Here is a 237,554-nt window from a genome sequence, read left to right as displayed (position 1 = left end):
GTTGGCACCCACACACCCGCAGGAGCCGCGACCCGGTGGAGGAGTGTGGTGGAGAGGTCGCTGGAGTCCCTGCTGGAAGCCTTGTTATTCTAGCCGCATAATGAGGTCCTGATGGCAGGAGGGCCTGCTGACAGGAGGTGCCCGGGGCTATTGACCCTGCACCCTGTTTGACTGCCTGAAGCTTCCTTCCTTGGCCCCCAGGGCAGGTGGTGCAGACACTGGGCCCCTCTGGCCTCAGCCAGCCCCAGCCCCAGCCCCAGCCCCAGCCCCAGCAGTTGGGGAGAGAAGCAGGAGCAGAAGCCATAGAGGGACATTGGTGGATGTGCAGGGAGACTCCCAGGATCCTCAACACAGCCAGGCGACAGGGGGTGGGAGAGAGGCTCAGTCCATGTCCCCCTCACCCCTGTGCTGCCCAGTCTTCTGACCTCAAGGCACTTTCTTTGTTATGAGTTGGTGCAAACTGAGGAAGAGTAGGGTGCGGCTTGTATCTTGGACCCTAATAACCCGACCCCCCCCCCCTCCGGTCTGTTTTTGATTCAGTCCGCTCCTTGGCCCAGACTTATGACCTTTGCAGCGCGAGGCAGCATTATCCATCACCCAGGTGGCCGCTGGCAGGAGTAGAGGGCTTTGGGGGCCCCCACAGGGTCTCTGTTGTTCCCGACTCCCTCTCCTGAGAACAGCTCTTTGCCAGCCGGCCAGGGCTAAACCAGCGGGCAAGTACTGGGGGTCGGGGCATGACCATGGGGCTCAGTCACGATACTGGGCCTTGTGTCCCCAGCCCTGGCACCCCAGCACCCGTCCTTCCAGCTCCGCACAGCCGGCCCTCCCGCTCCTTCTGCCCTCCCTCTCTCGGGCCCTTTGCTTAATTTCCTATTAACTGCTGATAAATCCAATTAAACCGCCGTTCTAATTAGGGACAGCTGCCGGCTCTGCGAGGCGGGGAAGGGGGGTGCCCCCCGAGTGTATGGGGGGGGGAGAACAGCCGCTCTCTCTGTCTCAGTACCCCCACACCAGCATCGCCGCCCAATGAGCCAGTAAATTGGTTTTGCTTCAGCATTGTGGGGGGCCCCACTCGAGGATCTCGGGGGCTCTGGTTTTGAGTCCCTCAGACTGCTTGATGAAGAGATAGGACCCAAGCCCTAGTTGTTGCCCATTTGTGGGAGGCAGATCCTGCCGAGGAGGGATGAAGGCAAAAGGCTTGATTTGTATGTGGGGGTGGGAGGCCTGTGGTCTGCTGCTCTTCCAGCCCAAGCAAGATTAAAGGGGTGCTACCTGAGTCTTCCTTTATGACCCCGCGCCCCCCAAGGAATCCAGTACAGTCAAGAGCAAAGGAACAGGAGACAGAACCCGGCTCTGCAATGAGTCCTCTTGTGTGTTTCCCTACCCCCACCGCACCTCAGCCTTCTGGAAGGAAGGGGGGCACGCCCGTCCCAGCCCTCCTTTTCCCCAGCCCAGCTGAGCCTCTGTCCTCCCCCCACCCTTTCCGCCAGCAGCAGATGGTGCCTGGGCTCCCGCTGCCAACCTTGCTAGGCGGTGCCAACCTCAGGCCTGGCAGACAGCGGGCAGGAGAAGAGGATCTCCTGGCTGGCCACGCTGACCCTCCCCCCATCCGCCATCAAGCTCAAGACCCTCCGCTGACTCCACGCCAGCGACCACCCCAGGCTGCCTCTCACTGGTCCACTCCCAGGTCCCTACACTCCTCCTTCAGCTCCCTTCCCTACACCTTCCCGCTCCCTGCCACCTGCCACCCTGACCAAGGCCGGTATATTTGCATGTCTACATATGCAAATGAAAACATTTGCATACGGCGCGCCGCAGGGGGGTTCTCCGCGCGAGCCCTTTAGCTGTCTGCCCAGCGCCCTCTCACTTGGTACCTGTCAGGGCTGGGGCGGAGCCGCGCGGGAGGGGTTAAGCCCCCGGGCCTTGCTCGCTGGGTTCCCGGAGGACTTGAGGAAGTGTTGCCATGGAGACGGCACGCACCCCACTCCCTCCCAGACCCAGGGTCTCCGGCTCCTTGTCTCTGGTTCTCTCCTCTCCCCACCATCTCGGCCCCCGTCCCTCGCTCTCCAACCGAGATCTTGCACCGCCCCCTGGCGGCCCAGCTCGGCACTGAGCCAGGTTTCGAAATGTAAGGCGCTGTCCGCAGCTAAATCGCCAAAAGCTTGGGGGACCTACCCTGCAACCAGATCCTGTTCCTAGCCCTAGCGGCGCGGGGGCGGGGACCCCGCCCGGCTCTTTTCTTCACTGACTACAGAGGCTTCCCCTAGCGGACGCACTGTCTCCCCACCTCCCACCGGCTTCAGCCCCGGTGGGTTTCAGGTTACCCGATGGTAGCAAAATATGACTGTTGGGGAGGATTTTCTACCACTTCGTAGGCCCTCTCCTCCCTCCTCGGGCCCTAAGTTAAAGAACAAACTTTTCTAACTTTTGTCAAAACTTTAATAAATTCACAACATTCAACAGTTCGCCTCCCACCCACCCCCGCAACCCAGGGCGCCTCCTAGTGGAAACGCAATTTTTTCCAGCTCTCAAGGGCTGTTCTAGGCACCAGTATCCGATGGCATAGCCCAGGGAGGAGGGCGGGAACCAGTCCCTTCCCAGGAGCCCCGTCTCGCTCTGGCGGGCCTTCCCGCTCCTCCCTGACTCAGCAGTAGAGTTGCTTCCACTCCATTTCCTCTCCACCTTCCACTGGGCCTGCCCGCACCCGGCCCGAGTCTCTCCCGCCAGCAGGCGCCGGCCTGCACACCTAAATCTCCTCCAGGAAGTCGGTGGGGAACAGCCCCACCTTGCGGCCAGTGTAGACCTTGACGTAGCCGCCAGCTTCATCTCCTTTCTGCACCACGATCTAGGATTAAAGGATTAGGGAGGAGAGAAATCAAGGGAAAACAGTTGTAGAGGAGAAGCAGGGGAGCCCGGAGTTACGGAGGCCTTTCCTAGTGTCATTAATGGAGTGTGCAGAGGAGCCTCCGGCCGGGGGTTGGGTTGGGGCACCAGAGCTACCTGGTCTTTTTTTTTTTTTTAACCTGATCCTTCTTGAGGGTGATCTGTCCTATTTCTCGATTCCCCACGAAGGATCTTGTTACCCGGTGCACACGTTCTCCAGCCCGGACCCGAATGATGAAGTTTGGAGGGAAAAATCCGACTTTCTCCCCTATTTTCCCCTAGAGAAGATGGTAGGGAGAATCAGCCTTTTAAACTCAACCCATGTCCCACCCTACCCTCAGTCATTTCTCTTACCCGCCACCACTCCTCATTGGAGTCATCAATGACCGTGATCTTCTCTCCAGGCCTGGCAGGGAAAGGGAGGGGCCTCTGAGATTTAGAGGCCTTCCTATCCAGTCCCTTGGCTGTACCCACGTCCAGCCTCAATAAGCTCCAAGCCCTGAGTATCCCCTTCCCCTCTTTCCTTTCCCAGAGGGAGCTGGGCTCCCAGTCTACCCCCACCCCAATCTTAAGGCCTCTCACGGGAAATCCAGGTCGTCCTTCTCCAGGGCTTTGAACCGATAGAGAGCCACAAAGTAATGAGACTGCTGGAAGCCAGGCTGCTTGTGCTGGGGGTGAAAGGGGGTGATGAGTCTCAGGGCTCCTCTGTCCCACATTGAGGGGCAGGAGACCAAGGCAGGAGCATTCTCCAGACACACTCCATTCTGACTCTCCCAGGCCCCTGAACTAAGAGGAATGTATTAGTTGTGTGTGTGTAAAGTGGTGGAGAAGGCTGGTTAAGGGTAATGGGAACCCGCGGCGCAGTCTGCGCTCTTGCTGTGAGGTAGAGAGTGGTGTCCGACTGGGTTGGGAAAAGGACTGGGCTCCATGCAGGGAGAAAGGAGTCTCACTTTGTCATCAGGTGTCTTCTTTTCAGCCTTCTTATCCCCTTCAGGGTTTCCTGGGATGAGAAACACCAGCAAATTGTCTCTGGTTCCTGGAGGGTAGCCCTCATCCTCTTACCCTTCTGTTATGGGGCCTCCTTTCTCTCCAAACCTGGCGTACCCTTTACTGACCTTTCCTGCTGCCATTGCTGAGCCCGACCGCCTCCATCTCTGGATGGAGGTGGGAGTCACTCACCATTCTGGGCTTTGCCTCCCTCTGGTCTGGCCGAGTCGGGCTCCTCTTCCATCATGGCTGCTAGAGGCTGGAGGGTGCACCAGAGTTAGGAAGATGCTGTCTGGGGAACCCATGCTTGCACTGGCTGTCCAGTCAGGACAGAGGCTAATAGGATGGCAGGGTTGGAAGGAGCCTTGGAGAAAATATCTATTCAATCACCTGCCTAATGCAGAGACTTTCTCTAAAACATCCTGGCAGGTGGGCCACCCACATTGTGCTTGAATGTAGCTAATGACAGAGAACTCACCACCTTTCAAAATAAGCCCATGCAATTTATTTATAGGATGTTTCCCCATATTAAACCTATGCCAGTCTCCCTGTAACTATTAGTCATTGGCCTGATTTGCCTTCTGGAGGAATATAGAACCAATATAGTCCCTTTAAAGATCTGAGGACATGTCAGCACATGTCCTTCCTGCCTTTTTTCTCTCTAATTATTTTCAGACCCTTCAAATCATTCCCCAAGATCCCAGTTCTATGTCCTTTACTATAATGTCTGTCCTTAAAAATACTTCAGTGTATAAGAGAAAAATGGGCAGCACAGCTTTTACAATTCCCTTAAGAAAACAGTACCTGAATGTGCTAGCCTTTCTGCAAGCAGCCAAATCACAGTGTTAGTGCCTTACAGTTATAGCTCCCTCCATAGAAATCCCTAATTTGCACCCAACTTCCATATCAACTACTTTGAAGCCAGATTTCTAGTTCTGTTTTTGTGCAGTTGATTTGTTGTTGTTGTTGTTGTGTGTGTGTGTGTTTTGTTTTTTGGGTTTTTTTTTCTTTTTGATTCAAGAACAGATATATACATTTTTCCTTACAAAATTTCAAATGATTAGTGCTGGGCCTTTTTCTAGTCTATAAGATTTCTGAATATATTATTTAGTATATGTTTTTCCTTCTATGTTTCCCACAAACTTGATGGGTACACCATTTATATCTTCATTTGCACCAGTGAGAAAAATGTTCATAGGTGAGGACCAAAGACAAAATCATGTTATGAGCCATCAGAAATCTTCCTGTAGGTATACACTTCCTAAAGCAGTGGTTCTCAACCTTCTGGCCCTTTAAATACAGTTCCTCATGTTGTGACCCAACCATAAAATTATTTTCGTTGCTACTTCATAACTCTAATGTTACTACTGTTATGAATTTTAATGTAAATATCTGATATGCAGGATGGTCTTAGGTGACCCCTGTGAAAGGGTCATTCGACAGCCAAAGGGGTTGCGACCCACAGGTTGAGAACCACTGTCCTAAAGGACCAGGGTCCTTTGGGTACTGTCATTCAGTCAATTTTAGGATTCCATCTAACCGTAACCGTTATCTACATTAGTCCATCCTGGTTGTCCAGAAAGATATGAGGATATGCTAACAAACCCCTTGCTGAACTGAATGCATCTATGGCATTATGACTCTAGTAATCTATCCTATATAATAAAAGGGTAATATGCAAACTGACCCTAACAGCAGAAAGACTGGGAATGACTGGTCACTATGACACACACTGACCACCGGGGGCCAGATGCTCAATGCAGGAGCTGCCCCCTGGTGGTCAGTGCACTTCCACAGTGGGAGCGCCACCCAGCTGACCGATGGGCACCAGATGCCGGGCTCATGGCTGGCAAGTGCAGCTGGTGTGAGCCTGTCCCGCCTCCACAGCAGCGCTGAATGGTGGCAGGCGCAGCAGGGCAGGGATGAGTGGGAGCAGCACCTGGCCCGGGCTCAGGCTCCTACTCAGCCACCTGCCACTTCGTGCACTACTACATCCCTCAGGGGATGTCAAAACCTGCAGTCCGACATCCCCCCAGGGGTCCCGGATTGCGAGAAGGCGCAGCACAGGCTGAGGGACACCAGCAGTGTACAAATCCATGCACCGGGCCTCTAGTTCTATTATAAAAGGAAATGAAGCTACTTTTGGCCACTAGCTTTGTGCCTCAGTTACCTCATCTGTAGAATAAATGGGTCAGACCAGACGATCTTCATGGACCCTTGTATGACTCTAGAATTACCGGACAAATTCTGTTCCCTGAATCCAAAAGCACAGCTCTTGCCTCTATTGTCTAGCAATGCCAGGGGTCCGGGGTCTAGCCTTCAGTTGGTTATAGTGACTAATCTGACAGTTTCACAAGGGAGTTCCTGGAGAAAATGCATGCTATGGCAGGAGTTCTTAACCTGAGGCCCTCTAAAATTGCATGCAAAAATCTGTCTGTTGGGTTATGTGCAATTTTAGGGGAAAGGGATCCCTAGCTCTTTTCAGCTTTCCAGAGAGGAGATATGGGGTCTCTGGAAGGGAGGTATGGTGCTCACATTTTTCTTATCTGCCTGTCCTTTCTTCCGTTCTTTGTTTGCCATGATCACCCCAGTGCGCAGTGTTTCAAACACAGGGTCATTACGATTTGCAGCAGCTGGTGGGAATGGGAGAAGAAAGAAGACATTACTGGGGAGGCAGGGAAAGACTTGGAGGAAAGAGAGGCTTCCTAAGTAAGGGAGAGGTGGGATTGAATGGACACGTGTGTGTGTGTGTGTGTGTGTGTGTGTGTGTGTGTGTGTGTAGGATCAGGGAAGTTGTCATCTGGGCATACCTGGATCATCAATCTACAAAGAGCTCTAAAAACATCACTGGAAATGTAATGTAATGGAGAAAAATATTTACCAGCACTCCTTCCAGGCAGAGCATTCATTATATGATGTTGGAAAGTCCACTTTACTAAGTTGCTTGGGCGTCGGGGAATGCTCGGAATTCCCATTCTCCTTCTTAGGAGAGTGGTCCTTTAACTGCTGGCTTTTTTTGTCCCACTGAGTGGCATGTGCAAGCAGGGGTGCTTGTACCAGCGGACCCTTCTTTTTACACCCACAGTCCTCACAGAATTTAGCTTCACCTCAACATAAATGTTAAGGGTTGCTAAACTATGAATCTGCCCAGGATGTCCATAGCTCTGGGTCTGGCCTTAAGTGTGGCATTCTTCTGTAACAAGGATGAGTACAGTCGAGAATCCTCGTTCACTTAGAAATGGTTTTGCATATGCAGAGCACAGATTTTGATGAAGATTCCATCTTGGCTCTGCCTCTTGCTAGCTGTGTGGAGACCTCGCTAAATCTTATCTCCCTCAGCTATCAAATAGGGGAATATCGACTCTGCATCCAAGGTGGCTAAACTATGAGGTTGAGAGTGAACCATGGGATGGAGAAGCTTTCTGTTTCGGAATTTGGTTTCTAAATCTAGAGGTGTGCTGGAACCATCTCTAAACTTGCCCACTCCCTCCGGTTCCATGTGAGTCACTTACAGACACTAGCGTACTGCTGGTTGCTGTAGAGTGGGGAGCTGTAGGCCCGATGAAAACCAGGGGGCTGTAGGGTAGGATGGAAAGCATCAGAAAGAGCAAGGCAGGACCCAGAACCCCATCTCTCTCATGAGTGCTCACCCCTTTTTGAAGTAAGAGATGGGCTGAGAAAGAAAAAGCAGGGATATGGAGGGGGTGACCTGAGGAGAGACTGGCAGGGGTGAAGCTGGCAACATGTCCCCTCTCTATTTTCTTGCTCCCGAAGCCTACTCACAATCTTGCCGAAGCATCTCTGCATCTCCACGTAGGACTGACAGTGTTCGTGGATGTTGGTTTTGCAGTTCTTACAGCGAAGCCCAAATTTGTTGTTGACTTGGGAGAGGGGAGAACATTTGGGTGAGGTTCCTGCTTCCCTTTCCCTTTGTACCACTGCTGCTACTATAGCGCTTAGGTTCCTTTTCTGTATGGGACTCCACACCCTCAGTCTCTAACAGTTATTTCCTTAAAGCCAAATCTTGACACAGCCTGTCTGCTACACCCTAAACCCTTTCCCAGTCCCCTGCCTTCAACATCACACGCTTTCTCCTTCCCTTCATGACTCACGCACAATCATCCGGGCACAGACATCACAGAACTTGGGCTTCTTGAAGAAATGATCTTTGAATTTGTGGGGCTTATCATTGACAAGCTTAGGAGGTTCTGGGGGTGGCTCCTCCTCCTCCTCCTCTTCTTCCTCCTCTTCCTCATAGATGTAGTAGATGGGCCCACCCCCAGCTCCCACTGCCTCCCCATTAGCCTGGGGCTCTGGGGGAAGCTCCATCTCCTTTGTCCCAGCAGACTCCTTCCTGAATAACTGCTTCAGCCGCTGTAGCTGAGGGGAAGGGAGGAGGGAATGAAGGAAACCCAATGTTAAAAGAATTGTCATGCTCTCTAGACTAGGTAAAGCTGAAGCTCACTAGACATTTATCTAGCTTGGGGCAAGGGGCACACCCCAGGATTAGGGGGTATTAGGGCTGCAGATGCTGGCAGGCATTCTAACAATAGAGGAGTCGCATACACGTGAGATCAATTCAAGCACCTTTCTTCAAATGCTGCAATGGCTTCCCAGGTTCCCCACACCCAGTGGTCAGAGGCCCTGACTCACCCCACTTTGCCGAGTCTCTGCTGGGGAGGGTTTAGGGGACTCCAGCACCTTCTTTTCTGTCATCCTGCAAGAGGTTGGACCCCACTATGACATCTAATTCCTGACTGCCATTCTCCCTCCCTTATTTCTGTCCCTTTATAGTAGGGTGGTCCTTGAAGGGGAGGCTTTGGGAGAAATTTGGTTAGAGATCTTTTCACAGAGCTTATGAATAGGAAGATTCCATGGAGGTCCAGAGAAAAGCCCAACAGACTGAAGAACTTCCCCACTAGTTCCTCAAACCAAAACCCATCCGTCCATTCTGAGGTGCAACCCCCAAATTTGTAGCCCCAATACAGTCAGTACTCAAGACTGCCTGGTTTAGGTATTTGTTTTCCTGGGAATCTATGGGCAGTAGAGATATGACACACATCTTCCCAGATCTCCTTTTATCAGGAGATTGATGTGTGGAGGGATGGGCTGGGGCATTTGTTCTCCCTACTTCTTTCTTGAGCCCTGGGGGCCTAGTGCCTAGTTCCCAGCTTGCCTCAGGCCTCAGCTATTTTAAGTTTTCAGAGTAATATGAGCCTTTCCTTCTCTACTACTCCCTTCCCTTGACCCCACTCCAATCCTAGCTCATTATCCTGAAGTAGAATAATTTCACTCTTAAAACCTAAACGACTCCTAGACAAGAGAAATGAAGAAGCTGAATAGACTATGGATTGGGGAGGTTGGGGAGAGCAGTCCTGGAAATGGAAAGAGGATGAAGAGGCAACTCACGTTTGGGACTCCCTGTCAGTTCAGTCTGTGGAGGGAAGAGGAGCCCCTGCGGCCTTGGCGGTAGCACTGGAGGAAGACTGGTCCTCTTTCTGGGGGCCAAGCCCCCCCCAGTATCCTCTGAACTCACACCAGCCACCCAGACGGTATTTGTAGACCTAGCGTCTTGCCTTGGTGTCAGAGCTGGAATGACAGGGCTGGAGTGAAGTGGACAGCTGAGTGACACAGCTGACAAAGAGAAATTGGATACGGGGAGGCCTGGACCCTAACTCCTCCCACCTCCCAGAGCTGCTGTTCCCTAGTTTCTCATCTGTGGTGTGCAGGTCAGTACTGGGTAAATTCAGGAGGGGACAGTGTTCATGCTGTATACTCATTTGGGTGATTCTAGATGACTGCAGGTAAAGATTGATTATGAACAGCTTTTCAATCCCCTTTCTCTGAGGTCCAAACATCTCCCCAATTCTACCCTCCCTGGACCTGCTTTAGGAATTAGGCCTTCTACTTCCCAGCCATTCTTTTTGTTGCCATGTGTCTTTATACCATCAAGTATAGCTTTAAACTCAAACCTTTAGAACGGAAAATTTGAATTTTCAGAGTTGTCCTATCGGCCAGACTACATTGCTTTCTTCTCTGTGGGAAGTTGGAGGGGTACCTTCCTGCCATCTTGTCAGGGAGTGAAGAACATGTGTATAGCTGTTCTCTCCAGCTGTCCCCAGAGGCATCTTCCCCCCTATTCTTCTAAAATCTTGTCCTCAGGGTGAAGGGACTTCTATTTTAAAAAGCCAGGCTGGGGGACTCTCGGGGAGTGAGGGTCTAATGATCAGGTACAGATGGCCTCAACAATGGACAGAAGGCAATAATAGCTGCCACCCAGGGGTTTTTATCCCTGCAAGTAATAGCCCCAGAGAACTCCAAACTCTTGGAGGTGGTAGGATGCCATTTTGATTCCTGATTGCGATTCCATCTCCCTCCTTGGATGCCCCAGGGTATGAACTGATGGGTCAGTGAGTTATCAGGCATTCTTATCTCAGGCACGCAGCCTTCTCCTGCCCTGTGTGACACAGCTGAAAAAGGAGATACCGCCATCTCAGAGGAGAGCAATTTGAAGGTGACAGTATAGTGCCATTTTATCCTTTGTATCTGTACAAGTAAAGGGTTATGTTGAAGGTTGGGTTAGACAAGCTTCGGAGGAGCCTAGCTAGAGACACTGATACCCAGACCCAAGAGATTGCCAGGGCAATGTTCTTCGTCATTTCCATTTTTTTCCTCCTTTAATGGGTGGGTGAGATTGAAAAGGGGCTGCTGGATGTTCTGGGTATATGGGCTCTTTAATGACTCTGGTCTGACAGGTTGAACAACAGACTAGCTCTGAGAAGCCTCAGAGGAAAAGCTCCACCTTGCAGGCAGGTGACTTGGCTCTTCACCTTTCTTCAGCTGCATAGCAGGGATGGCTGAGCACACCTGGTGTCTTGGTACTGCAAGTTTAACTGATGTAACTTTTATTGTAAGAAACATCTACTTCTGTTCCTGCCAGGAAGAACCCAATCGACTGGGTTTAGGATTAAAGAAAGGCCCAAGCCTTCCATCCCTGAAGTTTTCAGCAGATTGGATGGACAGGTAAGAAGCCAGCATTCAACCCAGTTCTGGACCCCACATACCCCTCTGCAGCTCAGCCTCAGGGAACCTAAATGAGCGTCACAGAATTAACAGTGGAAGGAACCTCGGAGGCCACACAGCCAGTCAAGTCTCTCAGGCTCCTGATATGGACTCAGAGCTGCAGAGCTGAGAAGTGCTACCCCTGATGAACCACAGGTAGTGGCAGAGTTGGGAGAGCTCAGAACCAAGGTCCCAGTAGAGACTCAGCCACTTATCAGAATTATGTGTGAGGAGGAGGCTGGGACACAGGGAATAGTGTTAAGAATATATGTGTTCATATGCTAGAAAGGCCATCCAAACCCACATCAAATCACTCCCACTCTGTGCGGCTGTACCTACCCAGGACCTTCAACCGCTACCCACACCAGGGCAACAAAAGAGAAACAGGGACTGACGTCCAATTGACAGATTTTTTTTTTTATATTTAAAAACAAAATCAACCTTCCCCCAAGTAACCCCCCAAACAAACAAAAAATCAGATTAAATAAAATTTACAGTGAATATACCTAGCAAACATCTGTATGTGCAATTAAATACTGTGTCTGTTACTGCGGCACAAACCTCAAACAAACAATATACAAGTGTTTTGGGGGGGTAGGAGGAGGCCCAAGTTTTAACTTTGTAGGGCTTGGGGTGACAAGATGGGGAAAGTGAGAAGAAAGGGAAATCAATTTCATTTTTCTTAATTCTTTCCATATAAATATATTCATAAAGACCAAAAGTGAAAAGGGAGCTTGGGATGGTAAGGAAATTAGGAGAAGAGGGGAGTATAGAACCCTCCCAATTCTACCTGACCAAAAAATATGAAAGAAATTCATTTCATGGTGGGAGAAGAGATAAAAAATGATAGAAGAGGTTGGGAAAGGAGGGGGTAGCAGAGGGAGGCCAACCAGGGAAAGAGGGGGCCCACGGAGGGAGTGAAGAGACCAGCGCCAGTGTGTCTGTCTGTTTCTACCTTCATCCCTACTGTCTTAGGCTCCAGTTCAGTGTCTGTTGCCTTCCTTTCTCCCTCTGTCCATGGTCTGCCAGGGAGTTATCCACCTTGCCCCCACCCCTGCTGTGCGAGTCCCTTCCCCTCATATTTACTGGGAGCTGGCTCGCTCCAGGATCCTCAGGTCATAGTTCTTTTTGGCCACTCGAAGTTTGAAGCGACTCACGGAGTTGTTGAGGCGAAGGGAGGCATTTTGGGCAGCCAGGGGGCTGGGAAACACAGCCACGATGGTGTACAAGGCAGCAAGGTCTGCATGGCGACCATTCTCAGCAGTCCCACTACTGTCCCCCCCGCCCCCAGCAGGCAGCCCCTGAGCATCCTTGAGCCACTGGATCTTGGCGCCGGACATGGCGAGCTGAGTGAAGAGTTTGTCCGCCTCCGTACGAGTGATGCCCTCAGGAAGATCTGTCACCTCCAGCACCCGCCCCAGGACTGGAAAGAGAGGAAAGAGGACATTGGAAGAGGGTTAGAATAGGAAGGACTGAACAGTGACCCAGCAGAGAAGTATTCAGTTGACCAAGTCTACATACAATGTCCTCAAAAGCCTGGCCTTTCCCACTTAGTTAGCCCTTTCCTCCTTCTCCAGTCAACCCAATTCCCCACCATCTTGACGCTGATCAAGGCAACTAGAAGAAACTAGGAAACTTCCTCTTCAGCCCAGAGATGTAGGCAAGAAGAGACTGTTCTCTCATGGAGCTGTTACTGTGAAGGAAGTATGACTTCTGCTGATGTTCTTTCACGAAGTGAAAGCCTGACCTGAAATATGTTCCACAGATCCCTTCCCAGAGGCTCGCCCAAATAGAGTCTCTATTATCACCCAGGGAAGTCAGTTTCCCCTCCTTTCCTTTTTGGCAAACTGCTCCAAATAGGGGAAATCCCGAGAGATCTGTATACCTAGTATGGAAGGCCTGCAGGAGGAGAGTCACTCCCCCATATTCTCTTGTCAATCTTCTCTTCAATTGGGTATAGGACACCAAAGGTAGACATCCTAGATTAAAGTCAGGACCACTCCCAGAAGACTCTCAGTTAATAATAGGCCCAACAACCCCCAGCACTGTGTTATTCCCAATTTTTTGGGAATCATTTTCCCAGGATCTGGAATAGTTTGGTAAGGAGAACAAAAATACTTCACTTCTCTAGCTTCTCCTTGTTCTTAGTACAAAGGGCTTCTATTTCCACTCTCCTCCCTAAGCTGGCTTTTCCCAGCCATCATGGGCTGATAATGTAGGCCTGGAGGGGTGAGCACGGTCTCTTGGGGATTCAGCATCCTGTCACTCACCGACATCTGTCATCCCCAGGTCAGTGGAGGCAGATTTGAGTGCTTGTCTCTTACTCCGGTTTCCATGCTTCAATCCACTCTGTCCCTTCAACATGGAAAGATAATGCTCATCCTGGGTCGATAACATTGATTGCCTTGCATCCCAATGTCTGTCTGAGAGATTAAGGAGCAGCACCCAAACCTGAGGACCCCATCCCACCAGGCAGTCAGATTGGCCAGCAAGTGGCCACTGAGAAACAAAGAGACCCCTCCTCCTGACACTGGAGTGGGGTGGGAAGAATGGGTGCTGGAGTGGGCCCCTCCTACTCTGTCCACTCTCCCTGTTTTGTCTCCCTTGTCTACCCTGCTGTTGAGGTGGATGGCTCAGAGATAGGAGCCTGGATGAGACGGGGTGTCTGATGGTCCGAAGGCTGATGGGGGACACGCTCACCTGGTGCACTGTGTAAGTCGACTGGCCATGGAGCAAAGGAGGGCAGATGGACAGATTGTACTGTAATGGCTGGCCCAAGAGGGAGTAGCGCCCATCACCTAGGAAGGAAGAGCAGATAGTTTTCTGGGAGTTTGAATTTTATGGTATGATTTTTATAAGATTTCAGGGGGCTTTGGAGATAGATACTGTTTCTACTTTTTCTATTATAGGAGTGCCCATATGACTGATTTAAGAGTTGTCTCTCTCCTAAATCGCTTGGGTCTCAGCTGTATCTCAGACAAATGGGGCTATTAGGTTCCAACATCCTTCAAGGGTTTTGTCTACTGTAGACAGAAGGTCCTGGAGGAAACCTACAGACCCTTATGAATGTGTTTCATTTATTTTTTTTAAAAATATATTTTTATTGATTTCAGAGAGGAAGGGAGAGGGAGAGAGAAATAGAAACATCAATGATAAGAGAAATCATTGAATGACTGCCTCCTGCACATATCCCCCCCCCCCCCTTACTGGGGATTGAGCCCCCAACCCAGACATGTGCCCTTAACTGGAATTGAACCTGCAACCCTTCAGTCTGCAGGCTGACACTTTATTCACTGAGCCAAACCAGCCAGGGCATGTTTTTCATTTCTTATATAGATTCTCCCCACCCCTTATCCAGGCATAAATTTTCTGTCTCATGTCAGCATACAGTGTAGCAGGCAAGAGTACAGACTTGGAGCCAGACTGCCTAGGTTCATATCCTGGCTCTGTTACTGAAAATGGAATGTTGGGTATGTTTTCCCCTCATTAGTGTTGTTGGGAAGGTTAAATGAATATAAGAAATGTAAAGCACTTACAGCAATGCATGATACATACTAAGCACTATTAGTGTTAGCTATTATTGTTGGTAAATATATTTTAGAGCACTTTAAAGTTTTTAAACTACATTTTCATCTTATTTTTATACTGTTTGTGACAACCAAGGCAGAAAGCAGATAAGATTATTCCCATCATATTTGTGATTAAGGCTATTGTATGGATTAGAAAACTGAGGTCTGGTTCCAAGTTTAAGTAACATGTTCAACATCACAAAGCTACTTATTTAAATATGAAGCCAAGTCTTTCAACTCAAACCCAGCATTCCCTCTTCTAAAACTATGCTGTGTCTGACACAGCCCATACTCCCAGGCCTCAGACTCAGTATTGAGGGGTTGAACGCTTTCGTTCATTAGAAAGTTCAGTGAGCCCTGGCTAGTGTCGCTCAGTTAGTTGAGTGTCATCCAATGCACCAAGAGGTCGCAGGTTTGATTCTGGTCCAAGGGCACATGCCTGGATTGTGGGCTCGATCCCCAGTGGGAGACTTGCAGGAGGCAGCCGATCCATGATTCTCTCTCATCATGGATGTTTCTATCTCTCTCTCCCTCTTCCTTCCTTTCTGAAATCAATAAAAATATATTAAAAAAATAAAATAAAGAGGGGCAAGTGTCCTTGGTCTATACAGGGATGTTAAAATAAGAGTTGGCTCTCCCTGGCCGGGTGGCTTGGTTAGTTGGGGTGTCGTCTTGTACACCAAATGGTTGTGGTTTTGACCCCTGTCGGGGTACATGCAGGAGGCAGCCAAGTGATGTTTCTCTCTTACATTGATGTTGCTTGCTCTCTCTCTCTGTCCCCCCACCCCGCCCCCCTAATCAATACATATATCCTTTGGTGAGGATTAAAAACAAAACAAAAAAAAGAGTTGGCTCCCAGAATTGGATGACCAGCCACACTGGCTCCCTGCCTGTTGCTACCCTCTCAATCTCTCCACTTGGGAATGGGATGTGAAGGCGAAATCTGACAGCAGTCAGCCCTAATCTGACCCCTTACCCTGTGCTGGACCCCCGGGCCGGGGGAACTGTGTAAGGACGGGAAGGGGACTGAGTCCTGTGCAGACACTGCTGAGGCTGGTGACAGGAGAGGGTGCTGGAGACTGGGTAGGAGATGTGACGGGGCTGCTATTCATTTGTGTGTTGGCCTGTGGGAGAAAAGAGCACACATCACATAAACACTAAACATTACTCTCTGGATGTTATTTCTATGGCTTGGCTTAAATTCACTTGCCTCAGGAAACTTCTCTTGTTGAACTCTGCCAAAGTCAGCCTGCTCTTTCAAACTGCCCCCTTAGTCCCTAATTAGTATGTATTATTTTAGTATCTACTTTTTGAAATACCATTTTAAGTATCCTCTTAGCATTTTCAAGTCTGTGTCTCATCTGCCATCTTAGATCCTAGGTGCTTTGAAATAAGATGCTCTCCTCTATGTCTTGTGATTTTCCTCAAAAAGAGGCTGCTCAGTCAATGACAAAGATTACTCTCTGAGAAGAATCTGGTCACCTCCTTGCCAGGACTCACCTGTGGGCTACTGTCAGGGTTGTAGAGGTCTCCAGGTTTCTGCCCCCGCTGGTCCATGCTGTAGTATTTACAGTGACTCCACTGGACCATGGATGGGTTCTGGGGAGACTGGGGTCCATTAGGGACATTCAGCTGCATGACCACCACACCTGGTCCAGAAGGTGACACTCCTGAGTGGAGGAAGAAATCAATTGGTTCTGAATTCAAATTATATTTTGGCCTATCAGCCTACTGTGAGCGGGGAAGCTAGTAAACAAATCCACCAACTCTCTTCACGGTCACTTAAACTGTGTCCTGCCAGGAATCTGAGATAGCTGCTGATTTGGTTTCTGACTCCTTCTCCCTAAACCAGTGGAAATTTGAGTGGAAGGGACATAAGTCCCAGATGCCAATGCTTTCCTGGTCTTTACCTGGTGAGGGGCAGAAAACTGCACTATTCTGTCAAGGTTGGGTATTACCAAATGCCTGAGTTAGATTGCTCAAACGTCTGGGCACAGTACAGGTCCCAGTCTGGCACTTGGGCCAGAACTGTAGGCACGTGCAGGCTTTTCTGGTAATAGCTGTAGATAAGCCAGCAATCTCTGGTTGTTCTGGAGAAGATGAATGCACTTAGCTTTACTAAGCCAGACCCAAAAGGTACTTTTGGGGCAAGGGTGGGATGAGTTGGAAACATTTCAAGCAGCGATGTATGTCATATTCAGGAAATGGCAAACAATTCAAGGTGCTGAGGCACATGGGCTATGTAGGGAAGTAGTAGGAGATGAGATACGTTTATTTATTCAGCAAACATTTATTGAACATTTACTATGTACCTATGTTCCTATGCTTGGCACGGGGTGTATAGCAAACAAAATGGGTTCCTGATCCTAGTGGTTAGAGCACTGGCCTGCAGACTGAAGCATTCCAGGTTCTATTCTAGTCAAGGGCATGTACCTTGTTGCAGGCTTGATCCTCAGCCCTGGTCAGGGCATGTGGGAAGCAACCAATTGATGTGTCTGTCTCACATGGATGCTTCTCTCTCTGTCTTTCCCTCTCCCTTCTACTCTCTCCAAAAATCAATGGAAAAAATATCCTCAGGTGAGGAGTAACAACAACAACAAAACAAGCAAACAAAAAACTGGTTCCTGCTCTCATGGAATGGACATATTAGGGAGTCAGACAGTTAAGAGTTTAAAGCACATTCTGGTGAGGGTCTTTATCCTGTAGGGGCTGGGCACAGAACCTGTGCTTCCAAGAGCTAACTCAAGTGGCTGAATGTAAGATGGCTAAAGGGAGGGAGACACTAGTGGCAGGAAGACTAGTTAGGAACCTCTGCAAACCAAATGAGGAGGTTTGGAATCAGGCAGTGACAGCAGGAATGGAGTGGGAGGGTCAGATCCTCTCTGAAGGGGTTTCACTGACAGGTTCAGGTGACTGACTGGATATGATCTTGAGGTTTTAGCACAGGCAACCATGGATAGCCTAACCTTCTCACAGGCTGAGGGGAAGAAAGGGCTCAATGAGGAGGAACATTAAGTCCTGAATCTTCATGGTGAAAAGCGGGGTAAGGGGTCAAGGAGCAATTTGCTAGATAGTCCCTGCTGGGAGGGACGGCAAAGAGCTCTGCTTCCCCAGGGGGAACTGTCCAGTGTGCGGGTTTGCTCTTGACCTCACAGGATGTATTTCTGTAGAAGACAGGCTAAGTCCATGTGTATGTGGTGGTAGAGAAATGGGACTGGGGCTTGCTCGCTCAAAAACCTGCTGCAATGCTGCAGTTGTCATGGCTCGGTGCTCTGGGGCTGCCACTGCCATCGCCATCACATTGCTTCCTGTGATGGGAAATGTTGCAGCCTCTGCCCTGGGCACCAGTCCTGCTGGGAAGTAAGTGTGATTGCTTTTCTCAGGTAGCACCAGTCAAAGGAAAGGAAAAGAAACAGCAGGAGGCCTGAGAGCAGTTCAGGAGACACAGCATCTGTTGTATCCTATTCCCCAGTCAATTTGTGCCCCCTGCCCAGGGTTCATCTAATCAAAGAGCACAAATACTGAGAGGGACAGGCTGGCACCTCCCATCTCTTGCCAAGTGGGACAGGGTCATCAGCACGGCTTGTAGAACCACAGGAAAATTTCACAGCTGTGGAATGTCAGACATTTAAGAACTCCTCCCGCCCTGGCCAGTTTGGCTCAGTGGAGCGTCGGCCTGCGGACTGAAGGGTCCCAGGTTCGATTCCGGTCAGGGGCATGTACCTTGGTTGCGGGCACATCCCCAGTGGGAGGTGTGTAGGAGGAAGCTGATCGATGTTTCTCTCTCATCGATGTTTCTAACTCTCTATCCCTCTCCCTTTCTCTCTGTAAAAAATCAGTAAAATATATTAAAAAAAAAATTAAAAAAAAAAAAAAAAGAACTCCTCCCTTACTCTAGTTGCTTTGGGCATTTTATTTCCCTGTCCTAAGAGCCCCACCTGCTCCAACAACTTCTACCAACAAAATTGCAATTGACCTTATTCAAACATCTCATTGCTACCTGAGGGGGCCAAGGTAAAAATAATAAAATCTACGGCTTTTCTGGAAGGCAGTTCATAATCTGAGCCTAATGCCCTGGGTCAGGAAAGAATGGAGGATGTGTGAGAGTGTAGGATGTGAGCATACACAAGGTGGTGAAAGCTCTTTCTAATTGCAACATGTAGCCATAGGAGCTATTAGGTGGTTCAATGGGAGTGGAAAAGAGAACAAAGTCCTGGTATTATTTTCTCTGATTCCCAACAAAAACACAGCTAGGGTGATCAGTCACAGCTTCAGCCCTCCCCACAGTGAGTCTTTCCCCTCCTTCCCTGCTGGCCTGCAGCATTGTTCCTTCACTCAGCCGAGGACACAGAGCACTACTTGGCTGATGAGCTGATTTTTATGCTTCTTTTTCTCAAGCCCAAAGCAAGTGGCATCCGTTAGCAGCTGAACTGTCGCTACTTTCTTAATGGACATGGTGATAACCCCCCCTCTCCCCGGCCCCCCGCCAAAAAAAAAAACCCCACCTCACGGCCCAGTGACAGCACTTCTATATAATCAGATTGGAGGAAGAAGCCAGTGTTGGAGTGGGAAGGGGGAGAAGGGCGTTGAATAAGGAAATCAATTTCAGCTTGAAAGCTCTGAAAGCAGAGGGGACGTGTGAATGGCTCTTTAAGTGGCATCATTAAACCTGGGCAGAAAGGTCGATTGGGCAGAGCAAACCACATAAATACAAACAGATGACATTTATGTCTGGCAGAATTGGTTTTTGTTTAGTTGGTTTTTTTGAAATCACTGAGGTAGAAGACTGATAAGGCTTCTTCCTTACCATCAGGAATCAAATCTATGGACAGGAATGGTGAGAGAAATAAAATCCATAGCATCTTTCCAAAATTACAGAATAGAATACAATAGTATCTGGTCTTTTTTCCTTTTTTGGTGGGGGAGAGGGATTTCTTCAGGGAGTGAGAGAGAAAACAGTCTCAGCCTTGGTAAACCCTCAGCCACAAAACGAGCCAGTGAGTATGTGGGAGGCTATGTCTGTATGTGCCTCGCCTGGCCACGCTGCTGTGTCACTGTGAGTGGGAGTCTGGGTACCGGTCTCACTGCCATTTTATGTCTGTGTGCATCTTCCCCAGACCAGCATCTCTGCAGAAACCTTAAGAGACTTGCAAGCCATCATTTTAGTGGAAAGAAAGTTGTTTCCTGGGGTTATAGTTATGTCTAAGATCATAGTGGAGGAATTAAGATCCAGGCCTGGGGGTAAGTTGGGCAACTACAAAAATGTATTAATAAACCAGAACAGTTGTTCCAGGAACAGTCAACCCTAATCCCTGCCTTTATTTTTGGAAAAGTGACCATGTTGCTTCATGGGAGAAGGGCGGGTAACTGTCCTCTGAAGGTGACATAGAGCCCTTGTGGGCTATGCAGGTCTTCTATCTTCCCAGTAAAGGGTAAAATGGAAAGGAAGACAGAAGAGGTACTTTTATTCCACTTCCTCTTAGATTTTTATGAGCAGGGATTGAAGACTTTTAAAATCAGTGGTATTGTGAATATGGTCTCTTAGATGTGGGTGGAACAGAGGGTCCTATCATCTAGGAAAATCCAGAAGCCTAGGATCAAGCAGGGAAGAAAAGAATTATAACAGAATATTCTGAAGAAGCAAGGGAACTAGACGATAAAGTGGGTTTCCTCCATTTCTATTGATTAGGGAAGAGCCTGATCACCTTCTTCCAATCCCAGCCCAGATCTCTAAGTGCTGCCAACTTTCAGAATAGCTGTTTCAGTTTATTTAGCCTAGCATCAGGTCCAGAGGAGGTAATGAAAAATTCTTTCACCTGGTTTATTTCATATTCAAAGACCTTATATTTGAAGATGAACAGATATATAATCATAGAGACCCAATAGATATACTGATATACCAGCAAGGATAGTATATCCATATGCACACATTTACTTTTAACAAATAAGAGAGAAAATGCCCTGTGGTATCAAGCACCACCAAAGGCTACAGTGGTTCTTGGAGCTGGTTTCTACAGTTTCCATACCCTGATGGGAATGTCAAGGTCAAGTGCCCCTGGTGATGCTAGGAGAAACAGCTAGAGAGACCAATCCTATATAATAAAAACCTAATATGCTAAGTGTCTGGTCATCCATTCACCCAATCAAAGCATAATATGCTAATAACTAGAGGCCTGGTGCACAAAAATTTGTGCACTCGGGGGGTGGGGGGGGGAGAGGGGTCCCTCAGCCCGGCCTGTGACCTCTCGCAGTCTGGGACCCTTCGGGAGATAACGACCTGCTGGCTTAGGCCTTCTCCCGGGTGGCAGAGGGCAGGCCCAATCCCTAGGTGCAGCCCCTGGTTGGGCTCAGAGCAGGGCTGATTGGGGAGTTGGGGCGCCGCCCCCTGTCCTGCACAGAGCAGGGCGGATCGGGAGGCTGTGATGCCACCGTCAGACACGCTCAGGGTAGGGCCGATTGGGGGGTTGGGGCACCGCCCCCGTCACACTCAAGGCAGGGTTGATGGGGAGGTTGCGGCGCCACCCCGTCATGCACAGAGCAGGGCCAATCAGGGGGTTGGGGCGCTGCCCCGTCACTCACAGAGCAGGGCCCATCAGGGGGGTTGGGGCTCCGTACCCTGTTACGCACAGAGCAGGGTCGATCAGGGGGTTGGGGATCTCCCCCCTGTCATGCACAGAGCAGGGCCGATCAGGGGGTTGAGGAGCTCCCCCCTGTCATGTACAGAGCAGGGTTGATCAGGGGGTTGGGGAGTTCCCCCTGTCACGCACAGAGCAGGGCCGGTCAGGGGGTTGAGGAGCTCCCCTCTGTCATGCACAGAGCAGGGTCGATCAGGGGGTTGGGGAGCTCCCCCCTGTCACGCACAGAGCAGGGCCCATCAGGGAGTTGGGGAGCTCCCCCCTGTCACGCACAGAGCAGGGCCCATCAGGGGGTTGAGGAGCTCCCCCCTGTCACTCACAGAGTAGGGCCAATAGGGGGAGTTGAGGCACTGCCCCATGTCACACACAGAGCAGGGCGGATCAGGGGGTTGGGGCGCTGCACTCTGTCACACTCAGGGCAGGGCCGATCAGGGGGTTGGGGCGCTGACCCTGTCACACACAGAGCAGGGCCGATCAGGGGGTTGGGGCACCACAGCCTGTCACACACAGAGCCGCAGGGCAATCAGGGGGTTGGGGAGCTCTCCCCTATCAGGCATAGAGCAGGGCGGATAGGGAAGTTGTGGCCCCGCCCCCTGTCACACACAGAGCCGCAGGGCAATCAGGGGGTTTGGGTGCTGCCCCCTGTCACGCTGATCCCAGTGCCGGGAGGCCTCGCGGCTCTGCTGATCCCAGTGCTGGGAGGCATATTACCCTTTTACTATATAGGATAGAGGCCTGGTGCACGGGTGGGGGCCGGCTGGTTTGCCCTGAAGGATGTCCTGGATCAGGGTGCCTGGGGTGCCTGGCCAGCCTGGATGAGGGGATGATGGCTGTTTGCAGCTGGTCACACACCCTTCAGGGTGGGGGTCCCCACTGGGGTGCCTGGCCAGTCTGGGTGAGGGGCTGAGAGCTGTTTTCAGGCTGGCGGGTGACTGAAGCTCCCAACCGCTCCTTTTTTTCTTTTGTTTTTATTCTGGGCCAGCTTTAGCTCTGAGGCTTGGCTCCAGCTCTTAGGCCTCCACTGCTGAAAGCAGGTATCTGGTTTGTTTGGGTTCTATAATTGAAACACTGTTTCAACTCCAGCTCTGAGATCCCAGCTGGCTGAAAGCAGGTTTCTGGGGTTTTGTTTAGCTTCTATATTTGTAACAATGTTTCAGACTGCAAGCTCAGAGGCCGGCAGCGGCAGGCGGGGAACGCTGGAGTCCTCCGTCACTGAAGCAAGCAAGCCTCATGTTCGCTTCAAGCTGCCTGGCTGCCGGCCGCCATCTTGGCTGGCAGTTAATTTGCATATTGCCCTGATTAGCCAATGGGAAGGGTAGCGGATGTACGGCTAATTACCATGTTTCTCTTTTATTAGATAGGATATGCTAAGGCCGCTCAACAGCTCGCTATGATGTGCATTGACCACCAGGGGGCAGACGCTCAGACCGGTAGGTTAGCTTGCTGCTGGGGTCCAGCCCATCGGAACTGAGAGAGACGGGTCAGACACATCCTGGAGCCCTCCTGCAGTCCCTCCCCAGCTTGGCCAACCTCCCGCGTCTCTCCCCGGCCCCAATTGTGCACCCGTGGGGTCCCTCAGCCTGGCCTACACCCTCTTGCAATCCAGGACACCTCGGGGGATGTCAGAGAACCAGTTTCAGCCCAATCCTGCTGGCCAGGCCAAGGGACCCCACTGGTGCACAAATTTGTGCACTAGGCCTCTAGTAATATAATAAAAGGTAAAGGCTGTTGAATTTAAAATCTCTCAGCCTGTGAGAGATCCATGTTTGGTCTGGAAAAAGTCATTGCTCCTTGAAGGTAACAACTGATTCTGTCCATGAACAAAATTAATTCTGGAATCCACTCTCCAGAACCTAACATGAGTATAAAATATGTTATGTGAAAAATAGTACATTTCTAAATGGAGAAATTGGCAAAAATACCTCCCTCTCCCCAGCAGAGGGCACTCTGATATTCCCACAATAGAAGTACATTAAGACCTCCTGCCTTCCAGAACCCCTTAAGTTTCTTTAACTGCAGTGTAAAACTATGTTAGGGTGCAATGAAAGGGAAAGAAACAAGGGCAGCTGCACTTAGTGTACTGGGGGAGTTCTTGGCAAAGGCAGACAGTGAAAGGCTGCATGACACAAGCCTGTTCACCTGGGAGAATACAGAAGCCTGTTGAAAATGTGTTATTGAGAATGCAGCATAGGATGTAGAAATTCAAAAGACCAAAGTTCAAGTTCTAGGACTGTGACTTTAGGCAAGTCATTTATCCTTTCAGGCTTAAATTTCCCCTTCATGAAGTTGTAGTAAGAATTAAAATGATAAAATGTATGCGATCACATACAAAAAACTGCTAAACAAATCTAAGATACGACTTAAAAAGCATTTTATCAGCCTTGCTCACACTCCCAAGAGGGGGGAAAAAAAGCTGTCATAGGAAGAATTCGTGTAGGAGACAGAGGTAAGCACTTCATGTCTCAAATGCATGTGGTAAATGTAATGGTGAATTCAGAAAAAGGAAAATAAAACAAAATACGAAGGAAAGAAATAATGAACCCAATCAGACTTGTGGCTGCCCAGGGATGGGGCAACCAACCTCACCTTTCTTGAGAGGTCAACTTCAGCACCCCTGGAAAACACCAGCCAGGATTTTGGCCTTTCTTCCTGATGGGGTCACACCATCCCTGAACTCTCTCTACCCTTCCCAGATCTAGAGCAGCATTTGCTCTTGCCAGTGCCCAAGACCACTCCCCCTGCCTGCCTCCCTCCGGCTTCCCAGCCCCGGCAATTTTTATTATCTTACCGGAGAACTGCTGTGGCATCTGTGGTGGGCTGCAGGGAGAGGGAGACTGAGGCATCTGGTACTGCTCAGAGCCAGGAGGCTGCAGAAATCCCACAGAAGGGCTGGGGAAACAGAGAAGAGAGGAGTGGTAAAGAGGTGGAGGGAGGAACACAGCTCATGGCAAACAGCTGCTGCTGCCCGGGCCTCCCCTATGGGAAGCAGAGGCAGCTCCAAGCCATTTCCAAACCAATTTGCCATGCAATTTCTAAAATCACTAATCAGTTCAAAGTTAATTATATATATTTGTACTTGATCATCTTTCAATTAGGAAGCTGCTAATCAGTACTACAGATGGAATGTCAGTGACACATGCTCTTCCTAACAGTGTGGAAACACCAGATACATACATGTGCATACATGCATACAACACAAATACACGCACACTCTGATAAACATATAGACATACAGACAAAGAGAGTGCCAGAGACAGATATACACTGCAAGAGAGAGATGGGTAAGAAAGAACTATGGAGATGTATGATTTAGGATATTTACACAATGGCAAACACAGATAGTCACCTGAAGACAAATAGGGAAAAACCCCCATGAAGCCCAAGACAACAGGAGACATACATATAAAAAGACATAAATAAATATATACACACTGAGAGAGACACACAGAGATACCTGCAAGTAGGCCCAGACTTGAGTTCTAGTTCCAGCTCTGCTTTTAACTAGTTGTATGACTTTGGGTAAGTTCTTTAATATCCCTAGCTAGAACTTCTTCATTTATTAAAAAAAGGGAGAGCCCAGCTGGTGTGTGTCATAGGTTGAGTATTGACCTATGAACTGGAAGGTCGAAGTTAGATTCCCGGTCAGGGCACAGGCTGCGGACTTGGTCCCCAGAATGGGGTGTGCAGGAGGCAGCCGATCGATGATTATCTCATCATTGATATTTCTGTCTCTCTCTCCCTCTCCCTTCCTCTCTGAAATCAGTAAAACAGTATTTTTAAAAAAGGGAGAAAAATAAAACAAGGGACGTGGACTAGATATTTCTAAGGTACTTTCTACCTCTAAAATTATATCAGCTATGGTCTATCCTAAGATACATATAAATAGACCATGTGAGATTCATCCATGGGTATAAAGAGGTATACAGAAAATTTTATTTATTTATTTTTTCTCTAAATTGCTTCTTCTTTTCTTTTTTTTATATTTTATTGATTTTTTACAGAGAGGAAGGGCGAGAGATAGAGAGTCAGAAACATCGATGAGAGAGAAACATCGATCAGCCGCTTCCTGCACATCCCCCACTGGGGATGTGCCCACAACCCAGGTACATGCCCTTGACCGGAATCGAACCTGGGACCTTTCAGTCCGCAGGCCGACGCTCTATCCACTGAGCCAAACCGGTTTCGGCTAAATTGCTTCTTTTAATGATGAGCAATCTCTATCCCATAGTTCTGAATCTCACTGATTAGGAAAATAAAAAATGGGAAATCATAAAGCCTCAGTCTCTGAAGCAGGAATTTTTTCTGCTAATGAGCTCTTATGGATATACCAAATCAATGAGGACAAAAGGAGAATGAACTCACTCATATTCTACTAGCTTTAGGGCACTACTGGGATCTCTACCCCTGCCTTTCTTTCTTAGGTCAGTGAAAACAAAAGCATGGCGCAACATTGCCGATGGTCTATGGGAGATGTGTCTGGATTTTCGGGGATCCTTACCTCGTACCGTTCTGCTGAGCTGCAGGGATCATGCTGTAGTACACTGGCACCCCTCCCGCCGGGAGACCCCCTTGCACAGATTGGCTTGCAGGGACCAGCATGGGTTGCTGGAAAGGCGGCTGGACCACATTTTGCGAGTCATTACCCACTGGGACCTGAGTGGAGATGAGAAGAGAATGACCACTCGGACTCCCAAAGAGTTCATCCAAGAACAGACTAAGGCACTCTAACTTCCTCTCTAGCTCTCAGAGACTCCTCCTATTCTCATCTGCCTAAAGGAAATGCTCACAGAGCTACATCTATTTCCCTCTTCTCCAAATACCACTCTTGAGCATCTGATGTAGAGAAAGGAGCCTGCTTCCCTTTAGAGCCTACTTTTCTGGGCATATACTCATTTGCATGGCTGTATAAAGACCAAACGATTTAAATAAAGACTCTCCTCAGATTCTCTGGGCTTTTTCTCAGAGGGAAAAAACCTAAAAATTTAAGGGCGAAGTGAACAGTATTTTCTGTTAGAGATGTCAGACTGGGTGACATAGGAGGCTGTCCTCCTTTCCCTCATCCTGAGGACTGGGTGATCGTTCCCAATGCAAAATGCACCCACTTGGTAAGAAGGCAGTGGAGTATACTGAACCACCAGGCCTTGCATCTGGCCCCCCATGCCACTCCTCTGGTTGCTGAGCAGGCCCTGGTTCTGTGGTTGCTGGACCCCTATCATGCCTTGGTAAGCCGCCTGCTGCTGGTTAGGCATCATGGGCTGTAAACCTGGGGATGGGCAAGGAAGAGAAGACATTAGCATGGTCTCAACAATGTTTAGGAGGTCACACTCTATCAAGCAATTTCTCTTCACCTGTCTATTTTGCCTTTCCTTTTTCTGGAGATCCTGGGTACCTCTTCAGGAATCTAATCATTCCTGCCTTTTTTTTAAAAAAACAGGGACGGTAATTCTCTTCCCCAGTCTCCGCCCTTCCCCTATTCACTGTCTTCTTACACTAGCAGTTCCCCTTACCAGGCTGTTGGGATGGCTGAGGCAACTGTTGACCACGTTGGGGGCTGTAGGCCACCGGGTGAGAGAGAGGTCGATATTGCTGGTTGGAGTTAGGGTACTGTCCAGGGGGATAGTAAGAAACCTGGATCTATGGTGAGAGGAAAGAGATGTGTGAGAAGGTCCCCAAACTATTAATTGCATCAGGGTTGATGGCCAAAAATCTGTAAATGGAGATATTTTGGGTCTGCAATTGCAGCATTGGTATACAAATTTGAAAAATAACAGGAAGGACTTGTGTCACATAGAAAGAAACCTTCTAACTAGAAAGACAACTAGTGGGAAATGTAGGTGAGGAACAGGTATCCCCTCTGGTCTGTCTAAATCAGAGGAAGAGGGAAAGATTATAATACTGGACACACGGAATTAGTGATTTAAGCTGGGAACCAGAGCCACTCACTTGCTGAGGAGGCTGCATATAGCCCTGGGGTGGCAGGACTTGCTGAGTAGGTGTTGCATGGCTAGAGGTGGAATAGTTGGAAGCGGGTAGGGGCTGTCCTGTGGAAGCCATGATGAAGCTAGTCTGCTGAGGGTGCTGGGAGATAAGTGGGGGCTGGAACAGAGCTGCGGATGGGTCAGCTGCTTCAGTAGAACCTTGGCGGTTAAGGCTCATCTGTCCAAAGGGGTTGCTGAGGTCATCTGCCTGTTGAAAAAGTAGTGGAGACTCAAGGACTGAGGTGGCATCAAGCCCCATGTTCTCGGCTTCAACACAGACACACAGACAGAAATAGCAACCCTACTACAGCCTGCCTTACCTACTCCAAATGTGAGACACTCCTGCCTCTGTGCCCGGGAGGCCAGCCTCCTTACCACATATGAGGCAACAATGGCCACTCTGATTATGATTTTTATTAGAATTTGTCCTGGGAAGATGGGAGCAATGACACAACTTCTATATATAGAAAAACAGGACAAACTAGTGGGTTAAAAAAAAAAAAGACTATAAGCCTTTCCATTTCCTGTCTTCCTCCTGCCTCTAACTACACAAAGTACCCTATGTTGCCAAAAATCCTGTTTTTATAATAAAGGACCCAGATAACACCTTGAATGGATTATGGGTGGCTCGGTTCATGTGGCTCCCCAGCTCTGCCTATGCAGCAGAAAGACTGATGGACTCCCACTCCTGCTGCTTATCTCCTTACTCCCTCTCAAGGTCATTTCCACCTTTGTTCTCTGATACTTGCCTAGAGTTCTCCTTCCCTTCAGAAACCACTTCTAATTCTCACCTCTGAAAGGAGGCCAGGGTGAGTAGCTGAGCTGGAGGGTGAGACTGACTGGCTAGTCTGTAATTGCCTTCTCTCTCAGCTCTCTTCTCTAAGCAGCAAGAGTGATGGTGTTCCATCTCTCACTTATACGGTGATAGGTTAGTTTGTTAGCTTCCTCGTCCTTTCTGCTCCCTGGACAGTAATTGACACACACACAAACACATACACACGCAGAGGAGTTCTTTTGCAAAAAGAACCAAAAACCAAAATAACTAGGTAATGCTTTCCTGTGATTTCACTCAATTTTCAGGGATCTGATCTTCAAGTTAGCTGTTTAACTACCTTAATGGGCAGAAACAGATGACAAGAGTACTGGATTGCTGATTATTTTGAGGTCCATATTCTAGGACTTTTCAGAATGGAAATAGAGGTGGGAGACAAGAAGGGATTCTAGTGAAAAAGCAGACAGGTGTGATTAACACGAAATAAAAAGAAGCCAGTCCTCCTATATCATTAAAGAAGTTATCAACTATGAGGCAAATCAGATCTTCAAAGGATTTGTAGTCAAGGTACAAACTAAACAGCAAGTGTTATGCATTAGAAAAGGCTACTTTTTATGTAAAATAACACGGTAACAGAAGGGAACATTTTAAGTTTTTACCAGTGGAACCAGAGAAGTCTGCAATTGTGTTTTTATTTTTAAAGGAAAAGATGAGGAGCCCAGGTTAGATCAACATCTGGTTGCGTTTCCCTTCCTATAACTCACGGGAACTCAGTGTTCCTCTCTCTTACATTTAAGCATCGTTTGATGGCTAAATTACTGTGATGTGGTCACTAGAGTGGAGTATACTTCAGCCTATACTGGCCCCACAAGAAGAAACACCTTTAAACATGGCCCTCCAAAAAGCACAACTGCTTTGCAAGGTTGTCACAGACTGACCCAGACATACCCAGAGAGATAGGCCACACAAGGACAAGACAAAAAGGGGTAATGAAATTTATACCATGTTGTACTGCTGGGGTGGAGAGACTGGCAGAAGGACTTGGGGACAGGAGCCTGGAGAGAACTGAACAGGCTGCGGAGAGGGCTGCAGAGCTGGGACAGGCTGTGGACCAGCAGAGAGGCATGTGGAAAAGGGAAGAGAAAAGGGAGGCACAGGGAAAGGCAGCAGGGCAGAGATGGGGAGGAAAAGGGAAGGAACAATGTTAATCATAAAAGAAATTTCACATGAATAGCAAGGCTGCTGAGCAGTATGAATACCAAGCCCAGGATAGCAATCTCTCCTATCAGGACAGACTCGCTGCATACCCCATCCCATTAGCCACTCAGAACTTTGCAGCTGTTGTGACCAATTTTAGAACTCTCAGAGCTGGGGTCTGCTGTCTGATTCCAAACATAGCTTTTCCCAAAACATTTTTTTCTGAACATATGATTCCTGGGGAACATAATTATAAACCCTCCTCAAATGTCCATTTGAAAAGAGATCCCCTGGCCTGGCCAGCGTGACTCAGTAGTTAAGTACTGACCTATGAACCAGGAGGTCATGGTTCGATTCCGGTCAGGACACATGCCTGGATTGTGGGCTTGATCCCCAGTAAGGGGTGTAAAGAAGGCAGCCCATCCATGATTCTCTCTCATCATTAATGTTTCTATCTCTTTCTCCTTCTCCCTTCCTCTCTCTGAAATCAATAAAAAACATTAAAAAAAGAAATAAAACAAAATGGATTCCTGTTTCTGTAGGAAGCGTCATCTAAGGTCTGACTGAGCTCTCCCGGTCACACTCCTAATTTCACAGCACAGCTCTCCTAGAGGAAGTGCTCATTCACAAGGATCATCTCCCTCCCGAGGGCAGAGAAGGAAAAACAGTCAGTTCACGCCTGGTTCTGGCTACTTCCTCCTGCTCCAAGATTGTTCTGTGAAACTCCAGGCTGTGAGGGCAGTATGAAAGATGTCCCCATAAGCAAACAGGGAGGGATTTAGGAATAAAATATAAATAGCCTTAGTTTTAACTTTTGTTCCTTCAGTCCCTTCATTAGCCTTAAGCAGGAGGATTTGGTGTATTCTAAACCAACGAATAAGGAGTTATTTTTTCTCTCTTCTTCCTTTCCAGCCATTTCAACCCCTCATCAGTTCTCCAGCCATGGCCCCTGGTGGTGGTAGGAGGGGTGGGAGAAAGGGGAGAGGCTAGGAAGAGAGAGGGAAATAACTTTTACATTCATTGTCTCATTTATATATTTTATCTCATTACAGCTTCACAATAAGCTTATAAGGAGATATGATAACTTGTACCTACAGTTAAGATAGTAAGGTTCAGAGAAAGTAAATCACACATCCAGGATCACACAGCTAATCTGCAGAGCTTGGATGGGAACCTAGTTCTACCTGACATATATTCTTCCTCTCCACTCTAATATAGGGAGGGTGGGAAAGAAGCTGAACAGAATTACACAAACATCTTTTAGTTTGTATAATTCTCCTTCCTCCTTTCAAATTTAGAGTAACAAGAGGTGTGGGGGACCCAAGATATCAATATCCTCTCCTGCCACTTACCTCTGGAGAGACCCTTTCTCATAGAGGGGACTAACTTCCAGAAGCAGAGTCCAGGAATTAGAAGACCCCATGATGGAGAACACTCCTGACATGTGGATTAAGTAAATGTAAGTCATCTTGGTTAGGAAAAAGTTACAGAGACTTCACTGTGTGACCTGGGGGAGATGCTGCCATAGCCTTGAAAATAAACTCTCAGCTCTCCCAGCATACTTATTTTCTGTAAGCCAGTGGCATTCCAAATATAACTGCTGGCCAAGCTTCTCAGCATGAGCTATCTGTGCTGGTAGCTTTTAAACCCATTTTCTATTATCCTAATCCTCTTCTTTCTCTTAAAGGAAGGCCTAATGTGCTTTACCCGTGGTCGGCAAACCGCGGCTCTTGAGCCACATGCGGCTCTTTGGCCCCTTGAGTGTGGCTCTTCCACAAAATACCACGTGCGGGCGCGCACGTACAGTGCGATTGAAACTTCGTGGCCCATGCGCAGAAGTTGGTATTTTGTGGAACAGCCGGTATTTTGTGGAAGAGCCACACTCAAGGGGCCAAAGAGCCGCATGTGGCTCAAGAGCCGCGGTTTGCCGACCACTGCTTTAGACCTTATATCCTCCAGAGGGAGAAAGGGTGACCATAGGGAAAGTGAAGTGGTAAAAGAAGGCTGCCTGATTTCCTCACATTTTTGAGTTTTAAGTAAAAAGTGAAGAGAGAAGAAATGCTCCTCTCTTAGGACTCTCCTGAGAAGGGCAGTGGTAAAGGTAGGCATCTCAGTGCTATTTAAAAAAATTTATTTTTATTGATTTCAGAGAGGAAGGGAAGAGGGAGAGAGAGAGAGCAACATCAATGATGACAGAGAATCATTGATCAGCTGCCTCCTGCACACCCCACACTGGGGATCCAGCCTGCAACCCACAGGCATGTGCCCTGACCGGAATCGAACCGTGACCTTCTGCTTCATAGGTCTATGCTCAACTACTGAGTCATGCTAGCCAGGCTGTGCTATTTTTAAGTTATACCACCACTACCTCAGCTACAGTTTTCTTCTTAGAGAGTCTCACACTCCAGAGTTAGGAAACTTCCTAAAAACCATGAGGAAGCCAAAGACTGGCCCTGAGGGATGTGACAGTCACCTACTGGCAAATTCTAGACTAAACCATTGGTTCTTAGATGCCTGAATGGGCCCCTGGAGAGAGGTTTGGAGGGCTCCTTTTTAAGAGGCCCATTCCACTTTAAGTAAATTGGGCAAAAGGTAGCCTCTGGCCCTTTAATTCTCAGCCTCACTCCTTGATTTCACATGCACTACTGATATATGATATGGAGGCCTGCTCTGACAGCAGAGGCCTGCCAAGAAGGGAAAGAGCACAGTTTAGCCAGCGGTGTCTCCAAGCCTGGGACAAATGTCTCTTGCTACAGAGCTAAAGGTAACTGTATTTTCTCAGTTTCTCTTCCAAAGGAAACTCTTTAGAATAAGCACAGTGGTAAGTGTGTATGGTCACTTCCTTCATCCCTGCTCTGTTATGTACCTTTTGAGAAACTGAACAGTAAGTATTTTGGGGCTCAGCAACTTGAGTTTGGAGAGCCACCAGTACTGAGAGACAGGGACAAACAGAAAAGAAAGAAAAAGGCAGTAAGGAGAAGAAGAAAAGGATAAAGAGAGGAGAAAAAGTGGCGAGGAAGAAAAAAGGAACTACATATGGGGGTGGAGGTGTATAAAAATATTAGCAGCTACCACAAATGCTTCAGGGACACCAAAACTTAACCAGGCTAAGAATTTTTGATTTGGAGTTTGTGATCACGGTTAATCTCAGGAATACATTTCTGAGGGAGCAGAGATCTCTATACCAAATAATGCTCCCTGGTTCCCAATCTACAGGCCTAACTTAGCATCATACTCCCTGCAGGTCAGTCAATACCAACAGCTGACCCACTGACCCTCATGATGCAGAGGCAGAGACAAAATCTGACTGAGTAAAATTTGGGATTCAGAGCCAGTCACTTGGAAATTATTTAAAACTAGAAGCCCGGTGCATAAAAATTTGTGCACTAGGGGAGGGGGGGGTCCCTCAGCCCAACCTGTGCCCTCTCACAGTCTGGGACCCCTTGGGAGATAACCACCTGCTGGCTTAGGCCCGCTCCCCTGGTGGCAGATGGCACGCCCAATCCCACGGTGTCTGCCCCGTCTGCCCTGGTCGCACACGGCAGGCCCGGATCCTGTGCTGGGGCAGGCCAGTGGCTTGGGATCTCGCTGCCGCCCGCCCCGCCGGGCCAGGATCTCGCGCTGGGGTGGCTAGCAGCTGGGGATCGTGCTGCCGCCAGCCCCAGGCAGAGCGGCACTGTGGGATCTGCCTGCAGTATGCAAATTAGCCGCCATCTTCGTTGGCGGTTAATTTGCATATCGTGCTGATTAGCCAATGGGAGGCGTAGCGAAGGTATGGTCAATTACCATGTTTGTCTATTATTAGATTTTTTTCAGTCCAAAATGGTTATTCTCTTTACCTTTCTATTTCTGTTCTATTCTTGCTGTCTGTTTCTAGCTATGGATAGAAGGAGGAGGCAGATGGAAAACTAAGAGGGGGAAAAAAGTGAGCAAGACTATATTAAAATCCACACATTTTAGAAAACAAACAAACAAAACCCCCAAAAAACTGGGCTCCTAAAAAAGTGAAACATACATACACAGAAGATAGCCAGAGAGAGGAGCACAGAGTTTACCCACTTATAGGTCTGAGTTAAGACACAGAGCCCAGCCTGCGGGGCTCAGTGGTTGAGCATCTACTTATAAACCAGGAGGGTCTTGGCTCAATTCCCAGTCAGGGGAATATGCCTGGGTTGAGGGCTTGATCCCCAATGTGGGGCATGCAGGAGGCAGCTGATCAATGATTCTCTCTCATCACTGATATTTTTTTCTCTCTCTCTCCCTTCCTCTCTGAAATCAATTATATATATATGAGATTTAATGAGGTACACGGTGTTAGAAGAAAGTAAGTCAGGATTATAGAGAAACTGATTTAGGGACTAATATGAAGGACTAGAATGATCTGCATGAGGGTTACATTAAAACACAAAGCAGGGTTTCCTAGATCTTCACTGTTCTTTATGAAGTTTCATTTCACAGTATTTGAATGGGTAGTACTGGGCCATTCTGGGGTCTTTCCACTCTAGTTTCCTGGGGTATGAGTGCTTGGAATTTGTTTCTTGTACCTATGGAAGAGATATATTTTAGGTCAAGCGGGACTAACTAAACAGGGAGACAAGGGGGCCTGTAATAAGAATTTTAATTACAGCATAACAGAGTTCAGACATGGGATTCCTGACTACCAGTGAACACTTCGGGATAAAGCATGGGCTCTAATCAGGAAGAGCTCAGAGCAGCTCTCTTCAGGTTATTAAGGAGACTTTTAAACCTAGAATATTGAGATTCCATTTAGAATAAGTTTTAACTCTTATGCTGACAGCTTGGATAGTCCCCATAGAAGTAAAACTTCACTCACACCCTCGTTGGTACCAACATCTACCCATCCAGCAACAGAAGGAGGAAGAGGAGCTCTTTTATGGCATGGAAAACAGAAAATATTGGGGGGGAGGGGGTTTGCTTTATGATATAGGTATTGCAGGGGTCTTGAGTGTTATTTCCTTTTCCCCTAACACCAACACATAAATATATGTTTATGGGTCAATAGTCACATGAGTACATTCAGTCAGACTATGGTGGGAGCTATGGTCCTTTTAAACTCCATATATAAATATAGTGAGCAAAATGACCTTGTTAATTATACAGGATATACTGAGAGATGGGGTATAGCAGAAATGTGGAATGGGGTAAGAGATCCCACTGACAATTTTCAGGGGGAAGAGGAAGAAATATGTAAAGCAAAAATCTCCCAGACTGACACTACGAAGAGCAGTTTGGCCAAAACTTCATCCTTACTCTTCTCTTCCGAAAAATAACAAATGAGAAATGGGGGAGAGAGTGGCATGTTTCCAAAAACAGATCTTTCCTACCACTCACAGCACAAGAGACATGACTGTCCTTCCAGAGCTTGCTTGAATCTGAGCAAAGGGGGATCTGGCACTGAGCAGTGACTCACCTGTGAGATCATGTGATTATTCAAGGGTGGCTGTTGCTGAGACGTGGGTGGAAGAGCAGGAAGTTGCTGCTGCTGCTGCTGCTGTTGTTGCTGGGCAGTACAAGGGAGAAGGCTCCGGACAGACTGGGATGAGGTGACCTGGTTGCACACTTCTGGGGCACCTAGAGCCATACCTAAGGCAAAGAGGAGACCCACCAAGAGCTATAAGTGCAAGTCATGAACATACCACCCCTGGAGGGCCCAGCTGCAGGGCCCTAGTCTTTCTTTGCTGTTTCTCCTCACTCTCCTGTCCATTTCCCCATCTGTCTTGGGAAGATACACATATTAGCACGGATGCATTAGCTATCCTGATGATGGGAGTCCTCATCTTAGCACGTTTCTGTTCCCTAGGGACAGTAACCACCTTGACTGTCAATGTTTGGTTTTAGAATTGAACAAAATGTGAAGCTAAGTCACCTCCCCCGAAGTGCCTAGAATCTGTCCATCATGATTAGATATTTGAAAACATAAATGTTTATTTCCTGGGAAGGTACAGATTCCTAGTCCTTTAAGAGACTTGTTTTCTCTTTGATTTCTTCTCAACTTTCAGCATCTCACAAAAGTTGCTGAGAAGGCAGCCTTGCCTCTCCAAGCACATGCCTGTGTACACAAATACTCACAACCTTCATCTATTTTCCCCATTTTCAGGCTCTCCAAGTCATGCATGCATTCACACAAAATACTTTTAATGAATATCTACTATGTGTCAGGCATTGTATAATGAACTGAGTACACTAAAACAAAGAGAACACAGTCTTTGCCCTTAAGCAGCACAGGATCTCCTGACAAAAGATGAACACCCACACAATGATTATAATCTCATAAGGATAAGGATTGCATCACTGATACAAACATAATTGTACGAAAGCAAAGATGAGGAAGCAATAACTCCTGGAAGGGTTAAAGGGAAGGGTTTAAAGAGGTAGTGGCAGGAGAGATAGTTTTGAAGGATGAATAGAAGGTTTATAAGACTGAGAGGAGACAAAGCTAATGTCATATTCAAGAAATTGTTGGAGGGTCAGAGAAAGATAGATATCTTGAAATGAGATTGAGATGGCAAACTAGAGCCAGGAAGTTATGCTATAATAAGTAATTTAGATTTCACTATGCAGGGAATGGAAAAACATGAATGTTTTTAAGAGCGGAGTGATTTGATTAGATCTATGTTACAGATTGGTAAATTGCCTATAAAAAGGGCTGAGGATGGAAAACCAACTTGAGGGCTAGTGTCATAATTAAATAAGAGAAGATAAAGGCCTGTATAAAGGCAGAGGCAGTGGAACTAGAAAGGAGGTATCAGAGAAGGGCAGCAGAGACCCAAGAGTCAGAGGCAAAAATCTTTACCACTATTGACATCTTCTGAGGATAAGAGCTACAGAACTTCTGGGATGAGAATCAGGTAATTCTTCATAGGCAGGAGGATGGTGGGACAGAGTTCCATTGGGCATAAAGAGCTAAATATTCCTCTGCTAAGAGTGCAACAGGAATAGATGGAGAAGGATTCACAGCAGATGAGAAGAGCTAAAGCGTGGCTACAGGGCTGGCAGGTGGAACTCATGCTCCTTTTCTCAGTGACAAGCTCCAGGGAAGCAGCCACAGAAGTACCTCTCTAAGTCCTAGCCTATTGGCTGCCACCAATGAATTATAAATAGCTAAATTCTCTGCTCTACAGACCCTCCTTATAATCTCAGAGGCCACAGAATGAAAGCAGCTACCTTCTCATCTCAGTATGTGACCTGAACCTGGGCTTATAGGGATGTCCCACCTCAGTCAGAAATCAGATCAAATAATCCAATCCAGTCAGTTTTTTTCAATTAGAAAAAGTCTGAAAGAAAATCAGAGAAAGTACTCAAAAGGACAATGAATTAATTCAAGAAATCAAAGTTCCCCTCCTCTGGCTGTGTTAGGTTTCCAGGACACAATATTGGGACAAGTGTTTTATTAAAAGTAAGTATCAGGGCTGGGGAGAGGTCAATGGGGAAAAAAGGAGACATATATACTTTAAACAATAAAGAATTTAAATTAAAAAAAAAGTATCAGTGTGATTTTTTGCAAACGACAAGCAAAAAATTATAGCATGACACAGGTGAGAAGCTGTAGTACCTGGCCTGGAGATCCTTCCTGCACTGCCAGCTTTACTGTTCCCAATGCTGTCACCCCGGGTGAGGATAGAGATTCCGCTGAAACTGCTGGCTTTGGTGACAGGGGGCCGCATGCTTCGAACAGAGCCATCAGAGTCCGTGCTGCTCCAAGGCCGTGGCTCCAGGGATTTGAGTTCGCTGTCTGTGCTGCTCTGGCGGCTGCTCGAGGTGCGGCTTAGCCCCTCACGGTTCCCCCTGTAGAGACCACAGTGGTCAGAGCACCCTCCACCTACCACTTCTGCAGAAGGGCTAGGAGAGAGTTCATTTCTATTCTTTCAATAACAAAGAGGGGGTGAGGTTGTGAAGAGGATGGACACTGACTTCTTGTTAGTTGGCTGGCCCACCAAGAGTTGATGAGAGCAGACAGAACAATACCCAGTATATTAACAAAGAGCGTGGGGGCACATCTGGAAGACAGCGCACTGGCAACTCAATACAACAGACCAGAGGTGGGTGGGAACCACACACATGATGCTGAGATTGGCTGTGGTCTCTTCCCCCAGCTCCCCACTGCGGGACCCCAGACATGCAGGAAATAGTGGGGAGCAGAGGGGTACCATCTCTTTCTGGGAGTTCTTAAAACAAAAGGACTCCTAGAAGTTATCAGTGCTAGAAGGCAGGAGTAGCCAATGACATGGATAGATCCCACAACAGGTCTTCCACATAATGTGTCTAAGACAGCAGAGGTGTTTCTTTCTTTTTTTTGTTAATCCTCACCCAAGGATATTTTTTCCATTGATTTTTAGAGAGAGTGGAAGGGAAGGAAAAAGACAGAAACATTGATGTGAGAGAGACACATTGATTGGTTGCCTGCTGCATATGCCCAATGAGGGCCGGGGATTGAGCCTACAACCGAGGTAAATGCCCTTGGCCATTATTAAACCCAGGACCATTCAGTTCGTGGGCTGATGCTCTGTCCACTGAGCAGACTGGCTAGGGCATTTTAAAAAATATATATTTTTAAAATTGATTTCAGAGAGGAAAGGAGAGGGAGAGGTAGAAACATCAATGATGAGAGAGAATCATTGATCACTGCCTCCTTCACGCCCCCCACTGGGGATCAAGCTTGCAATACGGGCATGTGCCCTGACCAGAAATCAAACCGTGACCTCCTGGTTCTTAGGTGGATGTTCAACCACTGAGCCACGCTGGCTGGGCAGAGGTGTTTCTTATGACCACTGTTTCTGGGGTGGGAAGAGTACAGTGGACTAAAGGGGCACTCTGGAAAACTCAGTCTGATAGTCTGGAATTGACCTAACCTGTTTTGTGGAAGTTCTGTGTTAGCATCGGGGAACAATTGGTTCCAGGGTCTCTAAGGACTGAAGTCTTTGGCATGATCAAGCAAATATGCTCTTGGGACCCAGGACGGCAAGCAGCAGAGGATGGACTGTGCCTAGTTGCCTCCATGTAAATAACCCTGCTGCCCTAGGCAAGGTGCAAAGCTATGGAGAAAAGGGATTCATCCTCTCTTATTTTGCTCTAGAAATATCAGGGTTATCCTGATGATATATGCTTGTGTCTATGAAGTGCTATACTCAAGATAGATAGGGTTGGATTGAAAGACCTAAGTCTTGTTGAGCTCTTACCACTTCTTAATCAATAAGCAACCAAGAACGAGGGGTTTTCCTTTCACATCTCCTATTCCCAACAACTGATAATCTAAGGAAATCAAATGACAACAATTACAAAGATTTTGGTATGTATACTGGGGAGCAATTGAGCAAAACTCATAGTAGCTTTAGCTCCATCCTTTTCACCATCATTCTACCTAAGGTAAATAGAAAACCCCCTCCCAATCTCCTTAGTTTCAAAGACACCAGGCTCACAGTTATTCTACTATAGAAAGGTATTTTTCTTTCTCCATTACTTTTTAGAGAGAATGGAAGGGAGGGGGAGAAGCAGAGAAACATTGATGTGAGAGAAACACATCGATTGGTTGCCTCCCACATGTGCCACGACCAGGGCTGGGGGTTGAGCTTGCAACCAAGATACATGCCCTGACAGGAATCTAACCGGAGACCCTTCAGTCTGAGGGCCAATACATTAACTACTGAGGAAACCGGCTAGGATGAAAGGCATTTTTCTTAAGGGGGTAATATTAAAGACAATACCTTTCTTTATAGACTACCTGTTCCAAAGGAACTATAGAGAAAATGGGAAAAATATTTGCCTGAGTCACTAGTTTAGCTGTTTAGCTAAGCCAGTCATGGTGGGCTAATAACACACTGGCACAGCTGGTTAGCGACATACTAATTCTTCTCTGAATTCCAAGTAATTTATAAAGACCTCAAAACTACTCTCTATATCGTTAGAATAGAGGGCTAGAAAATATTCCTGGTTCTCCAAAACTTTATCCCTTTTTCTTGGGGATGTCAAAGTAGAATGGGAAACAAGAAAGACATATAAATCAGGGAATCTCCAGACCTCAAGTGAGAGCCAATAGCTCCATCTCGATGAACAAAGGCAAGTGTACTGAGAGGACTCAATAAAGATGTGTGTGCTTTCTGGGGTAATGGGATACAGCAGTAGCAATGGATGAGGCTGCTTATTAGACATCAGAGCTTAAATTTTGCAAAAATCTTAATGGCCTTTTATACCTAAATCAAACACAGTACTTTCTATTAGAAAAATTCTGCCACTTACTTTTTCTACCAAAGGACAGTGAATGAGTCAACTTTAAACCAAACACCCTGGGAAGCTTGAGCCGAAGTGGCAGCACTTCTGTACTCATCCAGTTTCCTCTCCCAAGATAGTGATGGCCAAGTTCTCAAAATGTGGCTCGTCTGATCATCTTCTGACTAACCTGAGAGTTAAATGACCTAAGTTGAGTCTTGGTCAGGAAAGAGATCAGTTTTCCTTCCCTACGACTACACCCAACATCTAGTCAAGTCTTTCCACTTTACTAAAAATAACAGTGAGGGAAAACTACCAAACTTAATTCTGAGCATTGGATTGGACTGTGTGTTAGAGAGAAGGGTGAAGAACAGAAAAAATTCACACTTCATACTCCTGTAAAATCAGAGCTGACTTAGTTTTTATAAGTAGATTCCGTGCCGTGAAAAGTCCAGTTTATTGTGTCTGGGAAGTGGGAAGAGAAGTTTGTGGAAGAGGTGGCAAAAATATCAGTAACCCTCATTGTGGCTTATTTATCAGTGCAATAGAATCTTTCAAAGGATTGGGAAGCTGCCATAGTTATTGCCAATTGTGGATGAGGAAATCTGGTATATCAGTATTTATTTCACAAACTTGGGAATAAAGGTATAAAGCAGTTAGAGAAGATCAGCTTCTAATCATTAGAGTTCTGAACTAGTACTCAAATAGAGAATGAAGTACCCCCTTAAGAGTTCATGGAGCTGCATTTAAATGACCTAGATTTTTAATCAAAATTCAGTATGGAAAGCAGCATCATAAAAGAGGTCTGGATAGGAGAAGGCTGCACCTGCTAACTAGATCCTTCAAGCTATCCTATATAATAAAAGGCTAATATGCAAATTGTCCCCTTGAGAGTTCGACCGGGAGTTCGCTATGAAGTGCGCTGACAACAAGGGGGTGGCGTGGAACATGGCAGGTGACCAGCAGCAGCAGCAGGGCGCTGAGGGAGCGAGGGAAGGAGGAGGCGGGGAACCTGATCAGCCCCGATTGCCAGCCAGGCCTAGGGACCCGACCCATGCACAATTTTGTGCACCGGGCCTCTAGTTATCTGCATAGTTTGATACAGTTTGATGCTTCGCAGCACTAATAAGGGCATCTTTCTTAGCAGTAAGTCTGAATTAGGGCTCTGAATGGAACAATACTCAGATAGGAAGGAGTGATGCTTATAGAGAGCTGGTGTGGTATGATAAAAAGTACACTGGACAAAGAGTCAGTTCCAGTTTTGCCACTAGTAGCCATGAAAACGTGGGTTGGTCACTTAAATGTTTCTGCTTTTGTTTTCTTTCATGTAAACCAGTTTATCAAATCAGGACAGTGAGAGAACTGAATCAGCTAGTGTACTCTAGCAACTGTCAAGCACTGTGCACAAAGTCACACATAGAAGTTAGTTTAAAACTCCTGTTTATTATAGGTATTCTGGCATGAATTCTGACTGAAGTGTACAATATGGAACAGGAACTTATTTTTTAAAAAGGGGGATTCTATCTCAACCACCACCACAAATGCAGAGCCCTTTCTACCTGGGGCTTTCCTATGGACATAAGGGTGGGATAGTCTACGAAAAAAAGTTCAAAGATATGGAAAGGAAGATAAATCCTTCATCCCAAGAATGGAAAATCTCTCTATCCCAACCTTCAGATGGCTTAACTAACTTTAGAAAGGAAAACACGGAAGGGACAACTGAAGTACTGGGGATGAGAGCTCTAACTAATCTGAGTTAGTGAGGTCCTATCAAGCTTAGGATTCAAAAAGACAGAAGCCCTTTGGAAAGGATTAGACATGAATCCTGGTATTAAATATTGTGCTCTATAGTTTTTCTACAGTAAATGGGAAGAATATATTTAAAATGAGTTGGTGCCAGGATAGGGTCCTAAAGTAGCTCTTCTCTCATCATCACCTTTAGTAATCTTCTGAGGTGGAACGGAGAGACTGAAATAAAAGGGAGGTTCTCATGATTGCTTTGTGGAAAATGGAGAATATTAGATACTGGAGAAGTTAGTACAGTAGCTTTCGCCAACAATTAAGAGCAAGTCATGAACAATCACATAAAGGACATGCTCTAAAGACCTCCTAAGGCAGACAGTCCTTTCTGAGGTTCTTCTTGGGCCTCAGAAGGGGGTCATCTTACCCATTACACATTGTTCCAAAGAGAGAACTACCAAGACAGAGGTGTTTGTATGTATATGTGTTAGTACTATTCTTTCTTAAAGATACAAAACATTCCCTATGCTGGGTCAGGGATAAGCTCTTCATATCTTTTCACAGATTCAGAAAGGTAGCTTAAAAGACATCCATTCTTTTACCTTAATATGTTGAACTCCTCCAAAAAAATGCCCAATTCCAGCAAATTTCTGGGAAGAAACAGTACCTATCCCATATAACTATTTGGTCCCCTTCACCACCTATCCAGGACTTAAACTGAAATCAGCAAAAATAAAAATAAAGTCATTGAGCAAAAGCCATGTTTTTTTAGTTTTTTTAATGGGGACAAATATCCAATGTTGCAAAAACCACAAACTGAATTATTCCACAAGCAGCCATGCATGGAGCAAACTCACTCCGCTGAAAAGATTACAGCAAAACAAAATAAAGCAAAACAAACAAACAAATAAAAACAAAAACAAGGAAAGATATAGATTACACAGAAGTACCTAAAAATCTGCCTTCTCTTGTGAGAGCTAGAAGAAAAGGCTTCTTTGGAGAGTCTGTTGGTTAACATCAAAGAAAAGCATCATTACAGGATTATATTAACCTCACTGGAAAGCTCAATGAGAAGCAGAGAACATGCTAAGTGGTACTAACCTGATGTCATTTAGATATCCGTTCTGGCCAGTCTAGGTGAGGGGGAGAAAACGGAAAATAACTTATAAGAAAACAGCATGGCATAACCGAAAAGGGTGTCCATGATGCTATGAATACCCAAGGTCCTCAAACCAAGCTCACCCCCCAACAGGGAGAGAGGGAGCAGGGACAGGATGACCCACACCCACGCACCCAATCTGACTTCTCACCTTTAATGGGAAAGAGCATTGAGCATTTTTAGCCTTCCCAGAGTGTTTAAAAAGAGAGGTTGATAAAGGTAGGAGTATGGAAAGGAGGAAGAGGAAAGTATTAACCTAACTATTATTTCCTTTTTAAGCTCTAAATTTATTCTCTTTAGAGGTAAAGTGAGCATAATAATTGGTGTGCTTGTCCTAAAGAATGTGTTCAAAGAAAGGAAAAAGGGAGACAAGAGAAAGAAATTTCATTTTTTGGAAATCATCCTCAATGATTATTCCATTTCTGTCCTCTACACTGGCCAAAATGAAAGACATTCTGACCTGAGACCCAATGAGAGTAAGAATTGGGGAAGCAGGTACTTTTTAGAGCCTAGAAAAATGAGAAAATTAAAAGCCTGAAACATTCCTTTGGGGATATTTCCTGAGAAAGCCATTGAGCTGAGTGAAGTAAGCTTTCTAGTGGACTCCCAACCCTTAGAAAAAGGTACCAAGAGTATTGAGCAGAGCGGGCTCCACGCAGAGCAGAGCCTATATGGGGCAGTTTTCCCAATCACAGCTCAGGCTCCAGAGAAGGCTGCAGCATCAGCATTTCCATCCAAATACCCTTCGTGCCACTTCTCTTTTTTTTTTGGCCTGCCTTTTCCTCAACTCCACTCTTAATCATCTCCCTTTGACTGGCCAGGTTCCTCTCCACACGGGAATCTTTGGAATATGGTGGACTTTGGCCATTTTTCTTTGTCTACACCTTCTGAGATTCCTGATGCCTCTACCTACAGGAAGATGTAGGAAGTGCTGAAATGAAAGTGATAAATCCGCAAGGTAGGTAGACATATTCTAGTGTTGTTCATATGGAATATGTAGGTAGACATATTCCAGTGTTGTTCATAATTAGCCCCAATACCCTATTAAAAGTTGCTTGTACTTTCAGAATAGCTGTGGCGTTGCTAATATACTGGCATGGTGGGACAGTCATTTTCCATGTGTCAGTGAAGCAGAGGTATACATCACAGTTTGCTATGCTATGATGTCACTGGTACTTCTTAATCTAAAGAGCTCAGAGCAGAGCAAACTACTGAGAGGTGGTTTACTTTAGGGTTTAAGAGTATGGACTCGAGCGTGGCCACCTGAATTAAAACACCAGCTTTTACTGACTAGTGGTGTGATCTTAGGTTACTTAACCTCTCTCTGCCTCAGTCCCACATTTATAAAATGAGGAAAATAATATAACCTAGTATGAGGATTAAATAATTTATGCGGAGTGCTAAGAGAGTGTCTGAAAGATAGTAAACACTATGTAAATGTTTGCTATTATCATTCACCAACCTGCTCTGTCACAATTAGGGTCACCACCAGCCACAGCCATGTACAAATGATCTCTTTTCATTCCACCCAATTGGTTTGCAGGTAAAGGTTACAGCATCCTCTTTGAGGATTACCCAATTATCCTTATTGGTAAGAAGGTAAGAAGATTCCTTCTTTTTGGACCTTGGGCCAGAAGGTTTGTCCTATATCTGTCCCCAGTAAAGAGGATCCTTCGAACACGTGGGTCTCCTTAGACAATGGAACAAGTTCATAGAGGAGTTCAGTTTTCTTGAAGTTGGAGACAGTATTTTTCTGAGCTATGTGATGATGGAAAGATGTGTGTGTGTGTGTATTCTTCTTGGCGGAGGGGAGAGTGGGGAAATGGGAGGAGAGTAGTGTCCATCTAAGTATATTGCTTATAACTGGCTATGTTTTGACAATGAAGGGAGGCTGGTTTTCCTCTTTTGTTTGCTAATTTGAATGTAAGATGGTGCTGCTTTCTGGATCCTACGTTTTCTGGAGATTTGTTCCCCTCTTGCCTATCTACGGCCTTTCCTGAATTTCTGCTATATTTCTCTTCAGTCTGGTAGGCAAAGGTCACCAGAAACAGGACTATCAAGTATATTTGATTTGGCTCACAACTCTTAAGAATAAAGTTGCCTAAAATGACTCATTCTGGCTTTTGGCCCAAATAGCCAGTCCTATTCTAAGAAGCAAGTTAAGAAATATAGGAAGAAAGAAACTTTCTGTTCAGGTAGAGGCTGGAGGGACTAGTGAGTGGTACCTTCTGTGAATATGGAATGTGGAGCTCAGAGAATAGATGCCAGATCTGTGCTCTAACAATCACCAACATATCCTAAAAATGAGGCTGGCCAAACAAGATAAAATGTATAGGCTGTGTGGACACTAAGTCTTCCACTTAGAAGCAAAGATGCCTAAAATGGATAGTGGAAGTGAGAGAGGGTAAGTGGGAGGAGGGTTTGACAGGCAAGATTCAGAGCCCTTCCATAAGCCCTGACAAAACCATTTCTATTTTCAGTCTAATCATACCCACCAAATTCAGCCACTCCATTTGTTCTCTTTGTATGCCATACAGCAGAATGTATTAAAAAATAATATAAATAAAACTCTGCAGCTTCCTAACAAGCCACATTTAATTTTAGAGATCAAATCTGGGGCTGGCTGATTTTGGTTAAAAAACAACAACAACAACAACACATTTATGGAGGGTTCATTCCATTCACAGTTCCAAAGATTAAGAGCTAAAAGCTATGGGCTGACATCTCTCAGAAGCTACACTTACCTCTCGGGCAAATATTCTCTCTCGGACCCTTTGATATTCCTCCTCTCTCTCTTCTATTGACTTGCTCCTCCTTCCATCCTGCAATGGAACTCTGATCTAGATCGATGAGCAGAATTAAGCTAGTTAAGTTCTCCTCGTACTGCAAGCTCACTGCACACCAGCAAGGAAGAGAAACCGGGAGAGTTTATAGTTGCCATCAAAAAAAAAAAAAAAAAGAAAAAAAAGGGGGGAAAAAAAAGCACTAAAATTTCCACTGGGTACATCTGACCATGCAGTTTGGGAGATCAGGTTTTCTGGATGGTTGGGGCCTCTCCATCTCCCCACCCCCACCCCCAGAGTATCAAGAACAACAACTATTTATGAGGATTGGGTTGCTTCCTTATAGTATTCAGGTACTCTCCAATCAGTAAGGATCAAGAGAACAGCTGAGGGAATAAACAACATTGCTCTGAAGGGAAAGCAAGGGATAGGAGGAAGCTAGAGAGGGAGAAGAAACATGCATTTAGCAGAGCTGAATGTAGAAGAGTTTTACAGATCTAGCATCTGATATTATCCCTTCTTTAGTCACTAATGAATGCCATGTCCTAAAGATCCAAGTTGCACACAGCTCGGCAAAGAGGGCTTTGGAAACAAAATCCCAAAGGTAAAGCTAAACTCAATGCTTAAGAATTTTTTTCTCATCTTAACTATAACTCCTGGAGGGAGGGAGAGAAAAATTACAGAAATAGAGAAGAAAGAGAACAGAGCAACACAATGAGGTAAAGAGAAAGAAAGGGTGAAGAGAACAGAAAGAAGGATGGACAGAGAAAGGAACAGACAAGATAAGGTGGGAGGAGGGGAGAGAGAGCGACAGGAAGGGAAAAGAAGAAAATGGTGGATAGGGAACCTTATATCCTCTGAGAAATGTAGTGAGGTGACTAGAGGGATGGCTGAGCAGATCACTACCTCTGGCTGTCTACCACCCAACTCTCCAACTCTGTCTTTTCCTCTCTTGGCCTCTGAGTTATGAGCACTATCTTGGGGAGGGTGTTATAGAGTGTCCTTTCCCATGCTGCTCTTGAAGGCAAGGAGCTCTGAGGGAGGTAACCCATCAAATGAATGTCATCAGGTTATAAGATTCTGACCTTCAATTCAGAGGCTTTAGAAACTTTAGATGAAACAACCAAGAAGACTGCTGCTCTAGGTTGACTTTCCCCATCTTCACCAATCTCCAGAGATAGGCATACCTTCAGGAGTATCAACTTTTGACTAGATTTAGTTCTCACTAATCTTAACAACTTAAATTCTACTACGTCTTTTTACAAATCCCATTCCAAGAAGACACAGGACTTTATGGCGCTATATTGTTCAGCCTCTAGTACTAGTAAACCAGTGGCAGAGTAGAAAGTACATAATGGGCTTTGAGGTCAGGCAACATCTCAGCTCTGTCACCGCCGAGTAATGTCACTTCAGGCAAATAACATCTCTTAGCCTCAGTTTTCTTACATTTAAAGTGGGGCTAATAACCCCCATCTATACTGGGGTGTGGAGATTAAAAGATAATGTATATGTGTTAGGAACAGAATCTAGTTCAGGAAAAACACCCAACAGAATAGCAATTACAGTGTTTATTATTAGTATCACAGACAGAAAGTGCACAGAGCCTAACCTATTGTGAATCAAGCCTGAAGCTGAGAGATAAAATAGGCACAAATTCCACTCATGTGCCTTGAGGCCTGAATAATTCCTGATCCACAGAAAAAAGGTTTTAGGAAAATGGAGAGAAGGGCATCAGGATGGAAAGGCTCTTTCTTATTTTTTAAAATGTTTGTCTTTTTGTATATTTCATTGTTTTCAGTCAGACCCAGCATGTTTGTCCACAACAGATAATGGTACTTTTCTCAAAAAGACTCCCTCAAATACTCAAGTAACAAGCAGGAAAGTCCTGGTCTCAAGACGATACAATATAATACGGAAACTAATTTTGACTCTAGAGGTAAGATACTACTATAGTTATCATTAATTAGTGAGGCTCAAATTGGCACTATCCAACCATGCTCTTCAAACCTTAATCCTGGTTCTCCACCTAACCTCCTTTGGAGGCCAAGCAGAAATAGGCTGATCTAAACTTTACATGTGGCTTGAAAATAACCCCCAAATAATCACTTGCTATCTAAAGGGTGAGCTCAAAGTCAGAGGAGAAGCCAGGCCCATAAAGGAACGGATGGGGTAGACTGTTCACTTCTCATTCCTATAGGAGTGGATCAAAAAGGGGATATTGTCTGAGGTTCCCAACATCAAAAGCCAAATTAACTCACTCACCTTGGTGGAAGGACTTGGGAAAAGAATTTGCAGAAAAGGAACAGAAACACCTTTAAATGTGGGTAAATCAGATCACAAGTTTGCCAGTTCAAGGCTAGCCCTGAACTAGGATAAGAGTGGAAGTGGGATAAAGTAGCTTTGAGTGGTTCCCAAAGAAATCCCTAACTATTAAAGAAAAAAAGAATGAAGTCATCAACTGAATCAAGGCAGAAGTAGGGAGGGACTTGCTTTGTCCCTAAATGATGTGGAATTAGAAGTCAGTGGCAGAACCAGGGAGTTCCAGGCCAAATAAGAAAACCCAGCAAACCTCAGCACCATGTCTCTCTGGGCTAAAGGGTAGCATTCAGCACAACAAGTGTAGTCAACCCTCAAAATTAAGCCAAAGCCAACTCAGTATAGCTCAATACATTTTTCCATATTTCAAGTTTTCTCCATCCCACAAAAATTCTTCTGCCCTCCCAGTTTCTCTTACTGCACTCTCTCTCTACACCCACCCCTTTCCATTCTTTACCTGGTTATCATCTCGGTCCATACTGGCATCATCTCTCTTGAGAATGAATCTCTGTTGAAATTCTGTATTTTTCTCATCCTTTATATGTTCTGAGAACCTCTGTTCAGGGCTGCGATTGGGAGAAAAATGTGGAAGGAAGGAAGGAAAAAGCCCTTTTGTTAGGAAGCAGACCTCCTAGTACAGGTCTCTTAAATTCCACACTCCCATTCAGGGGATTTCTGGAGTCAGGCATTCAAAAAGTCACATAAGGTGCAGTGAAATCCTCAGGGTCTGTTCTTTATACATCTACAACTTGTCTTCCTCCAAAGTTGTATCTGTCCTATCAGCAAAGGTGAAGAGAGGCCAGGGGCCAGTCTTCACAAAACATCAGTGCCGTCTAGAGAATCTATATCCAACACCTCACAGGAGTGAGGAAAGAGGAGGAATTGATGATATAGCCTCCCACCCCCACATCCACTTCCTTCCCCCGAAAGACATCTTGATCCTATAACCTTCCTCTTCAACCCCAGAGGCTATCCCAGGAAAGTCTTCCCAATCTGTGGTTTCTTCCCTTACATTCTTGTGTTACTGGTTTTGTTGATAATGACAGCTTTTCCAGTTTGATCAACATTGTGGTCCATCCCAAAATAGGCAGCTACCCGGTGTAATAGCATCCGGTGATATGAGGTCATCTGAGGGAACTTCTTGAACTGGTTACTGAAGGGAAAACCGGGGGGATAAATAACAGCCACTTGTAATTTTTCGGGGGGATAAATAACAGCCACTTGTAATTTTCCTTAAAAGTATCTAAAATGGGGTATTTCTTAGGAGAAACAGACATATTATAAGAAAGATATTTATTCAATGGGAACCAAAAAGGTTCTCTCAGCTTCTTTAGCAATAGTCTTTTATAGACCCACTACACACATTAAGACTACTCCTTAAGTCCTAGGTCTCATCTACCTGGATAGTCTACAAGGAAAAAAGGGAGAAATTTAAGAATAATAAAATATGGAACAAGGGCTAGCTGCTGAAAATATATATATTTTTTCAACTAAAGTTTATGCAATAACTTAAACACCTCACTTGGTTCTCACACATATACTTTTTAATACATACTGATTACTACCCGCCCCCCCCGCCCCCAACTCCTTTTGGTTTCCAGTGAATAATTACATCAAAATTTAGACTTTAAGGGAAAGATGAAAGAGGGAGATCCTAAAATTGTACCTAAATTTCTTTTGGTGCCCCTCCCACCTCTAAATTTGTATTTCATTCAAATAACTTACTTGTTGTCATTAATAAATTCCAGAATCTCCTGTTCTAATTTTAGCAGCATCATTCTGTCCCTGTTTAGAAAAGATTAAAACAAAACAAAAGCAGCCTCCCATAGGTATTCAAAGCAAGGATTGAGAACACAACCTGCTCATTATAAAAGCTGAAGGGACAAAGAGATCCAAACCCCAATAGTGGACCAAAATGCAATGGCTACTGAACCTCACTGACTTTTCTTATGTTACTTTAAAAAAGGAAAATAATTAACAGAGTATGGAATCTCAGAGGGAAGGCAGGGGAGGGTAGGTGGGTGGGTGGGAGGTAATCAACCAAAGATCATGTATGCATATATGCATAACACATGGACACAGACAATAGGGTGCTGAAGGTTTGGGGGGCGGGGAGTGGGCAGAGGCGGGCTGGAGAGGGTCAATAGGGGATAAAAGGGGACATATGTAATACTTTCAACAATAAAGAATTATAAAAGAAAGAAAAGAAAAACAACTGCGTATGCATTTTGCAGATCCTGCTAACCATGTACACTTTGTTATCCTTATCAGAAACCTAATTCTGTTGGCAGTCATATTCATATAAACACATACTTTACATTTAATCACCTAATTATTATTCTACATCCTATATGATTTTATAGCATTTTAAAACTATTATGGTTTAGCTTATGTACAATTACTATTTTTTTCTGTGTTTTTTAATTGTACTCCCAAGCCTTCATATTTCTTTGTCTCTGCATTCTTCTTCCACAGAATTTTTCTCAACTCTTCTGAAAGGAGAAACCTCAATATGAGGATATTCTGAAACCCTCACAGAAAGTAAAACTACATTGAAGAGAAATGGTGGCAGGGGGATGGGTATCCTGAGATTCTAATGGAAAAATCGGAGAAGCTACCTGGCCTTTGGGTATCCTTCTGGCTGCTGGCCCCTTTGCCCCATTCATCAAATCATGCTATTACCTTGGGTTCTTTTTCAGTGTGTTTACAAGAAATTCATGTAGGTCTATTCCAGTGGAGTCCGTATATTCTTGGCTGGAGTCTAAAACCACCGCAACAAAATAAATTTAAAATAAATGAAATTGCCTTGCATAACATCTAATCCCAAGCAGAAGCCTACAACCTGATCAGGAGAGATGAGAGCAGGAAAGTAGAATCAAATGTTAGGGGTTTTAGCTTAAAAACCAGAATGACTTTGATTTGCCAGCCCCCCCAGATTCCTCATGACAATTATAGAAGGTAGAATATAAGTCATAGTTTTGCATCAGGATTATAGTGAAAAGCCACCTTACCATCAGTATTTACTGAATGCCCTCACCAAAACAAAGCTGTTTTTATTCTACTTAAGGAAAATAAGGTCCAGGTAAGGGCAATCAAGGCTGAATTTTGCATAATCTCAGCAAATATGCTCAAATGTTGATTATTTATATGATTTTTTTTATAACATTTTAATTCCATGGTTGCTTTTTTCCTCTCAACTATCATTTTATGGGACCATGTCTTTTTTCTATCAGCCCAAGAGTTTAAAGCCAAAGAGAACTTAATAATAATATGCAAATCTGCACTGCTAAAAATAGTTACTTTAATCATCCCAAAATATGAAAGGTATCTGGAGGAGCTGCAACCAGCGATGATCCATGTCACTGTTTATTCCAAAGCAAAAATAAAATCAGAATTGACTACGTCTTCCTATGGGTAGCACCAATGTTAATGGAGCAGCTCTCTGTGGTATGACATGAGCCCCTAAGACAGGGTTGGATAAAGCAGCAAAGAAAGTAACTTTGTTAGGTACCTTCTCAAGCAACCATGAAGTCCATAGGACACAATGAACTGTTGGGTCAGTTAGGCCAGCAGATGCCAGACTTCAAGATGGAAGAAAGGGCACTGAAGAGCCAGGCCCTAGAACAGATTAAGAAAGAGGGAAAGTCCTCACCTCTAGATAGCATCTTCCTTGGAACCTTTTCTTTGTTTTTGTCCTTGTCTTCCTTTTCAGAGACATCCTTTGTGGACTTTTCTTCCTCTTTGTCAGAGGGGCAGCTGATGTGCAATTGAATTATATCCTTGGACAAGAGTAAAGAGAAATATAGTCAAAGGGAAATGGATTTTAATTCTCCTGTAACCCCATTAAATCTCAGAGAAGATAAATCTTGGGGTGGTAGCATTCTCTTATAGAAGAGGGTATTTTATTAATTAAATTGTTTTAGCTTTTGTTTTAAAAAAAGGATAAAGGCCAAACCTTTTCTACAATCACAGCCTTATATTATATAGGCAGCTCAAGTTACACTGGCAGTTCTTGGTATAAGAATTAGATGGAAATGGTTCTAACCACCAGAGGGAAGGGGTGTGGGTGGGAAAATAATATCCAGCCCTGGGATCAGCTTGTCTGCATCATCGTGGGTGGTCCAGGTGTGAAGATCTATACTTCATGATCTCACCCAGGCCATGCTTTACTATAACGGCTTGTATCGAAGCTTCTGATTTCCAAGCCTAATGTTGATGTGGTTGCTATACTAGTTTACAAAACAACTGCCAAACTCAAAAGCTACACTTACTCTTATAAAGGACCTACCTGGGTTTCTAGTGACCCATCAGCAAATGGGGCAGAAGACTCCTCACACACTGCCAGACTGCGTACCAACTTGAGCTTGGAATTAGACTGAGAAAAAACAAATAACATATATATTCCCTTGGCAGACATTCAGAAAGCTTTTGGCTGAATGATGGACATCCTCTTTGGCTCTGTTGCTGCTTCTATTAAATAAGGTTTTTTAAAAAACAGATCCTACTTGCCAGTTCCTGATTCACTTGAAAGATAATTCTCCCCACCCCCAAAGAAAGATAATTCTCCTGCTTATAACAGTAGACATATAAAAACAAAAAGGCTACTTTAGACAGATAGGAAAACCACTTCACTTGGCCCTCCCATTTCCACCCCCTTCTCTCTTCAGCCCAGTGCTCCAATTTCAGACTCATAAGTTTACTGAGAATACACAACAGTAGACCTTAGTAGAAAGACCCCAGATTTAAGAACCAGAAGCCCTAGCTTTAACTCTTGTTTTTTTGCATATGGACTACAAGAACTTGAACTAATTACTTGACCTCTCTGGGTCTCCGTTTTTCAATAAAACTGTGATAAAAATACTTAAAGAGCTGTTGTGAGAATTAGATGACATAAAGTATATAAACATACGTATCATAAATAGTGCCTAGTGTACAGTAGACAGAAATGCTAAATGACTCTAAACCTTAGGTGGTAATGATGGAAAGAAGTGTCTAAGAAAAGAATAAGGAGAAAGGTAGAAAACCATTCTAACAATTGGGAATTAATGTGATAAAAAGTGAATCCATTCGGTTTATTTCTACTGGTGGGAGAATCCCAAAAAGGTCTGAAATTCATTTTGCAAATCACTGCTCTCCTAGGGATCTTCAAAGTCAAAAACTACAGAGCAGCGGTTCTCAGCCTGTGGGTCGCGACCCCTTTGGGGGTCAAACGACCCTTTCACAGGGGTCGCCTAAGACCATCGGAAAACACATATATAATTACATATTGTTTTTGTGATTAATCACTATGCTTTAATTATGTTTAATTTTAACAATTAAATTGGGGGTCACCACAACATGAGGAACTATATTAAAGGGTTGCAGCGTTAGGAAGGTTGAGAACCACTGCCATAGAGTGACTTATAAGAAATTTACCTATACACATTTACTGAGTTCTTACAATACAATCGAGGTTTACCATGAATACAAAAGTACAAAACTTGGTATATGTATTCTATGTAGCGCAGTATAGTGAAAAATATTTGCAAGTCTGTCCTGGACCATTTGGCTAAGTTAGAGCGCCAGCCCAAGCACCGAAGTGTCACAGGTTTGATTCCTGATCAAGGGCACATACTTGGATTGCATGTTGGATATCCCTCCTGGTGGGGTCGTCAATGGGAGGCAACCAATCAATGTGTCTCTTTCACATCAATGTCTCTCTCTCTCCTCCTCCTTTTTCACTCTCTCTTAAAAAAACAAACAAACAAAAAAACTCAATGAAAAAATATCCTCGGGTGAGGATTAACAAAAACAAAACAAATAAAAAACTTGTAAGTCTGAAGAACTGATTTCAAGCCTAGTTCTGCCACTTACTAATAAATGTCCTTTGTCAAACACACTCAGTCGCTATAAGCCCAAGTTTCCTCAACTGTAAAATGAAGATAATAACTATCTTACTTAACTCAAAAAGTTCAGGAAGGCCCTAGGTCAGTGGTCAGCAAACTCATTAGTCAACAGAGCCAAATATCAACAGTACAACGATTGAAATTTTTTTTGAGAGCCAAATTTTTTAAACTTAAACTATGTAGGTAGGTACATTGTTATTAACTTAATTAGGGTACTCCTAAGCTGGCCTTTGCTAAAAACGTCCTCAATCTGATTGAGGTACGTTTGCTGAGGTCAACCCCTTCCAACTCTCCCGTCCACACTCATCTTGTATACTTGTTTCGTCTATCTCCTTTCCGAAAACTGACTTCTGCGCATGGGCCACGAAGTTTCAATCGCACTGTACATGCGCACCCGCACGAGGTATTTTGTGGAAGAGCCACACTCAAGGGGCCAAAGAGCTGCATGTGGCTCGCGAGCTGCAGTTTGCCGACCGACCACTGCCCTAGGTGGTTTGGCTCAGCGGATAGAGCAGCCTGCGGACTGAAGGGTCCCAGGTTCGATTTCAGTCAGGGGCACATGCTTGGGTTGCAGGCTCGATCCCAGGTGGGGGGCATGCAGGAGGCAGTCAAACGGTGGTTCTCTCTCATCATTGATGCTTCTATCTCTATCTATCTCCCTCTCCCTTCCTCTCTGAAATCAATAAATATATATTAAAAAAAAAAAGAAAAAAGTTCAGGAAGAAGTGACATTGCAGTGAACACCCTCTGATAGAACTTTAATGTCAAGAACATCACTGTGGATTAGGCCATATAAAGCAAGACGCAGATTTATCATATATAGTGGCCTTCTTTAAACCCAAGCAACAAAATGGCTGGGCCACTCTCAAATTCTGCCATTATTTTTCTGGGGGAAAAGGATGGATACCCTTAATTATTACTTCTGGTGATAATTCTTCCCACTGCAAGAAAAGTTTAACATTTTACAGTTTTCCAACTAAAATTAATATGCTAGCACATACTAATAATATACAGTCCTTCCTGGTAACACTACTTAAAATAATCTGTGATGTGCTAATTTTATCATACAATGATTAAAAACTAAGTCTTCCTCCTTGTCCAACCTAAAAAGTAAAATATATATTTTAAAAAAGGGCTATATTTTTAGGATGTTCAAAATCTTGAATCATTTCTACCAATGGGGCATGATTAATCTAAAAAAAAAATTCATAAAGAAAAAAATGTTGCGGGAAAAAAGTAGGACTCATATAGCAGCTATTCTCAGAGAAGCCAGAGCTGAGTAGAGAAACTAGCATTACAGTAGAACTAGGACCAATTTGCTCAGGCTTTTGTGGGTATCCCACAGTTAACAGAAATACATGTGGCTGAACCAGAGATAATGGAGAAAAATATAGCCAGATCTTACAATAGGATATGTATGCATGCATGTCTCTCTGTGTGTACATGTGTATGTATATTCACAATTAGGCAGAAACCTTCGCCTATGTATAATGCAAATAAATGAGATATTAGTGATAAGTTTATTTGTAAAATGTATTACTAATAACACCAGGAAAGAAATTATAGAGAAAAGGTGCTCACCTTGGCTCTTTTCCTGGCATGACCATGGTTGGATGTCCGCCTCTGTTAGAAGGGGATTAGAAAATATTAAAGGTGGGGAAAATCAACACAAGTTAAAAGCAATACAAGTTTACAAAGAGAAAGCACTAACTGCAAAACTGTTACATAGCCAAATTATGATGAGACCCACTTGGTGTGGTTATTCCCCTATGCTATAACTCTAGCAACCATGACACAGAAGCCACTACAGGCCACTTACAGAAAAATCACCATTCACCATGCAGACAAAAAGTAGGAAGATATTGACTGGTTGGCCTATTCCACAGATTGATAAAAATTACTTTTGGGTAAACCACAGAACACTCTTGTTTATGATACTTGTGGACATGAAATATGACACCTAACCATCACTTATAATAATATCTTTATAGGACAATCCATTCAGAGTTCCAATCTGAAATATCCAAATCACCTATCTGTATTGCTGCAGAAATGGAATAAAGATCTTGTCAACCATCTTCCTCCGACAATTGTCCCAGTTCTAAGCTCCTGGTGGTGGCTCTTATTATAGACTGCCTGGGTCAGGAATACAAGATGGGACAGGATAAAAAGTAGGGAGAATGAAAGATATGGATAAGACCTCCGGAGCAAAGGGAGGATAAGGAGAATGGGTAAGGAGTAGGGTAGAAGATGAAGGATGAGGGCCTGAGGTTGGAGGAGGGAAGAAAAAACTAATTAATTGATGAAGTTTCTGAACAGCTGAAAAGTCAAAATGCGGCTTTTGGAAAGAGGCTGGGTAGGGTTATGTACGGGATGAGGTACGTAGGGCTTCTGAGATGATTAGAATGGAACTCACTGGCACTGGAGTAGAAGAGAACTGAGGCAGGTGGGTTGGGGAGGGAAAACAAGACAGAGTCAGAGTACCAGCACACTCCTGGGTAGGTGAGGATTTCCTTTTCTTCGTTGTCTTCTCTAGTTACTGAACAAGACAACTACAATGCAAAATGGAGAACCGGAAGAGTGAATGGAAAGAGTAAGAAATGACAATGATGGTGGATCTGGTCAGTGGCAAGATCTTACAGTAAGGGAAGAGTAAGAGTCCAGGAATATGAAATAGTATTTTGTCATTATTTTTTCAGATAGGTAATAACACAAACATTCAAGAGGTATTAATGGGGGCATCTGTCCTCCAGCTACCTGGTTCTCTCAATTAATACTGAATTTCTTATAATCTTTCCAGAGATCTTTTATGCATATAAGCTTATCGTACATGTGTATACACACAAGTTTATTTGTTTTTAAACCAAATAGAAGTAGGTTGTACACATTTCTCTGAACCTTGCTTTTAAACTATTTTTTTTTTCATGGATATCATTTTATAGAAGATCTACTGTCTTTATTAATGGCTACATGGTATTCCATTGTATGGCTGTTTTATAACTTATTTTACCAATCCCTTAAATTGCACCATTTTGGAAGTTTCTGAATGTTTGTTAGTATAAACAATGTTTCAATGACCATACACTGAGTATACCTAAAAATAAAGTATATTTTTATCCACTTAAAAATTTTATACGGTAAAGTATTACCAATTGCCTTTCAATGAGGTTTTATCAATTTATAACCCTACAGCAATGTATGTATAAATCTGCTTATTTTCCAGAATGGATAGTTTTCATTCAATAGTCAAATATATATTAAAAGCATAATATATCTACTAGACACCATGCTAACTACTAGAGGATACAGAGATAAAAGACACAAACCTTGTCAAAAAGGAACTCATAATCCTGTTGAAGAAGACAAATAGACAATTACAATATAGTACATTAAGTATATTATAGAGGTTCTTGTGGAGTGCTACAGGAACACACAGCATAAGTGTCAAAGTCAGACCTTAGCAATATTGAGTGCCTGTAAGGAACTGTGTTGGGCCTTAGAGATACAATGATAAGCCCAAACTGACCTAATCCTGGGCCTCAGAGTTCTGTGGAGAAGATAGACATTAATTGAAGAATTATACAATATAGATCTGCAATAGGTGAGTAAGGTTGTCAAGGAAGGCTTCTGGGAGAAAGACACATTTGGATTGAGTTTTGAAGGATAAATGGATATTAGACAGATGTTGGCAGAGGGGATTTAGGGGCTGGAGGAGACCAGGGAAAGAATACAAAGGAGGGCATTCTAGGCAGAGAAAGCTTGTACAAAAGCATGTTTTCCCAAAACTTTTCAGTCTCTATTTATAACAAGGTCAAGGATTCCTATCACATAGGCTGAAGCATAGGACGCCAGAGGTGGATGATTGGCAGGTAAGGGACTAGGTCACAATATGTAAGGCTGACAAATCTGGGACTTAGCCTAGGGCAATAAGACACACAGAAAGTTTGAGGAGAATTAACACAATCAGATCTTTATTTCACAACCATCTTTCTAAAGCAGTATGGTAAATGAATCAGAAGGAATTACAATTTTAAAGGCAGAAAGTCCAGCTAGGAGGCCATAACCAGTTGGTTAACTGAAGGACCCATCTAAGTTCAATATATGTTAAAAGTCAGAGTCTGCCCATTCTAAACTGAATCTCAGAACCTGCCTTTTATAGCACTGTTTCCATGCAAAAGATGTTTTGAGCTCCAATTGCTGACTCCAAGAATATGTTTCACACAGTATAAGTAATCAAAGTCCCCTTCCCCCAAACTTTTCACCTCCAGTGCATAACAGGCGCTCCCTTGACAGCATCAGTAAGATTCTTGGGGAGACTTCTAGAGTGTGAGTCAGGGGGAAGGTAGGGAAAAGAATAGCACCTTTAGTGTTGTTGAAGGGGTACATGATCTTTTGGGAAATGGTAGAGGGGAGAGGGCTTCCAAAGGGTGGCCAAAAAGACTGGAGACTTTGTAGAAGGAGCAGGGGCTCCAGTAGATGGCAGCAGCAGCTCCACCTGCTCTAAGGAGCTGCAAAGGAGTCAGAGGGGAAACAGGTTCCCTTCTCCCTGTCCAACTATTTGTATATCTATGTGAAGACATTTTTAAACCAAGTGAGTGTCCATAAGGCATATAAAACCTATACACATCCTTTCTTTTCTACCTGTCTTAAAGAAATACATAAAATAGGAGTTCAGAACACAGCTTAAAATAATCTCCTGAGAACAGAGTAACTTGGACCCAAAAGTTCATTTAATTATCATCTTCCAAGTACCATGACAGTGCATAATTAAACATTCTTCATATATCTTCCCTAGCGAATTAAAATTCATTATTGGTACCAGTGGAGGCTAGAAGTATAGATGAAACAGTGGCAGACTGTCTCCACAAACTCTGGAAGGATAGGCAAGGAATGACAACTCACATGCAAGATAATGGAAGGAAAAGCAGCCAGGACAGAGATCTGGCAAACTGTTAAGAGGAAAGACAGAAAAGCAGGCAGCTAGAGAACATAATATTTCAAAGAGCTGTCTGATTTTAATTCATCTCTTTATGTTATTGCTGTTTTAATCTTTAAAGAAGACAAGGCCTAGGTGTATTGGGTTGTCAAGGGAAATTATGCTTTAAGTTTCCAGACTCTCCAAAATGTTGGTGCTACTGCTTTTTAAACTAATTTACTAGAGTTAACAGTCTATTTCCTAAGCATATAATAAATACTAGTTTCACTGCTGGGCATGAAGGAAAGGTTATATGTAATTTGGGCTAGGATAACAGAGGAAACCAGCAGTGACCACGGAAGTAGAGAAGGACTGGAACAAGTAAGCTAGATGAGACTCAGAGTCTGGGATGCCTGGGTACAGAGGAGCCCTGAAGGAAGCTCAGCTGACCATCACCTACCGCTATCATGTCTGCACTGTCATATGAATCTGGATGAAGAACATTGCAACCAAAGAGTGAAATTCCTCCCACTTACATTTTCCAAGTAGCAAGTTCAGAGACTATTTCTGAACCAGAAAATGCTGACTGCTTTAACACAATCAGGATATGAATTTAACACTGTGTAAAACCAGGCAGCCCCAGTTTTAAGAGTTTCTTGTATGAGCCATATTATGACTTGTTAAATATGTGTTTGTATACAGTTTATTTTTATTTTATTATTTTTTAAAATATATTTTATTGATTTTTTACAGAGAGGAAGGGAGAATGAGAGGGATAGAGAGTTAGAAACATCGATGAGAGAGAAACATCGATTTAGCTGCTTCCTGCACACTCCCTACTGGGGGTGTGCCCGCAACCAAGGTACATGCCCTTAACCGGAATCGAACCTGGGACCCTTCAGTCCTTCAGTCCACAGGCCGACGCTCTATCCACTGAGCCAAACCGGTCAGGGCTACAGTTTATTTTTTGATAGTTAAAAAATATCAAAATATAGCAAGAAGCAGTGTAACTCAGATCTAAATGGGTTAGGGCTTTCACTCTTGTCTTCTTTCAACTTCATTATGGAATCTATGGCAAAAAGGGAGGGAGATATTTCTTGAGAGCTGAAGTTGGGTTTTTAGGGAGAATCAAGTGTTCTTATAAGTGACTGGCTTCCTATAGATCCCCCAACGCCACCTATAAAGACCCTTCTATTCAGGTATAAAGAGTGTGCATAGCCAAAGCCGGTTTGGCTCAGCGGATAGAGCGTCGGCCTGCGGACTGAAAGGTCCCAGGTTCGATTCCGGTCAAGGGCATGTACCTGGGTTGCAGGCACTTCCCCAGTGGGGGATGTGCAGGAGGCAGCTGATCGATGTTTCTCTCTCATCGATGTTTCTAACTCTCTATCTCTCTCCCTTCCTCTCTGTAAAAAATCAATAAAATATATTAAAAAAAAAAAAAAAGAGTGTGCATATATGCACTTCTAATCCTTACCTGTGTCTCCTGACGCAAACTGGTATCTTCACTCTCTTTCTCAATTTCTTCTTTACTTGGAGTCTTAGATATAAACTTGTTTTTGCTTACAGATTCTTCTACCAGTTTTTTTTCTGATTCTTTCATTATTTCCAGGGTCTCTTGAGTAGTGTTACTATTAGACATCTTCTTCAATAGAATACAGTAGGCTCTATGGACTCCTAAAGAAACATCAAATGCATTAAATAAGAGGTGTGTATTCATACTTAACACATCACACAAGACTTGTATTGCACATACAAGTCTTCAGTGGCTTCCCTATAACCCAGAAAAAGGCCCTCTGACAAACACTATCTTTGGATCTGTTTATTTTCCTCTTTTGGTTGTTGTTTTGTTAATCCTCGCCTGAGTATATTTTTCCATTGATTTTTAGAGAGAATAGAAGGGAGAGGGAGAGACAGAGAGAAACATCGATGTGAAAGAGACACATCAATTGGTTACTTCCTGCAAGCACCCTGACTAGGGCCAGGGAACCTGCAACCAAGGTACATGCCCTTGACTGGAATCGAACCCAGGACCCTTCAGTCCGCAGGCCGACACTCTATCCAATGAGCCAAACCGGCTAGGGCTGTTTATTTTCCTTTTTAAAAAAGCTTTATTGAGGTAAAACTTTATACAATAAACTGCATATAGTTAAAATGTACAGTTTAATGAGTTACAATGATTTCACATGCATATATTTGTGAAACCATCACCACAACCAAAATAATAAGCACATTTATCATCCCAAACTTTGCCCCTTCTCTTTGGTAAATCCCTCCTCCCTTCCCTGCCTTTCCCAGCCAACCACTGATCTGCTGGCACTACACATTCGTCTCCATTTTCTAGAATTTTAGTCATAATTATCTGGATTCTTTTACTCAGCACAATTATTTTGAGAGTCACCAGGATTTGGTTCTAAAGTAATGTAGTATGACTCCTCTTGGCACCTATTTCCCTCCCTTGTTCCCTACAGCAATCTGCACACATTTTTAGCTTGAGCACTTCAAAGAGTTAACTCACTAGACTCTCCAGAAAGAAAAATCTATAATAATAAAAGCATAATATGCTAATTAGACCGGATGACCTTCCGGACGGAGGGAAGCCCAGGCTCCTGGGTGCCTGCCGGCGGCCAGAGAGAAGCTGGTGCCAACAGCCGGGAGAAGGAAGGCCTACTCTTTTTTAAAAAGTTTAATTTAATTTAATTTTATTGTTTAAAGTATTACGAACAGTAGTATATATGTCTCCTTTTTTTCCCCATTGACCTTCCCCCGGCCTCCCCTACTCCCCAGCACATGCCCCCCCCCCCCGCCCCCCAGTGTCTTGTGTCCATTGGAGGAAGGCCTACTCTTGTATGAATTTCGTGCATAGGGCCTCTAGTATATTATAAAGCTCCATTCACTAACAGAGAGGACCGATCTCCTTTCCTAAGGGAGAAATTCCACAGCTATCACAAACCACAACATTGTTACCAACTTCAAGCCTCTCCCCCATCAAAAAGCAGCAAAATAAAAAAATGGTTATAGAATCTTAATTTTTTCCTTTACCTTAAGCAAGCTGAAAAAGCAAAAAGAGTACTCTAGTTATATGTCCTTCAGAAAGACTGGGTCTCTCCCCGGAGGAAGGGAGAATCTTTTCTTTGCTATTCACTATTTTTATTCAGTCATTCTACTGCATTCCACGGATACAGAGTATCTGTAGTGCAGGGGTGGCCGGCTCTTTATCACTTACTATTGCTACCTGGGAAGTCCTGTAATGAAGTCAACACACTTTTCCAAGTATACATTTAAAAATATATTTTATTGATTTTTTACAGAGAGGAAGGAAAAGGGATAGAGAGTAAGACATTGATGAGAGAGAAACATCGATCAGCTGTCTCCTGCACACTCCCTACTGGGGATGTGCCTGCAACCAAGGTACATGCCCTTGACCGGAATTGAACCTGGGACCCTTGAATCCACAGGCCAACGCTCTATCCACTGAGCCAAACCGGCTAGGGCCCAAGTATACATTTAGAAACAGAAGTTAATGCTCTACACAGATTCATGTCCTCAATCACTGAAGTCAAACATGCTTAGCTCTAACAATGGTTTGCAGAGGTTTCTCCTTACATGGTTAATGACTGTATTTTAATCCTGAATACTTTCCCTCCTTTAAAAATAGACTGAAAACTCTCCCAAATGTCATGTCTATTCCATGTAGCCCTAGAAATGAGCTAAACAATCAGCAATGCTTTAAAAAAACCTTTCACACTAGACATTTTTTCATTTTTCAAATCAGTTTAACGGCTAAGACCCAAAGACTAAGACTCTTAAGAAGCACAGGTAAGTTCATCCTGGCATAAGATAGTCTGCAAGATCATTGCTTTGTTTACCTTGTGGCGGCTCTTGAGCAGCTGTCTAGAAACTTAGTTTGCATAGTGCTAGATAAATTCCCTTTAAAAGGCCAGAAAGTCATTCATACAATCATAGTCATACATCTGAATTTAAAGATGAGAAGTGTGGGAAGAAACTGACTACAAAAGAAAATGGCCGATGTTCTATTTTTTAATTAATTGACTCAGTACCTAGAGACTTCTATAAAAAGAGTTATAACCTACACAGCTTTATGGATCATTGGTTGTACATAAGAACTGCATATACACATATATTTATCCACCTCCCCTCTCCATGAGTAAATCAAGCCTCCATTCTCTTCAGTTTGAAATATAGTAAAACTTGGTGCATGCCCTCTCCATATCCCTTAGCTTGAAAACATCAATTATGATCAGAATCAGAAAAGTTCTTAGATATCACCTCATGCAATCTCCCCTCATGCCCCCAAAGAAGAGCTCCTGGAAAACTCCTGGGACAGATAATTTCACTAATTCTTAAACAGTTTTAACTGTTATATACTGTAGTTGCACCCTACCACAGACTACAAACTGCTTCAATCTTTATTCTAAATCTGCCTTAGGATCACACAAAATTAAGTTTACTTCTTTTTCACATGATAGACCAACATTTTTCTTTTTTAGGCTTAAATAGCCTCACACAGATTTCTCTGTCAAAAAGAGAAGTTGAGGGGTGGGGAGGTGGTGGAATTGGATGAAAGTGGTCAAAAGGTACAAATTTCCAGTTATAAGATAAAGAAATACTAGGTATTTAATGTATAGCATAATGACTATAGTTAACATTGTGTATGGTATATTTGAAAAGACTTAAGAGACTAAGTAGATCTTAAAAAAGTTTTCACTATAAGGAGAAAAACATTTTTTGGTAACTATATGAGGAGATGGATGTTAACTAAATGTATTGTGGTAATCATTTCACAATATATATATGTCAAGTCATTATGTGGTACACCTTAAACTTACACAGAGCTGTATGTCAATTAAATCGCAATAAAACTGGAGAGGGGGGTATAATATGGAAAAATACAAAGCAGCTGGTTGTTTCTTTTTCCAGGATGGTCCTCAATTATCAAATAGGTATATTTCTTCAAATCAGTGACAACTTTGCCACTCCTGTTCACACATGGGTCAGAAAAGGCTCAACTATCTGACTACCTTCACGATGTCCCAGCACTGTTGCTCAGCCAAAGCACTAAGGAAAAAAACCCAATCAAACAAAAAATGATTTTTCTAACAGTCATACTGGAATAGGGTCACATATTCTAACTCAAATTTTAAGAAGCCACATTGTTTCCAGGTTTCCTTCATTCATTGAGAAACAGAAAAACTTGCACTTTAGATACTTTAAGACATCCATAAAACAGACAGTGATTAATGAGTCTATTTTTAATAATTTTGAGAGTCCTTTCAACTGAGGTCACTGGCCTCTTGAAGAGCTGTGTAAAACAAAGTAATTCGTACTCTGAGGAAAAATAAAGCAGCAGAAGAAAAGGTACAGTAGCACATTATACTGGCTAACTACTTAAATCTCCTCTTTCTTCTACACTCAATCTATCCCAGACTTTCTTCTGGTGTCTGCCTTCCTCTAAGGACACATGATCAGGGAAGATGATCACATTTCTGAGACCTAGGAGGAAGATTTTAATTAGCTGGGCCAATTGTGGTAATTCCTTTTCCTTTTTCCTGTTTTGGGAAGGGATAAATGACTCATCAACACTAAGACATGAGAGGATTTTGTTGGGTGGGTGCCTTCAAAGAACAGCTTCCTACTGTATTATTATTATTTTTTTTAAAAAAGGTCACTATAAAAAAAAGGTAGTTATCTTCTGCTGAAGGTTGTCTTATACGCAGATGATGCCTGGACTGTGGCAGCATCCTACCAACACATGGAAGATGGTAGAGCAGAGAGAATAAGTCTGGATCCTTGATGCTGTGGTGCAGAACAGACATTGAATTAGTCAATCTGGACCCTGCCTACCCCCCCAGCTCTGTACTTCTTGATGTGTGAGGTCACAAATCCTCTTATCATTTAAGCTATTTTGAGTTGAGTTTACTGTTCCTTGTAGCTAAAAGCACCCGAGATAGTCAGAAAGGGTATGTTAAGCCCTGGCTGGTGTGGCTTGATTGACTGGCATGTCCTCCTGTACACTGAAAAGGTTTTGGGTCCAATTCCCACTCAGGGCACATATCTAAGTTGTGGGTTTGATCCCCAGTTGGGGTGCATATGAGAGGTAACCAATTGATACTTTTCTGTCATATCAATGTTTCTCTCTCTAAAAAAATGAATAAACATCTCCAGGTGAGGATTAAAAAAAGAGGGAGGAGGGAGTATCTGGACCAGACAGAGAAACCTAGCTCCACACATAGAAATGACTGACAGGGACAGAGATAATAATAATCAGCTAAAAATTTTGGAATGTTTACAGGCACTATTCTAAGGTGCTTTATGTATCTCATTTAATCTTACAACAATCCTATGAGATAAATATTATTATCATCACTATTTTACAGATAAATAAACTGAGTCACAGAGAAGTTAAATAATTTGCTAAGTGGCATACAACTGGTACACGGAACAAGTAGAACTCAAAGTCAGGAAATACAGCTCTAGTGCTTGCTTTCTTAACCTTTAGGCTATACTGCTTCTAACTAAGGCCAGGCAAGAAAATGAAAAGTCTATCAAAGATACAAAGGAGCCCTATCTGGTTTGGCTCAGTGGATAGGCCTGCGGACTGAAGGGTTTGGGTTTCATTTCGGTCAAGGGCACATGCCTGGGTTGCAGGCTTGATCCCCAGTAGGGGGCGTGCAGGAGGCAGCTGGTCAATGATTCTCTCTCATCATTGATGTTTCTATCTCTCTCTCCCTCTCACTTCCTCTCTAAAATCAATAAAAATATATTTTTTAAAAAGATACAAAGGCCTCTTTTCAGGTATGAACCATCCACAAACTAGGGATATCCAAAGGAGTATCTAGAGAAACCAAGATGGCGACATAGGTTAACGCGGGAGATTGCTGCCTCGAACAACCAATCAAAAATACAGCTAAAAGACGGAACGGACATCATCCAGAACCACAGGAAGGCTGGCTGAGTGGAAATTCTACAACTAGGAGGAAAGAGAATATCATACCCAGACTCAGAGGAGGCGCAGTGCTGAAGTGAAATACTAAGGTGCGGAGTGCGCGCGGAGCGGGCTGGCGGCGGAGGGCGCGGTTGTTGTTTTCAATTGGGAGGGAGTTTCAGACTCTGAGCTCCAGATCCGGGCGAGTCTCTAGGGACCCAGACTCAAACAGGAGAAGCGGGACTGTCTAGCTTCGGTCGGAACTCGAAGGCAGCTTTCTCTCCGAGGTTTGCAGCGGTTGCTGGGACTCTGTGAGGCAGAGACCCTAGGGATGGAACTGAGAGCAGCCATAACTGCTCGCTCCGGCCCGCCCTGTAGATCCCTGGGGACCCGCCCCGCCCAAGCCCTGCTCAGAGCCATTTGCCGGATAGCCTCAGGCAAACACTAGATTAGCACCGCCCTAGAGATCCAGCACAGAAGCTCTCCCACTGCAGACACAGCTGACTCTCATAGCCAGTTAGCCTGGAGGTCAAATCACCCCTGGTATTGCCAACAACAATCAAGGCTTAACTACAACAAGACTGTGCACAAAGACCACTAGGGGGTGCACCAAGAAAAGATAAAAAAATGCGGAGACAAAGAAACAGGATGCAAATGTCAGAAATGGAAGATATAGAGCTCAAAACCACACTTTTAAGGTCTCTCAAGAACTGTCTAGAAGCTGCCGATAAATTTAGTAAGGCCCTCGAAAAGACTGGTGGGACCGCCGATAAATGTAGTGAGATCCTCAAGAAATCTAATGAGACCCTCGATGTTGTGATAAAGAACCAACTAGAAATTAAGCATACACTGACTGAAATAAAGAATATTATACAGACTCCCAACAGCAGACCAGAGGAGCGCAAGAATCAAGTCAAAGATTCGAAATGCGAAGAAGCAAAAAACACCCAACTGGAAAAGCAAAATGAAAAAAGAATCCGAAAATACGAAGATAGTGTAAGGAGCCTCTGGGACAGCTTCAAGCGTACCAACATCAGAATTATAGGGGTGCCAGAAGAAGAGAGAGAGCAAGATATTGAAAACCTATTTGAAGAAATAATGACAGAAAACTTCCCCTACCTGGTGAAAGAAATAGACTTACAGGTCCAGGAAGCGCAGAGAACCTCAAACAAAAGGAATCCAAAGAGGACCACACCAAGACACATCATAATTAAAATGCCAAGAGCAAAAGACAAAGAGAGAATCTTAAAAGCAGCAAGAGAAAGAAACCCAGTTACCTACAAGGGAATACCCATACGACTGTCAGCTGATTTCTCAACAGAAACTTTGCAGGCCAGAAGGGAGTGGCAAGAAATATTCAAAGTGATGAATACCAAGAACCTACAACCAAGATTACTTTATCCAGCAAAGCTATCATTCAGAACTGAAGGTCAGATAAAGAGCTTCACAGATAAGGAAAAGCTAAAGGAGTTCATCACCACCAAACCAGTATTCTATGAAATGCTGAAAGGTATCCTTTAAGAAGAGGAAGAAGAAGAAAAAGGTAAAGATAAAAATTATGAACAACAAACATGCATCTATCAACAAGTGAATCTAAGAATCAAGTGAACAAATAATCTGGTGATCATAATAGAATCAGGGACATAGAAAGGGAATAGACTGGCTATACTTGGGGGGGGTAGGGGTGGGAGATGCGGGAAGAGACTGGACAAAAATTGTGCACCTATGGATGAGGACAGTGGGTGGGGAGTGAGGGCGGAGGGTGGGGCGGGAACTGGGAGGAGGGGAGTTATGGGGGGAAAAAGAGGAACAAATGTAATAATCTGAACAATAAAGATTTAATTAAAAAAAAATAAAAAGACACAAAGGAATCATGGAATCTCATAATTGCAAGGTGACTGAGCTCCCTCCTCCTGCATCCATAGTCCTCCACAGTTAGGTTCCTGAATCATCAGAAACTCTGAAAAATGGTTGCGCTGACCCTACTTGTATATACCTCTAGTGAAGGGAAAGTCTTTACCTTTAGATACAAACCTGTGTGTGTGTGTGTGTGTGTGTGTATTATAAAGGCAAAACTCATCTTCCTAATCTCACTTCCATGTCAGCCTCTTACAGAGGCAACTTTATCTTCATTTTCTAAACATTCCCAGCTTCTTAAATCAGGTCTTCATATCACATGGTCTTGAGTCTCCCCACCATTTTACTTGTAGGGTTAAGAGGCTGTCCTCAAGCTAACAAAGGCAAATAATGAGGGGTCAGAATGTTACTATTCTAGAGTCAAGATTCATCAGAAGATACACTGAGCTCAAAACAGAATTTCTTGAGCTCTTTCATCCTCCAAAATAACCTTTAACTATAGTCACTTCCAGTCCTATAAACCTATGCAGAAGGCTCTCCTTACTTTTAAGGCATAAGGATTCCTGGAAACAAATTTTTCTGGGCCAAACAAAGGCAAAAGATGCAGCTCAGGGACAAGACAATTAATTCACCTAAAAATAAAAAAGCTTTAAAAATAAAAAGTGAGACTAAAGCCAGTAGAAAAGGTTTAAAAGGCAGAGAAGTAATTTTCACTCTTCATGCTTTAGTATAGAGAGGAAACTGAGGCTTGGAAGGTTTTTTGGTGGGAGAAGAAAGGAACTATTTCATATGCAACTTGACCAGAACAAAGCAAAGACATTAAATTCCCAGGAGAGCCGAGATTTGTGCTTCCCTACAACCTATTTGTGCACATTGTACATTTCATCCAGGCAAACAGCACAATTTTAAGGCAGAATGTCTCCTGAGGACACTGAGTGGGCTCAAAGCTACACAGAGAGGGCTGTCAGAAGTGGGGGGCAAGGAGAGGGAGTGAGGAAATAAGATGATACAGGGGATGATGACTGGGAGCCAAGATTTAGCAATTTTCAGAGAGAATACTGCATATTCCCCATAAATTTTTTGACTGCCACGGTAAGTACCTGCCAGAGCACAGTGATATTATATATCCTTCCATCAACTCTATAAACAACTTTCTAGGCATTGGGCCAAAAAGAATACATTATATAGGGACACTGAGAAACAGAAGGGCAGTTTCATTTTCTTTCTTTCAATCCATGGCCAAATAGAATGCAAGCACAAAGACAGTATATAGAGGCTAAAAATGCTGACATACTCTATAGCAAAATACCTGTAAACTTTCCAGTCCTTTACTAATTTGTATATCAAGACTAAATTACTCCTGCCCAGTGGTGTGGCTCAATGGTTGCACTTCAACTCATGAACCAGGAGGTCACGGTAGATTTCAGTCAGGGCACATGCCCAGGTTATGGGGGTGTGCAGGAGGTAGCCAAAAGGTGATTCTCTCTCATCACTGATGTTGTCATCTCTCTCCCTCTCCCTTTCTTTCTCTGAAATCAATTAAAAATAATATTTTTAAAAAGAGTAAATTACTCCAAATTGATACCCATATTTTATTTTTATTTTTTAAATATATTTTATTGATTTTTTACAGAGAGGAAGGGAGAGGGATAGAAAGTTAGAAACATTGATGAGAACACACTCAGGGGGCAGACTCAGTGAGCACCAAAGCCCCATTGAAGCAAGTCTTGCTCTGGAGGGGTGTCTCCAGCACAGTTCTCCCCCTGCAGACACAGCTGATTCTCACAGCCAATTGGCCTGGAGGTCAATCACTCCCAGTGTTACCGACAACAATCAAGGCTTAACTACAACAAGACTGTGCACAAACAGTCTTGGGGGGAAAAAGACCACAAGGGGGTACACCAAGAGTGTCCACCTCCAGTAATTGGGGAGGCTGAACCACGGGGCCCTATAGGACACCTAGCACAGAAAACCACTCTATCAACACAGGAAAGCATAAAAAACGCAGAAACAAAGAAACAGGACACAAATGACAGAAATGGAGGAAAGCAAACTACTGGATATAGAGTTCAAAACCACACTTTTAAGGTTTTTCAAGAATTTTCTAGAAGCCACTGATAAATTTAGTAAGACCCTCAAAAAGACTGGTGAGACCGCCGATAAATGTAGTGAGATCCTCAAGAAATCTAGTCAGACCCTCGAGGTTATGATAAAGGACCAACTGGAAATTAAGCATACACTGACTGAAATAAAGAATATTATACAGACTCCCAACAGCAGACTAGAGGATCACAAGAATCAAGTCAACGATTTGAAATATGAAGAAACAAAAAACACCTAACCAGAATAGCAAAATGAAAAAAGAATCCAAAAATACGAAGATAGTGTAAGGAACCTCTGGGACAGCTTCAAGCATACCAACATCCGAATTATAGGGGTGCCAGAAGAAGAGAGAGAGCAAGATATTGAAAACCTATTTGAAGAAATAATGACAGAAAACTTCCCCTACCTGGTGAAAGAAATAGACTTACAAGTCCAGGATGCACAGAGAACCCCAAACAAAAGGAATCCAAAGAGGACCACACCAAGACACATCATAATTAAAATGCCAAGAGCAAAAGACAAAGAGAGAATCTTAAAAGCAGCAAGAGAAAGAAACCCAGTTACCTACAAGGGAATACCCATATGACTGTCAGCTGATTTCTCAACAGAAACTTTGCAGGCCAGAAGGGAGTGGCAAGAAATATTCAAAGTGATGAATGCCAAGAACCTACAACCAAGATTACTTTATCCAGCAAAGCGATCATTCAGAATTGAAGGTCAGATAAAGAGCTTCACAAATAAGAAAAAGCTAAAGAGTTCATCACCACCAAAGCAGTATTATATGAAATGCTGAAAGGTATCCTTTAAGAAGAGGAAGAAGAAGAAAAAGGTAAAGATACAAATTATGAACAACAAATACACATCTATCAACAAGTGAATCTAAAAATCAAGTGAATAAATTATCTGATGAACAGAATGAACTGGTGATTGTAACAGAATCAGGGGCATAGAAAGGGAATGGACTGACTGTTTTTGGCGGGGAAAGGGGTGTGGGGAATGCGGGAATAGACTGGACAAAAATCATGCACCTATGGATGAGGACAGTGGGTGGGGAGTGAGGGTGAAGGGTGGGGTGGGAACTCGGTGGAGGGGAGTTATGGGGGGGAAAAAGAGGAACAAATGTAATAATCTGAACAATAAAGATTTAATTAAAAAAAAAAGAAGAGTATATAGATGCAGGCTATGTGCTGAAAATTAGAACAACATCCCTCATGTATCTTTTATATTAATAAAAGAAGTTGATATCATGTTAAAAAAAACAAAAAAAGAAACATTGATGAGAGAGAAACATAGATCAGCTGCCTCCTGCACACTCCCTACTGGGATGTGCCTGCAACCAAGGTACATGCCCTTGACCAGAATTGAACCTGGGACCCTTGAGTCTGCAGGCTGACGCTCTATCCACTGAGCCAAACCGGTTAGGGCGATACCCATATTTTAAAAATTGTTCAAAATCTAGGGGCTCAAGAGAATGACTACATCAACTGTGGCATATTCAATATAGAATACTACTCAGCAATAAAAAAAGAATTAACTTTTGTGTTTGCCTTCCTCTGAGGACCCAGGATCAGAGAAGGTGACCCAATCCCTGAGCCCAGGAGATGGATCTTAATTAGCTAGACAAATGATGGTAAATGTTCCTTTTTGTTACAGGCTTGGGAAGGAACAAATGATCAAATCATCATCAGTGAGACATGAGGGGACTTTGCTGGGTATATACTGACATACACAAAAACATGACTGATCTCAAAACTATTATCCTATCTAATAAAAGAGAAACATGGTAATTAGCGTACAACCACTACCCTTCCCATTGGCTAATCAGGGTAATATGCAAATTAACTGCCAGCAAAGATGGCGGCAGGCAGCCAGGCAGCTTAAAGCGAACATGAGGCTTGCTTGCTTCAGTGACGGAGGACTCCAATGTTCCCCGCCTGCCGCTGCCAGCCTCTGAGCTGCAACTCTAAGCAACTATGTTACAAATATAGAAGCTAAACAAAACCCCAGAAACCTGCTTTAGTCCGTCGGGCTTCAGCCAGCAGGATCGCAACATTGTTTCAAATACAGAAGGTAAACAAAGGCCAGAAACCTGCTTTCAGCAGCAGAGGTCTAAGAGCTGGAGCCAAGCCTCAAAGCTAAAGCTGGACCAGAATAAAAAAAAAAAGAAAAAAAGGAGTGGTTGGGAGCTTCAGTCACCCGCCAGCCTGAAAACAGCCCTCAGCCCCTCACCCAGACTGGCCAAGCACCCCAGTGGGGAACCCCACCCTGAAGGGTGTGTGACCAGCTGCAAACAGCCATCATTCCTTCACCCAGGCTGGCCAGGCACCCAGTGGGGACCCCCACCCTGAAGGGTGTGTGACCAGCTGCAAACAGCCATCATCCCCTCACCCAGACTGGCCAGGCACCCCAGTGGGGACCCTCACCCTGATCCAGGACACCCTTCTGGGCAAACCAGCCGGCCCCACCCATGCACCAGGCCTCTATCCTATATAGTAAAAGGGTAATACACCTCCCAGCACCAGGATCAGCGGAGCCGAGAGGCCTCCCGGCACTGGGATCAGTGTGACAGGGGGCAGCACCCAAACCCCCTGATCGCCCTGCGGCTCTGTGTGTGACGGGGCGGGGCCACAACCTCCCTATCCGCCCTGCTCTGTTCGTGACAGGGGAAGGCGCCCCAACCCCCTGATCAGCCCTGCTCTGTGCCTGATGGGGGGAGCTCCCCAACCCCCTGATCGCCCTGCGGCTCTGTGTGTGACAGGGTGCGGTGCCCCAACCCCCTGATCGGCCCTGCTCTGTGTGTGACAGGGGGCAGCGCCCCAACCCCCTGATCAGCCCTGCTCTGTGTGTGACAGGGTAGAGCCTTAACCTCCCCATCGGCCCTGCCCTGAGTGTGAGAGTGGCAGTGCCCCAACCCCCTGATCGGCCCTGCTCTGTGGGTGATAGAGGGCGGCGCCCCAACCCCCACTCCACGGGCCCTGCTCTGTGTGTGATGGGGTAGAGCCATAACCTCCCCATTGGCCCTGCCCTGAGTGTGACAGTGGCGGCGCCCCAACCCCCTGATCGGCCCTGCTCTGTGGGTGATAGAGGGCAGCGCCCCAACCCCCTGATTGGCCCTGCTCTGTGTGTGACAGGGGGCGGTGCCCCAACTCCCCTATCGGCCCTACTCTGTGAGTGACAGGGGGGAGCTCCTCAACCCCCTGATCGGCCCTGCTCTGTGCGTGACAGGGGGAAGCGCCCCAACCCCCCTGATGGGCCCTGCTCTGTGCGTGACAGGGGGCAGCGCCCCAACCCCCTGATTGGCCCTGCTCTGTGTGTGACAGGGGGTGGCGCCGCAACCGCCCCATCGACCCTGCCTTGAGTGTGACAGGGGGCAGCGCCCCAACCCCCTGATGGGCCCTGCTCTGTGTGTGACAGGGGGTGGCGCCGCAACCTCCCCATCAACCCTGCCTTGAGTGTGACAGGGGGCGGTGCCCCAACCCCCCAATCGGCCCTACCCTGAGCGTGCCTGAGGGTGGCATCGCAACCTCCTGATCCGCCCTGCTCTGTGCATGACAGGGGGCGGTGCCCCAACTCCCCAATCGGCCCTGCTCTGAGCCCGACCAGGGGCTGCACCTAGGGATTGGGCCTGCCCTCTGCCACCTGGGAGCAGGCCTAAGCCAGCAGGGCGTTATCTCCCGAGGGGTCCCAGACTGCGAGAGGGCACAGGCCGGGCTGAGGGACGCCCCCTCCCCCCCGAGTGCACAAATTTTTGTGCACCGGGCCTCTAGTGTTAAATAAAAGAAAGAGGATCTCCCTCCAAAAAATACATACAACATAAGCCCGTTTATATGAAATTCAAGAACAGGCAAAACTAGCTTATAATGATTTATACCAGAAAGTGGTTGATTCGGGTTTGGGGAATAAAATATTGATTGTAAAGAGACATAAGGAATCCTTCAGGATTGCTGGAAATATCTATCTTGTTTGGCGTAGTAGTTACATGTAGTAAATATACTACAATTGTCAAAACTTAACCGAATGCTTAAGATTGTTATTTAAACACACACACACACACACACACACACACACACACACACACACACACACCACACGGGGAATTGCCCTTAGGGCATTTTTTCCCAGTTGGGGGAAAAAACATCCATAACGTTAAAATACCAGGTTAAAAACGAAACTGTAGGTGCTTATGCATGGCAAGCTTATTCTTATACTCTTTGATATTAGAGTTAGGAGTTTAAAAAAAGGGCACTAATGTTTTTTAGCAAGATTATAAATCTGGGTCTTTATGCACTTCAACTCATATCCCCCATGTGTAGTTATATAACTTTCCCAAGGTCACACCACTACTAAGACAACAGAATTCTGGTACTGATTCTAAAGTTTACATTCTTTCTATGACATTGGTTAATACGATTATATAGGTTTCAAATGTACACTTCTGATACCTGATCTGTATATTGCATTGTGTGCCCATTACCCAAAGTCAAATTATCTTCCGTCACCATATATTTGACCTGATTACCCTTTACTACCCTCCAACTCCCTTCCCTCTGCTAACCACCGTACTGTTGTCTATGTCTATGACTTTTTGTTTGTTTGTTTTTCTTGTTTACTGGTATTCATTTGTTCTATCAGTTTTATATCCCACATATGAATGAAATCATATGGTTCTTAATTTTTTCTGTCTGCCTTATTTTGCTTAGCATGATATGCTCAAGATCCATCCATTTTGTCCCAAATGGCAGTATTTTTTCTTTCCTCTCCTCCTCTCCTCCTCTCCTCTCTCCTCTCCTCCTCTCCTCCTCCTCCTCTCCTCCTCTCTCCTCCTCTCCTCCCCCTCTCTCCTCTCCTCCTCTCCTCCTACTCCTCTCCCTCTCCTCCTCTCCTCCTCTCTCCTCCTCTCTCCTCTTTCCTTTCCTTTCCTTTCCTCCTTTCCTTTCCTTCCTTTCCTTTACTTTCCTTTCCTTTCCTTTCCTTTCCTTTCCTTTCCTTTCCTTTCCTTTCCTTTCTTTTCTTTTCTTTTCTTTCCTTTTCTTTTCTTTTCTTATAGTATCCCATTGTACATATGTACATCTTTATCCAATCATCTATCAAAGGACACTTTGGTTGTTTCCATGTTCTGGCCACCGTGAATAATGCTACATGAACACAATGGTGCATATATCTTTGCAAATAAATGTTTTCAAATATTTCAGATAGATAACCCAGAAGAGGGGTTGCTGGGTCATATGGTAACTCTATTCTTAATTTTTCCTCCATATTGTCTTCCATAGTGGCTGTACCAGTTTACATCCCCACCAGCAGTAAATAAAGGTTCCTTTTTCTCTATAACCTCTCCAACACTTGTTATTACTTGTCTTGTTGATAACAGCCATTCTAACAGGTATGAGGTGGTATCTCATTGATTATTGTTTCTAACATTATTTAATCCTCACAAAACTCTTCATTTGGGCTTTTTCTTTCCTTTTTTTTTTTCAGATAAAGACCCCAAAGCTTTGGATGAATTAAACAACTTTTCCAATACAAGAAGGGCAAGGGCAGTATTCCACCTGCTGTGTCTGATCCCAAAGCCAAAGTTTTAGGTGTCCCAAAATGGACATTCAGGAGCACTCTGTGGTGTGAAATGTGGGATGGAAGGCCTTTCTTTAGAGAGTGAGTATCAATAGGGGACATATTTGGAGGTTTAAAAATTAGGTTTGTAAACTCTTCCATCTTTCCACTCAATCTTTATGACTAAATTTTTTACAGTTTATATAGAGTATCTTTTTTTTTTAAAATATATTTTTATTGATTTTTTTTTACAGAGTGGAAGGGAGAGAGATAGAGAGTTAGAAACATCGATGAGAGAGAAACATCGATCAGCTGCCTCCTGCGCATCTCCTACTGGGGATGTGCCAGCAACCCTGGTACATGCCCTTGACCGGAATCGAACCTGGGACCTTTCAGTCCGCAGGCCGACGCTCTATCCACTGAGCCAAACCGGTTTCGGCTATATAGAGTATCTTATTTGATCTTCTCAAGGTGTAAAATATTATCTCCATTTTATAAATGAAATACTAACATTCAGAAATATTAGGTGAATTGTTCAAGGCCATACAGTATATATAAAAAGCCAAAATTCAAACTCAGGTCTTCTTGATTCCAAATTCCATGTTCTTCCCACCACAATGCTCGAAGTACAAAAAACAAAACAGTGTAACTGCATGCCTGAAGAGATAACTGGCTTACTAGCTCTTGGGAGAAGGACAGGAAAGAAGGCCCTATTGAGCTATAAATGAGATATATGGGATCTTCTCTTCAAAGACAGAAAGTATAATATGGAGGAATAAAGTTTAAAGTACTTATGGAACATGTAAAGCTATAATTAAGTAATATTCACCAAGTAGAAGTCAACTATCATAGGTTTTACTAGTACCAACCCAATAAAATAATAACAATTGTGCCACTTTTCTAAATCAGGGAAGCATGAGAAAAATCATTCTGTTCAAAAGAATTCACTGGTGTGGTAAGGAAGGCCATAGGAGTTGGCTGATGCAGAGAAATTCCTTAGAAAAGTAAAGAGAGAAACAAGATTAAAATGATCTAGACATGGCTCGGCCGGTATGGTTCAGTTGGCTGGAGCGTCATCCCATGCACCAAAGGGTCTCGGGTTCTATTATTGGCTAGGACACATATCCAGGTTGTGGGTTCGATCTCTGGTCTGGGCGCATACTGGAGGCAACCGAATGATGTTTCCCTCTTGCATCAATGTTTCTCTCTCTCTCAAAAGAAAAATGTTGTAGACATGTACCCTCTTTCTTTGCTCAATATCTGTCATGGCTATATCTGTTCTGAAATGAGAACTACTGGTGATTAGCTCAATCAATTGAAGTGTTAGTTTCTATTGGCTTCTCTACATTCTTGGCCCAAAATGCCTATTTTACTTCCTTGAGTGAAACAGAACAAATCAAATTTCCTCTTTTTTAAACAAAGAGCAGCAGTGAGGCTTTTCCCTGTGCTGCTTCCATTTCCTTTAACTTTATCATAGTAATGCCACTATGTAGAAAACATCACAGACTCTTTTTAGAGAGAGTGGAAGTGAGGGAGAAGAGAGAAAAACATTGATGTGAGAGAGACACATCGATTGGTTGGAGCCTGGGATCCAACCTGCAACCCAGAGACATGCCCTTGACCAGGAATTGAACCTGTGACCCTTTGGTTTATAAGCCACCACTCTAATCGCTAAGCCATGCCAGCCAGGGCAACATCACAGAATTTTAGGAATGGAAAGCATCTTAAAAGTTCACACTGTCTTTTCCCATGCCCTGGCAAAATTGCTTCCAACTCAACCCAGACAAGACATTCTGGAAAGAAAGAAAGAAAAAATCACAATTTACTTACTGTTAATCGCATGTCAGGATGCCTTCTATTGCTAACTTAAATGCCATGCAGCTAAGTCTATATTGCCCTACTGTGATGACTTTAGAGGTCAATGCCACCTGAGACTGACCTGAGAGGTCAATGCCATTGAGGAGGAATATAGGGGGCAACCTGGGGGAGGGGGGGTAGCAATCTGAATCTGTGCCAGTGATCGGTGTCCTAGAGCACATTCGCATCAGCCTATAATTAAGTCACTGCCCTTCCTTAGGCCTGGGTGCTCCCAGTTTGCAGGGGCCCCAGGCCGGGAATTTGGCAGCTTGGCTGAAAGAGGGGGTTGCTGGCACCACCCAGGCCAGGCATTTAGATACAATCTAACTTCCCCATTCTAACCGACTCAGGAGAGGCTGTGAAAGCCTGCCACAAAAGCTGAGTAGTTGGGAAACAAATATATTTAGGAATATATAGGGGATGATCTCATTGTATTAGCTGTTTAGGCTTTGGATCTTCGAATCCCCTGGGCCAGCAGCGCTGCTTTAAATAAAGGGTCTTTCCTGAATCTCTGGGTACTCGTGTATTTTCTGGTTGCCTGGTAAATTCTGCAATACCATCACCTGTCAGGTGAAGAGGACACCTAAGCCAACAATTTAGTATTAAAAGAATCTTTCAAAACCTAAAATTGAATGTGAGACTGGCCAGAGAAATGAGATAGGAATAATCTAATTTCACATGAAGAAATTGGAAATCTTTAGGATCATTATTCCAGTCTGTGCTACTTGTTATGGCAGCCATAAGACACTAATACAAGTAGTACTATGAAGTATCTTTAAAGGAAGTGGACAGACTTTCTTTACTTATCCTTAATTCATGCTGGCTTGATTGTAGAAGTTAAGGCTGGTGCTTCAGCAGCCTTCTGGGACTGTGAGATGATACTGGATTGAAAACTACAGACAGGCAACAGATGAAGAAACCTGGGTCCTTGACTAGACCAGCCTTTGACTGGACTAACTACCTCTGAATTTTCTGAATGTGAGAGAAAAATAAACTTCTTCCTGTTTAAGATACTATTTAGGTTTTGCTGTACATATATATTAAAAGCATACACGTATACTCTAATAATAATGATAAAAGTAATAATAATCATTCTTCAATTACTATAAGCAAGGAATCCTGCAGCATCACCCTGGAGTTTATATGTACTTATGAGGAAAGAGGTAAAATAAGGAAAATTAGCATTTTTATGGAGGATATAAGATCATTACCCTAGGGCTCTAATGCTACCTCTGCTGCAAGGAAAAGGCTGAGCATCATTACTGGGTGAGTTAGGGGCAGCAATCATCAAAATAAAGAACATTCAGAACAAAAATAGATACAGAGGCAGAGCTGCCTCGAACAGATTGTCAAACTACAGCAGGAAGGCCGGGGAGGGTGGGAGGGCAGGAGAGGGGTGGGTAAGAGATCAACCAAAGGACTTGTATGCATGCATATAAGCATAACCAATGGACATAAGACATTGGGGGGTAGGGGAGGCCAGGGGATTGTCAAGGGCGGGGGGAAAAAAAGGAGACATATGTAATACTCTTTGTAATACTTTAAGCAATAAAATAAATAAATAAATAAAGAACATTCAATCTCCAGAGTATAAGAAGTAGCAAGCATGCCCTAGCTGGTTTGGCTCAGCGGACAGAGCGTCAGCCTGCAGACTGAAGGGTCCCAGGTTCAATTCCGGTCAAGGGCAAATGCCCGGGTTGTGGGCTTGATCCCCAGTGTGGGGCGTGCAAGAGTCAGCCGATCAATGATTCTCTCTCATCATTGATGCTTCTATCTCACTTTCCTCCCGTTCTTTCTGAGATCAATAAAAATGTATTTTATTTTATTTTTTTTAATATATTTTATTGATTTTTTACAGAGAGGAAGGGAGAGAGATAGAGAGCTAGAAACAATGATGAGAGAGAAACATCGATCAGCTGCCTCCTGCACAACCCCCACTGGGGATGTGCCTGCAACCCAGGTACATGCCCTTGACCGAAATCGAACCTGGGACCCTTGAGTCCGCAGGCCAACGCTCTATCCATTGAGCCAAACCGGTTAGGGCTACAAATGTATTTTTAAAAAAATCACTCTATTGTATGTGCAGAACTACATTTTATAAGTAGATATTATCATGTAAACTGAGTATCTAAATGATTAGGTAGCAAATCCTATTGATTCTAATTTCAAAATATATCCAAAATTTAATGACTTCCTACACTTTCACTGCTACCACCCTGGTCCAAGCTGCCAACTTTCTTGGCTGAATGATTGAAATAGCCTATCTGGTATCCTGCTTCCACTCTTGATACCCCACAGTATTTCCTAAACATAGTAGCCAGAGTAATTGTTTAAAAACATTTTCAGACCATATTATGCCTTCCCTCAACAAGCTCCAATGGCTCAGAGCAAAATCCCAAGTCCTTAAAATGACCTACAAGACCTTACAATGACCACTAGTTTTCCCTCAGACCCCATCTCTTACTACCTCCTACCTCCCCTCCGCCCCAACACACACTTATGCAGTTCATCACACAGGCTCCTCCCTGTATCCTAAACACACTTTAGGGTGATTGCTTTTTACTGTTCCTTCCTTATGCTTGAAATGATTTCTCAGATAACAACATGGCTTGCTTACTCAGTTTCCTCAGATCTGTATTCAAATGCCATCTCAATGAGCCTTTCTCTGGTCACAATAAGTAAAATTACAAAACCTCAAATACTTCCTATCCTACTTCCTTAGGCCTCCCCACAGTTAATCAGATGCTAAACAGACTATTTGCTTCTCTTTTCTTAATAGATGAATCTGAAGTTTGTTTATTTGTCTGTTTTTCTGTGAGACAGAAGGCGATGGCATAATGAAAAGCTGACTCATAAAGACTCCAATAGCTCAAAAGAGGGGAACAAACTTATGGACCTCTTGAGTCTCTTTCAATCAAGAGACTTTATTTACAGATTTAACTTAAATCTGTAAATAGCCATTAAATCTGTAAATAGCCAAGCCTGGGAACATTGAAGGGGAAGAGAACAAGACCCACCATAATTTCTCAAGTATCCCTAATCTATACTAATAGTCTATACTAATAAAAGGGTAATATCTTTAATTAGACTGGACATCTTCTGGACAACCTTCTGGACGTCCTTCTGACAAAGCCATGGTGGTGGGGCCAAGGCAGAGGGGGTTAGGGGTGATCAGGCCAGCAGGGGAGAGCAGTTAGGGGGGTCAGGCCGGCAGGGGAAAGCAGTTAGGGGGATCAGGCCAGCAGGCAGGTGAGCGGTTAGGAGCCAGCAGTCCCGGATTGTGAGAGGGATGTCCAAATTGGAAAGAGTGCAGGCCGGGATGAGGGCTGCCCCCCCCCATACACGAATTTCGTGCACTTGGCCTCTAGTGTAAAACATAAGAAGAGAAACATAATACTCTTGACTTCTTTAGTTTACAAGATATAGAGGGGAATTTTTTTTTTTTTTTTGTATGAGTGAACCATTCCCAGTCTCTAAAGCAATAAGATACATGCTATGATCATAGGCACAGACCTATGTCAAAAAGAAGAACAAGCTAGGGAAGTGACGATGGAAAACATGGAAGCTACTCCCAGCTAATCCAACTCCAGACCCTGGTATATAAATGTATCATCAAAAGGATCTACCATACTGGAGTGGAAGAGGAAGAAGGAAAAACAAATTAAGAAAAAGCTGCCAACTCCTGACTCAGCTTTAGAGCTACCAAAATAAGCAAGGAGGCTTCAGATATAAAGATAAATCTCTTCTGGTCTAGAAGGCCAGAATCTGACTTAGACTTGGCATAAGTCCAACTGACTGCAGCAGCAGCAGCTTGATTCACAAATAGGTGATAGACATTTCCTATCACATCTTCTCCCAAATAAATCATATTAAGAAGATAATGGATCATTACAGTGTTTATAGTAAATGGCAAATTCTGAAAGAAAAGAGAACACCATCATATACCATTCTTGAAACTTTATTTCACTGCTCTATATACAATTATGGAATTAATATCATATATCACTGAGTAAATAATTCTGCAAGATTAAATGATGATGTGTTTATGTTCTATTGTTCTATCTGCTCATTGGCCACCAGGACAGCCAATCTGATCCAGGACTCCATGGCAACAGGCTTTATCACTAAGAGCTATAAGCTGAGATTCTCCTTACTTTTTTTTTTTTTTTTAATAAAGCATTTTCCACAGAAACTGTTGCAAATACTGTCAAAGAATAGTCTCTACAGACAAATAAGAAATACTGCCATTTTGATATACTAAAAATGAATAGTGGGGGGAAAGTCAATAGCAATGACAATGAATCTATACAAATAACAAGGGATCTTTGAAACTCTGGAGATATTGCCTTTTTAAATTTCAGTAGAGAAATTCAGAAATCCTTGAACTGTGAAAAACCAACACCAGCACAAACTGAGGGATTAATATAAAGGGAGTGCTGCTTAGCTAAAATCACAGTATTGAAGCTTCCCATGCTATAATACACAGAGAGCTAAAAGTTTTAATTTAAGACTGCTAAACTTTGTAAGTTTTCCTAACTTTTTAAAAAATATATTTTATTGATTTTTTACAGAGAGGAAGGGAGAGGGATAGAGAGTTAGAAACATCGATGAGAGAGAAACATCGATCAGCTGCCTCCTGCACACCTCCCATTGGGGACGTGCCCGCAACCAAGGTGCTGGGGTCCAACCCCAGCAGGTCCAGGGGTCCCCAAAGGTGTGGACGGAGTCGGCGAAGAAGGAACGACACAGAGGCAGCGTTCAGTTGATCAGCAGCCTAGCCAGGATCTCTAGCCAAGTTCTGGTCAGGATCTCTAGCAAAGTTCTGGTTAGGATCTCCAGCCAGGTTCTGTCTCCATGTTCCCTCGCTAGGTTCTGTCTCTAGGTTCTGTCCAGGTTCTCCAGCCAGGTTCAGTCACCAGGTTCTAGTCAGGTTCTCTTGCCATGTTCTATCCAGGTTCTGTCTCTAGGTTCTTCAGCCAGGTTCTCTCGCTAGGTTCTGTCTCTAGGTTCTGTGGCCAGTTTCTGTCCAGGATCTTTTGCCATGTTCTCTCCAGCGAAGTTCTTCTGTCTCTAGGTTCTGTGTAGGTTCTGTGTCTAGGTTCTGTGTCCTGTTGTCTTGTTATATCTGTATTTATACCAGTTGATTCTAATCCTATCAATCTCTATTCCAAAGGTTAGGGCGTTTCTTATCTCCATTCCAGGGAGTAAAGATTATGTAGCTTAAGCATGATTGTTCGTAGTTAAAGTGATTAATTACCCGCCTGGCACTTAGTTAAGGGGTTTTATTCCCTCTCTAACTTCAGGGGAAAATCCCTACCTGGGGAAACAACCTTTCTCAGAGAGGTGACCTTGGTTAAAACATATAGTGCCAAGAAGGTGAGCAAACATATTAAGAACAGTATGCCATATATGCCAGGTCCCTTGAAACAGCAAGGATGGACTGGCTCCTGACACCAAGGCACATGCCCTTGACTGGAATCAAACCTGGGAACTTTCAGTCCGCAGGCCAATGCTCTATCCACTGAGCCAAACCAGTCAGGGCTCTCTTCTTTCTTTCTTTCTTTCTTTCTTTCTTTCTTTCTTTCTTTCTTTCTTTCTTTCTTTCTTTCTTTTTCTTTTTTCTAATTATATCTTTATTGTTCAGATTATTACATTTGTTCCTCTTTTTTCCCCCCATAACTCCCCTCTACCCAGTTCCCACCCCACCCTCCTCCCTCACTCCCCATCCACTGTCCTCATCCACAGGTGCACGATTTTTGTCCAGTCTCTTCCCGCATCCCCCTCACCACTCCCCCCCCGCCCCCAAGAATAGCCAGTCTATTCCCTTTCTATGCCCCTGATTCTATTATAATCACCAATTCATTCTGGTCATCAGATTATTCACTTGATTTTCAGGTTCACTTGCTGATAGATGTGTATTTGTTGTTCATAATTTGTATCTTTACCTTTTTCTTCTTCTTCCTCTTCTTAAAGGATACCTTTCAGCATTTCATATAATACTGCTTTGGCGGTGATGAACTCCTTTAGCTTTTTCTTATCTGTGAAGCTCTTTATCTGACCTTCAATTCTGAATGATAGCTTTGCTGGATAAAGTAATCTTGATTGTAGGTTCTTGCTATTCATCACTTTGAATATTTCTTGCCACTCTCTTCTGGCCTGCATGGTTTCTGTTGAGAAATCAGCTGACAGTCGTATGGGTATTCCCTTGTAGGTAACTGGGTTTCTTTCTCTTGCTGCTTTTAAGATTCTCTCTTTGTCTTTTGCTCTTGGCATTTTAATCATGATGTGTCTTGGTGTTGTCCTCTTTGGATTCCTTTTGTTTGGGGTTCTCTGTGCATCCTGGACTTGTAAGTCTATTTCTTTCACCAGGTAGGGGAAGTTTTCTGTCATTATTTCTTCAAATAGGATTTCAATATCTTGCTCTCTCTCTTCTTCTGGCACCCCTATAATTCGGATGTTGGTATGCTTGAAGCTGTCCCAGAGGTTCCTTACACTATCTTCGTATTTTTGGATTCTTTTTTCATTTTGCTTTTCTGGTTAGGTGTTTTTTGCTTCTTCATATTTCAAATGGTTGACTTGATTCTTGCGATCCTCTAGTCTGCTGTTGGGAGTCTGTATAATATTCTTTATTTCAGTCAGTGTATGCTTAATTTCTAGTTGGTCCTTTATCAGGACCTCGAGGGTCTCATTAGATTTCTTGTAGATCTCACTAAATTTATCGGCAGTTTCTAGAAAATTCTTGAAAAACCTTAAAAGTGTGGTTTTGAACTCTATATCCAGTAGTTTGCTCTCCTCCGTTTCTGTCAGTTGTGTCCTTTTTCTTTGTCTACGCTTTTATGCTTCCCTGTGTTGATAACGTGGTTTTCTGTGCTGAGTGTCCTCTAGGGCCCAGTGGTTCAGCCTTCCCAATTACCTGAGGAGGACACTCTTGGTACACCCCCTTGTGGGCTTTGTGCACAGTCTTGTTGTCGTTAAGCCTTGATTGTTGTAGTTATCACTGGGAGGAATTGACCTCCAGGCCAATTGGCTGTGAGAATCAGCTGTGTCTGCAGTGGGAGAACTTCTGTGCTGGAGAAACCCCTCTGGGGCAAGACTTGCTTCAATTGGGCTTTGGTGCTCACTGAGTCTGACCCGAGTGTGTCCTTTATGTTTCCACGGAGCTGCAAACTGGATGGTCCCACTCTGACCTCTGGGTTTCCTGGCTCCTGGATCTCTAGGGAGGTGCTAATCTAGCCTTTGCCTGAGGCTATCCAGCAAAAGCTTCCCTGCAGGGCTTGGGTGGGGCGGGTTCCTCGGGATCAACAGGGCGGGGCTAGCAGTTATGGCTGCTCTCAGTCTTGCCCTCAGAGGCTCTGCTTCTCAGTGTCCCGGTAATCGCTGCAAGCCCCTCAGAGAGAAAGCTACCCTCGAGTTCCGACCGATGCCAGACAGTCCTGCTTCTCCCATATGAGTCTGGGTCCCTAGAGACTCGCCCAGAACTGGAGCTCAGAGCCTGAGACTCCCTCCCGATCAAAAACGACAACCACGCCCTCAGCCACCAGCCGGCTCCGCATGCACCTCTGCACCTTAGTATTTTACTTCCGTACTGCGCCTCCTCTGAGTCTCGGTATGCTTTTCTCTTTCCTTCTAGTTGTAGAATTTCCACTCAGCCAGCCTTCCTGTGGTTCTGGATGATGTCCGTTCCGTCTTTTAGTTGTATTTTTGAAGTGGTTGTTCGAGGCAGCAAACTCCGGTGTTTACCTATGCCGCCATCTTGGTTTTCCCTCTTTTCTTTCTTTTTAAAAAAAATATATTTTATTGATTTTTTACAGAGAGGGAGAGGGATAGAGAGTTAGAAACATCGATGAGAGAGAAACATTAATCAGCTGCCTCCTGCACACCTCCTACTGGGGATGTGCCCGCAACCAAGGTACATGCCCTTGACCGGAATCGAACCGGGGACCTTTCAGTCCGCAGGCCGACGCTCTATCCACTGAGCCAAACCAGTCAGGGTGCTTTTTTCTTTATTAAAAATATATTTTTATTGATTTCAGTGAGAAAAGGAGAGGAAGAGAGAGATAGAAACATCAATGATGAGAGAATCATTGGTCACCTGCCTCCTGTAAGGCCCCTACTGGGGATTAAGCCCAGAACCCGGGCATGTGCCCTTGACGAGAATTCAATCTGGGACCCTTCAGTCCATGGACCAATGCTCTCTCCACTAAGCCAAACCAGATAGGGCTCCCTAACTTTGTTTTAAATATTAAAATTAGCATTAAAACAGGTATCTGGCTTTTATACTCCATATTCTCAAATCACAATCAGCTCATACAGTCCTGGGAATTCTATGTCTATCCTCTTCTCTATCCTCTCCTCCCAACCCCGCCCCACCATACTTAGAGAAACCATGTCCAAATGAGGAAATGATACATTTGCTTTTCACATACCATATGCACCAATTCGTTCTCCCTCAGCTACAGACCTCCTTGAAGAAAAGAGGAAACAGATAATTACAAACTAGATGAGGAGACTACACAAAAAAACCTGACCATTCTCCCCAATGGTGCTCATTAACAGTATAAAATCCACCTGACTTATAAAGTATTCCGCTTTCCTAGCATGCTTTTCACAATAATTGATGTAATATATCTGGATGCAACAAGCAACTTTGATCCCTACCTTCTAGTCTATGGTGGTAAGTGAATGCTGAGAAGCAGAATCTGATGTAAGGATTAAAAGTAGCTTGGAAACTATGTATTTTCATCTGGTTTATACTGTTGTGTTTTGTTTTAATCATTTTTAGGTATACAGTTCAGTGACACCAAGTACATTCACATTATTGTGCATTACAGAAAATGGTCTCAGATAGGAAGGACTATAGTGGCCCCAGCTGGATCAGTTGGTTGGAGAATTGTCTGGATACACCAAGGTTGTGGGTTCAATCCCCAGTCAGGGCACATACATGCAACCAATGAGTACATAAATAAGTGAAACAACAAATCAATGTTTCTCTCTCTCTCTCTCTCTCTCTCTCTCTCTCTCTCTCTCTCAATTCAATAAATAAAAATTTAAAGAGACTATAGTAATTTTTTCTATGACTATGTACTACATCATGTACTTATTATACAAGACACATTAAGAATTATAGTGAACTAGAGGCCCAGTGCATGAAATTCAATGCAGGTGTCCCTCAGCCCAGCCTGCACCCTCTCCAATCTGGGACCCCTTGGGGGATGTCCGACTGCCAGTTTAGGCCCGATCCCCAGGGCATCCCTCTCACAATCCAGAACTTCTGGCTCCCAACCGCTTGCCTGCCTGGCTTCCTGATTGCCCCTAACTGATTCTGCCTGCCAGCCTGATCACACCCTAACCACTCCCCTGCTAGCCTGACTGACTCCTAACTGTTCCCCTGCCAGCCTGATCACCCCTAACTACCCTCCCCTGCAGGCCTGGTTGCCCCCAACTGCCCTCCCTTGCTAGCCCAGTCACCCCTAACTGCCCTCCCCTGTCGGCCATCTTGTGGCAGCCATCTTGTGATGACCTGGGGGCGGCCATCTTATGCAAGGGCATGATGGTCAATTTGCATATTACCTCTTTATTATATAGGATATGAATAAAGAGTCAATGTTAAGAATATCTGACACTACTGCCCAGTAAAAACAGCTATCACATGTATATTTTCGGCATGTTTTTCACATGCTGAATATAGTTTCTTACATGCACATCTCTGTTTCCAAACACAACTAAAATAGATGGAAGTCTATATCTTTTGTCAGCACTCGGTTCCAGAGGACCCAATCTATAAGGGCAGACAAACATGAGAACCAATAGACAAAGTACCAGAAATACCTAGAACAGTGAAAAAAACTTTTTCCATTACAGTGTTTCAAATTTTCCAAGAATTCTTAAGGAGACAACCCAAAAAGGAGGGTAAAAACAACTTGTAATGGGAGCCATAAATTATATCAAAGCTAAAAAACAAAGTCATTGCAAAGGAGATCACTACTAGGCCTCTCTCTACATCAGTTTCCTCTATACCTTCATAAAGGAAAAACAAAACAGTTCACTCTAGTCCTTTTTCTTTTTTAAAAAGATCCTGTTGCCAGTATTGTATGCATAGAAGGACAGCATATTTATTGATCTCAAGACAAGAAGCTGAATGAATAGGATATTTTCTCAGTGATATAACTTCCCAATATAGAAAGCGTCAGGCTCTGGTCACAGGAGGCTATCTTCCTCAAATAACTAACAGCAGCAGCAGCAGCTACCACTTATTGAGCATTTACTGTGTTCTAAATACCATGCTCAGGGGTTTATATAAATCATCATATATATTTTCACCATAACACATTCTGAAAATTTATTTTCAGATACTAACAGTAAGGATTTACATTTTTTTAACTCTTTTTTTTATGGTTAGAAAAGTACTATAGGCTTCTTTATACTTATAGAAAATATACACAAATAAAAGAAAAATCATCCATAATCTGTAACTCAGAAATAACTGCTATTAATATTAGCAATGCTTTGAAATATATTTTTCTAAACTTTGTTTCCTTATTAGTATGAAATTTGTTTGTATCCATATTGGATATGCTTCCACATCCAATAATTTTAATGTCCTTTATATTATATAGAATACGAGAGGCCCAGTACACAACATTTATGCACTGGGGGGTACAAGGGGCCCTCAGCCTCACCTGCGCCCTCTCGCAGTCTGGGACCCATCGGGGGATGTCTGCCTAAGCCGGCAGGCGGACATCCCCCAGGGGTCCTTAGCGTTGCCTCGGAGGCAGGAGAGGCTCCCGCCACTGCTGCTGCACTTGCCAGCCGTGAGCCTGGTTTCTGGCTGAGCGGCACTCCCCCTGTGGGTGCGCACTGACCACCAGGGGCAGCTCCTGCATTGAGCCTTCTGGTGGTCAGTGCACATCATAGTGACCGGTCATTCCACCATTCGGTCGATTTGCATATTAGGGTTTTATTATATAGGATTTTTATACAATGCTTTTTACTACTACTAAAATTGTGACCATTTCTCCATTATTACTTTTTTTTAAAAAATATATTTTTATTGATTTTTTACAGAGAGGAAGAGAGAGAGATAGAGAGTTAGAAACATCGATGAGAGAGAAACATCGATCAGCTGCCTCCTGCACATCTCCCACTGGGGATGTGCCCGCAACCAAGGTACATGCCCTTGACCGGAATCGAACCTGGGACCCTTCAGTCCGCAGGCCGACGCTCTATCCACTGAGCCAAACCGGTTTCGGCGCCATTATTACTTTTTAACAAGTTCATTTTAGCCCTGGCTATGTGGCTTAGTGGTTCAAGCATCAGCCCACACACCAAAGGGTCTTGGGTTCAATTCCTGGTCAAGGGCATATACCTCGGTTGCAGGCTTGATCCTCGCCTGCAGGAGACAAACAAAAATTAATTTAATTGCCCTAGCCTGTTTGGCTCACTGGATAGAGCGTCGGCCTGTGGACTGAAGGACTGAAGGGTCCCAGGTTCGATTCCGGTTAAGGGCATGTACCTTGGTTGTGGGCACATCCCCAGTAAGGAGTGTGCAGGAAGCAGCTGAATCGATGTTTCTCTCTCATCGATGTTTCTAACTCTCTATCCCTCTCCTTTCCGCTCTGTAAAAAATCAATAAAATATATTTTAAAAAAGATAATTTAACTATTTCCCTATTATTGAATATTTGAAAATGTTAATATTTATAATAAAATAATACTGTGATGAGTTTCTTTGTATCTAGATCTTCATTTACATTTCTCATCAACTCCCTAGGATGTTAATACATTCAGGAGTTAATACATTTTGGAAATAAAAAAATTCCCCCTTAATTCACTTCAGTTAACAGAAGCAAGGGCAGTCACACTAGATATCTAATTATAGTGTTTCTTACCTACTCCCCCAGCAACATACTGGAGTGGCCAGATTATTATGATCACCTGACATTTGTAGGCAAATTAGCTATAATTTCACGCTAAAGTTGCTAGAGGGCTAGACCATTATAAATAGGGAAGCAGGTTGTTTACCACGACAGAAGTGACTTTTTTTCTGAAGATTTGGGTAAACAACGCAATTTAACAGCCTTTGAATGTGGGATACACACACACACACACACACACACACACTGAGTGGCCAGATGATTATGACCACCCCATCAGTACTTCGTTGGGCCACCTTTTGCCTTCAATACTGCAGTGATTATTCTTGGCATTGACTCCACGAGATGTTGAAAGGTGATGTGAGGAATCTGACACCATGCCTGATGAATAGCACTGTCCAGTTCTGTGAGATTTGATGGTTGTGGAACCAGCTGCCTGATGGCTCTTTAACTTCGTCCCACAAATGCTCAATTGGATTGAGATCTGGTGATTGTGGGGGCCACCTAAGCAAGGTAAAGTCTCCCTCATGTTAATGAAACCACTCCTGCACAATAGGAGCACCATGGCATGGTGCATTGTCTTGTTGGAAGAAGCCATCTCGATTGGGATACGCCAACAACATGATAGGATGAACTTGATCAGCAACGATACTTAGGTATGTTGTGCTATTCAGACGTTGTTCCACATGAATTAAAGGGCCCAAATCATTCCAGGAAAACATGCCCCAAACCATAACACTGCCCCCACCAGCTTGAAGGGTTGTACTCATGTATGTGGGGTGCATGCTTTCATGCTGTTTCCGCCAAATTCTCACTCTGCCATCTGCATGATGCAACTGGAAACGTGATTCATTGGACCACATGACTTTTTTCCAATGCTTGACTGTCTAATCCTTGTGTTCCTGTGCGAATTGGAGACGTTTTATCTTGGTAACTGCAGACAGCAAAGGTGTTCGAACAGGCCTTCGGTTTCCATATCCCATACGACGTAGTGTACAGTTAATTTGCCTACAAATGCCAGGTGGTCATAATAATCTGGCCACTCAGTGTATGATGTCCACTTAGCATATCCCATGGCATTGCCTGGACTTTAAGGATATTCACCCAGACAAGTGCTCCTTACTTTTTATTTTTTTGCAGCTCATGCCCCTTTTTAGTAATATTGACTTTCCCCACATATCCCACTAGAGAAGATATGTACCTCATGCTCCTTAAGCCTTACTGGCCTAAGAAAATTAATAGGGAGGAAAGGAGAAAAAGTTATACAGGTAGATATTCTTTTTGCAATTAATGTTAGACACCTTAATAGCTCTTGTCAGTGTACCTTGGTAGTTTAGAGAGCAATCCAAAAGGTGAAGCTTCAAAAACCACACAAGAAGAACACTCTCTAAGTCTTCAATAAGAAATTAAAAAGAAGGTAAAAGGTCCTAGCCAATTTGGCTCAGTGGACAGTGTCAGCCTACGGACTGAAGGGTCCCAGGTTCGATCTCAGTCGGCACGTACCTTGGTTGCAGGCAACCAATTGATGTGTCTCTTTCACATCGGTATTTCTCTCTCTCTGTCTCTTCTTCTCCTCCCACTCTGTCTAAAAATCAATGAAAAAAAATATCCTCGGGTGAGGATTAACAGTAACAAAAAAAGAAGGTAAAAGGGCATGGAGATACTGGCCATTTTAGTATTTGTGATTTGACATTTGGTCCATTTAAGATCCTAGATTTTTTTAAAGCTACAATTTAAAGACGTTTTGAACCCAGCCAGCACAGCTCAGTGGTTAGATGTCAACCTATGAACCAAGAGATCACGGTCCAGGCACATGCACGGGTTGTGGGTTTGATCCCCAATGTGGGACGTGCAGGAGGCAGCCGATCGATGATTCTTCTCATCATTGATGTTTCTCTCTCTCTCTCTCCCTTCCTCTCTGACAATAAAAATATTTTTTTAGAAAAGTTTTTTAGACAAGGTATTTCATATAAATCTTATGCTTTCACAAACATATGGAGGAAGACCACATCAATTTACCCACTCACAAGATACTAAAGATACTAAGTTTCAGAGGTAGACATTAAAGATAAGTATCCTAAGATTTTAAAGTAGATCAGAATCAGTGGTAGAAAATAAACAAAACAAAAAATTAAAAAACAACTAACCATCATCTACAGAAGTCAAAAGCTCAAAGAAAGAAAAAAAGCTGTTAATCTGAGGGAACATGTTTGCAATTTAGCCTATAAGCATCAAATTAGAAAAGATACTTCCTAAAAGGATCAACAGTGTCAAATTTAAGTTTAAATATTTAGATTATATTTATATTCATTTTAGAAGCTCAATATCCTACATGGCTTGAAAATCTCTCCTGGCTTCCTCGAAAATTACAGATGATCTGAAGACATAAATAGCATTAACCTGTTTAATTTCTAAATATCAGTAATAATGGCTAATGCTAAGTGAGCCTTTCAGATTATCAGGAACTATGTTAAAGGCTTTACATGTATTAATTCTTTTAATCTTCAAAACAACCCAGTAGGTGGATGCTATTATCTTCATTTCATATTTTACATATGAAGAAATGGAGGGGTTAAGTAATGTGTCTAAGGTCACAGAACCAGCAATTGGACAAGCTGGGAATTGAACTCAGGCAGCCTAAATCAGAGTCCAAGTACTTAGCTATACTTTTCAAAGAAAGAAGCTTCTAACAGGCTATATAGCAGTGGGAGCGGGTAGGTTAGAAGAGAACATTAGAGAGAAGTACATATAGTAGCTTTTAGGCACAGAAATAGTCATTATCAATTTCACCAAAAAGATCTTCCAACGTAAGTCACATTTTTAATTATCCCAATCAGGGTGATGCTAAATACCTTTTGCAAAAGCACTTCTGAATCTTTTTCTTCTCCTTAAAAAAAAAAAAGGTGGGAAAAAAGAAGGATAAAAAGAAAATAAAATCTTTTCCTTGACCTTTTCAAAACCTTGATGGCTAGAAAATAAAGATAAAAAAAGAAGGTATTTTCATTTGAAATAAAGAGACTTAAATAATACAAGTGCTGCCTTAGCCGGTTTGGCTCAGTGGATAGAGCATCAGCCTATGAACTGAAAGGTCCCAGGTTCAATTCCGGTCAAGGGCACATGCCCGGGTTTGTGGGCTCCATCCCCAATGGGGGACTTGCAGGAGGCAGCCGATCCATGATTCTCTCTCATTATGGATGTTTCTATCTCTCTCTCACTCTTCCTTCCTCTATGAAATCAATAAAAATATGTTTTTTAAAAATAATAATAATTGCTAATGACTGAAACATTTAAGAAAGACTTTAGGTCTACTCCACCCATTCCAAAAAGAAAGGAAAACCAAGTTAACAAAACCCTCTTCTTTTAATTTCACAGCAGTTTTCTTCCCCCTCAAAGGCTGGCTATTCCAGTCCTCGCTGCAGACAGGGAACTGCTCCCAGTGACGTCAGAGCAGTCTCCCAGCAACGATTAATGAGGGTTGTCCACCACAGGGGTTTCCTGAAAAGCTAGCAAGAAATTATCCACATATTTGCTGCAATATTGAGATGCAAGATGCAGTGGAATTTCTCTTAACCCTTATAGCTCCAGTCTCTGGCAAGTTTCTAAATAGGTTATCCTGGAATGCTCTTGTTTTACCTTAGGATTATCACCACTTCCACTCCCTTCTCTCCAAATAAAATTAGAATTTTGTTAGTTTGAAATATTTATGACTATAATACATATTCATATAATTGAATGATCATAAAAATAGGACTGCACAAAGTAAGCTGAAAAGCAGACATTACTCTTTTCACTTCACATATATTACTTAGAATAATGGAAGCACAAAACAGAAAAGAGTATCAGGATAGAAAATAAAACAGTAAGTTCTTAAAGGTACTGTTCCACATATGCTATCCAAACACATCCACAGAAAGGAAACCTTAAATTTTCCTAGGCTCTAAGTCTTCTGAATTTTTCACACTGACCTTTGCAGGCAGCCCTCCAGAGATCAGTGGTATTAAAATGGAGTTGCATAAAAAGGAGCAGGAAGCCCAAGCACTTAATCTAAAAAAAAGAGAAGTTAGGTTCATACCTAAGAGTATATCTAACAATTTCTTCCTAAAGCTTTGCTTTAGCTCTAGACATTCAAAATGAGACTTTTACTCTAACAACAGTAAGCAAGAAATTTTATATAACCACCTATTTTTGAGGTCTGCTTAAACAGTGTACAAGCTGCAGGCTCAGGACCAGTGCAAATAAGATAGAAAAATTCCAAATTCCAAAACTCAACCTAGAATTATTCATGGATGATAGGTTCCAGAAACCTGCTTATGAGCCCTTTTCAAAATTTCATATTTAGAAAAAACAATTAGGCAAAATTCATTAGCAGTAGGATACATAGGGTTAATTAAGGCACGCTGCTTCAGCAATCCTGACTTTGACCCCAGCCTATTAGAAAAGGAAATAAACAAAATAGCATCCTTATCATTAACAACATATCATTTTGCTCTCAGTTCTGTTCAATCCACCCAGTTATCATCAAGGCATAGAACGCACCAGTTCTGATGGATTTTTCTTCTTCTTTCTCTGTCCCCTCCCGCTCAGAAGAAAAAGACTGCAAACAAATTCACTACGTCACTGGAGGTAGAGGGAATCCCATCTCCGCACTCTTTAGAAACCAAGGCCAGCAAACAAAAACAAGCCAATTATGAGAGACAAACAAGTAATCCCAATTAAGAAGCAGTAAACCCCCAGGGAAATTCTTATGACAACCTCAACAAGTCAAAGGCATGTTTTAGTAACAACACTGAAAAAATTCCTCCTAAGATGTTCATAATAATAATAAATAAAAAGCTTCCTAAAAACAGTAAAGGCAACATTGTTCTTCTTATCACATACAAAGACTAAGAGACAGTTACATAAAGACATAGGACAGAGAGACATATTCACCAGCTGGGTGTGGATAGCTGTGGAATGACACAGTGAAGGATATTTATAGGGGATTCCCTGCTTCCTGCAATGTGCGTCAACAGCATCACCACAGAGAACAGAAATCACCACTATTTTCATAAGCTAAATCTGAATGAAGCATCGTTTGAAATAGCCATGGAAGAGGTAAAATCTGAATATAGAAAAAGTTCCAGCAAGCCTAATTTTAAAAATATTTTAAATAAAAAAACCCGAAAATGCTCCAAGACCCCCATAAAACTTAACACTTGAACAATCTCTCATTTCTCTAGTGTGTATTATATAGTTAAATTGACCAAGATACAAAAGATATCTTTCTAGCTTCTCACCTGTCCAGTCTGTGGAGTTCAAGGGCTTTTATATAAAGAAATAAAAATTATCCAAAACTCACCCCAGATGGATCTGCACTTAAACCAACAGCGAGCTCACATTATTAATGGAGATCTCATTGTAAGAATCAGTTCTGCCGGAATTTTGCTGGAAGAAATTCCTTCTGGGAAACCTGTGCCTCTTACTCCACTCACAGTCCCCTCTTGCACCCTTCACCCTTGAATGAAATGCTGCGTCTTCAGCAAGCTAATTGCTCTGACAAGCAGCTCTGAATCAGTCCATGGCCCAGCTGTTCAGAGGGATGTCACCTAGAGCTCTGCCAACAGTCCACTCGTGTGCGCGTGCGTGCGCGCGCACACGCAGACACACACACACACACATACACACACATACACGCGCACACACAGACTGTAAGAGCACCCCCTTCCACCTCCTCTTCTCGCTCTCATTCAAGCAGTTCAGTGACATGCCTGCCTCCACACTGCTCTGAGGATGGCTTTTTAAAGACACAGCAGCAGCTCTTTTCTGCTGCATATATTGAGATGACAAAATAGAGTCTTATTAGAGAAGAACAATGAGTTGGAGATATGTATTGAATTAAAAGTTCACTTTAAAAATTATGTTGCCTTTTCTCATCTGCAAAATAATTGAGGCCAGAGAAATGGTCTTTGCCTAAAAGCTACAGAGCTGGACTTTAGAAACTAAGACCAAACCTAGTTATAGAGAATTTTTTTTCCAGAAAGCTATATTTAGTAAAATCATTCTTCATTTTGGGGAAGAAGGTAGGCAACATCGGATACTAGTAGCCATCTGTTCCTTCTCCTGTATCTGTCCCCAAAAGGAGAGGGAGAAGACTTTGGCCATAAAATGGGGGAATGAGGAAGTTGTGAAGGCACCTTACTGATAGAACTGATACAAAAGGATGAGAACTCAGTATAAGGATGGGGATAAGGATAAATAGATTAAAGTAAAGTAAGTGGTACAAAGGACACCAAGGAAGAATAGTAATAGTTCTTGAAAGTATGTATGGCTCTGAGACAGAAGACTTAGAAGTGACCTTAGGCCCTAATTTATAAGAACCTAAGAAAAAGTAATAATGATCTATTGCTACAGCAAGTATGGACATTGTAGGTGGTGCAAGGTCTGCAACAGCACAAAATAACATATAGGAAAAGTCTAGTCATCCTGAGAAAAACAACAAAAACTGCCACAAAGACAACTAGTCATTCATTCAACCACATATTTCTTTTTTTTTTTTTAAAGTAGATTTATACTTTATTTATTTATTTTTAATATATTTTTTATTGATTAAGATATTACATATGTGTCCTTGTCCCCACGTTACCCTCTACCCCCCACCCCCCCCCCACCCCCGCTCATGCCCTCACCCCCCCGTTGTCCATGTCCATTGATTAGGCCTATATGCTTGCATATAAGTCCTTTGGTTGATCTTTCCCCCTTACCCCCACCCTCCCCTACCTTCCCTCCAAGTCCCGACAGTCCAATCAATGCCTCTCCGTCTCTGGATCAGTCCTTGTTCATCAGCTTATGTTGTTCATTATATTCCACAAATGAGTGAGATCATGTGGTATTTATCCGCTCTCCAGTTCCATCCATGCTGTGGCAAATGGTAAGAGTTCCCTTTTCTTCTTCCTCTTCTTAAAGAATACCTTTCAGCATTTCATATAATGCTGGTTTGGTGGTGATGAACTCCTTTAGCTTTTTCTTATCCGTGAAGCTCTTTATCTGACCTTCTATTCTGAATGATAGCTTTGCTGGATAAAGTAATCTTGGTTGCAGGTTCTTGCTATTCATCACTTTGAATATTTCTTGCCACTCTCTTCTGGCCTGCATGGTTTCTGTTGAGAAATCAGCTGACAGTCGTATGGGTACTCCCTTGTAGGTAACTGACTGTCTTTCTCTTGCTGCTTTTAAGATTCTCTCTTTATCTTTTGCTCTTGGCATTTTAATTATGATGTGTCTTGGTGTGGTCCTCCTTGGATTCCTTTTGTTTGGGGTTCTCTGCGCTTCCTGGACTTGTAAGTCCATTTCTTTCACCAGGTAGGGGAAGTTTTCTGTCATTATTTCTTCAAAAAGGTTTTCAATATCTTGCCCTCTCTCTCCTTCTGGTACCCCTATAATTCTGATGTTGGTACGCTTGAAGTTGTCCCAGAGGTTCCTTACACTATCTTCATATTTTTGGAATCTCTTTTCTTTTTTCTTTTTCGGTTGGGTATTTTTTGTTTCTTTGTATTTCAAATCTTTGACTTGATTCTTGGGATCCTCTTGTCTGCTGCTGGATCTCTGTAAATTATTCTTTATTTCAGTCAGTGTATGCTTAATTTCTAGTTGGTCCTTTTTCATGTCCTCCATGGTCTCACTATACTTATTGAGGGATTCATTAAATTTATCGGCGGTTTCCATAAAATTCTTGAAAAACCTTATAAACGTGGCCTTGAACTCTATATCCAATCGTTTGCTTTCCTCCATTTCTGCCATTTGTGACCTGTTTCTTTGTCTCCGCATTTTGGCAGCTTCCCTGTGTTGATAGAGTGGCCCTGTGCGCCAGGTGTCCTGTAGGGCCCAGTAGCTCAGCCTCCCCAGTTACCTGGGGTGGACACTCTTGGTGCACTCTTGGTGCCTTGGTTGTTGTAGAATCACTGGGAGGAATTGACCTCCAGGCCAATTGGCTGTGAGAATCAGCTGTGTCTAAAGTGGGAGAACTTCTGTGCTGAAGACACCCTTCTGGGGCAAGACTTGCTTCAGTGGGTCTTTGGTGCTCACTGAGTCTGCTCCCTGAGTGTGTCCCTTATGGATCTGAGGGGTTGCAGTCTGGATGGACCCCCTCTGACCACTGGGTACAGTGGCTCCTGGATCTAAGGAGGTGCTAATTCAGCCTCTGCCTGAGGCCACACAGCAGGAGCCACGAAGAGGCTCAGCTGTGAATCAATGCAAGCCGCTGCGGGGCCTTGGGCCTTCTCTTGGAAGTTCAGGGTCTGCCTGGTTCGGCTGCAATTAGGTACATTCACATGCAAAAGCCTCTGCCGCAGCCTGGCGGGGTCTCAGGGAGTCAAAGGGCGGAGAAGCAGCTATGGCCGATTCTCCGCCCGGAGTCGCGCGTCTCAGTGTCCCGGTAACGGCTGCAAGCACCTCTGAGGGAAAGCCACCCTCAAGTTCGCCCGCTGCCGGACAGACCAGCCTCTCCCCGTATGAGACCTGGGTCCCCAGAGACTTCCCGGAACCGGAGTTCAGAGCAGTCAGGAGCCTGTGATTCAAAAAGACAGCCGCGTCCTCAGGTGCTACCCCCTTTCCCCGCGCGCGCGCGCGCAAGCCGCCGTACCTCTGCACTTCACCTCCGCAGCTCCTCTGGCTCTCAGCGTGCTTTTCTTTCCTTCTAGTTGTAGAATTTACACTCAGCCAGCCTTTCTGTTGTTCTGGATGATGTTTGCTCAGTCCTTTGCGGTAATTTTCGATTGTTGTGTGAGGCGACAATTTCCCGGTGTTTACCTATGCCGCCATCTTAGTTGCTTCCAACCACATATTTCTTGTGTGCTTGTGTGCATACTATGGGCCAGACACTATGATATACTCTAGGATTATGAGATAGATTCATTAAGGGTCATACAGAAGAAGAAGAAAAAAAAGAGGATTCTGTTTTTTCTCTGAATGATATGAGAGCCACTAGGGGGTTAGAAGGTGGATCCTGAAGGGCCAAACAGACCACTGAACGGAATCTGGCTTTTATACTAGCAAGATGAGATACCATTGGGAGTCTTAAAGCAAAGAAATGCCATGTTTTTTTTGTGTGTGTTTTTTTTAAAAAATATTTTATTGATTTTTTACAGAGAGGAAGGGAGAGGGATAGAGAGTTAGAAACATCGATGAGAGAGAAATATCTATCAGCTGCCTCCTGCACACCCCCCCCTACTGGGGATGTGCCTGCAACTGAGGTACATGCCTTTGACTGGAATCGAACCTAGGACCCATCAGTCTGCAGGCTGATGCTCTATCCACTGAGCCAAACCAGCCAGGGCCATGTTTGTTTGTGTTTTTTTTTAATGTATATTTCTTGTTTGCCTCCAAATTTTTGAGAAATTACTAGTGTACACAGAATTTGCAAAAACAGTATAATAGCCATCTAGATTCACATACAGATCTAGTATATACTAGTATGTATGCAAAAATTTACACATTTTTCCCCCCAGAACTATCTGAGATGTTCTCATAATGACCTTTCATACCTAAAATAATTCCATGTGTATCTCTTAACAAAAAGGTTACTCTGAACTATGAGAATAACCACTGGCCACTTCTCAGGTGAGTTAATAAATAACATACATGCAAAGCAGATCTAAATATCACTGCAAAAACTCAGAAAACTGAAATGGCTTTGGAATTACCACTGACTGAAGGCTGGATAGAACTTTCAAGCTGAACCCAATTAGGTCAAATGTCTGCTAAAATAAAAGTCAACATTCATTACAGCATTTAAACAAAACCCAGACCCTTGGAATATAATATTCAAATTTTCCAGGACATAATCCAAAATTACTTGGCATACAAAGAACCAAGAAAATCTCAATTTGCATAGGAAAAGAGATTAACAGAAACAATACTGAGATGACACAGATGTAGAAACTATCTTACAGCTATTATAGTAGCTATAAGAAAAATGCTCCAAAAATTAGGAAAAACACTCCTGAAACTATGAAAAGACAGACTGCCTCAGAAAAAAAAAATTGAGGATATAAAAAAAAGAAACATACAACTGTCAGCTGATTTCTCAACAGATATTTTGCAGGCCAGAAAGGAGTGGCAAGAAATACTCAAAGTAATGAACAGCAAGGACCTACAACCAAGATTACTCTGCCCAGCAAAGCTATCATTTAGAATTAAAGGTAAGATAAAGAGCTTCACAGACAAGAAAAAGCTAAAGGAGTTCATCACCACGAAACCAGTAGTACATGAAATGTTGAAGAATATTCTTTAAGAAGAGGAGGAGGAAGAAGAAAAAAAGATAAAAAATATGAACAAAAAAATGGCAATAACTACATATCAACAACTGAGTCTAAAAATAAACAAACAAGAAATCTAATGAACAAAATAAACTGATTAATAAAATAGAATCAGAGGCATGGAAACATGGAACAGACTGACAAATTTCAGAGGGAAGAGATGGGGTGATGGGATGGGAAGAGATTAACCAAAAATCTTTTATGCATATATGCATTACCTATGGACACAGACAATAGGGGAGTGAAGACCTGGGGGGGAGGGGTAAGGGGGAGGGAACCAGGTGGAAGGCGGCAAGGGGGAAAAATAAGGGGACATCTGTAATACTCTCAACAATAAAGATATTTTTAAAAAAATTAAAGACAGAAACTGTCCAAATAAATTAGTAACACTTCAAATATAATGACATAGGGAGGTTAAAAGCAAATACAATAAACTGTTCTGTATGGTACTTTAACAGTGGCTACATTATACATTTTTTTAAAACCTACAGAATTGTACAACACAAAGAGTAAAACCTAACATAAATTAGGGACTTTAGCTAATAATAACTGCATATCAATATTGGTTCATCAATTGTAACACATGTACTACACATGCAAAATATTAATAATAGGGCAAAATGTGTGTGTACTGGGGGAGGGTGGTATATGGAAATTCTGTACTTTCTGCTTCATTTTTTTTGTAAACTTTTGAAACTGTTTACAAAATAAAGTTGACTAATTTAAATTTAGAAAGATACATCATACAAACACTAATTTAAAAAGAAGTGGAAGGGTATATTAATATTAGACAAAGCAGATTTCAGAGCAAAGGAATTACCAGGGACAAAGAAGAACACTACATAATGGTAAAAGGAACAATTCACCAAGAAGACAATTTTAAAAGCCTATGTACCTAATAACAATTTCAAAATACACAAAGCAATAACTGAGAACTGAAAGGAAAAACAGACAAATGCATAATTACAGCTGGATATTTCTGCTTGGCTGGCATGGCTCAGTGGTTGAATGTAGACCTATGAACCAGAAGGTCACAGTTTGATTCCAGGTCAGGGCATATTCCCCAGGTTGCAGGCTCAACCCACATTGTGGGGCATGCAGGAGGCAGTTAGTCAATGATTCTCACATTGATGTTTCTATCTCTCCCTCTCCCTTTCTCTCTGAAATCAATAAAAAAAATTTTAAAAACAGTTGGATATTTCAACACCCCTCTTTCAGGGATATACTCATTAGACCAAAAATTAGGAAGGAGGCAATATCATCAAACTACAGGATTTAATTGACATTTTTAGAACACTCCTACAAAAAACAGAATACATATTCTTTCCAAATGTTCATGGAACATTCACTAAGATAGACTATATATGCTGAGTCATAAAACAACATTGACAAATAAAAGAAATGAAATCATACATAGTATATTCTCTGACCATAAGAAATTAAACTAGAAATCAGTAACAAAAATAGAACAGAAAAATATCTAAACACTTGAAAACTAAAAACACCCTTCTAAAAAGCCCATGAGTCAAAGAGATAATCTCAAAGGAAAATACTTTAAACTGAACAAGGACATAAATATAACAAATTATAATTTGTGGGATGCAAACTAAAAGTACTTAGAGGGAAAAATATATGTAGCACTAAATGCTTATATTAGAAAAGTAACATCGTGTACTAAATATCTGTATCCTTCCAAAATTCATATGTTGAAGCCCTAACCCAGTATAGCTTTATTTGGAACAGGCCTCTAAGGTACTAATTAAGGTTAAATGAGGTCACACCTATGGAGCCCTTATAAGATTAGTGCCCTTATAAGAAGAGAAACCAAAGAACTTGTGCTTTCTCTCCGTGGGCACACATAAGAGGAGGTCATAATGAATACACAGCCACAGGGCAGCTGCCTACAATCCAAACGAAGAGGCCTCAGAATGAAACCTACATTGCTGGCACCTTGATCTTGGACTTCCCAGCCGCCAAACTGTGAGAAATAATTTTGTGTTTGTGCTATTTTATTATGGTAGCGCAAGCTAACCAATATAAGCAGAAAGATCTCTTATAATCTAACTTTCTACCTTAAGAAACTAATAGAAGGAAAAATAAACTCAAAATAATCAGAATGAAGACAATAAAGAGCAGAAATCAATGAAATTGAAGACAGAAAAAACCAATGACACTAAAAGCTAATTTTTTAAAAAGATCGATGAAAATGACAAATTTCTATCAAGAACGACAAAGAGAGAAAACACATAACAGAAATGAAAACCAATCACTACAGATCCTGCAGACATTAAAAAGATAATAAAGGAGTATTACCCACAATTCTAAACACATAAATTCAACTACAGTGGGGCCTTGACTTACGAGTTTAATTCGAGACCGAGCTCGTTAAGGAGTTCGTTAACTCAAATTACTCTATCAACTCAATGCAAAAAATCGGCTGAGAGATAGCTGGTATCTCAAAAAACTCGTAAGTCAAGGCCCCACTGTACTTAGTTGAAATAGACAACTTACTTAAAAACCATAAATTTTCAAGGCACCCTAGATGAATTAGATAACTTGAATAATCTTGTAACTATTAAAGAAATCTATAGGCCTAGATATTTTCTCTGGTACATTTAGCACACACAGAAGAAATAGTACCAATTCTATATAATTTCTTTAGAAAATGAAAGAAATTTTATCTCTATCTCCTCCCTTCCTCTCTGAAATCAATACTTTCCAATTCATGTTAAGAGGCCAACATTATTCTGATACTCAAACCAGGCAAAGATATTGTAAAAAAAACTACAAATATCCTCACAAACAAAGATGCTAAATGTCTCAAAAAATTTTAGCAGATCAAATCTAGTGATACATAAAAAAAGAAAAATACATTACAACCAAGAGAATTTTATTCCTAAGAATCAAAGCTGGTTCAGTTTTACACAAGCTATCAATGTAATCCACCATACTGAGTCTAAAGAAGAAAAAAACACATGACCATTTCAAATGCTGCAGAGAAAGCATTTAACAAAATTCAAGATTCACTTATAATAAAAACTCAACAAACTAGGAATAGAAGAAAACTTCCTCAGTCTGATAAAACAAACCTACAGACTGATACCTTCCTCCTAAGATCAGAAACAAGTGAAGGTTGTCCACTGTCACATTATGTTTCAACATCATAATAAAAGTCCCAGCCAATACAATAAGCCAAGAAAAAGAAATAAAAGACATACATATTTGCAAGGAAGAAATAAAAACTGCTTCTCTTCACAAACATAACTGTGTACATATAAAAAACCAAGGGATCCACACACCAAACAAAACCTCTAGAAACAGTTTAGTAAGATCATAGAACATAAAGTAAGCACTGCCAAAAAAAAATCAAATTTCCATATACTAGCAATGAATAAATGAAAACCAAAAATTAAAAAACAATACCACTTATGACTCATAATTAAATTATAAGTCAAAATTAAATACGTCAGTACAGACTTAACAAAATATGTACAAGATCTGTATACTAAAAGCTACAAAACACTGAAGAAAGAAACCAAAGACCTAAATAAATAGGGAAACATACTGTTTTCATGGACTGGAAAACTCAACATAGTAAAGATGTCAGTTCTCCCTAATTGATCTATAGATTTAGTATAAATCCGTTCAAAATCCCAGAATTTTTTAATAGACAGACAAAATAATTCTAATATTTATATGGAAAGGCAAAAAAGTAAAATAGCCAAAATAATTTTGAAAGATAAAGTTATAGGAGTCACAGTACCCAATTTTAAGACCTACTATAAAGTTATAGTATTCAAGGTAGTATAGAATTGAAGGGCAAGGACACAGGTCAACAAAATAGAAAAAGAGAGTACAGAAATAGACCCATACAAATATACAACTGATTTCTTATAATGGTACAAAGGCAATTTAATAGAGGAGAAAGGACAGTCTTTTTAATAAACAGTATCAAAATCACTGGGCATCCAAAGGGAAAAATAAATGAATATCAATCAAAACCTTAAAACTTACACAAAAGTTAATTCAAAATGGATTGATGATCTGTTGTAAAACTAAAAAATGTTTAGAAGAAAATAAAGGAGTAAATTTTTGTGACCTGGATTCTTAAGATACCAAAGACCAATCCATAAAAGAAAAAAAATGACAAATTAGATTTTATCAAGATTAAAAACTTTGTTCTCAAAAGACACTGCTAAGATAAAAAGACAAGCTACCAGCCCTAGCCGGTTTGGCTTAGTAGATAGAGCGTTGGCCTGCAGACTAAAGGGTCCCGGGTTCAATTCTAGTCAAGAGCATGTAACTTGGTCGTAGGCTCCTCCCCGGCCCTGGCCCTGGTCAGGGCACGTGCAGGAGGCAACCAATCGATATATTTCTCTCACATCGACGTTTTTCTCTGTCTTTCCCTCTCTCTTCCACTCTCTCTAAAATCAATGGAAAAATATCCCCAGGTGAGGATAAAAAAAAGACAAGCAACCAGATGGAATATATGTAACTTACATATCTAACAAATGACTAGTATCCAGAATATATAAAGAATTCTCAAAACTCAATGATAAGAAAATAACACAATTTAAAAATGAGCAAAAGATTTAAATATAAATACTGATAATCCTAGTGACGATGGAGCAACTGGAATTCTCATAACACTGGAACTCTTATACATTGGTATATCCACACTCTGGATAAATTTGGCCCCCCTTCCCTGGCTGCTGGCTGCCAGCCAGGGCCTTCCTTCGTTTCATGCCATGCCTTGGTGGTCAGCGCACATCATAGGGAGCAATCAAACTCCCAGCCTCCTGGTCTAACTCCGAGGGGACACTTTGCATATCAGCCTTTTATATATATAGAATAGAGGCCCAGTGCACGAAATTCGTGCATGGGTAGGTTCCCTAGACCTGGCTGGTGTTCAGGGCCAATCGGGCCCTCTGGCTGCTAGCCGTGGCCATCCTCCCCCTAACTGCCAGCTGCCGGCTGCCAGCCAGGGCCTTCCTTCCCCCAGCTGCCAGCTGGGGCCTTCCTTCATTCCATGTTGCCCCCTGGTGGTCAGTGCACGTCATAGCAAGTGGTTGAACTCCCGAGGAGACAATCTGCATATTAGGATATAAAGCAACAAAAAATAATCTGGTTCTCAGGTGTGTGACTACAGGTGATATATATTTTTTAAATATATTTTTATTGATTTCAGAGAGGGGGGGGGAGAGAGAGAGAGAGAGAGAGAGAGAGAGAGAGAGAAATATCATCGATTGGCTGCCTCCTGCATGCCCCCTACTGGGGAACCAAGCCCACAACCCAGGCATGTGCCCTTGACCAGAATCGAACCTGGGACCTTTCTGTCCACAGGCTGATGCTCTATCCACTGAGCCAAACCGGCTAGGGCTACAGGCGGTATTTATTGTCTTCTCTATGTAGTTTTACTAACATGCATTTTCTAAAATACTTTTAATAACCATGGATTGCTTCTGTAATAAGATATTTTAAAAATACTCATTCTTGTACTGAACTACATTAGTTAATAGGTAACAATGATGAGGAAATTAATTGGGAATTTTTAGGTCCTTCCATGCTTATTATATGAAGGCTTAAATGTGAGCTTTACAACAAAACAAAATCTTCAAAATTGAACTTAGGCCCTGGACGGTTTCTATCTCTTTCTCTCTCCCTTCCTCTCTGAGGTCAACAAAAATATATTTTAAAAAATTTAAATTTAGGGTTAACTAAGAAACTTAGTTATTCACTCAGAGAACTAGCATGTGTTCAGGTCCTCATATTGTGAACGAAGCAAATCAGTAAGTTTTAAAATGGGCAGTATTTTGATCCCAGTAAAAATCCTCTAGTTTTTCTAGATTGAATCACAAAAAATGTTCAACCACAGCATCCCCAAATAAACACTAAGGAACTCTCTGGTTCCCACAATTTGTTTAACTAAAACATGTTAAAATGTATGGATCCAGAGTTATCCTATATAATAAAGCGGTAATATGCAAATTGACCCTCACTCCATCATGTCGTCACAAGATGGCTGTGCCCACAGCAGAGGCAGGGTTCCTGTAACACAAGATGGCTGGCCCACAGCGTAGGCGGGGTTCCCATAACGAGCCGTAATGAGCAATCAGCAGGGACCTAAGGCTGCATGGCGCCGGGCCAGGGCCGGGGACCTGAGGCTGCGTCCTCCCCCAGCCATGCCCCCCCGCCTGACAGGACTTGACAGGGGACCCCAGGCCATGCCCCCCACACTGGTGTTGGGCTAGGGTACCTGAGGCTGCACCCGCGGCCAAGCAGGGCTTGACAAGGGACCTCAGGCCGTGACCCCACCCGGCAGGGCTTGAAGGGGGACCTCAGGCCATGCCCCCCATCCCAGGCCAGGGGACTGAGGCTGCGCCCCCCACCCCAGAGCTGGGCCGGGGTACCTGAGGCTACACCCCTCTCCCAGCCTGGCTGGGGTACCTGAGGCTGCACCCCTCTCCCAGCCGGGCCGGGGTACCTGAGGCTGCACCCTTCTCCCAGCAGGGCTTGATGGGGGACCTGAGGCTGCGCCCCCCACCCAGCGGGGCTTGATGGGGGACCTGAGGCTGTGCCTTCTGCCCGGTGGGGCTTGACGAGGGTGGGGCCAGCTGGATCTGGATCTTGCCCAATGGGGGTGGGGCCAGCCAGGTCTGGGTATCGCACGATTTCAAGGTGCATGCAGGTGGGGACTTGACTCTGGGTCCCGCAGCATGCCCCAGTCTCTGACAGGAATAAGATTTTCATATACATTTTACTAATTTTCTTTCATCTCTGACACTTCTATTATAGAGAAAGGGCAAATAGCAATATTAAAATATTTCCTCTAATTAATTCCCTTTTAATGTGCATGAATTTTGTGCACCGGGCTACTAGTGCTATTATAAAAAAAAGACACATTGTAAACAATTGAGGAAAACTGAATGAACATGATCTGGCTATTGAATGACACTAAGTAGTATTGTTAGTTTTGTGAGCTATGAGTGACATGGTAGTTATTTTAAAAAGTCCTTATTAGTTACAGATGCATCCTGAATTGTTTACAGGTGAAATGATATATGTGAATTTGCTTTAAAATATTCCAACTTCAGTAACAACAACAAAAAATTTGTATATGTGGATTGTGTTGAAACTGGATATTGGATTTGTGGTGATTTGCTAGATTATTCCCTATTGCAGCAATTTTCAATCTTTTCTATTTCATGGCACACAAAAACTAATTACTAAAATGTATTTTTTTGCTAATGTGACCAAAAATAGGTATAATTTTAATTCATTCACACCGGATGGTTACTATTGTGTTGCCTGTTGTCATTTTTTATTTGACAATCTAAGGGAAAAGAGATCCTGCATATCAGATATTTACATTACGATTCATAACAGTAGCAACATTACAGTTATGAAGTAGCAACGAAACTAATTTTATGGTTGGGTCACAACATGAGGAACTGTATTTAAAGGGCCTACTGTGGCTTAGTTGGTTGCCCCTGACTAATAGTTAAGTATTGCATATTTTAAAAACAGTGCGCCGCCCTGGCTACTGTGGCTTAGTTGGTTGAGCATCCTCCCGTCACCAGTTTGATTCTGGTCAAGGCACATATACAGGTTGGTTGTGGGTTCAATCCCTGGTCAATGGTGAGGCATAGCTCTCTCTCCCCCTCCCTCCCTTCCTTTCTCTCTCAGATCAATAAATAAAAATCGTGTACCATGGCACAGTGGTTGAAAATTGTGTTCTATTGTATTTATGCTTAAATCCTCCATAAGAAAAACTTTGAAAAGAAAGTTACCAAGAGGGGAGAGTGAGGGTTTAGATAAGTTTCTAAGACTTTTCCATATCTGGATGGCAAATAAAACTATACCAAATGTCCAAAGAACAAAAATAAATAAAAAGAGATGCAGAACAGGAAGCTACTGATGCTGGTGCTGGTAAAATGTGCTTATGTAATAAGATGTACTCTGAATCAAGTCATGATTAAGACTCAAAAAACCAACAATGTTCATTCATATCAGACATAAAAGGAAGCAATAAGTAAGGTCTGTGAAAGGTGTATTGAGTGAGTATGTACGATTTCTATAGCACACAGCAGATAAAGAATTCATAAGGTATCAGTAGTTCATTTTAGCAAGACTTTCTACTTCTTTTCACTGAAAAATTTTCCTCGAGGTAAAACACAGGACTAACAGTGACTACTGTCAGGCTTTCTACTCAATAATTATGTAACTGGCAAACTAGTCTACCTCTTTGAATCTCATCTATAAAATGGGGATAAATGTACCTGCCTGGCAAGATATTATAGAAATTAGAAACAAATCACTTACAGTACCTGGCACAAAGTATACAATTTAGTAAGTTGCAGCTAGTATTATTATTACTGGGCTTAACAGGGAAGAACATCCATTAGAGTCAATTTTTGAGTGGGAGGGCTTAGACCAGCGGTTCTCAACCTGTGGGTCACGACCCCTTTGGCGGTCGAACGACCCTTTCACAGGGATCGCCTAAGACCATCCTGCATATCAGATATTTACATTACGATTCATAACAGTAGCAACATTACAGTTATGAAGTAGCAACGAAACTAATTTTATGGTTGGGTCACAACATGAGGAACTGTATTTAAAGGGCCTACTGTGGCTTAGTTGGTTGAGCATCCTCCTGTCACCGGTTTGATTCTGGTCAGGGCACATATACAGGTTGGTTGTGGGTTCAGAACCACTGGTTGAGGACCACTGGCTTAGACAAAAGCAGTAACATACACACGAGGTGTAAGAAGTAGGAAGAAAGACATACTAGCCTAAATTTAGCAATGTGACTGTGTAGGACCCAGAAAATTTAAGGACTAACCATTATTAAAAAGAGCTCAAGGTGAGCCCTGGTTGGGGTTGCTCAGTGGTTAGAATGTTGGTCCGTGAGCTCACATGTTCAATTTCCAGCCATGCTAAGAATTGTGTGGTGGTATCTTGGGGTTTTAATGTGCATTTCCCTATGATTGATAATTACCACCCTTTTATGTTTACTTGCCAACTCCATATCTTCTTTAGCAAAGTGTCTTGTCCACTTTAAAATTAGGTTGTCTTCTTATTTTGGAATTATGAGAGTTCTTCATATATCCCACAGTTTCTTAAACTTATATTTTCTACCAATTTATGACTTGTCTTTTCATTTTTCTCTACAGTGTTTTTAAAAGAGAAATACTATTTTGATGTAATCAAAATATTCATTTTTTAAAATATTTTTTGTGTTTAGCTAATGAAATCTTTGGCTTATCTATGATGACAATGATATTCTCAGATGTTTTCTTGTAGAAATTAATAATTTTAGCCCTTTACCTATAAGTCTATGATCAATTTTGGTAATTTTTTGATGGTGTAAAGTTGGAATTTTTGTTGTTTTTTTGAAGAACAGAATTTGCTACCCAACTTATGCACTTTGGCATAAGGTTTATTTTGAACAGAAGGAAACTGAGAAGCAGAAAAACTCTCTGCCCTCCCTGTATTTGCCAAAGAGAAGGATATAAATTTACAAAGGTATTCTCCTCCCCTTTTTTAAAAAACTTTTAAAATATATATATATCTTTACTGATTTCAGAGAGGAAGGGAGAGGGAGAGAGAGATAAAAACATCAATGATGAGAGGGAATCATTGACTGGCCGCCTCCTGCACATCCCTTAATGATGATTGAGCCTGTAACCCTGGCATGTGCCCTTTACCAGAATTGAACCCAGGACCCTTCAGTCCGCAGGCCGACACTCTCTATCCACTTGGCCAAACCAGCTAAGCGAAGCATGTCAAACTCACAGCCTGCGGGCCACATGCGGCCCACCGCGAGTATTTTTGCAGCTCAGTCAATATATCGGTATGTAAGAAACATTTTAATAAAAATTTCATAACTTCATTTTTAAAATATCCTGTTATACATAATTATTAATAACGAACTACAACATTCACTAATGACTGATTACTATAACCGTGTTACATTCATTTCCCTTACGCGCCTTACCCGCAGGTGCACCACTTCTCTCCAGTAATACTAGCAGCGAATATTTTAGCAGCCAATTGCCACGTCATTAGTCTTGGATTGACTTGTTTGGTGTGCACACCAGGAAATATTTTGATTTCGGAGAACAAGAAAAATAGATTTGCGTTACGCTTATTAATTTGTGCAGTTATTCAGTGTCTGGTAAGTTAATGTTCAAGAAAAAATATTAACTTTTATTAAAATGTTTTGTTATTTTATGTTAACGATTACTCATTTATTTCAACCCTTTGTATTAAGCATGTCTCTATCAAAATAAACCTACATTTCTATAAAAATTTAAGCTTTTGTTTTTTGCAGCCCACATAAACTTAAACTTTGCTTATTTGGCCCGTGTTAGCCTTTGAGTTTGACATGCTTGGGCTAAGCTATTCTCCTCCCTTTTTTGACAGGAAGAATAAAAGTTAATCACAGAGACAACCTTATCAGCCTAGAGATGGTAACAAACTTTACTAACTAGCCTTTATCTATCATTAGTTTGACATATATTTGCCTTCCTACAATTGGCCGCCCTAGACACTCCAAGTCATTTTCTTTGTCTTATCACTTGTCTTAAATTTTATTGTTCCTTCGTTAAGATGCTAGCTATATAAACCTAAGTTCTAACCAAACTTTTGAGTTACTCAACCATGAGTTTCTCCCATGTATATATGTGATACACATGTTAATAAATTAATTTATCTCTTGTTAATCTGTCTTTTGTTAGAGAGACAGGTGAGAACCTGGAGGAGTAAAGGGAAAAAATATTTTCCTCCTTTACAATGGTTATCTAATTTATTAAGGGCCATTTATTAAAAAGTTTTCCTTTCCTTCACTGAAATGCCTTGGCAATGGTCAAAAATCAATTGACCGTACACTTGTGGATCTATTTCTGGACTTGTATTGTCTTCCATTGATATATGTTTATTTGTACACCAATACCACACCATCTTAATTACTAAATATTTATAAGTCTTGAAATCAGGTAGTATACCAGGTGTACTGGTTAATAATGCGGATTGTTTTTCATTAGATGGAGTTACATATATGTTGATATATATATACTAGAGGCCCGGTGCACAAAAATTTGTGCACTCAGGGGGAAGGGGGGGGTCCCTCAGCCCGGCCTGTGCCCTCTCGCAGTCTGGGACCCCTCAGGAGATGACCACCTGCTGGCTTAGGCCCACTCCCCGGGGGATTGGGCCTAAGATGGCAATCAGACATCCCTCTTGCAGTCCGGCAGCCCTCGGGGGATGTCCACTTGCCAGCGGGGAGCAGGCCTAAACTGCAGTCGGACATCCTTAGCGTTGCTGAGGAGGCAGGAGAGGCTCCCACCACTACCGCTGTACTGGCAGCCATCAGCCTGGCTTGTGGCTGAGCAGAGCTCCTCCCATGTGAGAGCGCCCTGACCACCAGAGGGCAGCTCCTGCATTGAGTGTCTGCACCCTGGTAGTCAGTGTGTGTCACAGTGACCAGTCATTCGCAGTCCTTCTGCTGTTAGGGTCAGTTTGCATATTACCCTGTTACTATATAGGATAGAGGCCTGGTGCACGGGTGGGGGCTGGCTGGTTTGCCCTGAAGGGTGTTCTGGATCAGGGTGGGGGTCCCGCTTGGGTGCCTGGCCAGCCTGGATGAGGGGCTGATGGCTGTTTGCAGCTGGTCACACCCTCTTCAGGGTGGGGGGTCCCCACTGGGGTACCTGGCCAGTCTGGGTGAGGGGCTGAGGGCCGTTTTCAGGCTGGCCTGCAACTGAAGTTCCCAGCCTCTCATTTTTCTTTTTTTTTTATTCTGAGATTTATTTACCTTCTATAATTGAAACTCTGTTGCCTTGACTGGTGCTCCCAGCTCTGAGGCCGCCGCTGGCTGAAAGCAGGTATCTGGGGTTTGTTTAGCTTCTATAATTGAAACATTGTTGCTTTTGGAGCTCAGAGCTGGGCTGCGGCAGGTGGGGAACCTTGGCTTCCTCCATCACTGGAGCAAGCAAGCCTCATGTTCGCTTCAGCTGCGTGGCTGCCGGCCGCCATCTTTGTTGGCAGTTAATTTGCATATCTCATTGATTAGCCAATGGGAAGCGTAGTGGAGGTACGGTTAATTACCCTTTTGTCTTTTATTAGATAGGATTTTTGTTGATAGTATTACAGATTTACAGATGTCTCCCATTCCCCCCTCAACTTTACCCTCCTTGTCCCAGACCCTACCCACCTCGGGTCTTCAACATCCTATTGCCCGTGTCCATGGGTTATGCATATCTATGTATATAAAAGGCTAATATGCAAAGTGTCCCCTCAGAGTTTGACCGAGAGACCAGGAGTTTGACTACTTGCTATGACATGTGCTAACCACCAGGGGGTGGGGCACAACAAAGGAAGACCCAGCAACCAGGGAAAGAAGGCCAGGGCTGGCAGCTGGCAGCCAGAATATGGAGGCCCCAGATGGCAGCTGGAAGGCCCAGATCGGCCCTGATAGCCGGCCACGCCTAGGGACCCTACCCATGCACGAATTTCGTGAACCAGGCCTCTAGTAAATATATAAGTTCTTTGGTTTATCTCTTCTTGTTCCCCTATCCCTACATCAAGGTATGTCAGTCTGTTCCATGCCTCCATGCTTCGGGTCTTATTTTGGTCAATTCATTTTGTTCATTAGATTCCACAAATAAGTGAGATCATGTGATATTTGTCTTTCTCCGATTGGCTTATTTTACTTAGCATAATATTTTCCAGGTCCATCCATGTTGTCCTAAAGAGTAAGAGATTCCTCTTTTTTATAGCTGTATAGTATTCCATTGTATAAATGTCCCACAGCTTTTTTACACATTCATCTATATTGATGAGCACTTCCAAATCTTAGCTATTATAAATAACGCTGCTATGAACATGGGTATGCATATATTCTTTCTGACTGGTATTTCAGCATTTTTAAGATATATTCCCACAAGTGGATGAGCTGACAGTTTAACGGGAGCTCCCTCGTAGGTAACTACTTTTCTCCTGCTGCTCTTAACACATTGCGTACCGCTCAGGAGTTTTCTCGTGTTTCGTGCGCCATCTGTTAAGGACCACTCATGAGTTTTCTCGTGTTTCGCGCGCCATCTGTTAAGGACCGCTCACGAGTGTTCTCATTTTTTCACGCACCATCTGTTATGGACCTTAGATGTCAATACACTGTCTTGTCCACTGTGGGGCGTGGTTAGTGTTCTGGCCAGGTTCAAGCCTCGGAGTAATGAAAGGACATGGTCCTCTCACTGCCACGTGCAAGTCCCAGCTGGAGGGCAGGGCCCTCCCAGCACAATCATAGCCAACGGCTGTGGTTGTAAGCTTGAACCTATGGTCCGAACACGTAGCCCCACGTGCCTTGTGATAGAGTTTAGGTACATGTAGTTGAGTAGGGTTGAAACTCATGAGAATGCTGTAAACAACGTGATCACGCCCCTACTTTGCCTCGTGGCATCTGCTATAAAATAAAGACACGGCTTGTGGGCGCTGGCGTTGTCTCCTCTTCAGGGAGCAGTGTCCCACCGAGACCCAGCTATTATTCTCTTGTCTGTCTTTCCTTAATCCTTTCACCCCCGCCCCCACCCAGAGACACCCTTGGCCGTGCTGGCTCGGCACAGTCCACATCGAATGAAGCGATCTCATTGGTGGAAACCATGCAAGTCAATCTACGAAAAACTATATAATTGCACGAACCCATAAAGCATTGCAGTTACATTGTATTTTGGTCATTCGAATAGTCTTCGTCTTCAAGTTCCTGGCGCTTTTAGAAATGCCCTCTCTCAGAAAAAGGAAGGAAACCAACGAAACTGATACACTTCTGGAAGTATTTAACGATAATTTATCAGATATTCCTAGTGAGATCGAAGATGCGGATGACTGTTTTGACGATTCCGGAGACGATTCTACTGATTCTATTGACAGTGAAATTATTAGACCTGTAAGGAAGCGCAAGGTGGTGGTGCTTTCAAGTGATTCCGACACTGACGAAGCTACTGGTAATTGTTGGTCTGAAATTGACACACCACCACGCTTACAAATGTTTGAAGGTCATGCTGGGGTCACTACATTTCCGCCTCAGTGTGACTCTGTACCCTCTGTGACCAATCTCTTTTTTGGTGATGAATTGTTTGAGATGTTGTGCAAAGAGCTGTCCAACTATCACGATCAAACCGCAATTAAACGCAAAACACCATCTAGAGCACTAAAGTGGTCTCCAGTTACACAGAAGGACATCAAGAAATTCCTTGGCCTAATTATTCTGATGGGTCAAACAAGAAAAGATAGCTTGAAAGACTATTGGTCAACAGATCCTTTGATATGTACCCCTATATTTCCACAGACAATGAGTCGCCATAGATTTGAGCAAATATGGACATTCTGGCATTTCAATGATAACGCCAAAATGGACAGTCGCTCGAGGAGACTTTTCAAGATCCAACCTGTGCTGGATTATTTCCTGCATAAATTTCGAACAATATACAAACCAAAGCAACAGTTGTCTCTGGATGAGGGAATGATTCCATGGAGAGGAAGTTTCAAATTTCGCACATACAACCCAGCAAAAATAACAAAATACGGTTTACTTGTTCGGATGGTGTGCGAGAGTGACACCGGCTATATCTGCAATATGGAGATATACACTGCTGAAGGAAGGAAATTGCAAGAAACTGTTCTTTCAGTCCTTGGACCCTATCTTGGTATACGGCACCATATTTACCAGGATAATTATTACAGTGCTACACCTACTGCTGAATTGCTGCTACAGAACAAAACTAGAGTCTGTGGGACTATTAGGGAGAATAGAGGTTTACCGCCAAATTTGGAAATGAAAACATCAAGAATGAAGAAAGGTGACATAATATTTTCCAGAAAAGGCGATATTCTTCTCCTAGCATGGGTTGTCTGAATGATATCAACGATCCATGACACTTTTCTGTCTCGACAACAGGAAAAAAAAAATAGAAAAACGGGAGAGAATACTGTAAAACCTACCTGCATCAAGGAATACAATGCCCACATGAAAGGCGTGGACCGTGCGGATAAATTCCTTTCGTGTTGTTCCATTCTAAGGAAAACGATGAAATGGACCAAAAAAGTAGTGCTGTACCTTATAAACTGTGGACTTTTCAATTCATTTAGAGTGTACAACATCCTCAATCCACAAGCAAAAATGAAGTATAAACAGTTTCTGCTATCGGTGGCGAGAGACTGGATAACGGATGACAATAATGAAGGCTCTCCGGAACCACAGACGAGTCTGTCCAGCCCATCCCCTGGGGGTGCAAGGAGAGCACCTCGTAAAGATCCACCCAAAAGGTTGTCAGGTGATATGAAGCAGCATGAACCTATGTGTATTCCAGCAAGTGGAAAGAAAATATTTCCTACAAGAGCCTGCAGAGTTTGTGCCGCCCATGGAAAAAGGAGCGAATCTAGATACTTATGTAAGTTTTGTTTGGTCCCTCTTCACAGAGGAAAATGTTTTATGCAGTACCATACGTTAAAAAAGTACTAGGAACTTTAATTGTTTAATTGTTTTTGTAAATAAAAATGTTATAATTATTGAAAAACAACACCTAAAGTGCATTATGATCTGTAGTTATGATGATTTAAATAACGTGCAGTTTGCCCAAAAACGTCCAGGCCCTGGCATATGTCTTAGAGATTTCTATGCAGTACGCAATGTGTTAAGATGATCTTTGTTATTTATTTTTCCATTGATTTTTAAATAGAGTGGAAGGGAGGGGGAGAGACAGAGAGAGAGAAACATCAATGTGAGAGAGACATATTGACTGGTTGCCTGCCCCCATGTGACTGAGCCTATAACCTAGGTATGTGCCCTTGACCAGAATCAAACCCGGAATCCTTCAGTCTGCAGACCATCACTCTATCCACTGAACCAAACCTGCTAGGGTGATTCTCTTTGTTTTTAAACTTTGGCACTTTAATTATGATGTGGGCCCTAACCGGTTGGCTCAGTAGATAGAGCATCGGCCTGCGGACTGAAGGGTCCCAGGTTCGATTCTGGTCAAGGGCATGTACCTTGGTTACGGGCACATCCCCAGTAGGAGGTGTGCAGAAGGCAGTTGATCCATGGATGTTTCTCTCATCAATATTTCTAACTCTGTATCCCTCTCCCTTCTTCTCTGTAAAAAAAATCAATAAAATATATATTTTTTAAAAATTATGATGTGGGCCTCTTCGGGTTCATTGTTTGGGACTTTGAGTCCAGACTGGTATATCAATTTCCTTCACCAGGTTAGGAAAATTTTCCGTCATTATTTTTTCACATGAGTTTTCAATTCCTTGTTCTCTCTCGTCTCCTTTTTGCACCCCCATAATGCGAATGTTGGCATGCTTAAAGTTGTCCCAGGGGCTCCTTATAATAGCCTCAATTTTTTAAATTCTTTTGTTGCTGTTGTTTGGATTAGTGTTTTCTAATTCCTTATCCTCTAAATCCATTGATTTGTTCCTCTGCTTCTACTCTACTGTTGATTCCCTATACTGTATTCTTCATTTCAGTTTGTGTATTCTTCATTTCTGACTTGCTCTTTTTTTATGTTTTCTATCTCCATTTTTGTTTCCCATCTCTTTGTTGAAGTTCTCACTAAATTCATCTACTCTTTCTCTAAGTTCACTGAGCATCCTTATAAGCAATGTTTTGAACTCTGCATCTGGTAAACTGCTTGTCTTCATTTTGTTAGTTATTTTTCTGGATTTTTCTTCTTTCATTTGGGACCTGTTTCTTTGTCTCCTGATTTTGACTGCCTCCCTGTGTTTGTTTCTATGTATTAGGTAGAGCTGTTACTTCTCCTGGTCTTGGTAGAGTGGCCTCATGTAGGTGTCCTTTAGGGCCCAGTGGCACTCAAGCTAGGCACTCCAGGTGTGCCCCCTGCCCCATTTGGGCCATGTACATCCACCTGTTATAATTGAGTCTTGATTGCTGTTGACACATCAATGGGAGGGATTTACCCCCCAGGCCAAATGGCTGTGAGGACTGGCCACCACCAACATGGAGGATTTATTGTGCAGCAGCTGACTCCATGGAACAGGACTTGATTCAATGGGGCATTAGTGCCTGCTGAGTCTGCACCTTGAGTGTGTCACTCATGGAAGTGATTAGGTAATGCTTTAATGTGATCTGAAGCTGTCCACCAGGTGCACTGGCTCTGGGGCCTCCTGGGAGATGCAGGCCAAGTTCAGCCACTGCTTGTGCCCTGCTCAGGCCGACCTGGCATGAGCTACAGGGATCTGCAAATCACTGCTACTTGTGTTGGGCTTGAACATTGCTGGAGAGAGGCCAAGCTGTGAACCAGGCCAGGCCTGGGGCCACTTAGCAAGAGGTATGTGGACACACTGAGGCCAGATTCGGCTTAAGAGATTTTAGAAAAGTCTGAAGCATGAGCCACGACAGGCCATTTGTATGGGAAAGCCACGAGAAACAGCTTCGGTGGACCTTAAAGTTGGGTGAGACAGCATCTTATGACCAGAGCAGGCCAAAGAGTGTTACCCAGGTTGATGAAGACTCAGATATGGCACTCTCCTGCTGGCTCTGTTGGGGCAGGGCTCAGAAAAGGAACAACGAAAAGTAGACCACCAACTTACACCATATACAAAAATAAACTCAAAATGGATAAAGGACTTAAACATAAGACAGAAAACCATAAAAATCTTAGAGGAATCCACAGGGAGCAAAATCTCAGACATATGCCAAAGCAATATCTTCACTGATATAACTCCTAGGGCAGTGATGGCGAACCTATGACACGTGTGTCAGAAGTGACACGTGAACTCATTATTTTGGTTGATTTTTCTTTGTTAAATGGCATTTAAATATATAAAATAAATACCAAAAATATAAGTCTTTGTTTTACTATGGTTGCAAATATCAAAAAACTTCTATATGTGACACGGCAACAGAGTTAAGTTAGGGTTTTTCAAAATGCTGACACGCCGAGCTCAAAAGGTTCACCATCACTGTCCTAGGGCAACAGAAACTAAAGAGAAAATAAACAAATGGGACTACATCAAAATAAAAAGCTTCTGCACAACAAAAGAAACCATCAACAAAACAACAAGAAAGTCCACTGCATGGGAGAACATATTTGCCAATGTTATCTCGGATAAGGGTTTAATCTCCAACATTTATAGGGAACTCATACAACTTAACAAAAGGAAGATAAGAAATCCAATAAAAAAATGGGCAACAGATCTAAATAGACACTTTTCGAAAGAGGACATAAGGAAGGCCAAGAGACATATGAAAACATGCTCAAAGTCACTAATCATCTGAGAGATGCAAATCAAAACAACCACGAGGAACCATCTCACACCTGCCAGAATGGCTATCATCAACAAATTAACAAACGACAAGTGCTGGCAAGGATGCAGAGAAAAAGGAACCCTCATGCACTGCTGGTGGGAATACAGACTGGTGCAGCCACTGTGGAGAACAGTATGGAGTTTCCTCAAAAAACTAAAAATGGAACTCCCATTTGACCCAGTAATCCCACTTCTAGGAATATATCTCAAGAAACTAGAAATACCAATCAGAAAGGATATATGCACCCCTATGTTCATAGCAGCACAATTTATAGTATCTAAGATTTGGAAACAGCCTAAGTGCCCATCAGCAGATGAGTGGATTAAAAAACTGTGGTACATCTACACACAATGGAATACTACACTGCTGTAAAAAGGAAGGATCTCCTACCATCTGCAACAGCATGGATGGAGCTGGAGAGCATTATGCTAAGCAAAATACGTCAGTTAGAGAAAGATAAATATCACACGATCTCACTCATTTATGGATTATAATGAACAACATAAACTGATGAACAAAAACAGATCCAGAGACTGAGAAGTATTGATCAGCTGCTCAAACCTCAGAAGGAAGGTAGGGGAGGGTGGAGGTAGGGGAAGAGATCAACCAAAGGATTTGTATGCATGCATATAAGCCTAGCCAATGGACACAGATACCAGGGGGTGAGGGCATGAGGGGGGGGGGGCGGGACGCAATGGGGGGACAAGGACACATATGTAATACCTTAATCCAGTGACGGCGAACCTATGACACGCGTGTCAAAGGTGACACGTGAACTCATTTTTTTGGTTGATTTTTCTTTGTTAAATGGCATTTAAATATATAAAATAAATATAAAAAATATAAATCTTTGTTTTACTATGGTTGCAAATATCAAAAATTTCTATATGTGACACGGCACCAGAGTTAAGTTAGGGTTTTTCAAAATGCTGACACGCCGAGCTCAAAAGGTTCGCCATCACTGCCTTAATCAATAAAAAAAAAAGAAAGAAAAGGAACGGCCTATGCAAGCACTTCTGTCTGGGATGAAGCTGCCCTTCCAGCCCTCATCCCAATGCCAGACAATTCAGTTCCTCCTTGTATGTCCCTCATGCCTATCAAACTATTGCCCCAGCACTGGAGCTCAGAGCAAGCATATCCAAGTAAGATCATGCATGAGATCTTTAAGAGGAATGCCTGGAACTCTGGCAGCCCTCCATTTCATTCAGCCACTATCCCTGCTGGTTTCTCCAGCTAGAGTTATGAGGTCTCTTCCTGGCACTGGAACTCTGGGCTTGGGGTGAGGTGCTGGCACCCCTTACTCCTCAGGGAAGACCTCTGCAGCTGAGATATCCCTCACAATTTTTAACCACCATACATGGGTATGGGTTCAGCCTGTTCCAAGTCTCTCCCTGTCCTACCAGTCTTGACATGGCTTCTTCATATCCTTATTTTTGGATTTTTGGACTTCTGTTTAGCTAGATTTAAGGCAGTTCTGAATGATAGTTTTTTCTGTAATTTAACTGTAATTTTGATCTGGTTGTAGGGGGATGTGAGTACCACATTTACATACTCTGCCATTTCTCCTATATATTTTTTAAAGGCTTTATTTCATCTTCATTATTTTTATTGTGATAAAATTCATATACCATACAATTTACCCATTTAAAGCACATAATTTGTCCTAGCCGGTTTGGCTCAGAGCATAGAGCTTCAGCATGCAGACTAAAGGGTCCCAGGTTCAATTCTGGTCAAGGGCACATGCCTGGATTATGGGCTTGATCCTCAGTAGGGGGCATGCAGGAGGCAGCCGATCAATGAATCTTTCTCATCTTGATGTGTCTCTCTCTCTCTCCCTTCTCCTTCCTCTCTGAAAGCAATAAAAATATATTTTTAAAAAATAATAAATAAAGCACATAATTTAATGGCTTTTAGTATATTCAGAGTTGCTCTTCCATCAGCTAAATCAACTTTAGATAATTTTTCATGTCACCCCAAAAAGAAACCCTATACCCATTAGCAATAACCCCATTTTCTCCCAATCCTCAGCCCTAAGCAAACATGACCCTACACATTTGCCCATTCTGCATATTTTCCTCTTCAATTTTGAAAGGTACTTTCACTGCATTTACAGTTTTAGGTTTATAGGGGTTTTTTTTTCATTTAGGACTTTCCTCTGTACATATATGCCCCTGGTGTCCCTTTGTATATCCAAATTGCCTCATCTTATAAGGACACACTTAGACTGGATTTGGGTCCACCCTAACAGCCTAATTTTACCTTAATCGACTCTTTAAAGGCTTTTTTAAAAAAATATATATTTTATTGATTTTTTAAAGAGAGGAAGGGAGAGTGATAGAGAGTTAGAAACATCGATGAGAGAGAAACATCGATCAGCCGCCTCCTGCACATCTCCCACTGGGGATGTGCCCGCAACCCAGGTACATGCCCTTGACCGGAATCGAACCTAGGACACTTCAGTCCGCAGGCTGACGCACTATCCACTGAGCCAAACCGGTTTCGGCGACTCTTTAAAGGCTTTTTCTTCAAATATAGTCACATTATGAGATACTGGGGCTTAGCCTCAATATACAAATTTTGGGGGACATAACTCAGCCTATATAAAACACCTCTGTATATAATGTGTGTGTATGTGTTGCTTGTCTGCTTTGAATATTTTCTTTTCACTAGTTTGAAACAACTTGAGATGTGCCTTGCCCAGATGGCTTGACTCAGTGGTTGAGCATCGACCTATGAACCAGGAGGACATGATTCAATTCCTGGTCAGGGCACATGTCCAGGTTGTAGGCTCAATCCCCAATGTGGGACATGCAGGAGACAGCCAATTAATTATTTTCTCTCATCACTGTTTCTCTCTCTCCCTCTCCCTTCCTCTCTGAAATCAATAAAAATATAGTTAAAAAAAAAAAGATGTGCCTTGGTATAGCTCTCTTTACGATTTTTCTGTTTTGGGTTCTCATGAATTCAAGCACCTCAAATACCTCATAAAAAGCTATACCAAAGCTATATAATCAAACTGTTTGAAAATCAAAGATGAAGAGAAAATCTTCAGTAAACTTTTCAATCTGTGAGTTTATAGTTTTCATTAAGTTTAGAGAACATGCTATCATTACTTCATCAAGTATTTTTCTATCGCCAGCCCCACATTCCTGAGACTCCAATTATACATGTTTTTAAAAATATATGTTTTTATTGATTTGAGAGAGAGAGAGAGGAAGGGAGAGGGAGAGAGACAGAAACATCAATATGAGAAACATCGATCCGCTGACTCTTACGCTAAGGAGAGAGGCCTCAAAATTAAAACAGTGACCTTTTGATGCATGGGAGGATACTCAACCAATTGAGCCATACCGGCCAGGGCTACATGGTATTCTTAGACTGCCTGATGTTCCACTGCTCATTCATCATTCATTTATCACCATTTAATTATACTTTTTATTGTTTCTTGTGTTTTATTTTGGATGTTTCTATTGCTACCTTCAAGTTAATTAATTTTTTTCTTCAGTAATGCCTATCTACTGTTAATCCTACCATCTTTTTCATTTCAGTTATAATTTTCATTTTTAGAAGTTTTTCTCCTCAATATACACTGTATTCTTTGCTTTTTTGTATACCTGATCATTTGTGATTGGATGTCAAATGTTGTAAATTTTGTATTATTTGCTGGAGTTTTTAAATTTTTTCTTTAATTTTGAACTTTGTTTTAGGAATTAGTGACTTGGAAACAACTTAATCCTTGTAAGGCTTGCTTTTACGCTTTGTTAGGTAAATCCTTTAGACCAGGGCTAATTTGACACCATTATTGAAGCAATACCCTTCTAAGGACTCAACAATGCCCCAGGTGAGAGGGTATTTCTATTCTAGCTAGTGGAAACACAACATATGTATGGTCCTGTATAACAGGCACTGTTTTATCTAATGCTTTCTAGTGGTCCTTTTCTGGCCTTGGGTTAATTTTGTCACTAATCATGAACTGATTATCACTCAGCTAAAGAATCTAAGGCACTAAAGTCCAACACAACTTTCTGTGATGATGGAATTGTGGCTGTTGAGCATTGGAAATGTGGTTAGGGCAATTCAGAAAACAAATTTTTATTTAAATATCTACATATGTTTAGCAGCTACTGTACTAGACAGTGCAAGTTTAGTGGAAACCTTTCTCTCTCTGTGCAAAACTTCTCTCAAATACTCTACCCACAAATTCTAGCTGCTTTAACTTTCTGAACTTTTACCTCTGTCTCACCTCAATAGACTGCCAGCTCTATTTGGGTATCCCTTCTCATCCTAGGTGCTACAGCCTAAAAAACGTTCTTCAGGCCAAAAGGTAGAGCCATCATAGGGCTCAACTTCTTTATTTTACTTCTCTCAGGTATCCCTGTTCTATGCTACCCCTTATCCAATGTCTAAAACAGCTTTTAAAATATACTTTGTCCCGTTACTTAAGGGAGGAGCATAAATCAACTTGTTACTCAACCATGACTAGAACTTAACCTCCCTTCCATTGAGTTTTTAACATTCAATTATTATATACTAGGGGCCCAGTGCACAAATTCATGCACCCTGAAAGGAACTGTGGGCCACACTGCAGTGGGCACAGGGATGGGTCTTTGCCCATCCTCTGCACCCCCGCCAGGCCCCTCCCACCATGGCCACCAGTCCTGTCCGCGTGCTCCCGCTGCTGCCCTCGTGCTGACAGCGCCAGCCCTGCTCACACCTGCTAACAGCGCAGAGCGATTGGGGCCGGCACTGGCTGCAGGTGCAAGTGGAGCCAGCGCTGGCAGCAGGTGCGAGTGGGGCCGTTACCAGGCGGGTGCGAGAGGCAGCTGCCGCCCCGATCACCCCTCAGGAACAGGGGGAGGTGGAGAAGCCCTGAGGGGCAATCGGGACCGGCAGCTACCACTGATGGCACCAAGATATTGGGGCTGGCGCTGGGCACTGGCAGTGGGTGCAAGTGGGGCCAGCGCCGGCAGCAGGTGCGAGAGCCGGGCAGGACCACGGCACACGAGAGCAAAGAATTTTCAGTAACTACCAGAGGCTCGCTCCAATGACAGCGACCTGCACCACACCTTGGTCTGGTGCCCCCACTCACCTGCTCCACCATCCCACCGCAGCCGCAGCCGACGCTCGCCATGTTCCATGCTCTGCTGCTTGCTGCCAACGCCCACCATGTTCCGTGTGCCCCCCCACCCCAGTTGTTCAGTTCTGCTGTTTGGTCTATTTGCATATTAGGGTTTTATATATATAGATTTTTATTTATAAAATATTTTCCTGAAAGAGAACCAAGATGGCGGCATAGGTTAACGCCGGAGTTTGCTGCTCTGAACAACTACTTCAAAAGTGAAACCAAAAAACGGAAGGGACAGCACCCAGAACCACAGGAACGCTGGCTGAGTGGAAGTCCTACAACTAGGAGGAAAGAGAAACGCATACGGACACTCAGAGGAGGCGCAGTGCTGAAGTCAAATTCTGAGGTACGGAGTGCGCGGAGCGGGCTGGCGGCGGAGGGCGTGGTTGGCGTATTCAATCGGGAGGGAGTCGCAGACTCTGAGCTCCAGATCCGGGCGAGTCTTTAGGGACCCAGACTCAAACGGGAGAAGCGGGACTGTCTGGCTTCGGTCAGAGCGAGTGCAGCTTTCTCTCTGAGCTTTGCAGCGGGTGCTGGGACTCAGAGAGGCAGAGCCCCTGGGGACAGGACTGAGAGCCGCCATAACTGCTCTCTCCGGCCCACCCTGTTGATCCTGTGCGACCCGCCCCGCCCAAGCCCTGCACACAGGCATTTGTCGGATAGCCTCAGGCAAACGCCAGATTAGCACCTCCCTAGAGGACAGAAGTTCTCTCACTGCTGACACAGCTGATTCTCATAGCCACTTGGCCTGGAGGTCAAACCCTCCCTGGAATTAGCTACAACAATCAAGATTTAACTATAAGACTGCGAACAAAGACCACTAGGGGGTGCACCAAGGAAGCATAACAAAATGCGGAGACAAAGAAACAGGACAAAATTGTCAATGGAAGATATAGAGTTCAGAACCACACTTTTAAGGTCTCTCAAGAACTGTTTAGAAGCCGCCGATAAACTTAATGAGATCTACAAGAAAACTAATAAGACCCTCGATCTTATATTGGGGAACCAACTAGAAATTAAGCATACACGGACTGAAATAACGAATATTATCCAGACTCCCGACAGCAGACCAGAGGAGCGCAAGAATCAAGTCAATGATTTGAAATGCGAGGAAGCAAAAAACACCCAACCGGAAAAGCAAAATGAAAAAAGAATCCAAAAATGCGAGGATAGTGTAAGGAGCCTCTGGGACAGCTTCAAGCGTACCAACATCAGAATTATAGGGGTGCCAGAAGATGAGAGAGAGCAAGATATTGAAAACCTATTTGAAGAAATAATGACAGAAAACTTCCCCCACCTGGTGAAAGAAATGGACTTACAGGTCCAAGAAGCGCGGAGAACCCCAAACAAAAGGAATCCAAAGAGGACCACACCAAGACACATCATAATTAAAATGTCAAGAGCAAAAGATAAAGAGAGAATCTTAAAAACAGCAAGAGAAAGAAACTCAGTTACCTACAAGGGAATACCCATACGACTGTCAGCTGATTTCTCAACAGAAACTTTGCAGGCCAGAAGGGAGTGGCAAGAAATATTCAAAGTGATGAATACCAAGAACCTACAACCAAGATTACTTTATCCAGCAAAGCTATCATTCAGAATTGAAGGTCAGATAAAGAGCTTCACAGATAAGGAAAAGCTAAAGGAGTTCATCACCACCAAACCAGGATTATATGAAATGCTAAAAGGTATCCTTTAAGAAGAGGAAGAGGAAGAAAAAGGTAAAGATACAAATTATGAACAACAAATATGCATCTATCAACAAGTGAATCTAAGAATCAAGTGAATAAATAATCTGATGAACAGAATGAACTGTTGATTATAATAGAATCTGGGACATAGAAAGGGAATGGACTGACTATTCCTGGGGGGGAAAGGGGTGTGGGAGATGCGGGAAGAGACTGGACAAAAATCGTGCACCTATGGATGAGGACAGTGGGTGGGGAGTGAGGGCGGAGGGTGGGGCGGGAACTGGGAGGAGGGGAGTTATGGGGGAAAAAAAAGGAGGAACAAATGTAATAATCTGAACAATAAAGATTTAATTAAAAAAATATATATATATTTTCCTTATTTTACAACCCAACCGGTCTTGCTTTATTCTCGTTTCTTATTCATAGTTTTTATTCACTCTATTTCATTAAATATACTTATTTTATATTCTACATCAAATAATTTCAGTATCTGAAGTTTCTGTGAGTCTGGATCAATTGTTTCTGCTGAGGCTTGTTCACAGTGACTTGTTTACTTGTGACATTATTATTATTAGCTCATAATTATTGGCAATCTATTTTTGGGAATTCCTTGAAGCTATGTTTAAGGTATGTTACACCATGGATGACATGAGTTGGCTTCTCTCAGGGGCCTGGTAACTCTATCAACTTGGATCTACTTTTTTATTAAATTTAATTTATATACATTTAACTTTATGACCAAAAAATAAATTTGCATGGTTCAAAAAAATTTAAACTCATTCCCTTTGCATTTCTTCTGGTTAGGCCTGGGAATTAAATTAGCAGAGTGCATAATAAGAAGAATGTAACCTTGCCCAAAGAGAGGTCCTGGTCTTTACCTCAGCTCCCTGAAAATAATCCTTAATTACTGAAATGTCCTACATATTAAGAGTCTTTTGTTTACTGGGTGTTTTCAGTTAGGCCAGATAGTCTAATAATGTGATTTAAGGTGGAGACTTTGGGTCACAGAATCAGCTTGACCTCAGGATGGACTGGAGACTGAGGTCAGCTTACACAGGAAGTCAATCATATCTATGTAATAGAGTCCCAACAAAAACTCTGAACACCAAGGTTCGAGTGAGTTTATTCAGTTGGTAATATTCCATGTGTGTTGTCAAATATCACCGCCAGGAAGAGTTAACACTGTCCATGGTTCCACTGAGAGGATAACTGGAAGCCAGCATTTGGAACCCTTCTGAATTCTGCCCTGTGTGTCTCTTCTATTGGCTGATTTTAATTAGCATCCTTTTGCTGAAAAACCATATTTTGAGTGTAACAGCTTTCAGTGAGTTCTATACATCCTTCTAGCAAATCATTGAATCGAAGGGTGGTCTTGGGGACCCTTGAACTCTGCAATTGGTGCCAGAGTGAAGGTGAACTTGGGGAACTGTTCCCTAACTTTGCAAACAGTCAGCAGCATTGGGACTGAAGATTCACCTGGCATAGCTGGAGTGAGGCTAAGAAGACAACAAGGGATTGATTTCATACAGAAGGATTAGGCAAATAAGAATCCTCAGGTAGCTTTCCTCCATCCTAGCCTTCACTCAGAAAGCCCCTATCCCCAACCCTTACCCCTACACCCCAGCACCTTAACACCATCAAATGATCTAAAAAGGGTCAAGGAAATGAAACATAATTCTAATTCTTAAAAGGTCAGGGACCCTAGTTCTGAATTAAGATCTCTAAGGTAAACGCAACTCCATGAAAAGTGCCAGGGGTTAGTGGTGGTTTGGAAATGAGCTTAACAGCCCTGCAGATAATATACAATTCTGGTTCTGAATGTCACCTAAAAGACTGTCACAACAGACTAATGTGAACTCAAATTTATTAAGGATGAAAAACTACACCATCAGACTTTTGCTCAAGTGAGCCATTTTCCTGGCGTGCCAGTAATAAAAATGCTCTAACTTTGTTATGCAGACAAAACTTGGCTATTTTAGAAACCAAGGATGTCATTTTGGACTTTTCAATTTGCAATCTGTATTATTTTAGTCTACAAACTATAATTCAAAATAAAAGTGTAAAGTCATCATATTCTTACTATTCTAAAAGATACAAAATTGAGAATCTCCAATATTTACGATCCCTCTTTCCCTACATCGATACCCTATAATCCAATGAGTCTGCCCTGTTGTAAGGCAGGTGCTGCCTACCATGTGCTGAGAGCAGTAGGAATAGTTCATAAGATTTCACAGGAAACAAGATACTTGCTCTTGCCCTTTCAATTAAAATCTGGAATTTTAAAAAAATAGGTGAAATTAAAACCAACAGAAATCCAAAACAATGAGAAAAACAAGTCCATTCACCTCTGACTTCCCCTAAGTTTCCTAAAGAACATACTTTTGCAATGGATTTTTCCAAGCGTTATGGAAATGTATTGACAAAGAGAGAGTCAAGAGAACTTGGAGGAAAGCAAAAGCACAAGGGAAACATAGTAAATTAAGTTTAGTTTAACCTGGCTGATGTAGTCCAAAGAATTGAGTTTAATGAAATGTCAGGAGAACAGTTAGTGCATGGGGCTATCCTAAGGTCCTGCTAAAAAATGTAGCATTTGCCCTGGCTTGTTTGGCTCAGTGGATAGAGCATCAGCCTGTGGACTGAAGGGTCCCAGGTTCAATTCTGGCCAAGGGCACATGTCTGGGTTTTGGGCTCGATCCCCAGCGGGGGGTGTGCAGAAGGCAGTCAATCAATGATTCTCTCTCATCGTTGATGTTACTATCTCTCTCCCTCTCCATTCTTGAAATCAATAAAAATATATATTTTTTAAAATGTAGGATTTATGCAACTGAGAGCCACTATTCACAGAGGAATTAAAAATAATAATAATAATAATAATAATAATAATAATAATAATTGGAATCACTGAGCAATGAGATACCAGTTTCTCAGCCAATGGCATGGACCAAAAGCAGCAATAGAATGCCAAAAGCCTTGCTCTGGTACAAAACATAAAGTATTTCATCATTACTTCAAGAATGGAAACCAAATCTATACCACTTAAAAAAAAAAAAAAAAAGGTACGGGCAAATTCAGAGCTGGCCAACGGGGCAGGGGTACAAACAATTTTTCTCCTTCTCCAGTGCCTGAATGATTGACAGGTATTCCCTTTCCACTTACAGTGATATGCAAAGGAAAGTATTTTTAAAAATAAAGAATACGAAAGTAATAGTGTACTCATACATCACAGAGAAAAAAAGCAGCAACATCAAGAAAGAGAAAAATATTTTCATGAAAGACAGGATGCATGAGAAAACATAGATGAAGAAAAAAGAGAAACACCAGTTCTTATGTATCAGAAAACAGAAAAGAAATATCATTCAAAATAATTGTCTCACTTAGGTTTTGCCATCCTCCAAGCCTGTTAAAAGGTGAGAAAACAGGTAATCAGAATACTTCCAAACAAATCCTCCACAACCCATACCCCAAGACCAGAGAATTTAAACATGCTCCCAAATAGTCATATTTATAACTAAATAAATCTAAATTCAATGCTATGCTTTTCATAGGGATTCCTCCTTCATCGCTCCTATAATTAAAACAACTGTAAAAAACATTAAATAACTGTCATCAAAAAAATCAACCTAGAATAATCTCTACTTCTGAGCAGTTTAAGGGAAGAACATAGCATAACTTCTATCTTTGTCACTGCTGCCAAAACAAAATCATAATCTAAAAGCCTGAATGATCTTACAGTATATCAGAGGTTGTGGCCTGTTCCCACACTGCCTTGCAGCCTTCCTAGGATGGGCCAGTGGGATTTAACATGAACCAAATCTGTCAACCAAGCTGAAGACAGACACATGGGTTCTAATGAGCAGTGGTGGAAAAACATACTGCTCCATTCGGCTCCAAACAATGATAAATAATTCAAGAAAAGAACTACCACAATACAGAGCACAGCAGTCGGATTTAAAAATAGACCATAGGCTACAGAGCCTAGGTGAGAAAACCAGGAGTCAGAGAAAATGAATTTGTGTCAACAAATTCCCAAGCCCTTTGCTGGGAATACAGGATGCGGCTGTAACTGTCACTCAAAACAGATGCCAGAATTCTAATGCACTTTTTCAAAAACCAAATATTTTTCAGGGACGTGGCAAATATGGTAACAAGAGAGCTAATAAACATTAGTGCTATTTGGCAACAGTAGTTATAGAAAGGAAATCCAATACGGAAGACATGTTTTTAAGAAAAATTAGAAGAGGAGCTCCAGTGGCGCAATCGGTTAGCGCGCGGTACTTATAAGAAAAATTAGAAGGGGGGTAAAATTCTACTTTACATACCACCAAGTTCTAGGTCCAACATCAATTTGGGTTTTTACTTACTAATTATCCTCTAGTATTGCGGGTACGTACACTCACTACAAGATTTTTCTATTAAATTTTCCACCTCTAACAGATCTGATCATGCAACACATATAAACACAAGATTCTCTCCTGTTAACAAAAAGGGTAGCCTGAAAGCGGGACAGAAGCTATGATTGTTCTTATCAGGATTAAATTAAACTCCAAGTCTAACAGGACTGATGAATTTATAATTAGATGAGGACAGTCCAAGATCATATGTGCATGTGGACGTGCAGGTTTCAACTGACTCAAGAATGCTTCAAGTATGGGGTCTGATGAGTAGCATGGTTAACAGTCAATCTTGAGTTTGGTGTCCTGAGGATTATAAGAATGACCAGAACCCAAATGTATTCTACAACCTCAACAATGTATATGATGAAGAAATACCACTCTACGTCAAAACTGCATTTCCCGCCCTGGCAGGGTTGCTCAGTGGTTAGAGCGCTGGCCCTTGGACCGAAGGCTCAAGGGTTCGATTCCCAGTTAAGGGCACCTACCTTTGTTGCAGGTTCAATCCCTGGTCCCGATCAGGGCGTGGGCTGGAAGGAAACTAATGGATGTGTCTCTCTCACATCAGTGTTTCTCTTCCTCTCTCTCCCTCCCCCACCCCTTCCACTTTCTCAAAAAAATCAATGGAAAAAAATATCCTCACTCCTCTGGCGAGGATTTAAAAAAAATACTGCATTTCCCCATAGCCATCAAAATATACACCACTCTCTCTTCATAAGTTTGAGATCAATTCCAGACAATTGAAAATTTTAGAACCTTATAATGATGCCTAATCTACCTATAATGTACGATACAAATAAAAAAGAAACCATAATCTGGTCCTTTCATATATTGCTTTACTCTAACTAGGCAAAACAAACACATATTTAAGAAATTCTTGTTCAGTATAAACTACAGACAAATACATAATAGACCCAAATGCTTCTGCCTCACCTACCGTTAGAAGAAAAAATGACACCCAGCCTGTGTAGCTCAATGGTTGAGCGTCAACCTATGAATCAGGAGGTCACAGTTTGATGCCCATCAGGGCACATGCCCGGGTTGCGGGCTTGATCCCCAGTGGGGGATGTGTAGGGGACAGCCGATCAATGATTCTCTCTCATCATTGATATTTCTCTCTCTCACTCTCCCTTCTTCTCTGAAATAAAATTTAAAAAAAGAAAAATTGACTATGTCTCCTCATACTGTGCCACTTAAACTACACAAAGATCAGAATGCACTTAAAATAAGGGGAAGTTTCTTTCTTTAATTCTTAAATTCTCTAGATTCTAAGAGCAAACGCTAAGTAGTATTTTCAAAGGAGAAAAGACTGGCTCATTTAAAACCTGGTCCATATAAGCACTTCTCCAGGCATGACATAACAAAGCTGAACCCGCTGTTTCCATCCCTGTTCTACTCACCAGACAGTAAGCCAACACTCCCCTTCTCTGTAAATTCAGGCTCTCTTACTATTAACAACAGACAGTCTGGTGAGATGGACCTGGGTTAGAGTCCTGGCATTAGTACCACACTTGGTTGTGGTAAAGAACCATTTTCTGGGTCTCACACTTTAGACAGATCCACTCTGACCCCCTTCTAACTTACCTACCCCCTCAAGGCAAGATGTTCATGGGACCAAGAGGAAAAACCTACCTAAAGCCCCTGACTCTACCACCTCCAACTATACGCTGGATCCCAGAATTCCCTGCCCATACAGTTTCAAGCCCACTTTCAGTGGATCTCTTCTTAAACTCTGTCTTCTCATAGACCAGTGATGGCGAACCTATGACACGCGTGTCAGAGGTGACATGCGAACTCATTTTTTTGGTTGATTTTTCTCTGTTAAATGGGATTTAAATATATAAAATAAATATCAAAAACATAAATCTTTGTTTTACTATGGTTGCAAATATCAAAAAATTTCTATATGTGACACGACACCAGAGTTAAGTTAGGGTTTTTCAAAATGCTGACACACCAAGCTCAAAAGGTTCACCATCACTGCCATAGACAATACCCACTATTACACATATTCCATGGTCTGAATGGTGAACAAGGGACAGATGAGCGGTATAGAGGGAGACTAGATTTAGTGGGTCTTATGCACTATCCCACACTGTCTCAGAAGTTTGAAGAGTCCAAGAATTCTGGCCTCTAGGCCCATTATGAAAATATTAGAGGCCCAGTACACAAAAATTTGTGCACTCGGGGGAGGAGGGGGTCCCTCAGCCCAGCCTGTGCCCTCTCACAAACTGGGACCCCCCTCGGGGGATGCCCACCTTCTGGCTTAGGCCCGCTCCCTGGGGAATTGGGCCTAACTGGCAGTCAGACATCCCTCTGGCAGCCTGGGAGCCCTTGGGGATGTCCACTTGCCAGTGGGGAGCAGGTCTAAGCTGCAGTCGGACATCCTTAGCGCTGCTGAGGAGGCGGGAGAGGCTCCCACCACCACCGCTGTACTGGCAGCTGTCAGCCTGGCTTGTGGCTGAGCAGAGCTCCCCATGTGGGAGTGCACTGACCACCAGGGGGCAGCTCCTGTATTGAGCGTCTGCCCCCTGGTGGTCAGTGTGTGTATAGTGACCAGTCATTCCCAGTTGTTCTGCTGTTAGGGTCAATTTGCATATTACCCTTTTATTATATAGGATAGAGGCCTGGTGCATGGGTGGGGCCAGCTGGTTTGCCCTGAAGGGTGTCCCTGATCAGGGTAGGGGTCCCCACTGGAGTGCCTGGCCAGCCTGGGTGAGAGGCTGATGGCTGTTTGCAGGCTGGCCACAGCCTCTTCAGAGTGGGGGTCCCCGCTGGGGTGCCTGGCCAGCCTGGGTGAGAGGCTGATGGCTGTTTGCAGGCTGGCCACAGCCTCTTCAGAGTGGGGGTCCCCGCTGGGGTGCCTGGCCAGCCTGGGTGAGGGGCTGATGGCTGTTTGCAGGCTGGCCACAGCCCCCAGCCACCCAAGTTCCCAGTGGAGGCTGGCTGGAAGCAGGTATCTTCGATTTATTTATCTTCTATAATTGAAACTTTGTTGCCTTGAGCGGAGCCCACAGCTGGCCAGAGCAGGCTGGAAACTTGGCTTCCTCCATCGCAGGGGCAACCAAGCCTCCTGCTTGCTCCAGCTCCGTGGCTGCCGGCCGCCATCTTGGTTGGGTTAAGTTGCATATAGTCGCTCTGATTGGCTGGTGGGTGTGGCTTGAGTGTAGGGGAGGTATTGTCAATTTGCATATTTCTCTTTTATTAGATAAGATACCTGTCAAGGTAGGAGGGGAAAAGTTTTTCCAAGTTTTTTAAAATACTGATTTATAACTTAAATATTTAGACATACGGAATATGTGCATCCATTCAGGCTCTTGCCTGGGAACTTAAAATTATTAGGAGCAGGCCTACCTAACCCTATCACATATCAGCTGTGTGATCTTAGATTAGTAACTACCTCTGTAAGTCTCACTTTACTGATCTATAAAATAAGCTAGCTAAAACCTCCTTAATACAATTAAATATTTTCCAAAATAATTCTGCAGGGTGCCTGATGCACAGCAAATATGTGACCAACTAAAACTATTATTATTGGCTCTGCCATCACTCCTCTCCCAAAAAAGGGACCATAAGGGCAAAAAAGCAGAGCCAATTTCAGAGAAACCAGAACCCAGCCATCTGTGGGTCTCATTTTAGGGATTTCTGTCATTGACTACATGGAGGACTACTGGTATTATTTTTCTTACAACCATTTCTCCCATGAAAATCTAAGCTCTATTTTTTATAACTTACAAAAAAAGACAAATGTTACCTAAATTTATTGTGGTAATCATTTTGCAATACGTGGTACACCTTAAACTTATACAGAGTTACATGTCAATTATCTATAATAATAAAAGGGTAATATGCTAACTAGACCAGGTGTCTTCCAGACGTCATTCCTGATGTCCTTCTTGAAGAAGCCAGGGCTGGAGGGAAGCCAGCCCGGGTCCCAGGTGCCTGCGGGCTGCTGGAGGAGGGAAGCAGCCCGGGTCCTGGGAGCCGGAGGGAAGCTGGTGCTGGCAGCTGGGGGATGGAAGGCCTACTCTTGCACAAATTTTCGTGCATCAGGCCTCTGGTAACTAATAATAAGAAGACAAATATAAATAAATCATACAAAAAAATAAATAATAATACAAGAATAAACTCACCCTAGCAGTTTGGCTAAGTGGATAGAGCACTGACCTGTGGACTGAAGGGTCCTAGATTCAATTCCAATCAAGGGCATGTACCTCAGTTGCAGTCTCCTCCCAGGCCCTGGCCAGAGCGTGTGAAGGAGGCAACAATGTGTTTCTCTTACATCGATATTTCTCTCTGTCTTTTCCTCTCTCTCCCACTCTCTCTAAAAATCAATGGAAAAACATCCTCGGGTGAGGATAAAAAAATAATTGATATATATAAAAGAGCCTCATATGCAAATTGTCACCGCAGGAGTTCGACTGGAAGACCAGGAGTTCGACCGCTCACTATGATGTGTGCTTACCACCAGGGGGTGGCACGGAACAAAGGAAGGCTCTGGCCGGCAACAGGAAGGCCCCAATCGGCTCTGATCACCAGCCAGGCCTAGGGACCCTACCCGTGCATGAATTTCATGCACCAGGCCTCTAGTATCTCAATAAAACTGGAAAAAATTTAAGCTCTTAGAAAAGCAGGAATTTTTCCGTTCTCTTCACTGCTACAGCCCTCATTCTGTTACTGGCATAATGAATAAGTATTTGTTAATAAACTATTAACTACAAAAAGTAAGTATAGAGTTGTTATCTGATACCCCAACACCAGTATAATATGAAAACAAGCCTGGCATAACCAGAAAATGCATTATTTATACATGATTACTTCACTTAGCTGCTTCCTCTAATTTCAGAACAGTTTCCTTAAAATGAAATTAATGAAAACATTAGAGTATATCTTTAACATGAGGACATTCCTGCTTTCTTCAACTTCACTTCGTCACCCACTTGCACAGGGATAATAATAATATTCAGTAATTTCATACATAATCCTACCAGAGGGAAAAATTCAATTAACTAAATTGTCCTAAAGCTCTTGTTTTAAGTGCCAAATATGTGCCAAATATGATGGGATGCAGTAAAAAGAAATCTAAAACATTAGGTTAGGAAAAGGCACTTTCCTACATGTCTCTCATGCTTTTATGCCTAAGCCCTTGTCTTGTATAGGTCAATCCTATCAACTCCTAAGAACTCAAAGCAAGTCTACAAACTATATCCGGCATCCCATCATCCTCTCAAAAACATATTTTGGTTTTCAAATTCCAATTTTTAAAATTTCTTTAGCATATTTATCTCTCTGACGAATGAATGCTCACTTCCAAACTAAAAGTTACAATATTACGGCAGAAGTAGGAAATTTGGAATCAAATCTATTCTAAAACAAATTGAAACAACCTTTACAACATTAGCTCAGGTATAGAGAACAATGGCTGGAAAAAAAAAATACTCAGCAGCACATCCTACATAACTGAGAATTAAGTTTGTCAACAAGGGGGACATGTTGCAGACAAGCTTTTTATGTCATATAAATCCCCAAACTAGGGGATTTAAGGTCCTGGGTACTTATTTTAAAGTTTATTTTAATAAAATTGCATCCTCTATATTGGTCTGATTCTGAAACACATCTACAACAAAAGGCATCATCTTAAAGAAAAACTATTCTTGACCTCAGATACTATATATTAACAAAAGATAAGTATGATATTCCTGGGCACTGGAAAAACAAATCCCAGTAGCCTTAAATTCCATGACTGGACTTACATAGATTAATATAACTCCTCCTTGAACAAAATTCAAAGCCTTCTTAAAAAAAAAAAAAAAAAAGACACAAAAGCCAACAAGCTCCAATACATCCTATTCTAGACCAAAAGTACAAAGCTATAAATGTCTAGAAATGTCAAAAGGTATATAATTACTGAAGCTAATTAGCATTCTCAAAATTAACATCCACTGCAATGCTCAAGGGACTGTAGAGGTAAAAAGGAGGTATGGGCAGACAAATCCCACCAGAAAGGTAAAGTTCAGATGTATTTCTCTAATAAATAAAGGCAACAGGATTCTAAGTTAACCAATATAACTTGTTGGGAGAAGAAAAATGATTATCGATCTCCCAAATCTCAACTATTTGTTGCCGTTATCACTGGAATGTGGAAAATAAATGAGCTGAAAACTAGGAATTGTGATAATCTAATCTAATAAAAGACAAACATGCAAATTGACCATACCTTCGCTATGCCTTAAGCCATGCCCACCAGCCAATCAGAGCAACTATATGCAAATTAACCCAACCAAGATGGCGACCAGCAGCCACAGAGCTGAAATGAGCAGGAGGCTTGGTTGCTCAAGTGATGGAGGAAGCCAAGCTTCCCGGCTGGCTCTGAGCTCCACTGAAGGCAACAAAGTTTCAATTATAGAAGGTAAATAAACCTCAGATATCTGCTTTCAGCTGGCTGTGGCCACGGAGCTGGAGCAAGCAGGAGCCGGCTCTGAGCTCCACTCAAAGCAACAAAGTTTCAATTATAGAAGATAAATAAACCCCAGATACCTGCTTTCAGCCGGCTGTGGCCACGGAGCTGGAGCAAGCAGGAGCCACCTCTGAGCACCACTGAAGGCAACAAAGTTACAATTATAGAAGGTAAATAAATCCCAGAATAAAAAAGAAAAAAGAAAAAACGAAGAGGCTGGGAGCTTCTGTCGCCAGGGGGCTTGGCCAGCCTGAAAACGGCCCTCAGCCCCTCACCCAGACTGGCCAGGCACCCCAGTGGGGATCCCCCACCCTGAAGGGGGTGTGACCAGCTGCAAACAGCTATAAGCCCCTCACCCAGGCTGGCCAGGCACCCCAGTGGGGACCCCCACCCTGAAGAGGGTGTGTGACCAGCCTACAAACACTCATCAGCCCTTCACCCAGGCTGGCCAGGCACCCAAGCGGGACCCCCACCCTTATACGGGATACCCTTCGGGGCAAACCAGCCGGCCCCCACCCGTGCACCAGGCCTCTATCCTATATAGTAACAGGGTAATATGCAAATTGACCCTAACAGCAGAACAACTGGGAATGACTGGTCACTATGACACACACTGACCACCAGGGGGCAGACGCTCAATGCAGGAGCTGTCCCCTGGTGGTCAGTGCGCTCCCACACGGGGAGCTCTGCTCAGCCACAAGCCAGGCTGACGGCTGCCAGTACAGCGGTGGTGGTGGGAGCCTTTCCCGCCTCCTCAGCAGCGCTAAGGATGTCCGACTGCAGCTTAGGCCTGCTCCCCGCTGGCAAGTGGACATCTCCTGAGGGCTCCCGGGCTGCCAGAGTGATGTCTGACTGCCAGTTAGGCCCAATTCCCCAGGGAGCGGGCCTAAGCCAGCAGGTGGTCATCCCCCAAGGGGCCCCAGACTGTGAGATGGCTCAGGCCAGGCTGAGGGACCCCCCTGAGTGCACAAATTTTTGTGTACCAGGCCTCTAGTGATTTTATAATAAAGACAACATGAAAGATCCTTTCATTTATACTAAAATATGTTGTTTTATAAAGAAAACATATTTTGGGGGGGGGGGAGAGGTTGGAGGCTAATAGGGGGGATGAGGACACATTTGTAATACCTTAACTAATAATAAAAAAAGAAAAAGAAAAAAGAAAACATATTTTAAAAACAATAAATTCAACTTTTAAAAATCAACACTACATCATCTTTTTCTGTAAGATCACCACACCAGAGCTGTTCATATGATTTTAGCTAATCCTAACTTACCTTTATCCTAGCAAAGGATATAACTATGGGATGCTGCGTAAGAAAATCAGTATTCTGTACAGTACAGATTTTAGATATTTGATGTCCAGCTTTGTTACTCATAAGCTGTGTGATTTTGGACAAGTTACTTAATCTCTTGGTGCCTGCTTGCATAGAATGAACAGAATAAGTAGGCCCAGAGTGACATTAGGTTTTAAGGTCCTCAATATGCATTTTCCTCTTAGAGACAAATATTCTGGGATGCAATCTAATAATTGTGTGCCAGAGGCATGAGAAATTATCTCTCTGAACCTACCAGGAACATCAATGGTGCAGGAGACAAACAAATAAATTATAATGTATAATATAGATAGAGTTGCTCACAGGGTAAATGGGAATAGAGGGAGCAGGCATCTAAATAATACCAGAAAAAAGGCTTCTAGAAGGAGGGATGATTATGGATGGACCAATAGCAGTTAGCCAAATAGAGAAGTGAAGAAAAAGACCTAGATTCCATACTTATCAGCTGGAGGATTTGAGGAAAGTTACCTAATTTCTCTAAACCTCAGTTTCCTCATCTATAAAATGTAATAATAAGATTACTTCTCTGGAAAGCTGTTTTAAGATTAAATGAGGTAACATGTAAAGTGCTTAGAACAGTGCCAAGAACATAGTGTGAATCCAAAAACATAATAATACCAGAGGCCTGGTGCATGGATTTGTGTAAATTGAAAGGAAATTAATTAGAAGGTGGCTGGTGGGGCGGGACTGGGCGAGATGGGCCAGACACGCCCTGGAGCCAACCTCCATGGTCCCTCCCTGGCAGGCCGCACCTGGGGTGGAGCCAGGGCTCAAAGGGCATCTGTGGAGTGAGCAGGGTCCCTCCAGCAGGTGGGGTCCCTTGGCCTGGCCTGTGGGGACTGGGACGAACCCGGCAGTCCAACATCCCCCGAGGGGTACCAGAGTACGAGAGGACACTCTGCAAAGCTGCTGTAGCTTGATAGCTCCTGAATTGAGTGTCTGCCCCGTGGTGGTCAGTGTGCATCATAGCTACTGGCCAGTCGGCCGGTCAGCCAGTTGCTTAGGCTTTTATATATATAAACCAGAGGCCCAGTGTGCAAAAATTTGAGCACTCGGGGGGGAGGGGGGTTCCCCAGCCCGGCCTGTGCCCTCTCGCAGTCTGGGACCCCTCAGGAGATGACCACCTGCTGGCTTAGGCCCGCTCCCTGGGGAATTGGGCCTAAGATGGCAATCAGACATCCCTCTGGCAGCCCGGCAGCCCTCGGAGGATGTCCACTTGCCAGCGGGGAGCAGGCCTAAACTGTAGTTGGACATCCTTAGTGCTGCAGAGGAGGCGGGAGAGGCTCCCACCACCACCGCTGTACTGGCAGCCATCAGCCTGGCTTGTGGCTGAGCAGACCTCCTCCCATATGAGAGCACCCTGACCACCAGAGGGCAGCTCCTGCATTGAGCATCTGCCCCCTGGTGGTCAGTGTGTGTCACAGTGACCAGTCATTCGCAGTCCTTCTGCTGTTAGGGTCAGTTTGCATATTACCCTGTTACTATATAGGATAGAGGCCTGGTGCACGGGTGGGGGCCGGCTGGTTTGCCGTGAAGGTTGTCCCAGATCAGGGTGGGGGTCCCGCTTGGGTGCCTCGCCAGTCTGGATGAGGGGCTGAGGGCCATTTTCAGGCTGGCAGGCAAATAAAGCTCCCAGCCTCTCCTTTTTTTCTGTTTTTTTGTTTTGTTTTGTTTTATTTTTTTATTCTGGGATTTATTTACCTTCTATAGCTGTCACTGGAGCTGAGAGCTAGCTCCAGTTCTGAGGCCCGGCTCCAGCTCTGAGGTTGCGGCTGGCTGAAAGCAGGTATCTGGGTTTGTTTAGCTTCTATAATTGCAACATTGTTTCTTAGAGTGCAGCTCAGAGGCCAGCAGCGGCAGGCGGGGAACGTTGGCTTCCTCCATCACTGGAGCAAGCAAGCCTCCTGTTCACTTCAGCTGCCTGGCTGCTGGCCGCCATCTTGGTTGGCATTTAATTTGCATATCGCCCTGATTAGCCAATGGGAAGGGTAGCAAAGTTACAGTTAATTATCATGTTTGTCTATTATTAATAGGATTACTAATACAGATGTATGGGTCACCATGATGCTTTCTCACAACTGTAAGTATTGCATAAAGAAAGCTATAGTACAGGGGTCCTCAAACTATGGCCCGCGGGCCACATGCAAATACAAATATTGTATTTGTTCCCATTTTGTTTTTTTACTTCAAAATAAGATATGTGCAGTGTGCATAGGAATTTGTTCATAGTTTTTTTTTAAACTATAGTCCGGCCCCCCAATGGTCTGAGGGACAGTGAACTGGCCCCCTGTTTAAAAAGTCTGAGGACCCCTGCTATAGTATAAGGCTCACAAAAAGTGGCCTGAGAAGAAGCTATAGGTTAGTGGAAAAAAGATCATATAACATCTTGTGTACTAACTAAAGCTATAAAAACCTTGTAAAGAATTTTCAGAAAGGAGTTACTTTATCATCTTTATATTTTAGAAAGATTATTACTTTTGCAACAATGTGGATGGCTTAGAAAGAAGATAAAATAGAGACAGAGACATCAGCTAGGAAAAAGATGAGATAAGCATTTTAGCTGTAGATTGAGGGGACTCTGACCAGAGAGACATTAAGATGGTATAACCAGGGGGCATAGGGTCGCATGCTAATCTGCCCAGCCCCCTCCTGAGCACCCTCACCCACCTGCTGCCACCGCTACTTCCTGTCTGTCATTTATACTTAAAAAAAAAAGGTATAAGCATTAAGAATTAGTGACATATAAGATGTATGTAATGATTGGAAGAGGAGAAGAATAAGAGAAAACCTAGGTGAGTTGATAGAAAAGAAGCTCTCAAAGTATGGCCTGGGACTCCTGGGAATTTCTAAGACTTTTTCATGGGATCTGCAAGGCCAAATTCATTTTTATAATAATGCTAAGATCTTGTTGTTCCTTTTCACTCTCATGCTTTCACAGGTATACAATAGTATTTTCCAGAAGGTATCTGACATGTAATATCATAATTAATTGAATAAAAAGGCAGATATGAGATTTTATCTGTGATTTACTAACCCTAACATTAATACAGATTTGTAAAAATAAAAAATAATGATACGTATCTCACTAAGTTTGTTGTTGGTGTTTTGGAAAAAAATTTTCATTAAAAATTTGCTTTTATGTTAACATGTAATAAATTTATTATCATTTTCAAATGAATGAATATTTTTAAATGTCCCAGTTTTAATTTCTAATATATTAATATTGATAGGTATAATGCATATAAACAAAATAAAAACTCTTTTGAAGGCCTCAATAATTTTTAAAATATAAAGTATTTAGATTCTGATACCAAAAAGTTTGACAACTAGGGTGAATATTTCCACTACTGAGATAGGAATACTGAAGAAGAAATGAGTTGGGAAAGAAAGATGATTGAGTTCTGTTTAAAAACATGGCAAGCCGGGACAGCATGGCTCAGTGGTTCAGCATTAACCCACTTTGTGGGCTTGATCCCCAGTGGGGGGAGTGCAGGAGGCAGCTCATCAGTGATTCTCATCATTGATGTTTCTATCTCTCTCTCCCTCTCCCTTCTTCTCTGAACTGAATAAAAATGTTTTTTAAAAAAATAAAAATAAATGAAAAAAAATGTGGCAAATGTGATATGCCCACAGGCTGGCAAAGTCAGTGTCCAAAAGGCAGTTATACCAGTGATACTGGATATCTAGTCCACCAAACTGTGGTAGAAATTGAAACCTTGGATTTTAAAGGAAGAATATAGGGCAGCGGTTCTCAACCTGTGGGTTGCGACCCCTTTGGGGGTCGAACAACCCTTTCACAGGGGTCGCCTAAGCCCATCGGAAAACACATATATAATTACATATTGTTTTTGTAATTAATCACTATGCTTTAATTATGTTCAATTTGTAACAATGAAAATACATCCTGCATATCAGATATTTACATGACGATTCATAACAGTAGCAAAATTACAGTTGTGAAGTAGCAACGAAAATAATTTTATGGTTGGGGGTCACCACAACATGAGGAACTGTATTAAAGGGTCGCGGCATTAGGAAGGCTGAGAACCACTGGTGTAGGGCAAGAACAGTGACATGTTAACAGCAGAAAAGGCTAGAAAGGTGAGCAGAGGCCACAGGGAGGAAGGGAGGGAGGGAGGGAGGAAGGAAGGAAGGCTCCTGGATGAAATATACAAAGACTGAAGCAGTAACTCAATGGAGAGGCATTCATTCATCCTACAAATACCGAGTAACCACTCTGTGCAAGGCATCTCAATAGCCACTGGGAAAAACAGCAGACTAATATACCAAGCTATGCCTTTTGATCATGAGCAAAAACAACAAACTGGGAATAGAAATAAAACTTTTCTGATAAGACTGGCACAAGCAGAGGCAGCTCTGTATTCCAAAGATGGCTTTAGCAGATCTCAGAGTTCAAAGTCACCTAATTATTGAAATGTGTCCTAATTCTACAAAATAACTACAAAGAAATGTTTTCTTCAAGTGTTTGATAGCTACATGGTCCTATAACAATGCTGTCTCTCTCTGAGTTTTTACACAGATAAGTGCAAATTTGAAATGCAGAGATAAATCTTGAAGAAATCCTAATCTATATAATACCAGTAAATCATCATAAACTCTGACATAAGCTCCAAAACTAATAATAAAGGTGAAAGAAGAATTACCTAGTTAGTGTACTGAGGCTGGACAGACTGCTTTAACTGGTCAACTGTACCAATTTAAATATGATTTTATAAATATTATCATTCTTTCAAGAAAAGGACTATAAAAAGTAGAGAAAAGGCATATTGAAAACACCTAGAACCTACCATTATATCCAAAGAGAACTATGAACAAGAAAAGGTATATTAACACACACAAGCTGTCACTAAAATCTTTTCACACCATCATTTTGTGCTACAGTAACCGACCTATTTCTAGTTCTAAGCCTGTATCTGATTGATTTGCAAACTGCTGGGCTTCACAGATACTGAACAACACCAGAAGTATCTTTTTGCCTGTTATATTTAGCCTCCATGGCCCCCCCTTCTTTTAAGGACTTGAGATGGGAAGGAATTATTAGACAGAAGTTAATAACAACGATGTTCTTAATATTACTGAAAACTTTGGGAGAGGGATACTATTTCTGACTAATATGCAGTAACAGGGATCATATTTACCTTCCTGGAACAAATAACTAAAAACACACACACAAAAAACAAAAAACCCACAGAACTCTCGAAATTCAACAGTAAAGAAACAATCTAATTAGAAAATTAGCAAAAGACATGAATTGACATGTTCAAAATCATTAGCCATTAGTGAAATGCAATTAAAACCGCAATAACTTCTCACTACATATCTATCATAATGGCTAAAATAAAACATACTGACAATACCAAATATTGGCAAGGATGCAGAAAAACTGGATCACTCATACATATATGTATAGCTGGTGGGAATGTATAATGGTATAGCCACTCTAGAAGACAGTTTGGCGGTTTCTTACGAAATGAAACATGCAATTACCATAATACCCAGCAATTGGTCATTTATCCCAGACAAATAAAAATGTATGTCTACAAAAAACCTGAATAGGAATGTTCATCGTAGCTTTATTCATAATAGCCAAAGACTGGAATCAACATAGAAGTCCTTCAACAGGTGAATGCTTAATCAAACTTGGGGCAGCCATACCATGGAATATTACTCAGCAATAAAATGGTACAAACTACTAATACATGCAATAACTTGGATGAATCGCAAAGAAATTATGCTGAGTGAGAAAAAAAATGTCAATTTCAAAGGGTTATATACTAGCCCTAGTCGATTTGGCTCAGTGGATAGAACATCAGCCTGCAGACTGAAGGGTGTTGGGTTCGATTCCAGTCAAGGGCAGGTACCTTGGTTGCAGGCTCCCAGCCCTGGTCGGGGGGCATGCGGAAGCAATCAATCCATGTGTCTCTCTTACATCAGTGTTTCTCTCTGTCTCTCCCACTCCCTTCTACTCTCTCTAAAAATCAATGGAAAAAATATCCTCAAGTGAGGATTTTTAAAAAAAAAGGGTAGCATACTATATGATTCCATTTAAGTAATATTTTGAAATGACAATATTACAGAAATGAAGAACAAATTAATGGTTGCCAGGGTTACAGGTTTATAAAAGGGTGGAGGAAGGTGTGATTATTAAAGAGCAACCAGAACTGTACTATATCTTGATGATGGTTGTGGATACACAAATTCACACATGATAAAATTCCATAGAACTACAAACACATACAAAAGTACATGTAAAACTGGTCGAATCTTAATAAACTAGTAGATTGTACCATAACAATTTCCTGGTTTTGATATGGTACTATAGTTGTACAGGCTGTTCTATTGGGAGAAGCTGGGTGGAGGCACATGGAACAATGCTGTACATTTTTCTTGCAACTTCCTGTAAATTAGACTTATTTTACAATGAAAGGTATATTTCACAATGAAAATAAATGCTGAGCCCTATCTGGTTTGGCTCAGTGGATAGAGCATCGGCCTGCGGACTGAAGGGTCCCAGGTTCGATTCCGGTCAAGGGCATGTACCTAGGCTGTGGGCACATCCCCAGTAGGGGGTATGCAGGAGACAGCTGATTGATGTTTCTCTCTCATCAATGTTTCTAGCTCTCTATCCCTCTCCCTTCCTCTCTATAAAAAAATCAATAAAATATACTTTTAAAAAAAGAAAAGAAATGCTGAGAAATTAGTTATAAATTAATAAAGAAAGACATTTAAAAAATTAAAACTATATTCCATATGTACAAAAATCTAAAGAAAAAAGTAAGCATGTTAGGTAGAAGTAAAAAAAAATCTCTAAAATATTAAAGATAAAAATACAGTAAGACTAACAGCAGATTAGAAATTTCAACAGAACAAATCAGGGGGAAAAAATCTTTAGGTGACAGCAATAGAAACTAACCAAAATAAAACACAGAAAGAAAAAACCCACATTAAAAATGAACAAAGCATCAGTGAATTGTGAAATAAATTCAAATTGCCTAATATATGTGTTAGTGGTATTTCCAAAAGCAAGAGGGAAAAAAACTTTTAAATCCTATGTAATAAAAGCCTAATATGCTGTGTCCAGTCGGCCAGTCGGCCATTCAACCAACGTGTAATACGCTAATGATATGCTAAGGCCACTCAACTGCTCGTTATGACGTGCACTGACCACCAGGGGGCAGTCGACCAGTCGAACAGTTGCTATGATGTGCACTGACCACCAGGGGACAGATGCTCCGACCAGTAGGTTAGCTTGCTGCGGGGGTCCAGCTGATCGGGACTGAGCGAGACAGGCCGGACATGCCCTGGAGCCCTCCTGTGGTTCCGCCCCAGCTGGCCAACCTCCCGTGTCCCTCCCCGGCCCCAATCATGCACCGGTGGGGTCCCTCAGCCTGGCCTGTGACCTCTCGCAATCCGGGCTAAGGGACCCCCCCCCAAGTGCATGAATTTCATGCACCAGGCCTCTAAACATTTTCAAATTGGAATAAAACTATAAATACACAAATCCAAGAAGCTCAAAGAACCAAATTAAGACACTCATTACCAAACTGCCTAAACCCAGTAATATAGAGTAAATTTTTTTCTTTATTATTTTTTCCCATCACCATTTCCTCCCTATACCCTTCTCTACATCTATCCATTCCCTTTCCCATCAGCATAACCACACTATTGTCCATGCCAATGAGTTCTTTCTCTTTTTATTTTCTTTATTGCTCAATACCTCCACCCTGCTACACAGCACCCCTCCCCCGACCGCTAAGAGCTGTCAGTCTGCTCTCTATCTATAAGTTTCTCTCTATTTTGATTATTAGTTCATTTTGTTCATTAGATTCCACATATAGTGAAATCCTATGGTACTTGTCTTTCCAGAGTAAATACAAAAGCCACCAGAGAAAAAGGACATATTACAATATAGAGCAGTAATGGCGAACCTATGACATGCGTGTCAGAGGTGACATGCGAACTCATTTTTTTGGTTGATTTTTCTTTGTTAAATAGCATTTAAATATATAAAATAAATATCAAAAATATAAATCTTTGTTTTACTATGGTTGCAAATATCAAAAAATTTCTATATGTGACACGGCACCAGAGTTAAGTTAGGGTTTTTCAAAATGCTGACACGCTGAGCTCAAAAGGTTCGCCATCACTGATATAGAGGAACCAAGATGAAGATGACAACAGAATTCTCACTGAAAACTACTCAAGTCAAAAAAACAATGGAGTAATATCTTAAAGGACTGAATGAAAAACTATCAACCAAGAATTCTATACTCAGAAAATATCTTTCAAAAATGAAGGCAAAATAAAGACTTTTTCAGACATATGAAAGCTAAAAGAATTCATCACCAGCAGACATCTACTAGTCCTTCAAGCTTAATCAATATGATAACAAATAGGAATAAGGATCTATACAAACAAATGATGAACACCAGAAATGATAACAATGTGGGTAATTAAAAACTTTTTTGCTCGCCGAAGCCGGTTTGGCTCAGTGGATAGAGCGTCGGCCTGCGGACTGAAAGGTCCCAGGTTCGATTCCGGTCAAGGGCATGTACCTGGGTTGCGGGCATATCCCCAGTGGGAGATGTGCAGGAGGCAGCTGATCAATGTTTCTCTCTCATCGATGTTTCTAACTCTCTATCTCTCTCCCTTCCTCTCTGTAAAAAATCAATAAAATATATTTTTTAAAAAAAAACAAAAAACTTTTTTGCTCAATATTTAAATACATTATTTAAAATTATCAACTATTCAAAGCAAGAATAATTTGAAATATATTGTACAATTTATATATACAAGTAAAATGTATGATCAGATCAGGGTAAGGATCAGGAAGGAAGAAGCAGAAATATATTATTGTAAAGTCGTTACACTACCCATGAAGTAATACACTATCTTGAAATATAATGTATGACCTATTATAGGAAAAATGGCAATCAATAGAAATTTACTTAGAAATCCCAGACATTGGACTTACTACTTTAAATGACCCATCTTAAATAAGATTAAAAAAGGAAAGGAAACCATGACTAAAGAATTAAAGGAAAAGTATCAGAACAATGTCTCACCAAAAAAAGAATATTGATAGAAATTATAAAAAGGAACCAAAATGAAATTTGGAGTTGGAAAAATAATAAGAGAGCCTGGCCAGCATGGCTCAGTGGTTGAGCATCAACCTATGAACTAGGAAGTCAGGGTTCAATTCCTGATCAGGGCACATGCCCAGGTTGTGGGCTTGATCCCCAGTAGGGGAGGTGCAGGAGGCACCTGATCAATGACTCTCTCTCATCATTGATATTTCTATTTCTCATTCCCTCTTCCTTCCTCTCTGAAATCAATAAAAAAAATTTAAAAAATAATAACAAGAGAAATTAAAAACATCAGTAGAGGGGTTTGACACAAGATCTGAGCAGGTAGAAGAAAGAATCAACACACTTGAAGCTAGGTCAATTAAGATTATTCAGTCTGAGGAACAAAAAGAAAAAATAATTTTAAAAAAATGATTAAAGCCCTGACCAGTTTGGCTCAATGGATAGAGTGTTGGCCTGCGGACTCAAGGGTCCCGGGTTCAATTCCAGTCAAGGCATGTACCTTGGTTGCAGGCACATCCCCAGTGGGGGATATGCAGGAGGCAGCTGATCGATGTTTCTCACTCATTGATGTTTCTAATTCTCTATCCCTCTCCCTTCCTCTCTGTAAAAAATCAATAAAATATATTAAAAAAAAAAAAAAAGATTAAAGCCCCAGAGACCTGTGGGGCACCATCAGCATATCAACAAATTCACAACGGGAGTCCCATGAGAGAAGAGAAAAGGGAAGAAATAATATTTACTAAAATAATGGCCAAAATTTTCTCAAATTTAATTAAAAACACTGACTCTACAAATTCAAGAAGATCCCTATAAACCATGGAGGCCAGAAGGCAGAGGGAACATATATTCAAAGTGCTAAAAGAAAAAGATTATTGCCCTGCCTGGTTTGGCTCAGTGGACAGAGTGTCAGCCTGCTGACCAAAGGGTCCCAGTTTCGATTCCAGTTGCAGGCTCCTCTCCAGCCCCAGCCCTGGTCAGAGCAAGTGCAGGACAACCAATCAATATGTTTCTATCACATCAATATTTCTCTCCGTCTGTCCCTCTCTCTAAAATCAATGAAAAAAGTATCCTTGGTGAGGATTAAAAACAATCCTATATAATAAAAGGCTAATATGCAAATAGACTGAACGGCAGAACAAACGGTCGCTATGACGTGTGCCGACAACCAGGGGGCGCATGCAGAATATGGCGGGCGTTGGCCGCAGCGGGGTGGTGGAGCAGGTGAGCAAGGGTGCCAGCCCAAGGCAGAGCACCAATCACTGTCATCAGGGTGAGCCTCTGGTGGTTACTGAAAATTCTTTGTTCCCGTGCACCACGGTTCCGCCAGGCACTCGCACCTGCTGCCAGCGCTGGCCAGCCCCGCTCGCACCCACAACCAGCACCAGAGCCATGGCTCACATCCACTGCCAGTGCCCGGCACCGGTCCCAATCACTCGGCGCCATCAGCAGGTGCGAGCGGTGCTGCCGGCCCTGATTGCCCCTGAGGGCTTCTCCACCTCCCCCTGCTCCTGAGGGGCGGTCGGAGCAGCAGCCGCCACTCGCACCCACTGATGGCGCTGTCCCCACTTGCACTGCTGCTAGCGCTGGCCACAATCACTCTGCACCGTCAGCAGGTGCGAACAGAGCCAGCGCCACCATCAGCGTGTGGGAGCGGTGGCAGCAGAAACAGGGCTGCCAGCAGACAGGGGACCAGGGGACACGGTGGGAGGGGCCGGGCAGGGGCACGGAAGATGGGTCGAGACCCGTCCCTGTGCCTACTGCAGCCTTGCGGCCCACAGTTCCTTTCAAGGTGCATGAATTCGTGCACTGGGCCCCTAGTAATAAATGGAAGGAAGGAAGGAAGGAAGGAAGGAAGGAAGGAAGAAAGGAAAGGAAAGGAAGGAGGAGGAGGGAGGGAGGGAGGGAGGGAGGGAGGGAGGGAGGGAGGGAGGGAGGGACTGTCAACCAAGAATTCTATATCCAGTAAAAGCATCCTTTAAAAATGAAGGAGCCCTGGCCAGGTGGCTCAGTTGGTTGGAGCATTGTCCCATGCACCAGAGAAAAAGACTTGGGTTCAATTCTCTATCTCAACCCAGAGCACATGGCTGGGTTCCCAGTTTGATCCCTGATTGGGGCACATAGGGGAGGCAACCAATTGATGTTTCTCTCTCACATTAATGTTTCTCTCTCTCCAAAATTCAATAAGAAAGCAATATATCCTCAAGTGAGGATTAAAAAAATAAAAAACTTAACAATTAGCCAAAACCGGTTTGGCTCAGTGGATAGAGCATCGGCCTGCGGACTGAAAGGTCCCAGGTTCGATTCCGGTCAAGGGCATGTACCTGGGTTGCGGGCACATCCCCAGTGGGAGATGTGCAGGAGGCAGCTGATCGATGTTTCTCTCTCATCGATGTTTCTAACTCTCTATCTCTCTCCCTTCCTCTCTGTAAAAAATCAATAAAATATATTTAAAAAAAAAAACTTAACAATTAATTTAAAAATAGAAAAATTAAGACATTCCCACATAAAAAATGAGAAAACTTACTGTTAGCAGACCTAAATCATAAGAAATACTATGAGAATCACTCAGACTAAAGTAAAATGACACTATACAGTAACTCAAATACAAACAAAGAAATAAAAGAGTAATGGTAAAGGTAACTACATAGGTAAATGTAAAAGACAGTATATATGTATTTTTTGTTTGTAACTCTATTTTTCCATCTGATTTAAAAGACAATTGCATAAAGCTACAATTATAAATCTGTGTTGATGGGCACACAATGTACAAAGATTCAAATTGTATGATAATAATAGCACAAAAGAGGGGAGAGGGAACAGAGTTATACAAGCACAAAGTTTTGTATATTATTATAATTGTTATGTAGACTATTGTAATTGAGTTGGTATTAACTGAACTACATTGTTATAAATTAAGATGGTAATTGTAATCCCCAGGGCAATCACTAAGAAAATAACTCAACCTCATAAAGGGAATCTACAAAACCCCATAAATAAAATCATACTTAACAGTGAAAGACTGAGTACAAGCTTAGTAACAAGACAAGGATGCACAGTTTTGCCACTGCTATTCAACATTGCACTGGGGGTACTGGCTAGAGCATGAGGCAATAAAGAGAAAGAAAAAAATCCAGATTCAAAAAGAAGTGAAAATATCTCCATTTGCAGACATGATCTTGTATCTAGAAAATCCTAAGGAACCTACTAAAAACTAATAAATAAGTTCAGCAAGGTTGAAAGATATAAGATCAATGTACAAAAATTGAACAAAATACTAAGTTAAGAAAAAACCCCATTTACAACTGTAACAAAAATAATAAAACACTTAGGTATAAATTTAACAAAAGAAGTGTAAGGTGTATGGTTAAAAAAAAGTGTAAGACTTGTATATTGAAAAATTATAAACTACTACTGACAGAAATTAAAGATCTAAATAAGGGGAAGATATCCCATATTCATAGATTGGAAGACTTACTATTACTAAGATGGTAACACTCCCAAAACTGATTTACAGATTCAATGCAATTCCTATCGAAATCCTAGATGACACCTGACCTGTGTGGTACAGTGGTTGAGATTCGACCCATGAACCAGGAATTCACAGATTGATTCCCAATCAGGACACATGCCTGGGTTGCTGGCTCAATCCCCAATAGGGGACATGCAGGAGGCAGCCAATCAATGATTCTCTCTCGTCATTGATGTTTCTCTCTTCTTCTCCCTTTCTCTCTCTGAAATTAATAAAAACATTTTTTAAAAAATCCTAGATGACTTGCCCTGGCCGGTTTGGCTCGGTGGATAGACCGTCGGCCTGCGGACTGAAGGGTCCCAGGTTCGATTCCAGTCAAGGGCATGTACCTTGGTTGCGGGCACATCCCCAGTGGGGGCGGTGCAGGAGGCAGCTGATTGATGTTTCTCTCTCATCGATGTTTCTAACTCTCTATTCCCTCTCCCTTCTTCTCTGTAAAAAATCAATAAAAATATATATTTTTTAAAAATCCTAGATGACTATTTTGCAGAAAAATTGACAGAATAATCTAAAATTCACATGGAATGCAAGAGACCTAGAATAAATGACATAATGATGAGAAAGAAAAACAAAATTGGAGGACTCACATTTCCCGATTTCAACTTACTGTATACTCAAAGCTACAGTAATCAAAACAGTGTTGTAGTGGAACAGAAGTGAAAACCCCAAAATACACCCTTATATTTATGGTCAACTAATTTTCAACAAGGGTGCCAAGACAATCAAATAGGCCAAGAACAGCGTTTTCAACAAATGGTACTAGGACAAGTGGATATCTACACTTAAAAGAATAAAGTTCAAACCATACCTCACACCATACACAAAAATTAACTCCAAGAGCTAAAACTATAAAACTCTTAAAAGAAAACTTTGAAATAAATCTCTGTGACCTTGGGTTAGGCAAAATCTTAAAAGCATAAACAACAAAAGGAAAAATAGAAAAGTACCAATACTTAGAAATAACACACCCACTAGGATGGCTAGAACAAAAAGACAGACAATAAGATGTTTGATGAGGATAAACAAATTGGAACCCTCATACAATGGTAGTGGTAATGTAAAATAGCACAACCACTTTGGAAGCAGTTTGACAGTTCCTCAAAAGGTTAAACATAGTGTTACCATATGATCCAGCAATTACACTCCTAGGATATACACCTAAGAGAAATGAAAACATGTCTACACAAAAACCTGTACATAAATGTTCATAGTAGCATCATTCATAGTGCCCAAAAAGTGGAAACAATCCTGATGTCCACCAACTGATGAATGGATAAATAAGATGTAACATACCACACAATGGACTATTATTCACCATAGAAAGGATAAAAGTATTGATACACAATACAATTTGGAAACATTATGCTAAATGAAAAAAGTCAGACACAAAAAGTCACATATTGTCTTATTTCTTTTATATTTTATATCCATACTAAGCAAATCCATAGAGACAGAAAGCATATTTGAGGTTATAAGGGGAGGTAGAAATAGGGAGTGGTTACTTAATGGATATGGAATAGTTTATGAAATAATCAAAGAGTTTTAAAACTAGAGAGATAGTGGTGCACAACATTGTAAATTTATTAGTATCACTGAATTGTAGAGTTTGAAATTGTCAATTGTATGTTATATGAATTTTACCTCAAAAAATTAACGAGGAAAAAATATATGCCCATACAAAAATTTGTACACAAATATTCATAGCATAGCTTTATTTGTAGTTGCTGAAAACAACCCAAATGTACATCAACAAGTGAATGGATAAACAAACTGTTACAGCTATACAACAGATTCCTACTCAGCAATAAAAAGGAATGAACTACCGACACATGCAATAGCATACATAAATCTCAAAATAATTATGCTTAGTGGGGAAAAAAAGTCAAACCAGAAATAAATAAATGTGAGAGCATACACTTTACAATTCCATTTATATAAAATTCTAGACAATGGAAATTATTCTATAGTAACAGACAGTTGATCAGTAGTGGCCTAGAGAGCACAGAGGTTGAGGGACCGACTACAAATGGGAATAAGGAAACCTGTGGGGCTGATGAATATGTTCATTATCTTGACTCTGGTTTTAGTTTCATGGGTGAACACTTATGTCAAAATTTTTAAATTGTACATTTTTAATATATATAGTTTACTATATGTCAATTATAGATCAATCAAGCTTTTAAAAAAAAGATGGAGGAAAAATAGGGCAATGTACTCATGCTGGCCACTCAATACCTGATAAGGTAGTAGTAATAAAAGCAGTTTGCTCTATCTTGTTGTACAGATAACACTTGGCAAAATTAAACTTGGACCAAAGTAGCAGATAAATCTGAATTTTCTTAAACCTAAAAATACTTTCATTAATCTATATTATAATTTCAATCTTCTTTTTTGACTGATCTTCAGTCAGTAGTGCTAGAACCCTCCCAGTTCTGGCAAGTAATACAATTAATGTGATCTTTAAATAAGCATTTAGATACACCAAGAAAGCTCTTATGAGAAACTCTAATAAGGTTCTTCAAAGCTAAAAATATCTGTAAACAGTATCTCCAGTGTGACGAAATCAACAAAAGACTCCTACTATCTACATGAATCACCACTTAAGAATTCCCCAGTTATAGATATTTTACCTTCTGTAGATATTTGTTCAAATAAATTTAAACTATTTTAAAACATTTTATCTACTTTCTAAAAAGTTAGAAAAGCCTTACGGTTAAAACCCTAAACTGAATTCTGCTTTACCAAAAAGTATGTCCATTGTTTTAAAGACAATAAAAAAGTATGATGTATTTCACTAGTGGGAAAAATTATAGAAATAGAGGTGAAGTTCAATCAATCATAACTACTTTACATTCATAATATTTATGCCAGCCAGGTGAGGAATGACGTTATCTAACCCAAGCTACCATTGTCCTTCACTTCAACTACAGCAATAGCCTTTTTATGTTTTAATTCAGCTGAACTCAATCTTGATATAGCCCCTAAGTCTTAATTTCTTCATCTATTAAATGGGTACAATAACACTTCCAATCTCATGAAGATGTGTGAGGATTAAATAACAATACAGGTATAGCATTTAGTTTGTTGCCTGGTACATAAAAAGTACCTGCTACCTATTATTACCTGAATAAATGTTCAGCCTCCATGAGTCCAGCACTGGAATGGCATCACATATAAGAAACAAGTCTAACCTCAAAAAAAAAAAAAAAAAAAAAAAAGTAAGTTAAAAGCAATTTAAATCTTAATATGTTGAGACTCTCAAAGAAAATAAAAAAGATCCATTTCAAAATCCACAGCAGCTTCTTAATATCTTCTTTCCCAATTCCTTTTGCTCACAATGTTTCTCTTAACCCTTTGAGTGCCAACCAATATCCTAGGAACTATGCTAAAATTGCCAAGGCATTTTTGCTGATTTTACAGCAGTTTAGGAAAAAAATTATGAATCACAAGTAAATGAAGTTACATATTCAAAAACTTAAAGAAACCTTTACTACATTGACATATTTAGCAATATCATCATCACTAATAAAAGCAGACTTAGAACTGGACGCCATTTCAAAGCTTTGATAGCGCTCCCGGCACTTTTGGTGAAAGACAGGAGGAGCGCGATCGCGCTCCCCAGCACTCAAGAGGTTAACCCTAATGCCTGCCCTGAACCCTTTATATCCACCCTTCCGCTCAATTCACTGCTTATTTGGCTCTTTCCCCTCTGTTGATCCCCTTCTCATAAGCAATTCTCAACTTTCTAATATAAATCAATCATACAGTCTTATTCCTTGAAATTCTTCAGCTGTTTTTTTACCCATTATCTTTTTACAAGTTCAGAAACTGGGCTAACAGATCTGGAATCTCTTTTAGTAGATGAGAAGCAAAAGTAGAGAGGCCAGAGACAGATTTTTCTTCTGTGAGTACAGTAAAACCTCGATATAATGGGCTAATTTGGGGGAGGGGGTGTCCATTAAAGCTGAAAGTCCATTATGTAATACTAGTGTCCCGGTGCACATATTCATGCACGCTGAAAGGAAATTAATTAGAAGAAATATTTTAATATTGTTATTCGTCCTTTCTCTATAGTAAGACTGTCAACCAAATTCATAATCAACAATGACAGATCGAAACACATGCGTGCAATTGGCACCAGTGAGAGCTTTATATGTATCACGCATGCGCGAGTCAACTTAGCCTTTTATATATATAGAATAAACTTGCTTAATTAGACCCGATTTCTGATTTAGCTAAACTTTTTCCAGCTCAATGAAGCACCTCAACTTCTCTTTCAGGTAATTGTCAGCAACACAGCAGTAAACATCAACACGAAGCAGATTATTATTGTAGATCACATAGGGAGAACAAAGGGTAAAATATTTAACTGTAGCAGAGTTTGACTATATTCTGAGCATTGAGAAAACCTGAAGTCATTTTCAAGCTCCACCATTTCTTACTTCTTTTCAGTCAGGTCAAGTTTCTAAACTTTCTAAATCTCTGTTTTCCAGCTAATGAAAAGAAAATAGAATTCTACCAAGTCTCCTATCTACCTCTTCCAGGACTTCTGTGAGGATCAAATGAGATGAGGCATGTGAAAACACTTCACATACATTTGGTTAAACTGTAAAATGTTTGCACCTGGCTATAAAGCACATCAGGTTCCTGGGCTGAAAAAACTCCAAGAAGCTAGTCACTAGGGCAGTGATGGCGAACCTTTTGAACTTGGCGTGTCAGCGTTTTGAAAAACCCTAACTTAACTCTGGTGCCGTGTCACATATAGAAATTTTTTGATATTTGCAACCATAGTAAAACAAAGACATATTTTTGATATTTATTTTATATATTTAAATGCCATTTAACAAAGAAAAATCAACCAAAAAAATGAGTTCGCATGTCACCTCTGACACACGTGTCATAGGTTCGCCATCACTGCACTAGGGAGAGGAAGCCGGGCATTGCTATGTGACATCATTATCCAGTGCCCACAGAGACCGTTTCTGGGCTGGGCTGGGGGCCACATTTTGCACCACTGGGTCTTGGCAGTGTTGGCTGTGATTTGGTGGGGTGTTGCTCCAGGATGGTGGGGGGTGGGGGGGGCCTGTGTCCCACTTGGGTGAAGCAGAGTGTTGGTTTGTCAGCGCCAGGCCCATGGTGCCATTTATTTTTAAATGGCCAGTTTACATCATGGCAGCTCCTGCATTGAGCATCTGCCCCCTGGTGGTCAGTGCACAACATAGTTAACAGTTGGAAGGATGGACACTTACCCTTTTATATATATACTAGAGGCTTGGTGCACAAAAATTTGTGCACTCGGTGGTAAGGGGGGTCCCCCAGCCCGGCCTGTGCCCTCTCGCAGTCTGGGACCCCTCAGGGGATGACCACCTACTGGCTTAGGCCCGCTCCCTGGGGGATTGGGCCTAAGGTGGCAATCAGACATCCCTCTGGCAGCCCGGCAGCCCTCAGGGGATGTCCACTTGCCAGCGGGGAGCAGGCCTGAACTGCAGTCGGACATCCTTAGCACTGCTGAGGAGGCAGGAGAGGCTCCCACCACCACCGCTGTACTGGCAGCCATCAGCCTGGCTTGTGGCTGAGCAGACCTCCTCCCATGTGAGAGCGCCCTGACCATCAGAGGGTAGCTCCTGCATTGAGCGTCTGCCCCCTGGTGGTCAGTGTGTGTCATAGTGACCATTCGCAGTCCTTCTGCTGTTAGGGTCAATTTGCATATTACCCTGTTACTACTATATAGGATAGAGGCCTGGTGCACGGGTGGGGGCCGGCTGGTTTGCCGTGAAGGTTGTCCCGGATCAGGGTGGGAATCCCGCTTGGGTGCCTGGCCAGCCTGGATGAGGGGATGATGGCTGTTTGCAGCTGGTCACACCCCCTTCAGGGTGGGGGTCCCCACTGGGGTGCCTGGCCAGTCTGGATGAGGGGCTGAGGGCTGTTTTCAGGCTGGCAGGTGACTGAAGCTCCCAACCTCTCCTTTTTTTCTTTTCTTTTTTTATTCTGGGATTTATTTACCTCCTATGGCTGTCACTGGAGCTGAGAGCCAGCTTTAGCTCTGAGGCTCGGCTCCAGCTCTGAGACCTTGGCTGCTGAAAGCAGGTATCTGGGTTTGTTTGGCTTCTATAATTGAAACACTGTTGCATCTCCAGCTCTGAGGCCCGGCTGGCTGAAAGCAGGTTTCTGGGGTTTGTTTAGCTTCTATAATTGCAACATTGCTTCTTAGAGTGCAGCTCAGAGGCTGGCAGCAGCAGGCAGGGAACGTTGGCTTCCTCCATCACTGGAGCAAGCAAGCCTCCTGTTCACTTCAGCTGCCTGGCTGCCAGCCGCCATCTTGGTTGGCAGTTAATTTACATATCGCTCTGATTAGCCAATGGGAAGCGTGTCGGAGGTACAGTTAATTACCATGTTTGTCTATTATTAGATAGGATACAGACTAGAGGGCCAGTGCACGGATTCGTGCACCAGTGGAGTCCCTTGGCCTGGCCTGTGGGGATTGGGCCAAAAGAGTCCCGGATTGTGAGAGGGCGCAGGCCAGGCCGAAGGACCCCATGGTCCTCTAGTATGCATGTAAGATCTTTGGTTAATCTCTTCCCACCCTCCCCCGTTCCCTTTCCCTCTGAGATTTATCAGTCTGTTCCATGTTTCCATGCCTGTGGTTTGGTGGTCTGCCTTCTGGTGGTCAGTGCGCAACACAGCTAATGGTTGGTCAGTCACTTAGGCTTTTATATATATAGACTAGAGGCCCGATGCACAAAATTCGTGCAAGAGTAGGCCCTCGCAGCTGTGGTGGCTGCCTTGGCCCTCGCAGCCGCAGCTTCATCCAGAAGGTCATTTGGAAGGTTGTCCAGACAGTTGTTCTGCCGTTCGGCCAATCAGTCGATTTGCATATTATGCTTTTTATTATAACTAGTAGCCCGATGCACAAAATTCATGCACAGAGAGGTGCCCCTCAGCCCGGCCTGCACCCTCTCCAATCTGGGACCCCTCGGGGGATGTCCAACTGCCGGTTTAGGCCTGATCCCACAGGCAGTTGGACATCCCTCTCACAATCTGGGACCGCTGGCTCCTAACTGCTCACCGGCCTGCCTTCCTTCCTGATCACCCCTAACCACTCTGCCTGCTGGCCTGTTCACCCCCAACTGCCCCCCCGCCAGCCTGCTCGCCCCCAACTGCCCCCCCAACCAGCCTGCTGACCCCAAACTGCCCCCCCACCGGCCTGCTCGCCCCCAATTGCCCTTCCCTCCTGGCCTGATCACTCCTAACCGCCTCTGCCTCGGCCCCGCCACCATGGCTTTGTCCAGAAGGACGTCCGGAAGGTCTCCCAGTCTAATTAGCATATTACCCTTTTATTAGTATAGATAGGTTTTCCTAATGTGTAGTTAAAAAAATTACAAATTAGTTTACCTGTTTTTACTTATGTAGATGTTTGTGTAATTAAAATTAAATATTTATGAAAAGTTTAATATCACAGAAAAGTTTTCTATATGTATTATAGTAATTTTAAATTTATACTGAATAGGTCTAGGAAATGCTTGCAGTCACCAGATGCACTGCTGGGGCATGGCTTAGTTCACATGGCCAGCATGTGTTAAAACTGCTGCAGAGCCCAGCTGATTAACTCAGTGGTTGAACATTGATCTATGAACCAGGAGGTCACGGTTCGATTACCGGTCAGGGCACATGTCAGGGTTGCAGGCTCAATCCTAAGTAGAGGGCATGCAGAAGACAGCCGATCAGTGAATCTCTCATCATTGATGTTTCTATCTCTCTCTCCCTTCCTCTCTAAAATCAATAAAAATATATATTAAAAAAACAAAACTGCTGCAGAAAGTTATGGCAATGACAACAGAACCAATTACCTCATGCCATACAGTGTGATCACGTACTAATCATTTGCCAAGCATTGTTTATGAGCGGTGACTCTTGTATTTAAATATGTAGACTATAGTTATAGATATGTAATATTTATTTATGTCAGCAATATTACTACAGTGTTTTTTCCACCATATGGCCCATTCACTAAAATTTGTTAAAAATAACAGTGAATAACAAAAAAATAACCTCTTAATTTAATTATAAGCAAATCTTGGTTAAAAGTGTTTTAAAATTAATAGGGTATTAATTTTCACATATGACATGACTGGAAATTTATTGTAAATCCCAAGTCTACTAAATTGAGGTCCAAAAAACTCGGGGATTTACTGTATAAATAATTATTGTAAACACATAATTTAATATCTCCTCACCCCAACTGCAATATTTATTAGTATTATTGCTATTACAGGACTGAGGGTTAGCTGCTGTTTAATCCTCTTTTAAAACCCTGAATGCTGGAACCACTACTAGAACCCTTAATATGCCCAAGACAGTCTGTGTTCTTGGAAGTCCACAAAATGCCTAAGCCCTACTGTGTTCTATGCTGAAGTGAGGAGTATTCTTAACTCACCATTTTGTTTCACAATACTGTTCCATAATCACATCACCAACAGCTGTCTTCCCAATACCATACTAAGATTTATATGAAAACGCTCTTCTAGTTTCTTTACAGCCCCTGAACCTCAGGGTTTGGGCATTACAAAAGTATGGTAGTTTGGTTAGGGTTGGGAGACATGGCCAAAGGCTACTGCCCTTCCCTTTTCACCAACCTTGTGTCTGAAACACTGCCTTGCTTGGTGAATTTTTCCCCAGAACATGCCTTCTTTTCCCCAATGCAAAGAAATTACTAGTTGCCTTTCTCCATAGGCCCTCAAACCATGCCCAGACTGATTTTTAAGTGGGCATAGCAGGTATACACTTAGAGCCACACCAAGAGCTCACTCCCCAACTCTGAGTCAGAGAGTCCAGAGCAACATAATTCAAAGCACTCACTAGTACTCACTGTTGTAATGGTTTTCTTACCCTATTTGTAGTCTTACCAAATTAAAAGTGGAATACTTTCTGATAAAAGTTCAATTCCTTTCTGCTGTCCATCCTCCATAATCCCCACACAGTTTGCAGGGTGTTTTGTTTTGTTTAATAAAATGCAATAGCTTCTTAACTAATCTCTCTACTTCCACTCTGGGCACTTTTATCTGTTCTCTCCAAAGAAGCATGAGTGATCTTTTTAAAATGTAAATCAGGCCGATTAGGGCATCACCTTGATGCACCAAGGTTGCAGGTTCCAGCCCTGGTGAAGGCACATACAAGAAGCAACCAATGAATGCATAAATAAGTGGAGCAACAAATCAATGTTTCTCTCTCTTTCACATGCACACACACACACAAATCAATCAATAAAAAAAAAATTGCTAATTAAAGAAAAAGTAAATGTAAATCAGATCATTTAGCTTTCTTGCTCAACCAGCTTCCTCCTACCAATGGCTTTCCATCATCCCAAGCAAGGTCTGAAGTACTACAAAATGTGGCCCCTGCCTATGCTTGAACATACCTGATCACATACGTCCCACAAGGCTTTTGTATTTGTTGTTCCTCTGTCCAAAATATGCCTCTCCCATCAAGGAAATGCTGGATCTGCCTCCCCTCAAGTACTAGTACATATGTCCCTACAAAGTGGTCTTCTCTGACCACACAATCTTGAAGTCTCCCCTCTCCTTTACGCTCAATCACCTCACCACATCTATTTTCTTCATAGCACTTATTACACTGTAATTATTTATTTTTTATTTATTTGAAAATAGTTTATCTTCTCAAACAAGAATTCAAACTCTTTCAGGGCAGGAATCTTGTGTGTTTTGTTCATCTGCACCGCCAATGTCAAAGAGTGGCTGACACACAAGAAGCACTGAAAGTTTTCTAATTGTTTGAGTCATTTACAAAGGTAAGTTATGCCTTTAAAAACCTAACTTGGGCCCTAGCCAATTTGGCTCAGTGGATAGAGGGCTGGCCGGAGGAATGAAGGATCCCGGTCGATTCTGGTCAAGGGCATGTACCTCAGTTGCAGGCTTAATCCCAGGCCCTGGTTGGGGTGCATGCGGAATGCAACCAATTGATGGGTCTCTCACATCGATGTTTCTCTCTCTCTCTGTCTCTCTCTGCCCCTTCCACTCTCTCTAAAAATCAATGGAAAAATGTCCTCGGGTGAGGATTAACAAAAATAATAATAATTAAAAATAAATAAAACAAGTTTTAGATTTTTAAAGGTTTTTACAAACTTATTTGTACAGCCAATAACATGGCCAAGCTGTCAAAACTCTGTGTTCTCTTCTTCATTCTAACAATCTTCCTTGTATTCTCAGAAATGTCCCTTTTTTTCCTCGGAAGATAAAATTTTAACTCTGAAAATAAGATGGCAATTGTACCTGGCAACACTGTTCTCTGGGTCTGTGGGGCCCAAATCCAATGTTCTCAGGCAGTAGCAATTCCCAACGATCTGGCTACCAGCATTGATTGCATTGCATACTGCCTCACAGCCCAGAATAATTAGACTAAACTGACCCAAACTGCAAATGCTTGTGAAAAAATCAGGGATGATAAGAGTTCTATGAAGAACTCCAAATGCCTTAAAGATAATTTCAAAGGAATACAAAGAATCAGTTCAGTTATCTAATGGTGCATTCTATAAAGCCTTAATAACGACCCTATAACCAGAAAAACCCATACGTTGTCCTAGCCTCCTAATCAGCTGCATTTAGCAGCCAACATCCATCTTTTGCAATAAAATGCCACCTCTGAGTTCTTATTTCTATCAAATTATCACTGGTTTGGTTGAAGCATCATCCCAAACACCAAAAGATTGCGGGTTTGATTTCTAGTCAGGGCACACACCGAGGTGGCAGGTTTGACCCCAGATTGGAGGCAACTGATCAATGTTTCTCTCTCACATAGATATTTCTCTCTCCTTCCCCTCTTCCTCTCTCTGAGCATATCCTCAGGTGACAATTTTTTAAAAATTATCACTGGTTTACGCAACAGATAAATCAGAAAGCACAGGTAACGAATTTACTTGTCTGAGACCCAAGACAATTAAACCTACTAGGAGAAACAGAATAGCCTCTAGTAAACTGGAGACAAATTTTGAAGATCCTGCCCAGCTGACATGGCTCAGTGGTTGAGTGTGGAACTATGAACTGGGAGGTCAGGGCACATGCCCCGGTTGCAGGCTTAATCCCCAGCCCAGTAAAGCGTGTGCAGGAGGCAGCCAATCAATGATTCTCTCTCATCATTAATGTTTCTATCTCTACCTCCTTCTCCCATCCTCTCTGAAATCAATATAAATATATTTATTTTAAAAAGAAGAGAGATCCTAACAAATCTAACACTTGGGCACACCAAAATGGCTGTAATCTGAAAGAACAGCCACATGTCACTTCCAATGGTGCTCCTAAATTGAAAGTGACCTTCACTCTCCAAAATAAATAATGTTGAAAGGCAGCTGAATCTTAAACAATGACTCTGACTTTGCTCTAAAATAAGGGCTATGACAGCCACCTTAATGAGAGGACCAATAAACTCAGGGCAAGAGGCTTATTGTGCTGACATTGTCACCTTGTCTAGGACTTCAGCTGATTCATCCTGATGGGCTGACAGGTCAGTGACATCTGCACCCTGCCCAAGATTCTTGTTTATTTCACATATATAAAAAACGCTGTCAATTCAAAATAACTGCTATGAGTCTTTTCCTTCCCTGACTTCATTGAGCACCTGGGGGGAAAACGTAGTCATTTCAGGTCCATATTAGTAACTCTGGGTGACTACCAAGGCACAGAGGGGCTAGGAATAAGATCCATAAAAGGACCACAATGTTTGCTCTTGGCAATTAGCAATTTTATTTTTATTAAAAAGGAGTTAAACGAAAAGATCAAAATCACTTGAGGGAGAAAATCTCTTCAGCATTAACAGATGTTTGGCTCATTATAGTAATTTGGAAAATAGTTGCCAAGTCAGAACCTGAAAATATCTGGTCCTTTGCTACACCAAGTAATCATAGAAGACATCCTTTAACCAAGTAAGCTTTGTTCTAACATGAACCTCCAAGAAGAAAGACAAGACAAATAAAAAAAAGGAAGGGAGGGAGAGAGGTTGGGAAGGAAGGGAGCGAAAGAAAAGGGGAAGAGGACAAAGAAGAACAATGCCCACTGTCATAAACATGGCAACAAATTATTTGCAGTAATTCCAATCAAGAAGTGGAATTCATTTCCCCACCTCTTAAATCTGAGCAAAAAAAAACAAAAAAAAAATCTGAGCTGCCCTTGTGATTTGCTTTGTTCAATAGGATGCAGCATGAACGGCACTATGCAATTTCTGAACCTAGGCCTTCAGAGAACTTCCACTCTCACACTCTTGAAACCTAGCTACCAGGCAAGGATGCCAAGAGAGTCTGCAGGAGAGGCCATAGCACCCTGGATAACAGCTCTAGCCCAATGCTAGATGATGCTAGAGTGAGGCTATCCCACTACAAACCAGCTCCTAGCCAATTTGCCAACTAACCATAGAATGAGTGAGCCCAGCAGATACCATATGGAAGAGAGGCAAGCTGTGCCAGATGAGCCCTGCCCAAATTGCCAGCCCAGGTAATCATAAGCAAATATAGCAGACCCCTGCCCCACCCCGCCATACACAGTTTCACTTTCCACAGTTTCGGTCACTCACGGCCAACCATGGTCCCAAAATATTAAATGGAGGAATCCAAAAATAAACAATATATAAGTTTTAAATTGTGCACCATTCTGAGTAGTGTAGTGAAACCTTGCACTGTCCAACTCCATGCCCCCCAAAAACATAAATCATCCCTTTGTCCAGTATATCCATGCTGTATGTACTACCCACCCTCACTTAGTAGCCATTAATTATCAAATTAATGGTTGAGGCATCCAAGTACTTGTGTTCAAGTAACACTTATTTTGCTTAATAATGGCCCCAAAGTGCAAGAGTAGTGATGCTGGCAATTAGGATATGCCAAAGAGAAGTTGTAAAGTGCTTCCTTTAAGTAAAATGGTGAGTAAAATAAAATATTTCGAGACACGGAGACTATAGTCACATAATTTTTATTACAGTACATTGTTCCATTTTATTTTTAGTTATTGTGTTAATCTCTTAATTTGCCTAATTTACAAATTAAACTTTATCCTAGATATGTACAGAATGGGTAAAAGTATATTTACAGTTGTGAGTGTGCAAAACACAGTTTATTATTGTACTATAGGCCTGGTGCACAAAATTAGTGCACTTGGGGGCAGGAGTCCCTCAGCCCAGCCTGCACCCTCTTGCAGTCTGGGAGCCCTCGGGGGATATCCGACTGATGACTTAGGCCCGCTCCCCACAGGGAGCGGGCCTAAGTGGGCAGGCAAATATCCTTAGCACTGCTGCGGAGGTGAGAGAGGCTCCCGCCACCGCTGCTGCGCTTGCCAGCCATGAGCTTGGCTTCTGACTGAGAGGTGCTCCCCCTGTGGGAGCACACTGACCACCAGGGGACAGCTCCTGTGTTGAGCATCTGCCCCCTGGAGGTCAGTGTGCATCATAGCGACCGGTCATTCCACAGTTTGGTTGATTTGCATATTAGCCTTTTATTATATAGGATTATTATTTATTATTTATTATTTTCCATATGAACTATAAATGTACTTTTGCCCCACCCTGTATAGGAAAAAATAGTATATACAGAGGTCCATATGGTCCGAGGTTTCAGGCTTTCATTGGGGATCCTGGAACATATCTTCTCCCCCCATCCCCGCCACTTACCCCACCCCTGTGGATATAGCACCCCATGGATAAGGGTGAACTACTGTAAATAGGTGTTTTAAATCACTAAGATTTAAAGTGGTTTGGTCCATAGAAATAGATAACAGAAACACCCACAATCAGCTGAGACTAATTCAAAATATTAATGGGTCACTCAAAATCAGCATGCGCATTCCCATCATGTAAACAAACTGGAATCCAAAGAACACAATACAGGACCACCCTCCACTGATAAGACATATCATTGGATCCCAGTTGAATGCTCAGATTCATCAATTTGTCCCTGCATCTATCCCACATGTAAATACCTGGAGAAGATATGTACAAAGGACTCATGTAAAATATACAAGGAATTTCTATAAGTCAATAAGGAAAAGACAAAAAACCCAAAAGTTTAACAGGCACTTCACAAAAGTGGATAGTCAAAGGCCAATATGCATATGAAAAGATATTCCACATCAATGGTCTTCAGAGAAATGCAAATTAAAGCCATAGGAAGACATCACTACACTCCTAACAGACTAGCTAAAATTAAAAGGACTGACAATACTAAATGTAGTCAAAGATATAGCACAACCAGAACTCTCATACACTGTAGGCAAGAGAATAAATTCACACAACTGCTTTGAAAAACTAGTAAAATATACATTTATTCCATGAACTATCCCACTCCTGGGTATATAACCAACAGTAGTTAGTGCTTATGTCTATGAAGACATGTACAAAAATGTTCACAGCAGTATTATTCATAACAGTCCAAAACTGACAAACAACTCAACAGAACATTTATGGTACAGTCACACAATGGAATATAGTCATGATAAAGAACAAACCTCTGCAATATGCAACTACATTCATGTATCTCAAAGACAATGTTGAGTGAAAAAGACATAAAAAGTCTATATTACACTAGAGGCCTGATGCACAAAATTCATGCAAGGGGCTCGGTCCTCGCATCCCTGGCTTCGGACGTCCGGAAGGTCGTTTGGCCTTCCGGGCTAATTAGCATGTTTTTATTACTATGGATGATTCCATTAATCTGAAATTCAAAAACAGATAAAACTAATCTATGGTAATAGAAATCAGGATTCTTAATACCTTTGGAAGCCCTTTTTGCAAAAGAGATTCTAGAGTATTTTTGGGTTTAGGTTTACGTCCAGAGAAAACTGCCTAGACAAGAGTATATCTGGTGACAGCTTGGAACTGACATGATGGATGTAGCTGGTTGTGCTTCTGCCCATTCAGCCAACCAATAGATCCTGCCCAGCTTAGTTCTACTTTAGGAAAGACGTGCTCTAACCCTTGTTAGAGCTGGCCCTCTGTAGTTCCATCACCAAGTCAGAGCCTTAGTTTAGGACCTCATTATTTTCTACTGGCCTCCTTACCACAAAATACAGTGTGATAAGGGTGATCTTTGAAAAATACAAATATGATGGCATCACCCACCCATATCCATACCATACATGTATGTGTGTGTGTGTACATTCCCCCTTAAAATCCTTCAAGAACTCCCCACTGCCCTAGGGTAAATTCTGCACTTCTTAGCAGGGTACTTAAGTTCCTTTACGATCTGGACCCTGACCTTTTTTCTCTTTCCGTATACCCTGAGTTCCATAACAAATTGTTTGTAGTTGACCTAGAAAGCTAGGCTTTTTCTCAACTCAGTATCTCTGGATTTATAACACATCCTCTACCTAGAACAGCAGTTCTAGTATGGTCTTAGGAGGCCTAAAAGGTCAAACTATTTTCATAATAAACTAAGATGTTATCTGTCCTTTTCATCATGATGACAAAAGCAATGTCCGTCTGACTTCTAGTGCCTTAGCATAAATCAAGGCAGGAGCATCACCACCCCACACCTGCAGTATAAAAAGAAAAGGTAAATTTTACTTATGAGTGCTCTTGATAAAGCAGTAAAAATTAATAATTTTACTATATTTCCGACTTTGAGTCTTTTTTAATATTCTAGGTGACAAAATGAAAAGTATAGAGAATTCTGCAGCATATCAAAATATAATTGTCTTGAGAAAAAGCAACTGAACTGCAAGCTGAACTATCTGCTTTTTTCATGAAATACTATTATTTTTTCAGTGAACAACTGACAGGCAAACTATGGTATATGGCAATATTTTTCACAAAAATAAATAAAGTGAACCTATTACTTCAAAAAAAACATATACTATTTGTTGCCAGAGATAAAATTCAAGCTTTTAAGCTAAAATCAGAATTTTGAAAATGTGTATCTGCTGTGAGCTTGGCAACTTCTCAATACTCTAAGACTTTCCTGATGAAACAGTGGTGATAATGAATGCAATTTTTTTTTTAATATTTTATTGATTTTTTACAGAGAGGAAGGGAGAGAGATAGAGAGTTAGAGACATCGATGAGAGAGAAACATCGATCAGCTGCCTCCTGCACACCTCCCACTGGGGATGTGCCCGCAACCCAGGTACATGCCCTTGACCGGAATCGAACCCGGGACCCTTCAGTCCACAGGCCGATGCTCCATCCACTGAGCCAAACCGGTTTTGGCATGAATGCAATTTTTAAAAAACTATATAATCAACGATGTAAAATATTTGCGAATTCTGCATAACTCAGTGAACCAAAATTTTCCAACTGACCAATTCATGATGTTTCAAAATCATACATTGGTTAAAGATTTATTTAATGTATAAGCTAGACATAAATTATAATGTCAGCAAACACAAAATTTCATTCACATGGTTTCAGATTAAACATTGTAACTAACCTTTGAGAAACTACTACTTGTTGAGTTTGGGTATCGTATTAAAGAATATCCATTATTACCCAAAGAAATATTAAAATACTATTTTCCAAACTACATATCTCTGAGGCTGGATTTTCTTCATCTACTTTAACCAAAATGGCATACTGAAACAGACTGAATGAAAATGCAGATGTGAGCCCGGCTAATGTGGCTCAGTGGTTGAGCATCGACCCATAAACCAGGAGGTCACCAGTGTGATTACAAGGCAATGCACATGCCCAGATTGCAGGCTGGGATCCCCAGTAGGGGGTGTGCAGGAAGAGATCGATCAATGTTTCTATCTCTCATCCCTCTTCCCTTCCCCCTCTCTAAAAATCAATAAAAACATATTTTTTAAAAAAAATTCAAATTGATCATTTTGTATATATCCACCATTACTAAATCTTCCCTCTCAAATCTTGAATCAATTGCTGGTAGAAATGTAAACTGTATATATTTTTGGAATGCATTTTACAGCATCTAAAAAGCTTATAAAAATATACACCTTTAGAAATTTATCTTAATAATTCTTATTCCAAATATGCAAAATGATATATGTACAAAGTTATTCATCCAGCACTGTTTATAACTGCAAAAAGACTGGGAGAAAAATCAAAATGCTCTTTAATTATAGTAATAAAATAAACAATACATATATATTCTATAATACTTTGTAGGCATAAACAAGAATAAGGAAATAACTATACTTTTAAGTTATATTGCTAAGGGTAGAACAAAACAGAACCATTTTTGTAAAAAGGGAGAAAAAGAACATATACATTTACATGTATATGTATATTTTATGCTTATAGTACATAGGATGCACAAAAACTGATAATATTAGTTGCCTTAGGAAAGAGGAACTGACTGGTTGGGTTATAGGAGCAAGAAGAAAATTTCGCCCTGTTTTTTTCTATCCTTAGCATTCTGAACCATGTAAATGTAATACCAACTCAAAAAATAAATCTAAAAAATATATAATAATCTCTATTTTACATAACTTCTCATCTTATTTTCTCTAACCTCAAAAAAGATGCCAAATTTTTAAGTGCCTGATTTAAGATAAATCAGGTATCTATAACTGATATAAGAATAAAAGATACCCACTATGAAATCTTTGAATTAACTATATTAAGTGGTTAACTAGTGATTCTGGGGTAGGATCAGGATCTTCACATTTTACCTTATATTCTTTTGAATTACTTGTAATCCTATTTTTAAAATATATTTTTACTTATTTCAGAGAGGGAGGGAGAGGGGGAGAGAGAGAAACATCAATGATGAGAGAGAATCATTGATTGGCTGCCTCCTGCACACCGTACACTGGGGATTGAGCCCGCAACCTGGGCATGTGCCCTGAAAGGGAATCAAACTGTGACTTTCTGGTTCATATGTCGACCCTCAACTATTGAGCAATGCTGACGTTGCATGAATTATTTATATTTCTTATAATAAACACAGATTACCTTCATAATTTAAAAAATGCAAACCTTTATAAGGCTGAAAATTTTTAATTAAAAAATCCATTGTCCTGACTTTTATTTGGAAATATTGATATGAATTTGTGATATACTTTTTTTTAAAAAAGCCACCTTATTTCCTAGCCTGGTTCACTGAAAATGGCAAAAAACAATCACCAACCCACTAAGTGAATGAGTACTCTTGTACCCAAACTGTGGTCTCTAAACATCATTTCCCCAAAAAGGAACTAGGATTTGGGGGGCAATGGCTGATACAAATGCTCAGGAATGGAAATGTAACCTGTGATCTCAGAACATCATGTTAGCTAGAAAACAAAGAAGCTATCAAAGAGTAACAGAATCACAGCAAAAGGACATCGGAGGTTCCTATTTGCCAAGATGAGACAGTGAGACATCAATGAGGATAAAATTAAAATTGGTTGAAACACATAAATATGCTTAAATTGGAGAGTCCATAATGACAGTTAAAATGAAACTTATCAGTCACCTTTGCAAGATGTTAGTTAACAAACTCATTATTTTGAAAATGGCATTTGTCTTGCCTTTTCTGCACAAGTTGTATCTCAGAGTAAGCAAATAGATAATGAGGGGAAGTATCTATATATATAAAGAGCCAGGGTCATAACGACCGAAGGCTCAACCGAACGCCAGGCTGCATGCGCAGCAGGCAAGCAGGCTGAACTGCTGACCTCTGGGGGAGAGAGAGAGAGGCGGGGCTGATCAGCAGCAACTGTGGCTGCTGGCAAGGCCCAGAGAGAGAAGCTTCTCTCTCCGCCTTGCCAGCAACCAAGCCTCTCTCTCTCCCAGAGGTCAGCAGTTGAGCCCACTCCCCAGCAGCCTGGGGCGGCTGCTGATCAGCCCCACCTCTGTGATCAGGCCAGGAGATAGGCCCGGAGACGCTGAATGGCACAGAAACTGACCAATCAGAACCAAATCTGGGAAAATTGCAAGGAGCCAATGGCTGACTAGGAGGCGGAGCTTCTGATGCATAGAAACCGACCAATCAGGACCAAATCTGGGTGAACTGCGAGGAGCCAATGGCTGCCTAGAAGGCAGAGCTTTTGACGCTGACTGGCATAGAAACCAACCTATCAGAACCTACTTTGGGTGAATTGCAAAGGCAGAACCTAAGTTGGGGGCTGAGGAGGGGTTTTAAGGGTAACAGCTGTTTGGTGTAAAGTGTAAGAAAGCAATTCCATTTTTTAATGACCAGTTTGGCAGTATAGTGCATATGGCTATCAGTCCAGATATATAGGGATTATGTGTTTTTGTCTGCCAACAGCATCTCCTCCTGCTGAAAAAGGCTGTTCGCACCCATTTAAGCAATTCTATCCTATATAATCTATCTATACTAATAAAAGGGTAATATGCTAATTACACAGGGTTGACCAGCCATCTTCCAGATGTCCGACTTCCTTCCAGACAAAGCCACGGTGGTGGGGGCCGAGGCAGTGGCAGTTAGGGGCGATCAGGCCGGCAGGGGAGGGCAGTTGGGGGCGAGATCCAGCCGGCAGGGGGTTAGGGGTAATCAGGCTGGCAGGGGAGGGCAGTTAGGGGCAAGATCAGGCCAGCAGAGAGGTTAGGGGCAATCAGGCAGCCAAGGGGGCAATGTAGGGGCAATCAGGCCAACAGGCAGAGAGGTTAGGGGCAATCAGGCAGGCAGGCAGGCGAGTAGTTAGGAGCCAGTCATCCCGGATTGCGAGAGGGATGTCTGACCAGCAGCTGGACATCCCCTGAGGGGTCCCAGATTGGAGAGGGTGCAGGCCGGGCTGAGGAACCCTCCCCCTCAGCTCCCGTGCACAAATTTCGTTCACTAGGCCTCTAGTATCTTTATAAAAGTATTTTAGCTAACATAAATTAAGACATGATAGAATTTGAATATCACTATTTTTTAACCCTTAACGAAGTTCAATGAATGGGTATAGACAATGATCATCAATGGCTTCTGACATCATAAAAAAGAGACTAATAGATGTCATACATTTCCCTCCTAATAGAAATATACTATAAAGTATTCTAGCCAAAATACTGAATCTGAATCTGATCAAGTCTCTAGATGTAACTGCCAATTTGAAGGAAACACAGAGAACAGAGAAACATGTTAAATGACATTACTATGATGTTGATCTCGCCCCCAACTGCCCTCCCCTGCCGGCCTGATCGCCCCTAACTGGCACTGCCTCAGCCCCCACCAAATCCATCTGTGGTAAACTCTACAGAACAAATGACCTAGTTTCTTCAACAAATAAACTGCAAAGAAAAAAAGAGGAAAAATCTTTTAGATTAAGAGATTTTAGGCCTGGCTAGTGCCATTCAGTGATTGAGCATCAACCTATGAAACAAGAGGTCACAGTTTGATTCCTGGTCGGGGCACATGCCCAAGTTGTAGGCTCAATCCCCAGTGTACAGAAGGCAGCCAATCAATGATTCTCTCTCATCATTGATGTTTCTATCTCTCCCTCTTCGTTTCTCTCTAAAATCAATAAAAAAATATATTTTTTTTTAAAGAGAGATTTTAAAGGTGTACTGACCAACTATAAGCTATAAACTATTTGGATCCTATTATAAATATATAGGCTGTTTAAAAAATGACAATACAATCAAGGAAATATGACTACCGGAAGTGTAATACTAAGTAATTATTGTTAAGTATTTTAGATGTGTAAATGGTGTTGGTATTTTTTTAAATATATTTTTATTTATTTCAGAGAGGAAGGGAGAGGGAGAGAGACAGAAACATCAATAATAGCAGAAAATCATTGACTGGCTACCTCCTGCACGACCCCTACTGGGGGTCAAGCCTGCAACACGGCATGTGCCCTTGACTGGAATTGAATCTGGGACCCTTCAGTCCATAGACCAACGCTCTATCCACTGAACCAAATCAGCTAGCACTAGTATTGGTTTTTTCAAGTCCTTACTTTTATAGACATATACTGAAATATTTATGGATTAAATAATACATCCCAGATTGGCTCCAAAATAATCAGGAAGGGGGTGGGTAATAGGAGCATAAATGAAACAAGATTAGTCATAAGCTAATAGCTATATGTGGAAGCTCACTTTACTATTCTCAATGCTTTAGAATGTTTAAATTTTCTACAATAAAAGCCCAGTTCAATTCCTACCTCTTCCTTACCTTTCTGTATTAATTTCTCTCTCTTCTTTTCCTCATTTGTTTGTACTACACAATTAGACGCAACTCAATCCTATTGCATCCTGTTTATATCACAGAATCTAATACATTATTATCTACTGTTGTTTTGATCATTAAATGTTCATGATTTATCTCCACAGCTAGCCTGTATGGTCCTTAAAACACAAAAATATTTTGATCCCACAGCCCTAGCATGATACTAAGCCTTCTAATGGTCCCAAGAACCTTATCTGACAATGAAGTTGTCTCTGAAAATCCCTGAGACCTATGTGGAAAATACAATATTCTTCCCTGTGACCCCAAGTGCTACTTTATGCTAAAATTGAGTTTTTATTCTAGTAAAAGCATATAATATCGTCTTCTTCAAATTTTGCAGGGGTACCTTTTGTGACATCAAAAAGCTAAGTCTCCAGCAAGTTAAGGCAAGCTAATAATAAGCCAAGTCTTCTCAGAGTTCAAATGGGTATATTTATACTTTTTCACAGAAAAAGAATTCTATATTACTAGGTTTAAATAGAAATTTTGTTAGCTAAATGATTGATTAAATACACTGAAGTTACTTAATAAAAATTTCAGCTATAACATAAAAAGAGATTACCCAAAGAAACAGTCATAAAGCCTAGGAAAAAAAGAACTCTCCACCTAATTAGAAACCAATCAAGAGTGCTGGAGAGAGCCCTGGCCCATGTTGTTCAATGGTTAGAGTGTCAATCTGTGCACCCAAGGATTGCGGGTTTGATTCCCTGTCAAGGGCACATACCTGGGTTGCAGGTTCAATCCCCAGCCCTGGTTGGAGCTCATTTGGGAGGCAACCAATCGATGTGAGAACTCTCTCTTTCTCTCTCCCCATAACACCTCCCTCTCTTCAAGACCAGGCCCCAGGCCAATGTGGCACAGCAAATGGCTATGTACTAGAAGGCAAGGAACTGGAGTTCTAGCTGAGGAAAACCAAGGCCAGGAAAGGCAAATAAATCCCCTTCCCTCCTATCTTAGCTCATGTAATAAAGGTGTTTATTGTTTATACACACACACACACACACACACACACACACATATACATATATATACACACACATATATATATTCTACACTAGTCTGAATTTATACACTTGCAAAACAATTCGTTGTCATAAAATTCACCCACAAGTACACAAGTGTAATGCTCACCGATATCTAGCTCAGATGCATTACCTCATCCATCCAAGTGAAGTATAAGAACTATACCTATCAAGCAAAATTTGAGGAGACAGTGAGGAAAATAGTAGACAGCCTCCAGCAATACACATAGGGAGGAAAAACTTATCCCTTTCATACCCAAAGCCTAGGCTCTAACAAGTTTTCAACAACAGTGAAGTAAAAATCTCACAATAGTTTTGACTTTTCACTGGACTCTATATCTTAAGTAGTCTGGGTGACAGTGCAAAAATTAATTTGAAGCTACATTTCTTCTTCCTTAATATGAAAAGCTGAATATTGTCTGTCTTGACTAAAAAGCCCCAGAGATTTCAATTCTGCAGGAGCTCTGCATGGTTCTAAATTTAGTCAAGTAATAGAAATAGTTGGAAAGCATGTAATTCATTTTAATATCTGTACTTTTATGTTGCCAGGCAGCTAATTTCTTAAGTAATCTTAAAGCAGTACTCCACATAAAATAAATATGTAAGCTAGACAATCAACAGATAGGTTAGCACTTGGGTTAAATAAAATATTACCTATAACTTCTATCTATAACAATTTCCCTCTTCAAAAATAGATTCTATAGCCTGGACAGTGTGGCTCAGTGGCTGAGCGTTGACCCATGAACCAAGAGGTTGCTGGTTTGATTCTCAGTCAGGACATGTGCCCAGGGTTGCGGGCTCGATGCCCAGAGGGGGCGTGCAGGAGGCAGCCAATCGGTGCTTCTCTCTATCCTTTTCCCTTTTCTCTCTAAAATCAATAAAAATCTATAATAATAAAAGCATAATATGCTAATTAGACCGGACAGCCGAACAACCTTCCGGACGAAGCCGGGGCTGCGAGGGCCAAGGCAGGCCCCCACGGCTGCAAGGGCTGAGCCACTTGCATGAATTTCATGCATTGGGCCTCTAGTATATTTTTAAAAATATATAGTCTATTTCCATGGGGATAATAGGCAGGATTTTAAATTTTCAACAGAACATGCTAATAGCACACTATTCTTTTCCTTATAGCTTACTTATCTGTTTCTACATCAAAAGAACATATAGATAGGTTTAATGGGTTTCACCTTCAGTGCACAATGTTTTTGTAGAGGAGACTGACATATCTGGTTTCATATAGTATCCTAGAGCAGGACATTCTCAATCTGTTGGACCATAAGTAGTTGGGAGTATATCAGATACTAATTCTAAGGCTAATTCTATTTTAGGTTTTCTTACATCTAAAACTTCACTCCAACAGAAATGTTCAATACAAACAGCCTAACTTCATGTTAGTTTCCTAGACTATATTCACAGACCAATATGCGATATATGTATGCATGTGTGTGTGTGTGCACGCGCAAGTTTAGATTCAAAGCACAAAGTATGAAAGCTCTGGTTTAGAAGCTTCCCGTTCTAAGGAGATTTTAATTCAGACAGGAGAAGATACAAAGAGGGAAACAACCCAAGGGATTACACCACAGTAAGAAAAAGCCTGGATTTCATTAGAGTAAGAGATGAAAACTTATTTTCACCTTCACATGTCATCACCAAGTTGCGGGGGGGTTAGAGGGGGGACAATACAGATGACCCCTAACTTACGCTGCTTTGACTTATGATTTTCGACTTTATGGTATGAAAGTGATACTAGAAACCATAATTTGAATTTTGATCTTTCCCCGGGCTAGCGATGTGTATGTAGCATGGTACTCTCTCATGATGGTGAGAGAGTGGCAGCGAGATGATTTTGCCCAACTGTAGGCTAATGTCTAAATATTCTGAGCACATTTAAGGTAGGAGAGGTTAAGCTATGATGTTCAATAGGTTAGGTATATTAAATGCATTTTGACTTACGATATTTTCAACTTTCGATTAGTTTCTTGGGCAGTAACTCCATTGTAAGGTGAGGAGCATTGAAACAATACCAATTTTCTGCTCAATATCCATCTCCCATAGCAAGTCATTATCACTGCCTGTAAATCACTTTATTCTGAGAAATAATTCAATTTAGACATTTTGTTATTAAGTACATCTGGATCTTAGGTCTAGAGTTCATTCAATTTTTTTTTACTGGAAATAACTGATCCCATGAAGATAGCTAAAGATAGATAATTAAGAATAAGAAGCACTTCCCCACTAAAGGAATCAAGGTTCCTTACAGAAATTATTGATTCCAAGTCTGGGGCAAGTAAAGTACAATGTGAATTTCAAACATCCTGTTGTGCCAGAGTGTAGGAAAGTGCTCAAAACTTGACCTGTTCATGTCAAAGGGTGTAAGAGTCAGTTTGAAGAGGCTCCCATTGACCAAACTATGACAATTACTATATTTAATACTGAACATAGTCAGTGTTTTTAATCTGTACAGCAATGGATTGGAACAGATCAAGATGTTTTGTTTTGTTTTGATTGATTTTAGAGAGAGCGGAAGGGAGAGGGATAGAGAGATAGAAACATTGATGAGAGAGAAATATTAATCGGCTACCTCCTACACGACCCCCTACTGGGGATCGAGCCTGCAACCCTGACCTGTCTCCTGACCAGAAATCAAAGCAGTGACTTTTTTTTAAAATTGATTTCAGAGAGGAAGGGAGATAAATAGAGAGAAACATCTATGATAAGAGAGAATCATTGATTGGCTGCCTTCTGCACGCCCTCTACTGCGGGGGTATCGAGCCCACAACCGGGCATGTGCCCTTGGCTGGAATCGAACCTGGGACCCTTTAGTCCACAGGCCGACGCTCTATCCACTGAGCCAAACCAGCCAGGGCAAAGCAGTGATTTCTTGGTTCATGGGTTGACGCTCAACCACTGAGCCCTACCAGCTGGGCCCAAGTTTTTTTAAGTATATAGAGTGATCCTCAAAAACAAAAAAATGAGAGAAATCAAGCTCTTCTTTACAGAGCAACACCAACTAGTAAATGTAGAAGGAATGAGAGAATCAATGTTTGCAACCACCAATAACTGATTCAAGTAATGGACGTTAAGGGCTTCACCCCACACCTGAAATGATTGTCTGCCTCCTTCTTGAAACTCTCTCCTCTAAGATGCTATCACACACACTTTATTGGTTCTCCATCTACCTTCTTGGCCTCTTCAATTTTCTTTCAGCGCTCTATTACCACTGTCACTGTTCTCCAAGGCTCCCAGCCTTCAGCTCTTCAGTCTTGACACAATCCTTAGATGACTACAAGGTATATACTGTTGACTCCCAAATGTCTCTCCAGCTCCAATCTCTCTCTCCTACTCCAGACTGGTACATCTAACTTCCTGTTAGTCATTTCCACATAGCTTCACAGGTACCTCAAATTCAACCAATCCAAAAAAAACACTTCATTTTTACTCCCAAATAGGCAACTTCCTGTTTGCCTAACATAAATCACCATCCACCCTGAGAGTTACCCAAAACTCATCATTCTCACCTCCGTACTCACACAGAAACACCTTTAAGTCTAACAGATCTACCCTCTAAATATCTCTTGAATCTGTTCATCCCTGGCAGGGCCACTTCAGACCCTATTTCTTATCTGGATTACATTGACTACCCCTAAACTGAACTGGACTCCAGTTTATTTCCTGATTCCAGTCTCTTTCCCTGTCTAGTTGCTAAATTGCTAAAAAGTGATCTTTTAAAAAAAATAAATAAATAAATCCTTCAATAGTTTTCATAGTTTAAGACAAAATTCAAACTTTTTAGCCTACCAAATAAGGCCTTCAAGATCAGGCCCCTACTAGCTCTCTAGCCTTTTCTCTAACTATAAAAGTACCCTATGTTTAGACACATCCTACTACTTGAAATTTGTCAAAGGCATCTTGCTGCTCTTCTGTACACGTTCACCCTTTACACATGCAGTTCCACCGTATATTCTCTTCCCCATATTTCACCTGGCTAACTGTTGTCAGCCCTTCAAGATTCAGATGGAGTATCACCCCATGAGTCTTTCCTGATCTCCACTGTGCCTCTAAAGCACCTTGGGCATTCCTCTAGTTCAGTGTTCATCAGTCTGCAGTATCACTAATTGATTTGTCTAAGCTCTTTTAAGGTCAAAACTGGGTCTTTTTATTTTATACCCCCAGCACCTAATACTATAGCTATTCAGATGAGGTTGAATTCATTAACCCATTGAGATTCAGTCCAAACTTTACCTCCTCTGAAAAACTGAGTCTGAGTCTGTCATTTAGAGTTAACCATTCCTCTTTTTGGCTTCATATTACATTTTATCACCACATTGCGCAACTGTGACCTTGTAATTTATTTAGATTTTTGAATCTATAATAAAACGCAAGTTCCTTGAGGATAGAGACAGTGTTGCATTTATCTTGGTATTTTTAGCATGTAACAATATCTAACAAATAATGGACACCTATTAAACATTTGAGTAAAGGAATGAGTTGTTCTTATCATAAACTTTAAATTGATTTTCTTAATGTTAGGTATTACTTTGGAAGCAGTTCTGACTTGAAGATCCCTTTTTCTATCATACCAATAAAGGAGGACCAGAAACTAAGAAAAAATCTTGTAACAGAGAACTGTCCTGGAAAGAAAACATATGAGTAATGTTTTTTCTAACAGAAACTAATACAGTGGGGCCTTGACTTACAAGTTTAATTCGTTCCGTGACCGAGCTCGTAACTCAAATTACTCGTATGTCAAATCAAAAAGTGAACGAGTAAGACACGTGATGCTGGGCTGATGTGGCGTTCACTGTGATGTTCACTGCACCAACTAGCGGTGGGGTATCTAAAGCTGGCTCGTAACCCGAATTTTAGCTCGCAACTCAAAGCAAAAAATCGGCCGAGAGACGGCTCATATCTCGAAAAACTCGTTAGTCAGGACACTCATAAGTCAAGGCCCCACTGTAATAATAACAGATTTCTCTGATTTCTAACCTAATACTATGATAGGCTCATAATGCACCAAAGCAGTTAAGTAACAGCACTGCATCTCTGTTAAGTGAAAAAAAAAGCTGGATTGGTAAAATGAAACATTGGCAAGTGAATGCCTGTCATTCTTTTTTTTTAATATATTTTTATTGATTTCAGAGAGGAAGAGGGAGCTAGAGAAATAGATAGAAACATCAATGAGGAGAATCATTGATTGGCTGCATCCTACACACACCACACTGGGGAATGAGCCCCCAACCCAGGCATGTGCCCTTGACCGGAATCAAACCCGGTACCCTTCAGTTCGCAGGCCGACGTTCTATCCACTAAGCCAAACCGGCTAGGGCAATGCCTGTCATTCTTAATTGAAAATCTATAATCTTCCCAGGGGGCCTCACGTGTCAGACAGTATATATAGGTAAGGCTAAATGTATGTCCTCTACTGTGGGCATTGAGCAAAACACAAATCAAAATAAATGGCAGCATAAAGTAAATTGAAGAGACGCTCATGGCCTAGAACACTTTACTAATCTAAAGAGACTCTATGGCTGGAACCAGCCAGTCTACTAAACTGAAAAGACAATTACCATTTCCCAATCTGTAAGAAACCAATAGGCAGGAAAACAGTTATGAAAGCAATGTTAATTCCAAAGAGAGAAAGGAAGAAAAAGATGGGGGGAGGAGAGGAGCACACAGAAATAAAGCACCACTTTCTCTCTGCCAATCTTAACTTGAATAATGTTCTGTTATCGAACAGCACTGGAGAACATTATTTAGAGACTAGTAATCTGATCTGTAAGGGAGGCTATGTTTGCTGACTGTGGCCACCAAACACATCCCAGCTACATGGCAAGTGTGCTCATTTAATATCTGCAAAAACCTCTTTGTCCTTCTTTTGTAGTATCTGCTAACTATAGGTGGAGTAAAATATTGAAGCTAGCCTAAGAAAATTCATTAAGTGCAGCTTTAATCTCAAGTGTTTACATTTAAATCAATAGATGTATCAAGAAGTACTACTACTGGAGAAACCAAGATGGCGGCATAGGTAAATACCAGAAATTGCTGCCTCCCACAACAAATTCAAAAATACAACTAAAGCCCTAACCGGTTTGGCTCAGTGGACAGAGTGTCGGCCTGCGGACTCAAGGGTCCCAGGTTCGATTCCGGTCAAGGGCATGTGCGTTGGTTGCGGGCACATCCCCAGTGGGGAGTGTGCAGGAGGCAGCTGATCGATGTTTCTCTCTCATCGATGTTTCTCACTCTCTATCCCTCTCCCTTGCTCTCTGTAAAAAATCAATAAAATATATATTTAAAAAAAAAATACAACTAAAAGACAAAACGGACATCATCCAGAACCACAGGAAGGCTGGCTGAGTGGAAATTCTACAACTAGAAGGAAAGAGAAAAGCACACTGAGACTCAGAGGAGGTGTGGAAGTGCAGAGGTATGGCGGCGCATGTGGAAAGGGCTGGCAACTGAGGATGCGGCTGTCTTTTTGAATCGGGAGGGAGTCACAAGCCCCCGACTGCTCTAACTCCAGTTCCGGGTGAGTCTCTGGGGACCTAGACTCATACGGGGAGAAACTGGACTGTCTGGCATCAGTCGGAGAGGGCGGCTTTCTCTCAGAGGTGCTTGCAGCGATTACTGCGAGACACTGAGACGAAGGGCCCCTTAGGGCAGGGCTGAGGATCAGCCACAGCTGCTTGCTCTGCCCTGTTGATTCCCTGAGACCCCACCCCACCCAAGCTGCAACAGAGGCTTTTGCATATGAATACCCTGGCCCTTTGCAATCTGAAAATTACCTAACAAACTGCAGCTGCGCCAGACAGACCCAGAACTTCCAAGAGAAGGCCCAACGCCCCACAGCAGCTTGCATTGCTTCACAGCTGGGCCTCATTTGGGCACCTCCAAACCCCAAACAAGGAAGGGGAATCTGCAGATCTCCTCGTAGCTCCTGCTGGGTAGCCTCAGGCAGAGGCTAAATTAGCACCTCCTTAGATCCAAGAGCCGGTGTACCCAGTGGTCAGAGTGGGACCATCCAATTACAACTCCTCAGATCCATAAGGGACACACTCAGGGGGCAGACTCAGTGAGCACCAAAGCTCCACTAAAGCAAGCCCTGCCTCATAAGGGTGTCTTCAGCACAGAAGTTCTCCCACCGTAGACACAGCTGATTCTCACAGCCAATTGGCCTGGAGGTCAATTCCTCCCAGTGATACCTACAACAATAAAGGCTTAACTACAACAAGACTATGCACAAAGCCCACAAAGGGGTGCACCAAGAATGTCCACCTCAGGTAATTGGGGAGACTGAGCCACTGGGCCCTATAGGACACCTAGCACACAAAGCCACTCTACCAACACAAGGAAGCATAAAAAATGCAGAGACAAAGAAACAGGTCACAAATGACAGAAATGGAGGAAAGACTGGATATAGAGTTCAAAACCACACTTTTAAGGTTTTTCAAGAACTTTCTAGAAACCGCCAATAAATTTAGTAAGACCCTCAAAAAGACTGATGAGACCGCCGATAAATGTAGTGAGACCCTCAAGAAATCTAGTGAGAACCTCGAGGTTATGAAAAAGGACCAACTAGAAATTAAGCATACACTGACTGAAATAAAGGATATTATGCAGAGTTCCAACAGCAGACTAGAGGATCGCAAGAATCAAGTCAAAGATTTGAAATACGAAGAAGCAAAAAACATCCAACCAGAAAAGCAAAATGAAAAAAGAATCCAAAAATATGAAGACAGTGTAAGGAGCCTCTGGGACAGCTTCAAGCATACCAACATCAGAATTATAGGGGTGCCAGAAGATGAGAGAGAGCAAGATATTGAAAACCTATTTGAAGAAATAATGACAGAAAACTTCCTCTACCTGGTGAAAGAAATAGACTTACAAGTCCAGGATGCACAGAGAACCCCAAACAAAAGGAATCCAAAGAGGACCACACCAAGACACATCATAATTAAAATGCCAAGAGCAAAAGACAAAGAGAGAATCCTAAAAGCAGCAAGAGAAAGACAGTCAGTTACCTACAAGGGAGTACCCATACGACTGTCAGCTGATTTCTCAACAGAAACTTTGCAGGCCAGAAGGGAGTGGCAAGAAATATTCAAAGTGATGAATGCCAAGAACCTACAACCAAGATTACTTTATCCAGCAAAGCTATCATTCAGAATTGAAGGTCAGATAAAGAGCTTCACAGATAAGGAAAAGCTAAAGGAGTTCATCACCACCATACCAGTATTCTATGAAATGCTGAAAGGTATCCTTTAAGAAGAGGAAGAAGAAAAAGGTAAAGATACAAATTATGAACAACAAATACACATCTATCAACAAGTGAATCTAAAAATCAAGTGAATAAATGATCTGATGAACAGAATAAACTGGTGATTATAATAGAATCAGGGGCATAGAAAGGGAGTGGACTAACTATTCTTGGTGGGGAAAGGGGTGTGGGGGATGCGGGAAGAGACTGTACAAAAATCGTGCACCTATGGATGAGGACAGTGGGGATGGGGGGGAAGGTGGAGGGGGGATGGGAACTGGGTGGAGGGGAGCTATGGGGGGAAAAAGAGGAACAACTATAATAATCTGAACAATAAAGATTTAATTTAAAAAAAAAAAAGAAGTATTACTACTATACTCAACCTTAGTAGATATCTCCAAAATTCAAGTTTTCTTCTACCATAAAATAAACAATCAACTCCATTTTACATATAAAGACACTGATTCAGCAGAGTTAATGAGAATTAACTCAGCAAAGCCTCCGAGAACTTCAAACAGGGTTAAAAAGTCAAAGTTTTAAGCATTGGTTCTGATTTTACTCCCTCACAAAGCCTACAGAGAAACCAAGCAGGTTTCAATAGTGCTCCTATCATACTGTTCAAATAACTCAAATTTTCAGCCATCATGGACATTTAGTTAAAAAAATAAAGAAGAAATATTTCTGCACTATCATACTCCAAGTGCAAACCCTCTTGGTCTTCCCATTTCTTCATAGTCAAAAATACTGCTAGGATGGAGAGTAAAACATAAAGAATAAATTTTAAACCAAATAATTCTGAAGGAAAAATAAGGAAAATCTGAATGTGGGATAATTAATATAAGGTTGAAGATACCTTAATAATGGAAAATGTACAACTTTGATGGTACAGCAACAAGAGCAAAAACTTACTTTAGCACAACTGGCAAAATCACGATCTAGAACATATACCTCTAGAACAGCAGTTCTCAACCTGTGGGTCGCGACCCCTTTGGGGGTCAAACGACCCTTTCTTTCTTTTTCTTTTTTTTAAATATATTTTATTGATTTTTTTACAGAGAGGAAGGGAGAGGGATAGAGAGTTAGAAACACCGATGAGAGAGATTATTGATTTTTTTACAGAGAGGAAGGGAGAGGGATAGAGAGTTAGAAACACCGATGAGAGAGAAACATCGATCAGCTGCCTCCTGCACACCTCCTACTGGGAATGTGCCCACAACCAAGGTATATGCCCTTGACCGGAATCGAACCCGGGACCCTTCAGTCCGCAGGCCGACACTCTATCCACTGAGCCAAACCGGTTAGGGCTCGAACGACCCTTTCACAGGGGTTGTCTAAGACCATCGGAAAACACATATATAATTATATATTGTTTTTGTGATTAATCACTATGCTTTAATTATGTTCAATTTGTAACAGTGAAATTGGGGGTCACCACAACATGAGGAACTGTATTAAAGGGTCGCAGCATTAGAAAGGTTGAGAACCACTGCTCTAGAACATAAGCTTCAAATAATCTAGTTTCTTTCTTTCCTATTCTTGTCCATACAGCTAGTAGAGGAATAAGACAAAAATCACATGCTCTAGAGCAGTGATGGCGAACCTATGACACGCATGTCAGAGGTGACACGCGAACTCATTTTTTTGGTTGCTTTTTCTTTGTTAAATGGCATTTAAATATATAAAATAAATATCAAAAATATAAGTCTTTGTTTTACTATGGTTGCAAATATCAAAAAATTTCTATATGTGACATGGCACCAGAGTTAAGTTAGAGTTTTTCAAAATGCTGACACGCTGAGCTCAAAAGGTTCGCCATCACTGCTCTAGAGAGTTCTTTTGGCACAAGAGAGATCACAATCCTAGCAAATTTAACTTCAGTGTGAGCAGAAACTCAGAATGAAATGTAGAGAGAAAACTATGGTAAAGACAAAGAGGAACCAAGCTTTGTGGAAACTGGTTCAAAGAGGCAAAGAAAATGAGAGTTTTGGGATGCCCTGTAAGGCTACCAGAACATGAGACTCAAACCAGTGAGGGTTTTGGTTCTTGTTGTTTTGGGGTAGAGAGGCACTCAGGGGAAAATAAGGTGAGAGAATAGGGAGAGTGAAAAAATAAGTGCTTCATCTGTAGCTGAAGCCTACCCCTGAAATCAAAGTGACAACAGCAAAGTGTAAGGCAGGTGATGTAAAGCCCCCAGATTTTTTTTTAAAGCCCTGGCTGGGTGGTTCAATTGGTTGGAGCATCATCCCATATACCAAAAAGACTGCAGGTTCGATTCCCAATCAGGGCACATACCTAGGTTGCAGGTTTGATTCCCAGTCAGGGCTCAGGAGGCAACTAGATCAATGTTTCTCTCTCATAGTGATGTTTCTCTCTTTCTTTTTCTTTCTTTCTCTCTCTCCCCACCCCCCACACCCCTTCCTTCCTTTCTCTCTCTCTCTCTCTCTCTCTCTCTCTCTCTCTCTCTCATCAATAAACATGTCTTCAGGTGAGGATAAATAAATAAGCAAGCAAGCAAACAAGCCTAGCCTTTATACTGGAAACAAAGAAGACATTACAACGCTTTAAGCAGGATGACCACTGGCATGGCTCACAGGCATGGTTGAGCATTGACCAATGAACCAAGAGATCACAGTTCTATTCCGGGTCAGGGCACATGTCCAGGTTGCAGACTCGATCCCCAGTAGGGGATATACAGAAGGCAGCTGATCAATGATGCCTCTCTCATTAGTGAAGTTTCTATCTCTCTCTCCCTCTCCCTCTCTGAAATCAATAAACATTTTATACATAAATATATATATTTATATATTTATATTTTACATATATATATTTTAATGCTTTAAGCAGAAGATAACAGATTTAGTTTTCTTTAGCTAAAGCAGGGTGGGGAACCTTTTTCTGCCAAGGGCCAACTGAATATTTATAAGATCATTCAGAGGCCACACAAAAGTATCAACTTAAAAATTAATCTGCTATATTTAGTCAAACATTTAATTAATTCACCCCTAATGCCTTTGCAGAGCCAGAACAAATGATACGGCCTGTGGGCCGGATGTTCCCCACCCCTGAAAAGGGTACAGAACTAAATGAAAGACTGGAAGCAAAGCTAGGGCAGGAGGGCCAGTTAAAAGCCATCAATTATCCAGATGAGAGATGATGGTGTCCAGAATTAAGGAAGTGGTGATGCTGATTGAGAAAAATGAAAAGATTCAAGAGAGACTGAGCTGATAAAGAGTCTACATAACTTTATGATTATTGATATTAAAGGGTAAAAAGGACTCAAGAATTACATCCAAGTTGCTGGCTTATGCAACTAGGTGGCATCTTGAACAGAAAAAAAAGGATTCAGAAAGAAAAACACATTTCCAAGAAAAAATTATTTTTGCTTTGGTCATGTTGAATTTGAAGTGCTGTGTGACAGTCAAACGGCGATATTCAAGAGACCACTGAATAGACAAGCCTAGAGCTCAGACAAGAGATCAGAACTGGACACAGACTCACAAATTGTCAGCTTATAGTAACAAATGCTAAGTAAAGCCATCGGGGTGGCTGAGGCGAACAGATTGTGTAAAGCAATGATTTTCAACACAACTGAGCAGAGACATCAGAAACACCTGGAATGTTTGCTAAAATACAAATTCCTAGGCTCCATTCCAAGCCTACTAAATCAAAATCTCTGGGACTAAGACCAAGGAACCCACACTTCATTCATTCATTTCATAAATGTGTACTGAGTGACTATTCTAGGCACTAGAAATATAGCAATCATAATAGAAATAAGGCCCTATTCTCATAGGGTTTAAGTTCTAAGTGTGAGCCAGACTACAGACAAGAAAACAAACAATGTAACTTAAGATACTGGCAAGTGCAATGGAGATAATGAAACAGAGGAATGTCATGAAGCACAAAAAGGAGGTTAATATTTTGGATAAAGTGTTCAGGGAGTCTACAGAGAAATTATTTGAACTTTGACTTGAATAATGAAAAGAGGTAAGTCAGGTGAAGATCTGGGAAAATACCATTTCACTCAGAAGGAATTATAAGCACAAAGACCTTGGGGGCAGAAAAAAAAGTCACTATGGCTAGAGCTAGTAAGAACAGGAAAGTGTGGTACAAAGTAGGCCAGAGAGTCTGGCAGGGGCCAGGTCATGAAGGCTTTTGTTAGCCACATTCTTAACAAATTCTCCAAGAGATGCTTACGCTGTTAAGGCTTAAGAATTAGAAGTAGAAAGGGAGACTACAAAAGAAACCCTAAGAAAAATACACATTTAAGGATGAGCAGGAGAAAAGAGCCACCAGGAATGCAAGTGGAAAAGAAAAGTCATGTCAATGAAACATTTCAAGAAAGAGAAGGATCAACCATGGCAAATGGTTGAATAAGATAAGGATGAAAAGAGGTCCATTAGACTTAACAAGTCTACCAGGTTCTTCCCATTGATTTTGATGGCTGCTGGGAGCTGCATCCATCAATAACATTAGAAATCATAAGTGACCACGTAGTCACTTGTCTACATTCACCTGCTACCCATCCATAGCCCACTGTTTCCTGGAAGTTATCAACTGAGTACTATCCTAGATTCTCTTCTTCCCTTCTCCAACAGAATCATAAAGAAAGGATAAGGCTAAAGAACAATTTCTGAGTATAAAGAAAAAATGTATTTCAAATGTATTCATTATTAAGTTTAGATTGTCATTGCCTTGATTACTTTCCTCCTGGTTCTGTTATGAAACTTACAGAACCTTTCACAAATCTGAAACACCCTTCTCCAAGGGATGAAGAATTAATTACCTGGTGTCCAGAATGCTGCTCACATGCCAAAACCATGCATAAATTCTTATGACTGACAGGTAAAAAAAACCAAACAAACACACACTGCCCCTATAAAAAATATGAACTGCACACTTGGAAAATCTAAACTTTTAATATAATTACTGAGACCACTTTAAGGTCCAATGAGCTTTTAGGAAAGAAAAAAACTGCTCTGCAGATATGAAATATGGTTTTGATCATTATTAATAATGAACACTGTAGCACAAATGTTATTAGCATGGAATATACAAAAAAGCATCTACACAAAGAAGATAATGAACCAAGTGGCAGAGAACACTAGTTAATTTAGTTAAAAACATCTATCTCTATTCTGTACATCAGAAAATAATTGTATAGAAGACTAACAGCAGGCCAGGCCAGTGTGGCTCAGTGGTTGAACATAGACCTATAAACCAGGAGGGCACATGCCCAGGCTGTAGGCTCAATCCTGCAACTGATCGATGTTTCTCTCATCATTGATGTGTTTTATCTCTCTCTCCCTCTCCCTTCCTCTCTGAAATCTTTTATCTTTTTTTAAAGAAGACTAATAGCCGGAGCAAAAATACCTCCAAAAGATAAAGATACAACTTGACTAGCCTGCAGACCATCTTTTTCTCTTTTCTTTTCCTGCAAGACTCATAATCAAAAAAGCTACTGGAAATAAATTGAGTTCCCTTAAACCCTGCTGATTATCTCACTTGTCTTTACACTTCTTGCTCTATAGGATAAGAACTACAGAATAACGGTAAATGTGCAAAACTATAGTTTTTTTAAAATATATTTTATTGATTTTTTACAGAGAGGAAGGGAGAAGGATAGAGAGTTAGAAACATCGATGAGGGAGAAACATCGACCAGCCGCCTCCTGCACACCTCCCACTGGGGATGTGCCCGCAACCAAGGTACATGCCCTTGACCGGAATCGAACCCAGGACCCCTCAGTCCGCAGGCCGACACTCTATCCACTGAGCCAAACCGGTGAGAGCAAAAACTATAGTTTTTATTTGCTTGCAAAGATTTTGAAGTCTTCAATACTAGAAAAAAAAAAAAAAAAAAACACAACACTATAAAAAACATACTACAAATGCCTATAGATAAATAAAAGAATCAAAACATTGGTCTAAAGCAGAGGTCCTCAAACTTTTTAAACAGGGGGCCAGTTCACTGTCCCTCAGACCGTTGGAGGGCTGGACAATAGTTTAAAAAAAAAACTATGAACAAATTCCTATGCACACAGCAGCGGCAAAAACACCCGGCGGGCCAGATAAATGTTTTCAGCGGGCTGCATGTGGCCCAAGGGCCCTAGTTTGAGGACCCCTGGTCTAAATTAAGGAAGAGACCTTATGAGAGCACTTAATAACCGCTTTGGGTTTGTTTCCAGAAGAAAATACCCAGAAAGGCCTGAAAATTATTTCCCAGGAAATATTAGTCTTTGACAATTCAGAAAGTCACAGTGTGACAAGTAATTAAAGGAAGTGAAAAGATTTGTGATGCTTTTGTGGTTAACAAACTAAAAAGAAATAGAATAAAATTAGTTCTTTAAAAATATAAAGTGTTTTGATTATTGAGAGACATGACTACCTAAAGCTTTCGCACATTTTCTCCTTATCCTCTCTCATCTCTACGTTGGGGGTTCCCAATTTGATCAGTTCCTTTTTAAAAAGCACAGGAAGCCCAGCCTGTGCGGCTCAATGGTTGAGGAGCAACCTATGATGAACCAGGAGGTCACAGTTTGAGTCCCTGGTCAGGCACATGCCCGGGTTACAGGCTTGATCCCCAGCAGGTGGTGTGCAGGAGATAGCCAATTGATTCTCTCTCATCATTGGTGTTTCTATCTCTCTCTCCCTCTCCCTTTCTCTCCAAAATCAATTTTAAAAAAAAAATTTTTTTTAAAGCACAGGAAAGTACTCTAGGAAACTAATTACCAAAACAAGAAGTTGAAATAGCTTTCTCAGTATGGTCTCTAAAACCTGGACTGAACAACTCACAAGAAATCCTGCAGAAAAGCAAAAAGAACACCTGGATTTAGGAAGCATCCCAGAATCTTTCCTTTCATACATCCCATATAAAAAGAATAAAATCACTGCAGATTATAATTATGGGCTTTCACATCAATTTTTTTAAAGTGTGGAGAAAACAGATATATGCTAAGGCAATCTAAGGGAAGTCAAAGAGGAGTTAAAATAAATTGTTTATAAAATCTTTTCTGTCTATACCTGTTTTCAGAAATAAACTCAAACATAGGAAGGAATAATGAACATGGTAACTTCATTGGAGAGGTGGAACAGGTACTATACTGCTAAATTGGCAACCATTGCAAGAACAAAAGTTAACCACTAAAAGACTATTAAGTGGAATGTTTTCTACACAGAGGGTAAGAAGGATACAGCTAGAGGAAAATACTGAGGCCACTGTGTATGAACAAAGTCTCTAAAATTAGACCCACCAACTGTATTCATGTACACATATTCAAGCCATGAGTCCAGCTATTTTTTCTACTTGTAAGTTAGTAGCACATTCCACAGAGGAACACTCAGAGTTCCTTATCCAATCTTACAAGGAGGCATTGAAAAACCTTAACACCCCCTCCCCCTCACACACACACACACACACACACATACACACAGTGTCATAGAATTCTCTCCTCTGTACCTCCTGGGACCACGTAACCAAAATAAAACACTTTTTATCCTCTCCCCCAAATATGCTTTTTCTGAAAGCTTTCCTTGAGTTCATGAAGAGATCTGACACAGGAATAAGCACTGACTGCATCGTTCAGAAACTGTTACCTACTCTGAACCATTGTCAGCACCCAGTATCTACATATATAAAATGCCAGCGACCAGAAAACCATAATGACCAGAATGACCGGTCGCTATGATGCCCACTGCAACCAGCAAACCAGCCTGATGGGGGGGTGGGGCCAGCCGGCCAACCTCCCACGGCCCCTCCCCCAGCCACCCCACCCCCCCAATTGGCTCACCCCACCCTGATCGACCCACAGCCCCTCCCCCTGACCAGCCCCGCCCCTGACTGACCTCACCCCACCCCAATAGGGGGCAGGATTGCTGGCCAACCTCCTGCAGCCACTCACCCCCAGCCCCACCCCGAATGGGCCCACACCACCTTGGTCGGCCCTCAGCCTCTCCCTCCAGCTGGCTCCACCCCAGATTGGCCACACACACACCAATCGGGGGGTGGGGCTGGCCAGCCAAACTCCCACAGCCCCTCCCCCGGCCGCTGACCCCTAACAGCCCCCACATCCCAATCAGGGGCAGGGCCCACCGGCCAATCACCCATGGCCCCTCCTCCCAGCCAACCTGGCCCTGATTGGGCCCCAACTGACCAGGGCAGGCCGGCCAGCCAACCTCCTGCTGTCTCCTCCTCCCAACAGGCCCAGCCCCGATCCACCCTGATTGGGGCCAGGCTGGCCAGACCCCCGACCCGTGCACAAATCAGTGCACTGGGCCTCTAGTTTATCTATAGGAGGTGAGAACATGGCACAGATTGTTTATCTCTGGAGCTTCAGAAAGACTTTCTAGAAACTTTGTAAAAGGATTTAAAAGGGGACAATAGAAGTCTGATAGAAGCTTTTATTAATCTGCCTAAATTATGTCAGAAATTATTCACCAAATGAGTACTAATATACTTCTGATGATGCTACCTCTTTACACTAATAATATCCAAATCAGATCCAGTCCAATAGGTACAAGATCCCCAATTTCTCTTTCTCTCTCTCTTTCTCTTTCTCTTTCTCTCTCTCTCTCTCTCTCTCTCTCTCTCTCTCTCTCTCTCTCTCTCACGCACACACACCATTCTCTCTTTGGCCTGGCAGCTTTCAATGTCCTGGCAAAGGGTCAAGCAAAAATCTTAGGCTTTGCCACCAGCATTCCCACAGAGTTAAAAGCACTACCTCACCGCTTTGCCTTCCTAATCTGAAAAATAGTGGCCAGGACTGCCCCAAAGAGGAATCTCATCTAGGCCACTCTGGCCAGAACATCCTTGAAGGTAACAAAAGAATCAATCAAGAAACAAGAAAGGACCCTAGCTGGTTTGACTCAGTGGACAGAGTATCAGCCCTCGGACTGAAGGGTCCTGGGTTCAATTCTGGTCAAGGGCACAGTAGGCTCCAGGCGCGTGCGGGAAGCAACCAATTAATGTATCTTTCTCATCTGTTTCTCTCTCCATCTCTCCCCTCCCTTCCACTCTCTCTAAAAATCAATGGAAAAATATCCTCAGGGAGGATTAACAACAAAATAGGATAAAATAAATGAGGGATAATCCACAGAACTCAGGGGGCCTGCTCCTTTTATCTTCAGACTTAATATAGAATTTAGTTGCTAAAAATTACCACAAAATGGAATTGTGAGATTAAACGGATGAAATGTTGCCTATTACTGAACACTTCACATTGTTAGAGAAAGTTATTCATCATTTTTGAGCTCAACTGTCACTACATGAATGAGGGGGGCAAAATGCCTAACCCATATAACCCAGATTATAAATACTAGTATCTTCAGCCTACTGAAAAATTCAAAGTGGAACCAGCTTGCTCAATTCTCTGGAGCCAAAGTGGTAAGGATGGTGATATCTCTCACTGGAGATGTGAACAAATCTCAAGGGAAGAGCCTGAAGCAGTTGGTAAAAATCTACCCACATGAGATGTGAGATAATCTTCCTCTAAGACCACCAATGCCAAAGTTCCCCCCCACTTCATCCTCTTGCCTTCAAAGTGCTTTATTCAATGACCTGAAAGCCCAAGACTTCAGTCAAGAGAAATGTGGCAAGAACTGACAGAAGAAGAAAAAAAAATCTCAATTTCTTCCAATTAAATACCTTACAAAATCCTACTAAAAATCCATTCCACACCTCCAAGGACAACCAATCATGATCAGAAATTCATGACAATGAGATAATTCAAGAATAAAACTTCTCTTTACCTATTCAGTCAAAAAATGTGTTAAGCACCAAGTGCATAATGTTATGCCTTATGCTAAAGAAATAGCAATTAACAAAATAGAACTATCTGCCTTTATGAAGCTTCCTATCTAATGGGGGAGACTAAATACATAGCATGTTAGCCCTAGCTGGTTTGGCTCAGAGAATAGTGCGTCGGCCTGCGGACTAAAGGGTCCAGGGTTTGATTCTGGTCAAGGGCATGTGCCCGGGTTGCAGGCTCGATCCCCAGTGTGGGGCATGCAGCAGGCAGCCGATCAATGATTCTCTCATCATGGATGTTTCTATCTCTCATGTTATAGGTTGATAAGAGGAAGGAGAAAAATCAAGCAGAGAAGTGGGATAGGACATTCAGAAAATGTATGTGGGGGAGGGGCTTTGCAATTTAGATAGCCAAGGAACCCTCCCTGTTAAGTGTGACATTGGAGTAAAGATCTGAGGAGGTGAGGTGACAAGGGTGTGCAGCTCTATAAGGAAATGGTTACCCTGGAACCATGGTCGGCAAACCGCAGCTCGTGAGCCACATGCGGCTCTTTGGCCCCCTGAGTGTGGCTCTTCCACAAAATACCACGTGCGGACACGCACGTACAGTGCGATCAAAACTTCGTGGCCCATGAGCAGAAGTCGGTATTTTGTGGAAGAGCCACATTCCAGGGGCCAAAGAGCCACATGTGGCTCGAGAGCTGCGGTTGCCGAGCCGCAGTTTGCCGACCACTGCCCTGGAAGATCCAGGGAACAAGTGCACAACCCCTGAAGCAGAAATGTCCTCAAGGAACAGCCACGGACCAGTGCATATATTGGGGGGCAAAAGGGTGCTACAGATCTAGGGCTTTGAAGGCAATTGTGAAGTCTGTGGTTTTTATTCTGAGAGAAAAAGGAAGACATCTCCTCTTCTGACTCCTTTCCATTAAAAAAATACCAGACACTCTATTTTACATATGCAAAACTTTCAATTGCTTTAAATTGTGCAGGTCTACCGTATAGATCATATAGTGGACTCAAAGACAGCTGGGACTGCAACTCTGAAATGTGACTTTTGCTGACAATTTATCAGACCTTCAAGAAAGGTTCTCAGTTCTCTCAAACCTGTGGAGAACAGCAACGGGGGAAGGAAAAACACAACCGAAGAGTCGACTGAATTAGCCTAACCTACCACTTTCCACCACTAAGCTTTTGTCTCCATGCCCCTGGCTGCACAAAAGGGGAAAAGAGAAATACTGGAGAAAGAACAGGAAACAATAGAAAAGGGGGAAAAAGCATTAAAAGCATTAGCAAGAAAGAAGAGTCACAAAACCAATTTAAGTGCCCATATGACTATTCAAAAATACAATAAAACGTTCGGAATTTGTGACATTTTAAAAGTGGAACCTCCAAGTCTCCTTTTTGCCCACCAACATCAACCAGGGCTCAGGCGTCTTCATTTTAGTTTTTAGTTAATTCTACAGGGGAAAAAAAAAAAAAAACATATACAAGAACCTTCATCCAACTGGGATCTGAATTTAAATTTTCCCTTCCTGTGGCTTAATGAAGCTCTGGGGCTGTTATTCGGTCATTTCTCATCATTAGACAAGAACAGTTCACCATGAGTAAATAAATATCCTGTGGAACTACTAGGCTAACGGTCACACATGTTGGAAATGTCTGGCCCTACAGGAAACCGAAATCGGTAGCAGTCTCCTGAGGCTCGCGTGAGTTACGGGCTTGGTGTAGGCCCAACTTTTCAGCTGCAGAAACAGCTCCCTGTGCGTTCCGACTCACGTCCCTGTCCCCACGCAAACTCGGAACCCGGCCTGACCCGAAACACTCCACACCTTCCCTCGCATTCTTCCCAGAAAACGGAGACCCAGGAAATACACGGAGGTGGTCACCCCCAAGCCTCAAAAGGGCGCAAGTTTTCAGGTCCCACTGCACAGGCCACAGGTGGCGCCAGCCCCGCGCCCCCCTTTCTCCGCTTTTCGCCAGCGTTTTCCCACACCCTGGGGACATCTCCAGCCTCGGGGCCGTCCTTCACCAGAGGCTCCGGGCCTCACCCACCACCCGCGGCCCCGGGCAGCTCCAGCGCGGGGAACCCAGACCGGGGGCCTCCGCCCGCCCCACCGCGCGGCCGCCACGCCCCCTCCCCACGGGCCTCCCGCCCGCGCCGCCCGCCCCCTCGGCCAGGAGGTGTCCTCACCTCACGCGGGCCGTGGCGGGGAGGGCACCCACGTCTCCGCCCGCCGCCCGGGCCCACGGCCGCTCGGCTGCGGCTCGGCCCCGACGGCCCGCGGCAGCGCGCTTCTGGGGGCGGGCTCTTCTCGGCGGGGGTTTCCCCCGGGCCCGGGACAGGGGTGCAGGGGGGGGGACTGGGGCGGGGAGGGGAAAGGGACTTGGGAAGGAGGGGGAAGAGGGGGAGAAAAGGAGGGAACCAAACCCGGAAAGGGAGAAAAGGGGGGAGGGGGGAAATCAGAAGGGGAAGAAAAGGCCCAGAGTCCGCCCCCCCGCTGCGGCCAGCGCGCTGCGTCACCACGTCTGTCTACGTCACCGCGTCGTGCGGCCCCGCTCGCCGAGCGCTCCCGCGCGAGTCGGCGCCGCGGCCCCGCTCACCCGCCTGCCGGCTCCCACGCGTGAGCACGCTCGGTGGCTCACTGTGTCCCTCCCTTTGTGTAACCTGTGTCCCCAGCTACCAGTCCGCATCCGCCGGGATCCTTCGTCCACCTTAAACCCGTTACGCGTGTCAGATTCACCCTAAATTTAAACATAATACTAAGAACTAAAGAAATTTAAATGTGCAGAGCACTTTCAAAATTGCCTTTTACTTAGGACAGTAACTCCCGAGACCAAAAGAGCAGTTTCACAATAAAAATGTGTAGCATGCATGGGTAAAGATCATGTGGTAGGTAAATGTCCATGTTTTTCAGATGTAAAAATTTAATTCTAAATCAAGCAGGTTGAAGTTCATCCTATGAAAATCGCTTTCTGACCACCGCCTCCCTCTAAAAGACAGTTCTTTTTCTTAAGAGTCATCTTCAGTTTGCAAACCCGGAGAGGGAGAATCAACTTAGTTATTGGTTACGTGTATTTAGATAATTTACCAACCTCAAAGAAGTGCTATAATCTTACATTGATAGAATTCGACCATTAAATATTTACTATGCAATAACAACTGCAGAATGTACTAAAAAAACTGAATTTTAGAACTTCAGAACGTATTAAAATGGAGAGTCCGGAAGGGCAGATATTGGCAGAATTTCTTCAGCACATTTAGAGGTGAGGGTGCTCTGGCCCACAAACAAACCTGTGTAGTAGGAATAATAAACTTTTATCAAGCACTTACTCTGTGCCAGCCACTGTAAGTGCTTTACAAAATTATTTAAATCTCAAAACTGTGAGATAATCATTATAGATCTGTAATCGCATATTCAAAATCCATAGGAGCAGCCCGGCCTGTGTTGCTCAGTGGATTGAGTGTTGTCCCATGCACCAAGCAGACGCTGGTTTGATTCCTGGTCAGGGTACAAGCCCAGGTTGCAGACTTGATCTCCAGTAGGGGGCATGCAGGAGACAGCCCGTGCAGGAGGCAGCCCATCGATGTTTCTACCTCTCTCTCCCTCTCCCTTCATCTCTAAAATCAATTTTAAAAAACTTTTTTAAATCCATAGGACCAGACATGGATCAGAATTCAGAAAATGTCAAGTTTTAGAAAGGTAAAATGGTATGTAAAATGTATATTATGGCCAGGCTGGCGAGGCTCAGTGATTAAGCACCAACCTATGAATTAGGAGGTCATGGTTCAATTCCCTGCCAGGGCATATGCCCGGGTTGTAGGCTCAATCCCCAATGTGGGGTATGGAGGAGGCAGTCAATCAATGATTCTCTCTCATCATTGATGTTTCTTTTTTTAATATATTTTTATTGATTTCAGAGAGAAAGGGAGAGGGAGAGAGAGAGATAGAAACATCAATGATGAGAGAGAATCATTGATTGGCTGCCTCCTGCACACCCCCTACTGGGGATCGAGCCCACAACCCAGGCATGTGCCCTTGAGTGGAATCGAACTTGGGACCCTTCAGTCCAAAGGCCGATGCTCTATCCACTGAGCCAAACCGGCTAGGGCAGACGTTTCTATATATCTCCCTCCCTCTCCCTTCTTCCCTGAAATAAATAAAAATATATATTTTTAAATGTACATTATGTAGTACCTCCAAGGGTAGCATCCTATAATCAAATACTATTTCTGGAGCAAAAAAACATATAAATAGTCTCAATGATTTTTAAAGGCCATAAATCACTTCACTTCTGTTCAGGTCAGGTTTAACCACTATATGAGTTACCCACACACACACAAAAATGTGGATTTTTTTTTGGGGGGGGGGGGAATTTTGGAATCATGGGTAATAATTTATCCCATTTCCCCACTGAAGGCACTAAAGCAAGAGAGGTTAAGTAACTTGCCAAGAGTCACACAGCTGATAAAAGGAAAAGATAGAATTTAACCAAGGTCATCTAGCTTAAAAACCTGTGCTCCTAACTCTACCTGCCACTCCTGCCAGGTAAATCCCCCTTGTGGAAATAAAAGCCTTTCCCTGAAGATCTACTACTCAGGACCTTTAGGGGAGAAAAGGGAGAATTCTGAGCAACCTTAAAATGTCTCTTCCTAAACAGAAGAAACCCCAGAGTACATCTAGCTCTCAAGCCCCTTCCTCACCTTCAGACCTCCCACTGATTACGCAGAAGACCCGGCTAGAACACTTCCTCTCCTCTCCCAACCCTTCAGACTGGATGTTTTTTGATCCTTACTGGGCAAAACCAAACAAGAACTAACAAGAGTTTGGGTTGGGGGCCGGCAGAGATAAGAGAAGTATCAGACAAAGGAAAATGCAACTCTCAAACCCTCAATTACCTGCATGACAGTGACCTAAAATGCCTGCCAATAACCCCCTCTTGTTTCAAAGTCACCCTTTCATATTCTATCTTAAAACCTCTAATCTCTCCCTTTCCCCACCAGGCTTCCCAGCAAGGCCATTGACCTGAAGAGGAATTTCATCTCTAACCTTTGGCCCTAGGCCTGGCAGTTCACCTGGGCAACCCACTGTCTCCCAGCATTGGCCCAGGAACACTTCTTTCCCCAAACAAACCAATCTCCACTAACATCCCCCACTCTGTGCTTTCACTGATTATGCATTGGCAGCTTCTGCCAAGTTCTACCTGTAACTGGCTTCATTTCTCAAATCAGATGTTTGGCTGCTCTATCCCCTGCAACAAGGAGTCATGCCAGCTGGACACACTCTCCTTTCCCAGCCTCTGGCGGCCAGGACAGAATCAAGACCACAGCGGTTGAGACCCTGAGCCCGGGGTTTGTGGCCTTCTCTCACTGTGTCCCTCAAGGAGGGCCTGCCCCAACAATGATCTCCTCATTGTTCCTGGCCTTCCTATTCCTGGCTCTGGCCACAGTGGCCACTACCAGAGCTGACCGTCAATGCCTGGCATGTGGGGAGCATGCCTTGGACCTGCAGAGCCAGCGGGAGCTGCTTCTCCCCCTTGCCAAGAGAAGCATCTTGGACAAGCTGCACCTCAACCAGCGCCCAACGCTAAATCGGCCAGTGTCCAGAGCAGCTCTGAGGATAGCGCTGCAGCGCCTCCATGGGCGCCCACAGGGGGCGCTTCCAGAGGCTGACAGGGGACAGGAATATGAGATCATCAGCTTTGCCGAGACAGGTGGGTTACTGACCTGTAGATCTTCCTCAAAACCTGACCTCTCAAGGAAAGGAAAAGTGTCCTCCCCAACCTAACCCCTGACTTCCTCCCCCAAACCATCCCAACTCTTTCTTCCCATGACCTGTAATCTCCTAATCCAGGATTCCCACTACCCTGCCCCCTTCCCTCCCCCCTCCGCCCCCAATCTCTCTTGTGATTTAGACATGACCAATGGGCAGCTGGGATGTAGGTAAATTTCACTTTGTTTAAAATTGCCTGCCCCCATCTCCTTTAGCTCCTCTCTCTAAAGACCCCACAAACTTCCCCAGGCTGTGGTGTGAGTCCATCCACTTCCTGGGCCTGGACCCAGAGGCTAGAGGCTGGAGGCTGGGGCATCTGCCTTTTCTCTGGCCCAGGATCCAACTTCTTCATCTCCTCTCCCCCAGATGCCTCATTTGGGTAAAAGGACAAAAGAAAATCACCAGGACTATAATACCTCTCCACCCTACCCTGCCCTCTTGCCTTGATACCTCAGTTACACACATCAGAACAGGGTCAAAATGGGACATAGAAGGGTGGATAGAGGATGGAAGCGGAGAGTTACTTCCATGGAGGGGAGAGGAGTTGGAGAATTTAGTGGACACCTGGAGAGAAAGATAAAGAATTCGGAGACAGTACCCTAGAAACAGAACACAAAGTGATCTATTTGTCCTCTGAGCTTCCTACAAGCGCTTTCTTAGGTATGAAGGCCCTTCCCATTCCTGGCCCCTTCCTCCTGGTCTGTACTTCAAGACCCAGCACTCCCATTCTCAAAAAACCTACCCTGACCTAAGGGTGAGATGCTCCCTTACCTTGAACCAGAACTCTCTGTGTGAAATTGTCTGTTTTCAGGTTTTCTATAAAGCCTGTCTTCCAATAGGATATCAACCCTGAGGTCAGGAACTGTCATTTATTCCTCATGTTATCACCAGAGGCTAGTATATAGTAAAAATAACTTACACTTACAATGTTTACTGTGTTTTAAGCCTTTTACATATACTAATGCCTTAAGATCCTTACAAGAGCTCAATGAGGCAAGTCCTATCATCATCCCCATTTTAGAGGTGATGAAACTGAGGCACATAGAGGTTGAGTAACTTGCTAAAGTTCACATGACTGATAAGTGGTGAAGCCAGTCATGGCTCTGGAATCCATGGCCTTGGGCACTAGCACTCTGCCTCTCCCAAACCTAATAGATGCCCAATAAACACTGGTTGCGTTAAACAATCAGATCACATTGCAGGTCAGCTTGACCCATAGTCTAGAGTCCCCAGTAATGGATGAGACCTTATTCTAGTTCAAAATGTGCTTCTGTTCATGATTAAGAACAATATTCTAGAGCCAAATAGCCTGGGCTCAAATCCTTGCTCAGACACTTATTACTGTGTGACCTGGGTTGTTAATAGTCAGTTTTCTTATGTGTAAAATAGGGATAACTGGAGGATAGTTGAGATAATTAAATAAGCTAATACAGGTAATGTACTTAGAAGACTAAGGTGGGCGGGAACAGGAAATAGAAGACCTAGCTCCTGCCCATGAGGGGTTTAGGTGCTGCTGCTGCTGGAAATATGTTAATCCTATATAATAAAAGCCTAATATGCTAAGTGTCTGGTCATCTGGTTGGCCATTCAACCAATCAAAGCATAATATGCTAATGATATGCTAAGGCAGCTCAACCGCTCGCTATGACATGCACTGACCACCAGGGGCAGACAGTCAACTGGTCGACAAGTCACTATGACATGCACTGACCACCAGAGGGCAAATGCTCCAACCAGTAGGTTAGCTTGCTGCTGGGGTTCAGCCCCCATCGGAACTGAGTAATATGGGCTGGACACGCCCTGGAGTCCCTCCCTAGCTGGCCAACCTTCCACTTCCCACCCCAGCCCCACACACGAGCTGCCCCGTGGTGGTCAGTGCACTCCCATAGGGGGAGCGCCACTTAGCCAGAAGCCAGGCTCAAGGCTGGTGAGTGCAGCGAATGCAGCAGTAGTGGCAGGAGCCTCCTGCCTCGGCTGCAGGTGGGCGGTAAGGAGTGAGGTGTCCCGGACTTCGAGAGCCCCGGACTGAGAGAGGGATGTCTGACTGCTGGCTTAGACCCAATTCCCAGGGAGATCAGGCCTAAGCCAGCAGGTGGACATCCCCGAAGGGGTCCCGGACTGTGAGAAGGTGCAGGTCGGGCTGCAGGACACCCCCCATGCACAATTTTCGTGCACCAGGCCTCTAGTTAGAATATAAAGCAGAATGAAATAAATGCTGCCTGAGGGCACAAGAGTTTGCTGGGCCAGGATTAACTCATTGGAACCTGGTGAGACAGGGAGGTCTTTCAGAAGATTGCGAATGGACTGCCATTATAGAATAAGTTTGACTTCAAATGGGTAGAGAATGGTAAATAACATCCTAAATGACAGTCCAAGGCCCAAGCGTCCACCACGACAAGGGGAGAACAGAGCAAGGGGCCCGGAGGAAGGGAGGACAATTGAAGAAAACCATGTCTAGACTTTCCCCAGCCCTCTCCTTCTTTCTGCTGCCTACAAGAGCCCCAGGCCCGGCCACAGTTCTGTCTCCACCTTTTAGTCCCCTATTCTCCAACCACAGAGGAAAGAAATAAGGAAGGAGTCTGTGCTGCCTTCAGAAAGTATCTATATACCTGATTGGCCAGTTGCCTTCCACAGAGGGAGGCCAGACTTCGGCTTAGGCCCACTCCTCACAGGGACATCAGTAGGACATCTTGTGAGGGCTCCCAGACTGTTAGAGGGGGCAGGCTGGGCTGAGGGATGTCCCCCGAGTGCACAAATTTTTGTGCACCGGGCCACTAGTGGTAAATAACATCCTAAATGAAGGGGGAAAACAGGTAAAAGTCTGAAGGAGTAGATTTCATTTGGAGTTGAAAAATAGGTGGACAGATGGCCATGAACCATGAATCCCTTGAACACTGATCCTGGCTGGTTTGGGTTTTTTCCACCTTTGTATCCCTGACACTTAGCCCAGTTCCTGGCACATTGCAATAACAATGATAGTTGCCATGCATTCCGTGTACCTGCCTCACCTAGTGTAACTCTCACAACCACCCTATAAAGTAGACTTTAGAATTCCCATCTTATGAATGCAAAAACTGAGATTCAAAGAAGATTATTTACATGGCCAAGGTCATACAGCGTGGAAGGGGCAGAATTCAAACACAATTCTCTCTGACTTCAAAGTCTGTATACTTTCCACATATTTGCTAATCAATAATGATTACAATGTTCAGGCCAGAGGGGACCTGATCTGAGATGAAGTTTGAAGGTGAGAATGACTGATGCCTGGATTTCACCTTTCACATTTAAATATTTTAGCCTGAAGTTTTCATTTCAATTCATTGAAGTTATCTGAAATAAAGATCTGAACATTGTTCTTGCTGGAAGTATGAAGAGAGAGAGTTTGAGGCTCTGGGGAAACTAGGGTAGGGGACTTCAGTGGTGTCCTGGAACTGGCTCACACTGGCTCATGAGAGCTGATTGTGAATATCTTCCAACTTTGCATCCAGAGACATCACCTTGATAGTTTGAAATCAGTCATGGTGGGAGAATTTATACCACATAAATTGGCAAATACTACAAATCAGGGTACTGTTCCCCCTCTAGAATCCAGTTGTTAAATATTTACCAGCACACCACTGCTTGTCACCTAAAATTACAAGTTAACTGCCTCCCACACACCTAATATACAATGCTGAGACAAGACACGATATCCGTAATAGATACTCCTATTCAAAATGGGAGATGGGGAAGCACAGAGCAGTCACTGACCCATGCAAATTCTGATATTTAGCCAGGCACATATCTCAGTCTATCCCAACTCCAGGATTCCCTTGGTTAGTGCCTGATTCTGCTGCTCCCTGGTAGGATTTTCCTCTCCTCTCAGGAAGAGTCCACCGCTGCTTTCCTCGGCTTCTAGAGCCACTCTCTCAGCACCCTCTGAGATGTCTTTCCTTTCAAATAAGAAATGGCCTGTGCTCATGAGAAGTTGGGGGCCCACAGGCCTCATTTCACTTTGAATTGTCTCTGTCCCTTTAGTCCAGGGGTCCTCAAACTACGGCCCGTGGGCCACATACGGCCCGCCGAAAATATTTATCCGGCCCGCCGGGTGTTTTTGCCGCCGCTGCCTGTTGCTTAGCAGCCGACTAGTTTTTTTTAAAACTATAGTCTGGCCCTCCAACGGTCTGAGGGACAGTGAACTGGTCCCCTGTTTAAAAAGGTTGAGGACCCCTGCTTTAGTCCAAATTGGTACTGCTTTCACTATTAAAATTATCTTTAAAACTCCGTGGGCCTTCTAAATAATAAATTGTAGTCTACTCAATTAGACAAAAGGCACTCCACTCTGTCAAAACAGACCCCTACTTGTGTTACAAGTCAGGGTGTTGTGGGGCACAACTCTTAAGATTCTTAGAAACCCTTTTGTCCAGCTGAGAGGGTCTACAGAACATCATCTTAAGCTTTAGAGCTTAACAAAGAAGTGAGATCACAGCTAAGGGCCCTATGGCTGACCCTGTGTTTGTTTTTATCTTCACACCGAGGCCATGCTTTACGGGCAGTGCCCTGGATTTGATTTTTGCCTTGAGAACGTATCTCATTTGAAGAACTTTTTGCCAGACAGAGAAACAAGGAATGAAAAAATATTTTATTGTTCAATCTAGCAAGTCCTGTTTGAAATATTCTATCGAAATTCTGCTTGAAAATTTAACAGTTCTTGCGATAAAGCAGCTAAAATAAGCCAAATGACACTTCCAGCATTCTGCCTGGAAATATCTTCAGCTAAATTCACAACTTTGTTAGATATCATTTCTAGCTTCCAAGTTATCACAGCTGATAGCCAATACATAATACAGGTCCCCTTTCTCTGGCTTCCAATAGCAATTTTCTCACTGCTCTAACTGCCTTCACTAACACTCTCCTCACCACCCTTACAACCTCTGCCTGCCACCCAATCCCAAAGCCAGTGCTATATATTGTAGGTCTTTATTATGGAACACCCTACTTCTGATACTAGTTTCTGTTTCAGTTATCCATTAATATAACAAAGAAGCCCAAATAGAGAGGCCTAAAAGAAAAAATTCAATATTTTTCATGATTTTGTGATTTGACTGGGCTTATCTGGACAGTTCTGGTCCACATGGGCTAGCTGAGGTCGCTCATGTAACAACATTCAGGCAGGAGCTCAGATGGGGCTAGATAGAACATCTAAGATGGTCTCTGATTTTCCACATGGCTTCTCATCATTCAGTAGTCTCTCCCAAGTTTCTCTGAAGCCAAGTTGCTGGCTTCCAAAAAGATGAAGCCTCAGTGTATAAACTTCTGCTTGCACTATGCTTGCCTGTGTCTTGTTGGCCAAATCAAATCACATGGCCAAGACAAGAATTAATATGGGAAGAAATTGCACAAAGCTATGAATATTGGGAGCTGTTGTTCATTGGGAGCCAACGATGTAATAGTCTACCACAACCCCTGTGGGTTATATGTCTGCCTGCCATAACCGGAGTGACTTTATTTTTTTTTAATTGTTTTATTGCTTAAAGTATTACAAAGAGTATTACATATGTCTCCTTTTTTTCCCGCCCTTAACAATCCCCCGGCCTCCCCTACCCCCCAGTGTCTTATGTCCATTGGTTATGCTTATATGCATGCATACAAGTCCTTCGGTTGATCTCTTACCTCCACCCCCTCCCGCCCCTCAACCCTCCCCGGCTTTCCCGCTGTAGTTTGACAGTCTGTTCAAGGCAGCTCTGCCTCTATATCTATTTTTGTTCATAAGTTTATAATGGTCTTTATTATCCATGAGTGAGTGAGATCATGTGGTGTTTTTCCTTCATTGACTGGCTTATTTCACTTAGCATAATGCTCTCCAGTTCCATCCATGCCGTTGCAAATGGTAAGAGTTCCTTCTTTTTTACAGCAGCATAGTATTCCATCATGAAGATATACCACAGTTTTCTAATCCATTCATCTACTGATGGGCACTTAGGCTGTTTCCGGATCTTAGCTATGGTGAATTGTGCTGCTATGAACATAGGGGTGCATATATCGTTTTTGATTGGTGTTTCTGGTTTCTTGGGATATATTCCTAGAAGTGGGATCACAGGGTCAAATGGGAGTTCCATTTTTAGTTTTTTAAGGAAACTCCATACTGTCTTCCATAGTGGCTGCACCAGTCTGCATTCCCACCAGCAGTGCACGAGTGTTCCTTTTTCTCCACATCCTCTCCAGCACTTGTCATTTGTGGATTTGTTGATGATAGCCATTCTGACAGGTGAGATGGTACTTCATTGTTGTTTTGATTTGCATCTCTCGGATGATTAGTGACTTTGAGCATGTTTTCATATGTCTCTCGGCTTTCTGAATGTCCTCTTTTGAAAGGTGTCTATTTAGGTCCTTTGCCCATTTTTTGATTGGATTGTTTATCTTCTTTTTGTTAAGTTGTATGAGTTCCCTATAAATTTTGGAGATTAGTCCCTTATCAGATATAACATTGGCAAATATGTTTTTCCACGCAGTGGGCTTTCTTGTTGTTTTGTTGATGGTTTCTTTTGCTGTGCAGAAGCTTTTTATTTTGATGTAGTCCCATTTGTTCATTTTCTCTTTAGTTTCCAATGCCCTAGGAGCTGTATCGGTGAAGAAATTGCTTCGGCATATGTCTGAGATTTTGTTGCCTTTGGATTCTTCTAGTATTTTTATGGTTTCTCGTCGTACATTTAAGTCCTTTATCCATTTTGAGTTTATTTTTGTGTATGGTGTAAGTTGGTGGTCTAGTTTCATTTTCTTGCATGTATCCGTCCAATTTTCCCAACACCATTTATTGAAGAGACTATCTTGACTCCATTGTGTGTTCTTGCCTCCTTTGTCAAATATTAATTGAGCATATTGGTTCGGGCCGATTTCTGGGCTCTCTATTCTATTCCATTGATCTATATGTCTGTTCTTGTGCCAATACCAGACAGTTTTGAGAACAGTGGCTTTGTAATACAGCTTGATATCTGGTATTAAGATCCCACCTACTTAGTTCTTTCTCAGGATCGCTGCAGCTATTCGGGGTCTTTTTTAATTCCAGATGAATTTTTGGAGAGTTCGTTCTAGGCCTGTGAAATATGCCGTTGGTATTTTAATGGGAAGTGCGTTGAATTTATAGATTGCTTTGGGTAGTATGGACATTTTAATGATGTTGATTCTACCAATCCAAGAACATGGTATGTTCTTCCATCTGTTTATGTCTTCCTCTATCTCTTTTTTCAACGTCCTATAGTTTTCTGAGTAGAGGTCTTTTACCTCCTTAGTTAAGTTTATTCCTAGGTAGCTTAATTTTTTTGGTGCGATGGTAAATGGGATTGTTTCTTCAGTCTCTCTTTCTGTAAGTTCACTATTGGTGTATAGAAATGCCATAGATTTCTTGGCGTTAATTTTGTATCCTGCTACACTGCCGAATTCATTTATTAAGTCTAATCGTTTTTTGATGGAGTCTTTAGGGTTTTTTATGTATAATATCATGTCATCTGCAAATCAGGACAGTTTTACTTCTTCTTTTCCAATTTGGATGCCTTTTTGGAGTGACTTTAGAGATCCTAACAGTAAGGTGCTCAGTGACCTAGCAAGAAAAGATTAGTTAGGCCAATCAGACTCTTCTAGGATTTTGGAATTGGGACACTGAAAGATCAGCTCACTTAGCTAGGAAGAGGTGAGTAAAAGGTTCTGTAGACTCAGGACCTGGAGCCACCATTTTGGGAGTTGAGAAAGCTGATGAGGAGGCAGAAGAAGTATATCCAAGCCAGCTAGAATATAAACTCCATGAAGGTAGAGATTGTGCCGTATGGTTCACCATTATATGGTTCACTTAGTACATAGTCAGCACCCAAAATTTGTTGAATGAATGGTCTTTTATTTCTTTAATTCTTATTTTACACTGACACCAGAGTTACTTGCCAAAAACTTGGCTAGATCATGAAATTCACCATCTCAAAAACCTTATTAGTGAAGAAAGTCCAAATTTTCAGAGAGAAAAGAATGAAGTAGACTTACACAGAAACGGAGATGAGAGAGATCATAATGGCTCTGAGAGCTATCAAAAGCTGTCTTATTCCTGACATTCCAATTCACATGAAGCCTAGTTGAATTTTATTTTCTGCCCTTTTACGTCCAAGAAAGTGCCAGTGGCATTCCCACAATAAAGCATTCTTTACTTGATAAAGAAAAAAAGGGTAGCTTAGATCAAGTCATAATGGGCTTATGACCGCTTCCTAAAAGAGTTTGGGCTTTCTTCAATAATAAGGTTTTTGAGATGATGAATTTCATGAATTAAAAAGAGAGGAAGGGAGGGGGAGAAAGAGATACATCCATGAGAGAAACATCGATCTGCTGCCTCCTGAATGCCCCCTATTGAGGATTGAGCCCACAACCTGTGCCACAACCTGGGCATGTGCCCTGACCTGCAATCCAACTGACAACCTCTCAGTGCATTGTATGCTCAACCAACTGAGCCTCACCTGCCAGGGCTAGACACCTGATTTTTTTTAAGTCACTTTGGAGCAAAAGGGTAGGTAATTACTATTATTTTTTTGTAAATCAATCAAAATTATACCCTTTTTGTCAGATTAGCAAAAATATATATTTTTGGTATGCCGCAGAATTTTAGTAATTAGTTTGTGTGCCATGAGATGAAAAAGGTTGAAAATCACTGAACTAATGTATAGTAAAGGAGACAAGATCAGTGAAATTATATTATGAATTGGAGGTAGATTTGACAGGTCTTGCAGATAATTTCAAAGTAGGAGATGAGAGCAATCAAGGTTTTGGCTTAAGCAATGCATTTATATGGAAGGAGGAGATTGGAGAAGGAATGGGTTTGGGGAGATAAATCTAAAATTCTTCTTTGAACATGAAAAGTTTGAAATATCATTGGCTATCCAACTAGGTTATCAGATCAGCAGTGGGATATACAAGCCTGGGGCTTGGGGAGAAATCAGGTCCAGGGATATATATTTGGGAGTCATCAGCATACAGATGAAATTAAAAGCCATGGGAATTGATGAGACCATTCTGAGAGAGAGTATAGATATAGAAGAGAAAGGAGAAGAGAGCTCAGGACTTCCAACATGTAGAGGTCAGACAGAGAAAGAGGAGTTATCAGCAAAAAAAGATCAAAATGGAGTGGCCAGAGTCACAAAAGCCAGGAAGGGGAAAAGAACTATTTCAAGAAGGAGGGAATGGTTAAGTATGTCAAACACTGCTTTGTAAGATGAATATAAAGAGATGAAACCATTGGACTTGGCAACATGGCAGGTGATGGTGAACCTGACAAGAGTGATTTCAGTGGAGTGGAGGGAATAGAAACCCAATGAAAGTGTTTCAATGGGGCAGGTGAGGGATGAAGAGGGGAACGGTGGCAATCGTAATAGGGTTAGGGAGAAATGCATAGACATTAGAACTACTGTGGTGAGAGACTGGATAAGGGGAATGAGGGAGGTGGCCACAGGGTTTCCAGAGATGATAAGAAGGGTAGTGGCACCACCAATTCTAAGAACAAAAAGAGAGATCAGCAAGAAAGAAAATAATGATTTCCATTTGGGACAAATTGATTTTAATGTGCTGGCAGGACATTTATGTGTCCTGAAGCTTGGTGATTCCCAAATCTATATGTCCAATCCGGAGGTGCAAAATTGATTTGAGAATCACCAGAATAAAAGTTGTTTTGGCTGACCATGAGTGTGGGTAAGAGCTCTCCTCAGTATAAAAGGCAAACTTTGGAGAACTCTTGCATTAAAGTGCTGGTCAGAGAAAAAAAAAGCCAGCAAAGAAAATCAAGGAAGAATCAAACGAGAGTTGTGTAATGAAAGCCAAGAGAGAAAAGACTTTTAAGGAGGAAAGTGTAGTCAGCAATGTGGTCACGAATGAGCAGAGTGTTCAAGCGTGCGGAAAATAGAGAGGTAGCTGGTAAGAATTGACATTCAGATAAAAACAAAAATCTAGCATATAAATATTCAACTAATAATTATGATGTAAATGAATAAAGATTCACTCACTGGAAAAAAAGAAAAAAAAGAATTGACACTCAGAACATCGCAATGACTGGGGCTTCTTGTGTCCACAGGCTTCTCCAACATCAACCAGACTCGTCTTGACTTCCACTTCTTCTCTGATAGAACTGCTGGTGGCATGGAGGTCCAGGAGGCTAGCCTCAGGTTCTTTGTGCAGCTCCCTCCCAATACCACCTGGACTTTGAAGGTGAGGGTCCTTGTGCTAGGTTCACATGAAGCCAACCTCACTTTGGCCACTCAGCACCTGCTAAAGGTGGATACCAGTGGCTGGCATCAGCTCCTTCTGGGGCCTGAAGCTCAGGCTGCCTGCAGCCAGGGACACCTGACCCTGGAGCTTGTACCTGAAGGCCAGGTAGCCGAGAGCTCAGTCATCCTGAGCGGGGCTGCCCAGAGGCCTTTTGTGGCAGCCCGGGTGAGAGTTGGGAGCAAGCACCGGATTCGACGTCATGGCATCAACTGCCAGAGTGGGTCCAAGATGTGCTGTCGACAAGAGTTCTTTGTGGACTTCCGTGAGATTGGCTGGCATGACTGGATCATCCAGCCTGAGGGCTACTCAATGAACTTCTGCACAGGGCAGTGCCCACTGCATGTAGCAGGCATGCCTGGTATTGCTGCCTCCTTTCACACCACTGTGCTCAATCTTCTCAAGGCCAACACAGCTACAGGCACACCTGGAGGGGGCTCATGTTGCGTGCCCACAGTCCGGCGCCCCCTGTCTCTGCTCTACTATGACAGGGACAGCAACATTGTTAAGACTGACATACCTGACATGGTGGTTGAGGCTTGTGGGTGCAGTTAGTCTATGTGTGGGATGGGAAGCCCAAGGTGGGGTAGACAAATATGCCCCCACAGAGGTGCCCTTCCTTGAGAACAGGGACTGACTCCATTATTGCCTCTGTACAGGAGGTGCAATCCCTCTTCCTGAGCAACCTATGGAAATTATCCCAACTTTGACTTGAGGAGATCTTCATCTAAAGAGAGTCACTGTGCCTGGTTGGGGTAGCTCAGTGGTTGAACACTGACCCATGAACCGGGAGGTCATGATTCGATTCCCCATCAGGGCACATGCCCTGGTTGCAGGCTAGGTCCCCAGTAGGGGGCAGGTAGGAGGCAGCTGATCAATGATTCTCTCTTATGGTTTTCTATCTCTATATCCCTTTCCCTTCCCCTTTCTAAAATCAATAAAAACTTAATTTTTAAAAAGTCAACCTTTAAAAAAAATAAATACATACATACATAACCACCAGCCTCTCTCCAAGAGGACAGTCCATCAAGCAAGCCCCACATGCTCAACTGCCATCCCAGAGACTCTGATCCACCTCCAACCATAAGCAGTGCAACCCAGGCAGACACCCATAACCTATTCTTAATCTATACCATAATCCACAATGCTTCCCTGCCCTTTCCACTCAGTGCCCCTCCCTCTCTAAATAATTTGACCCAGCCCCTCCCCTTGATTTTCTGGATCTCCAGAGAGCCCCCTCCTTGGTTTCACCAAAGATTAGATCATTACTCTCCAAAATGAGGCTCATTTCTCTCTGTGTCTTGGGTCCCTTTCCTTCTTACTTGCCCGGGTAGCCCACCTAAGGCTTTCTTGGCACACCTACATCCATTCTTTATCCTTCCCTGCCCTGCTCTATGGGGTTGGGGGCTGACTCATCTGAGTTCCTTTCGCCCCTGCTTCCTGCTGAATTTGACTAAAGGAAGACACAAGCAAGAAGTCCAAATATTTCTTATTCATGCAGCCTAGGTGCCGTGGTTCTGTGTGACTGTGACTGTGACTATGTCCCGACAGCTTCTGTCTGGCTCCTCTCTTCCATGGCTTCAGCTTTGCCTGGGTTCTGATGTCACTGCTTCCATGCTAAAGGCTTATAGTGGCTCTCCACTCTTACTAGCACCTCGGTGCTTCAATATCCCTCATTGGTTCCCTTAACCCTGCCCATTCCTCTGTAAAGAAGTCAATGCTCAGCTGGTGTTGCTCAGTGGTTAAGTATCAACCCATGAACCAGGAGGTCAGAGTTTGACTCCTGGTAGGAGGTGTGCAGGAGACAACCAATCAATGATTCTCATCATTGAAGTTTGTCTCCCTCTCCCTTCCTCTTTCTGAAATCAATAAAAAAATATTTTTTTTAAAAAAAGAAGTCCTTCATAAACTCTTCTCGGTGATGCAAACACAGACAGCTGAGTGGGTCTTTTGTCTCCTGTCAGAACCCCAACTGACAGGCCAGAAGACAGCCTGCCTGCGGTGTCCATTTCTGCTCTCTCCTCACACAGGTTCCTCAGGGCTGAGCTATTGTGTCCTTTCCATACTTCATGCCCTTCCTTCCCCAGGCTGCCTCCCCTCCTTTGTTAGGCCTCCTGCACCCTTTTGGAACCACCTTTGCTGGTCTCAAGGATAATAAAGACCTGGGTTTTACCTGCTCCTCTCTTCCCCCTGTACTCACAGATCACTGTTCAATAAGAAAGTAGGCCAACAACCTGTGGGGATACAGGTGGTGGAAGGCAGAGGAATGGTTCAGACATGGCTGCCTTGCTTTCACCAACTCTCAGGCCTCCATCCAGGAGTACTGATTGGAAGCTGGAACTGGCTAAGGGCCACTAGAGTAGGGCAGGGAGGAAAAAAGGAAGGCCTGGAGTGAGAAGAGGGAGGCATTTGCTTTACGACTGGGTTTCTGGGTTCTCTCTAGACCAGACATTTTCAACCGGTATGCCGCAAAAATTTTAAAAACATTCAATACCTGACAACAACAACAATAGCCATCTTGTGTGAATGCCTTGTCTTGAACCATAAATACATAGGTCATATAATAGAGTTGCATCTTATTGGTCACATCACATAATAAGGTTGCAGTGTCCATTTAAGGTTGTCTGATTAACTCTTAGTACCAGAAATCCTTATTTATAAGTATAGATGTTTGATTTTTTTAATTGATTTTTAGAGAGAGAGAAAGGGAGAGGGAGAAAGAGATACATCCATGAGAGAAACATCGATCTGCTGCCTCCTGCATGCCCCCTATTGAGGATCGCGCCCACAACCTGAGCCACAACCTGGGCATGTGCCCTGACCAGGAATCCACTGACAACCTCTCAGTGCATTGGACACCCAACCAATTGAGTCACACCCACCAGGGCTAGATACCTAATTTTTTTTTAAGTCACTTTGGAGCAAATAAAGGTAGGTAATTACTTTTTTTTTTTTTTTGTAAGTCAGTCAAAAGTATACCTTTTTTGTCATATGAACAAAAACTATATTTTTGGAATGCTGCAGAATTTTAGTAATTAGTTTGTGTGCCATGAGATGAAAAAGGTTGGCAATCACTGCTCTAGACCTTTGCCCTCTTCCCCCACCATTTCCTCCCTTTGGTTCGACAGCCCTGCACCATGGGTCGATATTGTCTGCAGCCCAAGGCCGAGATTTTGCAAAACCCATGTGTCCTTTGGGTTACGTGATGTCTGTGTTTGCTCAGCTTATAACCCCCTTCTACCAGGGTCTGAGGTCCTTGGAATAGGAACCCTAGAGGAGAAAGTCTGAAAGGGACCTCCGGGGGGACTGCCAGGCTGAGCTGTGGGGTTTCCTGAGCAACCTCGTGGGGGTATTCCCACCTTTACCTTGAGATCTCCATCTAAGGAGAGAATTTAAGGGAATCTTCTGGTACCTCTCCCTTCACCCACCAAACTCCCCTCCCTCCCACCACTTCAGTCCCCAGAGCCGAGACTAAGGTGAGGTAGAGTGAAGCATTCACTTTAGGGGCAAAATTTAAGGGGAGGCCAAAAAATTCATCAATAAAAATAAATAATATTTTAATTCAATATTTTTCAAACATCAAGATTAATACCAAAAAACTCCATGATGGGGAAAAAAAAAGGCAAATTTTAAAATAAACACAGGATCGGTGTTCTTTCCTTTCTTCTGTGGCTCTGCCTTCTATAACGAGGAGAAAGAGTGGGTATGTCTTTCAAACCTTTTCTTCCAGAGTCCCCTGAGTCCCTAACTCTAGACTGTCAGACTTTTCTCATTTAGGCAAGATAATCACTCAGTATTCTTCTACTTCCTTACCCACCCCTCAGCCTTGTCTCCACCCCCCAGCCCCAACCAGGTTGGTGGTAGGGCGGACCAGGGAGGCAGATGGATGGAGTATTTATAACTCAGGAGCACTTCTTGGGAAAAGTGACTAAGATGCTAAGAGCATATTTATAGCTGGGTTCTGACGTAAGTGTCAGCGAGGAGGTAGGGCCGAGCCAGGCACAGCAGCGAGAGGATAGGAAGAGCTGGAAAGTGGGGGCACCTGGCAGAGGGGAGAGGTGGGGTCAGAGCCTCCAGCAGCTATTTCTTGCTGCTTCCCTGAACTCTGTCTCCTGGCACCAACAGGTAAGCCCTCTGAAACACCGTCGCAGGCAAAAACCTGTCTTGCACTTCTACAGCCCGGACCCCAGAGGGTAGAGGGCTGTCACCAGCCGGACCAACAGAGAGGGAGCTGGGGAGAGCACAGCACAGAAGGGCTTGAATGTTTCCGGCCCTGGGGGGGGAAACGCAGGGAGGACAGGAGGGTCTGTAAAGCCCCCTTGTCCCTTGTCCCTGCTCCCCGCCACGGGTGCTTTGAGTTTCTAGGAAGAACCTCGCACCCATCACCAAGCTCCACTGCCACCTGCCCGTGTGATGAGGTCCAAGACCAAAGGCAGCAGTGATGCTGCTCCTAACAGCACTCTCTGCTCGCTGGCAGGGGCGAGATGTGAGAGCAGAGGGACCAGCTTCTCTGTCTCCCGCTGGAGAGCCAGGGTTCTCAGAGTGAGAGGTTGGGAAGCACGGCATCTCTCCCTCCCCTAGTGGCCCCTTCTCTGGGAAACTGGCCAGAGCTGAGACAGCGGCTGTCAGCAGCACAGCACTGCCACACGGTGGACATCGGTGGTACTGACACCCAGCCCCCGAAGCACCACCTCTCTCTCCCTGCTGCTGGGTTAGGATTAGCAGGCTCTCTTGACAACCCCCACCACACCCCGCTAAATAGTGGGGAGATGAATAAAATGGAGTGGGGGCACACTTCCAAATCACACTCACTTTCTCCCTCTTCTTGAAGAAACTGGGCATAAGGAGAAAGGCTAGCATGAGGCCTTCCCTCATAGGTTCAAGGTGGAGGGGCCTGGCCCTTCCATTTATAGTCAGTGAGGGAGGGAGATAAGGAGGGCTGGGATGGAACTAAGGTTGCTGCACTTTTTGTTTGCTCTACTCTTACAAGTCCTAAACCATCCGTTTCTCATCCCCGTTAACAGAGACCTGGCACCACTTCTAGGATGTCCCACAAATTAAACAACTCTCACAGTCCCCTGAAAGAGAACCAGCAGCTGGGTACAGGCCCCCCCAAGTCCCATGCCCTCTGCCAGCCTTGGTGGACTCTGCCCTGCTGTAAGATTGCATCAACCCCACCGCCCCCACCTCTCTGGGTTTCCCCAGACATCACAGTAACATGCCAACCCCCTGCCCCTGCCCTCTTCCACGTGTGCTCCAGTCCAACTGGACTCTGGGCAGCCAGCACAGGCAGGGTCAGGGAGTGACTTCTGTGTCCCATGGCACTGCCACCTGGGCCTGGGCAAAAGGACTCTGCTCCCCCCGCCCCCACCTGCCAACCTCCCGCCCCTGTACCAGGCCCATTGCTAAAAATAGAAACCAGAGGGGTCCTTCTAGCCCAGAGACCCCAGGGAAATAACCACTGGAACTCGCAGCTGCATCATAGCAACTGCTGCAGCAGAGGCCAAAGAGCGAGCTAGAAAGGCCGAAGGGATGCGGGGAAATTGCCCTTCCCCACTTTGCTATATGGAGTTCCCTCCCCCAAGCCCCAGACCTTGAGGGCTGACCATGTGAAATCATCCTCTTTCTTGCATCATGCGTGTCCACATTGCCCCCACCCATACCCCCACCTCAAGCTCAGTGACCAGGGCCAGATGGTGAAACCTGAGCTCCAGGGGGGGGGACATCCACCCCCTGCAGGGGCTTGATGGGCAGCAGAGCTGGCCAATCTGGTGCTCAGAAGGTAGGTCTGCTGGCTGACCACAAGGTGAGGGAGCCCCAGGCTGCAGGCTCTAAAGAGGCCCCAGTCAGTAGTGAGACATGAGCTGTGAGGGTCAAATTGGCAGACTGTGCTAAACACAGCCACCCATCAGACCGTCCACCCTCTACCAGGCAGCAGAAGACAGGTGGCTCTACCCCTGGCTAAGGGTAGGTGTGGCACCGCTGTCTGCCGCTGCTGTGCCCTCTTTGGCCTCCGTGCAATCAGATTCAACAGCAGGAGCAACTGCCATCCGAGGCTCCCGTTTCGACCCAGGGCCATTCACCAGGAACATGGGGCTCCCTGGTGTCCAGCTCCGGCTGGTGCTGCTGTGGGCACTGGTGTGGGCACAGGAGACAAGGTCTGTGTGTCCCTCCTGTGGGGGCCCCACCCTGGCACCCCAAGCAGAACGAGCGCTGGTCCTAGAGCTGGCCAAGCAGCAAATCCTGGAGGGGCTGCACCTGACCAGTCGTCCCAGGATAACTAACCCTCCACCCCAGGCAGCACTGAGCAGAGCTCTCCAGAGACTGCAGCAGGGAAGTGTGGCTTCGACGAAAGGGGAGGAGGTCATCAGCTTTGCTACCACCACAGGTGGGTGAGAGAGAGAGAGAGGCAGAAAGCAAGCAGGGAAAGGGAGGCAGAAAGGGAGGCTGGCAGACAAGGCAGGCAGAGCAGGGCGTGGGGGGAGGAGGAGAAGTTGGGGCAGGGACTGGGTGCAGATGATGGTTAGACAGTCCCTGTTTCTTCTAAAGGTGGGTGCTGGGGAGAGCAGTGGGCAGGGCTTGCAGGAGTTCTCGGAGGAGAGCCCCGTTTCTGCTCAGTCCCTCAGTCCTTTCTCCATCTTTCTGGCAGACTCCTCCACTTCAACCTGCAGCTCCATGCTCACCTTCCACCTGTCCACTCCTCGGTCCCACCAGCTGTTCCACGTGCGCCTATGGCTTCATGTACTCCCCACCCTTCCTGGCATTCTTCACTTGAAGATCTTTCGATGGGGCACAAGGAGGAGGCACAGAGTGTCTGGCACCTTCCTGGCTGAGCACCACATTACAAGCCCTGGCTGGCATGCCCTGACTCTGCCCTCTAGTGGCTTGAGGGGTGAGGAGTCTCATGTCCTGAGGCTCCAACTGGACTGCAGTCCCCTAGAAGGCAACAGCACAGCTGCCGGACAAGCTCAGCGCCTCCTGGACACAGAGGGAAACCAGCGGCCCTTCCTGGAGCTTAAGACCCGTCCCAATGAGCAGGAAGCAGGCCGAGTCAGGAGGAGGACCCCCACCTGTGAACCTGAGACTCCCTTATGTTGTCGGCGAGACCATTATGTAGACTTCCAGGAACTGGGATGGAGGGACTGGATCCTGCAGCCTGAGGGGTACCAGCTGAATTACTGCAGTGGGCAGTGCCCCTCCCACCTGGCTGGCAGCCCGGGCATTGCTGCCTCCTTCCATTCTGCTGTCTTCAGCCTCCTCAAGGCCAACAACCCTTGGCCCTTGGGTACCTCCTGCTGTGTCCCTACTGCCCGGAGGCCTCTCTCTCTCCTCTACCTGAACCGCGATGGTAATGTGGTCAAGACAGATGTGCCAGATATGGTGGTGGAGGCCTGTGGCTGCAGCTAGCAAGAGGATCTGGGGGTTGAAGTAAAGATATCAAGTTGGGGGTTCCCAGGCAAAGGGCATCTGTGGCTGGAGGCATCAGATTCCCGTTCTGCACCACCACCCAATGGGCCACCTGGCAGTATGACTGAGTTGACCTCTCTGGGACCCAAATGGACACTTTCCTAGCCAGACGCTGGTCTATTCCAGGCTGGTTGATGTGTGGGGAGCTGGGGAAAGTGTGTCCTCTGAAGGAACCTACCCAGAAAGCATGATTTCCTGCCCTATGAGAAAATAGCAGCGGCAAGGGAGGGAGGGAGGGAAGGAGGGAGGGGAGAAGCAGGCAGAGAAAATGACTTAGTCTCTCCCGAGAAGAGAAAGTCCTCAAGTGAGAGCAGAAAGAAGCAGACTGAGGGTCCAGCAGACTTGGGGCAGGGGAAACAGGCTGGCCAGGGGTCGGACTGTGGAAGTGCTTTAAGGGAGGGTCAAGAAGGAGATGGGCAAGGGCTGAGGAAGGTGTTTAGCAGAGCCCCAGAAATGGGCATCAGGAGAGGAGAGTGCTGAGCCTGAGAAGTTCCTTGGCTTTTCCCAGTGAGAGGCAGGACCCACTGGGGAAACAAACATTTATACTTTCCTAGTAAAAATGAAGAAGAAAAATCAGCCAGTGTGAGTCATAAAGGGCCGGGGTGATGGGCCAGAGCCATGGTTCTCAAGGTGTGGTCTGGGGACCCCTGGGAGGTTCCTGAGACCCTTTCAGGGGTGTCCACAGGGTCACAACTATTTTCATAATAATACTAAGATGTTTGCCTTTTTATTTTCATTATCTCAAAAGCATTCAGTGTTTTCCAGAGGCTGGTGACATGCGATTACGTCATCTTTCTGACATTGTTAATGGGATGTGTGCTTGTGTATTCTTGTGTTACAAACTTTTTTCAGTTTTAATTTCTAATATGGTAAATTGATACAAACCACATAAACAACAGCTTGATAAACTTAAAGAGTGTAAAGTGGTCTCGAAACCAAATATTTGAGCATCGCTGATCTGGAGAAAGCAGTGTGGGGAGGAGAACGCAGTGTGCCCTAAAAGAACTACCCTGGAGGGTGGGGCACATGGCTGAGACAGGAGCTGAGCAAGAACCCTTCTTCTTCAGTGACCTCTGGTCGTCGTGCTTGACCCTCTGGGTATAACTGGTGTCTGGGTCAAAGAAACATGGGGGAGGGGGCTCAGATACGCTCCTAACTGTACCTCACAGCTACTATCTATATGCGCTGGCCTCAGATCACTTCCTAGTTTCCCCTTTTCCCCTTGACCCTCAGACTGAACAGTTAGCCTACTAACCCTCCAGCCCCAAGGAAGTGGTTCTTGGAAGCAGAGTTAGGATGTGGGAGGTCTGTCTGTAGGGTAACAGAAAATAAAGGGACCTTCCCCCCCCACCCCACCTCCCACCATGCTTTCACCCCTTTCTCATAAAGAAAGGTCAGAGAGAGTGAAAGAGCTGACACTTTCCCTGCATCTGATCACCATGGCAACACAAATCCAAAGAGACTCTATTAGACACTACCGCTCTGCACTAGCAGCCTCTGCCAGTCCGGTTTTGGGGGCTCATACAACCCCCTCCCTGGACTCCTAACTGGGCTTTGGTGGGGATCTGTAAACCCTACTCCTTTGGCTTCCCAAGTTTCCTCTGCCTCCAAGACTCCAGGGGGTTGTCATATGCCAAAAAGGCCAGCAGAGGGAGCAGAGAGCCTGGAAGAGCAGAAAGAGAGCGGACAGCGAAGAGGTGCGGAGGTGGCCGCAGTCCCCAGAACTTCGAGAACAAGGAGAACCGGGGTTCCTCGGGAACAGTGCCTCCGTGCTAGGGTTCCCTAGTAACCTTGTGTCCACACACTCTGCACCCATTGCCTCAGCCTCCGTTCCTCTTATGCTCCATAGAACCCTCACCTTACGCTCAGGGCCCCCAACCCAAGGCTGTCACAATCCTGTTTCCAACAAATCCCCCAACTCCGTCCCAACTCTTTCGTGTTCCATCCAAAGAGTGAGGACAGCCGAGAGACCGCAGGATGGTGCTCCTTTAGCACCAATCAAAGTCGAAGCCCCTACCTCCAACATCATCTTTCTGGAATGAACTTTTTCGTCGCCCCCTTCCCGTCCTGCAATATATTTCTGGCACTGGTTCAGGGCCTATTCGTGGACAGCCGATCCAAGGATCCATGCCGGGATTTACTGCCCACCACCAGCAGCGTGTTCGGCCGGGGGGGGGGGGCATAGGGTCCCTCAAGGGAGGGGGAGGATCCTGGGGGTCCTGGGGGTGCAATAAGCCCGGCACCCCCTCTCTTGCTTCCAGCTACCCCGCCTCATCCTACAGAACGGCAAGAGGGAGGGAAATAGGAGGGAGGTGAAGGGCAAGCGGGAAGAGCGGCGGCGCGCCAGCGGCTGGAGCGAGAAAAAGTTTTTGCATTAGGGGAAAAAAAAGTTTGCGCTTCTCGCGGGTGGTCCCGGCTCGCGGCCCGGCGGGCTGGGCCGGCGGGAGGGCTGGGGGCCAGGTTAGGGGGGGTGGGGGTGGCACTGAGGCTGCGCTGCAGTGGCCCCGTCCGCCCCCCCTTCCCACCGCACCCCCCAGCCCAGACTCCAAGCCCTGGACCGCGCATCCCGAGCCCAGCGCCCAGACAGAGGTGAGAAGGGGGGGCAGGCGGGGGACCACCTGGGAGAGGTGGGGGAGGGGGCCTGAGGGGATGCTCTGCTTGTGAGGGACTCTGCCCAGCCAAGAGGACGGGGGCACCGCGGCAAAACTGGGGTGGGAGAGCCTGGGGTGAGACCGTAGAGCGTTTGGAGAATTTTTTTCATTTCTATCTCCCCGTTCCTGTTTCTTTTTTTCTTCTGACAGTCTGTGTGTCTGTCTCAGGCAACTGTGTATCTCTTTGTCTGTCTCTGCCTCTCCCATACGTTAGAAACATCTCGCTTTCATGAGGTTGGGATGAAGAGGCTGGAGGTCTGCAAGGTAGAGAGGGAACTCCAGGTGCGTCTGAGCGTGGCTGGAAGACGTCAGTGTTTCTGAAAGGAGGGGACAGCTAAGGAGAGAACCCTAGGTGGGGTGGGGATGGCTGTGTGTGAGGTGACAAAACCACGGGGGGGGGGGCGGCTGGGCTAGAACCCCTGACCTGACTTGTGACAGATGTGCTTGCTGGTGCATGTGTTTTTGGAAAAGGAGTGTCTTCTGGACAAGGAAGGGGGCTGGAGGGGGCTGGGCTGCCCCAGTGTCTAGTTTAGGCCCTAGAAAGACTCCCCAAGGACTTTGGACCCCCGCGTCCCAAGGGTTGTGGGCAGGGTGCTAAGGAGGAGCCCAGGAGCCCTTGTCTTGACCCTCTGACCTCGGGACCACCGGGACAGCTGGGGCCAGCGGCAGGGAGACCCCTACTGGGACTGGGCGGGACCGCTAGCCCCTGCCTGCCGGTGCTTCCCTGTGGGTCCCCCTCCCAAACGGGAGCTGGACCAGGCCCCTCCTCTGGCTCAGACCACCCTGCCTGCCCTCGCTCGCCGCTCTGAAGCCTCTTTCAGGCCCCGTGACCCCGAAACAATCCGCCCTGTGCAGCTAGCTTTGGGGACAGGATTAGGGAAAGGGGATCCCATAGAGACCGAGAAATGGAGATTTTAGGGGGCTGGAGAACTGGGGTCTTCCTAGGATAGATCTTTACTGTCGGGTAGAGGAGGAAGGCGGGGCGATTTCCTGGGGGAGTTGTAAGGGCCGGAGTTCGAGTGGTTTTCCCTAGGGGGGCGGGGTCCAGACCCCCTCCCCCATTATCTCCCCGGCATCCCCGCCAGGCGGCTCAGACCCCGCCCTTTACGTCACTCTGGGGGTTCCCGGGGGTCCGTTGGAGTTAACCCTTGGGCAGCCAGCTGGGATACCCAGGAACCTAAGTGTCCTCCTGGCTCTTCTGCCCACACACACCTTCTTTTATTTACCCACTTTCTCTCCCTGTACTTTCTGGATTCCTTCTTTTCCACCTTGCCACTGGGACCCCCCCTCTCCAACAGCGGCCCCCACACACCGGGCGCCTCTGCCAGCTTTCTGGATGCGCTGAGGGGAGGAGGGAAAAATGTGTCCCGCCTCTCAACACTCCCCCCTTCACTGCGGCTCGCTCGACTGGGCTCCCGGGCGGGCGGGGGAAGCGGAGCCGTCTGCAGCCAGAGCCTGCGGCGGCGACTTGGGTGGGCCGAGGAGGCACGGGGGCGGAGAAGGCGGGACCGGGAGAAGGGGGAGGGGCCGGCTCCTGGGAGTTGGGGAGCGGGGGTGCGAGAGGGACTCTGGAAAATAGGGAGACACACAAGATGATTCAGGGCTCCAGGTGGAGAACCCTAGAGCCAGCTTCCTGCCCCATCCTGTGCTCTCATCCACACCCCAGGAAAACTTAACTGAAGCCGGAAAAGTTGGCAAAATTTTCCTTTCACTAATGTGAAGGGGAGTCGTGGGTGGGCCCTGGCACGCGTGGGCGGGGAGGGATGTCGCCCCATTTCCATGCGGCTGCACCCCTGCGGCTGGGCAGTGGGGCAGAAAGATGACCTAGTAGGCATGTTCGGGGGGCGTCTCTTTAGTGTTGGGGGGTCGTTTGCGAGCCCCCGCCTTCTTCCCCTGGATGAGTCATAGAAGGAGGCGGGAGAAGTGTCCCCCGATCCAGCTGCCAGCCAGCTGTGCCCCCCCCTCCTCGTGCCAAGGTCGAGTTGGGAGGTCTTGGATGCGGGATCCAGATCTCCGCTAGGAAAGGAGGACTTTGGAAGAGTACAGTCCAGGCTGCGGAGCTCGGACTAGGTCATGGGGTCCGGGTTCCGCTCCCCAACTTACCCCGCCCTCACCCTAAATCCCAGCATCCCGGGATCACCCACCGCGCCGGCCGGCCCGCTCCCGTTCGTTCTCCACCCTACCCCGCCCCACCCCACCCTCAGTCCCGGGAGATCGGAAAACACGGGGTGGAGTAAAAACTGGAGTTTGAGGAGAAAAGCGGACAGCGGCTCCCTGTCCTCCCTCACTACTCCTAATGGATAATGGCTTTGTGTTTTTTTTTTTTTTTTAATTCTCCCAAAGACTTCCCTCACAGTCCCTTACCTGTTCCCCCAAACAGATCAAAAGCTTTAGGTGGGTGCCCAGATTCAAACCACCCCAGAACAACACCAACTTCCATCCTTTGTAAGCAGCGGACCCGGGAGGCTCCCTTCAGAAACCTTATCCCGTTCTACGGTGTTTTGCTCTGGACTAGAGAGAAAAGGGCAGGTCATCCGTGCTTCCTCCTGGCCCAGCCAGCCTCTCTGTCTGGGCTGTGGCGAGGGCTCCCTCTGCTGGACGCTGGAGAGATTGAGGCGGGCTGTCCCTGACCAGTAACAAACGAAGGGAAGGGAAAGGCTCAGGCTGACCCGCCAGCCCAATGCTGAAGCCAGACGCTCTGCATGAGTCTCAGCCCACTCCTCAAAGCTGGCCTATGGTCAGAGCAAGAAGTAATAAAGGTTCCATGGTATTAAAATCACTTGAAGCTCTCATAGGCACAATTAGTCCACAACACTCTCCCCTACACACACAGACCACCCAGGCAAAGCTGCCACCCAGTTCCCACAAAAACCGCCAAGACTGCCCCTGCCTCTTTGGGACTTCTCTCCTCACCTGAGGGATGCTCATTTCAACCTGATTTCCTGTGGCAGATGTCCTGGAGGGGGCTGGGAGCACAGGGGAAGCTCTGCCCAGGTTAGAGTTAGTTATCTGACCTTCCCTGTTTTCCTCCCACCGTCATAACTTGCAGATCTCCCTTCCCCTTCTGCAGTGTTCCCACACCTTCCTCTGAGACACCATGTTCAACTCGATGACCCCACCGCCAGTTAGTAGCTATGGCGAGCCCTGCTGTCTCAGGCCCCTCCCCAGCCAGGGGCCCCCCAGCATGGGGACAGAAGGTCAGTGCATATACCCATCGCTGGGCCGTGAGGACTGGCAGATTTCCTACCAGTCCCAGGGATCCCTCTTCTGTTTCTTACCCCTTGACAGTTTCCTATCTAGAAAAAGATTTGAGGCCTATGAAATGTGGGCTTGGAATATGGGGCCAGGCCTTGCGTGGGGTTTCAAGGGAAGCCTTGTGTGTCCGCCATTGTACTTGTCTCTCTTTTCTAGGACTGTCTGGTCTGCCCTTCTGCCACCAGGCCAACCTCATGTCTGGCCCCCACAGTTATGGGCCAGCCAGAGAGACCAACAGCTGCACCGAGGGTGAGGCCTCGGGCAACATCTCTCCTTTCTGCCCCTCGGCAACTTGTCTCGAGGGAAACCGTGGGAGGGCAGAGGATCTAGCTTGGAAAAGAAAACGCTTGGAGATGGGCTTGAGGGATCAGAGCATGATTAAGAGGTCACAGATGGGGTCAATAGGGCAAGGCAGAGTCACGTGTGTGTGTGTGTGTGTGTGTGTGTGTGTGTGTGTGTGTGTGTTTTCGAGTTAGGATGCATGGGTTGGGTGCATGGAGAGGCATGCCACTTTATCATATCTATCTCCCTTGTTTCCTGGCCAGCCCCACTCTTTCCTCCTCCCCGGAGTGCAGTCAAATTGACCAAGAAGCGGGCACTCTCCATCTCACCTCTGTCAGATGCCAGCCTGGACCTGCAGACAGTTATCCGAACCTCACCCAGCTCCCTCGTGGCCTTCATCAACTCACACTGTGCCTCTCCGGGGGGCTCCTATGGCCACCTCTCTATCAGCACTATGAGGTTCGACAGCTTCGGGCTAAGAGGCCTCAAAAGACCCTCCCAAACAAGCCCTATCAAAAGCCTCAAGCCCTCCAAACTGCCTGGCCCTATTTGAGTCCTTATAATGTCTAAGGCATTGGAGCCCTCCTCAGCCCCTCCCCAGGACTGCCTCAGCCACCTCCCATACTGTCTTCCAGGCCCCCTCGCATAGCCCCAGACCTCCTGAGACTTTCTGAGGTGATAGTCCTAAGTAACCACTCCCCCCCTCCTCCTCAGCCCATCTCTGGGATTCCCACCCCAGATGAATCACCAAAAAGGGACCTCACCATCCTTCGGGGTCCAGCCCTGCGGTCCCCATGACCCCACGCAGGGGGCGATAATGCCACATCCTCAGTCCCGGGGACCCCTGCCAACCTGCCAGGTGAGAGCCCTCATATTATTACCTATTTGCCTCAGCTCAAGGGGAGAGGACTATATAGGGCAGTGGTTCTCAACCTTCTGGCCCTTTAAGTACAGTTCCTCATGTTGTGACCCAACCATAAAATTATTTTCATTGCTACTTCATAACTGTAATGTTGCTACTGTTATGAATCATAATGTAAATATCTGATATGCAGGATGGTCTTAGGCGACCCCTGTGAAAGGGTCGTTCGACCGCCAAAGGGGTCGCAACCCACAGGTTGAGAACCGCTGAATAGGGGCACATGAAGGAAGGACAGGGGATACTAAAGTTCCAGTACCAGAAAAATAAAAGAATATAGGTGCTGGAGTTCACTCTTGGGGTTGAATCAGACTCTTCCAAAGGAGATACTAGGACAGGGGTGGGCAACCTTTTTGTGAGTGCGTGCCAAAACCAGCAAAATCTCTGACTCAAAATTCTGCATGCCAACCCTACTTTTTTTTTTTAATATATTTTATTGATTTTTTACAGAGAGGAAGGGAGAGAGATAGAGAGTTAGAAACATCGATCAGCTGCCTCCTGCACATCTCCCACTGGGGATGTGCCCGCAACCCTGGCACATGCCCTTGACCGGAATCAAACCTGGGACCTTTCAGTCCGCAGGACAACGCTCTATCCACTGAGCCAAACCGGTTTCGACCAACCCTAATTTTTTGAGAACATGTTACGCCTACTTGATATCTCTTAAGGTGTATGTATGTGAAGAACCTTGAAGAAATAATAAAATTCATTCGAGCGACAAAAACACAGTATATGATGATGAAAAATACATTTATTTTTTAATGTATACATGGACACTGATAGTCCGACAGAAAACTTTGACTCCATTTGATATTATCAGTGGGACTTTTGCTGCTGCATCACTGATGACAGAGATTTTACATCAGGTTTATATTTTGTGACCTTCAGAGATATGCACGAGCTACTACTTTCATCCATCAGGCTACTCCTATTACGAGACTTAACAAAATTCGTCACTGAGAACAAAGATTCACAATTGTAAATGGAAGATTATAAGAGAGGGTTTCGCGTGCCAGCAAAAGTTACGGGCGTGCTGTGTTTGGCACGAGTGCCAGGGGTTGCCCACCCCTGTACTAGGAGATACTGCCTTTGCCCATCCTGTTCACCAGTGCAATCTGAGGAGGAAGTCTCTATCAAATTCAGGGGTTCCGGCTGCTTGGGTGGGGGCCCTTGGGGCTGGGCTCCCTCTTCCTTCAGCCCACCTCTACCTTCATCACCCTCACTTTTTCCCTTGGTGAAGCTGAAGTCTGAGTTGGACATGCTGGTCAGCAAGTGTCCAGAGGAGCCGTTGGAAGGTGACATGTCCAGTCCCAACTCCACAGGCACACAGGTAAGGGTGGGGGAGGCTTTACTTCCGGGACCTGAGTGAAACAAAGCTGTCATCCAAGTGACCCTAGGATTGCCTCTCCTGCCTTAGGATCCCCTGCTGGGGATGCTGGATGGGCGGGAAGACATGGAGCGAGAGGAGAAGCCGGAGCCTGAATCTGTGTATGAGACTGACTGCCGCTGGGATGGCTGCAGCCAGGAATTTGACTCCCAGGAGCAGCTGGTGCACGTGAGCCCCAGGGGGTAACAGGAATGCTGGCTGGAACCTGTAGGACATTCTGGGTGGGGCACTGGAATCAGGCTGAGGGCAGGAGGTCCGAGGATACTGAGGTCGGAGGCTGAGTGCCCTTTTGAGCAGGCATAAACTCAGGAGATGTCGCTTTGTTTTACAAACTTGGAAGAACTGAGATGTGGGCTATCACGTCCTTCCTGCACATCTCCGCCCGTGAAGTGGAGCCGTGGAGGAATATGGTGTGACGGGAAGGTCAAGGGAAGGAGGTCTGGGTCTCTAGGCATAGGAGAGCCTCAGAGAGCCTCTGCACCTCCTCCCTCAGCACATCAACAGCGAGCACATCCACGGGGAGCGGAAGGAGTTCGTGTGCCACTGGGGGGGCTGCTCCAGGGAGCTGAGGCCCTTCAAAGCCCAGTACATGCTGGTGGTCCACATGCGCAGACACACGGGCGAGAAGCCACACAAGTGCACGGTGAGGCTCCCTCTCCCCAAGCTCAGGGTCCTCCTTAAATTGGGGCTGCCTACATGGGCCCCTTCCTCCATAAACAGATATTAAAAATGTGTGTTTCATGACTGTTGGTATGACGATAAACATATTGATATTATATACTGGAACACTTTCTTGGATTTAAAAGCTAATTTCCCCTTGCTTCTCCAAGAAATTAAAACAATTCTGTGGGACCCCTTGAAAGCACTGTGGGCCCTAGGCACTGTGCTACCACTCTGCCTAACGGGGAAGCCCTGCATGGAGGACAGAAGACACTCCCAGATCACCCCACCCCGAAACAGTGCAAGGTCTCCACACAGGGAGACCTGCCCCGGCTTGACCAGGAGATGCTCTGGCCTCAGTTCCATGTCCCTGCAGGCCGAGTGCCTCCAGCTACTTGCTGCCCCAGCTTTTGTCTGCCCTCTTCCCCTCATGATGGGGATTCTCCTGAGCCCCAGTGCTCTCCCATCTTAAATTATAGTCTCTGACGTATGTCCCATTTGAGTTTCAGGGTTCCTCTAATCCCATGTCCTTCTGTCTGAGCGCTATCCTTTGACCCTTCTATCCCCCAGTTTGAGGGGTGCCGGAAGTCATACTCACGCCTCGAAAATCTGAAGACACACCTGCGGTCGCACACGGGTGAGAAGCCATACATGTGTGAGCACGAGGGCTGCAGTAAAGCCTTCAGCAATGCCAGTGACCGAGCCAAGCACCAGAATCGGACCCACTCCAACGAGGTGAGTGCCCCACCCAAGAGACCCTCCCCACTTGAGAAGCCACCTATTAGGGAGATTCCCCCTTAAGAAATCCCTTAGCCCAGCACCCACTCCACAGAGGTGAGGTCTCCCCACCTGTGTAATTCACCCGGAGAGGGCCTTTCTGAAACCAAGAATTTCCTCTTACCACCGTACCCCCACTTCTAACCAGCCAAAGGGCTAATTTGAAAAAGACGCATCCTAACTAAAGGAGACCCCTGATCCCTTCAGCCCTTGAGTTTATGAGGCTTCACAGACCTGGGTTCACCCTTCACCTTTCCCAGGCCCGGGCTGTCAGTTTTCCTGATCTCTGCCCCATTCTCTCATTTTTTTTGCTCCATGAGCCCCACTCTCCGTCCTTCCTTGAGTGCTGTGCATAACCCCTTGCCCCTTGTCCTCGCTTGATGCCACCAATTTTTTGCATTCCTTCTGCATTCTTCCACTTTCACACCTTTGTCTGCTGTCTTCATTTTCCACTCAACAGAAGCCATATGTGTGTAAGCTCCCTGGCTGCACCAAACGCTACACGGATCCCAGCTCGCTCCGGAAACATGTCAAGACGGTGCACGGCCCTGACGCCCACGTGACCAAGCGGCACCGAGGGGACGGCCCCCTGCCTCGGGCACCATCCCTTTCCACAGTGGAGCCCAAGAGGGAGCGGGATGGCGGCCCCGTCAGGGAGGAGAGTAGACTGACTGTGCCAGAGGGTGCCATGGTGAGACGCCCGGACAGGCCTCCGCCTCCATACCCCCCTCACACCGCCTCGCTGACATCTCCCAGCTCGCCCATCCCATCCTCTCACTCTTCCTTGGCCAGTCCTCCAGGTGTCCCCGTGTGGCTCCTTGGACTAGCCCAAACCTAGGGATTTTAGTGTAACTATTCCAAGCCCTTTACCTGTATAATTTCGTGCACACCTCACAACAACTTCACGAGAAAGGAACTTATTTTCCCCATTTCAGATGAGGAAATTCAGGCATAGAGAAATTTCCCAAGGTCATAGAACTAAGAGGACAAATTTGAGCCCAGGCGATCCGTGCTCCAGCCTCGACTCTGCTCATCCACGTCTCTCCTACTCTGCCCCGTCCCTCCCCCGCTCAGCCCTCTCTGCATCTATAAGCCTCCCCTCAACCCGAGCAGCCACTGGGACACAGGCTGGCAGCCACTCCCCAACTTCAGGGAAAGGGGGAAGGCTGCCACCCTCAGCCCTCATCTTCCCCACAGAAGCCACAGCCAAGTCCTGGGGCCCAGTCGTCCTGCAGCAGTGACCACTCCCCAGCAGGCAGCGCGGCGAACACCGACAGTGGTGTGGAAATGACTGGAAACACAGGGGGCAGCACTGAGGACCTGTCCAGCTTGGACGAGGGGCCTTGCATTGCTGGCACCGGTCTGTCCACTCTTCGCCGCCTTGAGAACCTCAGGCTGGACCAGCTACATCAACTCCGGCCAATGGGTCCCCGGGGCCTCAAACTGCCCAGCTTGACCCACACTGGTGAGACCTGGGTGGAGTGGGTGGTTGCCGGGCTGAGATCTGGACCTTCCTTGAGGTTGGAGGGAGGACTTCACCCTTCAGAGCTTCAGTATAGAAGCGTTGTACCCTAGAACAAGGCCCCCCTTGCTTAAGACACTTTCCTTCCATCAGAAAATTGCTGTGATATACACAGTCTGGGAGGTGAATGCTGTCCCCTAGAACTGGGCAGTATACCAGGTACAACCTGTACAACTGTTCACAGCAGCCTGGAACCCCTGGTGACACAGAAGATTCTAGAAGGGGCATGGGAGACAGGGGAGACAGAACTGAGTGGTTAGAGTTAAGGAGCCTTTCCCCGGGATTCCAGCACAAGGCTGTCCCATGGGGCAGGCAGGTGAGATTCAGGAGGCTTCCTGACCACCCTGCCTTTTCTCCCTATTACTTGCAGGCACCCCTGTGTCCCGCCGTCTGGGCCCCCCAGTTTCTCTTGACCGCCGCAGCAGCAGCTCCAGCAGCGTCAGCTCAGCCTACACTGTCAGCCGCCGCTCCTCCCTGGCCTCTCCTTTTCCCCCTGGCTCCCCGCCAGAGAACGGGGCATCCTCTCTGCCTGGCCTCACACCTGCCCAGCACTACCTGTTCCGGACAAGATATGCTTCAGCCAGAGGAGGTGGTACCCCACCCACTGCAGCATCCAGCCTAGATCGGATGGGGGTTCTCCCTGGACCTCCCTGGAGAAGCCGAGCTGAGTATCCTGGATACAACCCCAATGCAGGGGTCACCCGGAGGGCCAGTGACCCAGCCCGAGCTGCTGACCACCCGGCCCCAGCCAGGGTCCAGCGGTTCAAGAGCTTGGGTTGTGTTCACACATACCCTACCGTGGCAGGGGGAGGACGGAACTTTGATCCCCAACTCCCAACCTCTGTCTACTCACCACAGCCCCCCAGCATCACTGAGAATGTCGCTGTGGATACCAGAGGGCTACGGGAGGAGCCAGAGGTTGGGACCTCCATGATGGACAGTGGCCTGAACCCCTATATGGACTTCCCACCTGCTGATCCTCTGGGTTACAGGGGACCTGAGGGAACAGCAGCTGAGCCTTATGGAGCTAGAGGTCCAGGCTCCCTGCCTCTTGGACCTGGTCCACCCACCAACTACAACCACAATCCCTGTCCCCAGCAGGTCTCCTATCCTGACCCCACCCCAGAAACATGGGGTGAGTTCCCTGCCCACTCTGGGCTGTACCCAGGCACCAAGCCTCCAGCTGGAGCCTACAGCCAGTGTCCTCGTCTTGAACATTACGGACATGTGCAAGTCAAGCCGGAACAGGGGTGTCCAATGGGTTCTGACTCCACAGGACCGGCACCCTGCCTCAATGTCCACCCCAATGAGGGGCCTCCATGCCCACAGCCTCTGTTCTCCCACTACCCCCAGCCTCCCCCTCCCCAGTATCCGCCATCAGGCCCTTATCCCCAGCCACCCCCTGATTATCTTCCTTCAGAATCCAGGCCTGGCCCGGATTTTGATCATCCCACTCATTCCACAGGACAGCTCAAGGCTCAGCTTGTGTGTGATTATGTTCAGTCTCAACAGGAGCTGCTGTGGGAGGGTGGGGGCAGGGGAGATCCCCCAGTCCAGGAACCTCTCTACCAGAGTCCCAAGTTTCTGGGAGGGTCCCAGGTTAGCCCAAGCCCTGCCAAGGCCCCCATGGCCACATATGGACCTGGCTTTCCTCCTAACTTGCCCAATCACAAGTCAGGCTCCTATTCTACCCATTCTCCATGCCATGAAAACTTTGCAGTGGGGGGAACTAAAGCTTCCCATAGAGCAGCAGCACCACCCCGACTTCTGCCCCCATTGCCCACTTGCTATGGGCCCCTAAAGGCAGGGGGCACCAACCCCAGCTGTGGGCACCCTGAGGTGGGCAGGTTGGGAGGGGGACCTGCTTTATACCCTCCTCCTGAAGGACAGGTGTGTAATCCCCTGGACTCTCTTGATCTTGACAACACTCAGCTGGACTTTGTGGCTATTCTGGATGAGGCTCAGGAGCTGAGTCCTCCCCCTTCCCATGAGCAGGGGGGCAGCTCTGAACACACTGCACCTCCCTCAGGAGCCCCCAACATGGCTGTGGGCAGCATGAGTGTCTTACTGGGGTCCCTGCCTGGTGAGACACAATTCCTCAATTCTAGTGCCTAAAGTGTGGAATCCCACCCATCACAGATCCACATTTCCTAGGGGTGTCCATCCCCTCAGAGAAGTCAGGAGAAGGAGCCATAGCCCCCTGGGATGCCCCAGGGATAAGAGTAGGGGTTAGGGGCTGTATAAAATCTGTATATATTTGGGGGAGGAATTTGATAATGACACTGTTTCTTAATAAAGGAACGGCATCAGAAAAAACCCTGCTTTATGTGCTATTATCTTGAGGAGGGGTGATGACAGTGACCAAGAAGAGAAGCAGGGGTTAATTCCCACTTTCCTCTTTAGAGAAGCTATCTCACCACATCCCAACCCCTCAGGTCAGACTCACAAAGATGGAGACAGTCATCTGGGAGACACGGGATTTAAAGGGATGTCCTCAGAACACACCACAACACCAAAGGGTACCACTGGAAACACATTTTCTCTTCTTCCGTGCCCCCGTCAGGAGAAGAGGCTGGTGAAGTCTGTGAGCATCAACTGGACTAGCTGCCCAGGGTAGAAAGCATGGGCTGCTGGGTCAGATGTCTCCTGCTCCGGCCGAAACAGGGTTGGTCCAAACACAATTCCCAGATTGTGGGGGGTCATGCGGTTCTTATCTGAGTGTGCTATCACCCTGTGGGCAAAGGCCAAGAGAACGGGCTATAAGGAGGCAGCTTTGCCACTTCAAAGAAACCTAACCCTTCAAAGATTTGAGCAGGGAGGGGTTCACTCTGGGATCCCTCCACGTAGTGGCCAAAGGAAACCAAGGAGAGAGAGCCTCAAGGGGGATGAGATAGGACCAGTGGGGAAACCTTCAAGCTACAACTTGAAGATACAAGCCAGGATACAACCACCCCTTCGCAGCGTCAGAGACTGCCCCTAGAGTCCTCTCCGCTCACAATTTGGGGGGCTTTAATTCAAATGGCTATCCTCTCTCAGAAGTCACTGCCCAGGCCCAGCTCAACCAAATATGCCATCACCACTGTTCCAATGGGAAGCAAGGAGCAGCGGGAAGGGAGAGGTTAGATTTCCCTTCCTTCTCAGACAGCATCACTGTGCTTATCTTGGTCCCCATTTCCCCCATTTGATGCTGACCAAAGGTTTTCACCCTCATAATATGACCCCTGCAAAAAAGTTGCCTATCTCACCCATCTGCTCTAAACTTGGGTATTTCCCTACCTTCACCCCATTCCAACAAAGTCCCTGCTGCATGCCCCACCCCACCCTCTCCCTGAGTGAACAAGATGTTTGGTTTTCCCGACCTGCATAAATGCTCCAGGAGGTGGTACAGAGTGTCATGGTTGGGCTTCGGCATTGAGGCTATTAATTCTCTTATTTGAGAGAGGCGCTGTTCTGATTCCGAGAGCTCTATAGAGGAAGAGTCATGGGAAGGGCATGGGGTGAGCTTAGGGAAGGTGCTAGTGCAGGGTGGGTAACTTATTACTCTTTCCCAGGCCCATGGAAGACATCATTTATGCACAGCAGCTTCCCTTTTCTCTGAGCCCAACTGCAGCCTTAGAAATCTTTTCAACTCAGCACTCTAAACACACACACACACACACACACACACACACACAACAAACCAACAACAACTGGGGTTGGCACATGTGTTGAAAGTTATTTTCCGCCTTTGTGTTCAGGATGAGACAGATGAGTGTAAGAGAACTTCTACTTTGGGTATTGCCCAAAGCTCCCATCCCTTACCAAGAGCAGCACGAAAATGGGGCAGCAGCAGTGGGGGTACCAGAGGCTGGGGTAGCTCCCGGAGAAAAAGCTTCAGGGCTCCAGTGACCACGTGAATGTCATCCCACTCAGCACTGTCGAAATCTAACTGGCCTTCTGGAAGAAGAAGGAGGTATAGAAGGGTTCAGAGCTCATGAAGGGCCAGAGGGACCCAGAGACTGAGAGATCAGGAGTTTGGGAGAAGATCCAGCTGAGGCAGACATAGGAAAGCCTAGGGCAAGCATGTTAAACTCTCGGCCCACGGGCTGCATGTCTCATTTACTTGGCCCGTGTTAGCCTTTGAGTTTGACATGCTTGGCTACAGTAGGGCAGGATAGCAGAGGTAGGGATGGGGGCAACCCTTCCAGGAGCAGAACATGGGGAATCATAGGAGAAGGGAGGATGTGGAGGATTTTTAAGGGTCTAAGGGGCCTTTCATATAAGTACCTTGTCCTGGTTGCTCTGGGAACACGTACCTCCCATCGGAGGTGACCGCCCGCTCTGCAACATGTATGAGAAGAGATTAAGAGCTAAGACGTGCAGTTCCAGCCAGAAGACCTCCCTGCCTGCCAGCTCGCTCCCTCGGAACCGCCTGTGGCTCTGAGACACGAAGTTCTTAGTACCACCACTTGCCCACAGGCCTTCTCACCTCTGTCCACCAGAAAGCGAAGTTTCTGGACAACTGCCAAGTTCCCGCTCACCCGGTAAATGCCATCCACATCTAGACCTAGGAGATGAGGCAAGGAAAAAGGAGATAAGGATTCCTGCTCTAATGTGTGTGATGAGGTCTGGCGAGGGAACCAAGGGTGGAAGGGAAAAGGTTAAAAGGAAGAGTGAGGGAGGTGGGAGATCCCAGGCCGTGGCCTGCTGGAAGGGCAGACCTGGGGTCTCTGGGAAAATCACCTCTCTTATCTACAGCAGCAACGCAGCGCCGCACAAAGCTGGGCACAGTGTCTCCTTCCCGCTGGCACAGGGATTCCAACTGGCAGCCGAACACCTGGTCTGGGGAGACACAGGATGAGGTGGCAGTGCCGCCCAGGGAAGCTCTGCTCGGCACAGGCCTTCACTCCAAAGTTGGGCTGGCCCTCCTGGCTGCCTGTTCTAGGCCTATACAAGCAGGTACACCCACCTCCCAAAAGTCAGCAGGAGTGGGAAAAGCAACGGTCTCGGAATAGAAATTCTACTCGGAGCCTCACAGACGTTTTCTCATCCATGAAATGGGCTGATGCCCAGATCAGGAACTTAAAGACACTCCTGGAGGCACGAAGGAGAAAGGCGCCCGCTGGGCCAGCCCCCCTCACCTCGGAGCAGACCCCGCTCCTGCAGGCTTTGCAAGGGCGGTCTCTTAGCGATGAGCCGCTTCAGTTTGTTTCGCACGCGGTTCTGCTCAGTTCCTTCCGGGCAGCGACCTGTGGGAGTCCGGGAACCCGAGTGTGAGCACAGCTGGCGGGAGGAGGAACCTGGAAATAGCCTCCGAGGCCGCCCCCCAACCCTCAGGCCGGCCTCTCACTGGAGCTCCGGCGGCCGCCGAAACGAAGCAGTGGCTTGGACACCGGCTCCGACTCCTCTTCTTCGTCCTCCCCGGCGCTCAGTTCCCCCAGCTCCGCTGGTCCCGAGCCTGACAGGCGCAGCTCCACTGGGTTCTCCCGATCCTAGATCCAGGCAGGTGAGGTGGGCCGAGTAGGAGATTGGAAGAGAGGAGAGAAATCTGCACCCCCAGCTCGAAGCAAGGAGACCCTAATTGGCTGCTGGGGTCCCACGTCCCAGCCTCACCGCAGGGCTCTGCACTGAGACCATCCTGCCCCCCATTACCCCCACGCCCTACGGGTCCTCCCCCACTCCCTCGGCCCCGCCCCTCCTGCTCCTCTCACCAGGCGCTCGATGACCGCCCGCAGCGCGTGGTGCCAGGCTCGCAGCTCGGCCTCGAGGTCTGACTGCAGCAGGAATTCGTGGCCCGGGACCGTGCGGATCTGGGGGGGGGGGGGGGGGGAAAGGCGTGGGTCGGGGGGAGCGTACAGAGCAGGGAGGCCCAGCGGGAGCCTACCGCGGGAAACTGGGGGCGCACCCTCGGGTGAGAGGAGGCTTTGAGGGTGCTCGAGGGGCACTCACGTGCAGGACGTTGCGGCGGCTGGACAAGTGTCGGCCGTGGGCCAGGGCCGCCCCGCGAAGGTCCACGCTGCTCTCGGGTCGGCTGCCCGCTGGTCCCTGGGAATCGGGGGAGAAACTGAGGCCGCGGTACGGTCTCCCTCGCTGTCTCCCTCTCCCCCGGGGTGGGGGGGGGGGGGAGACCGCCTGGACGTGGCAGGTGGCGCTGCTTCCTAACGCCTTCCCTTCCTCCCTCCCCGCCCCGCCCCCGCGGGCACCGGCCTGCCCTCACTCACCCAGACTGCAGAGGAGGGTGCCGCCCGGGGGGGCTCCCGGTAGAACATCAGGCTGTTCCCCGCTAACACCACCCACGACGGGCACCAGTTCTTCCTGAGGGGACAGAGGGGCGCGCAGAGGCCATTTGGAATCAGAGGGGAGGGCGCTCTCCCGGCATTGCTCCACCCAACGCGCGGAGTCCCACAGCCGCACCCCTGCGTGTTCCCCGCTCTCCTCACCTGAGCTTGCGTCCCCCCTGAGCAATCTTAGTCACGTTGAGCTGGCCCGACTTTTCCACCTCCTGGGACATGGAGGGGGGGGGGTACCAGTAAGTCACCCAGAGCCCCTCGCAGAACCTCCGCTTCAAGTCTCGAGGGAGGCTGGGTGAGGGAGGCTACCCAGAGAACAGTCAGAAAGAGGAAGATGTTTCGGAGGAGCGGGAATTGGGGGGTGGGGCTGGGAGGATCTTGCATGCACACGAAAAGGGGAAACTTACGTGAGGGTCGTCCAGGACCTGCGGCAGAGGCCGCAGGGGCTGCCGGGCTGCAGGCTGGTCTTGGGGGTTGAGCTGGGAGGTGCGGCGGGGGAGGCAGGGTGAACCCTGGGGCGGGGGGTTGGAGAAAAACAGGTGGAGCAAACGCTAGCTTGGAGGTCCCTAGCTGCGGAGGAAGAGGAGTGCGGGTGTGGGTGGCCGGAGAGTGAGAAAGAAGAATGTCTTGCATAAAAGAGAAAGTGGTGAAAAGATGGCTTTTCCTGCGGGTAAACTGGAGGAGGAAGGGGTCTCACCTGGGGGTTGAGCAGTTCTGGGGACCCCATGTCCGAGTCTGAGCCCTTTGCCTGAGGTTGCAGGACACCGTTGTCCCTATTCAGGGTCTGTGTTCCCTCCATGGAGCCAGGGTTCTGGGGGGGGGGAGGGGGGGGGAAGAGGAGGTAAAGCTACGGCCAGATGCCACCCTCAACCCGCGCTCAACACCCTTCTCAGAATTTTCTGATTCTCTTGGACTTCTGCGAGCCCCGGGAAGCAAACACACTGCTTTGGAACACAGTAGTAGGGAGAGGAGGGGGTTGAAGGGACAAAGAGATGAGCCGGAGGGAAGGTCTCACCGTCTCTTGGGTTCGAGTGCGGCGTGGAGGCTTCCAGGACTTGCAGCCAGTCAGCGAGTTTCTGTAGAAGCAGCGTCCGGAGTTGGGGTCCAGGTGCTGCTCCCAGGCGTCCAGCCTCTGCAGCGGGGCACACGCAGGGCTTGGGGGTGGGGACTGGAGACAGCGGCGAAGGTCCACTAAGTTACAGTACACAGGGGGCTCTGACATGAGGAGCTGGGGTCCAGCCTGCCAGGAAAGGGGGGAGAAAGGGGTAGGTATTCTCCCCAAACGTCTCTCCACCTAACTACCTCCCACTCTCCCCCACCATTTTCTCACCACCAGATCCTGGCTGGGGTTACCCAGGTACTGAGGGAGAAACCTGGTCCCCGGCTGTGTTTTTTTTTTTCTTTTTCTCCCTCCCTCACAGTCTTCTATGCTCTTCTCCTCACTTCCTGTTGCCAACTTCCCTCCTCCCCCACCCCACCCCCAGCCCAGGGCCGCAGGAAAGGGGAACAGGCGTGTGTGTGTTGGGGGGGGGGGGGGGTTGAGGGGAGCTCCCCACCCTCACATCCTCCAAAGTAAAAGGAGACTGAGAGGAGGGGGTATGAGAAAGGAGGGGCCCCTTTTCAACCACTAGTAACTACGAGAGGGGAGGGGCTGAGTCTTCAGGAAGAGCAAAGGAGTTCCATCTCTAGAGGTGACAAGACCTGACACAGGACAAACCCTGCCTTGGGCCAGGAGTAGGAGGAAGAGAGAGAAAGCACCGCTGAGGTTGGCTTTCTTTCAGTCCCTCTATCATCTGCCAGATTCCATGTGCCCTCCCGATCTTTGCTTCTTGCTGTCCTGTCCCTCAGCTAGAATTCTTTCTCATCTCCTCGTTTGCATCCAGGCAGTCTCTGACTTCTCCTTATTCAGATTCAACTAAACATCATCTACTCAGAGATGCCTTCCTAGGCCAGGCCAGGCCCTCTCCACCATATTTATCTTCCCGGAAGCACTTATTCGGACCAACACATATTTGGTTATGAGAGTTGTCAGTCATGGGAACCCTTGAAAGCTGAGTCTGTCCTGTTAGCCACTGTGCCTAGGACAGGGCTCAGCAGTAAATGTCTGTTGATCACAGCTGCTCAGATGGAGAGCTGTGACTCACCACATTGGCACTGGCCTCTGTCAGCAAGTCCTCCCGGGAGAGAGATCTTCCGCTTTGTCCATCCTGGGAGGGCTTCAGGAGAGTGGGCCTCAGATTGGTCACACTGACACTTCTATAGATTTTGGGGGGAAGAGAAGGAGGCTGCTGCGAAGTAGACTGGCCTCTGCCTGCGGTTGCCTGAGATGGATGCAGCGCCTCCAGTGAGCCAGGAAACAACTCTGGCCCTGGAAACAGAAATGGGGAGAGCAGGGGGCAGGTGATCAGAGGCCTGGTCTTGTCTGGGGGTTCACAGGGGAGACAAGATTAGGGAGAAGCTGTTGTTGAAAAATAAAATGAGATCTTGAAGACTTGAGACTAGGAAGAGAGGCCATGGGGGCACCCTGGTGGGTATAAGGAGTAGGCTGGTCACAGGAAAACAAGAGAAGGGGATCAGCAGAAACTTGGAGGAGGAGGACCCTTCCAATAATTCCCAGAAGCCAGGGAGGTAAGAAGGTGATGGGAAGGGTTTACTCACCATGAGTCCAGCGGGATTGCCTGGTGGCAATGGTGGTTGGGCTCTGGGAACAGATAGACTCCTCTGTCATGTAGGCAGCTGGTACGAAGATGGGTCGTGAGGTGGATGGTGCTCCCAGGCGCCTTGCCAACCACCAGTCAGAGTTGGTCTTTCGAATCAGTAGGAACCTGTCCCCTTCAGCCATAGATACCTGCCGGCCATCTGCCGCAGTGTAAGTGAAGGCATATAGGGCACAGAGCTGGGGTCCCTGAGAAGTGTTTTTGGGCCCCAGGCCTAGGTTCCCCCAAGTACTTGGCCACCACTGGCCCGACAGCATTGTGACCAGTCCTGTCACCTGTGGGAAAAGGGGGTGTTAGATATCCAGAAAGGGTCAGAACTGGCTACTTCTAGGCAAAGCAACATGGTTCTAAGAGCAGAGTCAGAGGAAAACAAGCACAGGAATCCTGGAGTGAGAGAAGAGGGTAAAGCAACGGGCCTGAGTGGGGGTCAATGACAGGCTTTGGGGGCTGAGAACTCCTGAGTGATGTGACTGGTGAGGAAGTATAAGTATATAAGTAAGGTGACAGAGGATGTGGTCAGCAGGGCTGTGAGGCCAGCAAGGCAGGAAATCAGACATGGCCTACCTCAGTGATTTTCCTCCAAGCATCTTCTGGGGCCCGTCAGAAGATCCAGGGGCAAAAGAAGTTGGTTCTGGACGGTGGTGGGACTGTGGAGTTGGACACAGGAAGATGAGAAAAAAAGAATCAGCTCTGAGACAGAACACAGGCAAAGAGAAAGCAGTTAATGACAAAAATAAAAAGTTTGTGACCCTTTATTAAGTGTACACAGACACCAATGTTTCCATTACTGATAACCTCAGACCTAAAGCTGCATGCTTCCTGTGTGGAGTCAGAGAGACACAGAAACAGAGAAACAGAGAGCCAGGAAGACCAAATTGGAGAGAACAAGAAAGTGGGTGGGAGAAACACAGAGGGGTTCAGTTAGACATAGTGGTGAAAACGCCACCATCCTCCCAATCCAGGACATGTTTTGGGGAGCTGGGAAGCCTCTGTACTTAAGCCTCTTGCGTGGGGCCCTGCTTTAGTGTGTGGGCTCATTCATTCATACTCTTAGCAAGGATTGGCTGAGCACCTCCTGTGTGAAAGGAACAATGTTAGGCAGTGGGGGTCAGATGCAGGGAGGAGATAGACACAGCCCTTGCCCTCTTAGAGCTTAAAAACAGATCTTCACTAACCACACAACACATTTATTAATTAACAAGGGAATCGGGGTCTATGGACAGCTAGCACAGGATGCTATGACAGCATATTGGGGTGAATGGGAGATTGATGTCAACTTTTCCCTGGAAGGTGGAAACTGACCTCCCCTGTCCATTGCCAGAGCTTCCGAACCCACACCTGTGCTTCCTCCTTACCTGACCTTCTCTTTCCCTTTCTGTTTCTCCACTGCACAAGGTGAAGCTTTCTGAGGCTTTTTGTCTGGCTTTGGAGAGGTGGGGTGGAGGTGAGTACCTCCCCCTTGGTGACCTCAGACAGACAGCTCTCCTCCTCTGAAGTGTGATCTGAGGGCTGCGTTACCAGTACTGAGTGCTGGGTGACATTCCTCCTTAGTTTGCTCCACTTTCAAAATGTGCAGAATCCCACCCTTCAACTCTTCCTTCCCACTCCCAAAATAGTGACTGCAGTTCTTCCTGCCTCTCCCAGGCCTCACACTGGGGTTCAAGCCCACAATCAGTGAACTCCTGGTTCACAGGTTGATGATCAACCACTGAGCCACGCCGGCCAGACCCTCATCAGCTTTTTTTTTTTAAAATATATTTTATTGATTTTTTACAGAGAGGAAGTGAGAGGGACAGAGAGTTAGAAACATCGATGAGAGAGAAACATCGATCAGCTGCCTCCTGCACACCCCCCACTGGGGATGTGCCCGCAACCAAGGTACATGCCCTTGACTGGAATCGAACCCGGGACCCTCCAGTCTGCAGGCGGATGTTCTATCCACTGAGCCACACCGGTCAGGGCTCCTCATCAGCTTTTATTTTATTTTATTTTTTTAAATATATTTTATTGATTTTTTTACAGAGATGAAGGGAGAGGGATAGAGAGCCAGAAACATCGATGAGAGAGAACCATCGATCAGCTGCCTCCTGCACACCCCCCACTGGGGATGTGCCCGCAACCAAGGTACATGCCCTTGACCAGAATCGAACCTGGGACCCTTCAGTCCGCAGGCCGACGCTCTATCCACTGAGCCAAACCGGTCAGGGCCCCTCATCAGCTTTTAAATGTAGCCAAGTATTCCCCATCTTTAAATAAACCTCCCTTGACTGTGCTCTCCAGTTGCCACTGTACTTCTTCCTTTAAAAAAAAAAATATATATATATATATATTATATATATATATATGTATGTATATGTATTGATTTCAAAGAGGGAGAGGAAGAGAGAGAGAAACATCAATGATGAGAGAGAACCATTGATTGGCTGCCTCCTGCACACCCCGCACTGGGGATCGAGCCCGAAACCCAGGCATGTGTCTCTGGACCAGAATCAAACTGGGGACCCTTCAGTCCCCAGGCTAACGCTCTATCCACTGAGCAAAACCGGCTAGGCCCCCTTCCTTTGTAAAATCAAACTTCTTGAAAGCGCTGCCTACACACAGAATCTTGATTTCCTCTCCTGACACCTTCCCCTTTCTAAGGTCACTCTTCACTAGGGTCACCCCTGAGTTTGCACGGACACTTTGCAGTCCTTATGCTGCTTGACATCTCAGCAGCTGCCAACAAATTTACTTTTTTCTCCTAGAAACACTGTGGGTGTCCTTACCTTTCTAGCACTTGCTTCTCTGTTGCATAAGGGAGGACTTTCCTTTGCTTGTTCCTTAAACCCCAGTGGTCTGAGATCCGGTGCCCTTTGCACTTTGTGTACCGAGGTAGTCTTAATCTCTCTAGCTCAAATGAGCTCCATGTGCTGCTGAGTACCATATCTTCATTCCAGATCTTTATCTGAAGCTCCAGTCTAATCCACTGTCCACTGAAAAACTCCACTTGGGTATTTCACGGGTACCACAAACACAGTATGTTCTAAATGAACTCGTTTCTCTTCCAGTACCCCTATTCAGTTAAATTTAAATGTAGTAAGTATTTATAGAATGCTTATTAGCATGTTTGCCAGACAGGAACTGTGTGCTGGGTATTGTCAATTAAGGTGGTAAATATGGTCCCTACCTTCTCATAACAATTAAAATACAGTGTGATATTCATTAGGGGAAATACTGTCATCTGTTGAGGCACATAGAAGGTGTACCCAATTGCCCATGCCAGAAACCTGATAGCCAACCTTAATTTCTCTTATTTCCTCACCAATCACATTTAATTGATTACTAAACCTTTCCAATCTACCTCCTTTTTTTTTTAAGCATTTCATTATTTTTAAATTTTTTATTGTTTTTGTTAATCCTCACCCGAGGATATTTTTCCCATTTATTTTTAGACAGAGTGGAAGGGGGGGGGGGAGAGAGAGAGAGAGAGAGAGAGAGAGAGAGAGAGAGAGAGAGAGAGAGAGAGAGGTGAGAGAGACGCATCGATTGGTTTCCTCCTGGGATGGAGCCTGCAACCATGGTACATGCCCTTGATCTGAATTGAATCCTTCAGTCCGAGGGCTGACACTCTAACCACTGAGAAAATTGGCCAGAGCTCTACGGACTTTTTTAATCCCTACAACTACCATCCTCTTTAGCCTGGATGATATAACCTCCTAACTAGTTTCCATGCATATAGTTCTGCTCTCTTCCACTCCATTCCTAGCACAGCAGCCAGAGTGACTTGTCTAAAACACAAAAATTCCCTGCCACTCCCTTGACTTAACCTTTCAAAGGCTTCTCATTGTACTCAGAGTAAAGCCCACATTTTACAATCTGATTTACAAACACCTTTTCCCCTTTATCCTAGCCAGTGGTCGGCAAACTCATTAGTCAACAGAGCCAAATATCAACAGTACAACGACTGAAATTTCTTTTGCGAGCCAAATTTTTTAAACTTAAACTATATAGGTAGGTACATTGTTATTAACTTAATTAGGGTACTCCTAAGGCTTAGGAAGAGCCACACTCAAGGGGCCAAAGAGCCGCATGTGGCTCTCGAGCCGCAGTTTGCCGACCACGGTCTAGACTTTTCACACTCCCCATCACAAACTCCACACTCCAGCCACTCCACTCCTAAAGTGCAACTTTGCATATCTTCTTTCCTCTGCCTGAAACACTTCCTCTCTCACTCGCACCAATCTTCACCTGGCTAACTCTTACTCATCATTCATATCTCAGTCGAAAGGTCACACACAAGAAGAGCTCTTTTAACCCCTTAGAGTTAGGTAGGGGCCCTAACTAGTTGTTCCCACAGCAAGCTTTACATCCCCATCATAACTTTCATCACACTTTAAACATTATTTGATTATCTAACTTCCCAGGAGGTCTTTGAGCTCTGCCAAACCAGAAGCCTGTATCTATTTTGTTAATAATTCTATCTTCAATGCCTTGTATAGTTCCTGGTACAAAGTAACCTCTCTGTGCCTCAGTTCCTCATCTGTAAAATGAGAACGAGAGCACCTATCTCATGATATGTTGGTTTGTTTGTATTTTGTTAATTAGCAACCATTTTAATATAGCTCACAATTTTATGGGTCAAAAATGGGGGAGGGCTTAGCCGGGTGATTCTTCTGCCCCATGTAGTATTCAACAGGCAGATGGGTTGATCTGGAGAGCTTCCCTCACATTTCTGACACCATGACAGTCTCAGGGTAGTAAGACTTCTTACATGGCAGCTCAGGCTACCAGATTGTTCTAAGAAGCATGAGCAGCCCTAGCCTGTTTGGCTCAGTAGATAGAGTGTGAACTGCAGACCAAAGGGTCCCTGGTTTGATGCTGGGTTCCATGCCTGTCAAGGGCCTGTACTTCCATTGCAGGTCCTCCCCAGGGCAGGGCCTGGTTGGGGGATTGGGGGGG

General features: G+C 44.2%; 6 protein-coding genes across 38 annotated transcripts; 3 read left to right on the top strand and 3 right to left on the bottom strand.

The window, feature by feature from the left end:
- Positions 1 to 2,451: 2,451 nt before the first annotated feature.
- Positions 2,452 to 9,998, bottom strand: STAC3 (SH3 and cysteine rich domain 3). 7 transcript variants are annotated; one of them, XM_036297272.1, is made up of 12 exons: positions 9,280 to 9,998; positions 8,524 to 8,587; positions 7,983 to 8,250; positions 7,654 to 7,751; positions 7,383 to 7,446; positions 6,406 to 6,503; positions 4,063 to 4,129; positions 3,834 to 3,883; positions 3,466 to 3,551; positions 3,238 to 3,289; positions 3,084 to 3,161; positions 2,452 to 2,845 (listed from the first exon to the last, which is right to left on the bottom strand). In XM_036297272.1, the coding sequence occupies exons 2-12, from the start codon at positions 8,584 to 8,586 to the stop codon at positions 2,747 to 2,749; spliced, it is 1,023 nt and encodes a 340-aa protein (XP_036153165.1). In that variant the 5' UTR covers position 8,587; positions 9,280 to 9,998; the 3' UTR covers positions 2,452 to 2,746. The 7 variants fall into 7 exon arrangements, with proteins under 7 accessions (XP_036153165.1, XP_036153164.1, XP_036153162.1 ...); XM_036297271.1 differs by having other exon boundaries at positions 2,455 to 2,845; positions 3,024 to 3,161; positions 7,983 to 8,244; positions 9,280 to 9,864; XM_036297269.1 differs by having other exon boundaries at positions 2,455 to 2,845; positions 3,024 to 3,161; positions 9,280 to 9,856.
- A 1,330-nt stretch (positions 9,999 to 11,328) lies between these two features.
- Positions 11,329 to 191,041, bottom strand: R3HDM2 (R3H domain containing 2). Of its 25 annotated transcripts, none has more exons than XM_036297251.1 (28): positions 190,865 to 190,993; positions 151,668 to 151,735; positions 84,839 to 84,876; positions 59,580 to 59,779; positions 56,517 to 56,540; positions 54,772 to 54,813; positions 51,594 to 51,680; positions 50,958 to 51,084; positions 49,988 to 50,066; positions 49,031 to 49,090; positions 48,318 to 48,458; positions 47,763 to 47,871; positions 44,951 to 45,046; positions 42,149 to 42,180; positions 41,998 to 42,051; positions 36,657 to 36,889; positions 34,515 to 34,687; positions 28,889 to 28,990; positions 27,080 to 27,322; positions 26,644 to 26,770; positions 26,239 to 26,399; positions 25,635 to 25,789; positions 23,925 to 24,025; positions 16,002 to 16,171; positions 15,478 to 15,625; positions 13,633 to 13,730; positions 13,203 to 13,287; positions 11,329 to 12,355 (listed from the first exon to the last, which is right to left on the bottom strand). In XM_036297251.1, exons 2-28 carry the CDS (start codon positions 151,688 to 151,690, stop codon positions 12,015 to 12,017), a joined length of 3,249 nt encoding a protein of 1,082 aa, XP_036153144.1. In that variant the 5' UTR covers positions 151,691 to 151,735; positions 190,865 to 190,993; the 3' UTR covers positions 11,329 to 12,014. The 25 variants fall into 25 exon arrangements, with proteins under 25 accessions (XP_036153144.1, XP_036153143.1, XP_036153161.1 ...); XM_036297250.1 differs by having other exon boundaries at positions 151,668 to 151,730; positions 190,865 to 190,988; XM_036297268.1 differs by lacking the exon at positions 84,839 to 84,876 and having other exon boundaries at positions 190,865 to 191,041.
- Positions 191,042 to 193,934: 2,893 nt separating this feature from the next.
- On the top strand, positions 193,935 to 205,558 carry INHBC (inhibin subunit beta C). Its single transcript, XM_036300280.1, has 2 exons — positions 193,935 to 194,385; positions 204,520 to 205,558. The coding sequence occupies exons 1-2, from the start codon at positions 194,073 to 194,075 to the stop codon at positions 205,263 to 205,265; spliced, it is 1,059 nt and encodes a 352-aa protein (XP_036156173.1). The 5' UTR covers positions 193,935 to 194,072; the 3' UTR covers positions 205,266 to 205,558.
- Positions 205,559 to 210,493: 4,935 nt separating this feature from the next.
- INHBE (inhibin subunit beta E) lies at positions 210,494 to 213,070 on the top strand. The gene is made up of 2 exons (XM_036300095.1): positions 210,494 to 211,098; positions 211,360 to 213,070. The coding sequence occupies exons 1-2, from the start codon at positions 210,801 to 210,803 to the stop codon at positions 212,115 to 212,117; spliced, it is 1,056 nt and encodes a 351-aa protein (XP_036155988.1). The 5' UTR covers positions 210,494 to 210,800; the 3' UTR covers positions 212,118 to 213,070.
- Positions 213,071 to 214,663: 1,593 nt separating this feature from the next.
- On the top strand, positions 214,664 to 225,820 carry GLI1 (GLI family zinc finger 1). The gene is made up of 12 exons (XM_036300395.1): positions 214,664 to 214,766; positions 217,899 to 218,025; positions 218,240 to 218,332; positions 218,629 to 218,824; positions 219,080 to 219,224; positions 220,525 to 220,614; positions 220,702 to 220,839; positions 221,165 to 221,314; positions 221,902 to 222,066; positions 222,569 to 222,799; positions 223,306 to 223,573; positions 224,001 to 225,820. The coding sequence occupies exons 2-12, from the start codon at positions 217,926 to 217,928 to the stop codon at positions 225,743 to 225,745; spliced, it is 3,321 nt and encodes a 1,106-aa protein (XP_036156288.1). The 5' UTR covers positions 214,664 to 214,766; positions 217,899 to 217,925; the 3' UTR covers positions 225,746 to 225,820.
- Positions 225,821 to 225,936: 116 nt separating this feature from the next.
- On the bottom strand, positions 225,937 to 233,309 carry ARHGAP9 (Rho GTPase activating protein 9). 3 transcript variants are annotated; one of them, XM_036300396.1, is made up of 18 exons: positions 233,181 to 233,308; positions 232,558 to 232,891; positions 232,044 to 232,267; positions 230,915 to 231,139; positions 230,597 to 230,710; positions 230,307 to 230,411; positions 230,050 to 230,111; positions 229,831 to 229,924; positions 229,559 to 229,654; positions 229,321 to 229,419; positions 228,960 to 229,101; positions 228,751 to 228,858; positions 228,353 to 228,451; positions 228,099 to 228,176; positions 227,897 to 227,950; positions 227,432 to 227,566; positions 226,990 to 227,095; positions 225,937 to 226,361 (listed from the first exon to the last, which is right to left on the bottom strand). In XM_036300396.1, exons 2-18 carry the CDS (start codon positions 232,871 to 232,873, stop codon positions 226,190 to 226,192), a joined length of 2,229 nt encoding a protein of 742 aa, XP_036156289.1. In that variant the 5' UTR covers positions 232,874 to 232,891; positions 233,181 to 233,308; the 3' UTR covers positions 225,937 to 226,189. The 3 variants fall into 3 exon arrangements, with proteins under 3 accessions (XP_036156289.1, XP_036156290.1, XP_036156291.1); XM_036300397.1 differs by lacking the exon at positions 228,353 to 228,451 and having other exon boundaries at positions 233,181 to 233,309; XM_036300398.1 differs by lacking the exons at positions 232,044 to 232,267; positions 232,558 to 232,891; positions 233,181 to 233,308 and adding an exon at positions 231,230 to 231,386.
- Positions 233,310 to 237,554: the final 4,245 nt, after the last annotated feature.

Source organism: Myotis myotis, unplaced genomic scaffold, assembly GCF_014108235.1.
Source record: "Myotis myotis isolate mMyoMyo1 unplaced genomic scaffold, mMyoMyo1.p scaffold_m19_p_3, whole genome shotgun sequence".
Lineage (NCBI taxonomy): Eukaryota > Metazoa > Chordata > Mammalia > Chiroptera > Vespertilionidae > Myotis > Myotis myotis.
The sequence above is the reverse complement of the archived record's forward strand: the minus strand, read 5'-3'. Positions and strand labels throughout refer to the sequence as shown.

What these genes read in the sequence shown, in the direction of transcription:
- R3HDM2 (XM_036297251.1), bottom strand. Translation starts at nt 151,690, where the DNA reads ATGGAGGCTGAACATTTATTCAG. An exon ending in ATGGGTCACTAGAAACCCAG is followed by an intron (nt 51,085 to 51,593) that starts GTAGGTCCTTTA and finishes CTCTTGTCCAAG; the next exon opens with GATATAATTCAATTGCACAT. An exon ending in GATGCCACAGCAGTTCTCCG is followed by an intron (nt 16,172 to 23,924) that starts GTAAGATAATAA and finishes TCCTCCACTCAG; the next exon opens with GAGTGTCACCTTCTGGACCA.
- INHBE (XM_036300095.1), top strand. Translation starts at nt 210,801, where the DNA reads ATGGGGCTCCCTGGTGTCCAGCTCCGGCTGGTGCTGCTGTGGGCACTG. An exon ending in CAGCTTTGCTACCACCACAG is followed by an intron (nt 211,099 to 211,359) that starts GTGGGTGAGAGA and finishes TCTTTCTGGCAG; the next exon opens with ACTCCTCCACTTCAACCTGC.
- ARHGAP9 (XM_036300396.1), bottom strand. Translation starts at nt 232,873, where the DNA reads ATGCTGTCGGGCCAGTGGTGGCCAAGTACTTGGGGGAACCTAGGCCTG. An exon ending in GGAGCGGGGTCTGCTCCGAG is followed by an intron (nt 228,452 to 228,750) that starts GTGAGGGGGGCT and finishes GTGTCTCCCCAG; the next exon opens with ACCAGGTGTTCGGCTGCCAG. An exon ending in CTCCTGGAGCATTTATGCAG is followed by an intron (nt 226,362 to 226,989) that starts GTCGGGAAAACC and finishes CTTTGCCCACAG; the next exon opens with GGTGATAGCACACTCAGATA.
- GLI1 (XM_036300395.1), top strand. Translation starts at nt 217,926, where the DNA reads ATGTTCAACTCGATGACCCCACCGCCAGTTAGTAGCTATGGCGAGCCC. An exon ending in GACCAACAGCTGCACCGAGG is followed by an intron (nt 218,333 to 218,628) that starts GTGAGGCCTCGG and finishes TTTCCTGGCCAG; the next exon opens with CCCCACTCTTTCCTCCTCCC. An exon ending in CTCTCTATCAGCACTATGAG is followed by an intron (nt 218,825 to 219,079) that starts GTTCGACAGCTT and finishes CCTCCTCCTCAG; the next exon opens with CCCATCTCTGGGATTCCCAC.
- INHBC (XM_036300280.1), top strand. Translation starts at nt 194,073, where the DNA reads ATGATCTCCTCATTGTTCCTGGCCTTCCTATTCCTGGCTCTGGCCACA. An exon ending in CATCAGCTTTGCCGAGACAG is followed by an intron (nt 194,386 to 204,519) that starts GTGGGTTACTGA and finishes TTGTGTCCACAG; the next exon opens with GCTTCTCCAACATCAACCAG.
- STAC3 (XM_036297269.1), bottom strand. Translation starts at nt 8,586, where the DNA reads ATGACAGAAAAGAAGGTGCTGGAGTCCCCTAAACCCTCCCCAGCAGAG. An exon ending in AGAGATGCTTCGGCAAGATT is followed by an intron (nt 7,447 to 7,653) that starts GTGAGTAGGCTT and finishes CCTACCCTACAG; the next exon opens with CCCCCTGGTTTTCATCGGGC. An exon ending in TCACCCTCAAGAAGGATCAG is followed by an intron (nt 2,846 to 3,023) that starts GTTAAAAAAAAA and finishes CTTTAATCCTAG; the next exon opens with ATCGTGGTGCAGAAAGGAGA.